The sequence below is a fragment of the Manis pentadactyla genome, chromosome 17 (assembly GCF_030020395.1).
Source record: "Manis pentadactyla isolate mManPen7 chromosome 17, mManPen7.hap1, whole genome shotgun sequence".
In the NCBI taxonomy this organism is placed as follows: Eukaryota; Metazoa; Chordata; class Mammalia; order Pholidota; family Manidae; genus Manis; species Manis pentadactyla.
The window spans coordinates 11045963-11321873 of record NC_080035.1 but is presented as its reverse complement, the minus strand read 5'-3'; the positions used below and the strand labels follow the sequence as shown (position 1 = coordinate 11321873).

Sequence of the window (275911 nt, the reverse complement as noted above, 5' to 3'; positions counted from 1 at the left end):
ACCCCCAAATCACAAAACTAGATGGAAGCAGGAAGGGGAATGGGAGAGAGAGATTCATCTCCTGAACCCCTTGAGTTCTGGGTGTGGAGGAGTGACAGGCAAGTGTAGGGAGCTGCAGTGGCCCCCAAAAGACATGGCCACTCAGAACCTCAGAATGTGACCTTTTTTGGAATAAGGATCTTTGCAGATGTGATTAGGTTCAGGATTTCAAGATGAGATCATTCTGGACTTAGGGTGGGCCTTACATCCAGTGACTGGTACCCTTTTCAGAGAAAGGAAAGAGACAGGCAACACAAAGACACACAGGCAAGAAGGCCTGGGACGGCGGCAGAGACTGGAGGATGCTGCCACCACAGGCCAAGCAGCTACCAGCCCCCAGCAGCTGAAGGAGGCAAGGAAGGCTCCTACCCTAGGGCCTCCAGAGGAGGTGTGGCCCTGCTGACACCTTGACTGCAGACTTCCTGCCTCCACAACTGTGAGAGAGAAATTCTGTTTTTCTAAGCCACCATGTGTGTGGTAGTTGTTTGCAGCAGCCCCAGGAAACTAATATGACAAGATAGGAACAGAACTCACCTTCGCTTCTTCAAGCCCAAGATGGAGTCTAGTGTTAGCAACTTAACAGCTGGCCATTGTCAGTGGCTGAGGGCACTGGTGAGCCGCCAGATTCGTCAGGGGCTCTGCAGGTCTCTAGTCTCCATGCCACTGTGGGCCCTAAAAGAAACTGGAAGTATTGTTACCAGAAGAATGGACTATATTATGAGCAGGCACAAATTTGAAAAATAAAGCAAAAAACATACACTACAATCAGTAAAAAGCTTTACAGGGAGTAGTTAGAAGTGGATTTTTTTTTATTAAGGTATTATTGATATACACTCTAGTGAAGGTTTCACATGAAAAAACAATGTGGCTACTACATTCACCCATATTATCGTGTCCCCCCACTACCCCATTGCAGTTACTGCCTAGAAATGGATTTTTTTAAAGTGTAGTCAAGTGGAGGTAATTCTTTAAAAAATAATTGTTTTAAGATTAGCAATCAAATAGTTGCCATAGTGCTGCTGGCTTCTATATGGCAATTAAATACTTTGTAAATGTACCATTGTAAAGAGAATAAAATCATTTTCCCCCCTTACATAGGCAACTATTCTAATTGAGCTTTGTTTGTACTGCCTCACAAGCAAACTGAGCACCAGTGTAGACAGTAATATTAACTTTGGTGTTAATAACACAAGTCATACCTACCAGAATATGAGCTTTGAGTTCTCGGTTATAATGCAGAAAAGGATTCAGGAGTCATTTTGACCAATTCAGGTATAGCTATAGCCAAAAAAAAGCTAGTAGAGAATTGGATAATAAATATAAAAGAGAAATGCAAGAAAAAGAAATGCTACATTTGGACAAAGCTATGGTATGTCTACCTAGAAAACTACTTTCTGTTCTAGTCTCTATTCCTCAAGAAAAAACATTTAAAGAAGGAGGTCTAGAGAAGAATAAGTAAATTGATGATTAACTCCTGTCTATACATATTATCATGCTCCCTCAATGTGCAAAACATTGGTCTAGGGATATAAAAACAAATAATGACTAATGGGAAAGACACATGCAGAGAAATAGTTGTAATGATGCAGTGCAGCAAGTACAGGGCACAGGTAACATACAGGACTCAATGGGATCACAGAGGAGGTGCCAGGCCCCCAGAGGGGAGAGCTGAGGATGGTTCACCTCTCAAACAAAACAGAGAAGGCAACAAAGGGGCTTGTAGAGGCTTGGGGGTGTGCTGTTACCTCCATGTTTAGGAGTGAGAGAGACCAGCTGGACAGGATGCAGCAGTGGAGGAGAGATGGGTGAACTGAACTAGAGAATCTAATCCAGCTGAAAGGCTGCAGTTCGAGGACAGTGTATACGGGGTTGGCTTTGAATGACCTGGGAGAGGAAGCCCATATCCTCCAAAAGTAGAGCAAAGGAAATGGGGGTGGTTATGGACACAGGTAAGTTTTGAGGTAAAGGTCCCAGAGTTAAGGAAGATTATACCTGGCATTCTAAATTTGCTGAGGGAGAGGTTTGATAACCTTTTATGGTCTTGAGAATTTGGTGAAAAGTATGGATGGTTCACCTCTGAAAATGCACATTATGCAAATTTTTACATATGATTTCAGTTTCCCAACCTCCTGAATCCCAACCACGGACTCCAGCTAGAGATCCTGCATTGCACCCAGATGAGACATGTCATTCGCTGAGAGGAAGGGGTCAGAGGCTAAAAGGTTTGGCATAAACTGAGGGCCAAGCAAGAGAGACCTAAAGGGAGCCAAGCAGAGGGCAAGATGAGTTGCAGCAGCAATGAGGCTGGGCTGTTAGGAGAAGGGGAATGCGCACGAGCGGCCCCAGAAGCAACTACCACACACACTGCCGATGGGGTGGGGAAGAGGCCAAGAGGGGCCTGACAAGCCAGGAGGGAGGGCTACGGAAGCTAAAAGGGAAGCAACCTCACAATATGCAAAAAAGTTGCTTGGAAAATTCTGCACACACTCCCCCGGTGGGTATGGGCACGACAATTAGCTCTTTGATCTGCTGCACATCAGCCTATCCGACTTCCTCCCCAAGGCCGGCGTGTGCCTTCTCTGCTCTTCTCCTCCGCTGCTAGCTCTTTTCCCTCCACATATATAAACATTCTCAAGTCTCTCTCACATTTAAAAATGAAACAATAACAACAAACTTTCCTTCAAGGACAAGGTCAAGATGAGAAAGTTCTCATTTATCATGGAAAGTTCTTAAATAGACACAAATACAAGGAAGGGATTTCAAATCAGTGGAACACGATGGAGAAGCAGATCACTCACTGGATGGTGTTGAGACTCCTGGGTAGACACGTTGGGGGATATAGATTGGTTCTCTGTCTCACACTGTAGATCCAATAAATTCCACATAGATTACATATTTGTAAATGTAAAAAATGAAACCATAAAACTACTGGGAGAAAAGGTGAGAGAATTTGTTTTTCTCACCTCAGAATGGCCAAGGGTTGCCCAAAGAGAACTTATCATCTAGAAGCCCTAAAATAAAATATTGATAATTGGACTATATTAAAGAAAAATTCTGCATAGAAAATTAAGTCAAAAGACAAATGAATTTTTGCAACTCATGTCCCAGACCAAGCCTAATATCCTTAGTGTTTGAATAGCTGGTAAAAGTCATTAAGAAAATTCAACAAGAAAAACAAAAATCAGCAAGCCAATAGGTAAGTGGGCAAAGGATGATGATTTACAAGAGAAAAAAAGTTCTTATATATATGAAAAGAACCTCAACCTCCCTAAAAAAAAGAAAGAAATGCAAATTAAAACTCCAATGAGAAATTACTTTTCAACTAGAAAATTATAAATTAAAAAATGTTAAAATGCACTGTGATGGGAAGGGTGGCAGGAAATATGTTCTTCACATTGCTGGTAGGAATGTAAATTGGTGTGGCTCTTTGGCCATTTGTCAATATCCCTAAAAATTACCTACAGCAAAATCGCAATTCCACTCTAGGAATTTGTCCTTCAAATGTGCCTGCACGAGTGTAAAATGACATGTCATTGTTAATTGAGCATTGTTTATAACTGCAAGAGATTAATGCCCATTGACAGGGGTCTGGTTACAAATAAGTTGTTGCCTCCAGTCTAAGGGACACAACACTGTCGTTTTAAAGAATGCATTGGCTCTGTATATCCTGATAGGGAGCCACCTCCAACATATATTAAGTGGAAATACTGAAGTGCAGAATAGTGTGTTACAAAAAAGGAAAAAAAGAAAGAAGAGAGGAAGGGAACAAGGAAAAAGAACATGCATGTGTGTGTGTTACCTAGAGTATCTCTATTGTGATCAAGAAAGATTTTATACTCCAGTTTTAGATGACAGAATCCCGTTTGATGAAATATTGTCATTATTTCTTCTTTCAATCTTGAGGGACAGCATCTTCGAGCTATCCAGATAAAAAAAGATGTCCTAGTTCCGTAGCTCACACAGCCTGGCCAGCGGCTGAGCCCCGCCCCGCCCCGCGCCCCTGCTGTCTGTCTTTCTCCCGTCCGCTCTTTGTGCCGCTGGATCTGTTCCCTTCCTTTGTCTCTCCCCGCACCTGGGTTGTGAACTCTGTGAAGGCAGTATCCTATCTTTGTTACTAGTTTTCTCGCTGGCCTAGCTGAAATATATTAGATACTCAGTACACTTTGTGGGAAGGAGGGATAGATGGGTGGACGGACACATGAATCCATGGAGAAAGACTATTTTTGCTTCCTAAAATATGAGCAATAAAAACGTGGGTTTTTTTCCTAGAGGACGAGGTAGAGCTGGAAATGTTAAAGATACCACAAGGAGGCACTAGAATTCCACATGGGTTCCCTCTGCCTGGAAAAGCCAGATCCAATGGAGTGTCTTGACCTGGGCTGGTAGCTTGGAGCAGATGCCTGGATGGGCCAAAATGGGCCAAGAGAGATGATTCGAAATAAGGACCATGGGGGCAATTAGTGCAAGCAGGTGATAGTGCTGCTATGACAAAGAGGAGGGTGGTCAGTTTGAGGGACTCTTAAGGGAGAAATCCGCCTCCACCTGTGGCTGTCATCCCAGCCCTGCCTGGGGAGCCATATCCAAACAGTAGCACACTGTTCCCCCTCCCACCCCATCTCCTCCTTCGAGAACTAAGCAAAATACGCAGGCTCATGATACAGGGATATCTTTCCACTGCCCCAGTATTTTCCCACTGAATCCTTTCTTGCTCATTCAATGATGGACTGCAACTGTCATGTGTTTTTACTCTTTCCCCCTTTTCTTCCCAAGAGGCCACTGAAACTTTCATCCCAGACCTTTGAATTCTAGATTTCTGGGTAGGCTGGCGAGAAGGGAAAAAATCGTTTGAAATTTCAAATACATATATCTAACTCCTCCGAGGGACTGGGAGGTGTAACCATGGAAACCAGAGCATGCCTGTAACCAAGGAGACCCATTTATACTAGCTGGGCCATTACCATCTAGAAGCTGGTAGGGCTGTGGCTGTTACAAAGACAGTTAATATGGTTGAGGGATTTCAATTATGTAGGAGAGGATTTTATAGACATTTAAGCAATTTCTCGGCACTGCCAACTTTAAAATGTTAGACAAAAGGCCTTTTGTAAGACTTCTTCTGTTAGACGAATTTCCAAAGGATCCCTCAAACCTTTCTCCCCCTCCCTCTAACCACCTCTCCAGAGCCACCTCTGCGTCAGTCATCACTCAGCAACCACGCTAGTCACCTCGGTGCGCGAGGCGGTCAGCTGGGTCCCACCTTTAGATCCCAGATGATACACATTATCTGTCCCATCAGCTTCAATGGTAAGAATAAGGAGCCCATTTATGAAAAGACTTCTTTACCAGAATCCATCAGAATTTGGCTTTGGGATTCCAGTAAGTGAGATCTGAACTAACCTTTTTTTTCATTTTGAAGGAAACTTTCACTGGCTGATGTCATAGACATGCTTCACAAAGTCGGATCATTCTGTTTATCCCATTTCTTCTGTGCTTCCCTGCATGCATTGCAGCCTCGTCATCACCCCTGCGACCACGGCTCCCGAAGCTCGATGCCTGTCTGGTCCGTGAGCTGCCTTGTGGGGCCTTTGAACACCAGTGCAGTTAAAAGGCAGAGCTCTGGAGTCAAATCTCTTGGGCTTGCTACTTACCAGTGTGTGACCCTAGGCAAATGACTGGACCTCCCTAAACCTCAAGTTTTCGCATTTATGAAAGGGAAATAAAACCTACCCTTTTAGGTTATTTAATGACAATGTCACACGACTGAGAAGATGTACACTGAGACAGTTTTATCTTCTGGTGCCGTCTGTATCACTCAGCAATCTTTCCTGTTCCTAGTCCCTGCTCCTTTTACATAACAGCTGGTCCCAATCTTTACAGCCTTCAGCCATGTGCCCGAAACCCTCTGGCTCAGCAGATAACGACAGAGGAGATGATGAAAATAACAGCTGTTTTATGGTGCTTAGTTCACACCAGGCACTGTTCTAAGCACGTCACAGATTTTAACTCATTGCATTCTTACAACAATCCATTGAGGATTATCATCTCCGTTATACAGATGAGGAAACTGAGGCACAAGGTGTTCAGGTCAATTTCTCAAGGTCATAGGTCAGCGAATGGCACAAAGAGAACATGAGCCCTGGCAGTGCCTCTGGAATCTGTGCTCTCCACACTGTGAGAAGGGACCCTTTCCCAAAGGACTGGGTCCTACCCTAGCTCACTGTGAATATAGAGTCCATGGGCATGGACTTCCTCAAATGTCTCCTGCTCGCCCCTACACTTGCCACACAAACCAGCGTCTTGAGCAGCACCTGTTCCAGCAACTCTTCTCGACGTTTCAGAGGAAATCGACCCCCTGATATCACACCCCACCGCCACTTCAAGCCCCCTGCTCCCTCAGTCACCTCCTGTTTCCTTATCGTCGGTCCTTCCTCTCCCTCACACCTGGCACCCTCCTCTCAGCATATCAGCAGGTCAAGTCTGTCCTATCTTATTGTTTTAAAAAGTGTGCCTCTGCTTGTCATCCTGTCCTCTTCTTCACAGCCAATCTCCTAGGAAACTTTCTCCCTTTGTCTTTAGCGTTCCTGACTCCCCACTCTACTGCAATTGCTTTCCCAGTGGCTCCTTGAAGTTCTAAAATAAGTGACCTTTGTAAGGGACTGGTCCCACTCCTTCCTCCCCCATTTAACACCACTGCCACTTTCTCCTCTTTAAAACTTTCACCTTGGCATGATTTTCTCCTGTTCTTGCTCTCTGACTTTTCCTCCTCTGTCTGCTTTCTCGGCCCCTCCCTCACTGCCTATTCCTTACATTTGGCTGTCCCCGGAGACCTTAATCTGCTGGCTCCTCTCTCTGGGCACTGGCAGTGTCATATCTGTATCTTTAGCCAGAACTTTCTCCTGAGCTTCAAAGCAACAGATAAAATAATGATTACCCATCCTGACTTAGAGGGTCCCTGGGCTTCTCATCATCACCTGGGTACCGCCATCCACCCAGGAGCCCAAGTCACCAAACTCGCAGTCATCCTCCTGTCCTTGTGTCTCTCTCACATTACCAGGACCTCCTACATGTAATCTTAAATATCTCTTCTTTCTGTTCCCTGCCCCAACCCCTCCACCACTGCCTTAGCCAAGGCCCTCATCCTTTCTCCCTAAAATAGTAAAATCACCTCCTTACCAGCCTCCCTCTACCTTAAGCCTCAGCCTCTACCAACCATAATAACAGCAGCAAGTTCTTTCTAATATACATATCAATCACTGCTCAAAATTCCCTAAAGATCCTCAATGCCAACATAAGGAAAAACTAATTATTTTGTACAGAAGAAATCCCTTTATGACCTGACGCCTGCCTCTTGCCAGCTTCATAGTTCTCTCTGCCTCCCAAACCACTGCCTTTCTAGTTTTGCAACTACAATCCTGAACAAATGTAATGGCCCGTAGCATTGCTCACTTGGCACATCCATCCCTTCTTTCTGGAGCTACTTTCCTAGTTTATCACCACCATCCACATCAGAAAGCACATACCAAAGGCTGTTGATTACTGAACAAAGAGAGTAGGCCATGCAGCAGCACAGAGCCAGAGGGGTGTGTTAGTATGCATACCCACGTATGGTGTAAGCAGACATCACTGATTCACACACCAGGTGAGGGCTTGCAGCAGATGACTTCCAACGTCTCTTTTTTTTTTTTTTTTTTTTAATAATTATTTTTTATTGAAGGGTAGTTGACACACAGTATTACATTACATGAGTTTCAAGTGTACAACACAGTGGTAGAACATTTATATACATAATTCTAGGTTCCAGCTATCACCCTACCAGGCTGTTACAATATCTTGACTATATTCCTTATGCTATACATTACATCCCGGTTACTAATTTATTTTACCATTGGAAGTCTCTCCTTTTTTTTTTTTTTTTTTTTTTTTTTTTTGTGAGGGCATCTCTCATATTTATTGATCAAATGGTTGTTAACGACAATAAAATTCTGTATAGGGGAGTCAATGCTCAATGCACAATCATTATTCCACCCCAAGCCTAATTTTTGTCAGTCTCCAATCTTCTGAGGCATAACAAACAAGTTTTTACATGTAGAACAAATTCTTACATAATGAATAAGTTACATAGTGAACAGTACAAGGGCAGTCATCACAGAAACTTTCGGTTTTGCTCATGCATTATGAACTATAAACAGTCAGTTCAAATATGAATACTCATTTGGTTTTTATACTTGATTTATATGTGGATACCACATTTCTCTCTTTATTATTATTATTTTTAATAAAATGCTGAAGTGGTAGGTAGATACAAGATAAAGGTAGAAAACATAGTTTAGTGTTGTAAGAGAGCACATGTAGATGATCAGGTGTGTGCCTGTAGACTATGTGTTAATCCAAGCTAGACCAGGGCAATAAAACATCCACGTATGCAGAAGATTTCTCTCAGAACGGGGGGGTGAGGTTCTAAGCCTCACCTCTGTTGATCCCCAATTTCTCACCTGATGGCCCCCCTGCGACTGTGCCTGTCTTAGGTTGTTCCTCCCTTGAGGAATCTTACCCGTCTCTGGCTAACCAGTCATCTTCCGGGGCCATACAGGGAAATGTTAAGTTGGTAAGTGAGAGAGAAGCCTTATTGTTTGAAAAAGTTAGCTTTTTACTTCTTTGCATATTTATGCCCTGTGGCTTCTATGCCCAGCATTTGTCTTGAGGTATCTTTACCACTTGGAAGAATTATGATACTCGGTAAATTTGATATGAGGCACGAATTCTATTTAAGGGTTGTAATTAGGAAGGAAGAAGAAAAGCTATAGAAGTAGCAGGCGGAAGAAAACATGGGAAGATTTATTATTTCTTTGATATATCTTCTTGTAGAGTAACTTCAGCATGTATAGGTTTTAAGCTACTACTTAAATTGCGCACACACATTAACATAATAGGAGTATAGTTACATAACCAAAGCATATCTGTAATTACCAGGCGTCTCCAGTGAAACCAAGAAAACCAGTTAGGCACCTTAGGCATTTGTGAAAACTTATCTATGATATGGTGGATATTGTCCAAATGAACTTGAACAGTCTGAGAGAAATCAGACAAATTAAAACAACCCATTCCTGGGGACTGTTCACATGCCATATGTTCTTTTAACAATAAATAGTTTGTAGTTGTAAGACTTTGGAGCGCTACAATTTGCACTTCTCCAAATTCTTGGTTGAGTTCCAACAGTATAGATCCAGTCCAATTTTGTTGTTTTACTGTATGCACAGGCCAGCTTAGATATCTCCTTCCTCATTCCCATGGCAGGACCAGGAACTGGTGGCATGAGTGCATCTACAGCTCTAGCAGTGCGTGGATCTTTGTTGGGGTTTTTTGATGATCATCTTCTGGCATGAGTCTTCCAGAGGGTGCAGATGTTGGAAGTTCTTTTTCATATCGTACCTTAGTTCATTTTCGGGGTAGCCCAATTAGGCTTTGATCCTCTGTATAAACACAAACAGACCCTTTGCCTACACTTTTATATGCCCTTTATACCCTTGTGTAGAACTCGTTGGAGGTTACCACACAGGAACTGCCCTTTTTTTTTTTTTTTTTTTTTTTTTTTGCTATCACTAATCTACACTTACATGACGAATATTATGTTTACTAGGCTCTCCCCTATACCAGGTCTCCCCTATAAACCCCTTTACAGTCACTGTCCATCAGCATAGCAAAATGTTGTAGAATCACTACTTGCCTTCTCTGTGTTGTACAGCCCTCCCTTTTCTCCTACCCCCTCATGCATGTTAATCTTAATACCCCCCTACTTCTCCCCCCCTTATCCCTCCCTACCCACCCATCCTCCCCAGTCCCTTTCCCTTTGGTACCTGTTAGTCCATTCTTGAGTTCTGTGATTCTGCTGCTGTTTTGTTCCTTCAGTTTTTCCTTTGTTCTTATATTCCACAGATAAGTGAAATCATTTGGTATTTCTCTTTCTCCGCTTGGCTTGTTTCACTGAGCATAATACCCTCCAGCTCCATCCATGTTGCTGCAAATGATTGGATTTGCCCTTTTCTTATAGCTGAGTAGTATTCCATTGTGTATATGTACCACATCTTCTTTATCCATTCATCTATTGATGGACATTTAGGTTGCTTCCAATTCTTGGCTATTGTAAATAGTGCTGCAATAAACATAGGGGTGCATCTGTCTTTCTCAAACTTGATTGCTGCATTCTTAGGGTAAATTCCTAGGAGTGCAATTCCTGGGTCAAATGGTAAGTCTGTTTTGAGCATTTTGATGTACCTCCATACTGCTTTCCACAATGGTTGAACTAACTTACATTCCCACTAGCAGTGTAGGAGGGTTCCCCTTTCTCCACAGCCTCGCCAACATTTGTTGTTGTTTGTCTTTTGGATGGCAGCCATCCTTACTGGTGTGAGGTGATACCTCATTGTAGTTTTAATTTGCATTTCTCTGATAATTAGCGATGTGGAGCATCTTTTCATGTGTCTGTTGGCCATCTGTATTTCTTTTTTGGAGAACTGTCTGTTCAGTTCCTCTGCCCATTTTTTAATTGGGTTATTTGTTTTTTGTTTGTTGAGGCGTGAGAGCTCCTTATATATTCTGGACGTCAAGCCTTTATCGGATGTGTCATTTTCAAATATATTCTCCCATACTGTAGGGATCCTTCTTGTTCTATTGATGGTGTCTTTTGCTGTACAGAAGCTTTTCAGCTTAATATAGTCCCACTTACTCATTTTTGCTGTTGTTTTCCTTGCCCGGGGAGATATGTTCAAGAAGAGGTCACTCATGTTTATGTCTAAGAGGTTTTCGCCTATGTTTTCTTCCAGGAGTTTAATGGTTTCATGGCTTACATTCAGGTCTTTGATCCATTTTGAGTTTACTTTTGTATATGGGGTTAGACAATGGTCCAGTTTCATTCTCCTACATGTAGCTGTCCAGTTTTGCCAGCACCACCTGTTGAAGAGACTGTCATTTCGCCATTGTATGTCCATGGCTCCTTTATCAAATATTAATTGACCATATATGTCTGGGTTAATGTCTGGATTCTCTAGTCTGGTCCATTGGTCTGTGGCTCTGCTCTTGTGCCAGTACCAAATTGTCTTGATTACTATGGCTTTATAGTAGAGCTTGAAGTTGGGGAGTGAGATCCCCCCTACTTTATTCTTCTTTCTCAGGATTGCTTTGGCTATTCGGGGTCTTTGGTGTTTCCATATGAATTTTTGAATTATTTGTTCCAGTTCATTGAAGAATGTTGCTGGTAGTTTCATAGGGATTGCATCAAATCTGTATATTGCTTTGGGCAGGATGGCCATTTTAACAATATTAATTCTTCCTAGCCACGAGCATGGGATGAGTTTCCATCTGTTAGTGTCCCCTTTAATTTCTCTTAAGAGTGACTTGTAGTTTTCAGAGTATAAGTCTTTCACTTCTTTGGTTAGGTTTATTCCTAGGTATTTTATTTTTTTTGATGCAATTGTGAATGGAGTTGTTTTCCTGATTTCTCTCTCTGTTGGTTCATTGTTAGTATATAGGAAAGCCACAGATTTCTGTGTGTTGATTTTGTATCCTGCAACTTTGCTGTATTCCGATATCAGTTCTAGTAGTTTTGGGGTGGAGTCTTTAGGGTTTTTTATGTACAGTATCATGTCATCTGCAAATAGTGACAGTTTAACTTCTTCTTTACCAATCTGGATTCCTTGTATTTCTTTATTTTGTCTGATTGCCGTGGCTAGGACCTCCAGTACTATGTTAAATAACAGTGGAGAGAGTGGGCATCCCTGTCTAGTTCCCGATCTCAGAGGAAATGCTTTCAGCTTCTCGCTGTTCAATATAATGTTGGCTGTGGGTTTATCATAGATGGCCTTTATTATGTTGAGGTACTTGCCCTCTATTCCCATTTTGCTGAGAGTTTTTAACATGAATGGATGTTGAACTTTGTCAAATGCTTTTTCAGCATCTATGGAGATGATCATGTGGTTTTTGTCTTTCTTTTTGTTGATGTGGTGGATGATGTTGATGGACTTTCGAATGTTGTACCATCCTTGCATCCCTGGAATGAATCCCACTTGGTCATGGTGTATGATCCTTTTGATGTATTTTTGAATTCGGTTTGCTAATATTTTGTTGAGTATTTTTGCATCTACGTTCATCAGGGATATTGGTCTGTAGTTTTCTTTTTTGGTGGGGTCTTTGCCTGGTTTTGCTATTAGGGTGATGTTAGCTTCATAGAATGAGTTTGGGAGTATCCCCTCCTCCTCTATTTTTTGGAAGACTTTAAGGAGAATGGGTATTATGTCTTCCCTGTATGTCTGATAAAATTCCGAGGTAAATCCATCTGGCCCGGGGGTTTTGTTCTTTGGTAGTTTTTTGATTACCTCTTCAATTTCATTGCTGGTAATTGGTCTGTTTAGATTTTCTGTTTCTTCCTGGGTCAATCTTGGAAGGTTATATTTTTCTAGGAAGTTGTCCATTTCTCCTAGGTTTCCCAGCTTGTTAGCATATAGGTTTTCATAGTATTCTCCAATAATTCTTTGCATTTCCGTGGGGTCCGTCGTGATTTTTCCTTTCTCGTTTCTGATACTGTTGATTTGTGTTGACTCTCTTTTCTTCTTAATAAGTCTGGCTAGAGGCTTATCTATTTTGTTTATTTTCTCGAAGAACCAGCTCTTGGTTTCATTGATTTTTGCAATTGTTTTATTCTTCTCAATTTTATTTATTTCTTCTCTGATCTTTATTATGTCCCTCCTTCTGCTGACCTTAGGCCTCATCTGTTCTTCTTTTTCCAATTTCGATAATTGTGACATTAGACCATTCATTTGGGATTGCTCTTCCTTTTTTAAATATGCTTGGATTGCTATATACTTTCCTCTTAAGACTGCTTTTGCTGTGTCCCACAGAAGTTGGGGCTTAGTGTTGTTGTTGTCATTTGTTTCCATATATTGCTGGATCTCCATTTTGATTTGGTCATTGATCCATTGATTATTTAGGAGCGTGTTGTTAAGCCTCCATGTGTTTGTGAGCCTCTTTGCTTTCTTTGTACAGTTTATTTCTAGTTTTATGCCTTTGTGGTCTGAAAAGCTGGTTGGTAGGATTTCAATCTTTTGGAATTTTCTGAGGCTCTTTTTGTGGCCTAGTATGTGGTCTATTCTGGAGAATGTTCCATGTGCACTTGAGAAGAATGTATAACCTGTTGCTTTTAGATGTAGAGTTCTATAGATGTCTATTAGGTCCATCTGCTCTACTGTGTTGTTCAGTGCTTCCATGACCTTACTTATTTTCTGCCCGGTGGATCTGTCCTTTGGGGTGAGTGGTGTGTTGAAGTCTCCTAGAATGAATGCATTGCAGTCTCTTTCCCCCTTTAGTTCTGTTAGTATTTGTTTCACATATGCTGGTGCTCCTGTGTTGGGTGCATATATATTTAGAATGGTTATATCCTCTTGTTGGACTGAGCCCTTTATCATTATGTAGTGTCCTTCTTTATCTCTTGTTACTTTCTTTGTTTTGAAGTCTATTTTGTCTGATATTAGTACTGCAACCCCTGCTTTCTTCTCACTGTTGTTTGCTTGAAATATGTTTTTCCATCCCTTGACTTTTAGTCTGTACATGTCTTTGGGTTTGAGGTGAGTTTCTTGTAAGCAGCATATAGATGGGTCTTGCTTTTTTATCCATTCTGTTACTCTGTGTCTTTTGATTGGTGCATTCAACCCATTAACATTTAGGGTGACTATTGAAAGATATGTACTTATTGCCATTGCAGGCTTTAAATTCGTGGTTACCAAAGGTTCAAGGTTAGCCTCTTTAGTATCTTACTGCCTAACTTAGCTCGCTTATTGAGCTGTTATATACACTGTCTGGAGATTCTTTTCTTCTCTCCCTTCTTGTTCCTCCTCCTCGATTCTTCATATGTTGGGTGTTTTGTGCTGTGCTCTTTCTAGGAGTGCTCCCATCTAGAGCAGTCCCTGTAAGATGTTCTGTAGAGGTGGTTTGTGGAAAGCAAATTCCCTCAGCTTTTGTTTGTCTGGGAATTGTTTAATCCCACCGTCATATTTGAATGATAGTCGTGCTGGATACAGTATCCTTGGTTCAAGGCCCTTCTGTTTCATTGTATTAAATATATCATGCCATTCTCTTCTGGCCTGTAGGGTTTCTGTTGAGAAATCTGACGTTAGCCTGATGGGTTTCCCTTTATAGGTGACCTTTTTCTCTCTAGCTGCCTTTAACACTCTTTCCTTGTCCTTGATCTTTGCCATTTTAATTATTATGTGTCTTGGTGTTGCCCTTCTTGGATCCTTTCTGTTGGAGGTTCTGTGTATTTCCGTGGTCTGTTTGATTACTTCCTCCCCCAGTGTGGGGAAGTTTTCAGCAATTATTTCTTCTAAGATACTTTCCATCTCTTTGCCTCTCTCTTCTTCTTCTGGGAACCCCTATAATACGGATATTGCTCCTTTTAGATTGGTCACACAGTTCTCTTAATATTGTTTCATTCCTGGAGATCCTTTTGTCTCTCTCTATGTCAGCTTCCATGCGTTCCTGTTCTCTGATTTCAATTCCATCAATGGCCTCTTGCATTCTATCCATTCTGCTTATAAACCCTTCCAGAGTTTGTTTCATTTCTGCGATCTCCTTTCTGGCATCTGTGATCTCTTTCCGGACTTCATCCCATTTTTCTTGCGTATTTCTCTGCATCTCTGTCAGCATGTTTATGATTCTTATTTTGAATTCTTTGTCAGGAAGACTGGTTAGGTCTGTGTCCTTCTCTGGTGTTGTCTCTGTGATCTTTGTCTGCCTGTAGCTTTGCCTTTTCATGGTGATAGGAATAGTCTGCAGAGCTGGGACGAGTGACGGCTGGAAGGACTTCCCTTCTTGTTGGTTTGTGGCCCTCCTCTCCTGGGAGAACAGCGGCCTCTAGTGGCTTGTGCTGCGCAGACAGGGTTTCTGCTTCCTGCCCGGCTGCTATGGAGTTAATCTCCGCTGTTGCTGTGGGCGTGGCCTGGCTCGGGCAGCTGCTCCAAAATGGTGGAGTCGCGTTGGAGCAGGAGCTGCTGGGAGGCTATTTATCTCCGTAAGGGGCCTCCCTGCTCCCTGCAGCCCAGGGGTTAGGGTGCCCAGAGGTCCCGGATTCCCTACCTCTGGATTAAGTGGCCCGCCCTGCCCCTTTAAGACTTCCAAAAAGCACCCGCCAAAACAAAACAACGACCACAAAAAAAACAAGAAAAAAAATTTTTTTAATTAAAAAAAAAAAAAAAAATTTTTATTTAAAAAAAAAAAGGTGGTCGTTCGTTTTTCTTTATTCTCCGGTGCCAGCCTCAGGCCTCTGCTCACCGGTCTTTCTGCCCTGTTTCCCTAATATTGGGGTCCCTGTCCCTTTAAGACTTCCAAACAGCGCTCGCCAAAACAAAGCAGCAAAAAAGCAAAAAAAAAAAAAAATGGTCGCGCGCTTTTCTTATGTCCTCTGTCGCCCAGCCTCCAGTGCCTGCTCACTGTTCTTGCTGCCCTGTTTTCCCAGTGTCGAGGGCCCTACACTCTGGCCCGGATGGCGGGGGCTGGGTGTTCGGCAGTCCTGGGCTCCGTCTCCCTCCTGCTCCGCCTGCTCCTCTCCCGCCGGGAGCTGGGGGGAGGGGCGCTCGGCTCCCGCGGGGCCGGGGCTTGTATCTTACCCCCTTCACGAGGCGCTGGGTTCTCTCAGGTGCGGATGTGGTCTGGATGTTGTCCTGTGTCCTCTGGTCTTTATTCTAGGAAGGGTTGTCTTTGTTATATTTTCATAGATATATGTTGTTTTGGGAGGAGATTTCCGCTGCTCTACTCACGCCGCCATCTTCCGCCCCACCCCCAACGTCTCTTAAAACTCAGACACGCTGTGAGTGAAACCATCAAACCAAGACATCCAGACAAATCAACCACTATATGAGTTGCCTATTATATGCAAGCTATTTCACCAAATGCTGTAATGAATGAATAAGAATGAATACTTAACAGTATTGAGACCAAAGACAATATAATTAAAAGACACTTAGATGTGAGATTAGGGTAGCTAAATAGGGGGAGAAAAGGAGAGTACTCATTCAATTTGTTCAGCTAACATTTGTTAGGGCCCAGATCTTTGCCTGTCTGTGTCAAAAGCTAGTGGACAGCCATGAAACCATGTGCTCTCTGCCTTCTGTGTGCTCATGGCCCAGCACTGCAGACAGACAACCAACCATCAAACGCAAAAGGCAGGGGAAAGTGCTGTGATTAATTCTGCCTAGAAAGAGAACACAGAATGGAGCACAGGTCTCAATAAACTTCTGTCATAGCATTTGGTCTGGCTTTTGAGGAGCTAATAAGTTTTATCAAGTGGAGAAGGGGGAGTTCCACAGCAAGGGAAGATAATGAACAGAAGCACCTTGGGCTCAAAGCTGAGGCACCTTGGGAACCACTGATTTTCTCCAGGACGCACACAGCAACCGCTGAGCTGCTTGCTCAGAACTCATAGGGTTTTTGGGAGCCTGAGTGGCAATATACAGTCCCGGGTGGCTGGAGCACACGATGCTGGCAGGGACACGGAGAAATACATAGCAGGGTCAGAAAAAGTTAAATCATTTCTCAGACTCTCAGAAGAAAAAAATTTTCAATTTAATCTGTCACAGATTTAGCCTTTCTTCTCTGCCCTGCCCACACCTTTACCAAGACCAGTAATAATGAAATACCTAATATAATTTGACAATTTCAAGTAGGTAACATTGCTTCTCCCAGATAGCAAACCTAGCCCTGCCCTTCTGCTTCCAAGGGATTGTGAGGATTATGGTTTTTATAAATTCATGATGACTGAAATAGTTGGGGACTTCAAGAATCTGGGATAGCATTCTGGTGCTTGCATTCTGGCATTTGAGGCAGAAAGTCCGTGGCTGCTCTGGTTTAACTCAGCTGGACCCGGCCCAGTGGCACTCTCCGGGCTATGAGCCCTCGTGGGCCCCGAACACCCTGAGGTCTAGCTGTGAGTTCCCATCAACTCTGGCTTGAGAGCTTTTCCTTACACAGGTCTTTACTGTAAAACAACGTCTTTCGCACCATATAAATCTCCTCAACTCTAATTTTATCTCTGCCACATCGGAGTGTGGCACAGGGAAGCTTTGGACAGTTAAACCTCAGAGAGTTTCTCTGCCTAACGAGATGAAATGTTTGCACCCAGCAACAATTCAAAATATTTAAAAGCCCTTGAAAATATATCTGCACTCCCATATTCATGGCAGTGCTTTTCAAATTGGCCAAGAGGTGGAAGGAACCCAGGCGTCAATCACAAGATGAATGAATAAAGAAAATGTGGTATATGCATATACAATGGGATATTATTCAGCCTTTAAAAGGAAGGAAATTCAGTAACATGCTACAGCATGGATAAACCTCTAGGGTATTATGCTAAGTTAAATAAGCCAGATGCAAAAGGACAGGTACTGCATGATTCCACTTATATGAGGGATCTAGAGTAGTCAAACTCGCAGAAACAGAAGGAGCTGGAGGGAGGGAGGAAAAGGGAAGTTCTGTTTAAATGGGTATAGTGTTTCAGATTTGCAAGACTAATAAGTTCTGGAGATCTGCTTTACAATGTAAATGTACTTAATATGACTGAACTGCATTTAATAAGATTAAGATGGTAAATTTTATGTTGTTTTTTTACCACAATTTTTAAGAACTAAAAATAAAGAATAAACCAAAATAGTTAAAAGCTCGTAGAGCATTAGTACTGTGCAATCCAAATGGGCCCTGGTCCTTACAAACGCCACCAGGTAATCAGAGCTGGCTGTGAACTCCCAGAATGGCTGTGTGTGCAGACTGGCACAGGAGCATAATGCTTGAAGAAGGCAGCCATCCTCCCTAGCTAATCTCCAGTCTGTCTCCTCTCCAGGCACATTTCTGCCCGCTCTGATATTCTATCTCTTGGGCCTCTGGAACAGATGACTCTGATGGCATTAAGGAGCACAGGAACCCATCAGAACGACACTGGATAGCTTGCAGGGCCTGGGGGAGGGCCAGAACCAGGCACCTCGGCTGCACATTGCTTGAGGGAAGGCCTTAGAAATGGTATTGCTATGGACACTGGACCCCAAAGATCCCTCCACTAGCAACCCTGGATAGTAGATGCTGCCAAGGTCACTGCTGTCACCTGTCACAAGAACAGGTTGTGCACTGCACCTGCTTCTCTCTAATCCCTGCTTTCTAATCAACAGTGAGGTAGATGCATCTGCCTGGCTGTGTCCTCATTCATATTCAAGGAAGGCTGGAAAAGCAAGTGTTCGGTACTTTCTGATCTATAGTGGGTACAGCCTCTGCTCAAATAGTGAAAAAGGCCTCAGAGTTTGGGTGGTCAGTGTGACTATCACACTCTAGAGTGCCCTCACACCTTAGTAGTGGTACTTGCCTAGCTGTCCAAGACCTTAGGGATGGGATTGCCAGGTTTAGCAAATAAAAACACAAGATTCCCAGTTATATTTGAATTTCACATAAATGGTGAGTAATTTTTTAGTATAAGTATGTCACATGTAGTATTTGGAATACACTTACATGAAAAAATTATTCACTGCTTATCTGAAATTCAGTTTTAAAAGGGCATCCTATATTTTATCTGGCAACACAACATGGGGTGTCTTTTCTATATTACACTGCACTTTTTTACACTCTATCCGGGTCTGATTCCTGGGTATGCTAAAGATGCTAATGTGCAAACTCCACATTCAAAACAATAGCCTAATTGCCTAATCCTGGTTTTGAATGCAAAAAATTGGAAATTACCCAGTATTTCTCTTTGCTTTCCTCCCATAACAGATTTCATCTCCTCCAAATCAGGTATATGTCTAGAGCCAACTAAGATGAAGGTTATGTTCTTGGGAAAGCAAAGGAGAGAAGCACATTAATATTTAAAAAACAATTACCCAGTTGCAATAAGAAAAAGTAGAGTAAGCAGTTCAGAAAGATGTCATGAATTTTTTATGCTGGGCTTTCTCAGATTCTTGTACCTCGAGTTTACTATGACTCATACTTAACAGGGCTTTAAAAGGAGGTGAAACTATAAAGTAATGAAACTGATTTTCATGTGCCATGTATGGAAATGAGTCTCTGTGAGTCAATATTATTGTTTCTCTAACCTCCCATGTGGCAAGGTAGGCCCAATTACCCAACTGTCAACTCGTTCCTTTAATGTAAAAAGGCCAATGATTTTCCAAGCTACCAATTTCAATATACTACCGAAAATTATAGGACTATTTCCTAACATTACTTAAAATCATGAATAATACAAATTAGGCACACAGCTTTGTCAAATGCTTCTAAGATGACACATACAAAAAGACTTTACTTATTTACCCAGTTTTTACACAAGGAATAATTAGACCTTCCCAAACCAATGTCAGCTTTCTCTGGGCTGCCAGATGAACCCACTGGGATATTTCCAAGCTGCAGAAAATAAATGGTATCTTTAAGCTGGTGTAAACATTCGAATATATTTCAACAACCAGCCTCAGGTCATTGGGAAGGGAAATGGTTTATATATTTGCTTAAATTAAACCTTTTCTCAGTTCCCCAAACATGCTTGTCCATCCCATCTGGGGGCCTTTGTGCATGCTGTTCCTCCTCCTGGAATCCTCTTCCTTGCTTCATCCAGTTAGCTCCTTTAGATCTCTGCTCAAAATCATTACTCTGCAAAGTGGGTCCCTGACCCCCACACCAGAGGAGATCAGGACTCCTTTTTATGCTTTCAGAGTTCAATCTACCATTCCTTTGTAGGTTTTAATCACAGTTTATAAGGAGATAGATGTGTGACCTTTGCTTTGTGCCTATCTCTCTGTCTTCTTTAGTAATGGGAGTTTTAACTAGACACCAGTCAGCCAGAGATCACATTTCCCAGCCTCCTTTGCAGCTAGGTTTGGCCATCTGACTAAAGTCTAACTAGTAGGACACATTCAACTTCTGAGTATATCCCTTTGAAAGAAAAGAACACGCACTCACCGTTCCTTTTTCTCCCTTTAACAAGCTGGAAGGCAAATACAATGTTTGAAGGTTTTCACCCTTGCTGTGATGAAGGGATGGTAGGACAGCAGGATAAAAAGATCTTGAGTCTTCACCACCAAGAACTACCAAACCAGCTCTCAATTAATGATCAGGATTGTTACTCAAACAATTTTCTTATTTAAGCCACTGCATTGTATCTCTTTTCAAATCAGCTATATCCAGTGAATGCAGAGTTGAGCCTAGGGTACCTGACCCTAGATTCCAAGCTCTGAACCACTACAACATGATGTTTTTCCATACCATCCACCTCTTCTTTATCACACACCTTCATCATAAATCACAAGTCACATAGCAGAACACTTTGATGAAGGTGGTTCTCACTTCCTGGCTCTATATTAGATCCCAGAGTGAATAAAAGATAGTACTCTCTAAGAGTATTTTCTACACTTCTTCCTCCTTACTCAATTTTCGTGTATATTTTTGCCTTTGGGAGCCTCATGTTAAGGTCCTTAAGGACCACTATAATTTCTATTATTATAAAAGCCTACATGCCAGGCAGCAGGCTGTTCCCCCTTCACAAGGTCAAGACTCTTATCTCTCTTAGAGGTCAGTATTGCTCAAGGCTGCCTCGTCCCTCTGCCATTAACACGAATGTTTCAGAAATGATGAAATCAGAGTTATATGACATATAATTTTAGGTAAATGCAAATCATATGCACCTTCATTATTTTGATGCAATGCTTTTTTTTTCTTTTCTGTTTGGTTTCCTCCTTCTTCCCTCTTCTTTCTCCCCTCCCACACCAGCCATTCCCATACCAAACCACACACAAGCCAGACCACCAACCAAGTATGCAATTTCCCTGATTTTTCTTCATGATCACAGAATCCTATATAGAGATTTGAAGGGTTTTTGTGTTTTTGTTGCTATACAAAAGTGAGATCATATTATACACACTTTTAAGCATCTTCCTCTTCTTATTCAACAATACCTCATGGAAATCTTTCCAAGTCAGTTAGTGTAGATTTAATTCAGTCTTTTTAATGGCTGAGTAATGATTCATGGTGTTGTATACCATGTACTATCCAGCCTTGGGCTTTATTTCCAGCTTTTTGTCACAAGTAATGCTGCCATAGCATCCACGTATATGCGTTTTTATGAACTAGGGGGATTTTTGTTTCTGTGGGACAGATTCCCAGTAAGGGGCTTGCTGGGTCAAAAGGTATATGAATTTTTAATTTTAATAAATATTATTTTCAATTGAAGTTGCTTGCTTCCCTAGAATTATCTTTTTTTTCCTTTCACTCCCTACAATTGTCTTTCCCTACTTCCCTGTTATATCTTTCTCATATTTTCTATAATTAACAGGCTGACATGTTTATTCTAGGTCTAATTTGATAGGCTGAAATACAAGCTATTTGCACTAATCGTTGAAAATACAATAACATAGTATTTTTTTTAAATCATTGTCATTTTAAAAAATTTAACAGGAGGAGCCCTCTTCTGCAGAGGACCAAGCAATTAAGAATGTAACATGATACCTGCTTTTCTTCTCTTTCCTTATTTAATCAAGATGTATGTTCACAAACACCAAAGCACTATGACAACTGAATATTATCAGTAGCCAGTTATGCTATATCCTGCCAGTGTTTCCTAGGTAATTCATTATGTGGGATATTGCTTTCCTGAGACATCTGGAATTTGCCCCCAAATCCCACTGCCAGAACTATTTATTCATTTGACAGTATTTATGGAGTTACTGCTATGTGCCAGGCAGTGTACTACATAGTGGGCAGTGGTGAACAAGGTGGATAAGATTCCACTTACAGAGCTTATCTTCTAGCTGAAAGGAAAGATTTAAACAACTAACTACACATGCTGTTTGGATAAGATTTTTTATTGTGATAAAACCCACATAACATAAAACTTGTTTAAACCACTGTATTGTGTCTCTTCCTAAGGCATCCATACCCAGAAAATGCAGATTTAAACACTTTGGGGTGTACACTTCACTGGCATTAAGTGCATTCATACTGTTGTATAACCATCAACACCATCCAAGTCCATAAATCTTTTCACGTTGCACAGCTGAAACTCTGCACCCATCACACACCTCCCTACTTCCTTCTCTCCCTGCCCTTTGCAAGCACTGCCCCACTTTCTGCCCATGAATTTGACTGCATTCATGTACGTGGATCATATAGCATGTCTTCTTGTGACTGGCTTACTTCGTTTATCATAATGTCTTCAAAGTTCACCCACACTTTAGCATGTGTCCGAATTTCCTTTCTTTTTGAGAGTGAATAGCCTCTTATTATATGTATCGGCCATATTTCACTTATTTGTTCATCAGTGGACACTGGGTTGCTTCCACCTTTTGGATAATGTTTTTTAACGTTTTTCCTTTATTTTATTTTTTTTTTAAGGAGGTTTAAGTCCCCCATACTAGACTTATAAAGCTGGTAAAGATGGCAAATTATTTCTCCCACATAACTTTCACTACACATTCCCAGACAGGGTAAATATATGGTTGAACTACTATTTTAAAGATGTTAACCAGTGTTTTCTCTCTCTAGCTTTCCTTTCCTTGCTTTCTCCCTATTGAAATAGTGAAGCTGTGTTTATTGTCCCATAGGAGGTGATACAGTAAAAAAAAACACTTTCTGAGGTTTTCTCCAGCTGCTGTTGTACAATAGCTTAGGCGTTTAAGGAAACAGTAGCAGATAGGACTCTAGGTGTCTTAACAGACAGTTTCTGGACAGAAAACCCTAAAGACAAAGTGGTTACCCCTATAGAAGCCTAGTCCTTGGAACTGTAGGGACCCCAAATGGACTGAAGTGATATTTCTAGCATCAAAGTTAGACAGGATCTTGAATAAGTTCTATTTCTTGCTTAACTGAGCTCTGAACTAAGATCTTTACTCCTACACACAATGATTTAATTACAATAGTGTTACATGCTATCAAAGAAGGACTGGGTGCTATGAGAGCCTATGACAGGGCAACATTTGGGTGGGGGGAAGGGGCGGACAGATGATCAGGATAGACTTCCTTGAATTTGAGCTATTTCAAGGATGTATATGAAGCAACTTGACACAGGGTGTGGGCCGAGCATTCCTGTCTCATCGCCAGCACTACTAGTCCCCGGCATTCCAAAGGCCTCTCCCTGAAAAAAATATTTTCATCATCACTTTGTTACCAGAGAAACTTGCCCAGCGGGTCCCTTTCAATAACCCTGGCTTCCCAATTCTTATTAGTATTGCTGAGAGGTCCAAAGCTCCATGTGCACGTCATCATTTTCTAGGGGCTTTACACTGAGAATTCTCTAGATGTTAAGATGCCATCTTCATCTTTGTAACACATCTGCTAAACATCTGAGCAGTCTTCACATAACACAGAAATATTTTTCCCTTGTGGTATTCAATTTAATCCTAACACTATCCTTTATCATACAAAACCATCATGTTGAGAAGCAAATAAAGGAAAAATATTTTTCCCACATCATTAATTACTCCATTTTCAAGCAAACACAAACACTTCTCCTCTTTGGCTTTGGAACAGCTACTGTGGCTGCCAGCTGGGACTCTCCGGGGCTTTAAGAGCGTTAATCACCAGAATAAGCTTTGTTCTTTTTAAGGAAAATAAGACTAAATTAAAGACACACTCCAATATTTCCCTCCTCATTTGAACAGGCACAGAATCTGATATTAATTTCTTACATACCCACCAGTGATTTTATTTTGCAGTTACTATAATTTTAGTAAATGTTATTAAAATATAAGCAAATTATAACTTAACATTTAGTCTAAATGTATTTTCTGAGCTCCAAACTCATATCCAATTACCTACTACATCCCCTCTTAAATACCTCATGGGCATCTAAAAGGAAAAAAGTAAAATTTCCAGACTCATAATGCTCTGACATGAAATGTGTGGATTTTTCTCCACACCAAGAAAATTTCCAAATTCTCTTTGGACCCCAACTAGGTATCATATAATTTAAACTCAGTTCTGACACTATCTGGAGTCAGCACCAGACGTCACAAGCTAAGGACTCTGTCCTGCGAGGCTGCCCCTCTAGACAGCAGTCACAAATCTTAAGCTGCCACCTGTACTTCTGACCAATAGGCTATAAATCAGGGGTTCTCGCAACCCTCTTCTCAGGTTCAATAATTTGCTAGGATGACTCATAGACTTCAGGGAAACATTTGAGTCACTATTGTTGGTTTTTTTATAAAGGACACAACTCCGAACAGCCAAATGGAAGAAGTGCATGGAGCAAGGTATGGGGGAGGGTCTATGTGTGCAGAGATTCCATGCCCTTTCTAGGATACCAGTCTCCCAGCCCCTCCATGTAGACACCAACTCAGAAGCTCTGTGAACCCTGTTGTTTAGGGTTTTTATGGAGGCTTCATTACATAGGCATGATTGATTAAATCATTGGCCATTAGTAATTAAGTCAATCACCAGCCCCTTTTCCCTCCCAGGAGGCTAGGGGTTCAGGGTGGGAGATGGGGTTTCAACGTTCCACAACTCTAGTCACATGGTTAGCTCCTCTGACAGCCAGCCCATTCTCCAAGGCTCACCTCAGTAGAAACGCAGGTGCGGTTGAAAGGGTCTTATTATGGACAGCCAAACATACTCCTCTCACCCCTATCACTCAGGAAGTTACAAGGGTTTTAGAAGCTCTGTGCCAGAAACTGGGAGCAAATATCAAATGTGTAGTTCTCGTTACATCACAACATGTCCAAAACTGGATTCTTGATCTTTCTCCCCAAATTAATAATATTGTTGCTATCCACCCATGTCTCTGTTGCCAGACCCTGGAAGGCACTTTGTCCTCCTTACCTAGATGCTTCCCCTCACTCGATACCTGACTGGCTTCACTTACCTTTCAGAATTTAGCTTAAGTGTCACTTTAGGTCAAAGTGACTTCCCTGACCCTTCCCAGACTAAGTGACATTCTATCATGTTCTGCGCACTTCTCTGTTACAGCACTTATCACGGTTTTTAATAATGTGTTTGGTGATTATTTGTGCACCGTCTGGGCCCCAGCTGGTGTGCAGGTGTGAAGAAACGGTGGTCCTGACTCTTCCTATCAGAGTGCCTGCTACATAGTGGATGCTCAGTGTTTGTGAGAAGAATGAGTGAACTGTCTCATCTGTGTTTCTTAAAGTAAGCTCCCCAGAAATTGTTCTCCTGGATGACGACACATATTTTCTCGAGAATGGTTCTGTAGTCACAAAAGTTTGATAAGTAACTGATTTAAACAAAGTGTACTGTAGGATTTCTCAGAGCCTATAATTTGTTAAGGAATGCTGTGAATACAGTACTTGAGGGGGGAAATGAATAGGAGGTTTCTTAAACCAGTTAATTGCAGAACACTTATTTCACAGACATCTTTCAAGATGAGTCGATGTTGTCAGGGGAAATTCTAGCAAACAGTAATTGAGTATTTAACTTAATAAATATTCCTTTAAAAATACATAGAACATGAGCTCATGAATGAAGGTTGTTTTGAGCTGCTAAATTTGTCATTATTTGTTACACAGCAACAGAAAACTACTACATGCATGAAAGGAGAATAAAAATAACACAAGAAAGTTTTTCTGTCAAACACACTGCTCTATGGCAGGTGGAGCTGCATTTGTCTCCATGTCAGGAGATTCTATGTGCAGAGAATGTGGGACACTATGAAAAAGTCTGTGTTGTTACATTGTTAAGAGCTCAGGCTTTGCAGTGTATGGGATCACATAACATCTAGGGATATTGTGAAAAGTAAATGAAATATACATGTCTGCTAGAATGATCAAAATCTGGACCACTGATGGTACCAAACACTGACAAGGATGTGGAGCAACAGGAACTCTCACTCATTGCGGGTCTGAATGCAAAATGGTACAGCCATTTTGGAAAACAGTTTGGCTGTTTCATAGGAAACCAGACATATTTTTACCATAAAATGCAGCAACTGAGCTCCTTGGTATAAACTTAAAAGAGTTAAAAACTTGTGTCCACAGAAAAACTTGCACATAGATGTTTCTGGTGGCTTTATTCATAACTGCTTCAAAATGAGAAGCAACCAAGAGGCCCTTCAGTAGGGGAATGGGTAAATAAACTGTGGTGCATCCAGACAATGGAATATTATTCAGCACTAAAGAGAAATGCTCTATTAAGCCGTACAATCACATGGAGGAGCCTTAAGTATCTATTGCCGAGTGGAAGAAGCCAATCTGAAAAGGCCACATACTGTATGATTCCAACTATACGACATTCTGGAAAAGGAAAAAATTGTGGAAACAATGAAAAGATCGGTAGTTGCCAGGGGTGGGAGGTAGGGAGTGATGAACGTGCAAAGCACAGAAGATTTTTAGGGCAATTAAAATACTCTGCTCTGAAGGATATTATATTGATGGATATACGTCATTATGCTGTCCAAACCCATACCAAGTACCACAGACTGAAGCAAGGTGGACAGCCCCAGTTTCATCCTGATTCTATTTCCAGCCTGCTGAGGAATGATGAACAGCATTACCATGTGCTGGGTAAGTGGAAGGGGAATCCATGAAAGCCACTGAATAAGAATGAACAGCTAGAGGGAAAGCAGTTAAGAACATTTTTTAAAGAAGAGAAAATTTTAAAGAGGAAGTATGTAATGCTGCATTGAGTATACCTAAGATATGTGTCCATTTCATTTGGAAATTGCACCATTATTTGCAGTAAGAAGGAATCACAAGGAAATTAGAACATACTTTGAGATGAATGAAAATGAAAACAAATGTGAGCTTGCAAATTTGCTTAGAGGGAAATTACAGCTGCAAGAAGAAAAATCTAAATAACCTAAACTTTCACCTTATGACATTGATAAAAGAAGAGCAAATTAAACCCAAGCAAGCAAAGAAAAGAAATAACAAGGAGCAAAATTAATGAAATAGAGAACAGAAAACAAGAGAGAAAATCAATGAACCCAAAAATTGGTTCTCTGGAAAGATCAACCCCATTGACAAACCTTTAGCTAGACTGTCCAAGAAAAAAAGAGAGGAGATTCAAATTACTCAAATAGGGAATGAAAGAGGGGACATTACTACTGACCCTCCAGCAATGGAAGGATTTTGAGAGAATACTATGAGCAACTGTGAGAGCATACTATGAGCAACTATAACAAATTAGACATTTAGATAAGATGGACAAATTCCTAGAAACACATAAACTATCAATACTGACTCAAGAACTAGTGAGGTTAAAAGCCTGACGGGGCCAGGAGGTGAGGAAGTACAGATATGCATAATACGTTCTTTGAAGAAGGTTGGCTGTGAAGGGAGAGAGAGATGTGGTCACTGGAGGAGAACGGTGTGGCCCGCAGGGAGTCAGAGTAATGTTTTGTTGTTTGTTTTTTGGTTCTGTCTTTAGGAAACTTGAACATGGTTGTATCATGAAGGAGCAATGGAGTGGTTGAGGAGATTGAAGAGAAAGAGGCACAGGAAGCCTGAGAGGTAGGAGGTGGGGTGGTATCAGGAGGAAGGAGAAAGTCAGTGCCCTGCCTACCCTCAGCCACAAAGAGCAGGGTGTGGGGAGACAGAAAACCTTTACTTGGGAGGGCCACAAGGAACACCGTATCTCCGCGGGGAGTCAGGCTTCCGTTGAGGCAAAAACGGCACCAGGCTGCAGGTTGAGACTCTATTTCCAAATGAACAGGTGTCTCATAGGACATATAGAGAATGACTGAAACAGAGGCCAGTAGTACTAGCAGGTGGAGGTACACCTGGGTCTTGATCACCATGGAAACCAAACAGAGCTGTATTTCATTGCAACCCTAGGCAGAGTACTGACCCCCAAAGTTGTTCTTCTTCCCTGCTACTCCAGACTGGGCTGAGTGACCCTCGCCTGCACACATCTTGCCCTGAGATACTTCTGTTACAGAAGTTAATTGCATTGTGTTATAATTGCGTGTTTACTTGCCTCCCTTACTAGACCATGACAGTAATTAGTATAATCTTTACAGAGCAGTTTTTGCAGTTTTCTTTTCTCACTTATTTTTTCAGATTGTCAAGTGAGTAATTATAAAGAGGAGTATATATAAATTATTAAAAAAAACTTCTATTGTGGAAAATGTTAAGCATATACAAAAGAATAGGAAACAGTATAATGACCCTTCTCATCACCCAGATTCAACAGTTACCAATTCATGGACATTCCTCCTTCATTTAGGCTTCTGCTCACTCCCCTATTCTTATTTTTTGAAGCATACCAGAGACATCATATAATTTCACCTGAAATGTTTTTGCATATGTTTCTAAAAGACATATACCATTATTATATATTTAAGAATTTACAATTTCTTATCATTGAATGTAAAGTCAGGATTGAAATTTCCTCAGTTGGCTCATGAAACTGGTCAAGAATAAAAAAGAAGCAACTAAATCACAGAATAGAAAAAGAAAAATAACTACAAACACAACAGAATTTTAAATAATAATAAAAAACTAAAATGAGTATTTAGCAACCTGGTGAAAGAGATTCCCCCAAAAAACATAAAATGCCAAAATTAATAAAAGAAGAAAAATAAATTTGAACAGACTATTAATTTTAAAAGAAATTGACATGATTATCAAGGACATCAACATTGCCTCCGACAAAAAGGCCTTGCTCCAAACGGTTTTACTGTTGAGTTTTGACAATCTTCAAGAAACAGAAAATAACAATTTATACAAATTATTCTATAAAACAGAAAAAGAGGGATAGCCTCATTGTCTGAGTCTGGTATAACTTTGATTTCAAATCCAGACAGTAACAGAACAAGGAAAGGAAATTATGGGCCCTTTACACTTCTCAGCATAGATGTAAAAATCTAAATAAAATATTAACCATCTGAACCCAGCAGTATATTACAAATATACTTGTGTGCAATTGTAGACATATACAAGAATACTCTGAGCAACGTTCTTTGACACAGCAAAAAAGGAAAAGAGAAAAGAAAAGGAAGTAATCTAAATATCTATCCATAGGAAAATGAATAAATTACTTGCGTAATAATCAATCACACAGTGAACTGCTATTCAGCAGTGGGGTTGCAGGTGAGAAGGTGGGAGGTGAAGGGTTGAAGATGAAAGGGGAAAAGTAACGACCAGGAGAGGAGATTTGCACCATCAAATGAGCCTTCTGTACTGAATTTGCAACAGAGTGGGAAATAAATTAACAGGCAGGGGTTAATTATAAGGGTATATTGTTATTTCATGGACTACAAGGATAGGAATATGGCTGGGCTGGGCTGCAGAAATGAACTGAAATAAGTCTTGCGAAACTTCTAGTTCTCTCTCCATCTCTCATCTCTGCTTCTCCATGTGGATTTTGTTATACATGTTTATGTTATACATGTTATACTCATGGACTTATTTCCTCGCATCCTCTGCAGGTTCACAGTGAAGATGGCCACTTCACCCTTGTTAAATTTATAAGTAGCAGTTCTGGCCACATAGTGAGTATGACCAATTTAAGATTTCCAGAAAAGTGAATTGTACATGGTATCCAGCACTAGCTATAAAAGCTGTGGCTCTGATGATACTAATACAGTCTGAGGTCCTAAAGCCAGAGGTCCGCTCCTGAGACCTGTGGATCAGGGTGGCAATTCCCAAAAGAGGGGAATTCCTACAATCTGGGCAGGTATCTACTAGAAATGACCAATGCAGGACTCCAACTGACATTCATGTACAGGACAAAGGGCAAGGCTGTTGGCTCTGACTCCCCAAATCTGGGTATCCAACATAGTCATTTTGTCCACATTTCCAACCAACTCACCATTTGAAGTGATCCAGGAGTGTTTTCCAAGTAGGGTGGTAAGGCAGTGGAGACAGAGGAAACAACGTTAGAAGCAAGAAGGTATTAAAATGGGGCACCCTGAATGAGGAGGAGCAGGGCCCCTGGTATGGCTAATGCACAGTTTCCGTACTGGGATCCCAAACCAGGGGAAGAAAAACAGGCAGAACAGGAGGTGTCAGATTGTGCCAGACATTGAACTTTATCTTGAAAATAGAGGGAGCCACTGAAGGTTCTAGAGCACAGGAGTGCCATATGTCATCTGCAGCTTAGAAAAACAAATACAGAGCATGAAGCATTCATGTACTCACTAATATTAAACAATTTAAAACAATCATGGTTGCTGACAGAAATTATTTCTTGAATTTATTCTGGTAATCCACTTAATGTGTATGTATTGGCAAAATATCTCCCAGAGAAACCAGAGTTGTTAAGCAATCATTGCCCTGGGCCAGTACATCTGCGGTTTATTCACAGAATCCTCCTCCTCACCGCCTGCAAAACAGAAGGCAGAACACTGCCCCTTCACCACAGCGTGCTTGGAGGACATTCTAAGTAATGAGTCCATGGAGAACGTTCTTCGTGCCTCCCAGGGAAAGTCAGCACGTTGTGAATTCAAGGCAGTCTGCTGGTGAATTGTGAATAGGAGGGCCTCTAAAATTAAGAGGTACAAACAAGCCATACTTTAAGGAGATGTTCTCAATGTGCTCTACTTCTTTATCTGAACACCAGTATTTCATCCTAATCCATTTTTGCAGGTAACCCGTCCTCTCTATGCTACTCATCTTTCCACACTTTTGTATTTAACCAACATCTGGTTTCAGTCAGGTTTCACAGCCCATTGACTTTTGACTAGCTAATCATACTCCCAGAGAGATAATGCTACCTATATACATATGAGCTCTTGATATAGTCCATTTTATTTTAACTAATATCCCAACAATTCATGTACAGACAGTTGCTGGAGCAGACCTTGATTTCATTGTGTGATTCTAAGTAGCTGATGCACAGTTAAGGTTCATCAAAGGGAAAGTAACCCTGGCAAAACCACACATTGGTGGCTGGTGTGTGAATAAAGCAGAAGACCCTTTTGTGCACAGCTTTGCCACTTTTGCATACGAAAGCAAGGAAGTGCCTCTTCATTTCTCTTCCCCTAGTATTTCCTCCTGTCACAGGCAGGAGGGCAGTTCATGGCTCCTTACATAGTGAGGAAAGTCGGGAAATACAGATGCATTTTAAAAATAGAAATAATAACAGCTTCCCTTTCCTCCTCGCTGAGTTACTGGGAAGATCTGAGAAGTGGCTGAAATTCCTTAGTAACCCGTAAAGGGCAAAGGTGCTCTTGTCACAGCCTTGCCTAAAATCCTCCTAGGTCTCCCCAGGATGTTGGAATGAAGTCCGGAGGCTGTGTGTGGCCTGAAGGTTCTTCCTGAGTGGGCTCACCTCTGCAGGCATACGCTGCCTCTGAGCCACCTCCCGCTCAAGGCTTCCCCCCTCCCAGCACCAGTGGTATGGGGACAAGCACGGCCTGCTTGTAACCTTTTGTACCAGGATAGCCGTGAGTCCACATGGTGCCCTCCTTCAGGTGGTACACTAGTGACACAGTATGATGGCCTGGGGCTGGCCAAACCCGGGCTGCAGTACGGGAGGCAACATCTTACAGGGTGGCAGACCCCTCTGACCAAGGTTTTCTTCCTTGGGGCTCCAGTCACATGAGAATGATCCCTGCTAGCAGAGCACTCAGCCCCCTCCCCTCCCGCCTGGCGCCCAGGGAGTCTGTCTCCCTCCCTGTTGGCTGCGGTGGTGCGCGGCCTCGTGCAGCTGCCACTCCTGGACTCCCCGGGTATAAGGCCCAACAGATCCTCATGTGTCATAGGTGACTCCAGAGCTCTTCTTCCATCTCTCGAACTCTTTCCCGTCGCAACTCACCCAGCTGAGGGTGCAGTCAGACCTGTTGTCCCCAGGTGGCCTCTATCCACTAGATGTCCGTAGCACCCCGACCACACACCAAGCTGGGACGACCCAAATGCCTTTGGACATTACCAAGGGTCCCCCTGAGAGAAAAACTGCACCAGCTGAAAACACTACTCTAACATACTGCTCCTAGTGAGGCCTGTTACCCTCAGAAACGCCCCATGCTCCACCAGGGATCACGGCCATGAAAGGGCTCTGTACTGGCTGTGACAGCCCAGTCCAGCCACAACACATCGTGAGGGAACACGCTTTACCTTGCTGATTGAAGGTACCCTGAAAACCATCTCTTCTGCTATTTCTTTCACTGTGTGAAATGTGTAAAATTCTCTGAAATTTGATTTCACGTTTACTCAAAAATAGCTGCTGCTCACAAAAGGTGTTCACTTTTGAGTAAATTTCAAGTTTGCCTCTGAGCACCTGAACATCTTCAGGCTTGGTTCTGTGTCTCCGGAGAAGCAGGTGGGATGAGCGAGCTGGCTGCTGATGAGACTGCCGGCGGGCCGGCTCGGGGGAGGAGGGAAGAGGAGCCCTTTCTGCTTCTTGCTCTGCCTGGAGCCTTGCAGTCGACGCCGAAGCCGGGTGGTGCTGGATTCAGAGTCTTCTAAGGGCCCTTGAGACTTGCCCAGCATTTACCCAAAGAAGAGAGGAAAGATGCTCCCTACTCGGAAATCTCCCCAAAACTTTCCTGGTTATTTAAAACCTGTCCCTCCCAACGATGGGGAGAACGAGGGTGGGAGAAAACTAGCCCACAGGGGTCGCCCCCTCCGCTTCCTTCCTCTCCTCTTGGAACAACATGGGCTTTGTTTTCCCTTCCCTGCTGCCTGGAAGGGATTCTCCCCTCTCATATCCTCTCCTTCATACTTTCTCTGTTCCCCTTCCCTGCAGGCATAATGGCGGAAGGGCTGAAGTGGAAATCGGCTCACTGATGGAGTAGCAAGAAGACTTGATTCAAGTACTTTATTCAAAAGTACTACTGCTTTACTCATTCATCAGAAAGTAGTTACCTGTTTCCTTATCTGTGCCTGCCTTATGGACCATCGTGCCCCTGATCCTTGGCATGATGCTGCATGACAAATTATGTGGAATGTAGTGGCTTAAAATAACATATATTTATCTCATAGTTTCCACAGATCAGGAGGCCTGGTGTGGCATAGCTGGGTCTTCTGCTCAGCGTTTAACAAAGCTTCAATCAAGGCACCAGCGCCAGGAGACAGGGTCTCACCTGAGTCTCCAGGTCCTCTTCTAACCTTACATGGTTAGAAAAATTAATTTTCTTACAGTTGTAGAGCTCAAGGTGGCTTTTTTCAAGGCCACCAGGAGAATCTTTCTGACAATTTCAAGGTTTTCATCTGATTCAGATCCACCCAGAATAATGTCCCTTTTGATTAATGCAAAATAAACTCATTTGCAAAATCCCTTAACCTTTGCCATAAAACACAACATTCACAAGAGTGACACCCATCATATTCCCAGTTCTCGCTTACATTCAAAAGGAGGGCATGGATCAATAGGAGGTCATGGAACTTTGTCTCTCACGGTGCAAAAATATTGGCTGACTAAGTCCATGAAAGAAGGAATGAAGGTACATATCACATTTGTTTTCACAGTAACCCTGGGGTGTAGGTAGTATCATCTTTAATTTATAAAGACATTCAATCTCAGAGACAGTCAATTATTTACCTTTGTTCAAAGAGGTAAAATTACAGGACAAGCTCCAGACTGGGGTCTGTTGGTGAGCCTCTATGCAGTAAAACACTCTCTTAAACCTCAGTCCTGCCATGCTGTCTCTGACCAGAACCCTGGCACAAACAGGTTCAGCCTGTCTGCTTCCACTCACATGGCTACAGGTACAGGCAGAGGCCCATGGAGCCAGGTCACTTTTCATTCCCCCATAGATGGATTCCCCAGGCACTGGACCATGCCACAGGCTCCAGAGGCCGGTCCAGACTATACCAGAGCTTCTGGACCCAGAGAGAGAGAGCGAGCGAAGAACAGCTTGCTTCTGCCCGGGGGTTTTGCTCTAAGTTGGCGCCCACACCTGAGCACCAGCAGCTTCTCTCCCAGGATGGGGAGGAGAGGCTGTCGAGTGCTGCTTTCTCCACTCCCTCCCTTTTTCAGAAGCTTAGTATGTTGGGTCGCTTGCTTTGGTGGGAACGGGGTGAACAATGGTCTCCACACCACAGAGGTCAAGAACCCTGGGGATCCCAGGAGAAGGTATAGGGCCAGCTTGGACAGTGGTAGATGGTGCTTATCTACTGCGGGAGGACAGCAACACATTGGACTCCCCTTTCGGTCTGCCTCCCAATGCTGCTTTCACTACATGCCTTTGAGTATGCTCTAGATATTCTGCACCTTCTCTGTGTCTGGGCTTCTTTTTCCTCTCTGCCCCTTAATTTCTCCTAGTCCGTTTATGGTATTTAATAAGCAGTACTCTTTTCATTACCCTGTGTTGACAGACTTAACATTTTTATCCTATGGTGACTTTATATTACACATTAAAGCACCCCCCCAACTATTGTATGATATGCTTAATGCACAAGCAATCGTAACCCACTGCAATTTTGCAGCATGCCAGGCATAAATCCAAGGTGGAAGATGTTTGTTTGTATATTTTCATAATCCACTTTAGGCTTTAATTACAATGAGGCAATAAAAGAAAGATATGAATTCATTGGTCTTGTGGCTGGTATCTTTGTCATTCACTTCATGTTGAATTCCCATGAAATTCAAGCATCTCTGCTCCTCAGCTGCTGTTCCTCAGCTTACTGAGAGCATTCAAAACAAGTTATCTGCAACCTGGTGAATGAATATTCAGCTCATTCTTTCCCACTTACTTCTCCTGAGACACAAAACAAAATAAACCTTTAGGATATTTAGGTGCTCAGAGGCAAACTTAGAATTTACTCAAAAGTGAACAGCTTTTGTGAGCAGCTGCTATTCATGAGTAAACACAAAATCAAATTTCAAAGAAGAAATGTTTGGAGTTTTCACAAATAAACCTTCTAACTGCTGCTTACATAAAGCCAGATGAAATGGCAAAAGACTTCAGAACATAGCTGGATTGTCCAAAAGAGGCTTTTATTGATGAAATGTGAACTTTTGGAACCAGAGCCTGTTCATTTTATCCCCTAAACCCGCTCCCAATAACCACTCCATCCTATTGATTTCCTTCCAGCATCCAACTGGATTGATTAACACTGAAAGGGGGAACTGCATATACAAAAGCACAGAGGCCTGGAAAGGCCTTTCATTTGTGGAAATGAAAGCAATTAATCACCCCCTTGAGGTCAGGGGAACCATGGGTATTGATTGGGACTTTAAAGATAGTGAACACGTGATCATCTGAGTGTGTATTCTCTCTGAATGGCACACTGTCTGTCAGGCGTTGAATGGTGACTCCCAAAAAGATACATCCGCATCCTAATCCCTGGAGGCTGTGAATGTTACCTACTTCAGAAAGGGTGTCTTCCCTGATGATACTGATTTAAGTGTCTTGAGATGAAATCATGCTGGGTTATCCAGGTGGGCCTTAAATCCAATGACAAGCATCCTTAAAATCAGCAAAAGAGAAGGCACGTGAAGATGGATTGCAACATGACCACAAACCAAGGAGACTGTCATGCATCAGCAGGTGGGAGAGGCAAGGAATGGGGACTCGGAGGGAGCACAGCCCTGCCCATGTCTTGGCCTCACCTTTCTGGCCTCCAGAACTGTGGGAGGATGTATTTCTGCTGTAAGTCTCCCAGTCTGCGGTCATTTGTTACTGCAGCCCTAGGAGGCAGAGACACTGGGCTACACTCTGGCCTTCGTGCAGGCCTATCATTCATCTTTCAAACTTGGGTGTTGTGTTCTCTGTGAAGCCTCCCCTGGCAGGCTCTTCCCGCTCTCCCCTGGCCAGGGCTTCTCAGCGGCTCTCACGCTTCTCTTGTTTCTCCGGCTGCTCTTGTCTCATCTTCTGGTGACACTCAGCTAAGCATGGTGTTCTCTTCCGCACAGGTGCCTGGCGCCTGAAGGGTTCTTCAGGGACTGTCTGCAAGGACTCCCAGACCCCACCCAGAGGGGTGACTAACATCTTGGGAATTAGCTTCACATTTTAGTCATCTCCCTCCCCTTTACTTGATCACATGGGTTTTGAAATGAGAGTAAAAACACACTGAGATTTGTTACCTAAAACAGTTCCTAGAGAAAGCCTCCGGATATGCTTTCTTACCCATCAGTGGCAACCTTACCGCACCTTCTTCCACTCTTGCATGTAGTTTTATATTTATTTGTGACATCAGAAATTGGCTGGCTTTTCAGAAGAAATTTCAGAAGAAATCTGGCTTTTCTTGACTGTGTTGAAACAATGCATGAAGCCATACTGCTGTCTCCCTAGGAGAAAGGCCAGAGCTAATCAACTCACACAATCTCTAATAAGTTAAATACAGATTTTGAGGCACAATTGACACAGAAAGAATGCAATTTTATGAACTCTAGGAAATAATACATTCATCTCCAAATCCTTTCTACTTGCACTGCATCTAGGGCTTACCTCCGTGTGCTCTGCCATCCCAGGCTTACTGTCAGTCGCTTCTTGGGGCTTCCTCTTGGAATCTCCAGCCCACCTGCCAACTTCAAACTCTCGCCTGTGTAATGCAGAAGGCTCAGCTCTGTCTCAGGGCTTATGCTGAAGTGCAAGCTCAGCAAAGCCAGGAGCCCATCGTCCCTGGGGAGTCATTCACCAGGACATCCCAGCTGATGATCACCCCTTACCATGAGCAGCTCATTCATGTCTCTCATTCAAACACACGCAGTGCTTTATTTGATAGGTCAAGTGAAATAAATTGTCTCCATCACCTGAAACATACATATATAAATTTTATAATCAGAAAAAAACCTTAAAAATAAAATTAGATAACATGTGAAAGGGTAATGTGTGTCATACACAGGCAGAAATAAATGTTGTTAAGACATGGCCTGACTATTGACAGCATTATGATATCAGAGCCATCTTTTAGGAAGTATACCAGGATCTGTTAGTATTTGAACATTAGACCTGGAAATTCTCCTCCTAAGACTCTATGATGTAGACAAATATCTCAGAAGTGTACTTGGAAATCCATACAAAGTGCTGTTGTAATAGCAAAATACCAGAGAAAGACTGTTAACCAACAAATAAGAAAATAGTTAAATAACAGTTCATCCACATGAGGAGTGTGGCAGCTATTACAAAGAATGTCTTAGATGTACAGCTGACCTTTGAACCCCACACAGTCAATAAATACATGCATAATTTTTTGAATCCCCCAAAACCTTAAGTGCTAATAGCTTGCTGTTGACTGGAAGACTTACTGATAACATAAACAGTCAATTAACACATATTTTGCAAATATTATATACTGTATTCTTACAGTAAAGTAAGCTAGAGAAAAGAAACCTTTTTCAAACTGTTGCAAATCTCCAAATTATTTTCCAGTGTATTTACTGAAAAAAAAATCCACATAGAAGTGGACCTGCATAGTTCAAACTCATGTTAGTCAAGGGTCAACTGTATATATTCTGAACTGAAAGGATATTTATGGTACATTGTTGAGCGTCTGGTTAAACGTCACCTGTGCCAGGGCCATGAATTCATTCACACTACACACAGGTGCACATAGAACTTCACAGATCCCATCTTATGAGGTCTCTTCATTTGGGGTAGCAAGGACAAAAATTTAGACCAAAAGCACAATCTTGGCCCAATCCAATGATCTCAATACCCATTTTAGTTATTCTTTCTCTGCTTGGGTAACTCAGGCCATCCTAGTTCTCTCCAAGAGGAGGTGTGGGTCTATGGTAGGTGTGTATTTTGGGGGCCTCCTGGCACTGGGGAAAGGGGCCCGGCCTCGGTGGCTCTTGTGGGTCTGCTGAGGTGCTGTGCGTCCAGTTCTAGGTGCTGGGCCCTCTGCTGGAGTCAAACTCTTTCCTTCTCTCCCTCCAATCTACACGCTCAGTGGAGCCAGAGTGATCTGCCCAAAAATGCAAATCTGGTGACGTCATTCCTTTGTATAGCAAATCTTAACACCTCTTTATTGCTTTTAGGAGGCAGACACGAATCTGAACACCATTTAGGAGCCCTTGCATGTGTCACCCCTCCCTTTCTTTCCTGCCTCAACCTATCCGTCACCCCAAGCACATGGTCCTCCTTCCCACTCCTTCAGTATGAAAGGCTTTGTACCTGCCTCCCTCCCTTGGTTAATTCCCATTATTCCTCAGATTCCTCTTCCTTGGTGTCCTGGTGTCCTCAGATTCTCCCGATTCTCTGCCACAGTGCAGCTCTCTTCAAAGCCCTAATTACAGTCGTAATTTTATATTTATTTGTGACATGTGCCACACCTGAAATATATCAGATGCTTGATAAATATTATTCTCTCCTTCTCCTTCCCGATTTATAATTTAGGTCCATGCACCAGGTCGGTGCTCCCTGAGGAATGCCTGTTAGCCTGCCAGCTATTTCCCACTGTAGATTCATAAACTGAAATGTGAGTTTATAAAGCAGTTGGTGAATTTTGGTGAGAATGAGTCAGTTCCCTGAAGCCCAGCTGCATGTGACAGGCAATGTTGTGCTAGATTCCTGGCGCCACTGTGGCAAATTACCACAAATTTGGATGACTTAAAACAACAGGGACTTATTCTGTCACAGTTCTGGAGGCCAGAAATCCACAATCAAGGTGTCAGCAGGGCCACACCCTGTAAACTCGATGGGAGGATTCTTCTGTTCTCTTCCTAACTTCCCGTTGCCAGGCAGCCTGGGCATTCCTTGGCTTGCGGATGCATGGCTACAGCCTCTGCATCCGTTTTCATGCGGCTTCTCAGTGTGCCTACGTCCAAATCTCCTTCTTCCTTTGAGAACACCAGTCATGGGATTAGGGCCCAGCCCAATTCAGAATGACCTCACTTTAATTCGACTACTTATGTCTGCCAATACCTTATTTCCAAATAAGGTCACATCCTGAGGTTCTGGGTGAATATGAATTTGGGGGACACCATTCAACCCAGTACAAATATCCTTAAGTTGTCATTAAATATGTCTCATTTTTAAGTCTTTAATATGCTTACAAACAAAGGAATGATAAACAAAGGATTCCTTTCTCTAGGCCCAGCACATGTGAGATAATAGTAACTAATAGTCGTGGAATAAACCCCCAAACAAACTGAATTCTCGTTTAGAAGTAATAGCCATGGCATTTTGCTGACCTGAAAGAATGTTTATGAAACGTTGTTTACGGTTTGTTCTCTTGCACCATAGCTGTAAATCTACTCCCACTACACTTGGGTCAATAAATACAATGTTATTGCATTGTGCCCTATTAACATATCTGCTCTAAAGAACTTTTACCTACTGCCACTGTGATACTAAAAAAAAAGACACTGAAAGAAAAAAATTGAAATATAATTCAAAAGAGCAAACATCTTCAGACTATAGACATTTTCTCCATTGTGTGAGCTGAGTCTTTGTTATCTACTTCATGACTTGAATTTTCTTCTTGTTTGCTTTACATGTAATATTTTATGTCAAGTATATTTGTATTCAATACTTTATATTTGATCAATGATGACCTTTTTCTTACAAACCCATGGGGTTAGGTACTTTCTTATTTGCACTGCAAAAGAGAAAATCAAAGCGCAGAGAGGTGGTGTGCCTTGGCTTACTAATGTGTGGCTGGAGGAGGCTACCTGAACAGCCGGGTGCTAAGTCACCTGTCCTGATCTACGGGAGGGAGAGCTCTCACGGCTGGCATCAGATGAGCTCTGGGCCCTTGGAACCTCAGCCAGATATTTCTTCTTGATAGACTCCCAAGGTCAGCCTTGAGATTGGTGCTGCCTTAAATCCTGCTTCTTACCATTCAACATTAAGGATTCTTTGGGATGAAAGGAGATTTAGAGACATAGCAAATAGTCACAAACCTCTGATTCTGGATTACATCTTGGCATGGACAAATTAACTGTAAAGAACATTTTTGGAACGATCAGGGGAAATTGAATGTGGACCAGTGTTAGATAATATTAAGGAATTATGAAGAAGCTGATGTTTCAGACACAGGGGAAATGTGAAACTTTTAGCAATACATACAAAAATAAAGAAATTATTTTTAAGCAACATTTTGAAGTTCCAAAAAGTCTAAAAATCAAATTGTTAACAACAGTGACTTATGGTGAATGGCTTGCAGAAGAAGCAATTTTTACCTTGTACTTTACACACTTCTCTGAACTCCTTGAAATACAGATATAAGATATATTTAAAACTATTTCTTCAACAAACACCCAGACAAATCCAGGTTGAGAAATATTTTTAAAACAACTGGCTTGTATGCCTCAAAAACCCTGAGATTATTGAAGACAAGGACAGACTGAGGAACCTCTGCCAGTTAAGGGAGACTCAACTGGCTTAACAAGTAAATGCAACTTGTGAGTCTGAATTGCATCCTGGACCAGAAAAAAATATTATTTTTATTTTTGCTATTAAAGGACGTGATTGAAACAATAGGCAAAATATAAAGTCTGTAGATTAGAAGATGGTGTAATATCAGTGTTAAATTCCTGATTTTGATCATCGTATTACAATTACGTAAGTGGATGTCCTTGTGCTTAGAAAATGCACACTGAAGGGCATCATGTCTGCAACTTACTCTTAAATGGTTCAGAAGAAAAAATTACTGTGTGTGTGTTGAGAGAAAGAGAGAGAGAAGATAATGCAAATGTGGTAAAATGTTAACAATTGGGAATCTGGGTAAAGAGTACACAAGAGTTCTTTACACTATCCTTGCAGCTTTCTGTAATAAAAGATACCCCCAACGTCCCATCTCTAGCTTCAGAAGTGATTGGAAATGTTGCTTCCTCATCTGCTAATAGAAAGAAATAATTACTTATCTCTTGGTCATGTGATGATTAAATTAGGTAATGTAGGTAAAGGGCTTACTTAGCATGCTATAAGACAGAAACTGAACTGTCAGCTTCCAAAATAGTTGAGAATAGTATCCCCTCTGGCTAGTTTAAGTGCAAACAGATTTACTGAGACACAGAGCTCACAGAACTGTTGAGATGGCAAAACAAAATACAAGAAAATAAATGATATAGACTCACAAACCAAAACCACACTAACCAAAGAACTAGTCTGCCAGGATGGCTCTGCCCTGCTTCTACTCAGAAGCTTCAGACTCAGGAAACCACAAGCACAGCTGCTGTCTGACTGTACTGCCTCCGCCATCATCCAGACCAGCCAAGGGATGAGTCATAGCCTGCCACTCTGTCCTAGTCTTCACTCCAAGTCAACATGTCACTGGTGTTCATCTAAGCAGGGAAGCCTGAAAGATACCTAGGTCCCTGCTGCGAAGGATTCTGGAAATGCAGCTTCCCAGGCTTGTGGTGCAGACAGCCATGTCAGCAGGTGGTTGGAAAGGGTACGGAGAGTCAATATCTGCAACAGTCTGTAACTGTGGCTACTCAAACTCTGACCCTTCTTATTCTTAGATTGCCAAACAACAAAATACTTGCATAGCCTGAATCTCTCCACTTTTCCCTAAAATGGGGAGCCCAAAGCCACGAGTCCCTGCATCTATCTCTAGGGGACTTTTATTCCTCTTTTAGATTAATCACACCCTGTCTTGATATCCTAAAATCTATGGACTAAATTAAAAATTGAACCAAAACAAAAACACTTCAATATAAAAAGGAAACTTGGTGCAAGAGAGAAGTAGTGGGGCAGGGTAGGGAAGGAAAAACCATGCTAATACATATAAAAATATCTACCTAACAGATAGAGTCAACAGTTACACAAATTGACTGGATGCTTAGTACCCAAGCATTAAAATAGTTTGACAAAGGCAATACTGAAGCTAAATATTACCATCATAGGATGGACTTCCAGGATAAAGAATATATCTGAAATGTTATCAAATGTTTAAATTACTACTATAAATGTTAGTGGCCTACTTCAAAGTTATAAGAGTGCAGAACACCTTCTCAGCCACTGCGTTACTCTGATGGTGCCCACCCAGCACATCAGGAATAGTGTTGCTTCCAATGAACTTGGAAGAGCAGCAAGGCTTTCTTTTCCAGCTCTGCCATTAGTCTTGGGCTGATGGGAGTGTTACTGCTGCCTTACAAGCTTTCCTTCTTTTCTCATCAGAATTGACTAAGCAAAGACTTACTTTTGACTCATGGTCTTAAAGATCAGTACATCAGGATAATGCAATTTCACTGAAGCAGGCTCACAAACTGAAGTTCTGTGTACTGCTTGGAAATGCTTTTGCATATTTTTAGACTTCATATTATAATAGTGATTTGTGCTCTTCCATTTCTGACATTTTAGCATGGATTTTCAGCTTCAAACAATCACTTGAGGAAATTTTGTCCTTAAAACTTGCAAGTAGAAATTTTTCAGTGGACAAAATAATTCGTTTGACTAGTGAGAACAAAATATGTTTTAGCTACTTCAGTTTTCTCCACCCTCTTTCTTCTCTTCTTCAGACTGTTTTCTATTCTTTAATACACATAGATCACAAATAATTGTCATGCTCCATGAGATTTTGAAAGTTATTTGCTTGTGAAATTTTGAGGTGGCAAAGTTGATAGGCTACTTTCACTAATTAAAATTCAGCTTCACAAAATGTGAAGAAATCTTTACAAGAACTAAAATTAAAAAAAAAAACCATGGCCTAAATTTAGTTGAATACAAAGAAAAATAAATAATTTCTTAAAGGAAACACATTTGCCTGCCATAGTGATTCAGCCCATTGCAGAAGGAGGGTATGACAAAGAGGGACACAGACAGTGGAAGACAGAAGACAGGGAGGCTGAGGTGAGAGCAGTAGGTGACCAGACACCATCTGATTGTAACTAGATTTGGGGAAGCACTGAGCTGCTGAGCCTGCACTTGGCAGTAAGTGCCCCCTTAAATCCTGAGCCTGAGCACCTTGCTTCCTCACCCTAGGCTGGCATTTCCAAGTTGCCATTAGTTTGCCTGCAGTGAGGACATAACTTGTGAGACAGTGATCGCTTATGGGGTTTGCCATGGTCAGGCAAGGTGACCCTACTGCAGAAGCTGGGGTGTGCCACTGGGAAAGGGAGTGGAATAAAGGACTTTGCAGAAATTCAGGGGATGGGAAGGGGCTTGAACTGATGCTCACCAAGAGCACCTTTTTCTCTTAGACTCTTCCCTCTAGCAGCCCTCCATCCTCCTACTCCAATATGGACTAGTCTCAAGCCATATGTAGAGGTGTCACTGTGACTTTCAACACCCTCTTTCCTGTGTTGGGTCCCTTCTTATCTGATCTTGTGTGTCTCCTCTTATTTTGGAGACTGTCCCCCAATAGGTTCCCAAGAGAAGGTGCATGGGAGGCTACTTTTTGAGACTTTATATGTTTTTATTTCATCATCAAATCTTACTGATCATTCGGTTGGGAATAGAACTCTGCTTTGAAAATGGTGTCCTTAACAGAATGTAGAGGCAATGCTCCATTATTTTCTGTTTCCAGTGTAGTTGTTGAGAGACTGGAGAACATTTTGATTTATTATGTTTTATTTGTGGCCTGTACCCCACTCCCTTCCCTGCCCCAGACTCTCTCAGAATTTATACTTTTAAAGAGAATTACTCTTGGTAAGTACCTTTTTTTTTTAATTACCAAATGTACATCACAGTGGTTCAACAGCCCCTTCCCCCTTGATAATCATTAGTCATTTCTCAGTGTCTATGAGTCTCATGCTGTTTCGTCCTTCTGCTTTGCTTAGTTTTATATTCCACAAATAAGTGAAATCACAGGGTATTTGTTTTTCTTTGCCTGGCTTATTTCACTGAGCATGATACCCTCTAGATCCATCCATGTTGTTGCAAATGGCAGGATTTCTTTTATTATTTATGCCTGATTTTTTCATGATTTTTATATTAAAAATGTACCTTTTAATATTTATTTTCCTGGGTAATCTAAGAATATTAATTAAAATATTTAAAGTTTTCTCTGAAGTTCCTTTATTAAAATAAGTATTTGTTTAGGTCTCTTTCATGTTAGAGACCTTAATCATATACTTGGTGATCCCAAACTCTCCCTGTCCACTCATGATAAAGAGTGAGGCACTCAAAATCTGATTGGCTCCCTCTGCCTCTGGCCACGATGGAGTAGCAGTGACCAGATTACTCAACTTGAAACAAAACAAAAAGCAGAGAAATATATAAAACAATGGTTTCAGCCAAAACAATTCTGCAAAAGAAGAACAAAACTGGAGGACTTGAAATACCTGATTTCAAGCCTTATAATAAGTTATCAGTAGTTATCAAGACAGTGAGGTATTAAAGATAAATATATAAGTTGATGGAACAGAATAGAGATATGGTCATACATGACACATATGAATAATTGATTTTTGACAAAGTGTCAAGGCAATTCAATGGGGAATAGATAATAGAAGCATTCATTTTCAGTGAATGATCCTGGGACAATTGGATTAGAATATGCAAAAAAAAAAAAAAAACCAAAACAATTTTTACACTTACCTGACACCACAAATGAAAGTTGATGAAAAATTAATTATATAGGTAATATAAGAGTTAAAGCTATAAAGTTTCTAAAAAAAGCATAAGAGAAACCCTTAATGACCTTGCAGAGACAAAGATTTCTTAAGAGACTAAAAGCATGAACTATAAGACAGAAACTTGTTAAATTGGACTTCATTAAAATTAATGGCTTTTGGAAATTTTACGCCTGGTTTTCCCTAAATCTGAGATGGAATCCAAAGCACAGAACCTCCTCTCTGAAGATTGTAGAGTTGCTATTAATCATTTAGCATCTTATGAGCTGCATGTCAGTGATACTTATTCATCTGTAGCCTGTTATTACAATGAAGAAGACATCAGAGTATCTCATTTAGTTGCATTCTTTGCAGACCAAGCTGAGGGAACATGCAAAGCAGTTTCTAAGATAGCTAAGAAAATGTGAGGGTAGGATCTGCCCTTTGGTGATTAAGAGGCCTGATATAGATAACAAGAGACCTGGCATAAAAGCGATAGAATCTGCTCTGCCATTGGAAAACACCTTAAACAAGCTCCTGTAAGAACTGAAGGCCTTGGTTTCTCAGAATCTTCATTCTGAGAATGAAACCTGAGAATGGTTTCATCTACTTCGGTTTCATGGGAAAGTTCCTGGGTAAATAGAAGAGGAGCAAAGGCTATCTGGAATATCAGCTTGGCTATCAGAAGGAATTAGAAAAGCAGGCCCAGCAGGAAGGCCAATCAGAAAAGCCCGCAGAAGTGACAAGAGAGGAAAGCATCTGATAGCCACACAGCAAGTCTTCCCATTGTGGTAGGTCCCAAGTCAGCCACTGCAGAATCTTGACCTTCTCCATTTGACAGAAGACTGCTTTCCTTTTTAGTTAGTCCTAATCCTCATGTTGTGCATGTAAATAAATCTGTTTGGCATTATAAAAAAAAATTAATAGCTTTTGTTCTTCAAAAGACACTGTTAAGAAAATGAAAAAGCAAGCTACAGTGTGAAGGACAATATTCACAAAATACATATCTGACACAAGATTTGTATCTGGAATATACCAAGAACTCTTACAACTCAATAATACAAGACAAACAGCCAAATTTAAAAATGGGCAAAGTGTTTGAATACTGCAGAAAAGAAGATATATGGATGGCAAATTAGTACAGGAAAAGATTCTCAACAATTATTAGTTGCTAGGAAAAAGCAAATTAAAACCATAATGAAATAGCCATTACATACCCACTAGAATGATTACATAAATACTGAGCATATCAAGTGCTGCAAGGATGTACCTCTATTGGAACTCTCAAACAATGTCTGTAGGAATATAAAAATGAAACAACTGTTTGGAAAACAGTTTGACAGCTTCTTTAAAAGTTGAGCATACATTTACCATATGACCCAAACATTCCAGTCCTGGGTATTTGCCCAAGAGAAATGAATGCATATGTTCACATAAAGACTTGTACACAAATATTCATAGCACTTCGTTTCTAATATCCCAAATGTCCATCAATCAGTGAATGGTCTATCCATATAATGGGACACTACTCAGCAATATAACAGAGCAAATTATTAATATATGCAGTGGATGAATCTCAAAATAATTATGGTGGGTGACAAACCAGACAAAAAAGTACAAGTTGTGTAATTATATATATATATATATATATATATATATGAAATCCTAGAAAGTACAAATTAATCTGTAGGGAGAGAAAATGAGCCAGTTTTGCCTGGGCACTGGGATGGGGGACAGGGAGGACCAGATCATTAAGAAAAGATTTGAAAATGATCAAAATGTTCATTATCTTAGTAGTGGTCTTGATTTTACAAGTGTATATAAGAAAAACTAATTGAATTATACATTTAAATGTGTGCAACTTATCGTATGTTAATTATACCTCAATAAAATTATATTTTTTAAAAGATGTTTGGGTCCTCAATAAAATTATATTTTTTAAAAAAGATGTTTGGGTCTTCTGTGTGTGCAAGTTGACTCAAAGGCTCACTGGGTTTCATTCTGAGAATTCTCTAGGGCTTTTCTTCCTGGAGAGCAATATTCACTGTGGCTTGTACTTTGCCTAATCCCAAGTTTATTAATATTTTAATAACTAATGTTCCTTTAAATATTCACAAACGACTTACACAACTATAAATCAAAGTCATAATTTTACAAATGAGTTTTCTCCAAGCATTCAAATGCCAATTGCAAACTTAGTCAAATTCTTTGCAAGTCTTATGCCTTTAAATGAAGTGATTATTTTAAAGGCAAGAAAAATATTTATATAATATTGTGATGATTAAAAAACTAATCTGAATACTCATAAAAAGCAGGATGAAGGAGTACTAAGGCTATGGATTTAAATTTGCTTTTTTTCATCATATCTATGTTTAATCATCTATAGTTACTTATCCTTCTCCATGCCTATAGCCCACTTCTTATTTTTATTCCTTCCTAGGGGCACAGTTTTAATTATTTAACCCAAAGAAGCCATGCTTATTCTAAGACAGGGTACGCTTGTGGATTCAGGTTGACCACTGACATTTCAGGATGGGGAACACGGTGTGCCTGGGAAACTCTCCCAGGGTAATGCGCTCTCAGTCCATCACCCAACCTTGTCACAGGACACTACATAAGGAATTTTTAAATGACTGGTTCTGACCAAACAGAAAGGGTTGATTTGACCAACTCTTGTTTTTCTGGTAAACTGCTTGTCCTGAACATCTTCTCTAGAATGCAGATTAAATAGCCTGTATCACTACTGTTTGTTTAGAAATGAGGCCTGATTTGGTTTGCTTAAACCTTAAGCCTTTGGTAAAGCTGTTTCACTAAAACTCAAAAAGGAAGAAAGTAGAATGGTGGTTGCCTGGGACTGGGTCAGGGAGAAATGGGGAGTTATATAATGAGTCAGTTTCAGACACACAAGATAAAAAAGTTCTAGAGTACAACTGTCTTACCAATGGGTTTCAGCCCTGGGCAAGTTCGCTATGGATTCAATGTGACCAAAGAAACTGACAGCAAAACGTTCTTTGGGGTGAAAGGGTTTATTACCCAGCTTGCTTTCCTAGCAGCAGGTCGAGCACTAGCATCTCTGCCTCCACCCAGAGCACTGGGCTGAGCTCTCTATATAGCGCAATAATAGCTTATTGCCTAAAGGGGTGGAAGTGGTAGCCTAGCAACAGGCCAGTTACATCATCAGGTGGTTTAAGTTCAGTGAGGATCCTGGTCATAGGAACCCCAACTTTCCCACACTCCACCCCTCCAGGATCCTCACCTTACAATCTACATGCTTTCAACCTTCTGCAATGGTCCCTGTGCGAGAAAGCTGGAGCGATGTAACCATATTCCACAATAGCAACAGAGGATAACAGCTTACAGATAATAAAAATTAAGATCCAGCAAGAGAACCAGCAAGAGTACCAGTAAGATACAGGTAACAAAAATTATAATAATCCTCAAGCCAGAGGAAGTTCCCAATCCACAAAGACTTTAGAGGTGATAAGACAGATGTTTTGATGCTACCAACATAGACAAATCTTGTCCATCAGGTAGGATGCATGCAAGAGAGTGGTCCTGTGATGGACTGTAGCGGGAAGGGGGTCCCTTCCAGGTCTAGTATGCCATACTTTTACTCCTTTCCCCATGCGGGTTACTGAAGGGTCTACTTATAGTGCTACTGGAGGTGCATGCACTGGCCATAATGATAAAACAAAACTCCCTGGTAAGATGCTCCTACCTCTGGCCATTCAGGATATACCACTGTGACCTTTGGGGGCCACTCTGCTGTTACTCCAGGAATACACAGGAGGCCAGCTTCCAGGCCTTGTCCCCAAGGTGCCAGAAGAGCCAGCCATCATCGGTCCATGTGTCAAAAGGTCCAAGGCCACATCCACTCAATGGCGTCTCCAGGGTTCAGTGCAGCTGGTGGTGGCAGCAAGATGTTATTCTAGTGGCCGAACCTCGGCTTCAGTGGTTCTTTCTTGGTTTGTACTTGCCGTTGTGTAGGGGAGGCAGCCATATGTGTTAACATGTCTAGAGGACTCAGAGCTCCCTTTTGGGGTCTCTCATTCAAATACCATAGCACGGTCTATAAGCAGACTTACCATTCCCATAGACTATTGGTATCTGACTTTAGTCTGGATTTTAACAAGCCATTGTGCCTCTCTATCATGCCTGCTGTGGTGGGATTGTATGGCACATGAAACTTCCACTTGATTCCCAGCTGTCACACCCATTCTTGCAATGTATGTCCAGTAAAATGGGTGCCCTGATCACTCTCAATTACCTGTGGTTGGCCATAGGCAGCAAAGAGATGATCCAGGCCTCTTTTGGTCACCTTCTGGTCTGCACAACTGGTAGGAAAAGCAACCAGAAGTCCAGTAGCTGTGTCCACACAAGTCATCACATACCGATATCCTTCTGACACAGGTAGAGGCCCAATACAGTCTATCTGCCACCTGACGAGGGGTATAGGGCCCTTAGCTATTGTCCCATGTTGCTGTGGAACTTGGTGTGAGTCCTTTTTGTAGCACACGACACACTCCTGCCAGGCTCTACTAACTTCTCTGAAGGTCAAAGGCAAGCCCCACCGACGGGCTCCAGCCCACATTCTCTTTTGCCCCGCATGCAACAAATGCTGATGTAGCCATTGGGCTACATCAGAGGCAGGCTGCTTTCCTTCTAACCAACGTATCTGGGCCAATTTATCTGCTTCATCATTTCCTGGGGATGCCACTGGCAAATGACCTGTCACATGGTATACTGTAATTATTTTAGTCTGACCACAGGCCCATAAGTCTGGCCACAGTTCTTGCCCCCAGAGGGGTTGGTGACCAACCAGCCAGTTGGCATGGTACCAGGTTGGTAGCCACAGGGTCAAGCCTGGGTAGACAGCCCAGCTGTCAGTGCAGACAATAGGGGAGGGCTCCTGGCTGATCACAAGCCACACAGCCCACAACTCTGCCCATTGACTGTTCTTCCCCTCACCATCTTCCATCCATATTGTCTCAGTCTTAGGATGGAAAGTTATGGCCCTCCATTTTGGGGGCTGCCCATGGCTGGAGCCATCTGTGTACCATGCATCTTCGGGTATAGCAGCTCTTCCCTCCCAATAGGGACTTTCTGTTACTAATGGTTCAAAAGCAAGATCTTCCTGCTTTTCACTAGTATATGTCACTGGCCCCAACAAGCATTGGAGTTGTTCATGCAAGGGGTACTAGAGAGAGCACTATGCTTGCCCCCCCCCACTTGGCCCACGTGGGCTTTGTGCCACACCACTCCTTGGCTTTTGGGTCCAGTCTCATACCCACCCCAAGACGGGATAGGTGGTTATTACCTTTATGGGGGCCATTCCAGTGATGGGTTCTGTAGCCAGCAAGGCGGGATACACAGCAGCCAGTTGTTTTTCTATCAAAGTGTATCGTACCTCTGCCCCTTTCCAGAGTCGTGACCAGAATCCAACGGGTTAGCGAGTTCATTCAAGCTGCTACCAGAGACCCCAGCCATAACCGTCTTCAGTCACATGAATGTCCAGCTCTCAAGGCCTTGATGGGTCTGCACGGCCTTGACTGCCCATTTTGCTGTAGTAAAGGCAGATGCATATGTCTCATCCCAGTCCCACCTGACGCCTTTTCATACCAACCGGTATAAGGACTTCAGAATTTATGCCAAGTGCAGTATAAACACTCTCCAGTAGCCTAGAAGACCCAGAAACTCTTGTAGCAATGCTACAGTTGTGGGGGTAGGAAAGGCCTGGACTTTATCTATAACTGCTTCTGGTATAACTTGGTTCTTACGCAACCAGACGATCCCCAAGAATTTGACAGACAAACCAGGTCCCTGAACCTTGGTACTGTTCACAGCCCATCCTTTCTCCTGTAAATGTTGCAGCAGTCTAGGTGCTGCGCCTTCTAGATCTGAAAGAAAATCAGACGTGAGCATGACATCATCAATATAATGGTACAGCCACACCGTTGGCATTTTCTCCCATGTAGCCAAGTCATGGGCTACAAGTCCATGACAGATGGTGGGGCTGTGGAGTTATACCTGTGGGAGGATGGTGAAAGTCCATTGCCGTACTTCCCACGTGAAGGCAAACTGTTCCTGACTCCTGCTCAATGTCAGTGGAAAAGAAGGTATTAGCAAGATGTTCCTAGTTCATGGCTGAGGGTATCCATCAGGCCTGCAATAGAGGGGACAGCAGCATGCATAGGGGATATGACTTTATTCAGTTCTCTGTAATCCAGTCATATGCCAGGAGCCATCTGGCTTTTTTACTGGCCACACTGGGGAATTGAAAGGACTATGGGTGGGCTTTATAATACCCACCTTTTCCAGCTCCTGGAGAGTTTCTCCAATCTCTTTATGCCCTCCAGGCAGTTTGTATTGTTTGGTATTAGTCACCCGCCCAGGCACAGGCAAAGCTTTGGGTGGGTGCCTAGCATGTCCCCTCAGAACTGCCTTCACCACACGTACTCTCAGTCTGAACTCACCTGCACTGATCTGCAACCAAAACCCTGCAGGATATCAGTCCCCAAAATATACTCAGGAATAGGAGATAAATACACAGTATACTCTTTTGGGGGTAGATGCCCTATTCCTAAAGGGATTTGGGCTTTTTTCACCCTGATAGCCTTCCCCCCATATCCATCTATGATAGTGGGGGACCTGGGGAATTGCTCAGGGTTACCATAAATCAGTAAACTTTCAGCCCCCGTGTCCACCAGAGCCAGGACACGTTGTATGTTCACTGGGGACCAAAGGATAGCTCTTTCAACATGTGGCCTCTGGATCCCCCCTGGTCCCTCAGGGCAGATACGTTGTCCTTCCCCTCAGTCAAACCGTGTTCCCCAATCACCTTCCTGTGTGGGCTCAGGTGAGGTTGGCTCCTCCCCAGCAGGAAGTCTTGCAAACACACAGGCTGGACTTGTGGCTCTGTCTCTGACCTCTTCCTCTTTGTTCTTAATGGCTGGAACTGCTGCTCTGGTTTCAGTAGTTGCCATAGCTCTCATAAGATCCTATTTGACTTCCCATCTAATTTCCTCCCATCTGCTCCTGCCCATATTAAATCAACCCACATCCCACATCTGGGTCCTTGTAACCTTCATGGGGACCTGTAAATTCTTCCTGTGAGTAACTGGTCTTATTTCTTTCCAGATTCTCATTGCTTCCGCCTCTTCTAAGTCTGCTACTGTACGTGTCACCTTGTTTATGGGATGCCCTAAGTGAGGGGAAAGAATGGCCACTAGAGACCCAAAGAGGGATGTAGGAGCCATTTCAAGCACAATATTTCTCATCCCAGTAGTGAAAATCTTTTTATCTGGGCTATAATTCTCTGGACTGTAGATGGCATTTCTTATGTCAAGCTCTTGTAATAACTGTTGGAGCTCAGCATATGTCTGCCATCTAACAGGAGAGGATGGCAGATCACCCGGATTGGGCCACACAGCACGAAGTGCAGCCATAAGCCAATCGAGGAGGGAGTGACTCCCTGGGCTCTGATGTGCATTTTGTAACTGCTGCCTCCAGGCAGGCTGCACTGCCAGGGAAGCCAGCTTTCCCATCTCTGACCCCGACAGAACAATTCCATCCACCCCTAAGTCCCACAGACACAGGAACCAAGCTGATATTGACTCCGAGGGCTTCTGCCTAAACCAGGAGCCCAAACCCACCAGCTCAGCCTGAGTATAGGGGCGGACCATAGAGTGCTCCACGATCTGGGGAGGGGGCTGCTCCTCTCCTTGGGGAACTTTCAGCTGCTGGGTCTTTATTTTCTTTACAACCACTGGGCGTGCTTTCAATACAGGAGGTGCCCAGTGCCTCTGGCACCACCCCTTCATCCTTCCCCAGCTCCTCCATTTCTGGGGCTGATGGCACCTTTCTTTCCCCTCCCCCGAGTGCCGCCTTTGCTACAATCTTTACCTTTTCTACTGTGCCTCGCAGCAATGCCAGCTCTGTCTTCAGAAGGTCTCTTACCTTCAGCTCAATGCTGCGCAGCTGATGTTCTCATGCCACCTCTGCCTGTGCTTCCCTCAGGAGTTCGTGTTTTTCCTTGACGGCCTCTTCTTCCTTCAGAGCACCTGGCAGCGCTGCCATCTCATCTCCAATGACACCTTGCTGCCGGGGCTCTCGCGCTGCCTCCTCCCACATCAAGGCCACCTCCTCCCTCAGGGAATCCACAGAGGTTTGCAGCTCGCGTTCTCATGCCGCCACCTCCTGAATCAATACAATTTCCCTCCTCAGGGAATCCACAGAGGTCTGCAGCTCCTGTTCTCGTGCCGCCTCTTGCAACAATGCCACTTCCCTCCTCAGGGAATCTACTGAAGTTGGCAGCTTGCGTTCTCATGCTGCCATTTCTTGGGTCTCCTCTGTAGACCTTTTTAAGACTGAGAAGCAGCCAACCCACAGTCCCCGCTGCCTCCCGGGCACTCTGCTTCTCAAAGGATCCACTCACTCTAGCAAGAGCCACCCCTACTGCCTCAGGTGTCCCCTCCACTTGCCTCCAGCCCTCAGACCACATACCCATTGGGGATGATCCGTCTCCCCATTCACAGGGGCAGCCCGCTAAAGCACCCCTCCTGTAAGGGCAGCCTGTCTTTTTCCTTGGTCAATACTGAACCTTGCCGACTTTCACCAATTGTCTTCCCAATGGGTTTCATCCCCGAGCAAGTTTGCTATGGATTCAGTGTGACCGAAGAATCAACAGCAAAACGTTCTTGGTGTGAAAGGGTTTATCACCCGGCTTTTTCTCCGGCGGTAGGTCGAGCACTAGCATCTCTGCCTCCCCCCAGACCACTGGGCCGAGCTCTCTATATAGCACAATAATAGCTTATTGCCTGAAGGTGTGGAAGCGGCAGCCTAGCAACAGGCCAGTTACATCATCAGGTGGTTTAAGTTCAGTGAGGATCCTGGCCATAGGAACCCCAACTTCCCCACAATACAGTATTCTTAGTTTGAGGTCCTTCTGTTTCATTGCATTGAGTATATCATGCCACTCCCTTCTGGCCTGTAAGGTTTCTGCTGAGAAGTCTGATGATAGCCTGATGATTTTTCCTTTAAAGGTGATCTTTTTTCTCTCTCTGGCTGCTTTCAATACTCTGTCCTTGTCTTTGATCTTTGTCATTTTAATTATTATATGTCTTGGTGTTGTCCTCCTTGGGTCCCTTGTGTTGGGAGATCTGTGGGCTTCCATGAACTGAGAGACTATTTCCTTCCCCATACTGGGTAAGTTTTCAGCAATTATTTCTTCAAAAACACTTTCTATCCCTTTTTCTCTCTCTTCTTCTTCTGGTACCCCTATAATGTGAATATTGTTCCATTTGGTTGGTCACACAGTTCTCTTAATATTCTTTCTTTCCTAGGGATCCTTTTATCTCTCTCTGCATCAGCTTCTTATTCCTGTTCTCTGATATCTATTCCATTGACAGTCTCTTCTACCTCATCCAGTCTGCTCTTAAATCCTTCCATTGTTTGTTTCATTTCTGTTATCACCCTCCAGAATTCATCCCTTAACTCTCGAGTATTTCTCTGTAGCTCCATCAGCATGCTTATGACTTTTATTTTGAATTCTTTTTCAGGGATATTGTTGATTTCAGTCTTACCAGGCCCTCTCTCTGGTGTTTGAGGGATTTGGGACTGAACGAGGTTCTTCCGCCTTTTCATGGTGATGGGAGTGATCGCCGGCAAGTGGTGTGTGTGTCAGCTGGGAGAACTAAGTCCCTTCCTGCTTGCTGGTCACCTTGCCTGTCTCAGCTGTCTGTGCCAGTTAACTGCACACAGGGAGCAGCCTCTGGGTGAATCCCCTGAGCTTCAGTGGGCAGGGCGGCCCTCGGGATGGCCCAGGGCATTGGCGGGAGTTGCAGGTGAGCAGCGCGTGTTCTGCCACAAGAACAAAGCCCCTTCATGCTTCCTGAACTCTGCACCCATCTCCACCTTCTGTGCCGGTCAACCACATGCAGGGAGCAGCCTCCATGCTAAGCTGTGTGATTCCTGTAGGCAGGGCTTCTCCCCAGCTGTTCCACAGCAATGGTGGGTCGGCCAGTTTGCTTGCAGTGCTGGCTGGGTGGAGGGAAAGGCAGGCTGCTTATTGTTGTAAGGGGCTTTGGAGCTGCATTGCCACCCAGGGGGTTAGAGCACCCTAAGTTCTTTAAAGTTCCCAGCCTGCTGGGCTGAGTGTGTCAGGATAATTTTGTCCACCTGTTAAACCCTTGTCCCTTTAAGACTTTTAAAGCACCCACTTTTCTTTTGTTCCAGGGCAGCAGGCTGTGGGAACCTGTCTGTACTCTCAATCTCAGACCTTGCTCTTCCGCTCCTCCAATATCCTGTGCACCATGCAATGCATGTCTATGCTCCCAGGGAAGACCACCAGGGCTGGTTATTTAGCAGTCCTGTGCTTTCACTCCCTCCCCACTCTGATTCCCTTCCTCCCACCAGTGAGCTGGGGTAGGGAGAGTGTTTGGTCCCGCCAGTCACGGCTTTGTATCCTACCCTTCCATGAGATGTTGTGCTCTTGCAGATGTAGCCTGGTTTGTGCACTGGATCTTCTGGTCACTCTTAGGAATAGTTATATTTGCTGTATTTTCAAAATATATATGGTTTTAGGAGGAGATTTCTGCCACCCCACTCATGCTGCCATCTTGAGAAACCTCCCCCATTCTTTCTTTGATACAGACATGATATCTGGAGCTGCAGGGACAAACTTGTAAACCAAGATGAATAAAAGTCAAGAAGCTAAGGACTGCTGAGCAGAAAGAGCTTGGCATATGTATGTAACTGAACCAATGCTGGTAATCACTTTTCCCTGGACCTCTTGGGATATGACAAAAATAAGCCCTTATATATTGAAGCCTCTGCTTGTTATATATTCCATTACTTGCAGGTGAGCATATCCCTAATGGATGCCGAAGTTTCTTTCCCCAGACACTTAGATTGAACCTTCTCCACACTGCTGAGTCAGTCTCTACTCTTCCATCTGTTTTCCAGCTTCCAAAATGGGGCTGAACTCTTTCCTCATTTGTTGTTACTCTATTTGTTCTTTAAAAAAATTGTATATGTACATGTAGCATCCCTTTAGTGGGAATTTGGGGTAAGAAGAAATAGGAAATATATCTGTAGTCAACCTTTCCAGTGTTTGAGTGGTCCTTAATGACCTCCCTGCCCCTAAGATTCATACATTCTAGTTAGAGAAATATTTCTAAATAGTGAGTCGTATGATACATAGTACTCATCTGCTTCAATGCATTTGTTTTGGTTACATAAGGGTGTCTTGCCAATGGGTTTCAGCCCCAGACAATTTCACAATGGATTCAATGTGACCAAAGAAATGACAGTAGAACGTTCTTGGGGTGAAAGGGTTTATACCCAACTTTATTTCCATGGTGGCCAGTCAGTCACTAGAATCTCATCCACTCGGAGTGAGTCTGCATGCAGCAAGCCGGTCTTTGCCTTTGGGCCTCTCTACCCATGCAGCCATCTGTCCTCAGTGCTGCCACCACTCCAGTCTCGTCTCTGCTCTCCTGCAGCCTTGCAGCCATGCCACCATGTCACCTAGAGCACTGGGCAGAGCTCTTTATATAGAGTCAATAACAACATATTGCCCACACATGTGTAGTAAGCTAGCCGGCCAGGGCCAAGTGAGAATCCTGGCCACAGGAACCTTTACTTTAACCACAGAGGGTAACAGTGGTGTGTCCCAAGTCTTGAAAGTAAGAGTTAAACTTAACATGGAATGGATGTGATTAGCCATCTGTTCCTAATATATTGTCCTGAAAGTAAGAATTGAGCCCATCATCCTACCATTCCCACATGGGAAAACTCAAGTGCAAAAGCCTCCATTGCTCATAGATGTGTGTTTGTCCCAGCAGAGGGAAAATTGAAGTTCCATGGCCAGGATCCTCACCAACCCTGATCTACTTGCCCACTGTATGTACAATGCAGTAATAATTGGCCTGCACAGGCACATGCTTACACACCTGTGGGAAATAAGCCATTATTGACTGTGTTGCTATATAAAGACCTCCACCCAATGCTCTGCCTGGAGGCAGGGAAGGAGGCAGAGGTGGGTTACTGACTTGCAGACTGGCTGATGTGAACAAGATTCCATGCTCAAACCTACCAATGTGAGAACAAAGCTTGGTATAAGACCTTTTACCCACAATGTTCTGTTGTCATTTTTGGCCTCACTGAATCCAGAGTGAACTTGCTGGGAGCTGAAACACCTCTCCACTCCACCCCCCCTCACCCCCGCCCAGCTGCCCCTGTGCAACACCCAGGAGGTATCACAGATACAAATGTAATTAAGAGCCACTGTTTGAAGAGATCTATGCCAAAGGAGAGTGAAGTGGAGCCGAACAGAGGTGAACAAGTGAAATGTGCAGTCGGTAATGAGCTTGTTATTTCTGCCTGAAAAAACAGCTGGACAGAGTGAGGCTTATTGTCAGGGAGGAATGAGAGGTAATAATAGCGATTATGATGTCCACTGTGGCGTCCCACCCACAGACAGCCTTCAGCTAATCAGCCCCTTCAAGGGTTACCTCAGCTGCGTAGACGTAGGTGTTGACCCTTCCTGGGAAAGCCCACATCCAGTAACTGATTGTGGATAAAGTGACAGTTCCTATGGCCAGGATTCTCACCTGGCCTTGGTCAGCTAGCTCACACATGTGGGAAATACGTTGTTACTGACTCTATATAAAGAAGTCTGCCCAGTGCTTTGGGTGACATGGTGGCACAGCTGCAAGGCTGCAGGAGAGCAGAGAGGTGACTGGAATGGTGGCAGTGCTGAGGACAGAGACTGAGACGGCTGTGGGGGCAGATAGGTCCAGAGGCAGAGGCCGGCTTGCTGCATACAGACTCACTCTGAGTGGACGGGATTCTAGTGATTGACCTGCCAACATGGGAATAAAGTTGGGTATTACCCTTTCACCCCAAGAACATTCTACTGTCATTTCTTTGGTCACATTGAATCCATAGTGAACTTGTCCTGGGCTGAAACCCATTGGGAAGACATTGATGGAGGGTGTCTTAGCATAGGCTGTTGGAACAAATGCCGCAGGGGTAGCTTAAACAACAGGGATTTATTTTTCATAGTTCTGGAAACTGGAAGTCCATGGTCAGGTTCTTGGTGAGAGCTCTCATCCCTAATTGCAGATGGAAGCCTTCTCATTGTGTCCTCAGATGGTCGGGAGAGAGGCAGTTCTGGTCTTTCCTTCTTCTTCTAAGGGCACACTAGCCCCATCACAGGGCCCCAACCTCATGACTACATCAAAACTTTATAACTTTCCAAAGGCCTCACCTCCAAATACCATCACATTGAGGGGCAGGACTTAAACTTATGAATTTTGGGAGGTCACAAACATTCAGTCTGTAACAGAGAGGAACAAGGCCTGGCCAAGCTAGCCCTACTGGGCCTAATCCCAAAGGTCCATCAGAGGGCCCTCAGAGCTCACAGCAGGGCTGCTAGAGGCTGTTGTTGGGTCTGCATCCATTCACAGCTCGACTTCTCCCTTAGCCTGCTTGCTTCCACCATTGTGGATGTTAACGGCTCCTTAATAAACACACTGGCTTATTTTAGGCTAAACTCCTAAAGTTGGCCAGGGGAAACCACTCCTGAAACAGTAACTTTCACCTGCTTTGCAATTTACAAGTAGCTTTTGACCACATGTTCTCATTACCTTCTTTAATCTTCATGAACAATATTATGAGGTATCACTCTTTTTCTGCTTTAAGGATAAGAAAACTGAGGGCCAGAGAGGGTACTTCCCCAGGGCCATATGGCCTGTTAGAAACAGGGCTGGAATTTAATCATGGTGTCCTGACTCTGAATTTTATAGGGGGGTGAGTAGTTCTGAAAAATAAAAAGAAACAAATCACAGAACAGGCCTGCACCATAGGCCAGGTCAGAGAATTTGTACCCACAACCTGCTCTTTTTTGTAACAAAACTGCATGGTCATTTCTGAGAGTGTACTCATTTAGATGCCAACATGTTCACAAGTTGCACCAAAAGGCCAGAGGCAGTCAAAACACCAAAGAGACCAGCAGAATCTTAAAATGTTGTCTGCCCTAATGAGTTTTCAGTTTTTCTCTCTGGGAAAGTAACAGGCTAAGCTGTGTAATTCTTTCCAAGCAATATGGCACCTAGGACACAGAGATGCCAATAGTTTCCTTAGCAACCACCTAAAATCCAGTTGCTAGATGAAATCCTAATCTTTATTCACACAACAGATCACATGGAGGTCAGGTACTGTTTATCTCTCTAGCAGAAACCACAAGTCACTGGGATTTTAATTGCATCCTTAAGAAAAGAAGTAAACAGGAGAAATGAGAGCAGTTACTAATGAGCATGTGGTGAACATAAAACATTCAGCTAGCTTCTTTGAAGCATGTACTCTTGGTAAAGTGTGCTTCAGAAGCTATTCCTTACACACACACACATACACACAGTCTTTAGAGCTTCAAACACTGCCTTCTCTTCATTAGAATTCTAAACGTACAGGTCAAATTCATTATGTAAATGTTTGGTCCGGGAAGATTTTTCAGTTACATAGCCACTTGACAATTATATGTTTGTTTCACCCAGCATTGCTTTTAGCAATCTTGCCTCCCAAAGACCATAATATTGAGCAGTCCTGCAGTCAAACTGAAACTAAGGGATATAAATCAATGTTATTCCTTTTCATTAAAATAGCCTTGCTGAGGTAGCAGGTGGTGACTGGTCATATAACTAACTGCTGAGTCCTTGACAGATGGGAGTCTAAATTACCTTCTCTGTCGTTTTTCTGAACTCTATTTCTTATATTTATTTAACAAATATTTATTGGTGTGTTCTTGATATTTATGTGCGTCAGGCATTCACTAAGACCTAAAAGTACTGATACAGAGTGATATAATTTGTTTAACAAAATTTATCCACCAAATAGTCTGAACCATGTTGTTTAATCACATTTAAGTAAATTTATAGGATTAGAGATGTTACAGCAGAATAACACCCTGTTTCTTATGTGCATAAAAAGAGCAGTACTATTTACAAGGGTCAAAAAAGGAATGATTTAATGAAAGTGATGAAATATCTTGTCTTACAAATCACTTTTTTCCTTCAACCTTTAAAAAGTCGCTTCAGAAATCTGACCTCTGAGGAAAAGGAAATGACATTTAAAAATAATAGCTTCAACTTTTCCTTTGCGAGCTGCTAAATGGAGGATCTGGAGACACAGCAGACAGCCTGAGGCACCTGGGACCACTCAATAGGATCGGAGACTGGTCCTGATAGTATTGTACTTCTTTCCTATGTCTTACTTTCATTTTTTCTGTCTTTTTATTTTCCTGCCCATATTCTTCTTTGCTGTCTAAGGGTCTATTCATGGAATTTTAAAGATAAGGTTTCTAACCCCATGGCTTGTGCCAAGTATCAGCAAGTTTTGGCTTTATCATTATAGATGAACCTCTGCTACATTTTCTAGCAAGTCCCATGGGTTATTGTCAATACAACTTTGGAAGACACAACAGTGGATGCTTGACATTCTGTCAGGACCTGTTTCCAAAATAGTGTGAAATTTCCCAGTGATTTATGGAGCAATTTTGAAAGTCAAGTCAGAGAACCTTGGAATCCTTACAGGGGCAATTTGTAGCAAGCTGTCAGTGGCAGCAGTGGGTGTCCTGATGTAGGCGCACATACTTCTACTCCAATTTTAGGTAAGTAGAATTTTGATCCTTAGGGAATTTCCCCCCACTTTGTCTGGCACCTCTCTTCCTATATAAAGTAGCGCGATGCTGTAACTACTATCATGTGAGGGTAGGAGCAAAGGCAGAGAAAAAGAATTCTACCTGTCAAAGAACATAATATTCTTTATGTTTTTAAAGAAATATAAAACTTTAGAGCAGGAAGGGAACTGGAAGTTTCTGACTGGCCTTGTTCGCTGCTCTATCCCCAGTGCAACGAATATTCAAGAAATATTTGTTGAATAAGTGAATATGAATTAGTCATCCCCAACTCCATCCTCACCCACATTCTCAAAGTTTGAGTGTGCACATGAATCACACGGGGATGTTGTTAAAATGCAGGTTCTAATTCAGTAGGTCTAGGGTAGGGCTCTAAATTTTGCATTTCTAACAAAGCCCTGAAGTGATGTGATATTATTAGTCTGGGGACCAGACTTTGAATAGCAAGAGTATAAACCATAAATTTCAAACTTCCCACTGGTATTTCCATCTTAAAACATGCACAACTGAATTTTCCTATGGTAGTAGCTATTTTGTTTTATTTATTAGAGTAGAAATCTTAAAAATTGGATTGTGTTATAATTTGCCCTGTTGCATTACAAATGTGTATTTGGAGGACTGTATACTAAGCAAACTGACTTACCTAGTTGATAAGAGGCAACGGTTAAAAGAAGAGTTTTCAATCTGTTCCTTTTAATAAACTGCCATTTATTTCTTATACAGCAAAATTTTGGCTGAATTAGGTCTCTCTGCGTGGATGTACCTAGAGGAGACATGCTTATTTTCCTAGATGCTATTTCATTTGCCTCTTGAGTGTTAAAAGAGATTTTGAAGGAGAATGTGTGGTGCTGGGGGTTGTTTCTGTCAACATCCAGTACATCTACAAGTTGAGAGGAGCCTATTTTGGTTAGCTATTGCTGCTTGTCTCTGCTGTATGAGGCCTCAGCTGGAGGATTGAAAGACTTCAAGGCTGAAAGCATCTCAAGGCTTAATCAAGGTGGGAGGAGCCGCTTTCTGGGGGTCTTACTCGCATAACTACTTGGTGCTGGCTACTTGGTTTCTCTCCACATGGGCCTTTTTATGCAGGAACATCTCTACACAAGGACATCTGCCCTGGCTGCCTGTGTGCGGGTATGGTAGTAGCCACCCCCAGAATGAGTAGGCTGTCGCAGACAAACACACATCTTTCCCCTTTTGCCTGAACCTATTGACAAGGTAGATCCTTCAACTGCCTGTTCTTTGTCTTATGTTGAATTAGCCCACATTAGAACTGCTTGTCCCCCTGAAACCCCCTTACTGGAGAGAAAAACCTTTCCTCTTAAGGTAACTGAGACTTCTGTTGCAGAAGAAACTACATCACTCCATCTGTAACTTGTTACCCCATCTACAGGAGTCTGAGACAAAACCACCCTGCTCAAATACTGACCTGATTTTCAGACCAAGGCTATTGCAATAGCCTGAATAAAATAATAAAAAATGAGAAAGGGAGAGAGAGGAACAGATGGGAGGCTATCCTTTTATGACCAAGCCATGAAAATCATACAACTTGACTTGAACCACATTCTTTTGTCTGAAGTAGTCACTACGTCTCCCCTATATCAGGGGGGGAGGGATACTAGGCTTTACATTTTGAAGGAAGGTATATAAAAGAATTGAGATACATTTTTAAAACACCCAGAATCATAGCCAATGGCATCTGCAGGAGGTGCCCAAGAAGATAGGCAGTAACTCACAGCCAATAGTAGCTTGTTCTGGCATTCTCTCAACATAAGTATTATAATTTCTGTTTTTCTTGCCTGGTAGAATTTAAGTGATACATAGAATCTTCATTTAAATTCAAATAATACTATAGCAGGTGCAACATATTTGCTCTTGTCTGTTTGTTCACACAAGAGGATATTCCTTAAATCTGTCTGGATATGGAGAGGAATTTTTATCCTAGCACTTGTCTCTATCACCTGCCAACCCCACGACCATAATCAATACAGAAAATCAGGAGTGTTAGGTTCACTGTGTGAATCATCAGTGACCCACACTCTATGCTGAAGAAAGAGAGAGAGAAAGAGAGAGAGAGAGGCTTTAGTCATTGAGGAAAGAGATTCTTGGAACAAAGCCTTATACAGTTAACCAAGATAATGAATAAGCTGAGTCCAAAGATTCACAGTAATTATTACATTTAGAAGCTGTTAGGAGAAGGGAAAAAAATCTATTAAGGACAAATTTGCATTACAGTTAAATAAAAAATGCTCAATTATAACTTGTGAGACTAATGGTCAATTTCTCATCTTGGTTCTTTGTGGCTAGTAGATGCGTGATTTACAAAGAGGACGTCTGACCCCCGGGAAAGCAATGAGCATCCCTTTCACAGCAGAGCATTGATTTGCTCAAGGTTTCTGAAAGGCAGAAGGAATTGTAAAATAATCAATACAGTAAAATCCATTTTAAAATATGATTTACATAATGATCTTTGGAGTAAAGAAATTGGGAAATTCTGATTGTCTTATTAATGAGGAGTACATAGGAACAAAAGAATATAAAATAACAAATAACAGCTAAGAGCTTTCTCTCTTTCCAAAGATGGTTCTGAGCCTTGAAGCCAGAAAAATAAACAGCATTGAAACAGTATAATCCCTAACTACCGTCACCTCTCAAGAGTCATTCCATCTCGATCAGTTCTGTCTTCCCAAGTATAGCTTATTTACTGGTCCTGAAGCATTGCAGATACAGCGATCTATGCACACAGGGAGGGCAGCTAGTGACAGAGGAAAGACTTGTGACCCAGCCCCGTTTATCCCTGCATAGAGCTGAATGTCTGTACAAACTGAACGGCATTCACTGGCACTTGATTCTCTTAGTTTAGCAATCACAGAAAAAAGACAACTTGACAAGCAATGCTGTAGAAACCCATTACATCTAGGAATTAAAAACAATTAGGCGATCAGCCAGTTTTGCAGGTTTGGGGGCTCCAATTTTAATGGACCATCGAGGCTCTTCTTGACAGGTGATCAAAGGATGCTGTGGGGAAAAGAAATAAAAAAGACTGTCGCTTTGGGGTTTAGGGATAAATAGGATGTGAGCCTGGGACTCAGAGTACTGCAGGTGGTTTAAGAGCTGATTTCCCTGAGGTACTCTTCCAGTGCTCAGGATACATTTTTGAATGCAGGTACTCACTGGCCAGCAACCCAGCTTTCCCACAATGAAAACCTCATGCTGCCTTCTCACAGGTCTGTGTGAGATAGAAGTTTTTATCTTCTATCTCATAGGAATGATGTTGGGAAAGTTTTTCCAAAGAAGAAGTGATAGAATTTGAATATAACAGTTTTGCAGTCCCTAATTAATTACTGGGTCTATGCAATAATCATCAACAACTGCCAACATTGCAAAAAGAAAGAAAACTAGATGTGATATACCTCACGCTGAAAGCACAGAAGAGCACATGGGAAGGAGATAGTCTTTACCTCCACTAAAATCAAACCTGAGTCTGATCATGCCTTGAGATCTAATTACTGATTTTTAGGAAATAAAAGGGAAGGAGAAACATTAATGATACCCTAGGGATGCAATCAGCAAAATACAGAATGTAGAAAAGTATACAGGAAAATCAATCCAGTTTCTTTAGCAACAACTAAGACAGTGAGAAAGAGAGAAGGAGAGCTAAGGGACATTGGAGGCAGCTACAATGTTTGGCCCTCATTTGGATCCCAATCCAGACTGTATGTTAGGAGAAGAGAAAAAGTCTCTTTGTTTTTTAATCTTAAAATCTAATTTTTAAAAAATTATGGTAAACGATGCAGGAAATAAAATTTACCAGGCTAACCATTTCTAAATGTACAGTTCAGTGGCACTAAGTACATTATGTGTTTGTGCTGCTGTCACCATCCATCTGCAGAATTCTTTCATCTTGAAAAACTGAAATTGTGCATTCATTAAACAATAACTTGCCAGTTCTCCCTCCCCTAGCCTCTGACAACCACCTTCTACCTTTGTTTTCCATCATGATTTTATGAATTTGACTACTTCAGGTACCTCATGTAAGTGGAACTACACATATTTGACCTTTTATGACTTGTTTGTTTCACGTAGTGCAAAGTCCTCAAGGTTCATCCATGTTGTAGTGGGTGTCAGAATCTTAAGACTGAATATTACAGCACCGCACAGATCCACCACATTTTGTTTGTCCACTCATCCCTCCATGTATGCTTGAGTTGCTTCCACCTTTTTATTGTTGTGAATAATGCTGCTATGAAATAAGTAATTTTAAGCTCTGACCAAAGTGATGTATCTCCTTCCTTTCCTTTTCCTATTGGTTGGAAAATGCACATACCATGGTCCACCAAACAAACAACCCCTCAGAGATGCTGAAATAATAAGATGGAAGAACCCTAGGCCCCCCACAACTTCATGGGGCAGAGCCATCACCAACTGGGTTGTTCACATGAGAGTGAGAGGTAAAAATTGCATGGCAAGGGCTGTCCTTGTAGCAGGAGCCTTAAACTGAAATTTTCTTGACTCTACTCATCGATGGGAGAGGTATAGCCTCGCTTTAGCCAATATTTTCACCTAACCCTGCATGTGAAAACTGTCCTGCTGTTAATGTTTGTGTACTTGGGTGGGGAGTCTGACCCATTAAGATGGAAGCCCTTAGATTTTGCTCTTAGCAGGAATGTGGACATAATTCCTCACTGATACGCAGCACGAGTGGCTTCTCTGGCTTTGACATCTGAACACTAGTGAGGATCCATCTGTTTAATATGGTATTTTAGGGCTGATGTTATTTGTGATCTTTAATCTGGGCACTTTGATCAAGTATTTCAGTGCTCTTTCCTATAATTTTATTTAATATATAGAGTATGATTTCAATATTTTAGCAAATTATATGTGAAAACAAATTGGATTTAATTATAACAATGACAAATTAAAAATTTCATGCTTTATTTAACATGTTATTCCCAGAGTAATCCCTAAGGGGTAATTAAACTGATTTACTGAGAGTGAGGGCTTCCTGCAGGTCACAGCAGCCATATCTTATATCAGACATAAGGCACTTAACAAAAGCAGTTCAACTGAATTATGTCACCCATCAGGCAAAATACAGGCAGAGTGTTGTCTGATCTCCTAGAAGGAGACATGTATCTGTGTGTGTGTGTAAGAGTGTGTGTTTTGTTTTCTTGTACTGAATTATCATCTGATAGATGGACCTATTTTGTTACACAGCAAGGAATACAAAGCCTTATCTACCTCCTAAGTCTATCTATATGTTTCCAATTCATCTACTTCTCATCTCCACTGCCACCTTCCTAGCCCATACTACTGTCCTCTCCCACTGGGATTAGTGCAATAATGTGTACGCTGGTCTCTTGGTTTCCCTTCTGGCCTCTTTCAATCCACTTTTTCCCCCAGCAAGTAGAGGAATCTTTCAAAAAATGTAAGATTGATTATTTTATACTCAAGCTTAAAACTACCTCAAATTTATCTTTGATCTGAACAAGGCCCCCAAGGTTCTATGTGGTCTGACCTTCCATTCCCTCTCCAGCTGGTGGCACTGTCACCGCTTGCCCACTCACTCACTGCGCCCTGTCAGGCATACTCACTGTTCCATGGATACCCACATGGATACCAACAGTTCCTTCTCCCTTGCAGATGTTGCTCCCTTTATCCAGAATAACGATTAAATATATTATATTAAACACAAAAGCAACAAAAATCCCAAACTCACCACTTCCTAATAATGTTACTATATTTTTGTAACACTGTAGGGTTTCTGCTCTGGATTCAGTAAGACTGAATAAGGACAATGGAATGTTGGGGGTAAAAGGTCTTATACCAAGCTTTATTCTCATGGTGGCAGGTTGAGCACTAGAATCACATCTGCATTCATCAAGTCCGCAGCTCTCAATCTGCCTCTGCCATCCACACAGAGCACTGGGCACAGGTCTTTATATAACACAGACAATGGCTCATTGCCAACACAGGTGTAAGCATGTGCCTGTGCAGGCCAAGTCTTACATTACTGCACGTGCACACTGAGCAGGTAGATTAGGGTCAGATGAGTATCCTGGCCATGGGAACTTCCATTTTCCCTACAATTCTGATATGAAAATACCATGTAATGGCATGCTACTATGCATCTCAACCAACTCCACACCACAGTTCAGGCAAACACTATAAATCAGGGCTTTTTCTCATGGGTAGGAAAAGCCAGTTGTTAGACATTTATCAGCATGCTACTCTTTTGTGCTTCCTTTCCATTACTTGACCCAATATAATTAATGCAATTACCAAATTGTTTTCACATCACAGTGTGATCTTTTGATTTGTTTTCTCATTTAATCTTGTAAGAACTCTGATATTAGTATAATAATCCCATTTTATAAGCTATGAAATAGGTGCAGAGATGATAAAATAGTTAGGTTAGTAAGGAGCAGAGCTATGACTTGAAAGTATAATTGACTCCAAAGCTCATGTTCAACAATATGCTTATGCTAACAATATGGAAATTATTTTAGGGAGTTTTCCTTTTGTTTGTGCAAGACTAGGGAAACAAGGGATCTCTCAGGGACAGGGGTATTCTGTGAAAAACAGAATGAATGGGGTGAAATGAAAGGCAGGGAGAATTTAGAGATGGGGTTTTATAGCCTTGGTGTGTGTGGGTAAAACTGTAATATTTCCAGAATATCTTGCCTGGCTTTATGATACCTGCATATCAATAGGCATTCAGTGGTGGAAAGAAGTATGGCTTTAGTGCATTTGCATCATTCCTCAGGGGTGGAGAGAAGTTCATCTCCATATCAATGGATAATTACCTGGGCAAGGAGGGCTTATCTGTACCTGAGAGGTGAGGGGGAGGGCTGGTTTTGCTTCTGCTGGAGCAGGAAAGAGATGGCCTGGGACTACAGCTTGTGATCAATAAACAGATTTTAAACTTTATTTCTCCCTTTGACTGATTTCAGTCTTTAGAGGTATTTTGCCCCAGGATTTCCTCTTCCTGGACTTACAGTGGGATATTGCAGTAAGATGATCTACCTTTGACATCATTAATGTAGGGGGATCTAATTACCACATTCATTTCTAAGTTTTGAATGAAAATCTGTATATTAATAACTAATAAATAGTAAGCCTGGCTTACTAAGAGGGATTTTGTGGTGGTGTTTCTTGCCTAAGTGAACACCCCCAGAGATAACACTTCATCTAGACAGAATGTTTCTGACTGGGTGTGAACAATCTCTGGCCTGAAGAGACACTGGGACTGTGTGAGACAGCCAAGGACAAAACTTGAGAGTGGACTCAGCCACTGTTCATATTATTCTAATTCCTTCAACTCACTTGCAACATCTCCTCTGATTACTGTAAGGTTGAAGGCACTTGGGGGAGGGGTGAGCACATCAGACACTGATGACATGTGCCAAAGTCCCCGGCTGCTGCCCCTTCTCAACCTGAAAAATGTGCCTTAAGCTAGCCAATCCTCGCACCGCTGTAAATCTAAGCTCTGCCTCCCCCTACCTTCTTTAAAAACTTGCTGCCTGCCCTGCTGAGTGTGACTTCCCCAGCCTGTGATAGTCAGACCACCGAACATCACCCAGGAATTTGCGTTCAAATAAACTACCTGGCCCTTTGTTGCCTCTCTTCGCCTGCTTATTTCAGCTAGAATTTATCTTACAATGACTTTGCTGCTTATTCTGTAATGGCTACATGATAGAATTGGTGTTCTGAACTTACAAGGCTTGAGAAAATTCCCTACTGACTTGTGGGAAAAACTTCAACCAGCAGTGAGTTCTTGAGGCCTCCCACCTTGTTTGCATTTGCGTCTTAAAGATTAATAAGAACTTGACTAGTCAATCACCTGCAAGAGTGAAGAATTTGGAGTTACCTTTTTTGGGCACTGACCTTGGTATTTGTGAAGATTAATTTGATGTGTCAACTTGACTGGGTCTCAGTTTGCCTAGCTATTTAATCAAACATTATTCTGGGTGTATCTGTGGGGGGTGTTTCTGAATGGATTAACATTTGAATCAGTAGACTACACAAAGTGGATTGTCTTCCCCTATGTAGGTGGGTCTAATTCAATCAGTTAAAAGCCTAAATGGGGGAGGTGGAGGTGGGAAATGTTCAACAAGGGAGAATTCACTCTCTCCACTTAACTGTCTTCAAGCTGGGACATTGATCTTCTGCCTCTGGACTCAAACTAGAAGTATATCGTTCACTCTCCTGGTCTTCAGCTTGCCAACTGCATATCTTAGAACTTCTCATAATCATGTGAGACAATTACTTATGGTAAATATTACTAAATATCTCTCTCTCTCTTAAAATACATGCGTAACATATATACTATATTGGATGTGTGTGTATGTGTATGCATGTTTCTCTGGTGAGCCCTAATAAAGAGTTTTGGTACTGAGAGTGGTTCTAGAAAAACAATGTTAAGAATGAGTTTTCTGAATTGGTTCTGGGTTTCTGGGATTGGCTTTCTAATCTGATTAGATTTTAAGATGCTAATGACTCTATTTCTAGTATAGTGAGAGCACTGACGGTTTATCAAGTGTTTGGGCAATAGAAATACATAAAATATCTATATTGGATATGCCTAACCAAATAGAATTATTAGAGCTCATAAGAAGCAAGGATCTGGGTGACTTTACAACGTTTTTGGAAAGCTAAAAAATATAATGAGATTGGCTGGTTGCTACTAATGTAGCTGGACAAATGGTGAAAGGAGAGGACAAGCTCAGGGATTTGAATTCCCAGCTCAAGTGCCCATAAATGACCTGAAAGCTTTTATGTGTGCCCTTAAGGAGACCAGTATCTCCTGTAGCCTCAGGCATGAGATTGCTAAAAATCAAACAGAGACTCATCCTGTGACTGGCTGAATTATAATGCATATTGAATTTCCAGCCTCGAGGGGTGTCTACTGCTAAGGTGAAGCATTGCCTGGGAAAGAACGGGATCCTGTAAGTTGGGATGACCTTGAGGAAGCTGGGGACTTTGAGCCCCTAAATTCTGAGGGAAATTCTTCGCCAGTGGAAGGGCCCCCACATCCCCAGTAGGAGCAGCCTCCAGAAGTAGCTACTCCTTCCATCCACTCCCCACCTCTGAGGAAATTAACCCTGCATTGTCTGAGGAAACTGTAATGGTTTCCCCTAAGGCAGTTGCCTTACAATGCTCATTCTCCTTAGGAACCCTCACTGACTACCCCATTTGACTTCTAGACCTACAACTAGACTCAAGTTCCAGCAGGGCCCCTAAGGGAGAGGTACAAAGTGTGGCCCATGAGGAGGTGTATGTACTACTTACAAAAAGAAACTTACATTTTATAACTTCTCCAAGCAGAAATCCAGGGAAAATGTGTGAGGATGGCTATGAAGGGTGTGGGATCATGGTAGAAGGAATACCAAGTTGGATCAGGCCAAAATTATTGATATCTGGTATATAATAGGCCCTTGGAGGGTGAAAAATCTGGCTGCTATATCTGTTACCCTGTCAGTCTCCAGAGTAAATCTGTGAATCTGGTTCACAGAGCCCATGTCCTCCTTTTCTCTCACAGTGACTAAGAAGCATCTCTCCTCAAGCTGGAAGGGAGTTGAGGGGAGATAGGTTTGTTCTTTGTTCAACTGTGTATGAGGATGAGGTGCTCAGAAATTGTTGTTTTTTTTTCTTTTTCCCCATATAATCATTTTTAAATCTTCACTTTTAACTTTCTTTTTAAACCATCCTTCTTTAACTGTTTGTTTTCCCTCAATCCCTGTAAACACACACACACACACACACACACACACACACACACACATTCTAAGGTTTCCCGTGACTCATAGATCAAGGCCTTTACTCTAAAGCCCATTACTAGGATACTCCAGACTATGTCAATTCCCTTCTCTCATGGTTTCATATATCCATTTTTCCCTTCTATCTGATCATAGCTTAAAGCAGCTCTCCTCACCTGTTTGTCCTTTATATGTTTCAAGGAACTTTTTCAAACTGTGACACGAGAACGTATCTTCCAAAAAAAAAGATTAAAGATGGCAGCGTGAGAGGAGAGACAGAGGCTTCCTCCTAAAACTGGATACAATTAGATAGTTTAAATGGCGCAACGAATCCTGAGAGAGCAACAGGAAAGAGGAGGGCGCCAGACTGCACACACCTGGAGAAGAGAGCAGACCTCAGCGAACGGGGTGACGTAGCAGAGCTGTGGCTCCGCGGGACCGAGCCCCTCCCCCACCCCAACTCACCGGGGGGAGGAAGAGAAACGGAGCAGGGGGGGAGTGGAGGCCTGGGACTGCTGAATACCTAGCTCCGGAGATCTGCGCCGGGAGCACAAACCTACACTTCATGGTGCTTTCATGAGACTCGCATGACTACTGGGTTGGAAAGTTAATACAGGCAGAGCTCCTGGGGAGACTGGGATTCTGGCCGCTTCTGGAAAGCAGGGATCCATATCCAGCTGCTCTGGGACAAATGCTTATACCTGTGTGCTGGGCCCACTGGTTCAGGCAGTGGAGACAGCACAGGAGCTGGGAGGCGGGGAACAGCTCTTACCTACCCCCAGTACCGCTCCCCTGTGACCCCTGACATTGCTTCAGGGGCTGAGCAGCTCCAGAATAGAGCTTCTGGACACTAGAGGGCCCCATATACAAACATGAAACGCCAAAGGAACCTGGTCCAGAGTAAAATTATTAATACAGCTCCCGAGAAAGATTTAAATGATATGGACCTCGTGACTCTTCCTGAAAGGGAGTGCAAAATAAAAATAATCAACATCCTAATGGAGGTACGGAAAGACATCCAAGAACTCAGGAATGAATTCAGGTTGGAGATCCAATCATTGAAGAGCATGATGGAGGGTATTAAAAGCAGGTTGGATACGGTGGAGGAAACGATAAATGAAATAGAAACTAGAGAAGAGGAATACAAAGAAGCTGAGGCACAGGGAGAAAAAAGGATCTCTGAGAACGTATCTTCCTTTTCAGCACATGCTTGGTCTCCCATTTTTCCTATTAGTAAGACAGGGACTGCGGGTGTGGTCAGAGTGGGACAGGGGGCTCCAGAGGGGGCAGGGCAGGATGTTTGCAGTCAAAGCGGTGGAACTGCATGTGGGGAGTTCCCTGACTAAAGCTCTGTGTTGAACGTTGAGCTCTGGAGTCATTCTTTGGTGAGACCAGTTGGTGTTCCCCAGATGGGGAAGAGTAGCACATGATTTTGTTATGCTGATCATCTGTGGTCATGGTCATGTTCGGGATTCACTTTAGCGTTCTGAAGGGGCCAGGCCTGTGTGCCATCTTTCCTCCTTCAGATCGGATGAGGTGATTTGCAAACTGGACAACTAATTTAGCTTGCAGGCCCAGCCATAAACAACACAGTAGGAGGCAGGAAGGATTCCACCTTAAAGATGGGATTGCCTTTTAATACCCAAGAAGTTAAGACATTCGAAATTCTTAACTTACTCTTTAGCAAACAATACCTCAGCCCACCTTGGGCACTGGGCAGGTCGCCTTGTTTCATATGCTCCCAGACCAAGATGCTGGTATCTCAGGGAAAAATCATCAGAGCTGTAAGTTGCTTGTGTTAAGTTAATTCTAAATATTCAGGGACCACTTAGTAAGTCCACACCCCTTAGTCCTCAAAAATCATCAACTGACTATAAAACCCCTAGACAACACACCACCCTGGACTCTCTTGTCCTCTCCTGGCATAAGCCAGGAGCTCTGTCCTTTCACTTTATCTCTAAATAAAAGCCTGTACCTTGCTCTCCTACCTCGAATGTTTGTGAAGCTCATTCTTCGGCTTCATGAATAAGAACCCTGGCATCATTAGTTTTCCCAGCTGATCTCAGAGACCTGACAGATTTTCCTGGTCCTATGCTGCACAGACATGGAATTTTTCATTTATTTGCATGGCTCTGATGCATGATTCAATACATCACTTGCTGTTCTTATAATATTTTACTGGATATTTCTCTTTCAGTGAATGTTCATTCAGCCAAAATCTATTGAAATCTGACAACATGTCAAGCACTCTGCTAGAAATGTTGTGGACATAAAATGAATACTATTTCTGCCTAAGATGAGTTCATAGTGAGACAGGAACTGTGGGTTTAGAGCAGAGTAGGGTGAGGGCCCCAGAAAAGGCAAGGCAAGATAATTATAGTCAGAGCAATGTAATGATATGCAAGGAAACCCCCTACCAAAACTCCAGGTTAAACATTAAGCTCTAGAGTCATTCTTCAGTGAGATCAGTTAATATTTCCCAGATAAAGGAATGTAGCCCATGTTTTTATTATGCTAACCATTTGTAATTATGTGTAAGATTCATTTCAGTATGCTAAAAGGCCCAGGCCTATATGCTGTTTTTCCTCCTTCAGATCTGGTCGGGTGATTTGCAACCTGGGCAATTAATAATGGCAAGCAAGCCCAGCCATAAACAACATAGTAAAAGCGATAAAGATTCCATCTTAGATTGCCTTTTAAACTCTTTAGCAAACAGACAATAACTCAGCCCACCTTGAGGGCAGGGCAGGCAGTCTTGATTGATGACTGATATGCTCCCAGACCAAAAAGCTGTTATTCTGGGAAAGAAATCTGCAGTAAATTTCTTAAGTTAATCTTGCAGAATTATCTGGAAGACTGGTGAGAAAAGAGACTTAATGTCTCCTCAAGGAAAAACATTCTAAGACCTTAACAGGTCCACACCCCCAGCACTTCATCACGTTATAAAATCCCTAGACAGTGCACAACCAGGGACTCTCTTGTTCCTTCCTGGCATGAGCGAGGAGCTCTGTCTTCTCACTTTATCTCTAAATAAAAGCCTCTCCCTTGCTCTACTACTTTGAGTGTTTGCAAAGTTCATTCTTCAACTCCATGAACAAGAATCCCGGCATCAGTAGTTTAGAAAGTAAAGGCAGCATGCGGACATGTATATTATAGTGCATCATGCTGAATATCCCACACTGTGATGTTAAGAAAAACGCCCTTCCTCTGGCGGAGTTGATAAAAGGTCCCATAGGAAGTGACATTTCCATTAGTATTGAAACTTACGTAGGAGTTTGCCAATCAGAGGTCAGGGGTGAGAATGAGGATAAGGGAAGAAGAGGGCATCTGAATAAAAGGAATCCAGTAGGCAGAGGCTCTGAAGTAATTGACGATACTGACCTGTTCTGAGAGGTCTGTGGTTGGCTGTGTGGTAGCTAGAGTGTCCGTTTTCCAACTGAGAGGTCTTGTGTAGAAAGGATTGAATTTCATTCTAAAGTCAGGAAGTGAGAGAGGAAAGTGTACAAGCAGGGAAGTTTAATAATCAGGTTCATCTCTTAGAGGTCTTTTACCACTGACCTAATTATATGGACTCCTGGTTTTGGAGTGTGAGAGGGGTGTGGTCTGCCTTCTTTAATCGGAGGAGCTCAGAATAGCTTCCCAATTGGGGCTCTTGTTTTCCCCCCAGAAACATTATGTTTTCAGTATGCCCAGGGCTGCTTGGTCTGATCCTTCTCTCCACTTGTGCTTATAACTCACTATTTATTTCTGACCCTGTCCTTCAAAATGCTGTCTCTCTCTCTTTGGCCAGATTTGGGCGTATACGGACAGGCTTTCTCTGTTTGAACCCTATTTTTGTGTTTTGACACTTTCTTTAGTTCTGCTGATCTGGTCTTTAAATGTACCGCTGACATTTTCGCCATTCCACCCTGTTTTAATCACACACAGCCTGCAGCAGTAGCCACGCCCACTCAAGAAGCTGAGGAACCAGGAAGAAGTTTGTCTGCAACGGGGCGCCGTACGGACGGTAGCGGCGCGCAGGCTCAGTTCCCAGCTCCCAGCGGCGCGTTGCTCTTTCCCGGTTTCCTAGCCTCCCTGCAGGTGGACGCCGCCTCTTCGCTGTCTTCCTTTGGTTACTGCCTGCCCTGTGCTCCGTCCGGTCCCTCGCTTCGCAGCCTCCCAGCTCCTGGGTCCGGTGCTCTCGCCCTCACGTCTTCGCCGGCGACAGACCCATGGCAGAGCGCGGGGAACTCGACCTGACTGGCGCCAAACAGAACACCGGAGTGTGGCTGGTCAAGGTAATGTTTGCGCGGCTCCCGCTTGCACTCGTCTTAGTAAAAGTAGTTAAGTAACTTGAGACCGTCCCACCCCGTGCGCCTTTTAGAAGTTTTTTACGGCTCTCTCATTAGAACTTTACAGATCTTGAGAGGCAGGACTCGTGCTCATTGGCAGGCGAGGAAGTTAATTTAGGGATGTACAGTGTCTTTCAGCCAGTTTAGGAGTCCGAACCTGTTTGGAATGTGTCTCCTTTCCCTATAATCTGGTTGTTGTGGGGTCCTTGTCTTGCTCTCCTCCGATTTGATTGGTGCATTTTACCTCAGACTGAAGAATTTCTGCATCTTTTCTTGGTGAATCTGATTTTAGTCGTGAGTCTGTGTAAGGAAGTTGAGTGTCTGTTTCCCGTACAATTTTCTCGGCCAGAAAGTAGAACGAATCCCTGCCTGCCCTTAAAATATTCTTTTAGTTTGGTGGCCCAGGAGTTCTCAGGAGAGCCGAGAGAGTTCTGAACTCACAGAAGGAGAGGCCTCTGGACCGGAGTGTTCTTTTATAGCTTGACTGGCTCGCGAAACTAACCGTCAGTAAACGTTTTTTGTAAAGACAGCAGTCTTGATTAGATTAGCCCGTAGCACTATCTGTGCTTTACTTTTTCAGATCGGGTAGTGTCTTTTAGGGGAGTTTCATAAACCATATGTTTGTTCAAGATGTGATTATGACGGTCTTTGAACCTCAAATAAAATGTAGAGGGACCCCTGGTTTTTTAGTTTTTTAAAACAAACTTATTGCTGAGTTCTGATTAATTCTATCTGAGAGGCCCATCCTGTTAACTTCTTTAAACTAGCTCCCTAATCATCATTCGCTAGTATGTCAAACCTGTGTTTTATTCGTCAAAGCACTTGTAGCAGTTTTAATTGATTCTGTATGTTCATTTGTTGGGTGTTGGTTACCCTTCTCTCCCAGCCCATGTGCAATCACATTACATGAGTATCCTTGCCTGTCACACCCAGAATTGTGTTTGGCACATGGTAATTGCTCAACACATAGGTTATGAATGAATGATTTCTTATTCTTCAACTCTGGCCTTAGTCTCTGGCACTCATTTGACTTAATCAAAGCTATGTCAGTATGACTTAAAAGGCTGGAATATATGAGCATTTCTCCTACTGTATGGTAAAATGGAAGAGAATCATTAAGAAGGAGATGTCCCTTGCAGACGGAAAGAAAGCTTGAAAAAATGATGGAACTTGATCAGATGCCTTTGTGCTTGGAGCACAGTAAGTGTTCAATAAGTGTTTGTCTTACAGGATTTGAGTGGGTGGGTGGAAGCATGGCATATTATAGCATGGAGAGTAGAACAGAAATACAGGTCAGTCTGAAAATGTGTATTAAGACGGTGTGCCCTGGAAAACAAGAAATTGTTAGGCCTAGAGCAGAGGGTTTGTGTTAAAAAAAGTTGGGACTATATACTTATTTTGTGAAATAAAGATGTCTTAACTCTGGTCTATAGGAAGTGAGGAACCTGTTCTTCAGAGGATTTTGAGTAAGGCAGAGATGCAAATGATTCTTTCAGAATAAAAATAAACTTGAGGACAAGATAACCAGTGTGAAAATTAGAAATTATCACAGGATCTAGGTATGTGATAATGAAGTCTGACAAGTTAGGGAAACTTCTTCAGTAAAATTTGTCAGGATTTGGTGACTGACTAAATGAGAGAAAGAATGTAATTAATCTAAAAGAAGTTTAAAAACTGTAGTATTCTTTCATATATGGCATTTGAATACATTTTATCTCTTTAAAAAGAACTCAAGCCAATGATTTGTTCTGATTTTATAGAGGTAGTTGTAATGTTTTGATTTATTGTTTGCAATATCCTTTCCTCCTTTTAAGTTGGTATTACAGTGTATCTTTTTCTAATCTTAAGTATCAAAGAAAAACACAGCTTGCAAATACTTCTTTCCAGGATGTGGAAGGACTTGACAGTTCTTGTCCTCAACCTTATCTCTGATAGAGGACTAGAACTGTTAGCAAATACTTTCTGTTCTAAAATCCACTCATGTTCCCCCTTTGGTAACTTTTGTTTCTGCTCTCGTTGGAGGACTTCCAGCAGGCAATGGGGTTTGATTTACACACCTGCATGATAGTTTGAACTTGTTTCATTTGCACTGGGTTTGGTATCCAGTGTGATTTCCATGCCCATATTTTGAGCATACTTGGATTTTCATTTATGAATTGTAGGAATAAATTATATGAGTGCATCAAATTGGAATGGTCAGTTTCACTTTCAGCTTTATGTGATATTGAAATGTAATGTATTGCTAGGAAAAAGCATGTCTTCTTTCTTATCCAATCAGAATTTATCAATAAAACATACTGATTTCAAATCTTTTCTCTAAACATTAATATTTCTCTTTATAAATAATACCTTGAGTTCTGATCTTTGAGGATCATTTGTTGCAAAATACATGTTTTTCCCTAGAGTATCTCCAAGTTTATGGACCATCTTGTACATATTTTATTAACTTCATCACAAGACGGTTATAGAACATGGTAAATACAGTAAGAGCTATACATAAAAAAGATCTCTGAGAGTTTTGAGCCAGAAAAAAAGTTGTCTGGTTTAAAAAGGGAAGTCTTCATGGGGAAGTTGATATCAAGAGCCTATGTGATCGATTAGTTAGAAAAACTCCCCAGCAGGGCTGGGAAGAACAAGAGTATGTTTAGGAAAAGTAAATACAGGAGAATTTTGTGAACCAGAATATCCAGTACCTGTACTGTTCTGACCTAATGAAATGCTACTTCTGGAGTTTTGAATGCCTTAAATCTACAAGAAAGTGATGATCAAAACAAGTTTTGATAGGTAGTAGACATGATTGGATTTACTTTACATTAGATTTCACCTGCTAAAACATAAGTGTCAGAATTTTTACCTTGTCAGAGAGCTAGACTCTTGTGGTTTGCATTACCCTGTTCCTATTAGTCCGTGCCACTGTTAGATTACCAACTGATCACACCACTACTACACCAAATCCTGATTTAAAAATTGGATGATGCTTAAAAATACTTAAGTGTGGTCTTGTTCAGTTTCCAATATTTAGAATTCTGGAAAAATCTGTTTATGGTTGGTTGGAGGATAAGGTACAAACAAGATGGGGAAGAGGAGAAGATAAAGTTGGCATGGCTTTTAGGGGTGGTGGGGTTTTTGTAAGTAATGACTATCAGACTGGGGCTTGAATTACAAGTAATGTTCTGTTTTTGAGGAATGGACAGGTTGGAAGTATTGACAGGAGCTGCAGTAGGTCTAACTAATAGATTTCTAGCCAGCAAAAATATGTGTTTCTAGCCCAGTTAACTTCCCTCTTGAGTAATGGTTCTTTTGTTGGAGGAGAGGATCAGGACAGGAGGGGTGGACATCATCTCCTGTGAATATTATGTCCTTTATTCAACAACTTAGGTACCGCCAAGCTCAGCTTCTATCTTTTCACAGACAGCTAAGCAGTTGGACATTGGTGGTCAGAGAGAAAGCTATGTACCAGGAGAGGTGAAACTGGAATGGATGATACCTCAAAGCCTTGCAGGATGTACTGCCCATAGATTTCAGCCCCGGACGAGTTCTCTGTGGATCCAGTGAGAACGAAAAATGACAATGGAACGTTCTTGGGGTAAAAGTAGTTTAGGTTCAGATGAGGATCCTGGCCATAGGAACTTCAATTTTCCTGACACAGAAGAAAAAGGAACTTTTGTTTCTTATGTACCAATGTCTTGCCAATGGGTTTCAGCCCTGGGCAAGTTCACTATGGATTCAGTGTGACCAAAGAAAATGACAGCAAAACATTCTTGGGGTGAAAGGGTTATATCCAACTTTATTTCCAGTTTGGCAGGTCAGTCACTAAAATCCCGTTCACTCAGAGCAAGTCTGCATGCAGCAACCTGGTCTCTGCCTCTGGACCCCTCTGTCCACACAGCCGTCCCGCACAGCCGTCCTCCAGGCCTCTCTGTACATTGTCCCGCACAGCCATCCTCTGGGCCTCTGTCTAAAGCCATGCCACCACTCCAGCCTCTGCTCTGGTCTCCTGCAGCCTTGCAGCCCTGCCACCATGTCATGCCCAGAGCACTGGGTGGAGCTCTTTTTATAGAGTCAGCAGCCATGTATTGCCCACAGGTGTGCAGTGAGCTAGTCAACTACGGCCAGGTGAGAATCCTGGCCACAGGAATTCTCATTTTATCTACAACCAAGTATTTTACAAAGCAAACCTATGAAGTAGGTACTAATTATCTGTATTTTTCAGATGATAAAATTGAGGCTTATGGAGGTTAATAATCTTGCCTAAGCATGGAACAGTGATCCTAATTTAGGTCTGTTTGGCTGCAAAGCTTATGCAGGAATAAGAAGTGGTTTTCCCCCCCCTTCCTCTGTTGGGTCTCTTTAAAGAATTATCTCTGTGGAGAACTAAGGTGTGATAGTGTAGGGAAAATGGAAGTTCCTATGGCCACATCTGACCCTAAACTTCTTGATCACATAATTAGCCTGCTGCTAGGCTACTGCTTCCACACCCATAGACAATAAGCTATTATTGACTGAGTCACTATATAAAGAGCTCTGCCCAGTGCTCTAGGTGGAGACCCAAACAGAGGTGGATTACAGACCTGTAGACCTGGATCCACAGATTCTAGTGCTCTACCTATGGCAGGGAGAATAATACCAGGTATAAACCCTTTTACCCCAAGAACATTTATTTGATTGTCATTTCTTTGGTCTCACTGAATCCATGGTGGACTTGCCTGGGGCTGAAACACTCAGGCAAGACAGGTAGGGACTTCATTTCTGTGATGACCTTGGGGCTTGTGAAGTCTATACATTGATCTTCAAGAAAACATGGGAGTAAAAGCTGCCTGTGATGAATTGGATTCCCTGGGAAGCTGATTCCGAGGTGGAGATTAGCATGCAGGGGTTTAAAAGGGAGAGCTGTTGGAATCACCACCTGTAAAAGGAAAAGGACTTACGCAGGATTGGGCAGAGGATATGAGCAGCCTCAAGGAAAGCCAAGGACAGTCCACAGGGAGCCTTATAGCTCTGAGTTGGGAAGATATGCCATGTAGCTACCAATCATTGCATATGGTTTTACCTCAGGAAGAGTGCATGATCTTGGCCAAAGGGAAAGTGGAGTCAACTTCAAAGAAGGCTGACAGCTGAGGGTGCTCCGTGGCCACCCTCCCAGCAGCTAGAGGAATAAGGCCTTCAGTAAAAGGGGAAATGGATGTCACATTACTGTGTGCACTACAGTGTGCTTAATTTGCTTGTACTCTGGGAGAAACAGGGTTTTGGAGACTAGTTGTTGGGGAACTAGATATTTGATGGAGCAAAGTTGGCAAAGAGGCTTAGGGAAGTAATGTTTCTACAAATCATCTTAGTGTCTTGGCTTCAAAGGCAGGGTTGACTTACTACTCTGCCCACCTTGAGTGAATGGGTGACAGGTTGATTCATCCAACAAGCTTTGAGTGATTGCCAGTTATTGTGTATTTTATAATGAGCAAAAGCAGACATGAGCTGTGCTCCCTGAACTAGGATGTATAGTCTACTGTGGGAGACAGACATCAATTTAATATTAATCCTAATAAAAGCAATTACTGATAAGGACACTGAAACAAGGAATATGATTCTATGAGTGTGAAAAACAAAGGAACTTGACCTAGTCTTGGGAGTCAAGGGGGAGTTTCTCTGAGGATATAATGATTAAGTGAGTCATCTTGTCATTTTTTCTGGTCTTGGGAAATCTGAGAAAACATCCTATTATACCTGTTATCTTGTATACATATGATTTTCTTTAATGAATGGAGAGAGTAGAAACATCACATATGTCATAAGTGACATGTTGACAAGAGTGTTTTGGGAAAATTTACTAAGATTTCAGGTGTTCCCATCAACAACAAGAAAAGGTAATTATGTGTGATAATACATTAATTAGCTTGACTGTAATAAGATAAAATCTTGTACACTTTAAATCTATACAAGCTTATATAAAAAAATGAAATAAAGTGTTTTAATGAATAATACCACCTGTCCAAAATGGAGCCTTGGAACCATATTTATATACCATGATTTTTTTCCTCTTTCTTCCTCCCTTTTCTCAGATTTAATGGGTTGGAACTTCTTGGAGGCCCATTTCCTAAGCTTTTGGGTATACAGAATTATATATGACTGGCCACTATTCTCATTGTATTCTGCTATTTTAATCTTCTGAATTAAATAAGCTGGTGGGCTTGCCTGGGAACCTGCATTTTTATTATAATAGTGATGACAATGCACTGTAAATTCCAAACTTGTTTTTATCAATTAACTTCTGGGACATAATCTTTTTTTTTTTAAGTTAGCAATTACTTGCTTTAGGTACAATTTTTGTACTGAATTTGATTCTTAAATTTATTTTAGTGTGTGATATATAGTTACTTCACTTAGAAGTATTTTCTTGTTGTTTGATGGCCTAAATTATAGTCTCTAGCAGTTTGATCACAGAATCTTCTGACCCAGTTAATGTATTGAAGAAGAGTGGTCCCATCAATAGTTGCAGTGCTCCAAAACATTCTTGTCTTCCCTATATCTTACCAGCAATGAGGGGACAGTGGCAGGTTGGAAATGCTCCATGGCAGTATTGGCATTTTTCTCTTCCCCCTTATTTTAAGGTAGATCTCTGTAGTAAGGTTTCCCACTGAGAAGGCAGTGAGGTTTATTAAAATAAATTATGTGTCCTAGGTATTCCAATAATACCATCATTGTCATTAGATTAACATTAGCTAACATTTATTTATTTATTTATTTTGGTGTCATTAATACACAATCATATGAGCAACATTGTGGTTACTAGATTTCCCCCATTATCAAGCCCCCACCACATACCCCATTACTGCCTTCCCCGTGCCCCCCCCTTACATTATGTGTGTTAATTGTAATGCCCCTTATCCCTGCCTTCCTACCTGTCCTCCCCAGTCCCTTTCCCTTTGGTAACTGTTAGTCCATTCTTGGGTTCTGTGATTCTGCTGCTGTTTTGTTCCTTCAGTTTTTTCTTTGTTCTTATATTCCACAGATGAGTGAAATCATTTGGTACTTGTCTTTCTCTGCCTGGCTTATTTCACTGAGCATAATACCCTCTAGCTCCATCCATGTTGTTGCAAATGGTAGGATTTGTTTTCTTCTTATGGCTGAGTAGTATTCCATTGTGTATATGTACCACATCTTCTTTATCCATTCATCTACTGATGGACACTTAGGTTGCTTCCATTTCTTGGCTATTGTAAATAGGGCTGCAATAAACATAGGGGTGCAAATGTCTTTTTGAAACTGGGCTCCTGCATTCTTAGGGTAAATACCTAGGAGTGGGATTCCTGGGTCAAATGGTATTTCTATTTTTAGTTTTTTGAGGAACCTCCATATTGCTTTCCACAATGGTTGGACTAATTTACATCCCCACCAGCAGTGTAGGAAGGTTCCCCTTTCTCCACATCCTTGCCAGCATTTGTTGTTCCTTGTCTTTTCTATGTTGGCCATCCTAACTGATGTGAGGTGATATCTCATTGTGGTTTTAATTTGCATTTTTCTGATGATTAGCAATGTGGAGCATCTTTCCATGTGTCTGTTGGCCATCTGGATTTCTTCTTTGGAGAAGTGTCTGTTCATATCCTCTGCTCATTTTTTAATAGGGTTATTTGCTTTTTGGGTGTTGAGGCATGTGAGTTCTTTATATATTTTGGTTGTTAACCTCTTGTCAGATATGTCATTTACAAATATAGTCTTCCATACTGTAGGATGCCTTTTTGTTCTGCTGATGGTGTCCTTTGCTGTACAGAAGCTTTTCAGCATGATGTAGTCCCATTTGTTCATTTTTGCTTTTGTTTCCCTTGCCTGAGGAGATTTTTCCTTCAGGGAAAAGTTGCTCATGTTTATATTCAGGAGATTTTTGCCTATGTTTTCTTCTAAGAGTTTTATGGTTTCATGACTTACATTCAGGTCTTTGATCTTTGATCCATTTATGTAACATTTCTTCAACAATACCCAGTCACTAAAATAATAACTGCTTATACTATGTGCCAGGCTGTTGTTCTAGATGCTAGGGATATGGCAGTAAACAAAACACAAAATATCTGCCTTATGCAGATTATATTCTAGTGGGGAGGAAGCGTGTGTATATGTGTCTGTGTATGGCAGGTGATAAGTGCTCTGAAGAAAAATCAGGGTAACGGGTATAGAAATAGATGCTGTTTGGAATAGGATGGGAAAAGGCCTCAGTCCTAAGGTGGTCTGTGAGTAGAGACCTACAGGAAATATGGGACATACCCTCCATATATTAGGGGAAGAGTGTTCTAGATACAAGTAACAAGACATCAAAGGCCCTCAGCTGGGATGGTGCTAGAAATGTTCATAGGTCCATGTGGTTAGAGTCAAATGAGAGAAAGTGGCAAAAGATGAAGCCATAGGATAGCAGAGGGCAGAATCATCTAAGACATTGTAGGATTTTTGTTCTTGAGTGACTTAGAAAACCAGAAGTCATAAGAGGCAGCATGGGGTAGTGATTATAGAGCTAGACTGGCTAGGTTAGAATCCTGGCTTCACTAGTAATTGTTGTTTTTGGTGCCTTAGTTTCTTCCTCTGCAAAATGGGATAATAATGGAGTTGTTATGAAGATGAAATGAAGTAATGTTTGTAAATATTAGAAAAGTACCAAAGTACTTAGAAAAGTACCTGGCACATATGTAGATGTCTGTGAAATAAACTGAAAGGCTTTGAGTAGAACAGTATCATCTGACATGTTTTAAATGGTCACTGTGGCTGCTGTATAGAATAAAAGGGACATGGAAAAGAGTGGAAGCAAGGACATCAGGAGCCTATTACAGTAATTATACGTGAGGTGATGGTAGCCTGGACTAGGATGGTAACTCTGGAATTGGTGAGAAGGGGCTAGCTTTTGGATATAATTTGAAGGTGTCACTGACAGGATATGTCACTTGATTGGATGTGGAATGCAAGAATAAAGGAACTATTTAGGGTAACTCCAAAGTTTCAGTCTGAGTGCTGGAAGAGTGGAGTTGAATTTTACCAAAATACAGATAATTGCAGGAGGAGCAGATTTATAAGGGAGAAATTAGAGATCTAGTGTGAAGATTTTAAGTTTGAAATGTCTATTGAATGTTCAGATGGAGAATTTGAGTAGGCAGTTGGAGATATAAGTTGGGATTTGTGGGGAGAGCCTGGGCTTGCTGTAAATTTAGGAGTTGTCATTATACAGATGGTATTTGAAGTCATGAGACTGGTTGAGATTACACAAGATTGAGTTTGTATAGACAAGCGGAGAGGTCTGAAGTCTGAAACCAGGGCCCTCTGAAGTTGAAAGGTCAGGAAGATGAGAATCTAGATGTGTGGAGACCAAAAAGGAGAGTCCAGAAAAGTAGGGGAAAAATCAAGAGAGATTGTGGTGACTTGAAGCCACATGAAGAAAGTGTTTGAAGAAGGAGGAAACAGTTTGTTCTCAAATATTGTTGATAGGTGTGTAGGATGATTGACCTGGCAGTATGGACATCTTTAGTAACTGTAGAGTCATCAGTCAGTGGAGTGGGTGAGAGAAAAGCCTGTTCAGAGTGAAACAAAATGGCAAGGGAGGAATTGTAGTCAGCTAGCAGAGACAAATCTTTCAAAGAGCTTTGCTGTAGGAAAGCAGAGAAATGGGACAGCCTGTGAAAAGAAGTTTAGAGTGCCTTTTCTAGGTGTGTGATATGGAGCCAGTTTTCTAACCTCCTTGTGCCTGTTTCCTCATTTGTAACATGGAGAATATAATAAGCTTTGTGAGATTAATTGGTCAATATATTTAAAACAGTTACATGATTACTTGTCACTTAATGTACTAGTTCTTTGTTGCTATGTAACATATTACCACAGACCTAGTAGCTTAAAATAAACACATTTATTATTTCATGGTTTTTATGGATCAGGAGTCCTGGCATGGCTTAGCTGGATCCTCTGCTTCAGAGTCTGTCACAGGTTGCAGTCAAGGTGTGAGCCAGGGCTGGATTCTCATCTCTGAAATCATGATTTGGGAAATTATTCCCAAACTTCTGTGGTTGGCAGAGTTCAGTTCCTCCAGGTTTAAGTTCCTAGACGGTGGTTGACTGGAGCCTGCTGTTTGTTTCTTGCCACTTGGGCCTCTCCAGTATGGTAGCATATGTCATCAAAGCATGCAAATTGAGAAAACAAGGAGAGAAGCAGAACACCAGGCACAATCTCATGTAACCTAATCACCTAAGTAACATCCCTTCACCTTTGCCATGTTGTATCAATCAGAAGCAAGTCACAGGTCCTGTTCTCACTCGAGGAGAGGTGATTACACAAGGGGGTGAATGTCAGGAGGTGGGGATTGTTGGGGGCCATCTTTGTGTTTTCCTGCCACATTTTTAAGTCACATTTATTGACACATTTATTAGCTGCTCTCATCATCATCATCATCATCATCATCATCATCCGGATGGGATGGAGGAGAGGAAGAGTAGAGTTGAGGGAAAGATGTCCTTGCTTAGACTACAGGGAAAGAAATTCAGTGTACAAGTGGAGGATTGGCCATTGTTCATCTGTTACTTTAAGAGGGGAAAGTAGAGTCAAAGGCCCCAGCTGCGGCTAAGAGGTAGACTTAGAGATTATCTTTTGATTTTTCCTCTTTCCTCAGTGGATGAGGAAGTTAGGTTATCAGCACACAGGGAGAAGGAAGAAGGAGGTGTTACAGGTTTGGAGTGAACAGAACATGTGAGTCCTCTGCAGGGGCAGAGTGAACTGATGAGGGAGAGGCAGGCATCTGGAAGGGCTTCCTTGATGTTAGTGGTCATATACTTCAAGCAAGGTGTTTGTGAGTTTTTCTTCAGCTGCTCAGATGTAGTGGATGAGGAGGAGGAGGAGGAATAACACAGTCAAATAAAATGTCAAATAGATAAATAATAAACAAGTAAAAGAGATTGGCTTTAATGAAGATTAAGGTTCCGCCAGGCCAACATGATGGAGGGAGATAGGGGCGAGGGAATAATTATAATGATGGGCTGTGAAATGCAGGTCCATTAAAGAGAGAAGTGAGGACATAAGCAGGTGGGGGACAGTGTATGGATGTTGATCAGAGTCAGTGATTTGAAAGGATGCAAGAACTGTTGAAGTACTGAGGAGAGAGCCAGAAGTTAGGAGATAGTGGTCAGAATGATTGCTTGAAATACAGATTATGGAAGGGATACTGTATTGATATGAGAAAGTCTTACAGTATTAACTCATTTGTACCAATAACTTGGAATATGATGAAGAAAAGACATTATCTTTTCCCTAAGGACTTCATTAGGGAATCTGACTTGGAATTGATTAGTAGAGTAGGCTGCTGTAAGTAGAAGGTGGTTTCTCTTTGTATTACAGTAATTGACATGAAGGTTCCCTGAGGTTAAGGTGCAAGACAGAGCAAAAAGCAAAGGCTCACTTGTTAGGTACAATTTCAAGATTGAGGCCATAAGGTAATAATTTACGTAGTCCAAGGATTCAAGGTTTTATTTGATGGTGTAACAGTATCTGTGCAAATCAATTTTAGGTCTTGTACTTAGTCCTGACTGGTAATGTTGTAGACGTTTGCTTCTTTGACTAACCAGTGTCCATATACTCTGGTATTGTAACAGATCCTGATTTTACTTTGTGGAAATCACTGCTCCCCCTTTTCAGTCAATGTAATTCTAAGGGTATTGACTACCTGCCCCCAAAGGTGTCATTGACTTAGGCTGGCCATTGAAAGGATCTCATCTTTGGGTTCAGTAGTAGGCCCAAGAAAGGACACATGACCTAGTCAGAGCCACAGGAGACAATCACGTTTTTGCTGGGAACTTTTGGCAAGGAGAACTTTTGCCCTTCAGGAGCTGCTTCAGCCATCTTGCTATACATGAGAGATGGTGTTGAGCAAGTGAGTCAACATAGTGAGGAAAAGAGGTAAAAGATGGGGAAAGAGTCCTGGTGACATCATTTGAGACTTCAACCAAGTCACCATAAAACCACCTCTACAATTTTTAGTTTTGTCAGTAAATCCTCTGTATATCTAAGTGGGTTTTCTTCTCATCCATAATCAAAAGAGACCTAATAGGTAGATACAGTTACTGTAAAGAGTTTGCCAAATCCTTTAAGCTTGTATAAATAAGTAAAGTGCAGTATAGTTGAAACTTTGTTAATATGTGGAATCTCCAAAACCTTTTCTTGTTTTTAACATACTCTTCTTTAGTGTGTAGAGAAAAAAACATCTGACCCATCTGGAGTCAAGTATTGTGTCTGATACTTGCTATGTTGTTTCAACCCTCTGAGCCACAGTTTTCTTATCTGGGGAAGGAGGAGAATAATAGTGATTTTGCAGGGTGATTGGAAGGATTAAATGGGAAAATTGATGTAAACTGTCTAGCATGGTACCTGACAGTGTTGGCTCCCTTCCCCCTTTCTCTTTTCCAAACTTCTAGCATATTGTTTGACACACAATAGTTGTTAAATAAATACCATCTATTAAAAGGGTCTTCTGTTAACCCTTTTATTCCAGAGTTTTTACTGTATCCAAAGCACTGCAATTCATTTGAGTAACAGGTGGTTCTTTTTGCAAATGAAATCTTGCTAGGTAGAATTATTTTTTCCTTTCCAGCTTTAGAAATTCTCTCTGACTCAGTAATACATTTATGTTCATGTTATTCCAGGATTAATGTAGGAAATAACAGTAACTACTGATGTTTGCTGAGTACTTGCTTTGTGTAAGGCAATCTGCTTCATGCTTTATATGTAGTATCTCATTCCTTGCAATAGGATAACCTAGGTATGTACTGATTGTAGAGTAAAAACTACTTAGAAGAGATGAGATAAGGTACCTAGTAGGGATTAAGAATATATTTCCTTAACCTTTTTGAAAATTGAAACCCTTCTGATTGCATATATAGATACGGTATAGCATATTGGTTAAGAACAAAAATGCTAGAGCCAGACGGCTTGGGTTTGAATCCTGGCTCCATCATTTACTGATTATATAACCTTGGCTAAATTATATAATCCCTGGGTGGCCCAGAAATATAATCTGTAAAATGGGGGTAATTAACAGTACATACTTCATAGAGATGTGAGGATTAAATGCAATGAAAGTGCTTAATAAACAGTGTAGTGAAAGTAGGATTATGTAAGTGTTAGCTGTTCCTGGAAGCCCAGAGGTCCCCAAACAAAAGAAACCCCAGAAAGACAACACCAAGACATGATGGCAAAGATCAAGGACAAGGAGAGAGTACTGAAAGAAGCCAGAGAGAGAAAATTGATTACTTATAAAGGAAACCCCCTCAGAAGTCTGGAAAGCAGACTTTATAGGCCAGAAGGGAGTGGCATGATATATTTAATGTAATGAAACAGAAGAACCTCCAACCAAGAATACTCTATCTGGAAAGATTATCATTTAAATTGGAAGCAGAGATTACATGATTTTCAGATAAACAAAAGTTGAAGGAATTCACCACCACTAAGCCAGCCCTACAGTATATGTTAAAGGCACTGCTCTAGATGGAAATGTTCCTAAAGCCAAATAGCTCTCACCAGAGAGAATAAACCTACAGTAAAAGTAGTAGGCTAGGATTCAAGATGGCGGCATGAGAGGTAACACAGAGAACTCCTCCCAAAACCACAGATAGTGCGAAAATATAGTTAATACAACTAACCCTACAACAGCAACAGGAAAGAAGGCTACAACAGACTGCATACAGACTTTACGAACAGATCAAACCTCACAAACTGGGTAACGTACCAAAGCCTTGATCCGGCAGGACCGGAGCCCTTCCCCCACCCCAGCTCACCGGCAGGAGGAAGAGAAATGGAGTGGAGAGGGGGTGGAAGCCTGGGACTGCTGAACACCTATCCCTGGAGGTCTGCTTTGGGAGCAGAAACCTACATTGTGCAGTGCTCGGAGAATGGGGAGCTGGGACAGGCTGTGTGCTAGAGAGACAGATTCTGGCCATTTGTGGAGGATGGGATCCACACCCGGCCGCTATGGAACAAGGGAAAGGCAGGCGGTCTAAGAGGCTTCCTAGCAGCGAGAGGGTTGCTGAGGGGACGGAGTTTACAGGGAGCTTGCTGCATGTGAGAAGGGATGGGGGGACAAGGTTGTCTGGGTGCACTCTGCCCAGCAGATTGGGAACTTTGAGGAGTTTCAGGCGCACCATCCCCCTGGCTGGCTACTCAGCTCTGAGGCACCCCACAGTGATACTCAGCCTACTGAGCCTTCCTCCTGGCCTGACGGCACCTGCTCACAAACCGGCAGTCACTGCACTGGCGTCAGGCCAGTCAGAGGGAGCCCTGCATACAACAGCTAGAGATGCAAAGCACAGAGGCTGACACCTGTGTGCTTGGCCCACTGGCTCTGATACTGGAGACAGGCATGGCAGACAGGAATCAGGAAACAGATCTTTCTTCCCTCCAGGCACCAGCTCCGCTCCCCTACGACCCCCAACATCAATCTAGGGGCTGAGAAGCTCAAGAGACTGGAGCTTCTGGGCACTAGAGGGCACCACAGAGAAATATGAAATGTCAAAAGAATGTGGTTCAGACCAAAATCTCACAAACTCCGGAAAAAGGGCCAAATGAAACTGAACTCACCAATCTTCCTGAAAGAGAGTTCAAAATAAAAATCATAAACATGCTTATGGAGGTACAGAAAAATACTCAAGAACTTCGATGAATTTAAGACAGAGATTCAATCTTTAAGAAATTCCATATCTGAAATGAAACGTACAAAGGAGCGATTTAAAAGCAGATTAGATGTAGTAGAAGAGATGGTAAATGGAATAGAAATTAGAGAAGAGGAATACAAAGACGCTGAGGCACAGAAAGAAAAAAGAATCCCTAAGAATGAAATAGTGAGAGAACTGTGTGACCAATCAAAATGGAACAATATTTGCTTTATAGGAGGACCAGAAGAAGAAGAAGAGAGAAAAAGGGATAGAAAGTGTCTTTGAGGAGGTAATTCCTGAAAACATCCCCAATCTGGGGAAGGAGTTAGTCTCTCACACCATGGAGGTGCACAGATCTCCCAACACAAGGGACCCAAAGAAGACAACATCAAGACATATAATAATTAAAATGGCAAAGATCAAGGATAAAGAGAGACTTTTAAAAGCAGCTAGAGAGAGAAAAAAGATTACATAAAAAAGGAAGACCCATCAGGCTGTCATGAGATTTCTCAACAGAAACCTTACAGGCCAGAAGGGAGGGCATGATATATTTAATGGAATGAAGCAGAAGGGCCTTGAACCAAGAATACTCTACCCAGCAAGGTTATCATTTAAATTTGAAGTAGGGATTAAACAATTCCCAGATAAGCAAAATATGAGAGGAATTACCTCCCACAAACCACTTCTACAGTGCAATTTGGAGGGACTGCTATAGATGTAAGTATACCTAAGGCTAAATAGATGTCACCCAAGGGGTAGAAAAAGAGTACAGAATATGATTCATAACATACTGGAGGGGGAAAAGAAAGAATCCTTAGGTTGTGTTTGTAATAGCCTACGGAGTGAGTTAAATTAATCTGTTAGATAGTAAGGGAATTACCCTTGAACCCTTGGTAACCATGAATCTAAAGCCTGCAATGGCAATAAGTACATACCTGTCGATAATCACCCTAAATGTAAATGGACTGAATGCACCAATCAAAAGATGCAGAGTCACTGAATGGATGAAAAAACAAGAACCATCTATATGCTGCTTACAAGAGACTCACTTCAAACCCAAAGACATACACATACTGAAAGGGAAGGGAAGGAAAAGATATTTCATGCAACTAATAGGGAGAAAAGTGCAGGAGTTGTAGTACTTGTATCAGACAAAACAGACTTCAAACCAAGAAAGTAACAAGAAACAAAGAAGGACATTACATGAAGATAAAGGGGTCAGTCCAACAAGAGGATATAACTATTATAAATATCTGTGCACCCAACACAGGATCACCTACATATGTGAAATACATACTAACAATTAAAAGGGGAAATACAATGCCATGCATTTATTTTAGGAGACATCAACACTCCAATCACTCCAAAGGACAGATCAACCAGACAGAAAATAAGTAAAGAGACAGAGGCACTGAACAGCATATTAGAACAGATGGATATAATGGACATCTACAGAACAGTCCATCCAAAAGCAACAGGATACACATTCTTCTCAAGTGCACATGGAACATTTTCAAGAATAGATCACATACTAGGCCACAAAAAGAACCTCAGTAAATTCAAAAAGATTGAAATTATGCCAACCAGCTTCTTAGATCACAAAGGTATGCAACTAGAAATAAATTACACAAAGAAAATGAAAAAAGCCCACAAACACATGGAGGCTTAACAACATGCTCCTAAATAATCAATGAATCAATGACCAAATAAAAACAGAGATCAAGCAGTATATGGAGACAAATGACAACAATAATTCAACACTGCAAAATCTGTGGGACACAGAGAAGGCCTTCCTAAGAAGGAAATATATTGCAATACAGGCCTACTTCAGGAAAGAAGAACAATCCCAAATGAACAGTCTAAACTCACAATTAATGAAACTAGAAATGGAAGGACAAAAGAGGCCAAAGTCAGTAGAAGGAGGGACATAATAAAGATTGAAGCAGAAATAAATAAAATTGAGAAGAATAAAGCAATAGAAAGAATCAATGAAAGCAGGAGCTGGTTCTTTGAGAAAAAAAAAAAAAATAGATAAACCCCAAGCCAGAATTATCAAGAAAAAAAGAGTCTACACACATAAAGAGAATCAGAAATGAGAAAGGAAAAAAACGCTACAGACACCACAGAAATACAAAGAATTATGAGAGAATACTGTGAAAAATTATATGGTTACAAACTAGATAACCTAGAAGAAATGGACAACTTTCTAGAAAACTACAACCTTCCAAGGCTGACAAGAAAGAAACAGAAAATCTAAAAAGATGGATTACCAGCAAAGATATTGAATTGGTAATCTAAAAACTACCTAAGAACAAAATCCATGAACCAGATGGTTTCACTGCTGAATTTTATCAAACATTTACTGAAGACCTAATACGCATCCTCTTTAAAGTTTTCCAAAAAGTGGAAGAGTAGGGAATACTCCCAAACTCATTCTATGAGGCCACCATCACTCTAATACCAAAACCAAGGAAAGACATGACAAAAAAAGAAAATTACAGACCAATATCCCTGATGAACATAGATGCAAAAATACTCAACAAAATATTAGCAAACCGAATTCAAAAAGACATCAAAAAGGTCATACATCATGATCAAGTGGGATTCATCCCAGGGATGTAAGGATGTTACAACATTCGAAAATCCATCAACATCATCCACTACATAAATAAAAAGGAGGACAAAAACCACATAATCATCTCCATAGACACTGAAAAAGCATTCAACAAAATTCATCATCCATTCGTGATAAAAAATCTCAACAAAATGGTAGAGAGGGCAAGTACCTCACCATAATAAAGGCCATACACGACAAACCCACAGCCAACATTATACTTAATAGCGAGAAGCTGAAAGCTTTACCTTTTTGATTGGGAAGAAGACAGGGATGCCCACTCACCCCACTTTTATTCAACATAGTTCTAGAGGTCCTAGCCATGGCAATCAACGCAAAGAAATAAAAGGCATCCAGATTGGTAAGGTAGAAGTCAAATGGTCCCGTTTTGCAGGTGACATGTTATTATACATAAAAAACCCTAAAGAATCCACTGCAAAACAACTAGATCTCATATCTAAATTCAGTAAAGTTGCAGGATACAAAATAAATACACAAAAATATATTGCACTTCTGTACAGTAATGATGAACTAGCAGAAAGAGAAATCAGGGAAACAATTTCATTCATAATTGCATCAAAAAGAATAAAATAACTAGGAATAAACTTAACCAAGGAACTGAAAGACTTATACTCTGAAAACTACAAGACACTCATGAGAGAAATTAAAGAAGAAACCAATAAATGGAAACACATTCTGTGCTCATGGATAGGAAGAATTTATATTGTCAAAATGGCTATCCTGCCTAAGGGAATCTACAGATTCAATGCAATCCCTATCAAAATACCAACAGCATTCTTCAATGAACTAGAGCAAATCATTCTAAAATTCATATTGAACCACAAAAGATCCTGAAGAGGCAAAGGAATCCTGAGAAGGAAGAATAAAGCGGGGGGAATTATAATCCCCAACTTTAAGCTCTACTACAAACCCACAGTAATCAAGACAATTTGGTACTGACACAGGTACAGACCTATAGACCAGTGGAACAGACTAGAGAGCCCAGATACAAGCCCAAGCATATATGGTCAATTAATATACAATAAAGGACCCATGGATATACAATGGGGAAATGACCGCCTCTTCAACAGCTTGTGTTGGCAAAACTGGACAGCTGCATGTAAGAGAATGAAACAATTATTGTCTAACCCTGTACACAAAAAAAACCCAGAATGGAACAAAGACCTGAATGTAAGTCATGAAACCAAAGAACTCTTAGAAAAAAACATAGGCAAAAATCTCTTGGACGTAAACATGAGCAACTTCTTCATGAACATATCTCCCCAGGCAAGGGAAACAAAAGCAAAAATGAACAAGTAGTATCAAACTAAAAAGCTTCTGTACAGCAAAGGACATTATCAATAGAACAAAAATACATCCTACAGTATGGGAGAATATATTCATAAATGACATATCCAATAAAGGGTTGACATCCAAATTATATAAAGAGCTCATGCACCTCAACAAACAAAATGCAAATAAGGCAGAGTAACTGAACAGACATTTCTCCAAAGAAGAAATTCAGATGGCCAACACACACATGAAAAGATGCTCCACATCGCTAATCATCAGAGAAATGCAGATTAAAACCACAATAAGATATCACCTCACACCAGTTAGGATGGCCAACATCCAAAAGACAAACAACAAATGTTGGCGAGGATATGGAGAAAGGGGAACCCTCCTGCACTGCTGGTGGGAATGTAAATTAGTTCAACCATTGTGGAAAGCAGTATGGAGGTTCCTCAAAAAACTAAAAATAGAAATAAAATACCATTTGACCCAGGAATTCAACTCCTAGGAATTTACCCTAACAATGCAGCAGCCCAGTTTGTAAAAGTTGTACACACCCCTATGTTTATTGCAGCACTATTTACAATAGCCAAGAAATGGAAGCAACCTAAGTGTTCATCAGTAGATGAATGGATAAAGAAGAGGTGGTACATATACACAATGGAATATTATTCAGCCATAAGAAGAAAATAAATCCTACCATTTGCCAACAACATGGATGGAGCTAGAGGGTATTATGCTCAGTGAAATAAGCCAGGCGGAGAAAGACATGTATCAAATGATTTCACTCATCGGTGGAGTATAAGAACAAAGCAAAAACTGAAGGGACAAAACAGCAGCAGAATCACAAAACCCAAGAATGGACTAACAGTTACCAACAGGAAAGGGACTGGGGGAGATGGGTGGGAATGGAGGGTTAAGGGAGAAAAAGCGGCATTATGATTAAAACACATAATGTAGTGGGGGGGGGGCACAGGGAAGGCAGTAAAGCACAGAGAAGAGAAGTGATTCTATAGCATCTTACTGTGCTGATGGGCGGTGATTAATGGGGTATGTGGTGGTCACCTGATAATAGGGGGAGTCTAGTAACCATGTTGCTCATGTAATTGTATATTAGTAATAGCCAAAAAAAAGATAGTAGGCTAATTAAAATTACTAAACAAGTACAAAATTAAATCAACTACTCACGAAAATCAGTCAAGGGATACACAAAGAGTGCAGAATATGACACCAATATACAAAGTGTCAAGGAGGAAGAAGAAGAAAAGGAGTCAGTCCAATAAGAGGGTATAAGTGTTATAAACATCTATGCATCCAATATAGGAGGACCTAAATATGTAAAGCAAATACTAACAGAATTAAAGGGGGAAACAGGTTGCAACTCATTTCATTTTAGGAGACATTTACATTTTTTTCAGCAGATCCTTTATCATATTGTTCAAAGTTATGATCATATTAAAATGCTTTTGAAATTATCTTTTTTTAATGACATGTCATCGATATACAATCTTATAATGGTTTCAAATATATACCAGAGTAGTTCAGTAGCTACCCATATCATTAAATCCTCACCCCCACTAGGCAGTTACTGTCTGTCAACACTGGAAGATGTTATGGAGTCATTTCCTATATTCTCTATGCTGTACTACTGTCCCTGTGAGCAACTTATATTATGACTGAGAATTTTTGTGCCCTTTCATCCTCCTCACCCTCTCTACACCCTTTCCTGTGGTAACCACCAGTCCTTCTTAGTGTCCATGAGTCTACTGCTATTTTGTTCATTTTGTTTGGCTTTGTTTTTGTTTTTAACATTCCACAAATGAGTAAAATAATACAGTATTTGTCTTTCCACCTGGTTTATTTCACTTAGCATAATACCCTCTAGATCCATCCATATTGTTGCAAATGACAGTATTTATTTTTTGTTTTTTTATTTGGTATCATTAATCTACAATTACATGAGGAACATTATGTTTACTAGACTCCCCCCATCACCAAGTCCCCCCTACAAACCCCATTACAGTCACTGTCCATCAGTGTAGGGTAAGATGCTGTAGAGTCACTATTTGTCTTCTCTCTGTTGCACAGCCCTCCCCGTGCCTGCACCCCACATTATACATGCAAATTGTAATGCCCCCTTTCTTTTTTCCTCCCCCCTTATCCCTCCCTTCCCACCCATCTGCCCCGGTCCCTTTCCCTTTGTTAACTGTTAATCCATTCTTCAGTTCTGTGAGTCTGCTCCTGTTTTGTTCCTTCAGTTTTTTCTTTGTTCTTATACTCCACATATGAGTGAAATCATTTGGTACTTGTCTTTCTCTGCCTGGCTTATATCACTGAGCATAATACCTCTAGCTCCATCCATGTTGTTGCAAATGGTAGGATTTGTTTTCTTTTTATGGTTGAATATTCCATTTTGTATATGTACCACATCTTCTTTATCCATTCATCTACTGATGGACATTTCGGTTGCTTCCATTTTCTGGCTATTGTCAATAGTGCTGTGATGAACATAGGGGTGCATTGGTCTCTTTCAAACTGGGCTGCTGCATTCTTAGGGTAAATTCCTAGGAGTGGAATTTCTGGGTCAAATGGTATTTCTATTTTGAGCATTTGAGGAACCTCCATACTGCTTTCCACAATGGTTGAACTAAATTACATTCCCACCAGCAGTGTAGGAGGGTTCCCTTTTCTCAACATCCTCGCCAACATTTGTTGTTGTTTGTCTTTTGGATGGTGGCAGTCCTTACTGGTGTGAGGTGATATCTCATTGTGGTTTTAATTTGCATTTCTCTGATGACTAGCGATGTGGAGCATCTTTTCATTTGCATGTTGGCCATCTGAATTTCTTCTTTGGAGAACTGTCTGTTCAGTTACTCTGCCTTATTTGCTTTTTGTTTGTTGAGGTGCATGAGCTCTTTATATATTTTGGATGTCAATCTTTTGTCAGATATGTCATTTATGAATATATTCTCCCATACTGTAAGATAACTTTTTGTTCTATTGATGATGTCCTTTGCTGTACAGAAGCTTTTCAGCTTGATATAGTCCCACTTGTTCATTTTTACTTTTGTTTCCCTTGCCCGGAGGGATATGTTCGTGAAGAAGTTGCTCATGTTTATGTCTAAGAGATTTTTGCCTATGTTTTTTTCTAGGAGTTTTATGGTTTCATGACTTACATTCAGGTCTTTGATCTATTTTGAATTTACTTTTGTGTATGGGGTTAGACAGTGATTCAGTTTCATTCTCTTACATGCAGCTGTCCAGTTTTGCCAACACAAGCTGTTGAAGAGGCGGTCATTTCCCCATTGTATATCCATGGCTCCTTTATCATATATTAATTGACCTTATATGTTTGGGTTAATATCTGGACTCTGTATTCTGTTTCACTGGTCTGTGGGTCTGTTCTTGTGCCAGTACCAAATTGTTTTGATTACTTTGGCTTTGTCGTAGAGGTTTAAGTTGAGAAGCAAGATACCCCCTGCTTTATTCTTCCTTCTCAGGATTGCTTTGGCTATTCGGGGTCTTTTGTGGTTCCATATAAATTTTTGAACTATTTGTTCCAGTTCATTGAAGAATGCTGTTGGTATATTGATAGGGATTGCATTGAATCTGTATATTGCTTTAGGCAGGATGGCCATTTTGACAATATTAATTCTTCCTAGCCAAGAGCATGGGATGAATTTCCATTTGTTAGTGTCCTCTTTAATTTCTCTTAAGAGTGTCCTGTAGTTTTCAGGGTGTAGGTCTTTCACTTCCTTGGTTAGGTTTATTCCTAGGTTATTTTATTCTTTTTGATGCAACTGTGAATGAAATTGTTTTCCTGATTTCTCTTTCTCCTAGCTCATCATTAGTGTATAGGAATGCAACAGATTTCTGTGTATTAATTTTGAATACTGCAACTTTGCTGAATTCAGATATTCTAGTAGTTTTGGAGTGGAGTCTTTAGGGGTTTTTTTATGTACAGTATCATGTCATCTGCAAATAGTGACAGTTTGACTTCTTCTTTACCAATCTGGATGCCTTTTATTTCTTTGTTTTGTCTGATTGCTGTGGCTAGGACCTCCAGTACTATGTTGAATAGCAGTGGGGAGAGTGGGGAGAGTGGGCATCCCTGTCTTGTTCCTGATCTCAGAGGAAAAGCTTTCAGCCTCTCGCTGTTAAGTATGATGTTGGCTGTGCGTTTGTCATATTTGGCCTTTATTATGTTGAGGTACTTGCCCTCTCTACCCATTTTGTTTAGAGTTTTTATCATGAATGGATGTTGAATTTTGTCGAATGCTTTTTCAGCATCTATGGAGATGATCATGTGGTTTTTGTCCTTCTTTTTGTTGATGTGGTGGATGATGTTGATGGATTTTCGAATATTGTACTGACCTTGCATCCCTGAGTTGAATCCCACTTGATCATGGTGTATGATCCTCTTGATGTATTTTTGAATTCTGTTTGCTAATATTTCGTTGAGTATTTTTGCATCTTTGTTCACCAGGGATATTGGTCTGTAATTTTCTTTTTTTTTGTCGTTTCTTTGCCTAGTTTTCGTAGTAGAGTGATGCTGGCTTCATAGAATGAGTTTAGAAGTATTCCCTCCTCTTCTGTTTTTAGAAATCTGTAAGGAGAATGGATATTATGTCTTCTCTATATGTCTTGTAAGATTCAGTGGTGAATCCATCCAGCCCGGAGGTTTTTTTCTCGGGTAGATTTTTGATTACCGATTCAATTTAGTTGCTGTTTCTTCCTTGGTAGTCTTGGAAGGTTGTATTTTTCTAGGACGTTGTCTGTTTCTTCTAGTTTATGCAGCTTGTCAGCATATAGATTTTCATAGTATTCTCTAATAATTCTTTGTATTTCTGTGGTGTCCATTGTGATTTTTCCTTTCTTATTTCTGATTCTGTTTATGTGTGTAGATTCTCTTTTTCTCTTAATAAGTCTTTCTAGGAGGTTATCTATTTTGATTATTTTTTCAAAGAACCAGCTCTTGGTTTCATTGATTTTTCCTATTGTTTTAGCATTCTCAATTTTATTTATTTCTTCTCTGGTCATTATTATGTCCCTCCTTCTGCTGATTTTGGGCCTCTTTTGTTCTTCTTTGTCCAGTTTCAATAATTGTAATTTTAGAGTATTCATTTGGGATTGTTCTTCCTTCTTTAAATAGGCCTGGATTGCAATATAGTTTCCTCTTAGAACTGCCTTTGCTGCATCCCACAAGAGTTGGGGCTTTATGCTGTTGTTGTCATTTGTCTCCGTGTATTGCTTGGTCTCTGTTTTAATTTGGTCATCGATCCATTGATTATTTAGGAACATGTTGTTAAGCCTCCATGTGTTTGTGAGCCTTTTTGTTTTCTTTTTACACTTTATTTCTAGTTTTATGCATTTTTGGACTAAGAAGTTGGTTGGTAGAATTTCAATCTTTTTGAATTTACTGAGGCTGTTTTTATGGTCTAGTATGTGGTTTATTCTGGAAAATGTTCCATGTGCACTTGAGAAGAATGTGTATCCTGCTGCTTTGGGATGTAGAGTTCTGTAGATGTTTTTAAGTCCATCTGTTCTAGTGTGTTGTTCAGTGCTTCTGTGTCCTTAATTTATTTTCTGTCTGGTGGATCTGTCCTTTGGAGTGAGTGGTGTGTTCAAGTCTACTAGAATGAATGCATTGTATTCTATTTCCTCCTTTAATTTTGTTAGTATTTGTTTCACATATGTTGGTGCTCCTGTATTGGGTGCATATATGTTTATAATGGTTATATCCTCTTGTTGGTCTGCCCCTTTCTCATTATGTCATGTTCTTCTTTATCTCTTGTTACTTTCTTTGTTTTGAAGTCTATTTTGTCTGATACAAGTACTGCTACACCTCCTTTGTTCCTCCTATTGTTTGCATGAAATATCTTTTTCCATCCTTTGACTTTTAGTCTGTGTATGTATTTTGATTTGAGGTGAGTCTCTTGTCAGCAGCATATCTATGGGTCTTGCTTTTTTATCCATTCTGTTACTCTGTGTCTTTTGATTGGTGCATTCAGTCCATTTACATTTAGGGTGTTTATTGAAAGATATGTACTTACTGCGATTGCAAGCTTTAGATTCATGTTTGCCAAAGGTTCAAGGGTAGCTTCTTTAGTATCTAGCTGCCTAACATAACTCTCTTATTATTAAGCTATTACAAACACAGTCTGATGAGTCTTTATTTCTCTCCCTTGTACTTCCTCCTCCATTCTTTATATGTGAGGTGTTCTATTCTGTACTCTTCTGTGTTTCCTTTGACTGATTTTGTGCATAGTTGATTTTATTTTTTGGTTGTAGTTTTCATTTGTTTGGTCTGCTTTCTTTGCTTTGATTTTATTTTCTCTGTTGGCATCTATTTAGCCTTAGGAGTGCTTCCATCTATAGCAGTCCCTTTAAAATCTCCTGCAGAGGTGATTTGTGGGAGGCATATTCCCCCAACTTTTGTTTGTCTGGGAATTGTTTAATCCCTCCTTCATATTTGAATGATAATCGTGCTGTATAGTATATTCCTGGTTCAAGGCCCTTCTGTTTCATTGTATTAAATATATCATGCTGTTCTCTTCTGGCCTGTAAGGTTTCTGTTGAGAAGTCTGATGATAGCCTGATGGGTTTTCCTTTATAGTTGACATTTTTTCTCTCTCTGGCTGCCTTTAATACTCTGTCCTTGTCTTTGATCTTTGCCATTTTAATTTTTATATGTTTTGGTGTTGTCCTCCATAGGTCCCTTGTGTTGGGAGATCTGTGGGCTTCCATGGTCTGAGTGACTATTTCCTTCCCCTGATTGGGGAAGTTTTCAGCAATTATTTCTTCAAAGACACTTTCTATACCTTTCTTTCTGTCTTCTTCTTCTGGTACCCCTATAATGCGAATATTGTTCCAAGTGGATTGATCACACAGTTTTCTTAATATTTTTTAATTCCTGGAGATCCTTTTATCTCTCTTTGCCTCAGCTTCTCTTTATTACTGCTCTTTGATTTCTATTACATTAACAGTCTCTTGCACCTAATCCAGCGTGTTCCTAAGTCCTTCTATTGATTTTTTCATTTCGCTTATCTCCCTCTGGACTTCATCCTTTAGCTTTTGTATATTTCTCTGCAGGCCCATCAGCATGGTTATGACTTTTATTTTGAATTCTTTTTCAGGAAGATTGGTTAAATCTGTCTCCCCAGGCCCTCTCTCAGGGCTTGTCTGGGTAATTGTGGACCGGACCAAATTATTCTGCCTTTTCATGGCGATAGAGGTAGCTGTAGGCAGGTAGCACATGTGTCAGCTGGGAGAACAAAGTCCTTTCCTGTTTGCTGGTCGCCTTGCCCTTCTCTGCTGCCTATATCGGTTACCCCCACTCCTGGAGCAGTCCCCATATTAATTCCCTAAGCTGCCTTGGGCGGGATCGCTGTCAGGGTAGCCCAGAGCCCTGTGGGGTGTGGCAGGCGCACTGGGTGTGCTCTCATGTGAGAGTGGCACCCCTTCGTGCCTTGCCCTGGTTTCTTCTGCCTGCACCAGGCAGCTGTGTGCTGGTGGCGGCTTTTGGGTCTGGCCTGGGCAGCTGCGCGCTGGGAGGAGATTCTGAGCAGCTGCTGGGGGGCCTGGCCACTCCGCCGCTGCCACTGCCAGCTCGCGCGACTGCTTCTGGGCCGCTCCACCGCCACCTCAGGCGCGCGTGACCGCTCCCTGCTGCTGGCACTCATGTCCACTCTCAGTCTGCTGGGCTGCTGTGTTGAGAGTCACGCTGGCTGGGGGAACGACTGGCTTCCTGCTTATCTCCGTGAGGGGCTTCAGAGCTGTGCTGCTGCCCAGGGGAATAGCGCGCCTGGAGTTCCCCAGGATTCCCAGCTACTGGGATGAGTGTACTGGGATGGTTCCGTCCAGCTCTGAGGTCCCTGTCCCTTTAAGACTTTCAAAAAGCACTTGCTTTTCTTTTGTCCCAGGGGAGCCAGTTGTGGGGACCTGCTCGCAGATTTTGCTTTACCGTTTCTCTAATATCCAGCACACCGCACACTATGTTTCTGCGCTTCCACTGTGGATTAGTAGAGCTGGTTGTTTAGTAGTCCTGGGCTTTCACTCCCTGCCTGCTTTGACTCCTTTCCTCCCACCAGGGAGCTGGGTTGAGGGGAGCGTTCGGGTCCTGCTAGGCTGCGGCTTGTATCTTACCCCTTTCGTGAGATCCTGAGTTCTCACAGATGTAGATGTAGACTGGCTGTTGTACTGTATCCACTGGTCTCTCTTTTAGGAATAGTTGTATTTATTGTATTTTCAAAAATATATATGGTTTTGGGAGGAGATTTCTGCTGCCCTACTCACACTGCCATCTTGGCTCTTCCCTGTTATTTCAGGATTTCTTTTTTATGGCTGAATAATTCCATTGTGTATATGTACCACATTTTCTTTATCCATTCATCTGTTGATGGTCATTTAGGTTGCTTCTGTATCTTGGCTATTGTAAATAATGCAGCAAACAAGCACAAGGTTGTGTGTATCTTTTCGAATCAGGTATTTTGTTTTTTGGGGGTTAATTCCTAGAAGTGGAATTAGTGAGTCAAATCGTATTACTGTTTTGAGTTTTTTTGAGGAAACTGTAGTGCTTACCACAGTGGCTGCACCAATTGACATTCCCACCAACAGTGTAGGAGGGTGCCCTTTTCTCCACATCCTTGCTGACACTTGTTATTTCTTGTCTTTTGAATAGTGGCCATTTTAACTGATATGAGGTGATACCTGATTGTGGATCTGATTTGTGTTTCCCTGATAATTAGTCATGTGGAGCATCTTTTCATGTACGTGTTGGCTATCTGTATTTCTTCTTTGATGACATGTCTGTTCACGTTCACCCATTTTTTATTAGGTTTTGGTGTTGAGGCATATGAGTTCTTTATGTAATTTGGATGTTATCCCCTTAATAGATAAATCAATCATTTATGAATATATTCTCCCATACTATAAGGGTGCCTTTTTGTTTTGCTAATTGTGTCTTTTGCTCTACAGAGCTTTTTAGTGTGAGGTACTCCCACTTGTTCATTTTTTATTTTGTTTCCTTTGCTAGAGGAGATATGTCCAGGAAAAAATTGCTCATATTTATGTTCAAGAAATTTTTGCTTATGTTTTCTTCTAAGAGTTTTATGGTTTCATGACTTACATTCAGGTCTTTGATCCATTTCAAGTTTACTTTTGTGTATGGAGTTAGACAATCCAGTTTCATTCTCTTACAAGGAGTTTTCCAGTTTTTCCAACACCAGTTATTGAAGAGGTTGTCTTTCCCTTACTATATATTCCTGGCTCTTTTATCATATATTCATTGACCATATATGCTTGGCTGTATATCAGTGCTCTCTACTCTATTCCATTGATCTATAGGTCCGTTCTTGTGCCAGTACCATACTGTTTTGATTACCATAGCTTTTTACTATAGCTTGAAGTCAGGGGTTGAAATTATCTTAAACTCAGTGAAATCTCTAAATAATATGTCACAGTGTTACGTTTATCTGAGAAGCCTTTCCTGGTAGCCGTTTCATCTCTGAACTTTTATTGGATTTATTTGGGAATATAAATTAACATTTCATTATTATTTGACCAGTGTAAGTTTTGTGTGACCAACTCTATTGACTTTATTTTCTTTAAAAGCTAAAATTGTTTCTAATATAGTTCAGTATCCCTTATAGTACAAGACATATAATGAGAGCTTGATACTTAGATCAATTATTACAGGAAGAATGTAAAATAGAAGTGGTATGTCATTTTATGTTTAAAATGATTTGTTAGCATCCAAAACATAATCTTATTAGTGTTTTACTTTGTTTTAGGTTCCTAAATATTTGTCACAGCAATGGGCTAAAGCCCCTGGAAGAGGTGAAGTTGGGAAACTGCGGATTGCCAAGTAAGTTATATATTTTTGACATTTTAAAAAGCTGTTTTTGGAAATTTGTAAAGTGCTTTTAAATATAGTTACAGTTCTTTTTCAAGTAGAGAATTCACCTGAAAAATAAGAATAAATGAACATGCAAGGTTTGTCAAGAGATAGTTAGGTGTCCTGTAAGGAGTCATGTGCACACGTGCACACAGACAACCCTTTCGTGACAGATGTAAATATAAAGTCAAAAGTTTTTGGTAGTGGAGCAGTCGAGTGTGTAGTTGGGCATAACTAGATACATCAAGTTGAGTGCTTCGGAAGAAGGGTTTTGCCAATATGCTACTGTTATCCATTTCTGGAAGCTTTGGAAGAGAATAGGGAACACCTAGAGAACCATGTAGCTGTGTAGATTTGCTGGCAGAGGAAACGCCTTTGTTAGAAAGGGAAACTTCCAACCTCAGCTGGTGTCCATCAGAGGCCTTTGTGTTCCATTCTGGCTGGCTGGTCATTCTTAACCCAAATCTAATCAAATTTCCATACATACTACTACACTGAGATAGTTCTGGTCTGTCACTAGTAACCTCCTTTTTGTCAAATAGCTTTTGCTTCATAACAAAGCACCCCAAAATTTAATGGCTTAGAACAAAAACCATGTTCTATAATAATAATGCCTTTCCAACCCATAGGTTGTTTGTGAGAAAAATAGAATGCCTTAGAGTTTGTTAAAATGCTTTGTAAATTCAATTCTCTTTTCTTTCCCTACCATGAATACTGCATTCCTGAAAACCTCTGTGTAAAGAAAATTCCTGGTTGAGAAATGTAAACTCTTTCCTTGGGTATGGGGAGGAAGGAACTAGTGTGGGAAGCAGAGTAAAAGGCGCTGAGGTTCAGGGGAACTAATGCAATACCTAAGTTTTACTTTGAACCCTAAGTAAAATATTACAAATACCATGCTAAATAAGCAATGATGGATGTGTTGAAAATTTTCTTTTATCACCCTTTGCTTGGTAGAAAATTTGAAGCTCTTTTTCTCCCTTGGTTTGAAGCAGGTGGTTTACATAATTGCATCTAATATACACAGGGTGGCCATACCGCCAGGTTTGCCTGGAATAGTCCCAGTCTATGTGTTTTCCCTGTGCAGTTATTAATAAAGTCCTCTCTTTCACTCTTCAGAGTGTCATGATTTTGACAATAAACTATATGTTTGCCCTTATGTTAAATCCACAGATGTTTGTGTGTATTTTATATATAGATAAAAGATCTAGCAGATTTCCTACCTAACATGATACACAGTCTTGTAGAATATCAAGATACTTTTAATGATGAGAACAGATTTATAGTAATTAGTACCCTAAGATTGCAGTGGAAATGCTTGAAAACCACATATTCCATAGTAAGCCTCCTGGTTCTCTTACTTATATTACTAATTTACTTAGTTTTCATTCCTCTTACTGAATTACTAAAGTCACTATTAAACAAGTATAGAATGAGTGAGGAATAGCTTAGCAGTGCATGTGACTAGGTTATTAGGATTTTAGTTGATTTCAAGTTAAATAAGAGTCACCAGCATTATGTGGCTATAGACAAATGTCTCCAGTATTAGCTGTTGTTTAAAATGAAGTGGGATGATAATCCCACTTTTTTTCTTTGCCACTTAGCTTATAATGTAAACATTATGTTTAGTTCTTAGTGCTGTACTTAGAGACATGGACAAATATGTTGATTCAGTGGAGTGAGACTAATGACAAAACTAAAAAAAAATCAGTGTCCTCTGGGGAGCATTTGAAGATATTTTGGCTGTTAACTGAAGATTTAGGACAGAGCATATGAAGCTGTCTTCAGATATTTTTAAGACCAGGTGTATAATCAACTGTTAATTCTTAGGGACAGATTAACCAGTCTATAGGTTTTCTCTGTGGTTAAAAAAAAGTGTGTTTGGGTAAAAAAATGAAAACAACTAAAGTTTTAAAAAGACAGTGTGACATACTGGTTATGAATGAGTATAGACTCAGGAGTCAGTGAGCTCTAGGCTTTATTCAGACCCTGTCACCTATGTGATATTGGGTAAGTTGTTTACCTTCTCTGTTTCCTTATCTGTTAAAAGGAAATGGTATTAATAACTCATAAAATCAATGCATGTAAACTATGTAGTCAACATGTGTTTACCTACTGTCATGCCGCACACACTATATGGGTACAGACAGTAGATCCTACATTGTGTATGATGTGGTGTGGGTATGGACTTCCTTCCCCATCACATCTCCCAAAGTTAAGCAGCAGCAGCTTGCTGTATGATTGGCCTGAAGCTAGGAAGATCTACATGGTGTGGTTGTTCATTCCAACAGAGACAGGGCTGTAGAGCAGAAGAGTTGGAAGAGGCTGAGGGAAAGGAGAAAGCACATAGCTGGGAATGTAGCTCTTCCAGGATTTGGTTCTATTTTTACCTGAAAAGGAGAGTCCAGTTATGAAGGAGATGAGAGCAAAGCCTATTTTAACAGTTGGTAACATTTGAGCCAAGTGTTCCTAAAGCATTGTACTTGGATTATGTTTATACCTCTGAACATCTGATTTGTATTGCATTTCAGTTAGTTATAGTTTTGCTTTAGCTTAATTTTGAAGCTAGCTTTCTTTCTACATCATCATCCTGGATCAAAAAATTTCAGTTTGTGAAATGTTTGATTTATGTTGTATTTTACGTCAGTAAAAATCATTCAGTCTGTACTGATGGGCCTCTCTCAGAGACTTTTAATTTCTACATATATTGAAAATCACGAATTTACGCCAATATCCAATTCCAGTCCAACACCACAGGGTGTGTTCCAGCTTTTCCATTTCATATCTGTACTTCTTTTCTGAAGTGACAAGTCTGATTCCTTTTATCTTTAATATATTCACCCATTTGGTCAGACCTCTGTTCTTATTTGTTCAGACTTCCCTCCCTCTAGCAGTGTGTGAATGCCCTCTCCCTGCTCCGCTTGGACTATAGCACCCCTCATTAGGCAGCTATCTTGGCTGTCCTCCACAGGGATGCTCTCCTCAGCCTGTGCAGGCTCCCATCCCCTGTTCTGCAGGTGCTCTCCTCTTAAGCGTACCTCCCACCCATGAGCATTCCAACAGCCTACTTCAAGTCATCCTCCCATGTGGTTGCCCTCCCCCTTCTAGGTTCTGACACAGTCTTGCTGATGCATTCCTTTATGGAGATGCCTTCCTTACCCTGCTGGGCGCTGACACCTGCCCTCTCTACCCCAGGGCTAAGCCCACCCTCCTCAACCCACTCTGCCTTCTTGGCCTCACCTTGCAGTTTTTGAGCTAAACTTTTCAAGAAGGGGATGCATGAATAGGAATTAAAAACAAAACAAAGACAGCAAAAAACCTTGCAGCACAGTTAAAGACTTGGTATTATTATTTGGTTGATTTTCTTACCCTGTAAAAGGAGGTGTTTTATTGGCTATCAGTGATTAATGAAAAGTCTAGTCCTACTGGTGTCAAATCTAAGAAGTATTTAAAAATGTAAGAAGAAGGAAAAACAAATGATTAACATAAAAAACAAAGAGGCAAGAGGAACCAGACTGGAGTCTAAAGTAGTAGCTGTGGGATATTGAGAAATGGACTCAGAATAATGGGGAGAAACTGTATGGCATTATGGGACCCTCAGTGAACAGATGGGCCAGATGTTTACTTCAGTCATTAATGATGCTATGCTAGTTGATGTTTATAATTTTAACCATGGAAAGGCTATATAAAATATAAAATCCTTTCAAAATAAGTTTAAGTTTCAAGGTTTAACTTTTATTCCAGAAAATTAACTTCTCCAGAGTTCGTCATCCTCTTTTATCATTCCAGCTAAGATGTCATTATAAGTGTATGTACATGAAAATAAAGTCATCCTTCCCTACTGTGTTCCCTAATTGCATTTGGGTGATTTTCTAGTCATCCAGACTGGAAATGTCAGCATGATCTTTAATCCATCCTTTTTCCTTGCTGCCTACTTTCAGTCATTTCCTCTTCTATCAGTACTGACAGCTTAAATACCCTGCCATATGCTTTTCCTTGCATTCTACCATTACCTGGTTCAAGCCTGCATTACTTTTTATGTGAGTTTTTCTCAGTAGCATCAATTCAGTAAACATTATGTGAGTACCTTCTGCATCTTTGCTTTTGTTTTGCTTATAGTCTCTATTTCCTAAATGAAATGCCTCTGGAAACCAAGTTCAGAAGTGATAGGGAAAAGACTGCACTGAATTCAATACCAGCCTATCTGTGCATGCTGAGGGGACTGTTGTCATGAATTGAGGGCACGTGTTGCCAAATCTTTCAGTTTCAGAAATTCATATTTTTATGTGAAATCTTAAGACGTTTTCACCTCTGTTCTAGATACTTACCCTGCCAAAAGATTTATACTGCATTTAATATATGAAAGAGATTCTGGATTCCTTACTCTGGTCTAAGAGGCTCTTTACCATTTGATTCCAGCCTACTATTACTGATTCTAAAAACAGTGTGCTAGATTCCTTCTCATTTCTGGTATTTGGCTGGATTACATTTGTAGCCTGGAATGCTCCCATGTTGTTGCCATCATCCTTGTTTCGTTTTATCTTTTCCCAGCTTTCTCATCTGTATTTCCATGACAGTATGTTGTACCTCTGTCACAAAGTTATTATCCTGTTTCTAGTTGTTTATGTGTTGGGTCTTTGTTCATTAAACAGGGACCTTCTTGAAGATTAAAAACCTATACTCATACAATACTCTGTACTTGGCACAATGCCTCATGGATGTGTAGTAGACACTTAAGATTGAATGAGTGGGGATCACAGGAAGATGGCGGCATGAGTAGTTCAGAGGAAATCTCCTCCCCAAAACATACATATTTATGAAAATACAATAAATACAACTATTCCTAAAAGAGATACCAGTGGATGCAGTACAACAGCCAGGATACATGTACATCTGCGAGAACTCAGCATCACACGAAGGGGGTAAGATACAAGCTGCGGCCAGGCGGGACCCAAATGCTCCCACACCCCAGAACCCGGCGGGAAGAAAGGAGTCGGAATGGGGAGGGAGTGAAAGCCCAGGACTGCTAAACAACCAGCGCTAGAAATCCGCACCCGGAGCGCAGACAAGGTGCACGGGGTGCTGGATATTAGAGAAATGGAAAAGCAAAACCTGTGGGCAGGTCCCTGCAACCGGCACCCCTGAGACAAAAGAAAAGCGAGTGCTTTCTGCAAGTCTTAAAGAGATAGGGACCCCATAGCTGGACGAAGTCGTCCCAGCACACTTAGCCAGCAGCTGGGAATCCCGGGGAACTTTAGGCGCCCTAAACCCCAGGGAGGCAGCACAGCTCTGAAGCTCCTCACGACACTAAGCAGCCTGCCAGTCATTCCTCCAACCGGCACAGATGCCGACACACCGGCCCAGTAGCGGGAGAGTGGCAGCGTGTGCTGGGGGTGGCGGCACCGGAAGGCATCAGCAGATCGCGTGAGCCAGCGGCGCCAGAGGGGACCAGGAGAGGCTTGTGCGAGCCCACAACGGCGGTGACCGAAAAGCCCAGGTGCAGCTCACACGCACCGGCGGCAGGGGAGCCAGAGGAGTCTGGGTGAGGTCCGTGGGGGAGAGCCCTGCGCGCACCTGCAGCGGTGCCAGAGGGAGCAGGCACGCTCCCAGCAGCCGACTGGAATCCCAGCCCAACGCACAGCCACCCGGGCCAGACCCAAAAGTTGCTGCTGGCACACAGCTGCCCGGCAGGGGCGCCGCTTTCATGGAGGAGCGCACCTGGCATGCCTGCCACTCCCCGCAGGGCTCGGCACTGCTCTGACGGAGACCCCACCCACAGCAGCTTAGGGGACTAATCCGGTGGCTGCTTCAGAAGTGTGGGTAACCGACACAGGCAGCGGAGAAGGGCAAGGCATCCAGCAAGCAGGAAAGGACTTTCTTCTCCCAGCTGACACACCCGATACCTGCCTATAGCCACTGCTATCACCATGAAAAGGCAAAAAAATTTAGTCCAGTCCAAGATAGTTCAGACAACCCCTGACAGAGGATCTGCAGAGACAGACCTAACCAGTCTCCCTGAAAAAGAATTCAAAATAAAAATCATAAGCATGCTGACAGAGCTGCAAAGAAATATGAAAGAGCTAAGGGATGACGTCTGGAGGGAGATTACAGACATCCGGAGGGAGATTACAGAAGTGAAACAATCTCTGGAAGGATTTATAAGCAGAATGGATAAGATGCAAGAGGCCGTTGATGGAATAGAAACCAGAGAACAGGAATGCATAGAAGCTGACACAGAGAGAGATAAAAGGATCTCCAGGAATAAAACAATATTAAGAGAACTGTGTGACCAATCCAAAAGGAACAATATCCACATTATAGGGGTCCCAGAAGAAGAAGAGAGAGAAAAAGGGATAGAAAGTGTCCTTAAAGAAATAATTGCTGAGAACTTCCCCAAACTGGGGGAGGAAATAGTTGCTCAGACTACGGAAGCACACAGAACTCCCGAGAGATGGAACCCAAGGAGGACAACACCAAGACACATAATAATTAAAATGGCAAAGATCAAGGACAAGGACAGGGTATTAAAGACAGCCAGAGAGAGAAAAAAGGTCCCCTACAAAGGAAAACCCATCAGGCTATCATCAGACTTCTCAACAGAAACCCTACAGGCCAGAAGAGAATGGCATCATATATTTAATGCAATGAAACAGAAGGGCCTTGAACCAAGGATACTGTATCCAGCACGACTATCATTCAAATATGACGGTGGGATTAAACAATTCCCAGACAAACAAAAGCTGAGGGAATTTGCTTTCCACAAACCACCTCTACAGAACATCTTACAGGGACTGCTCTAGATGGGAGCACTCCTAGAAAGAGCACAGCACAAAACACCCAACATTTGAAGAATCGAGGAGGAGGAACAAGAAGGGAGAGAAGAAAAGAATCTCCAGACAGTGTATATAACAGCTCAATAAGCGAGCTAAGTTAGGCAGTAAGATACTAAAGAGGCTAACCTTGAACCTTTGGTAACCACGAATCTAAAGCTGCCAATGGCAAAAAGTACATCTCTTTTAATAGTCACCCTAAATGTAAATGGACTGAATGCACCAATCAAAAGACACAGAATAATAGAATGGATAAAAAAGCAAGACCCATCTATATGCTGCTTACAAGAGACTCACGTCAAACCCAAAGACATGCACAGATTAAAAGTCAAGGGATGGAGAAAGATATTTCACACAAACAACAGAGAGAAAAAAGCAGGTGTTGCAGTACTAGTATCAGACAAAATAGACTTCAAAATAAAGAAAGTTACAAGAGATAAAGAAGGACACTACATAATGATAAAGGGCTCAGTCCAACAAGAGGATATAACCATTATAAACATATATGCACCCAATACAGCAGCACCAATATATGTGAAACAAATACTAACAGAATTAAAGGAGGAAATAGAATGCAATGCATTCATTTTGGGAGACTTCAACCCACCACTCACTCCAAAGGACAGATCCACCAGACAGAAAATAAGTAAGGACACAGAGGCACTGAACAACACACTAGAACACATGGACCTAATAGACATCTACAGAACTCTACATCCAAAAGCAGCAGGATACGCATTCTTCTCAAGTGCACATGGAACATTTTCCAGAATAGACCACATACTAGGCCACAAAAAGAGCCTCAGTAAATTCCAAAAGATTGAAATCCTACCAGCCAACTTTTTGGACCACAAAGGTATAAAACTAGAAATAAATTGTACAAAGAAAGCAAAAAGGCTAACAAACACATGGAGGCTTAACAACATGCTCCTAAATAATCAATGGATCAACGACCAAATTAAAATGGAGATCCAGCAATATATGGAAACAAATGACAACAACAACACAAAGCCCCAAGTTCTGTGGGACACAGCAAAACCAGTCTTAAGAGGAAAGTATATAGCAATCCAGGCATATTTAAAGAAGGAAGAACAATCCCAAATGAATAGTCTAATGTCACAATTATTGAAACTGGAGAAAGAAGAATAAATGAGGCCTAAGGTCAGCAGAAATAAGAAATAAATAAAATTGAGAAGAATAAAACAATAGAAAAAATCAATGAAACCAAGAGCTGGTTCTTCGAGAAAATAAACAAAATAGATAAGCCTCTAGCCAGACTTATTAAGAGAAAAAGAGAGTCAACACACATCAACAGAATCAGAAGCGAGAAAGGAAAAATCACGATGGACCCCACAGAAATACAAATAATTATTAGAGAATACTGTGAAAACCTATATGGTAACAAGCTGGAAAACCTAGGAGAAATAGATAACTTTCTAGAAAAATACAATCTTCCAAGACTGACCCAGAAAGAAACAGAAAATCTAAACAGACCAATTACCAGCAACGAAATTGAAGCAGTAATCAAAAAACTACCCAAGAACAAAACCCCCGGGCCAGATGGATTTACCTCGGAATTTTATCAGACATACAGAGAAGACATAACACCCATTCTCCTTAAAGTTTTCCAAAAAATAGAAGAGGAGGGAATACTCCCAAACTCATTCTATGAAGCCAACATCACCCTAATACCAAAACCAGGCAAAGACCCCACCAAAAAAGAAAACTACAGACCAATATCCCTGGTGAATGTAGATGCAAAAATACTCAACAAAATATTAGCAAACCGAATTCAAAAATACATCAAAAGGATCATACACCATGACCAAGTGGGATTCATCCCAGGGATGCAAGGATGGTACAACATTCAAAAATCCATCAACATCATCCACCACATCAACAAAAAGAAAGATAAAAACCACATGATCATCTCCATAGATGCTGAAAAAGCATTTGACAAAATTCCACATCCATTCATGATAAAAAGTCTCAACAAAATGGCGATAGAGGGCAAGTACCTCAACATAATAAAGGTCATATATGATAAACCCACAGCTAACATCATACTGAACGGCAAGAGGCTGAAAGCTTTTCCTCTGAGATCGGGAACAAGACAGGGATGCCCACGCTCCCCACTGTTATTCAACATAGTATTGGAGGTCCTAGCCACGGCAATCAGACAAAACAAAGAAATAAAAGGAATCCAGATTGGTAAAGAAGAAGTCAAACTGTCACTATTTGTAGATGACATGATATTGTACATAAAAGAAGACTCCACTGCAAAACTGTTAGAACTAATATCGGAATTCAGCAAAGTTGCAGGATAGAAAATTAACACACAGAAATCTGTAGCTTTCCTATACACTAACAATGAACTAATAGAGAAATCAGGAAAACCATTCCATTCACAATAGCATCAAAAAGAATAAAATAACCTAGGAATAAACCTAACAAGGAAGTGAAAGACCTATACCCTGAAAACTACAAGACACTCTTAAGAGAAATTAAAGGGGACACTAACAAATGAAAACTCATCCCATGCTCCTGGCTAGGAAGAATTACTATCGTCAAAATGGCCATCCTGCCCAAAGCAATATACAGATTTGATACAATCCCTATCAAATTACCAACAGCATTCTTCAATGAACTGGAACAAATAGTTCAAAAATTCAAATGGAAATACCAAAGACCCCGAATAGTCAAAGCAATCCTGAGAAGGAAGAATTAAGTGGGGGGGATCTCGCTCCCCAACTTCAAGCTCTACTACGAAGCCACAGTAATCAAGACCATTTGGTACTGGCACAAGAACAAAGCCACAGACCAGTGGAACAGAATAGAGACTCCAGACATTAACCCAAACATATCTGGCCAATTAATATACGATAAAGGAGCCATGGACATACAATGGGGAAATGACAGTCTTTTCAACAGATGGTGCTGGCAAAATTGGAGATGTACATGTAAGAGAATGAAACTGGATCACTGTCTAACCCCATACACAAAAGTAAATTAGAAATGGATCAAAGACCTGAATGTAAGTCATGAAACCATAAAACTCTTAGAAAAAAACATAGGCAAGAATCTTATGGACATAAACATGAGTGACTTCTTCATGAATATATCTCCCCGGGCAAGGGAAACAAAAGCAAAAATGAATAAGTGGGACTATATCAAGCTAAAAACCTTCTGTACAGCAAAGGACACCATCAGTAGAACAAAAAGTTATCCTACAGTATGGGAGAATATATTCATAAATGACAGATCCGATAAAGGATTGACATTCAAAATATATAAAGAGTTCACGTACCTCAACAGACAAAAAGCAAATAATCCAATTAAAAAATGGGCAGAGGAGCTGAATAGACAGTTCTCTAAAGAAGAAATTCATATGGCCAACAGGCACATGAAAAGATGCTCCACTTCGCTAATTATCAGAGAAATGCAAATTAAAACCACAATGAGATATCACCTCACACCAGTAAGGATCACCATCATCGAAAAGACAAACACCACCAAATGTTGGCAAGGTTGTGGAGAAAGGGGAACCCTCCTACATTGCTGATGGGAATGTAAATTAGTTCAACCATTGTGGAAAGCAGTATGGAGGTTCCTCAGAATGCTCAAAATAGAAATAACATTTGACCCAGGAATTCCACTTCTAGGAATTTACCCTAAGAATGCAGCACTCCAGTTTGAAAAAGACAGATGCACCCCTATGTTTATCGCTGCACTATTTACAATAGCCAAGATATGAAAGCAACCTAAATGTCCATCAGTAGATGAATGGATAAAGAAGATGTGGTACATATAGACAATAGAATATTACTCAGCCATAAGAAAAAAACAGATCCTACCATTCGCAACAACGTGGATGGAGGTAGAGGGTATTATGCTCAGTGAAATAAGCCAGGTGGAGAAAGACAAGTACCAAATGATTTCACTCATATGTGGAGTATAAGAACAAAGGAAAACTGAAGGAACAAAACAGCAGCAGAAGCACAGAACCCAAGAATGGACTAACAGTTACCAAAGGGAAAGGGACTGGGGAGGATGGGTGGGAAGGGAGGGATAAGGGCGGGGAAAAAGAAAGGGGATATTAAGATTAGCATGTATAGTGTGGGGGGCACGGGCAGGGCTGTGCAACACAGAGAAGACAAGTAGTGATTTTACAGAATCTTACAATGCAGATGGACAGTGACTGTGAAGGGGTATGTGGGTGGACTTGGTGAAGGGGGGAGCCTAGTAAACATAATGTTCTTCATGTAATTGTAGATTAATGATACCATAATAAAAAAAATAAAAAATGAAAAATAAAGGAAAAAAAAGAAAAGATTGAATGAGTGAGCCACTGAATGAAAGCAGGCTGGAATTTAGCTTGGTGTTATGGAGAATACTAGTTTTCCAACTGGTCTTCATATCCAATCTATATATTTTTCTGGGGCAAATTTCTCAAAGCGTATCTTTGTACTTGTTATTCTTTTGTTCAAGCAATACTTGTGGCTCTCCATTGCCTAAAGAAAGAAGCCCATCCTCTGTACTCTGATATTTAAGATCTTCCATGGTCTAGTCCCAGTTCTTTGTCCTTTATAGTGCATCTTCCACTATTCCTTATGTTGTACTCTCCCTTCTACACAAATCTGATCACATGTTCATTATCAGACTCTTCTGTGGATCAGCTCAGCTATTTACTTCTGATGCAGTGTTCCCATCTTAGCCTATTGAAATCCCTGTCACCTCTAAGACTTTGCTCAGGCTGCCTCTTTTATTGACTCATTCCTTAACTCTTAAAATGGAAGAAGTGGTGTCCTCCTATCTGATCCTGGCATATTGTGGCTCTCTTAATTAAACCATAAATATTTATATTGTTTTATAGTTGTGGACATAGCTTTTCTATCTCCTGTCTGGGGATAGGGACCTTACACTCAGTATTTTTCATATAGTAAGTATTTAATACATGTTTTGTTTTGTTTAATTAGGCTATTATATAAGATGTACATTGATTCTATGGGTCAAAAAAGTTGAAAAATATGTAATTCAGATATATAGAAAATGGTCTAGAAGAATATTTACCATACCTAGATGTTAACAGTGGAATTATGTCTATTTTAAGACTTCCTTTGGCTTGTCTGTATGTTTATATATGGTACTGTATTTTTATAGTGTTGAAAAATTGCCTACAATTTAAAAATATTGTTAATTTAATAATTTTTTATCTTTAAAGTTTTCTTAGTTAAATGAAACTTCTTGCACTAGATAAAATAAATAGTAAAATTTGCCCAAGTACTGTATGTCTGGTATTAAGTATGCATTCACATGCTGCTGAAAGCTAAAAATGCTCAGAGATTAAGGTAAGTAAGAATTGTAATAGGATCATTATTTGGATAAAATATCAGGACAAGTTGTAATAGTGCTAAATGACAAAAACTCATGAAATCTCAAATTCTCATATGGGATTAATGTGACTTTTGTTTTTCATATAGGATTACACATAGGAAAGTTGAGGAGAACCGAGGGTAAATATTAGTTGAGTTCTGTAACAGTGATATTTTATGTAATATGAAGTAGTGTTGTTTCTTTTAGTTATTAGCATACATTTTTGAAAAAAACATGACATCTAAATAATTAAAATTTTTCCTTTCCTCTTAGGAATCAAGGAAGGACTGAGGTAAGATTACTTCCATGAAAATTTTATTTTAAACATGAACTATTTTATTGTGTATTAGTAATATTTAAGAGAGGGTGATATTTGCATTCAGGAAAACTCTACACCAAAACTAAGTGGCTCTGGTCAGGAATGCATGACAGTATAAACACTTCTTGTGTGTGAATGAATGGACTGCTTTCTAGTTGGTCATTCTTTGCATTTTTCTACTTTGACCTAAAATATCCATTCTCTGAGTATTATGAAACTTAGTTTTGCTTCATTAGTACTTTAACATTATTTCGGTGTGGCAAAAGCATTTATTTGATTTGGATTTTTGAAGGCTTTAGATTTTGACCATAAAGTCCAGGACATAATTTACAGTATCTATCATACAGGTAAGAGATATTTAGTAAATACCTTATAATCTTTCCCAACATGGTTGGGAGATCAGTATTTTATGTTTATAAACCCCCTTGATGTAAAATTTGGTATTCTTTTGGGGAGATCTGGTACCTAGTAAAAATCATTTTGAATGAACACTTACTAGGTCTTTTTATTCTGAACTTCAATATTGAGTTATCTTTGTAAATAGTTGTATTTGTTAAACTATTCAAAAATAAAACTGTACCGTGTACTCATACAGTAGTCTTTAAGACCTAAAAAAGAAACATATCCTCTGCTTGTGGGAGTGTTTAAGCTTTCTTAGTAAATAGCTTGTTTTTCTCCCCCTTCAAGCACAATCACTTTCTTAATACTCTTAAAATATTCACTTTTTCAGCAAATACTGTTTTCTTAATGTGCCAGACACTTTGCTAGGATGTGTGTGTATAAAATTATATTTAATATATATTTAAGGATATACATTTATGAGGACATAAATGTAATAAGACATGACTCCTTGACTTCAAAGACCTTAGGAAAAATTTTTACTCCTATTTTGGAAATAGAATTTCTTCAGCCATAGACCAGAGAAAACATTTGAAAGCTGATTATAATGGTAGATTAGTCCCATTATTCAAGACAAATGGGAATAGATTTTCTTCTTATGATTAAGTACTAAAGGTTTTTAATGCAATTTTAGAAAAACATTTAATAAAATGACTAGAAGAGATTCACATTTTTAAAACAGTATTTGATTTATAATCAGAATTTCTGAACAGATACTTTGAAAGCAAAAGTCTATTGTAATAATCTCTGGTTAATGTGTCTGTTAGGTGTCATTTACTTTGAATGAGGATCTTGCAAATATTCATGATATTGGCGGAAAACCAGCTTCAGTCAGTGCTCCTAGAGAACATCCATTTGTCTTACAAAGTGTTGGAGGACAGACATTAACAATTTTTACTGAGAGCTCATCAGGTAAGTGGGAATAGAATAAATTATTTAATGTGATTACTATACATGTTGTATAGATGTACTGTCTCAACATAGACTCGAAGGTGATTACCAAAGCTGTTCCGCCTGTCATTCCATCTACCTCTGTTACTCATATCATGCTGCTACTTTGCTCTAAGTACTTTCCTATGATTAATAAAATTTTGGCTGTTACTCAGAGAGTTTAAATTCCATTTGGGGCCTAAAGAAACAGAACAAAGCAGATGGAAGAGTGGTGCATCAAGCCTGTCTTCTAGCATGTTGAAGAAACTGTATTCTGAGTTTTGCCAAGATAAGGCCATACTTGCCTGTTTTGGTAAACTGATATTCAGCAACTATAAGTTGCTTCATATTAGGGAATATTTTAGTCTGAATTTTTGCTCTTGGATGCTTTCTATAGTAAGACCTTTTTAATGCATGGAGATTAGCTTCTTTTAACTGGTATCAACTTCCAAGAAGCTCTGTGTATAGTTTGTAAATTTTGTGTGTTAAATTTCATTGTTTCTTGATCTTCAACCTTCAGTGAATTTGGAATTTTACTTTTAAGGCAGAAAACCAACTCATTTTAATGGAGCTAATTTCTCATATCTAAATCAAAAAGTTTATTGGTTGTGTAAAGAAAAAGATTCATGGTTTTGTTGTGTCTTCATTTTACAAAGAAAATTAAGAAATTATAGTATGTTAATATATGATAGTATGTTAATATAATTATAGTAGGTTATAGTATGTCATTGTTTTTAAAAAAAGGAATACATTCAGATACATTTTTCATAGTGTTTTGGATTACCAGTAGCTGCATAGACTTATCTAAAAAAATTAGTCTTCTTTTTTCCCTTGGGTGTAGAATCTAACAAAATGGCAACATTTCTGTCATGCAGTTTAAGATAAAAGATTTGTTTTATTGCATCATTCTGATGCAGTAATAATGTGTATTGATAGTAGTATTAAGGGAAGTAGAAAATATTAAAACATGCATTTTCTCCTGGAATAGATTGAGCCATTCAATAAATATTTGGGTGTATGCTGCTTTGTACGTGACACAGCATAGGCACATCAAAGGAGTCTGAAACTTGCCTTGCAATTACTGGGATTTAATAAGACTGAGCCTGTGAGGTTTTCTCTACTTGTATGGTCATCCTCGGAGTGGAAGGGGGAGGCATGGCACCAAGGTGGCAAAAAAGGAGGCAGAGCCTTGAAAAAATTAGGTAGTGAAACTTAAACTTCCTTTGTAGAAAAAGGTACCCTGTTTCAGATTTTGTACATGTTACTAAGTTGCTAATTTTTCCAAAGCATGACTTATTGCTGGTCCTTACGCAAAAGAGAGTGGTCCAGAAAGCTGTTTTGTTATCCTCAAAATTCGTCTTCCGTTTTTAATCTTGTAAATCCTTTAGTGTTGTGTTCATTTTGAACATTTTGTGTTCACATTTCTGGTTGCAGTGTACTCCAATGTGAATATGGTATTACAAGGATTATTTTGGCAGGGATAAAGAAAAGGATCAAGATTGTCATCCTTCTGGAGTTTGGACAATATGTTCTTGCTTTGTGGAACTTTTGTTTGTAATAATACAAATGTACTCTAAGTTGCACACTGTAAGGTGCACACTATAAGGAAATATTTTGCTTCCTAATTGCAATCATTTCTGTTTCATGTCATTTTTCCTTCATGCTGTTTGCACCTTTATGTGCTTTAATTTACTTATTTGTGAAAAGGGAATAATAATTATTGACATTTATATATAATATGAATATGTTTAAAACACTTAGACAACACTCAGTACATAATAAATGTGCAATAGCTATTAGCTGTTATTACTATTGTTAATAGAGATCTTATTTTTAAATACTTTGGGTTTCAAATTTAAAGCATGTGCATGCATTTTAGCTCTGTCTTGGTGTATATCACTTGGTAGAATTCAGTCAATAGAGATATTTATAATTCAGTATTTTTTTATTACCTTGATGACCAAGAAAAAAGCTCCTAAGTTGTTATTAACAGTTTATTCCATTTCTGAGGAGCCTTGTGTCATTTGCTACTTCTACTCATTAAGGTAACAGTTAATTAATACAGCTTGGATCCTTGGCTCTCTAGGAAATCATAAATAGACAGTAGGGGCTCTGTGACTGCATGACATACTTAAAATGGTAGGTATATGGATCCGCATACTTTTCTGTGGGACAGGACCATAGCTTTACTGGAGTCTCAGAGAAGTGTGTGACCCAGAAAAGCTTCAGGGTCATTGCTCTAGTGTTTTCGTGGTTGGTCATGAACCTGCCAAAGTATTAAGTATCTGAACCATTTTACAGTGAGTAAGCCATTTATTTAACACTGAAATATGCAGCAGGCAGACATTATCTTGAATATTTTTACATTTTCCCTGAAATGTAGAACTGTACCTCCTTATAAAAAATTGCTTTTTCTAGGCTCTTCCTTTCTTTTTAATAATACAGGTCTATAAAATATAGAATGTTGTAATAAAAATTAAAACCTCACTTCAATTCTGTGTGTTGATTTAATTTTAATAACATTCCTTCTATTACATACTTTTGCTGGTTTTTCAGAGGCTGCCTTTGAGCCAGTTTTTCTAATTGAATTCTATATACTCTAGTACCTTTGGCGGGGTGGGATTAGAAGGGACTGATGATCTATTTTACAGTGCTTTCTCCTTAATTAAAATGGTCTATTTCACAAACATTTTATAAGCACAAATTAATTTGTTTCTAGTTGAGTATTCTTATCTGAGAGAACAAGTTTTATGTTTTAGGGCTCTTCTTCCACCTCTGCATTTCTCTATGAAATTCTAAAGAATCTATTCCTCTATTAAATATTTCCATGGGGCTCTCTATGAGCGAGTACCCTTAACTCTCTACCCTTATTGAGGTAGAAATGTGTTTTGTATTTACTTTTTACCCTTTGGTCTTCAGTTTAGTGTTTTTATCTATATTTTGGGAATTAGATAAATTCTATTTCTTTGGTCTTTGCACCCCTACCTTGTTCATACTTAGGTTTTCTTCCTTAAAATTGCTAATTCTAGACTAAAATTGTTGTTCATTCATCTGTTCAACAGATATTTTTGATGCTGGGCCTTGTGCTAGGATAAGACTAGCCTTCTGTCCAGTTGGGCAACTGATACGTGAAAAAATAATCACTACAGAAAGTGCTCTGAGGGAACTATGTATAAAGGAGAAAGAAGAGTACGCACTTTGCCTGAAGGAACTGGGGAAGGCTTCAAACCTGGAGATAATATATTTGAGTTGGATCTTGAAGTGTATGAATAAATGTGCATTAAATAGGAAAGAAAGTGAAGATAAAATTCATTTTCCTTGCCTTCAGGTATCCTATTCTTTTTTTTTTTTTTTTCTTTGTGAGGGCATCTCTCATATTCATTGATCAAATGGTTGTTAACAACAATAAAATTCTGTATAGGGGAGTCAATGCTCAATGAACAATCATTAATCCACCCCAAGCCTAATTTTCGTCAGTCTCCAATCTTCTGAGGCATAACAAACAAGTTCTTACATGGAGAACAAATTCTTACATAGTGAATAAATTCTTACATGGTGAAGAGTACAAGGGCAGCCATCACAGAAACCTTCGGTTTTGCTCAAGCATTATGAACTATAAACAGTCAGTTCAAATATGAATACTCATTTGATTTTTATACTTGATTTATATGTGGAGACCACATTTCTCTCTTTATTATTATTTTTAATAAAATGCTGAAGTGGTAGGTAGATACAAGATAAAGGTAGAAAACATAGTTTAGTGTTGTAAGAGAGCAAATGTAGATGATCAGGTGTGTGCCTGTAGACTATGTGTTAATCCAAGCTAGACAAGGGCAATAAAACATCCACGTATGGAGAAGATTTCTCTCAGAACGGGGGGGTGAGGTTCTAAGCCTCACCTCTGTTGATCCCCAATTTCTCACCTGATGACCCCCCTGCGACTGTGCCTGTCTTAGGTTGTTCCTCCCTTGAGGAATCTTACCCGTCTCTGGCTAACCAGTCATCTTCCGGGGCCATACAGGGAAATGTAAAGTTGGTAATTGAGAGAGAAGCCTTATTGTTTGAAATGGTTAGCTTTTTATTTCTTTGCATATTTATGCCCTGTAGCTTCTATGCCCAGCATTTGTCTTGAGGTATCTTTACCACTTGGAAGAATTATGATACTCGGTAAATTTGATATGAGGCACGAATTCTATTTAAGGGTTGTAATTAGGAAGGAAGAAGAAAAGCTAGAGAAGTAGCAGGCGGAAGAAAACATGGGAAGATTGATTATTTCTTTGACATATCTTCTTGTAGAGTAACTTCAGCATGTATAGGTTTTAAGCTACTACTTAAATTGCGCACACACATTAACATAATAGGAGTATAGTTACATAACCAAAGCATACCTGTAATTACCAGCCATCTCCAGTGAAACCAAGAAAACCAGTTAGGCACCTTAGGCATTTGTGAAAACTTATCTATGATATGGTGGATATTGTCCAACTGAACTTGAACAGTCTGAGAGGAATCAGACAAATTAAAACAACCCATTCCTGGGGAATGTTCACATCCCTTATGTTCTTTTAACAGTAAATAGTCTGTAGTTGTAAGATTTTGGAGCGCTACAATTTACACTTCTCCTAATTCTTGGTTGAGTTCCAACAGTATAGACCCAGTCAAATTTGTTGTTTTACTGTATGCACAGGCCAGCTTAGATATCTCCTTCCTCATTCCCATGGCAAGTCCAGGAACGGGTGGGATGAGTGCATCTACAGCTGTAGCAGTGCGTGGATCTTTGTTGGGGTTTCTTGATGATCATCTTCTGGCATGAGTCTTCCAGAGAGTGCTGATGTTGGAAGTTCTCTTTCATATCATATCTTAGTTCATTTTTGGGGTAGCCCAATTAGGCTTTGATCTTCTTTATAAACGCAAACAGACCCTTTGCCTACACTTGTATATGCCCTTTATACCCTTGTGTAGAACTCATTGGAGGTTACCACACAGGAACTGTCCTTTTTTTTTTTTGTTTTGTTTTGTTTTTGCTTTGTTTTTGGTATCACTAATCTACACTTACATGACGAATATTATGTTTACTAGGCTCTCCCCTATACGAGGTCCCCTCTATAAACCCCTTTACAGTCACTGTCCATCAGCATAGCAAAATGTTGTGGAATCACTACTTGCCTTCTCTGTGTTGTACAGCCCTCCCTTTTCTCCTACCTCCCCATGAATACTACTCTAAATGCCCCCCTACTTCTCCCCCCCCTTATCCCTCCCTACCCACCCATCCTCCCCAGTCCCTTTCCCTTTGGTACCTGTTAGTCCATTCTTGAGTTCTGTGATTCTGCTGCTGTTTTGTTCCTTCAGTTTTTCCTTTGTTCTTATATTCCACAGATAAGTGAAATCATTTGGTATTTCTCTTTCTCCGCTTGGCTTGTTTCACTGAGCATAATACCCTCCAGCTCCATCCATGTTGCTGCAAATGGTTGGATTTGCCCTTTTCTTATGGCTGAGTAGTATTCCATTGTGTATATGTACCACATCTTCTTTATCCATTCATCTATCGATGGACATTTAGGTTGCTTCCAATTCTTGGCTATTGTAAATAGTGCTGCGATAAACATAGGGGTGCACTGATCTTTCTCATACTTGATTGCTGCATTCTTAGGGTAAATTCCTAGGAGTGCAATTCCTGGGTCAAATGGTAAGTCTGTTTTGAGCATTTTGATGTACCTCCATACTGCTTTCCACAATGGTTGAACTAACTTACATTCCCACCAGCAGTGTAGGAGGGTTCCCCTTTCTCCACAGCTTCGCCAACATTTGTTGTTGTTTGTCTTTTGGATGGCAGCCATCCTTACTGGTGTGAGGTGATACCTCATTGTAGTTTTAATTTGCATTTCTCTGATAATTAGCGATGTGGAGCATCTTTTCATGTGTCTGTTGGCCATCTGTATTTCTTTTTTGGAGAACTGTCTGTTCAGTTCCTCTGCCCATTTTTTAATTGGGTTATTTGTTTTTTGTTTGTTGAGGCGTGTGAGCTCTTTATATATTCTGGACATCAAGCCTTTATCGGATGTGTCATTTTCAAATATATTCTCCCATACTGTAGGGATCCTTTTTGTTCTATTGATGGTGTCTTTTGCTGTACAGAAGCTTTTCAGCTTAATATAGTCCCACTTACTCATTTTTGCTGTTGTTTTCCTTGCCCGGGGAGATATGTTCAAGAAGAGGTCACTCATGTTTATGTCTAAGAGGGTTTTGCCTATGTTTTCTTCCAAGAGTTTAATGGTTTCATGACTTACATTCAGGTCTTTGATCCATTTTGAGTTTACTTTTGTATATGGGGTTAGACAATGGTCCAGTTTCATTCTCCTACATGTAGCTGTCCAGTTTTGCCAGCACCACCTGTTGAAGAGACTGTCATTTTGCCATTGTATGTCCATGGCTCCTTTATCAAATATTAATTGACCATATATGTCTGGGTTAATGTCTGGATTCTGTATTCTGTTCCATTGGTCTGTGGCTCTGCTCTTGTACCAGTACCAAATTGTCTTGATTACTATGGCTTTATAGTAGAGCTTCAAGTTGGGGAGTGAGATCCCCCATACTTTATTCTTCTTTCTCAGGATTGCTTTGGCTATTTGGGGTCTTTGGTGTTTCCATATGAATTTTTGAATTATTTGTTCCAGTTCATTGAAGAATGTTGCTGGTAGTTTCATAGGGATTGCATCAAATCTGTATATTGCTTTGGGCAGGATGGCCATTTTGATGATATTAATTCTTCCTAGCCACGAGCATGGGATGAGTTTCCATCTGTTAGTGTCCCCTTTAATTTCTCTTAAGAGTGACTTGTAGTTTTCAGAGTATAAGTATTTCACTTCTTTGGTTAGGTTTACTCCTAGGTATTTCATTTTTTTTGATGCAATTGTGAATGGAGTTGTTTTCCTGATTTCTCTTTCTGTTGGTTCATTGTTAGTGTATAGGAAAGCCACAGATTTCTGTGTGTTGATTTTGTATCCTGCAACTTTGCTGTATTCCGATATCAGTTCTAGTAGTTTTGGGGTGGAGCCTTTAGGGTTTTTTATGTACAGTATCATGTCATCTGCAAATAGTGACAGTTTAACTTCTTCTTTACCAATCTGGATTCCTTGTATTTCTTTGTTTTGTCTGATTGCCGTAGCTAGGACCTCCAGTACTATGTTAAATAACAGTGGAGAGAGTGGGCATCCCTGTCTAGTTCCCGATCTCAGAGGAAATGCTTTCAGCTTCTCACTGTTCAATATAATGTTGGCTGTGGGTTTATCTTAGATGGCCTTTATTATGTTGAGGTACTTCCCCTCTATTCCCATTTTGCTGAGAGTTTTTAACATGAATGGATGTTGAACTTTGTCAAATGCTTTTTCAGCATCTATGGATATGATCATGTGGTTTTTGTCTTTCTTTTTGTTGATGTGGTGGATGATGTTGATGGACTTTCGAATGTTGTACCATCCTTGCATCCCTGGGATGAATCCCACTTGGTCATGGTGTATGATCCTTTTGATGTATTTTTGAATTCGGTTTGCTAATATTTTGTTGAGTATTTTTGCATCTACGTTCATCAGGGATATTGGTCTGTAGTTTTCTTTTTTGGTGGGGTCTTTGCCTGGTTTTGGTATTAGGGTGATGTTAGCTTCATAGAATGAGTTTGGGAGTATCTCCTCCTCCTCTATTTTTTCGAAAACTTTAAGGAGAATGGGTATTATGTCTTCCCTGTATGTCTGATAAAATTCCGAGGTAAATCCATCTGGCCCGGGGGTTTTGTTCTTTGGTAGTTTTTTGATTACCGCTTCAATTTCGTTGCTGGTAATTGGTCTGTTTAGATTTTCTGTTTCTTCCTGGGTCAATCTTGGAAGGTTATATTTTTCTAGGAAGTTGTCCATTTCTCCTAGGTTTCCCAGCTTGTTAGCATATAGGTTTTCATAGTATTCTCCAATAATTCTTTGCATTTCCGTGGGGTCCGTCGTGATTTTTCCTTTCTCGTTTCTGATACTGTTGATTTGTGTTGACTCTCTTTTCTTCTTAATAAGTCTGGCTAGAGGCTTATCTATTTTGTTTATTTTCTCGAAGAACCAGCTCTTGGTTTCATTGATTTTTGCTATGTTTTATTCTTCTCAATTTTATTTATTTCTTCTCTGATCTTTATTATGTCCATCCTTCTGCTGACTTTAGGCCTCATCTGTTCTTCTTTTTCCAATTTCGATAATTGTGACATTAGACCATTGATTTGGGATTGCTCTTCCTTTTTTAAATATGCTTGGATTGCTATATACTTTCCTCTTAAGACTGCTTTTGCTGCGTCCCACAGAAGTTGGGGCTTAGTGTTGTTGTCATTTGTTTCCATATATTGCTAGATCTCCATTTTGATTTGGTCATTGATCCATTGATTATTTAGGAGCATGTTGTTAAGCCTCCATGTGTTTGTGAGCCTCTTTGCTTTATTTGTACAGTTTATTTCTAGTTTTATGCCTTTGTGGTCTGAAAAGTTGGTTGGTAGGATTTCAATCTTTTGGAATTTTCTGAGGCTATTTTTGTGGCCTAGTATGTGGTCTATTCTGGAGAATGTTCCATGTGCACTTGAGAAGAATGTATATCCTGTTGCTTTTGGATGTAGAGTTCTATAGATGTCTATTAGGTCCATCTGCTCTACTGTGTTGTTCAGTGCTTCCGTGTCCTTACTTATTTTCTGCCCTGTGGATCTCTCCTTTGGGGTGAGTGGTGTGTTGAAGTCTCCTAGAATGAATGCATTGCAGTCTATATCCCCCTTTAGTTCTGTTAGTATTTGTATCACATATGCTGGTGCTCCTGTGTTGGGTGCATATATATTTAGAATGGTTATATCCTCTTGTGTGACTGAGCCCTTTATCATTATGTAGTGTCCTTCTCTATCTCTTGTTACTTTCTTTGTTTTGAAGTCTATTTTGTCTGATATTAGTACTGCAACCCCTGCTTTCTTCTCACTGTTGTTTGCTTGAAATTTTTTTTTTCATCCCTTGACTTTTATTTAGTCTGTACATGTCTTTGGGTTTGAGGTGAGTTTCTTGTAAGCAGCATATAGATGGGTCTTGCTTTTTTATCCATTCTGATTGATTGGTGTATTCAACCCATTAACATTTAGGGTGACTATTGAAAGATATGTACTTATTGCCATTGCAGGCTTTAAATTCGTGGTTACCAAAGGTTCAAGGTTAGCCTCTTTAGTATCTTACTGCCTAACTTAGCTCGCTTATTGAGCTGTTATATACACTGTCTGGAGATTCTTTTCTTCTCTCCCTTCTTGTTCCCCCTCCTCGATTCTTCAAATGTTGGGTGTTTTGTGCTGTGCTCTTTCTAGGAGTGCTCCCATATAGAGCAGTCCCTGTAAGATGTTCTGTAGAGGTGGTTTGTGGAAAGCAAATTCCCTCAGCTTTTGTTTGTCTGGGAATTGTTTAATCCCACCGTCATATTTGAATGATAGTCGTGCTGGATACGGTATCCTTGGTTCAAGGCCCTTCTGTTTCATTGTATTAAATATATCATGCCATTCTCTTCTGGCCTGTAGGGTTTCTGTCGAGAAATCTGATGTTAGCCTGATGGGTTTTCCTGTATAGGTGACCTTTTTCTCTCTAGCTGCCTTTAACACTCTTTCCTTGTCCTTGATCTTTGCCATTTTAATTATTATGTGTCTTGGTGTTGTCCTTCTTGGATCCTTTCTGTTGGGGGTTCTGTGTATTTCCGTGGTCTGTTCGATTATTTCCTCCCCCAGTTTGGGGAAGTTTTCAGCAATTATTTCTTCTAAGATACTTTCCATCTCTTTTCCTCTCTCTTCTTCTTCGGGAACCCCTATAATATGGATATTGTTCCTTTTTTATTTGTCACACAGTTCTCTTAATATTGTTTCATTCCTGGAGATCCTTTTATCTCTCTCTATGTCAGCTTCTATGCGTTTCTGTTCTCTGGTTTCATTTCCATCAATGGCCTCTTGTATCCTATCCATTCTGCTTATAAACCCTTCCAGAGTTTGTTTCATTTCTGCGATCTCCTTTCTGGCATCTGTGATCTCCCTCCGGACTTCATCCCATTTCTGTCGCGTATTTCTCTGCATCTCTGTCAGCATGCTTATGATTCTTATTTTGAATTCTTTTTCAGGAAGACTGGTTAGGTCTGTCTCCTTCTCTGGTGTTGTCTCTGTGATCTTTGTCTGCCTGTAGCTTTGCCTTTTCATGGTGATAGGAATAGTTTGCAGAGCTGGGACGAGTGATGGCTGGAAGGACTTCCTGTCTTTTTGGTTTGTGGCCCTCCTCTCCTGGGAGAACAGCGACCTCTAGTGGCTTGTGCTGGCAGCTGCGCGCAGACAGGGTTCCTGCTTCCTGCCCGGCTGCTATGGAGTTAATCTCCGCTGTTGCTGTGGGCGTGGCCTGGCTCAGGCAGCTACTCCAAAATGGTGGAGTCGCGTTGGAGCAGGAGCTGCTGGGAGGCTATTTAACTCCGTAAGGGGCCTCCCTGCTCCCTGCAGCCCAGGGGTTAGGGTGCCCAGAGATCCCCGGATTCCCTACCTCTGGATTAAGTGTCCCGCCCTACCCCTTTAAGACTTTCAAAAAGCACCCGCCAAAACAAAACAACGACCACCAAAATAAAAAAAAAAAGAAAAAAATTTTTAAATTAAAAAAAAAAAATTTGTTTTATTTAAAAGAAAAAAAAGAAAGGTGGTCGCTCGTTTTTCTTTATTCTCCGGTGCCAGCCTCGGGCCTCTGCTCATCGGTCTTGCTGCCCTGTTTCCCTAGTATTGGGGTCCCTATCCCTTTAAGACTTCCAAAAAGCGCTCGCCAAAACAAAACAGCAAAAAAGCAAAAAAAAAAAGAAAATGGTCGCGCGCTTTTCTTATGTCCTCCGACACCCGGCCTCCAGTGCCCACTCACTGTTCTTGCTGCCCTGTTTTCCTAGTATCGAGGGCCCTGCACTCTGGCCCGGATGGCGGGGGCTGGGTGTTCGGCAGCCCTGGGCTCCGTCTCCCTCCCGCTCTGCCTGCTCTTCCCCCGCCGGGAGTTGGTGGGATGGGCGCTCAGCTCCTGCTGGGCCGGGGCTTGTATCTTACCCCCTTCGCGAGTTGCTGGGTTCTCTCAGGTGCGGATGTGGTCTGGATATTGTCCTGTGTCCTCTGGTCTTTATTCTAGGAAGGGTTGTCTTTGTTATATTTTCATAGATATATGCTGTTTTGGGAGGAGATTTCCCCTGCTCTACTCACGCCGCCATCTTCCGCCCCTCCTTATGTTCTTTTAACAGTAAATAGTCTGTAGTTGTAAGATTTTGGAGCGCTACAATTTGCACTTCTCCTAATTCTTGATTGAGTTCCAACAGTATAGATCCAGTCAAATTTGTTGTTTTACTGTATGCACAGGCCAGCTTAGATATCTCCTTCCTCATTCCAATGGCAATTCCAGGAACTGGTGGGATGAGTGCATCTACAGCTGTAGCAGTGCGTGGATCTTTGTTGGGGTTTTTTGATGATCCTCTTCTGGCATGAGTCTTCCAGAGAGTGCTGATGTTGGAAGTTCTTTTTCATATCGTATCTTAGTTCATTTTTGGGGTAGCCCAATTAGGCTTTGATCCTCTGTATAAACACAAACAGACCCTTTGCCTACACTTTTATATGCCCTTTATACTCTTGTGTAGAACTCATTGGAGGTTACCACACAGGAACTGCCGTTTTTTTTTTTTTGGTACCACTAATCTACACTTACATGACAAATATTATGTTTACTAGGCTCTCCCCTATACCAGGTCCCCCCTATAAACCCCTTTACAGTCACTGTCTATCAGCATAGCAAAATGTTGTAGAATCACTACTTGCCTTCTCTGTGTTGTACAGCCCTCCCTTTTCTCCTACCCCCCCATGCATGCTAATCTTAATACCCCCCTACTTCTCCCCCACCTTATCCCTCCCTACCCACCCATCCTCCCCAGTCCCTTTCCCTTTGGTAACTGTTAGTCCATTCTTGAGTTCTGTGATTCTGCTGCTGTTTTGTTCCTTCAGTTTTTCCTTTGTTCTGATATTCCACAGATAAATGAGATCATTTGGTATTTCTCTTTCTCCGCTTGGCTTGTTTCACTGAGCATAATACCCTCCAGCTCCATCCATGTTGCTGCAAATGGTTGGATTTGCCCTTTTCTTATGGCTGAGTAGTATTCCATTGTGTATATGTACCACATCTTCTTTATCCATTCATCTATCGATGGACATTTAGGTTGCTTCCAATTCTTGGCTATTGTAAATAGTGCTGCGATAAACATAGGGGTGCACTGATCTTTCTCATACTTGATTGCTGCATTCTTAGGGTAAATTCCTAGGAGTGCGATTCTTGGGTCAAATGGTAGGTCTGTTTTGAGCATTTTGATGTACCTCCATACTGCTTTCCACAATGGTTGAACTAACTTACATTCCCACCAGCAGTGTAGGAGGGTTCCCCTTTCTCCACAGCCTCGCCAACATTTGTTGTTCTCTGTCTTTTGGATGGCAGCCATCCTTACTGGTGTGAGGTGATACCTCATTGTAGTTTTAATTTGCATTTCTCTGATAATTAGCGATGTGGAGCATCTTTTCATGTGTCTGTTGGCCACCTGTATTTCTTTTTTGGAGAACTGTCTGTTCAGTTCCTCTGCCCATTTTTTAATTGGGTTATTTGTTTTTTGTTTGTTGAGGCGTGTGAGCTCTTTATATATTCTGGACGTCAAGCCTTTATCGGATGTGTCATTTTCAAATATATTCTCCCATACTGTAGGGTTCCTTTTTGTTCTATTGATGGTGTCTTTTGCTGTACAGAAGCTTTTCAGCTTAATATAGTCCCACTTACTCATTTTTGCTGTTGTTTTCCTTGCCCGGGGAGATATGTTCAAGAAGAGGTCACTCATGTTTATGTCTAAGAGGTTTTTGCCTATGTTTTCTTCCAAGAGTTTAATGGTTTCATGACTTACATTCAGGTCTTTGATCCATTTTGAGTTTACTTTTGTATATGGGGTTAGACAATGGTCCAGTTTCATTCTCCTACATGTAGCTGTCCAGTTTTGCCAGCACCATCTGTTGAAGAGACTGTCATTTCGCCATTGTATGTCCATGGCTCCTTTATCAAATATTAATTGACCATATATGTCTGGGTTAATGTCTGGATTCTCTATTCTGTTCCATTGGTCTGTGGCTCTGCTCTTGTGCCAGTACCAAATTGTCTTGATTACTATGGCTTTATAGTAGAGTTTGAAGTTGGGGAGTGAGATCCCCCCTACTTTATTCTTCTTTCTCAGGATTGCTTTGGCTTTTCGGGGTCTTTGGTATTTCCATATGAATTTTTGAATTATTTGTTCCAGTTCATTGAAGAATGTTGCTGGTAGTTTCATAAGGATTGCATCAAATCTGTATATTGCTTTGGGCAGGATGGCCATTTTGATGATATTAATTCTTCCTAGCCACGAGCATGGGATGAGTTTCCATCTGTTAGTGTCCCCTTTAATTTCTCTTAAGAGTGACTTGTAGTTTTCAGAGTATAAGTCTTTCACTTCCTTGGTTAGGTTTAGTCCTAGGTATTTCATTTTTTTTGATGCAATTGTGAATGGAGTTGTTTTCCTGATTTCTCTTTCTGTTGGTTCATTGTTAGTGTATAGGAAAGCCACAGATTTCTGTGTGTTGATTTTGTATCCTGCAACTTTGCTGTATTCCGATATCAGTTCTAGTAGTTTTGGGGTGGAGCCTTTAGGGTTTTTTATGTACAGTATCATGTCATCTGCAAATAGTGACAGTTTAACTTCTTCTTTACCAATCTGGATTCCTTGTATTTCTTTGTTTTGTCTGATTGCCGTAGCTAGGACCTCCAGTACTATGTTAAATAACAGTGGAGAGAGTGGGCATCCCTGCCTAGTTCCCGATCTCAGAGGTAATGCTTTCAGCTTCTCGCTGTTCAATATAATGTTGGCTGTGGGTTTATCTTAGATGGCCTTTATTATGTTGAGGTACTTCCCCTCTATTCCCATTTTGCTGAGAGTTTTTATCATGAATGGATGTTGAACTTTGTCAAATGCTTTTTCAGCATCTATGGTGATGATCATGTGGTTTTTGTCTTTCTTTTTGTTGATGTGGTGGATGATGTTGATGGACTTTCGAATGTTGTACCATCCTTGCATCCCTGGGATGAATCCCACTTGGTCGTGGTGTATGATCCTTTTCATGTGTTTTTGAATTCGGTTTGCTAATATTTTTTTGAGTATTTTTGCATCTACGTTCATCAGGGATAATGGTCTGTAGTTTTCTTTTTTTTGGGTCTTTGCCTGGTTTTGGTATTAGGGTGATGTTAGCTTCATAGAATGAGTTTGGGTGTATCCCCTCCTCCTCTATTTTTTGGAAAACTATAAGGAGAATGGGTATTATGTCTTCCCTGTATGTCTGATAAAATTCCGAGGTAAATCCATCTGGCCCCGGGGGTTTTGTTCTTTGGTAGTTTTTTGATTACCGCTTCAATTTCGTTGCTGGTAATTGGTCTGTTTAGATTTTTTGTTTCTTTCTGGGTCAATCGTGGAAGGTTGTATTTTTCTAGGAAGTTGTCCATTTCTCCTATTTTTCCCAGCTTGTTAGCATATAGGTTTTCATAGTAGTCTCTAATAATTCTTTGTATTTCTGTGGCGTCCGTCGTGATTTTTCCTTTCTCATTTCTGGTACTGTTGATTTGTGTTGACTCTTTTTTCTTCTTAATAAGTCTGGCTAGAGGCTTATCTATTTTGTTTATTTTCTCGAAGAACCAGCTCTTTGTTTCATTGATTTTTGCTATTGTTTTAATCTTCTTAATTTCATTTATTTCCTCTCTGATCTTTATTATGTCCCTCCTTCTGCTGACCTTACGCCTCATTTGTTCTTCTTTTTCCAATTTCGATAATTGTGACATTAGATCATTCATTTGGGATTGTTCTTCCTTTTTTAAATATGCTTGGATTGCTATATACTTTCCTCTTAAGACTGCTTTTGCTGCGTCCCACAGAAGTTGGGACTTAGTGTTGTTGTTGTCATTTGTTTCCATATATTGCTGGATCTCCATTTTGATTAGGTCATTGATCCATTGATTATTTAGGAGCATGTTGTTAAGCCTCCATGTGTTTGTGAGCCTCTTTGCTTTATTTGTACAGTTTATTTCTAGTTTTATGCCTTTGTGGTCTGAAAAGTTGGTTGGTAGGATTTCAGTCTTTTGGAATTTTCTGAGGTTCTTTTTGTGGCCTAGTATGTGGTCTATTCTGGAGAATGTTCCATGTGCACTTGAGAAGAATGTATATCCTGTTGCTTTTGGATGTAGAGTTCTATAGATGTCTATTAGGTCCATCTGCCCTACTGTGTTGTTCAGTGCTTCCGTGTCCTTACTTATTTTCTGCCTGGTGTATCTATCCTTTGGGGTGAGTGGTGTGTTGAAGTCTCCTAGAATGAATGCATTGCAGTCTATATCCCCCTTTAGTTCTGTTAGTATTTGTTTCACATATGCTGGTGCTCCTGTGTTGGGTGCATATATATTTAGAATGGTTATATCCTCTTGTGTGACTGAGCCCTTTATCATTATGTAGTATCCTTCTTTATCTCTTGTTACTTTCTTTGTTTTGAGGTCTATTTTGTCTGATATTAGTACTGCAACCCCTGCTTTCCTCTCGCTGTTGTTTGCTTGAAATATGTTTTTCCATCCCTTGACTTTTAGTCTGTATATGTCTTTGGGTGTGAGGTGAGTTTCTTGTAAGCAGCATATAGATGGATCTTGCTTTTTTATCCATTCTATTACTCTATGTCTTTTGATTGGTGCATTCAGCCCTTTAACATTTAGGGTGACTATTGAAAGATATGTACTTATTGCCATTGCAGGCTTTAAATTCGTGGTTACCAAAGGTTCAAGGTTAGCCTCTTTAGTATCTTACTGCCTAACTTAGCTCGCTTATTGAGCTGTTATATACACTGTCTGGAGATTCTTTTCTTCTCTCCCTTCTTATTCCTCCTCCTCGATTCTTCAAATGTTGGGTGTTTTGTGCTGTGCTCTTTCTAGGAGTGCTCCTATCTAGAGCAGTCCCTGTAAGATGTTCTGTAGAGGTGGTTTGTGGAAAGCAAATTCCCTCAGCTTTTGTTTGTCTGGGAATTGTTTAATCCCACCGTCATATTTGAATGATAGTCGTGCTGGATACAGTATCCTTGGTTCAAGGCCCTTCTGTTTCATTGTATTAAATATATCATGCCATTCTCTTCTGGCCTGTAGGGCTTTTGTCGAGAAGTCTGAAGTTAGCCTGATGGGTTTTCCTGTATAGGTGACCATTTTCTCTCTAGCTGCCTTTAAAACTCTTTCCTTTTCCTTGATCTTTGCCATTTTAAATATTATGTGTCTTGGTGTTGTCCTCCTTGGATCCTTTCTGTTGGGGGTTCTGTGTATTTCCGTGGTCTGTTCGATTATTTCCTCCCCCAGTTTGGGGAAGTTTTCAGCAATTATTTCTTCTAAGATACTTTCCATCTCTTTTCCTCTCTCTTCTTCTTCGGGAACCCCTATAATATGGATATTGTTCCTTTTTTATTGGTCACACAGTTCTCTTAATATTGTTTCATTCCTGGAGATCCTTTTATCTCTCTCTATGTCAGCTTCTATGCGTTTCTGTTCTCTGGTTTCATTTCCATCAATGGCCTCTTGTATCCTATCCATTCTGCTTATAAACCCTTCCAGAGTTTGTTTCATTTCTGCGATCTCCTTTCTGGCATCTGTGATCTCCCTCCGGACTTCATCCCATTTCTCTTGCGTATTTCTCTGCATCTCTGTCAGCATGTTTATGATTCTTATTTTGAATTCTTTTTCAGGAAGACTGGTTAGGTCTGTCTCCTTCTCTGGTGTTGTCTCTGTGATATTTGTCTGCCTGTAGCTTTGCCTTTTCATGGTGATAGGAATAGTTTGCAGAGCTGGGAAGAGTGACGGCTGGAAGAACTTCCCTTCTTTTTGGTTTGTGGCCCTCCTCTCCTGGGAGAACAGCGGCCTCTAGTGGCTTGTGCTGCGCAGCTGCGCGCAGACAGGGTTTCTGCTTCCTGCCCGGCTGCTATGGAGTTTATCTCCGCTGTTGCTTTGAGCGTGGCCTGGCTCAGGCATCTGCTGCAAAGTGGTGGAGTCGAGTTGGAGGGGGAGCGGCCTGGAGGCTATTTATCTCCGTAAGAGGCCTCCCTGCTCCCTGCAGCCCAGGGGTTAAGTTGCCCAGAGATCCCCGGATTCCCTACCTCTTGATTAAGTGTCCCGCCCTGCCCCTTTAAGACTTCCAAAAAGCACCTGCCATAGCAAAACAACGACCACAAAAAAAAAAAAAAAAAATTTAAATTAAAAAAAAAAAACTGGGCGCTCGTTTTTTTTTTATTCTCCAGCGCCTGCCTCAGACATCTGCTCACCGGTCTTGCTGCCCTGTTTCCCTAGTATTGGGGGCCCTATCCCTTTAAGAATTTCAAAAAAAAGAAAAATATGGTTGCGCGTTTTTCTGGTGTCCTCCGGCGCCAGACCACCGGTGCCCACTCACTGTTCTTGCTGCCCTGTTTCCCTAGCATCCAGGGCCCCCTGGGCACGTACTGTGTCTGCACTCTGGCCCGGATGGCTGCGGTTGGGTGTTAGGCAGTCCTGTGCTCCGTCTCCCTCCCGCTCTGCCTGCTCTTCTCCCGCCGGGGGCTGGGGAGATGGGTGCTCGGCTCCCTTTGTGCCGGGGCTTGTATCTTACCCCCTTCGCGACGCGCTGGGTTCTCTCAGGTGCGTATGTGGTCTGGATATTGTCCTGTGTCCTCTGGTCTTTATTCTAGGAAGGGTTGTCTTTGTTATATTTTCATAGATATATGTGGTTTTGGGAGGAGATTTCCGCTGCTCTACTCACGCCGCTATCTTACACCCCTCTCCTCCAGGTATCCTATTCTTCACTTTGCTTTATCCTACCTCTCATACTCTGTCGACAATCATCTATCTAAAATCCATTAAGTAGTCCTGGTGAGATAGAAACCAAAAAACTCAGTTGGGGACTTTATAGTCGAGTTTAGAGATGAACAAGTTTGAAGTGATAGAACTGAACTGGAAAAGAGGGATCATGTTCTAGAAGTAGTAGATGTAATTTTGGGGGGGGTATCATTAATCTACAATTACATGAGCAACATCCCATCATCAAGACCCCACCACATACCCCATTACAGTCACTATTCATCAGCATAGTAAGATGCTGTAGAGTCACTACTTGTCTTCTCTGTGTTCCACAGCCCTCTCCCTGCCTTCCACCCCCTATATTATGTATGCTAATCGTAATACCCCTTTTCACCCCTTGTCCCTCCCTTCCTACCCATCCTCCCCAGTGCCTTTCCCTTTAGTAACTGTTAGTCCATTCTTGGGTTCTGTGAGTCTGCTGCTGTTTTGTTCCTTCAGTTTTTTTCTCTGTTCTTATACTCTACATATGAGTGAAATCATTTGATACTTGTCTTTCTCCCTGGCTTATTTCACTAAGCATAATACCCTCTAGCTCCATCCATGTTGCTGCAAATGGTAGGATTTGTTTTCTTCTTAAGGCTGAATAATATTTCATTGTCTATATGTACCACATCTTCTTTATCCATTCATCTACTGATGGATACTTAGGTTGCTTCCATTTCCTGGCTATAGACATAGGGGTGCATCTGTCTTTTTCAAAGTGGAGTGCTGCATTCTTAGGGTAAATTCCTAGAAGTAGAATTCCTGGGTCAAATGGTATTTCTATTTTGAGCATTCTGAGGAACCTCCATACTGCTTTCCACAATGGTTGAACTAATTTACATTCCCACCAGCAGTGTAGGAGGGTTCCCCTTTCTCCACAACCTTGCCAGCATTTGGTGGTGTTTGTCCTTTGAATGGTGGCGATCCTTACTGGTGTGAGGTGATATCTCATTGTGGTTTTAATTTGCATTTCTCTGATGACTAGCTATGTGGAGCATATTTACATGTGTCTGTTGGCCATCTGAATTTCTTCTTTGGCGAACTGTCTGTTCAGCTCCTCTGCCCATTTTTTAACCGGATTATTTGCTTTTTGTTTGTTGAGGTACATGAGTTCTTTATGTATTTTGGATGTCAATCTTTTATCAGATATGTCATTATGAATATATTCTCCCATACTGTAAGATGTCTTCTTGTTCTATTGATGATGTCCTTTGCTGTACAGAAGATTTTCAGCTTGATATAGTCCACTTGTTCATTTTTGCTTTTGTTTCCCTTGCCCGGAGGGATATGTTCGTGAAGAAGTCACTCATGTTTATGTGCAAGAGATTTTTGCCTATGTTTTTTTCTAAGAGTTTTATGGTTTCATGACTTACGTTCAAGTTTTTGATGCATTTTGAATTTACTTTTGTGTATGTGGTTAGACAATGATCCAGTTTCATTCTCTTACATGTAGCTGTCCAGTTTTGCCAACACCAGCTGTTGAAGAGGCTGTTGTTTCCCCATTGTATATCCACGGCTCCTTTATCATATATTAATTGACCATATATGATTGGGTTAATATCTGGACTCAGTATTCTTTTCCACTCGTCTGTGGGTCTGTTCTTGTGCCAGTACCAAATTGTCTTGATTACTGTGGCTTTGTAGTAAAGCTTGAAGTTGGGAAGCAAGATACCCACTGCTTTAGTCTTCCTTCTCAGGATTGCTTTGGCTATTTGGGGTCTTTTGTGGTTCCATATAAATTTTTGAACTATTTGTTCCAGTTCATTGAAGAATGCTGTTGGTATATTGATAGGGATTGCATTGAATCTGTATATTGCTTTAGGCAGGATGGCCATTTTGACAATATTAATTCTTCCTAGCCAAGAGCATGGGATGAGTTTCCATTTGTTACTGTCCTCTTTAATTTCTCTTAGGAGTGTCTTTTAGTTTTCAGGGTATAGGTCTTTCACTTCCTTGGTTAGGTTTATTCCTAGGTATTTTATTCTTTTTGATGCTATTGTGAATGGAATTGTTTTTCTGATTTCTCTTTCTGCTAGCTCATCATTAGTATATAAGAATGCTGCAGATTTCTGTGTATTAATTTTGAATACTGCAACTTTGCTGAATTCAGATATTAGTTCTAGTAGTTTTGGAATGGAGTCTTTAGGGTTTTTTATGTGCAGTATCATGTCATCTGCAAATAGTGACAGTTTGACTTCTTCTTTACCAATCTGGATTCCTTATATTTCTTTGGTTTTTTTTTGTCTGTTTGCTATCACTACAACCTCCAGTACTATGTTGTATAGCAGTGGGCAGAGTGAGCATCCTTGTCTTGTTCCCAGTCTTAGGTGAAAAGCTTTCAGCTTCTCCCTGTTAAGTATGATGTTGGCTGTGGGTTTGTCATATGTGGCCTTTATTATGTTGAGGCACTTGCTCTCTATACCCATTTTGTTAACAGTTTTTATCATGAATGGATGTTGAATTTTGTCGAATGCTCTTTCAGCATCTATGTAGATGATCATGTGGTTTTTGTCCTTTTTGTTGATGTGGTAGATGATGTTGATGGATTTTTGAGTGTTGTACTGTCCTTGCATCCCTGAGATGAATCCCACTTGATCATGGTGTATGATCCTCTTGATGTATGTTTGAATTCTGTTTGCTAATATTTTTTTGAGTATTTTACATCTTTGTTTATCAGGGATATTGTTCTGTAATTTTCTTTTTTTGTCATGTCTTTGCCTGGTTTTGGTAGTAGAGTGATACTGGCTTCATAGAATGAGTTTGGAAGTATTCCTTCGTCTTCTATTTTTTGGAAAATTATAAGGATAATGGATATTATGTCTTCTCTGTATGTCTTTTAAGATCCAGTGGTGAATCCATCCAGCCCGGGGGTTTTGTTCTTGGGTAGTTTTTTGATTACCGATTCAATTTAGTTGCTGGTAATTGGTCTGTTTAGATTTTCTGTTTCTTCCTTGGTAGTCTTGGAAGGTTGTATTTTTCTAGGACGTTTTCCGTTTCTTCTAGGTTATGCAGCTTGTCAGCATATAGATTTTCATAGTATTCTCTAATAATTCTTTGTATTTCTGTGGTGTCCATTGTGATTTTTCCTTTCTCATTTCTGGTTCTGTTTATCTGTGTAGATTGTCTTTTTCTCTTAATAAGTCTGGCTAGGGGTTTATTTATTTTCTCAAAGAACCAGCTCTTGGTTTCATTGATTTTTTTTCTATTGTTTTATTCTTCTCAATTTCATTTATTTCTTCTCTGATCTTTATTGTGTCCATCCTTCTGCTGACTTTGAGCCTCATTTGTTCTTCTTTTTCCAATTTCGATAATTGTGACTTTAGACTATTCATTTGGGATTTTTCTTCCTTCTTTAAATAGGCCTGGATTGCTATATACTTTCCTCTTAGAACTGCCTTTGCTGCGTCCCACAGAAGTTGGGGCTTTATGCGTTGTCATTTGTCTCCATATATTGCTTGGTCTGTTTTAATTTTGTCATTGATCCATTGATTATTTAGGAACATGTTGTTAAGCCTCCATGTGTTTGTGAGCCTTTTTGTTTCTTTGTACAATTTATTTCTAGTTTTATACCTTTGTGGTCTGAGAAGTTGGTTGGTAGGATTTCAATCTTTTTGGATTTACTGAGGCTGTTTTTGTGTCCTAGTATGTGGTGTATTCTGGAAAATGTTCCATGTGCACTTGAGAAGAATGTGTATCCTGCTGCTTTTGGGTGTAGAGTTCTGTAAATTTCTGTTAGGTCCATGTGTTCTAGTGTGTTGTTCAGTGCCTCTGTGTCCTTACTTATTTTCTGTTTCGTTGATCTGTCCTTTGGAGTGAGTTGTGTGTTGAAGTCTCCTAAAATCAATGCATTGCATTCTATTTCCCCTTTTAATCCTGTTAGTATTTGTTTCACATATGTCCCTGCTCCTGTGTTGTGTGCATGGATATTTGTAATGATTATATCCTCTTGTTAAACTGCCCCCTTTCTCATTATGTCATGTCCTTCTTTATCTCTTGTTATATTCTTTGTTTTGAAGTCTATTTTGTCTGGTATAAGTACTGCAACACCTGCTTTTTTCTCCCCATTGTTTGCATGAAATATCTTTTCCATCCCTTTGCTTTTAGTCTGTGTATATCTTTGGGTTTGAGGTGAGTCTCTTGTAAGCAGCATGTAAATGGATCTTGCTTTTTTATCCATTCTATTACTCTGTGTCCTTTGATTGGTGCATTCAGTCCATTTACATTTAGTGTGTTTATCAGTAGATATATACTTGTTGCCATTGCAAGCTTTGGATTTGTAGTTACCAAAGGTTCAAAGGTATCTTCTTTACTATCTAACCATCTAACTCTCTTATTAAGCTATTATAAACACAGTCTGATGATTCTTTATTTGTCTCTGTTCTTATTCTTCCTCCTCCATTCTTTATATGTTAGGTGTTTTAATCTGTACTCTTTTGTGCATCCTTTGACTGCTTTTATGGATAGTTGATTTTATTTTTTTGGCTATAGTTAGTATTTGGTTGGTCTGCTTTCCTTGCTGTGATTTTTTTTTCTCTAGTGACATCTATTTAGTCTTAGAAGTGCTTCCATCTAGAGCAGTCCTTTTAAAATACCTTGTAGAGGTGGTTTCTGGTAGGCAAATTCCCTCAACTTTTGCATGTCTAGAAATTGTTTAATCCCTCGATCAAATTTAAATGATAATTGTGCTGGATACAGTATTCTTCATTTAAGGTCTTCTGTTTCATTGCATTAAATATATGATGCCATTCTCTTCTGGCCTGTAAGGTTTCTGTTGAGAAGTCTGATGAAAGCCTGATGGGTTTTCATTTGTAGGTAATCTTTTTTCTCTCTCTGGCTGCTTTTAATACTCTGTCCTTGTCTTTGATCTTTGCCATTTTAATTATTATATGTCTTGTTCTTGACCTCCTTGGGTCCCTTGTGTTGGGAGATTTGTGGGCTCCCATTGTCTGAGGGACTATTTCCTTCCCTAGCTTCGGGAAGTTTTCATTTCTTCAAAGACACTTTCTATCCTTTTTTCTCTCTCATCTTCTTCTGGTACCCCTATAATGTGAATACTGTTCCGCTTGGATTGGTCACACAGTTTCCTCAATATTCTTTCATTCCTAGAGATCCTTTTACTCTCTCTGCCTCAGCTCCTCTGTATTCCTGTTCTCTCATTTCTGTTTCATTAATAGTCTCTTTCACCTCGTCCAGTCTGCTCTTAAGCCCTTCTATCGATTGTTTTATTTCTCTTATCTCCTTCCTGATTTCATCCCTTAGCTCTTGCATATATTTCTCTGCAGGTCCATCAACATGGTTGTGACTTTTATTTTGAATTCTTTTTCAGGAAGATTGGTTATATCTATCTCACCGGGCCCTTTCTTTGAGGTTGTCTGTGTGATTTTTGACTGGACCAGATTCTTCTGCCTTTTCATGGCGATAGAAGTGGCCGCAGGCAGGTGGCATGTGTGTCAGCTGGGAGATCAAAGTCCCTTCCTGCTGTTGGTTGCTTTTCCCTTCTGTGCTGCCTGTGCCGGTTACCCCCACCCCAGGAGCAGAGTCTGGGACAATCTCCTGAGCTGCTGTGGACAGGGCCGCCCTCAGGCTAACCTAGATGCTGCCGGGGGTCACAGCTGCACCAGGTCTGTTCTCCTGTGAGAACGACGTCCCTTCGTGCCTTCTGGACCTTGCTCCAGCTTCCGCTGCCTGTGCCAGTTACGCACACACCGGGACCATACTCTGGGACAATCTCCTGAGCTGCTGTGGGTGGGGCTGCCCTTGGGCTAGCCTTGAGCAGTGTGGGGAGTTTCATCCCCACTGGGTGTGCTCTCCTGTGAGAACGGCGCCCCTTTGTGCCTTCCGGACCTTGCTCCAGCTTCCACTGCCTGTCCCAGTTAGCTGTGCGCTGGGAGGAGGCTCTGTGTGGTTGCTGTGGGCAGGGCCACTTTCCGGCTGTGGCTGGTTGGCTGGTTTGCTTGTAACACCAGCCGGTGGGAATGACTGGCAGGCTGCTTATAGCTGAGAGGGGCTTCAGGGCTGCTTTACCCCCCAAGGGGTTAGGGGGCTCGAAGTTTCTCAAGATTCCCAGCCTGCTGGGCTGAGGGTGCTGGGATAATTTTGTTCAGCTGTTGAGCCCTTGTCCCTTTAAGACTTATAAAAAGCACCTGCTTTTCTTTTGTCCCAGGGGAGCCGGTATGCGGACCCCCTTGCAGTCTCCGTCTCAGACTCTACCCTTCTGTTTCTCTAATATCCTGTACACCATGCGATGTGTGTCTGTGCTCCTGGTGCAGATTATGGCTGGTTATTTATCAGTCCTGGGCTTCCACTCCCTCCCCACTCTGACTCCTTTCCTCCTGCCAGTGCGCTGGGGTGGGCGGAGTGCTCGGGTCCTGCCGGGTCATGGCTTTGTATTTTACCCCCTTCGTGAGATGCTGAGTTCTTGCAGATGTATTTGTAGCCTGGCTGTTGTACTGTATCCTCTGGTCTCTCTTTTAGGAATAGTTGTATTTATTGTATTTTCAAAAATATATATGGTTTTGGGAGGAGATTTCTGCTGCCCTACTCACACCACCGAGCCGAAAGTCCAGTAGATGTAATTTTGACAGCTTTTGATGATGAAGTGACTGGGGGGGAATGCGATGTGTGAGAAGTCTAGAATGGTTTCCAAGCTCTTTTTTAGTTATGCATCTGGATGCATGATGAGACCTTACTGAGTTAGAAAATATTGGAGGAAATGAATAGAGTCGGAGCTGATGGCAATGCACTGATGTTTGTGCTCTATGTTTTCATTATCTTTGACCCCTCTGTAGCACTTGATTAACTCAACAAATTGATATTTATGCCTGATTTTTGCAGGACCTCTTTTAATTAGGCTTGGGATACTTTCATAAGCACAATCTCAGCCTTTGTGGTGCTTACATTTCAGTAAAAGGTAATAGCAACAATAGCAACAAACAATGAAGGTGATCAGTAAATTGTATCACAGTCTGGAAAATGTTAAGTTCTCTGGGAAAAAAGTGGAGAGTGTGGTCAGAAGTACTAACTAGTTTGAGGGTGGGTTTTTTAGTTTTAAATTGTATGATCAGTATCGGCCCATTGAGATGGTGGGGTTTGAACAAAGTCTTCAACACACCTTCAAAAGAGTCACATGAAGGTAGTTATTCAACTAGTAGTTTTCAAGGCAGGAGGAATCCATTTTCCCTAAGGTGGGAAGAAGCCTGGCATGTTCCAGCAGTAATAAGTAGGTCATTGTGGGTGTAATAAATGGACAAGGGGAAAGAGTGGAGAGGAAGGGGGTTGGTGGTGGCAGATCATAAAGGGATTTATAAACCATTGCAAGGATTTTGGATTTTACTCTGAGTGAAAGAGGGAGCCATTGGAGTGTTTTGAGGGAATAGTAAGTTGATCTGATTTACATTTTAAGGGCTCACTGGCTGGCAGGTTGAGAAGAGACCATGAGGGCAAGGGCAGAAGCTGGAGGCTACTGCAGTAATCCAGGGGGAAGAGGACAGAGGCTTGGACCAGGGTGGTAGGTACGAAGGTCTGATCTCTCATCTGAAGTCCTGTCTTTAGTTGTCTTAACAGATAGTCCACTTGGATTTCTTATCACCTGAAACTCGGAAGATATGAAATCAAATTGATTTCTCCCTTCCTTTTTTCTCCGTATATCCATATTTCTGTTAGTGATACATCACTCCTCTATTCTCATGGCCATAATAATTCTTAGCCTCCTCTTACTCTCACATTCAGTCAGTTGCCCCATTTGGTCATTTCTATAGTAGAAATCACACACATACATTTCTTGATGCCTCTGAAAAGCAGTCCTCTGAAAACTTCACCTATCTTCTCCACCCTCTTCTCTAATCTACTGGAATCCCTTATATTTTCCAGTAGCCTCCTGGCACCTGCCTCAGCTTTTCCCCTTGTTTTCCTCTGCCAGGGATTTGTTTACCTTTTACAGACATAACCATCCTTACTGCTGTAGCCTTTGTTGAATCCCCTTCCTCTGGACTCACATGGCAGTAAGTATTTTGTATTACTCATTTTACCCTCGAATTAAATCTTGTAGGCAGGGGACTATGTCTCATGTCTCCACAGTGTCTAGTGTAGGATTGAGCAGAGTGGATGGGCTTGTTGAAGCAAATGTGTTGAAATAGTTTATTTTCTCCTAAGAATTTCTGCTACTCTAAAGATACTTTTTAGAATTGTTTTTAAGTGAGATGGCTTATGAGTGACAAAAGAATGGGTTTTCTTCCTTCAAAGTACATAGTCTTTTTCTTATGATACTTGAGGTTCAAAATTGAATATTAAATTTCTTTGTTTCCCACACTATCTCATGCTTATTATGTCTTTATTTTGGCACACATGATTCTTTAACTTTCTCTTGGCTAATCAGAGTGGTTCAGCACTGTGTAGTGACACTTGGTTCACCACTTGTTATAAGACATATTCCCTAGATAACATACCAGCTGAGATAATTGGAAATGTGTGTGAATTTGTTTGGTGGTGGTCTGCCTTATTAACTTCCAAGCTTGAATTTGGTAATGTATGCAAACACACATATGTCTTAGAATGTTTTGGTTGGTATTTGAAAAAAAATGTGTGGCTATGGGAATGCCCTTTGAAGGTATTGAATTACTAGTCATTTTAAAAACTGAACTGATATTGTAGAATTTATAATCTTTGTGTGGACTGTCCTGCAGGTATGGCAAATGAAGCATAAGTAAAGATAATGCTTTCATTTTTAAGTTGAATTTTTGGGTGTTTATGGGAAACATGAACTTGGTGCATTTCCCGCATTTGTTGAGAATGGGATATCAGTTACAGAATTTTCAGAGGTATGAATTAAGCTTTATGGATATGAATCTGTTGCTTGTTAGCATTCAGACTATAGCTGTTTTCTTCTTGATTTTTTTTCCTATCACTGCTTTTAAACATGAGTTATATTTTGTTGCCTAAATTTTCACATCATTGCATATTACTAGTTGCTATGCAACAGGACTGTGAGATTTTATTTAGTCTTATCTATCATAAACATAATTATTTTATATCAGTTTAGTGCAGTTATTCTTGAACTTTTTGGTCTCCAGGCCCTTTTCATACATTACATGTTAACACCTTTTTCTGTGGGGTGGCAGGGGGAGGAAACTATTTCTCCCCACCCCCTCAACAAAAAAATTAGAGTGGTGTTTTGCAAATCTCATTAATGTCTAGTGTGTAAAAGACAAGCTGGATTCTTATCCACTTCCATTTCTGCATTCAGTCTCTAGTGATATTTTATTTTGGTTGATGTATCTGAAGAAAATCTGACCTCTTACAAATATGTAGTTAGACAAAGGAGGAGTAATATTCCATTTTCAGATAATCGTGGATTTTTTTTGATACTACACCCAAACTCTTCAAGCGGCAGTTTCTTTAAAGTTTGTTGTAATATAGAATCTGAAAGCCTATCAGTTAACTTTTTATACTCTGTTATATTGAAATTCACTGTTTTTATCTTGTACTTTGAATGGATCTTTTACTTAATGCATGCTTTAAGGTTTTAGAATTTCAGGCATCCATCATCTGGAGAATATTGGTTCACCAAGTCACGCAGTTCTCCCACATGCTGACACATTTCCTAATACAATATTAAAGTTTACTGTCAGGGGTGGGATTAAAGATGGTGGCATAAGAGATGAGACAGAAACCTCATCCCAAAACCACATATAATATGAAAATATAGCAAATACATCACATCCTGAAAGAACAACAGGAAAGAAGGCTGCGGCAGACTGTCTACACCTGGGGAAAACAGCAGGCCTCAAAGCAAAGGGTAAAGTACCAAACCCGTGATCCAGGGATACCAAAGCCCTTCCTCCACCCCAGCTCACTGGAAGGAGGAAGAGAAATGGAGCGGGGAGGTGGTGGAGGCCTAGGATTGCTGAACACCCCGCCCTGGAGATCTGCTCTGGGAACACAAACCTACATTACATGGTGCTGTGGAGATAAGTAGAGTTGGAAAGCTAAGACAGGCAGAATACTTGCAGATGCTGAGATTCCAGATGCTTGTGGAAAACAGGGATCCACATCTGGCCACTCTGGGACAAAAGAAAGGTGGGCAGTCTGAGAGACTTCCTAACAGTGAGAGGGATGCTAAAGGGGCAAAGATCATACAGAGCTTGCTGCTCAGGATAAAGGACAAGTAGACAAAATTATCCGGGTGCTTCAGGTGCTCCATCCTCCTGGCTGGTTAGGCAGCTCAGAGACCCCCACCGCAATATGCAACCTGCTGTGCCTTCCTCTGGAACGGCACCAGCTCACAAACCAGCTGCCCCCGCCATTGCACCAGGCCAGCCGGAGGGCAACACCACCTACAGCAGCTACCAGTGCAAAGCATAGAGGCTGCTACCTGCGCGCTCGGCCCACTGGCCCTAGCAGTGGAGGCAGGCACTGCTGCTGGGAAGCAGGAAAGACCTCTTCCCTCTGGACAGGCACCAGCGTCACTCGCCTACAACCCCTACCATCACTCCAGGGGCTGAGCAGCTCCAGAGAGTAGAGCTTCTGGGCACTGGAGGGCGCCACATACAAATATGAAATGTCAAAGGAACCTGGTTCAAATCAAATCCCACAAACACAAGAAAGAGGGCCAAGTGAAACTCAACTCATCAATTTTCCTGAAAGAGATTTCAAAATAAAAATCATAAACATGCTCGTGGAGCTACAGAAGAATATTCAAGAACTCAGGGAGGAATTCAGGAATGAGATACAAATGTTGAAGAATACAGTTCCTGAAATAACACATACAATGGAGGGATTTAAAAGCAGATTAGATGAAGTAGAGGAGACAGTAGATGAAATAGAAATTAGAGAACAGGAATACAAAAAAGCTTGGCACAAAGAAAAAAAAAGGATCTCAATGAATAAAGGAATAATAAGAAAACTGGGTGACCAATCCAAACAGAACAATATTCACATTATAGGGGTACCAGAAGAAGAATAGGGAGAAAAGGATAGAAAGTGTCTTTGAGGAGGTAATTGCTGAAAACTTCCTTAATCTGAAGAAGGAGATAGTCTCTCAGGCCATGGAAGTGCACAGATCTCCCAACACAAGGGACCCAAGGAAGACAACATCAAGAAATATAATAATTAAAATGGCAAAGATCAAAGATAAGGACAGCGTATAAAAAAGATCACGTACAAAGGAAAACCCATCAGGCTATCGTCAGACTTCTCAATGGAAACCTTACAGGCTGGAAGGGAGTGGCATGATCTATTCAGTGCAATGAAGCAGAAGGGCCTTGAACCAAGAATACTCTATCTGGCAAGATTATCATTTAAATTTGAAGTAGGGATTAAACAACTCCCAGATAAGCAAAATATGAGAGAATTTACCTCCCACAAACCATCTCTACAGTGTATTTTGGAGGGATTGCTATATATGGAAGTGTTCCTAAGGCTAAATAAAACCATAGCAAATAAAGCCATAGTAAAGAAAGTAGACTACTTAATTACTAAAAAGATGCAAAATCAAATCAACTACCCCCAAAGTCAGTCAAGGAATAGACAGAGTACAGAATATGATACCTAATATATAAAGAATGGAAGAGGAAGAAAAAGGAGGAGAAAAAAAAGAACCTTTAGATTGTGTTTGTAATAGCATACTATGTGAGTTAAGTTAGACTGTTAGATAGTAAAGAAGTTACCCTTTAACCTTTGGTAACCATGGATCTAAAGCCTGTAATGGCAATAAGTACATACCTATCAATAATCACCCTAAGTGTAAATGGTCTGAATACACCAATCAAAAGACATGGAGTCACTGAATGGATAAAAAAACAAGACCCATCTATATGCTGCCTACAAGAGACTCACTTGAAACCCAAAGGCATACACAGACTGTAAGTGAAGGGATGTTAAAAGATATTTCATGGAACTAATAGGGAGAAAAAAGCAGGTGTTGCAGTACTTGTATCAGACAAAATAGACTTCAAAACAAAGAAAGTCACAAGAGACAAAGAATGACATTACATAATGATAAAGGGGGCAGTCCAACAAGAGGATACAACCATTATAAATATCCATGCACCCAACACAGGAGCAACTACATATGTGAAACAAATACTAACAGAATTAAAGGGAGAAATAGAATGCAGTGCATTCATTTTAGGAGAGTTCAACACACCACTCATTCCAAAGGACAGATCAACCAGACAGAATATAAGTAAGTAGACAGAGGCATTGAACAACACATTAGAACAGATGGACCTAACAGACATCTACAGAACACTCCACCCAAATGCAGCAGGATACACTGTCTTCTCAAGTACACATGGAACATTTTCAAGAATAGATCATATGCTAGGCCACAAAAGAGCCTCGGTAAATTCAAAAAGATTGAAATTGTACCAACTAGCTTCTCGGACCACAAAGGTGTGAAACTAGAAATAAATTATGCAAAGAAAACAGAAAAGCCCACAAACACATGGAGGCTTAACAACATGTGCCTAAATAATCAATGGATTGATGACCAAATAAAAACAGACATCAGTCAATATATGGAGACAAATGACAACAATAACTCAACACTGCAAAATCTGTAGGATGCAGCCAAGGCTGTGCTAAGAGGAAAGTATATTGCAATACAGGCCAACCTCAGGAAAGAAGAACAATCCCATATGAACAGTCTAAATTCACAATTAATAAAACTAGAGAAAGAAGAAGAAAGGTGGCATAAAGTCAGGAGAAGGGGTCACACAATAAAGATCAGAGCAGAAATAAATAAAATTGAGAAGAATAAAACAATAGAAAGACTCAGTGAAAGCAGGAGCTGGTTCTTTTTTTTAAACAGTGATTGAGAGGTGGTAAAGAACAGTTTGATACCACTCCCTCGATTTGTGGTGGCCCCAGAAATTTTACCCCCTATTGCTTTTGCACCATCAGTGAAAATAACATAGTGAAAAAGGCAGTTGAATAATTTTAATGAAATAGTTTTTACCTTGGTGATATCCAGATGATCTTGAGTAATCCTCCTTCCCCAGGGATCCACAGACCATACTCTGAGAAATGCTGGTTTAGTGTGTTGTAATAAGAAAAGATCACAGTTTCCATTTTGAGATGTGTTGTGATGTGTTGAAAGCATTTTATTGGCTGTAGCCTCACAGAGACACCTTCTCTCCCCTCCAGTGTTTCTAAGGGCAGCATCATTCACAGCAGTGGACTGCACACCTGTTTCAGTATTTCTTATTGGTATGAAGAGGACAGTACTAGACCTGAACCTCCATTAAACTACTATTTAAAGTATTACTACACTTACATGTTGGTGTGTAATTTAATTCCCTTCCCATGTCCTATTTAATTATCCCTGTAATTCCAAGGGGGGATTAAATTAAATCTTCATTATGTGGGTGAGAGAACAAAAGCTCTGAGAGAATATGTGACCAACCCCTCTCTGTTTCTTCATATTTAGAAATATTTTAAAAGCAATCTCTTCTTTAAATAGTAACAGAAATGTTGCTATGTCTACCGGGGTAAATGCCTGCTTCCTGAGCTCTGAGGAATTCTTTGGCAATTCCAGGTGGTCTCTTGCCTCCCTGCACTTCACATGGCAGCCATCTCTAAGTCCCACCCACCATAGCAACCACACTGGGCTTTCCAGCTCTCCCAGTGGGTGGGTTATGTGCAAAGACCCCGTGGAACGAGCAAAATGGCTCTTTTTTGCTTGCTCAGAATAACAGCCATACTACCGAACATTTGGAATCATACCAGTTTGTGGCAGTCTTATACTCCTGAGGAAGAACAAACTGAAACAAGTGTATGACTTAATGTCTCGTAGGTTTCCTGAACTGCCACCAAGGTTTGTGGCTGACTACAGGGTTCAGCTTTGAAATTTACTGCCAACTGCCTGAGCCATGTCTACTTTCTGAAAAATTAAACCTAATAGAAAATGCTCCTTTATTCAGTGACAGGAAAGAGAGTAAAAGGCATGTTTATGTTCTTCATATTCAGGTATTCATGCTTAATAATCCAGGATGAGGGTGAGGAAGAGGGGAAAAAAATGGAGTGTAAGGCTAACATTAAGGTTTGGAATCACAAGTTAAATTCATTAAAGCTATTACTTACTCCAGTTTTTAAATAATGAAATTTTCCAAGTCTATAAAAAGTATAAAGAATAGTATAATCTGCACCTAACAACTCTTATTTTTAACTGTTGATGTTTGCTGTATTTTTTTAAGGAAATAAAACAATTTAGATCTAGTTGACATTCCATTATTCCTTTTCCTGATCCTCCCCCCACCTCCCTTTCTAAAGGTAACCATTGTTAGGGTGTGTTATTGTGACTCATTGTGATGAGTCTGCAGTCGCCCACAGGAAATATGTACAGTTTAATGGGAGAAAACCAACAAAGTCCTTTAGAAATGATTTAAGCAGTGACATCCAGATATCTAGCAGTTACCAAAGTTTTATGCTTAAATCAAATAGAGATTTTTCAATGTATATTTTGACAAGCCTTTTTGTTTGTTTCTTCTATTTCTTTAGTGTATGAAGTTTTAAAAACTTCCTGGAGTTTCAATATAAATTATGTGATCAAAAATAATTATTAATGAAAAACTTAAAAATTCAAACCCATGTTTTCTGGTAAGAAATACCGGTTGATCAGTGAAGAGTATAAGGATTAAAAAAGGTATTTGAATTGTTTTAGCCTTGCCATCCAGGCATTTTTATTTTGGTAATGTAATCTCTTCTGTACCTGTTTTGTAATAATCACATTGACAGTGCTTTGAATATGAATTAGATATTTATAGTATTACTCTTCAGAAGAACTGATCTATAATTTATGTAAGGAATATGGACACATTTGGTTTTTTTGTCAGTTTTAGTCACTGCTCTGAATTTATTAAAATTACCTAAACCTCCTGTTAAGTACTTATGATTCCACCTAAATTTTATTGCCTAAAATTTACTGAAGTTTGATTTGTGGTTTCTATTAAAGCAATAACTTTATTTTGGACCTCTGTTTTCTGTATACCCTTGTTTGTGATTTTTGTGGAGAATGTCAGAAAACATCAAGTTTTTACCTTTATTGAATGTTGTTTTTGGCCTATTCCTAAAAATCTGTGATGCTCAGCTTTTGGCGTCAAACATGCCCATTTCCTGTTTTATAAAACAGTTGAAAAGAGCTTAGGAAGTTTTCATCGTGTCTGGAGAGAATGACAGGCTATACAAATACATTTCTCTTTTTTCCTTTTGATTTTCTATAGTTTGCAAATTACAAAATTGGTTCTTTGTTTTGATTCATGTGTACTTATCATCTTAAGACAAACCTGTCTTCTTTTCAGCCCAAGCACAGCATAGTAAACTTAATTTTATAGTATAAATTACTTGAGGCATTAAAACCAAGTCATTGAAACCGTTTTAATTTTAAAGTATTTTAATTTCTAAAAATTCATTTTTGGCCTTTTCAAATACCTTATTTCTTTTCAACCTCGTTCAAGGTTTTTGTTGCACACAGATATGTTCTCTTCTCTAATTTTTTGAGTATAAGTGTATTTTTATATCAAAATTTAAAATGGAGAAAATGCCATGTGGCTGCTTTTTCTTTCTCTGCAACATAGCTTCTCATTGTAGAAAGAGAAGACATGTTACTTGGGTGGCTTTATACTTGAATTGCTTGAAAGTATATTCTCTTGATATGGTGATAGTGCTAACACAGTAATTCCCTATAGAAAAAAGAAGCTAAAACTTTAAAATTGGTTTATTACTTTAAAAATAAATATATGCTTTTTTATTTTAAAAAGTACCACAGAATATGGAACAGTTACATGTAGTAAAGTAGCAGCCCCTGTCCCACAGCCTCACTAGTGTTACTTTCAGGGCACCTAAGGCTGACAAAACAGTTATGAGACAACAAGCTACATCAGAACAGAATAGAAAAGGCTACCAAAATGAATTTGAAGTCTACACCTGAGTTATATTCTTGATTTTACATTGGCTATGAAACAAAGTGCTATGTATCATTTTGCACTCTTATAAAACTTTTGATTTGGAATATTTGAAGGAACTTTTTATTATGGCATGTAAATTTACAACATTTACATCTTAACATTAGCAGTGATAGCTAGCAGAAATAGGTAACCTACTGCGCATTTCTTTTGTTCTCTATGGAAGCATTTTACATGAATTAATTCATTTCATGCAACAAGCCTGTCAAGTAGGTGCCATTGTTGTTATTTTATGATGAGAGAAATGGTGTTTACATAGGACAGATCATGTCCACCTTCACGCACCTTGTAAGCCTGTGCCCTTAATCATCAGGAGTTTTCAGAGAGGATGCAAGATCAATTTGGGGAGTAAAAGGCAGCATTTAAAAAAGAAAGACAAATAGAATGGAAAAATTTAACTTTTTATTTTGGGCTCTTTCAAACACACTAGGGTATAATAATATAACAAAGCCTATTAACCCCTATCCAGCTTTAGGGATTTATGGTAGATTTTTTAACATGCTATCAATGATTGAGAGCAACTTACTTTTGTAAAAAGATATAATTTCATTTTATTCACATATATTTGCATCCCTCACCCAATATTGCGTGGTTGAATTTTATCTCCCAAAGTTCTATGTAGCATGTGCACGTGCTCACATGCGTGAACATTTCTCTCTCTCTCTATCTATCTATATATATATATACACATATACTTATGCACATGTGTATATATATATAGCACTATATATATATATGTATATGTGTATATATATATATATATCACTATATATGAAATCACTTTGATTTCATTAAAGTGATATATACCTTCAGTTATTATAAACCTCAATTCCTTCATAAATTCGCTACCGGGTTTACCTTGCAGAAACAAAAATTATTTGTCTGATCATTGTCTGCAGATTATGAATATATTTTTAACCTGCCACTTTCTAAGTGTACATTTATATTTACATATTATCTAGTGCAGTGGTTCCCACCTGGGGCAACTTTGGCATCATCTGGAGACATTTTTGATTGTCACAGCTGGGTGTGTGTTCCTGGCACCTACTGATCAGGGATGCCACTAATACTGTGCATAGTGCAACCAGCCCCTCACAACAAAGAATTATCCGCCTCACAATGTCAGTAGGGCCCAGGATGAGAAAGCCTGGTCTAGAGAGAAGCTGTATTTTTAGTGGACAGTCTATTTGATATAACTACTGATGCTATTAAAATTACAAAATAGTCTTTTGAAGGAGCCAACAGGAGTGACCTGACCCAGTTTACCTCCCCAGTACTTGTTTTTGTTCTCCTCCACTCCCCTTCCTCCTCCTGCCTTTTTTCTTCTCTCTTTTTGTTTATCAGAAGAAATTTGTTTGCTTTTCAGAGACTGCTCTTGAGGTCTTGTCTTTGTGTTGATTTTTTAAAATATATCTTCTCTTAAGTACCCTATTTTCTACTAGCCATTGTTTATCAGACTACTCCTTTAAAACATGTTTACCTTGATCATAAAAGCACATTTTTCTTATCTATACAAGTCCTGATCAGAGAAAATTCTTAGAGCAATAAATAAGGTGTTTTAAACATGACTCTTTACTGCTTTTGAACAAATTCTCACATTTGGAAAGATATGTATTCTGTGCTTCTACCTTACCCACTTCAATTCAAATTTGATTTCTTTAATTTTAAGCTTAAGGATTCATATGTAGTAAAGAGAAAAAGGCAACATAAAAATTGAAATGTGGCCGATATCTCACCTATATATTAATAGAGAAGAATTATTTATAGGGCTTTTCATGATAAATAGAAGCAACAGGAAAGAAAAATAAATTTTATATTCTTTGCAATCTCTTTTTCTAAAACTTTTCACTGTGGAAAAATTTGAAGCATATACAGAAGTAAGGACATAATATAGTGAACTTCACCTCTCATTCATCTTGAAATTATCAACATGTGGTCAGTCTTGTTTCAGCTATACCTCAGCCACTGCCCTTTGTATCTCACAGGACTGTTTTGTAGAAAATCTCACAGCATATCATTCCATCCTTAAATTCTTGAGCCCATGTCTCCATAAAATTTCATTTTTAAAAATACATGACCACAATGTCATTATGACACCAAACAAACAATAATTTAGATTTAGCTAGTGGGAGCTACTTAATGCACAAATTCCAGTGTTTCTAGATTTTTTTTTTCTCTTTAAATATGTTCTGCTGTCTGATTTATGGCCTGACTCTTATCTGAATTCACAGTGGCTTACAATTGTACAGCTTAAGATATCCATTTGTAAGGGTACCACTGGAGAAAATACAGTTCATTAAGTCATTCATGTTACTATGAAGGCATGAAGCAGTCTTTCTGTAGGACTGTTTGAGGAATTTGGCTGATAAAGAAGTGACAGAAAAGAAAATCATTGCTAGAGCTGTACTGAGGCACTGATGTCAAACTTATGACAGTGCTGGCAGGGAAATACTTAATTTGTTTACTGAATGTAATGGATTATTTTCAGATTGTATAAAGCTAAAAGGTATATTTAGAAAGAAGAAATTCTTGTCAATGCAATATGACCAAACTCTAAGGAATAGAAGTCTTTTAAAGTATAAGTTAACAATAAAATAAAAGCAGGTAGAATAAGAATTTATATGATGAGTGAAATAAAAAGTATTACTTAATATAATAAATATGGATAAGAAATATATCAGTATATCAATATAAACAGTAGGAGCATTTATACAATTTGTATACAGACCTCAATTAAAAATATTAATTTCATGGGAAGTTAAATTGGTTAGGAAGAACAGAAAAACAGATTTCACCTAGGTTGAATTTAAGTTTAAATCTCTTGAAAGGTCAATTTACATGTCTTAAAGCAAACTGATTTTGTAAACATTTTTAAGTCTGAGATAAAACCTCATTCTTCCCAACTGTTAGAAATAGACAGCTGTGGCCTGGCCAGGGTAAAACCCTGATAGAGAGCCAGCATGCTCTGAAAGACTGCTCTGTTTGAAAAGAGATTCTGGTAAAGTTCTTTTTTTTTTTTTTCAAAGAACTCTCTGTATGTGTATCAGTGCACAGTTTCTTGCTTATACTGTATCATTAGTTATCCAAAGGAAGAAGGGAGAAAAAACCCTACAGACACATACTATTTTCACATATTTTTCTCTTCCTTCTAAAAGAGCCTTTCTTGAGAACATTTTATAGTTAGAAGTGTGGTCTTCTCACCTAGCTGCCTCTGCTCATAGAGGGGGGAAAAAAGGCACACTACCCTGAGTTGTTTGTAGCTTTGGTTTCTTTAATATAACCAGGCAAAATGTAACAAGTATGAGGATTTGGCAGGTTTTTTTCCTTACTGTGTAACTTGCTATGTACCATAGTTAAAAGTTTTCTTGAGAGGAACACCTATACTGTAGCATAGGAAAATGTCTGGTGATTTAGAGCAGTTCTCAGCCCTTTTTCTGCAGCTTCTAGGTGAAGGGTCATTTTTCTTACAATGCCAGGTTGGGGACACCTCCTGTTGATTATGGACTGTAGCATAAATGCCAAGGATGCTCTCAGTGCCTGCTCATAGTCTTTCAGCCCTTGCCATTTCCATGTACACTGGCCATCTTTGTCTCTCCCTGAAAGCTTTCAGTGCTGCCAGCTATTCTGCCTGCCTGGAGGGCGTGTCAGATATGCCTCTCTCAGAGTAGCCGTCAGCTAGTATTGGACAGGAGCTGATGGCTAAATACCCAGCTCCCTCAGGGGGATAACTCCAGGCACATACTACACTGTCTTCCAGAGTTCTGCAGCAGGATTAAGCAACAGTTTTCCACACGCAACCGGTATGATTATCTAGACTCATCTCTTTATTGACTTCTTTCCTATTCCTGTCTTCTGTGTTTTCCCCCAATCCTGTTTCAGTGTTCCCTGAGATCGCTTCACAAATAGGCTACCTGAACCTTAGAAATCTTGTCTCAGAGTTGGCCTCTGGAGGAATCCAAAGCAAAGTAGAGAGAGAAGTTCTGCCTTTATTCAGAAAGTGAAAATGATTTCTTTATAGGGATAAACCTCCTGACACAGCCCACCGACCTTTAAAAAAAATCATGGGCCAAATGTGGTATTATACTCCCTATTAAATTACTTAATGCCATACTTCACAACTGGTTGTATGTATTCATACTAGTAATTTTGTGAGAGCACTGATTGTGTTCTTTGAATCTCAGTCTTCTCTTTCCGAGTGTGCGTTAGAATGATTTTACGCCCTTATGTGATTACTGGGGATACTGCACATAAAGCATACTTTAATAGATCCAAATATCCTAAGACTAAAGTTCTGGAAGATTTTAAATAGGAAGCCAAGATGTAGTCTTAGAGCTCACCAGTGTTTTTCATGACTGTGTCACTGCAAACATTGCTTTCTCTACTTCAATGGCCGTCTGTTTCTGCCGTTGTCCCAGCCATCTGCCTGTTAGCATCTGACTAACCAGTCATCGTCCTTTCCTGTGTCTGCTCCCACCCAGTACAGCTGACCGTGCCACTGCTGCCTTCACTGGGGTTTCATTACAATCTCCCTGTGGTCCCATTGGTACATAGCCTCTTCATCCCCACCTTGCCCTTCATCTGGACTATGCCATTCCTCCATGAACTGTTTGCTGTTAATGATCTCAAGAAGGTTCTCAAATACCACCTCTGATCCATTTTCTAACTGCAGCCCCTAGTCTTTCATATATGCAGATTCTCTATACTCTCTAGCTTTTTGAAACAGCTTCTTCAGAACCACAGAACTTTTCCATTAGAATATAATTTACTCAGGAAGACAGTTGCAAGGAGAAAATTATTTTGTGTACGCAGTACCTCATTAGCTGAAAAAACTGCCATTTGTTAGAAACAATTGCATTTCAAGATTCAAATTCATGAAAACTAATTCAAATAAATTAACTGCATCACTGATTCAACTGACATCACCTTCTGTAGAAGCCTTCATTTGCTTCTAAGTCTTATAAGAAAAATATATTAAAAGATGTTAAATGAGAGAAAGAAAAATTAATTGGATCTTATGTAATGATGAACTTACCAGATGGTCTCTCACAAAGATAACCATAATCTTTTCCTATTAAAAAAGAAGAAAGGAAAAACAAATATTTAAAATGCTGGAACCACGACTCTGGTTTGCTTGTTCTTAACATGTTAGTCCTTAAGTTTTATATTTCTAATATTACATTATTTCTAAATAATACTGGTTGTTTTCACTCTAAGACTTAGCTGAACATTAAAATAACTATTAGGAAGGAAGCAAAGTTATGCAGGATATGTGAGAGATTAGTATAGAAAATTCAGTATTGAATCCATGAATTCTTAATCAGAGCTCAGCTACCTGTTCTATGTTTTGATCTGAGTAATGGCTACATGGATGTGTTCTCTTTGTGGAAATTCATCAAAGCTATAAACTTGGGATTTGTGTACTTTCTGGATTATAGGTTTTTTTCAAAAAAACTTTACTAATAAAGAAAGCAAAGCACAAGAAGATTACACATCTTTCTAGAAATCCATCAACCAGATCTATTAGTTCAAAAAATTAAATCATAAAAGGTATTAAAATCACATTGTATTGGTTTGATAGGACTGCCATAACCAAATATCACCAACCAAGTGACTTAAATTTATTTTCTCACAGTTGTGGAGGCGGGAAGTCCAAGATTAAGATGCCATACCAGCATGTTTGGTTTCTTCTTAGGCCTCTTTTGTTTGTGTGCGGGTGGTCACCCTTTTGCTGCCTCTTCATATGGTCATCCCTCTGTGCACATGCATCCCTGGTGTGTGTCTGTGTGACCAAGTTTATTATACTTAGAAGGACACCAGTCATACTGGATTAGGGCCCTCCCTAACTGTAGAGTATAGCAACTGTAGAGTTATAGTTCACTACCTCTGTCTTGGGTTGGATTTCTCCAGAAGCTCACCCTTGTAAGTTGTATTTTTATGACAGTTGATTGGGAAACTGAAATTAATTCTGTAGCACAAGATTATGTCTGTTCCATAGTTATGCCTCATTGCAGAGTATATACATTGCAGAGTAGAATCACATTGGCTAAATTTGTAGAATTAGGAGGAGAGCCATTTAAATAGTAATGTGCTAACATTTTTAGTGGAGGAGGAGACTTGCCTTTTGACCCAGACCATTTCTGAATAGGAGTTCAGGTATATGTGTTAGTTGTGGCATATTGGTTGGAAGAGAACTCATTTTAAAAATAAAGGTAATTCTGACATTAAAGATAGTGATTTTGCTGCACAAATAAAAGGAAAGTATACTGGGAGAATAAAAAGTCATAGACTGAAGGTGGAGTCTTGAGTATTACTAGATCAAAGATGTTTTAGGGCAAGACAGTGAAAGATACTGGTTTTTATGAGAGTAAAATAGGGGCCAGCAAACTCTGACCTGTTGGAAGCGATATCTCCCAAGTGTGGTATTCTATAATTTCAGAAACATGGCTCTCTTCACAGTACAATAAGATACTTTGAGAGAAAAAAAGACCACATTCACATAACTTAAAAAAAAAAAACAAAATAACAAAACATGGTTCTCTTGGCCCTTTTCTTTGAGTTAAATTTTAAAGGTAGAAGGGGAAGGTGCCTTGAGGTTATCAGGTCCAGGGGTGAATTCACAAATCTAAGTCATGGATTTATGTGTGTTTTGAGCACTAACACACTACTGGGATAAGAAACTGAATCAGGCTTGCAGGCTTATTTTATTTTATTTGCTGTTTGTTTTTAATGAATATTGATGGTTTTAGGGAGGGCATTATCCAGATGGCCAGAATAGTAAACATCATTCCTTATTTCTTACTCAGTTGTTTCACATACTTATTTTATCTGCCCCATCTCTGAAAACCTTTGGATTTGAGAACCACCTGTTTTGAGACCAGTCTCCTTTTTTGTGGTAGCAGAATTATTTTGAATTATTTGGAGAAATAGAACTAGAAACCAGTTTCCTTACTCTGTGTCCATGTCCTTCCTGCCATGGAAAGAATAGCAAAGAAGTAAAGAAAAGCCAAGTTATACCTCTTTGGAAATAGGACAGAATGATAAATATGCTGTGTAGTTCTTATGTTAGAAGTCCAGACAAAGCCTTAAAAGAAACAGGTTTTCTTCATACTGTAAATTGGTCATGGGGATTGGAAGTGCAGCATGGAGATTTTAGTCAGTGGTTTGGGAACATCTTTCTATGTTGACAGATAGTAAGGGTGAAGATTTAATAATGTGGGTAACTGTTGAATCACTGTTGTATACTTGAAACCAATGTAATATTATATATCACCTATACTTCAATAAAGAAACAGGTTTAAGTAATGTGGGGGTCCTGTGTGATTGTTGCAAAGCATTCTGATACTCATTTTTTACCTCTGAAGCAAATAATAAGGAACTCTAATGGAATACTCCTTTTCATCTGAAGTTAGGGGAAATTTTTAAAAAATTCCTAGAATGGGAATCTTAATATTCCTGGAGGTTGTCAGGCCCATCTTAGGGATGGAATCATAGTTTATTTGGTTAAGGAATTAAGAAATTCAACAGTAGAGACTAATAGGGTGTTTGTTATTTCCCAACTATAGCATGAAAAGCACTGTGATTCGCTATCTAAAAGATCAATATAGCCTATAGAAACATCATTTGTACAGTGCTTAATGCAATACTTTCACAATGAATCCTCAAGAATTCTGGGAGAAAAAATAGATAATATGATGTGGGTTAAGCAGATTTAATTTGACCACTGACTATGAGATCATTGTTATACCAAGCCCCGAGAACCAAATGTTTTGAAAAAATGCAGTTCGTATCCTCAGTCAGTGTCTAAAAAAGGGGCTGGAGGTAAGGGAGTTCAGTGAGAGCAAGAGAGAAACAACCAAACCATCCTGGATGAGTGAGAGAAACTTCACTGAGAACCTCGCATTTGAGTTAAGACCTGAAGTATTAGTTAAGGGTCTGCCATAAGCGAGCAAAGCATGCATGTTACACACTGAAACAACATGTGCAGAGGCTAGAGAGCATGATGGACTTGGAGCATAGCCAGAATATAGAGGATGAGGCATGAAGTGAGGGGACGTGGGACTAGATGTATGTACGTATAGGAGAGTGAATTGAGCTATGATGGTATCTGCTTTTTCCACCAGTTTGATAAAGGAAAAATGATAGCTCCTAAAATTGTGTGACTGTTGGTGAAAATGCTTGGGGTGTTGAAGTTGGCAGCATCCTCACGGTCCAGGCTGTAGGGGCTGTGTTGCAGAGCATCTCAAAGACGGAATGGCGCTACTAGAATACAGATTTTGAGAAAGGAGGGGAGAAGAGAAGTCATATTTAATGCCTGGAATTTGTCAGACCTCATTATTTAATTCCAGAGGTGTTCATTTTGGGATTGAGGGTAGGGAGGGATTACCGTGTTCTCATAAGAAACTAACTCAGTGTCATTTGGAAGTTAATTGTTATGCAGCTATAAATATTTTATATACATTACTGTTTCATCTTTTATTGCTCACACAGAGGAATGAGGAATGTTTTGATCATTCTGGGGAATAGCATGTTTCAAAAGACAGCTATTAAATTTTTTACTCTGGCAGGCAAGTTCCTCATTCACTGATAGTGACTATTTTTCAGTATTCTCTCCCATGATTTTTGCTCAGCCAATACACAATATTTCTCACTTGAATATTCATCATTCTAAAATTTAATTTGCTTAAAAAAGTTTGTGAAAGATTTCTGTGTTTATGATAATTACCTCATGCAGTTACTCTTCAGTGCAAAGAATTAGCTTTGACAGTGTTTATAATTCTGCTTAAGGTCCTTTCAGTTGTATTAACTATTAGCCCTCCTTTGCAGCCAGGTTTTAGTTGTCTTCATTGATATATTGTCTAATTGACTGTGCAGATTATGTGGGTAGAGTGATGTTTTATAAATAGTAAGAAACAAATTTCATCTGCTTTAGATCTAATCAGATGATATGTATTTGATACAAGCTGGTTAAGAATTTTCAACTTAAATCTGCCCTAATTTTGAAGGATACTTTACTGCTTTATAAACTGATTAGAAAATCAGATTTTATTTGAAAATCAATTGTTATACCTTTTCTATAGAACCATAGATATCTTTGTAAAACTGATTTTGTAACATTTTAAAATAGTTCTTTGTCTGGAAGTTTGTTGTTAAGGGTATACTTTTAATTTTTTTAATGGGAAATTTCAAACATAGTAGAGAGAATAGTATATGAATCTCCGTATACCTGTTATTCAGCTTGAAAATTAATAACGAAGTGCCAATTGTTTTAAATTTGCATATCCCTTTCCTACCTCCCTTATCTGAAAGCAGATCCCAGGTACGTCACTTGATCTGTGCTTACATTAGTATGGTCTTCATATCCTACTCCCTCTTTAGAGACTGCTTATCCCCCTATTTTAAAAAATAATAAACATAAATAATAAATAGTTCCAAAATGGAAACTGTCTCTTTCTGCTTAAACATACTATTGAGCTTCAATTTTTCACAATTCCCTATTTCATCTATAAGTAAACTTGATGGTATTTAGTGGTCTTAAAAATGAAAAGGAGTATTTGCATTAAATTGCCTTTAATTTATGTAACACCTTTATTGAAATATAATTCACATTGCATAAGGTAGTTCACCCACTTAAAGTGTATAATTTAGTGGTTTTTAGTATACTCACAGAGAAGTGCACCTATCAGCACAATCTTTTTTTATCACATCAAAAAGAAATCCCAGATAGGCCTGGAAATAGACGGCAGAGTCAGAAGGCAAGGCGGAAACCTCCTCCCAAAAACACAACTAAGCCTGAAAATGACCTGAAGACTGCAAAACTGACTACCTACAACTGTGGAAGAAGAGAAGACATTACACAAAAGGGTAAAGTGGCAAAGCCAAGATCTAACAGGACCCAAGCCCTCCCTCCACCCCAGCCCACATCTGGGAGAAAGAGGAACAGACCAGGGAGGTGGTAGGAGCCCAGGATCACTGAACACCTGGCCCTGGCGATCTGCTCCAGTTGTATCAGCCTGCATTACATTGCTGCTAGCCAGGCAGAGGGTGGCCCCATCCACAGCAACAACAGCAGAGACTTCTGATCACAGAGGTGTGGCCAAAGCAAACAAACTGCCTGGAATCAGACCAGTACAAGCCAGACAGAAGGGCACCACACCCACTACATGCCAACAGCTGGGCCTCCTGCACTTGTAAGTAAAGTGTCTTGAGCTTCTAGGCACTAGAGGTTGCTTCTCTGTAAAGCTGTTTCTCCATAAGGAGAAAACAGAAACACTAAAAAAATGAGGCAGAGGAATATGTTCCAAGCAAAACTATTAAGACAAACACCAGAAAGAGGGCTGAATGAAACTGAAATCACCAATCTTCATGATAAAGACTTCAAAGTAAAAGTCATAAACATGCTCATGGATCTACAGAAAAATGTTCAAGATACCAGGGAGGACCTCAACAAAAAGAAGACCTGCAAAGGAGCCACTCAGAGCTGAAGAATACAGTATCTGAAATGAAACATACAATAGAGTGATTTAATAACAGACTTACACAGATTGAAGAAGTTGTAAATGATATGGAAATTAGGGAACAAGAAAACAATCAAGCCATAAAACAGAAATAAGAATCTCCGGAAATTAAAGAATAATAAGAGAGCTGTGTGACCAATCCAAGTGGAACAATATTTGCATAATGGGGTACCAGAAGGAGAAGAGAGAGACAAAGGGATAGAAAGTCTCTTTGAGTAAATAATTGTTGAAAACTTCCCCAGTCTGGGGAAGGAAATAGACACCTTGGTCCTTGAAGCACAGAGATCCCCTAACAAAAGGAAGACCAGGAGGACAACACCAAGACATATAATAATTAAAATGTCAGAGATCAAGGATAATCAGAGAGTATTGAAAGAAGCCAGAAAGAGAAAAAAAAGAGTACTTATATGGGAAACCCCATCTTGCCATCAGCAGAAACTCTACAGGCCAGAAGGTAGTGGCATGATATATTATAATGTAATGAAACAGAAGGATCTCCAACCAAGAACACTCTATCCGACAAGATAATCATTTAAATTTGAAGAATGGATTAAACAATTTTCAAATGAGCAAAATTTGAAGGACTTCATCACCACTAAGCTTGCCCTACAGGATGTATTAAAGGGACTGCTATAGATGGAAATGTTCCTAAGGCTCGATAGCTTTCACCAGTGAAAGTAAACCCACAGTAAAGGTAGTAGACTAATTACCAAATATGAAATTAAATCAACTCACAAAACCATTCAAGATATACACAAGAAGTGCAGAATATGACACCTAATACATAAAGTATGGAGGAGATGGAAGAGCAAGAAGGGGGAAAAAAGTGCCTCTAGATTGTGTTTGAAATAGAGTAATCAGCAATTTAAGATAGAGTGTTAAATAGTAAGGAAGCTGTACTTGAACCTTTGATAACCACAAAACTAAAGCCTGCAATAGATACACAAAAAAAATAAAGAAAAATCCAATCATAGTGCTGAAGAAATCCATCAAATAACAAGAGTATAAGAGGAAAAAAGGAACACAGAGGAGATATAAAAACAACCAGAATTAATTAATAAAATGGCAATAAGTACATATCTATCAATAACACCTTAAATGTGAATGGACTGAGTATACCCATCAAAAGACATAGAGTGGCAGAGTGGATAAGGAAACAAGATCCATTTATGTGCTGCCTACAAGAGACTCATTTCATACCCAAAGACATATGCGGACTAAAAGGGAAGGGATGGAAAAAGATATTTCATGCAAATAATAGGGAGAAAAAAGCAGGAGTAGCAGTACTTACATCAGACAAAATAGACTTCAAAACAAAGAAAGTAACAAGATAAAAAGGACATTACATAATGATAAAGGGGTCAGTCCAACAAGAGGATATAACCATTATAAATATCTATGCACCCAATATAGGGGCACCTAAATATGTAAAGCAAATACTAACAGAAGTAAAGGGGGAAATAGACTGCAGCACATTCATTTCAGGAGACTTTAACACACCACTCACATCAATAGGTCAACCAGACAGAAAATAAGTAAGGAAACAGAGGCACTGAACAATACAGTAGATCAGGTTGACTTAATAGATATCCATAGAACATTGGATTCAAAAGCAGCAGGATACACATTCTTCTCAAGTGTTACATGGAACATCTTCCAGAATAGATACATTATAAGCCACAAAAAAAGTCTCAATAAATTCAAAAGGATTGAAATCTTATCAGCCACCTTTCAGACCACTATGGTATGAAACTAGAAATAAAGTACACAAAGAAAACAAAAATGTCTACTAACGTATGGAGGCTAAACAGCATGCTTCTAAATAATCAGTGGATCAATGACCAAATTAAAACAAAAATCAAGCAATACACGGAGACAAATGAGAACAACTCAACAGCCCAAAACCTGTGGGATGCAGCAAAGGCAGTTCTAAGAGGAATATACATAGCAATACAGTCTTGCCTCAAAAAACAAGAACAATCCCAAATAAACAGTCTAAACTCACAATTGAGAAACTAGAAAAAGAACAAATGAAGCCCAGTGTTAGTAAATGGAGGGACATAATAAAGATCAGAGCAGAAATAAATAAGAGAGAGACGAATAAAATAGTAGAATCTATTAAACCAGAGCTGTTTCTTTGAGAAAAAAAATAAAATGGGTAATCCCTTAGCCAGACTCATCAAGAAAAAAAGAGTCTACAAACATAAACATAATGAGAAATGAAGAAAGAGTAATCACAATGGACACCACATAAATGCAAAGAAGTATTAGAGTGTACTATGAAAAAGTATATGCCAATAAATTTGACAACCTAGAAGAAATGGACAACGTTCTAGAAAAATACAACCTTCCAAGACTGACCCAGGAAGAAACAGAAAATCTGAAGTTACCAGCAATGAAATCAAATTGGTAATCAAAAAAGCTACCTAAAAACAAAATTCCTGTCCCAGGTGGCTTCACAGCTGAATTTTATCAAACATTTAAAGAAGAACTAATACTCATCCTTCTTAAAGTATTACAAAAAGTAGAAGAGGAGGGAATACTTCCAAACTCATTTTATGAGGCCAGCATCACTCTATACCAAAATCAGACAAAGTCACGACAAAAAAACCCAAAAACTATAGACCAATATCCCTGATGAACATAGATGCAAAAATCCTCAACAAAATATTAGCAAACTGAATTCAGAAATACATTAAACATCCATCATGACCAAGTAGGCTTTATTCCAGGAATGCAAGGATGGTACAATATTCATAAACCAATCAATATCATAAATCACATTAACAAAAGGGACAAAAATCACATGTTCGTCCAATAGATATTGAAAAAGCATTTGATAAAATTCAACATCCATTCATTATAAAAACTCAATAAAGTGGGTATAGAGGGTACATACCTCAACATAATAAAGGCCATATATGACAAACCCACAGCCAACATCATCCTTAATAGCAAAAAGCTGAAAGCTTTTCCTCTAAGATTGGGAACAAGACAAGGATGCCCATTCTCAGCACTTTTATTCAACATAGTACTGGAGATTCTAGCCATGGCAAACAGACAACAAGAAGAAGCAAAAGGCATCCAGATTGATAAGGAAGAAGTTAAACTCACTATTTGCAAATGACATGATACTGTATATGGTAAACCCTAAAGACTCCACCAAAAAACTATTAGAACTAATAACTGAATTCAACAAAGTTGCAAGATACAAAATTAATACACAAAAACCATCACATTCCTATATACTAACAACGAACTGGCAGAATGAAATCAGGAAAACAATTCCATTTACAATTGCATCAGAAAGAATAATGTATCTAGTAATAAACCTACCCAAGGAGGTGAAAGACCTTTACTCTGAAAACTGTAAGACACTCATGAGAGAAATTAAAGAAGACACAAACAAATTGAAATCTATCCCATGCTCATGGATAGAATTATTTCTGTCCAAATGATCATCCTGCCCAAAGCAACTTACAGATTTAATGCAATCACTGTCAAAATACTAACAGCATTCTTTAATGAACTAGAGCAAATAGTTCTAAAATTCATATGGAACTACAAAATACCCCAAATAGCCAAAGCAATCCTGAGAAAGAAGAACAAAGCTGAGGGGGATTACACTCCCCGACTTCAAATTCTACTACAAGACCACAGTAATCAAAACAATTTGGTACTGGCACAAGAACAGACCCATAGTTCAATCGAACAGAATAGAGAGCCCAGATATAAACCCAAGCATATATGGTCAATGAATATACAATAAAGGAGCCATGAATATACAATAGTGGAAAGACAGCCTCTTCAATAACTGGTGTTGGCAAAACCGGACAACTACATTTAAGAGAATGAAACTAGATAATTGTCTAGCTCCATACACAGAAGTAAACTTGAAATAGATGAAAGACCTAAATGTAAGTCATGAAACCATAAAACGCTTAGAGTATAGCCAAAAATCTCTTGAATATAAACATGAGCAACTTTTCCCTGGACACATCTGCTCAAGCAAGGGAAACAAAATCCAAAATGAACAAGTAGACTAAAAAGTTTCTGTACAACAAACGACACCATCAGCAGAATAAAAAGGCATCCTACAGTATGGGAGAGTATATTCATAAATTACTCATCTGATAAGGGGTTAACATCCAAAATACATAAAAAACTCATATGCCTCAACACCCACAAAACAAATGACCCAATTAAAAAATGGGCAGAGGATCTGAACAGACACTTCTCCAGAGATAAAAGTACAGATGGCCAATTGGCATATGAAAAGATGCTCCATAATGCTTATCATCAGCGAAATGCAAATTAAAACCATGGTGAGATATCACCTCACACCAGTTACTATGGCCACTATCCAGAAGACAAGAAATAACAAATGCTGGTGAGGATGTAGAGAAAAGGGAACCCTCCTACACTATTGGTGGGACTGTAAATTGGTGCAACTGTTATGGAAGACAATACGAAGGTCCCTCAAAAAGCTGAAAATAGAAATACTATTTGACCCAGGAATTCCACTCCTAGGAATTTACCCAAAGAAAAGACCCATGATTGGAAAAGACCTTTGCACCCATATGTTTATCACTGCACTATTTGTAATAGCCAAGATACAGAAGCAACCTAAGTGTCTATCAATAGATGGATGGGTAAAGAAGAAATGGTACATATACACAATGGAATATTATTCAACCATAAAAAGAAAAGCAATCCTGCCATTTGCAGCAACATGGATGACTCTAGAGAGTATTGTGTTCAGTGAAATAAGCCAGGTGTAGAAAGACAAATACCAAATGACTTGACTTATTTGTGGATAAGGAACAAAATAGCAATACACTCATAGACACCAAGAAGGGACTGCTGGGTACCAAGGCAGAGGAGCTGGGGAGGGTGTGGGAGAAAGGGGATTTAGGGGAATAATAATTCACAATCACAATATAGGTTGGTCATGGAGCTAGTAGTACAACACAGATAATACAATTAATGGTTCTGTAACATCTTACTACTTTGATGGATAGTGACTGCACTGGAGGGGGTGAGGATTTGATAGGGGTAACTGTTAAACTACTGTGTTGTGTATTCAAAATCAACATAAGATTGTATATCAGTGATACTTTAATTTTAAAAAATCCAACAGTAGACTTCAGAGGGTCCATGAATCTTCTGAGATATTATGTAAAATCCATGTGTATTAGTATATATGCATTTTTCTTGGTGAGTATATATACATTTAATTAGATTCTCAAAGAAAACAAAACCCATAAAAGATGGAGGGCTGAGGCGTTAGACAGCTCTAAGCATTCCATTTTCTGTTATACCTCCGTTCTCTGTACATAATTTTATTATTAAAATAAATACACAGTTTTGTAATTTAAAAAAAAGACAAAGAAAGACACCCCATACCTATTAGCGGCCACCTTACCCTATGCCCCAGGCCAAGGCAACCACTAATCTACATTCTGTGTCCATAGATTGATCTGTTCCTGTACAGTCCACATAAATGGCATCTCAGAATATGTATTTAGTCTTTTCTGATGGACATTTTTCACTTAGCACATTTCCAGGGCTTATCCATGATTTAATATTAATACTTTATTCCTTTTTCTTGCTGAATAATATTCTAGTATATGGATATATCATTTTATTTATCTCATCAGCTGATAGACATTTGGATTGTTAACACTTGTTGGCTATTATGAATAATGCTGCTCTGAGTATTTGTGTGCAAGTGTTCTGTGAACTTATGTTTTCATTTCTGTTGAGTATACACTTAGGAGTAGAATGCTAGGTCGTATGGTAACTCTGTGTTAAACCTTTTGAAGAACTGCTAGACTGTTTTCCACAGCAACTGTACTATTTTTCATTCCCATCAGCAGTGTATCAGGGTTCTGATTTCTCCACATCCTTACCAACACCTGCTACTGTTTGTATTTTTTATTACAGCCATCCTATTAAGTGTGAAGTGGTCTCATTATGGGTTTGATTTATACTTCCTTGTAGTTTTGATATTCATTTTCCTGACAGTAAATTATGTCTTTTCATGTGTTTAATGGCCATTTGTCTATCTTTTGGAGAAATGACCATTCAGATTCTTTGCTGATTTTTTTTAACTGGGTTGTTTATTATTGAATTGTAAGAGTTTGTGTGTGTGTGTATGTGTGTGTACATATACATATTTTTTTATAGGTTGTCTTTTCACTTTCTTTATATATTCTTTAAAGCATAAAACTAAATTTTAATGACATCCAACTTTGTATCTTTTTCTCCTTGCTGCTTGTGTTTTTGGTGTCATATTTAAGGAGGGTTTGTCTAATTAACAGTGATAAAGATTTGTGCCTACATTTTCTTCCAAGTGTTGTATGTATAGCCTTACCTCTTATAGTTAGATTATGATCCATTCTGAGTTAATTTTGTTACGATATGAAGAGTACAACTTCATTCTTTTGCATGTGGATATCCAGTTGTCTTTGATACCCATGTATGGCCCCCTTTTTGAAAACCAGTCGGTTAGAAATGACCAACTCTTGGTTCTGTTCTATCACTCTATATATCTTTATTTAATGCCAGTACCACGCAGTCTTGATTACTGTAGCTTTGTAGTAAGTTTTGAAATTGGGAAGTTGAAGGCCAGCTTAGTTCTTTTTTTATGATGGTTTTGCTATTCTGGGTTGCTTGAGTTTCTACATGAATTTTAGAATCACCTTGTCAGTTTCTGCAAAAAGACCAATTGGAATTTTGTAGAGATATTATTGAATTTATAGATCAGTTGAATTTGGAGAGTGTTGTCATCTTAACAGTATTAAGTTTCTGATCCATGAACACCATGTCTTTCCATTTATCTAGGTTTTCTTTAAATATTTGAATAGTTTCCATATTTTAAGTGTGTAAGTTTTGTGCTGTATTGCCTTTTTAAAAAGTAGGTAATGACTTGTTATTTTTATAAAAAGACAACTCATTATAAAAACTTGTAGCAGTACAGAACATTCAAATCACTTAGAGTTTCACCATCAAGAAATAAGTAATTATTATTTGCTTAACATCATTCCTCCTATATCATAGATACAGAAAGAAAGGTGTATAGAGAGAAATTGTTTTCCATTTTTCAATTACTTTTATTAAACTTTTATTTTGAGATAATTGTAGATTCACATGCAGTTGTAAAAAATAATACAGAAAGATCCTGTGTTTTCCTTACCTACTGTTCCCCAATTTCACATGCAGTTGTAAAAAATAATACAGAAAGATCCTGTGTTTTCTTCACCTACTGTTCCCCAATGGTAGCATATTGCAAACCTGTAGTACAATCCATTGATTTTGATACTGACATCCACACAGTCAGTTGATCTTACTTAGGATTTCCCAGTTTTACTTGTACTCATTTGTGTGTGTGTGTGCATGCACGTGCTTTGATTCCATGCAGTTCTATCATACGTGTGGCTTCCTGTACCCACCACCAAAGTCAAGATACAGTCAGTTCCATTCCCACAGGATCTCTTGTATTATTACCCTTTTGTAACAATGTCTCCATCCTCCCACCCCTCAGCCCTCACTTTCCCTAGCCACTCTTTAACCCCTGGCAACCACTGCTCCTTTCTCCATTTCTGTAATTTCATCATTTAAAAAAGCATCACATAAATGTTATATAAATGCTTTTTACACTTGGCATAAATTCCCTGGAGACTCATCCAAACTTTTGCACATATCAAGAGTTTATTACTTTTTATCACTGAATATATATGGATATATCATAGTTTGTTTAGTCACTCTTTGAAGGACATCTGGGATGTTTCCATTTTTTTGCTATTACAAATAAAGATGTTGTGAACTATTATGAGGAGATTTTTGGGTGAACGTAAGTTTTCATTTCTCTGGGATAAATGCTGAAGAGTGCATTTTCTGGGTTGTATGGTAATTGCATGTTAAATTTTATAAGAAACTACCTACCAAACTGTTTGCCAGCATTGCTATTTTTTAAAGTAAAAATACAGATAATTTTTAAAACATTTTAAAATGTGAATATTAAGAAGTACAGAAAAAATACATTAGCATAAATAGTTGAACACATCCAGCCCCTCAGAAGCTGCTGAGTACTCTTCCTCCATCATAACTCACACCTTCCTCTTCAGAGGTAACCATTAGACATTTATGGTAATCACTTTATTTTTCTTTCATAATTTTGCCATTTAAGCCTTCATTCCTCTGTGATGTATTTTAGTTTGCCTGTGTTTGAATCTTAAGCAGAATCATATAGTATGCACTATCCTTTGGTATGGCATTTTCACCAAACATTGTGTTCTAATATTGATCCATGTTATGTATAGCTGTAGCTTTACTCATTTTCTTTTCTGTAGTCCAACCTTATTCCAAGGTATTTTGTATTTGAAAGTGTATATTTAATGCAGTTTGTCCGTTTTTACTGTATGTTGGTATTTGTGTTATGATTTGTGGCTCATTAACAATGTTGCTATCACACTTTTTGTACAGTTGCCCATGTACATACATTTTTAAAAGGCATATTCCTAAGTGTGGACTTGGTTTGGTCACAGGGTATGTTTATCTTTGATTACAGTCGATGATACCAAACTGTTTTCCAGAGGAGTCATGTTAGTTTATATTGTGATCTGCAGGGTACTTGAATTCTATTTGTTTCAACTTCTTTCCCGTAGTATTGTCCTGGTTTTGTTTGTTTTTTAATGTTAACTGTTATAGTGGATGTGTTGAGTAGTGATTTCTCATTGAGGTTTGATTTGACATTTCCTGGCTTTCTTATGAAGTTGAGCCCCTTTCATGTATTTATTGTCCGTTTGGATTTCCTACCTTGTGAAATGGCTTATTCAGCTCTTCTGTCCATTTTTTAATTGGGTTGACTTTTTCTAAGTATTCCTTAAATATTTACCAGAATTCACAGATTAGTCTAATTGGGTATGGAATTTTTTTGCAGATAAGGTTTTAAATATGGAGTGTTGGCAGACAATTCTGCATAGCATTTCTATACATTTAATGATAATTTATATCCCAGATTATCTTTTCAAAGATGTTTGTATAAGAAAAAGGCCTGGAATATAGAATTAGGGTCTCCCTACAGAACAATGGTTTGTTAGGTTTGCTCAAAGCCCCCATGTAAGATTCGGAGGTTTCTTAAGCTTGGGGATCCTCAGCTTTGCGCATGTTATCCACCTGGGCCTCTCTACATTGTTGCACTGGGCAGCTTGTAAGGGCAGAGAACTGATGCAAACACAAAGACCGCACTGCCTCCTTTGCACTGAATAATAGAACACTTTCTTGCCCGGCACTCTGCTGATATTCTGTCAGCACCTATGAATCTGTGGCAGGCTAATCTGTTAGTTTACAAGTAAGGTGAAATCTCAGACCCTTCACAGTTCTTGACATTTGTTTGTTTATATGGGACTATTTGATTTCCTATATCTTGTGTCATTTTGGTGAATTTTGATTTCCTTAATTTCATCTAAATTATCAAATTTCTTTGTGTAAATTTCCGCTTGTTTTCTTTTCAATCGTATGTAGAATCTGTAATGATACCTTCATTTTCATTCCTGATAATGGTAATTTGTATTTTTGCTGAATGTAGAATTCTAGGTCAGCAGATATTTTAATTCAGTCCATTGAAGATGGCAATCTTTGAGTTGGTTTTGGCATGGAGAATTCTGCTGTTCTGCTGCTTCTTTGAAAGTAATCAATCTGTCTTTATTCCCTGTGACTACTTAAAATTTTTCTCTTTATCTTTAATTTTCTACAGTTATAATATGTCTAAATGTAGGTTTCTTTTTATTTAGGTTGCTTAGGATTCATTGAGCCTCTTATATCTGTTGACTGCTATCTTTCTTCAATTGAAATTTTTCAGACACCATCCCTTTATTTCCTTTGTTCCATTTCTTCTTCTCTCCTCCATCTGAGATTCTGAATAAACTGTTGTTTTATGAATGCTCAACCTTTTCACTGTAGCTTTTATATTTTTAATTTTTCTACCTTTTTTCTTCCTATGCTATGTTCTGGAAAGTTTTTTTTTTCTTGTATATTCCATCTCATTAAAGCCTTTTTCAGTTGGTTCTAGTCTGCAGTTTAAACTCATCTAGTGAACTTTAAATTTTACTTCTTACAGTTTTTATTTCTAGATGTCTCATTTGGTTCTGTTTTGAATCTGTGACAGTTTTTTCCTTGTACAGGGATAGAGGAATTATTGACAGTCATCTTTGGAGACAGTCTGCCGCAACAACATTAAACCATGTTCAAGGCTTGCTATTTCTTGGATTGGGATAGCCAGAGGATTGAAAGAGGTGGTCATTAAGATGACCTTGTAACTTAGCAACCAATAGAAATGTTTTTTTTTTTTAGAGTAAAAAGGAGTATTAAAAACTAGCCTGTCTCGAGAAATGAGGACCTGTGGTCACCCTAGTTACAATTCACCAGGGACTTTGCCCTGTCCTGTTCACCCTCACCCTGAGGGTGTAGTTTTGGGATTTTGATTTTTTATGATAAGGAACTCCTCTTTGGAGCTTGTTGTTTACTTGTTATCTTGTGGTCTTTTTGGCACTGTTAAGATTTTATTCAGCTTTTATAGTTGTTTTTAGTGGGAAACAACTAGTTGTTCGGATAACTTGGTTCACCATTATAGGAAACAGAAATAAGTATAGTTAGTTTACTTGAAATAATAAAAGAAAGAGAATGGAAAATTTTTTTAATAAAATATGCTTAGTTCCTTTTAAGCTCCATTGTAGAATTTAGTCTCCATATTAGACTCAATAGTTTGTATCTTTTTTAGATATATAGTTATTATTTTATATATATAGAAAATAAATGATACATATTATATATCTTTTATTCTTCAAAGCTCTAGATAATCAAGGTTTATTTTTAAATTGACTATGCATGAAACATTTTTGTAGATTTACTTATGGAACCATACTCTTCCTTTTTTCTCTTCTCCATACTTCTGTCTTTATTTCCTATGATGTTGAAATCTAATTTTCTAGGTAAATTTTGTCTTAATTATAAGCTCTGATTGAATTTGGTCAATATTGCTTATCATGTAAAAAACGATTGGTTTAGTTTTCTCTAGTTTTGTGTGTTTATAGTGAAATGGATTGAAGTATTTCTGTGGGCTTATATAATTGAGGCCTGTTAATTACCTCAATGTATTGCTTTAATATTTATTCAATAAAAACTATTCAGTTAATTTTTCACATATGTCTTAATATTTTTTTCAGAATGGTATAGTGACATGAAGAAGGTACAGCTTTTTTGTTAAAAGAAATAATGTTTTTGCTGTCCCTGTTTGTAAATGACATGATATTGTACATAAAAACCCCTAAAGACTCCACTCCAAAACTACTAGATCTAATATCTGAATTCAGTAAAGTTGTGGGATACAAAATTAATACACAGAAATCTGGTGCATTCCTATACACTAATGAAGAACTAGCAGAGAGAGAAATCATGGAAACAATTCTATTCACTATTGCATCAAAAAGAATAAATTACCTAGGAATAAACCTAACCAAGGAAGTGAAAGACTTATACTCTGAAAACTACAAGACACTCATGAGAGAAATTAAAGAAGAAACCAGTAAATGGAAACTCATCCTGTGCTCATGGATAGGAAGAATTTATATTGTCAAAATGGCCATCCTGCCTAAAGCAATCTACAGATTTAATGCAATCCCTATCAAAATACCAACAGCATTCTTCAATGAACTAGAGCAAATAATTCTAAAATTCATATGGAACCACAAAAGATCCAGAACAGCCAAAGCAATCCTGAGAAGGAAGAATAAAGCGGCAGGGGAATTATGCTCCCTGACTTCAAGCTCTACTACAAAGCCACAGTAATCAAGACAATTTGGTACTGGCACAAGAACAGACCCATAGACCTATGGAACAGACTAGAGAGCCCAGATATAAACCAAAGCATATATGGTCAATTAATATACAATAAAGGAGCCATGGATATACAATGGGGAAATGACAGTCTCTTTAACAGCTGGTATTGGCAAAACTGGACAGCTACATGTAAGAGAATGAAACTGGATCACTGTCTAACCCCATACACAAAAGTAAACTTGAAATGGATCAAAGACCTGAATGTAAGTCATGAAACCATAAAACTCTTAGAAAAAAACATAGGCAAAAATCTCTTGGACATAAACATGAGCAACTTTTTCATTAAAGTATTTCCATGGGCAAGGAAAACAAAACAAAAATGAACAAGTGGGACTATATGAAACTAAAAAGCTTTTGTACAGCAAAGGACACCATCAGTAGAACAAAAAGACATCCTACAGATTGGTAGAGTATATTCATAAATGACCCAATAAGGGGTTGACATCCAAATTATATAAAGAGCTCATGCACCTCAACAAACAAAAAGCAAATAAGCCAATTAAAAAATGGGCAGAGGAGCTGAACAGACAGTTCTCCAAAGAAGAAATTCAGATGGCCAACAGGCACATGAAAAGATGCTCCACATCGCCAATCGTCAGAGAAATGCAAATTAAAACCACAAAGAGATATCACCTCACACCAGTTAGGATGGTCAACATCCAAAAGACAAACAACAACAAATGTTGGCAAGGATGTGGAGAAAGGGGAACCCTCCTACACTGCTGGTGGGAATGTAAATTAGTTCAACTATGTGGAAAGCAGTATGGAGGCTCCTCAAAATAGTAAAAGTAGAAATACTATTTGACCCTGGAATTCCACTCCTAGTAATTTACCCTAAGAATGCAGGAGCCCAGTTTGAAAAACACAGATGCACCCCTATGTTTATCGCAGCCCTATTTACAATAGCCAAGAAATGGAAGCAACCTAAATGTCCATCAGTAGATGAATGGATAAAGAAGAGGTGGTACATATACACAGTGGACTATTATTCAACCATAAGAAGAAAACAAATCCTACCATTTGCAACAACATGGATGGAGCTAGAGGCTATTATGCTCAGTGAAGTAAGGCAAGTGGAGAAAGACAAGTACCAAATGATTTCACTCATATGTGGAGTGTAAGAACAAAGCAAAAAGTGAAGGTACAAAAAACAGCAGACTCACAGAACCCAAGAATGGACTAACAGTTACCAAAGGGAAAGGGACTGGGGAGGATGGGTGGGAAGGGAGGGATAAAGGGAAAAAGGGGGCCCTATGATTAGCACACATAATGTGTGTGGGGGGGGGCACGGGGAAGGCAGTATAGCCCAGAGAAGACAAGTAGTGATTCTATAGCATCTTACTACACTGATGGACAGTGACTGTTATGGAGTGTGTGGTGGGGACTTGATAATAGGGAGAGTCTAGTAACCATAATGTTGCTCATGTAATTGTACATTAATAATACCAAAAAAGAACACAATAAATGCAGGCCTTTGAAATAAAAAAATAAAGAAGTACTGTTTTTGTACTTCTAAGTTGCCACTCTCTTAGGTGGTCCTTGCCATATATAGTCATAAAAAAACAAAAGTGATACTCAGATATCATGGCATAAGTTATCTTCATATACCTCATTCCTTTCTCATGGGCTGCTTCAAAAAGGAAAGGGTTGCATATTTCAATTAATAGTAGCTTGGAATTTATTTTCTTAATCAAACTAGTTTTAAGGAAAGTCATTGTTATTAGTTCAAAATAATAAATCAGTAAAAAAGCTTGGGCCAGAGAGGTTTTGGGGGGACCCTTGAATGAATAGCTAAGAATGTTCTTAATGTGCCTATTACTTACATTTTAAAAAACATTTCTTTCTAAGGTTCTTAAAAAACAGTTTTCACGTGAGCTGCACCCTACCTGGGAATCATGTTTGCATTGCAGAGTTGTTTAATGAACATTGTGTTTCATAGATGCAGGGAAAAAACCAATTTTATACTTTTCAAAGCTAGAGGGAAAATGTAGATTGACAGATGTATGTTGTAGTAGTTAAGAATAAGTTCTAGAACCTGATGGCTGAATTAAAACCCTCCTCAATTTCATTAGGAGCCCTGAAGTCTTAGATGTACTTCTTTGCCAAATTTCAGTTTCTCCATTTTGTAAATCAGACATAGCAGTAACAAAAGTGCCTGGCATGAGTTAATGCTCAGTAAACATTAATGCCCTTTTATTCTTTTATTTTATTATTTTATTATTATTATTATTACTCATACATAATAGGAGCCCATAATTGTGCAGGCTAGGATTTGAACAGAGATGAGCAGTAGATTTAAAGGTAAGGGTCTTAGGCTACAAAGGCAGTTTTAAGTGAGTGTTCAGTATAAAAACAGGTTTTTAAAATATGGGTCTAAGAAAATAGACTTGGCCTGTATCAAATTACCATGAAATTGAGAAGACATCTATTATTAATCTGAAGCCAAGCAAAAGATATTATTATTAACTTCAGTTAGGTGTATGTTCAATCCAGAAATATTGACCAAATACTGCCGTTGGTCTTTATCTATTTCTACTTGATATTATGGAAGACTGGTAGGACCTAGGTCAGCAGGTGTCTTCCTTGAGTGGTTTAGAATATGAACATTTCTCTGTGTATCCGCATTCTGTTTGGCATTTAATACACTATAAGTGACTAGAAGCTAAAAGATGCCTGGCTTCCAAGGCAACAGTTGAGGCTATTTAATTGTATTTGTCTTAGTTGACATCTTTCATTTACTAGTTTGGCAATTATCAAAATAATTTTTTCTTTCCAATGGATTCTTTTAAATATGTGTGTTCTCATATTAAGTCTTCTAATGTTTAATAAGTAATTACCTTCCAGGTGGCTGTGTAAAATAAGGTTTTAAGCAACAATAACTTTATATTTTGTTTTTAAAGCTGTATAATACAAAGACAATTTGTATGCATTTAGAAGTAAATATAAAATAAATCTATTAAGATGTGGATGAGTGGGTGTTGCTTCTTAAAAGATCATCAGATTTAGGGTATATAACCCAAAAAACTTAACCACATTTTTCTCTCAGTCATTTTTTACCTGGTTTTAAGTATATGAACTTCAGCATCAGTGCTCCAGTATTTTAACTTAAGTATAAAATAGGTAGCAATAGCTTTCTTGATTCTTCTGTTAACTTATTCATGGGGGAAATGTCTAATTATTTGAGTAGTTTACCACAGACTGATTAATTTGGGAAATCGAAAATAAATAGTAGCTACGTAGGGAACAAGGCTGCTCTACTGGTTAAGACCTCAGGCCCCTCTCTGTCTGGTAGCTTCTTAAGTGACTCTTGTTCATTCATCACTTCCTATTTCTGAGAAATTAGCATATCTCTCTTCCAGCTTCCACCAGTGCAGTTTCAGACTGTGCTGCCTTTTCCCAGTTTTCTTATGTCTTTTCCTCCCCAAAGACTAAACCAGAGCATACAAGGTGCTGCTTTTTGATCCTAAGAAGTATTTTTCTTTCCAGTTGCTTCATTCTACAGGGAAACAGGATGATGCTCTTCTCTGTCTGTGTTCTTATTCTTCTACCCCCAAAGCAGGGGAGGGGGGTATAGTACAGAAGTTGAGTATATCTCAGAAATCTCTAAAGTTGTTGCTTTGCTTACTTGATGTATAAATATCCTTTCGCCCCACAACCTCTGTTTGCTTAAAAATGTTTTTTCTCAATGTTACCATTAAGAATTTTTAGGTCATTTTTAGAAATCAGTTTTGTGGTTGTTCCCAGGTAGCTATACTTCTAGATTTAACCCATTAATGATTCTATACTTCAATGAGGAGAATCTGCCTGGAAATAATCAGTTTCTTGCATGGTTAGACTTACTCCCTGAACTGCCAGTCTTCCGCTTTCCTTTCCGTGCTTGTGGTCCCATACATCTCAGAAGGGTTTTCTCTGTTCTAGTTTTTTTGCAGTAAATTCACGAGACTGGCTGGATTCCCTTTTGGTTAACGTTGGCATCTTCCACTATTTTAAGTCAGATCGTGGCCTCGTCTAATGAGTGGAGGTGCCAACCTTCATTCAGCATCATCTTGCCCATTTTTGTGGCTCATGCATTCTGCTGAGTCTCTCACTGAGTTCCCGGTGCCTACTCTGAAGGTGGTATCCTACAGTGCTTAGGAGCTTGGCACTTTGAGGTTGCATGCCAGTTGTGCACCTGCAGCAAGTTGCTCAATACTTTGGGTCTGTTTCTCACATGTAAAACAGGGATTCTACCCACCTCTGTTTGTTAAGAATAACAGACATCCTGAAATATAAATGACTTAAACACATTTTTTCTTTGTGAAAGAAGTTCTGAGGTAAGTCCAGCTTTGGTATAGTGTTGCCATGGTTATCAGCAACCATCTCTATCATTAGTTTGTGACTTCCATCCTCAAAGTGATCCAGAATGACTTCTGCATTTACAACCATCACATCTACGTCTGGGCAGCAGAATGGGGACTGGAAGGGCAAGGCAAACAGTCTCACCAGGTTCTGTAACCCTTTATAGGACCCTATCCCAAAGTCACATGCAAGTTTTTATTCCACTGGTCAGAATTTTATAACTAGGTCATACCTAGCAACCACAAAACACCAAAATACAGGTTTTTATCTAGGTACAACTGCCATTCTAGATCAGAGTTTGGTTACTGACAAAGAAAGGAAGAAGTGGTATTGGAAAAATAGCTAGCAGTCTCTACACTGCACCTTTAAGGAGCTAATGCTTATAGGGAGGAAATAATGTAAATACTAAGTACTTAGTACTGTATCTGATACATAGTAACACCTCAGTGAATGCCAGGCATTTTTATGATCTCTTCTAAAAGGTCAGATTACCAATATGCCCCACTTTTTCTAATATTCTTTCCCAAAGAAGTGATCTTTTATAACATCTAAATTATTGAAACTTACAGAAACAGCCATAGATGATTTATTTGAAGGGAAGAGGTAGACAAGTAGGGATTATTCCCTTGCTGGAAAACCACTGGTGTCTGTCAAAGAGATTTCAACTTTTTTATTTCATTAGCAATTCTTAGCATTGGTGGAGTTTATTTGTCTCTGTTTACTTTTATTTTTAAATCCTCAACTGCTTTTCTTTCCTACTGCCTTGCAAAAGACCACTGTTTGAAATGTATTCATTTTTTTAAGATAAAGGGAATTTAAATTAATTGTACTTAAAAATATTTTTATTGCGTGCTTAGTTAAATGCAGTCTTAGGGTGATACAGAGTGAATACTGGGAATGATTTTACTTAATGCATAGCCTTTGGCTTCACTCAACACCCCAGTGTAACTAACCAAATTTTTATAACAAGCTTTGCTACTTTTCTATATGCCCATCATCTAGTGAGTTTTATGGTATACAATTTTTGTTCTATAATAGCAAGAGATACAGTTGAACTTCCTTTTCTTGTCTCGGTTACTAAGGGCAATCTGCCTTATATCCAAATAGCCTTAATTTTGATAAGATAAAAGAGGGGAAGGAAATGTAACTGGGAACCAAAATGGCATTTTAATAAAGCCTGCTCAGAGTGTCCCAGGCAGCTGAATATTTGTATACTGAATCCCAAAGTGTTATTTTTGGGCTGTGTTGCAACAGGTAAACATATATATATCATAAATACCTGTGGTTGCTTTTTTTTTTTTTTTTTTTTTTTTTTGGTTTTATGTAGTAAATAAATCACCTATGACTTCTAGGTTATTTTGTTTGGTGTTTCTCTCCAGTAATCATCCAACCTTCATTAATAATCATTTCTGCACACATATAGTTTCCCCTTTCTTTCTGTAGATGTTTCTTTAAAAATGTACATGGGATAGAAAAAAACGTGCAAAAATCAAAATACACTTGACCCTTGAACAATGAGGGGGTTAGGGGCATGGACCTCTTCACAGTTAAAAAATTGTCATGTCATTTTTGACTTCCCAGAAATGTAACTACTAATAGCCTACTGTTGACCAGAATACCGATAACATAAACAGTTGATTAACACATCTTTTGTATGTTATGTGTATTATATACTATATTCTTAAAATAATAAAATAAGCTACAGAAAAGATTTCAATACTTTGCAAAGTGTTGCCAATCTCAAAAATTTTTTCCAATAAATTTATTTTTCAAAAATATCTCTGTATAAGCAGACCTGCACAGTTCAAACCCATGTTATTCAAGGGTCAGCTGTAGTTTTGTTAGGATGTAGGATCATGGGTGTCTGCATTCATATTTACTTTTAATGTTTTTAAAAAAATTAAGTTCATCAAATGGTATGACACCTAAAGTAAATGCTAAATCATCTAGTTCTCTGTAAACCATATTAAGTCCTAGAAGGTTATCAAATTCTAGCAACCACTGAGATTAAGGTTAGTAACATTAACAATTTTTAACCTTAAAAACAAAAAAAAAACATGTTTTAATGAGACAAAATCAGCAGGGTGGAATTAAGAAGAAATCAATAGCCTTGCTCAATTTTACACTTTAATAATGTAAAAAAATATGTGCTAAACATCTTAGAGAACAGTAATCAGAATTACTTTTGAAAAATTGGGTCTGTCTTCAAAAAGGAATTTTCAAAAGTTAACTAGATCTTTTTAAAAAAAAATAACTAAAAGCTGCTTTTAGATACTCAGCAGTCCTGCATTTGGAAAACCTTGCTGTGCTTGTCGGGTAAATGTGTTTCTATTTTATGCTAGGGAACAGTTTTTAATACATATGATAAATTATAACTGTCTTTGTCTTTAATATCCAATTTAGTGTTTTTTCCTAAAATAATTCATGATTTAAATAAAAACAGAACTTTCACATTTTGTATACAAAATGCTTAATAGTGTACATTTTTCACATTGTTGGAAAACTTAAATCTATATCATTTATAACAGCTTATAAGATTTATATCAGTGATTTTTGTTTGATAGAAACTTAAACTCTTAGGTATTTTTGTCAAGAGAAGTAGGAATATTCACCTCTTTATAAATAAGTTCAGGCAAGTTTTAAATTTCATCCTAGATACTTCCCCCTGCCCAGTGTACTTTTCTTTAGCACCATTCCCTTGGTGTTTGTTCACAGAAGCATATTAATTTTTTTTACTAAAGTATAATTGATAAACAATCTTATGAAGGTTTCACATGAGCAACATTGTGGTTACTACAGTCCCCCCTATTATCAAGTCCCCCCCACATATCCCGTTACAGTCACTGTCCATCAGCGTAGTCAGATGCTATAGAATCACTACTTGTCTTCTCTGTGCTGTACTGCCCTCCCCGTGCCCTCGCTGTGTTATGTGTGGCAATTATAATGCCCCTTAATCCCCTTCTCCCCCACCCTCCCCAACCCCTTTCCCTTTGGTGACTGCTAGTCCATTCTTGGGTGCTGCTGTTTTGTTCCTTCATTTTTGAGAAGCTTATTAATTTTAATATTAGCTTAAGCAAAATAATGATTAGGAAAATAAGTTTGCTATAGAAGTAGCCATTTACATTTAAAAGCTGAATACAAATAATTTCTAAAGTTGCATGCATGCTATTTTGTGTAGTCCACTGTATATCTCTGCTTTATTAGCAAGGATAGTTATGATTCAGATGCTCTAACCTTAACCTGGACTGATATCATTGCAGTTTAAGGTACTTAATCATAGTTTATTAGATAGGAGTATCTTTAAGATTGTGTTTTCACATTTATTACTGCTGGCTAATTTTACATTGCTTATGAAACAACTGCAATGATTTTGTTTTTGTAGATTTGGTTCTTGTACATAAAGCTAAAATACAAAAGTCCCATAAAACTCATCATATGTATTTTTAAACAAATGCAAATGAAAACTGCGTTTGCCTGTAGCAGTTTAAAGTGTATTCTTGTGTCTGCACTATTCATTACAGTATTAAGCATGCATTTGTTAAAAGTTCTGTGTTCTATTCATGTCTAAGCTGAAAGCCTAATTGATGTAAATGTACGTTTTTGTGCCTGTTATTCATGGTTGTGTCATGAAGATACCTTTACTCCTGACAGGAAAATAATGAGTGCTTGATTTAAGTCTGTGATAGGTGATGCACTTGACATGTAATTTAGAATTTAAGCCTTATAACAGCTCTATCAACTAATCATTATCTCCATTTTATTATGAGGATGTTGAAGTTCAAAGAAGTTAAGAATCTTGCTTACGGTCACGTAAGCAAGTTAGTGGAAGTTAATTGAATTCGAACCCAGGTGTGACTCCAGAGCCCATGTGTTTCATTGCACCACATTTTTTCTTTATGTCAGTTCTGTGGACCATACAAATCATAAACAGTTAACCTTCTTTTCAGCAACTATGGTATATGAAATCTTCATTTACCAATAGACACTCTCATGAGATGATTCACCTCATGTTCTTTAAGTAATACAACATGAAATTAATAATATGTTTGCTTTTCCCAAATTCACTTTTTACTGAACATTATAAAAGTACCTGCATTGTGAGAATTTATCAAGTGAGGCAAACCTGTGTTTTGGTATTCCATTCTCAGCACATACTTCATGAATGCGTATTTTATGCCACTTTCTAGGTGGTGTAAATATGTGTGGCCTATAAAACTAGACATGGTCCCTACCGACTCTCAAACAGGTGTACCTGGATTTCAAATCTTGGTTCCACCTTTACCTCTTAATAACTGTAGGACCTTTAGCAGGTTCCTTAGCCCTCTAAGTCTCTGTTTCTGCTTCTGTAAGGAGAGAATAATAGTATATTTCTTAGGGTTATTGTGAGGATTAATTGAGATAATGTTTGCTCATAGCATGATGTCTGGCATGTAATATAACAATCAACATTACCTTTTATTACCATCTTTAAAATAGCCCTTGAAGTATACGGAAGCAATCTAAGTGTCTATCAATAGATGAATGGATAAAGAAGATGTGATACATACATACCATGTAATATTATTCAGCCACTAAAAAAAAAGAAACACTGCCATTTGCAACAACATGGATGGATCTAGAGAGTATTATGCTCAGTGAAATGAGCCAGTCAGGAAAGACAAATACTGTATGATTTCACTTGTTTGTGGAATATAAAAACAAAGCAAAACAAGGAACAAAACAGCATTAGACTCATAGATACTGATAAGTGACTAGTGGTTATCAAAGGGGAGGGGTTGGGGTGGGAATTGGGGGGTGAAAGGGCACAATAATTTGCAGTCACAATACAAGTTGAACACCGTTGAACCACTATGATGTACATTTGAAACCAATATAAGATTGTATATTAATGATACATGAATTTTATTTTTAATTTAAAAATAGCCCTTGGAGTACAAGTAATTCTCTTTAAAAAAAATATAACTGAACAAGCTTAATATCATCATCTTTCTGGGATGGTAGTCATCTTTCCTATATTTGAAAAGTCTCATAAGTTTTTCATTTGTTCTGCATGCTGCCATAAACATTTTAGAAATATAGCACACCATAGCTGTGTTTTCATTTTTCATATTTTAAAGACACTCCTAGAATCACTGTTCAAGATAATTCCAAATACAAGAATATATATGTTTCTTATATATAAGAGTATATGTGACTCATGGCAACTGTTGGAATGTATTTGTTATTACCTTTCTTCTTCTGGAAAAGATAAAGAGTCACTTTGTAATTTATCTTTGGAGCAACAGGAGAAAAGATTTGGGGAAGAAATTCTTAAGTGACTACAAACAAAAATATTATGACAACTTTACTCTGACTTATAACTGGCATTTTATGTGATTTCTTGAGTTTTTTGAACGGAAAGTATTTCTAAATATTTTTTGAAAAAAACAAGCACTGGATTATGTAAATTCAAGTAATTTTGAATTTGAAAGGGTACATGTATGAGAAGTTTTGTACACAAGAATAGTCAGATTTCCTTCTAGATTATTAAATTACTTCAGGATATTATGATTTATCAAAAGCTTGAGGATGAATTAAATGCATCCAGATATGATTTTTTGAGTCATACATAAAAATGAGTGACATTTCTTTAAGTAGTGTTTTCCATCAATAATAATTTATCATAACAATTAAATCCTCTTTTTGTGAAATTATGCAAAAACCTTATTTACAATACTTCTAAGGAGATTTGATCAACTATATCTCCTGTAAAAAGATATGTCATGGCTATTTTTATTATCTGTCATGAAATCTTGTTAGAGAAAATTTTGTTTTGATATTAAATCACTACTGTTTTTTTCATTACCTAAGTCCAAATACCAAGGAAAAGTCAACTCATAAGCTGGAGAGGTACATAAACAGTTCGATTACAGTGACTGCTAAAATAGCTCTTACTAGTCTTTCTATTTTCATAGTTCTTTTAAGTCCTGATGAAGCCATTTTAAAGTACACATGAGAGGATTTGATGTTTTATTAGAAATACTTTTTTCCTGTTATACAGAAGATTGTGTGGTTGATGTGAGGTTTTGTGAACTTTTTAAATGTGGATTTTTAAAGGCTTTTCTGAAAATATATTTTAAAGTATTTTAGTATGCACAGCCAACTTTTGTATTACCTTAGATGTTGTAACTGGAAGTCAGTTATAGTTCTGAGAATGAACTGCTGGTAATTTATTCTGAGTTTTTATGTGTAAGCAAACTTCTGACATATATGCTAATTTATTTAAGCTCAGCCAAGATTTTCAAAACTCTTCTGTTGAAGCTTATTAAAATTAAGATGTAGTTACCATTTTTAATGATTACATTTTAAAGGAGCAAATTTACATTGTAATTTGTTCTTAGAATCCAAAGGAAATAAGTGATATCAAAATAATTTAGCTGTTCTTGGGAGGAAAAAAAATGCACTCACATTTAAGGCTAAGTTTCTAGACTATTTTATTAAGACAACCATATATAAAACTTAATATCAAAGGATAACTTTCTTTAGCATGAAGTAAAAAAATTAACACAACTCATGTCTGAGATTTAGCATCAAAATAAGTACTGAAAAGAATAAAGTTCTTTCGTATAAATAATGTTTAGTGACTTTGAGCTTGAAAAATGAATAGATATTTAGGACGATCCTGAACATGAATTCCTTTATTATTTTAATATCACATACTTTGTTGAGACTAAGTTACCCATGTTGTGTTGGAGCTCAGCCTGCAAAGAGATGAATTTGCTGATTTTTGCCACAAGAACAGACAGGGTTACTATAACCTGCCAGTTGACTGCATCAATAATGCTGTGTGAAATCATCAAGTGGTACTGTTTGTTTTAAAATAACATGTAACTTTTTATTATAATTATTAATACAAGCAAAGAAGCTAGTAGAGCTTTTATTTTTTTATTGTCATTAAGCAGTTTTCTAGAAATTTTCAGCAATATGTTGGCTTTCAACTATAATCTAATAAGAAATACAGGAACTATGAATAAGCATTAGGTGCCTCCTATTAAAAATTAAATCAATAGCTTTAATACCTGCTTACAATCTCATTTGTTTCACTGTAGCTCTGTTTTCACAGATCTGCACATCTGTTTTATTCTCAATGGTTAATTTTACCCGTTCAGTTTCTTTGTAGATTTTTGAATAAATAGAAAGGATTTTTAATCTTATAGCCCCTTAAAATATTTTTATTACCATTTATTTAAATGCAAGATAGATAATGTACATGCTTGTTCATTGTGCAAGTACCTAAGACATTCTGATTGAAAGACAGCTTATGGAAAAATAAACAAATAGCAAAAGCATCCAGTCTTTATTTATAAGATATAGAAGATCACTTTTTCATTTAAGTGTAAGAGTCTGATCAGCAGGAACACCCTAGAAGACATCTTTAGCGATAGAGTTTACATACCGTTAGCTCACAGTAATTGATTAGCAGCAGGACTCTGAGTACAGAGCTAGCTGAGCACATTGTTTGGGATGCCTTTGATGCTGTGGTTTGCCGAAGCTTGCTGGCTGCATGCTTGTTGCCTTTCTTCGTGACACAGGTAATTACTTGATAAAATGAAGTGCATCGCTGTGAACAATTGACCCTTTGGAACAATCCAGGCTGGTCAGTAGCCTAAAACCACACTTTAAGGCCATCATTATAGCCTCAAACTTAAGAGTTTCCAAGGTACAGACAAAGGTGTTGTCTTCCTTTAGTACAAGCCGAGTGCCATTTTCAGACTTTATGAAGTATTTAAATTGAATGATATTTGATGATACTGAAAACTCCTCTGGAAATCCATCCAGCCTGCTTTTGGACACCAGAACAATGCGAGATTTTATTTTTGTTATAAAATCAGGAGCATTACAGAAGATTCTCAGTCCTTGTGAGCGATCATGGTTATCTGTTATTTCCAAGAAAGTGGTCTCTCTGGGTGTCAGCTGTTCTTTTTCCCACCTGGATTTCACTTCCTCCGCCAGTCCCTTGAGCTGAAAGAATTCTGCTTCTTGTGCAAGAAGTTGATTTTCTCGAAACCCTTCAGGCAGTAGAAGTTCTCCATTTCGTAGGAAGTTTAGGACGTGCCTGAAAAGGAGCCCATCCCTGTCTATGAAATAATGACCATCGGCATCAAACGGGCAGAGAATTTTTCCATTTACTATACCTTCAAGAAAAGTGTCTGGGTACTTGGTCAGTGTTTGTTTTTGAGTAATATATAGATATCCACCAACGTTGAGGGTCATCAGTGTGGATTTGCAGTTCTTTCCTTGGTCAGCATCTTCCAAGCTGTTGTGTTTCCCTTCATACTCCTTTTCTTTGTCTCTTCTGTTTATTTTACGCTCCATTTTTGAAAATCCTATTTCAGCTTGTTCTTCTCGGCTTTGAGATTTTTAAAAAAGAAACACTACCACACAAACACGCCTTTATTCAGCCCAGCCTGGTGATGGAATGAAAATGCTGGCAGCATCGCCTGTGCTGTCAGCTCGGTTTTGCAGTAGGTGGCGTGGCAGCTATGTATGCAGGGGCTTTCTGGAGTAAGATGGAAAAAAAGATCATTTGCATTTAACTGTATCAGGGAAGGAATTTGTTGTGAAAGATTTTCATGTATATTCTTTGAAGTATAAGTGAATTTCCTCTTGGCAGTTAAGCAGTTATAAATGTTTAATTCCCCATTTTTTTATCCATTTCTAAATGTTTCATTATTACTTAATCAGGCAGGCTTAATATTGAATAATACTGTAATCATTTGGAGAATATATTAAATGAATATGAATGTTAATTTAATGTATATTAAATTAATAGCATTTTTTAAAGTGAAGCATAAATAGGAAAGCTAAGGAAAAAGGAACTAGGTATATAGAATTTTCCTTCCTATAAAAGTCACACGTTTCACAGTGGAGTAGTCATTTTAGGGACCTGAATGAGAACATTTAAACCTGTTATTTGTGGCATTGCACTGAATTTAATTGGATTTGCATGTGATTCTGATTTGGAGATCTTTAGTAAATGAGAAGAAATTTACTTAATGTTCTTAACTTTATTGTTAAAATATTCTGTTATTTTGTTTTTTACCATGGGGGCAAAAATTCAAAATACAGGCTTTGCAGTAATCATTTACATTTTTTTTTAAATTAAGATTTCCTGTGGAAAATCCATAAGCTTGTTTTATCCTAAACCTGCTTTGGTGCTGAACAAACACTTGGATTGCTGTAAAAAAACACTATAGGGTTGGGTGTGTGTGTCTGTGTGCGCATGTGGTGTGTGTTGTGCGCGCACACGCGCTGTGTTTGGAAGGTAAAAGAGACGGATAAAAGCACCTACTGCAAACAGCGTCGTGGGGAAACTGAGCTGGGTGGTAGTGGTGTTTCCACGTTCCCAAAGGTCCAAAGCCTAATAAGCTTTTTGTTTTTAGTCTTGGGAACTGGACAGTATTGAGTGTGATGTCTTTCTCCCTTCCTTTGTTTTTAACTTCCTTTCCTTGTAAATTGCCCTCCAAAGCATTTTAAGGTTCTGAGCTTTAATGTCTACAATTTAAAAGCCCAGTGGTAAGAAATGTGACTTTGTCCCCTATATGCTATTTGACTAGTCTGTCTGCTTAATTATTCTGAGGAATTATATTTGTTCTCAGAATTAGACTAGATTTAATATTAAAATGATTTATTTATATTTCTATTACATTAGAGGTATTTTTAAGTTATTCAACTAAAATATTTATTTAAGAGATAAAGGAGCAGATTCTTTTAAAAAATGTTTACCTTTTATCTTCTCCAAAACATATAAGATTTTTCTTCAGATACAGAAAACTTGTGTCCTCAAGTATAGCTGATTTTGGATTTAATATTTATGCATCATTGAAATTAAACTAGAAATCTAAGGTACAACATTTTTAGAACTGAGTTTTTACTTAGAGGCCATGAAATTCAACCTCCTCATTTTACCTAAGATGAAATTGCATTCTAGAGAGTTCTTAGTGTTTTATCTAGAACTTTATAGCTTGTTAATGGTAAATCAACACTTGGACTAAAACTTCCTCTCTTGCATCATTTAAATAAAGAATTTACTCATTCAGTTTTGTGGGGTTTTTTGGAATCAGGTCTTTTTAGTGGATATTACTTGTTAAAAAATATTGAATAAATATTTTGGGGGGGTGCCACTTCATAAATGTATTCATGAAATTCTTATGTTAATAGTGCACATGAGTAGCACCATATAATAGCAAAATTAATAAAGGCAGGACATAAAATCAATATAATATAACTGTAGTGCAGTGGTGGAGACCATGCTGGAATTTTCTTTATATGTTTAAATAAAGTAATACAGTTAAATGCTATGGAATGCTAGGTCTGCTTGGACTAACCTTGTTTGGCTCATTTGTAGATGCTTTTATAGGGAGGCAAAGCTAATGCTACTGTAGAATGGGCTTGCACGAGATGGGGATGGGAAGCTGGACCACTGACCACTTCAGCCATCACTCCAGGGCTGCCTTACACTTGGCTAACGCTCTCTCTCTTCTGCTTTCTGCTGCCTGCTTTGTATAACTACAATGTGTGTTTTTTGTTTCTGTGGCTTGCCTTGACAGATTCTGAACCACCCCATTATATGCCTCTAACCCTGATCGCTTTTTCTCACTCTAGACGTCACTGTGGTGTTCTTGTCTTCTGCAAACCTGACTTGTATGACTTGGCCACTCAGGGCCTGACAACAATAGTGTAACAGAAGCCTCATTTTAGTGTCTGACTAGAAGCAGATATGAATCCATAGAACTTTTTGTGTTCTATTGCTCCCAATGTGCAGTCTTAAAAAAGAAAAATGATACCCAGTAGGCGCCTCCTTCTGTCCATTATTCTACAGTTTTCTCCACTAAATCAAGACAATAGTGGTTTACAGAAGGTTGTTGATCGCTGCTGCCTGTTGTGGTACACATGCTCCTTAGGAGAAAAAGCCAAGTTATTTTCTTTTTAGGCTGTTCTAAGTTTGCATTTACCTCCCTGAGGGCCTGGAGGGTGGAGAGAGCTTGTCCTAAGTAGTGCTCCTCAGGTCCACACTGCCCTAAATCTATAAAAATGGTGCTTCAGTACCTGTGCCAAGGGAAACATGGTTTAAGTGACTATGTTTCTCTAACTCACTCTGCATACAAACTGGAATTAATCAGTGCAGTAGTTTAAGAAGAGCTTAATCCACATGGCAAAGATTAGCTCACTAAGATTGACTCTTAGATGTGAGGATTTCATATTCTTTGCAGGCTGAAAGATACACCCTGTTTACTACTCAGTACCTTAGCCCTTTATTAGAGTAGATCACCTCTATCTTTGACATCTGTAATCACACCAATAAAAGAGTCCTTTAGCTAGCTTAGAAGATTTAAACAATGCCATTGTCAGGTTCTTGGTATGAGTGTATCCATTGGTTAGGGCCAATGCCTAACCAAATTCTAGCAAAACCTTACACTGTATGGAAGATGCTAATCTTCCAGTATATGCATTAGGCAAGCTATTCCAGACCAGTTGGAGGAATTCCTATCTTACCAACCATTTCCTGAAGGGAAATGAGGTCATTGTCATCACCATGATTGACACAAGATATCATCATAATATATGCTTGAGATACTCAATTTATATGCCAGAGATACTCCCATGCCATGGAAGGAAGTTGAACCTTACCAAGAAGGTATCTGTCCTGGCTGGAAGATACAAGATTTGATAATTTTTCTAAATTCAACATATCCCTCCTCTGTGAAATTCAGATACTCCTTTCAAGGGTAAGAGATGATCTTAGGAGCTGCCTTTAATAAGAACACTGTGCTTATATATCCACATGCTCTACCTTTACACCATCTTTTCAGTGTTTTCATCTGCATGCTTTCATGTCTGTCTCTTAAAAAGATTAGTTCTATTACCTTAGAAAGTAAAAGCGACTACAGCTAGAGAAGCAGCTGTCAAATTTTACTTAAATCTGGCACTATATCTCTGTTCTGCACTTCCCCATGTTTTATTGAGCTTATTGATATATGTCTATCTTCTTACTTGAATTTGATGCCCACTACCTGATTCCATGCTGTTATGTTTATCTGTTCAGTTTCCAAAATGTGGTAAACCCTTAGCCATCTGACTTTCATGTTCTTTGATTCCTCTTTGCCTTGACCTTCCTTTATCTTTTACAAGCCGAGTTCCCCCTTTGCAGTGTGCAGCTTGCTGCTTCTTCATAACCTCCTGTTAGTAGCATTCAATGGGAGGTACATTCATTTCGATATTCAGTCATGATTATTTTACTTTAGTCTCTCTTTGTGTGTTAAAAAGTAAAAATAAACTGCATAATGTAATGTAGTAACATATTTTAAGAATCAAGGATTTTTCCATGTTAATATAATTCTATTTGAATACCAAAACTTTAGTTTCATTTTGAAATATGAAGTTTGTCTGCATTAGATATTGTCTGGTACTGGGATTGTACTGGTATAAGTGCTACGTCACCTACCTTATGGAGCTGATCAAGCACAGTATCTAACAAACTGTGCAGAATGCTTGAATCCTTGTAGGACTCATTGGATACAACCTCAGGCAGGAAGGTGATAGTAATGTAATTGGAAGGCTAGTAATGTAGGAGGGTGAGTCCAGTCAGATGAATACACGTGGAAACGTTTTGCAGCACTTAATTGAGTCTTCACAGAAGCCCAGCAAACTTTGCTAGATGACAGATTATTTTAAGCCTCATTTGGGGAGTGTAGAAAAGAATGAAACAATATGTATCAAAAGGAACACAAATAAAAATGGCAGACTCAAAGAGAAGTTCAGGCACAATTACCTTCCAAATTTCTTTGCTTTTCATTACAGAGGTAATCTTGAAAACAATTTACGAATCATATCAATTCATATTTTAAATATACTTTAGGAGATGAGTATTTCAGGGAAATCTGTGTTTTATAATTCTGTCAGCACAAGTCATCTTAGTTTTTAAAAAATGCTCTTTCTCTATTTTCAAGTGTAGCCTGTGCATTATTATTCATCGGAAATTTTATTGTGACCAGGTGGGCAAAGCACTTCTATGATCCATCAAATGAACAATGAAATTATTGTACAGAACTCTTTTTGTGATACTGGAAGATAATGGAATTTTGCCTTCTCTTCAGGAAGAATATATGTACAGCCACAATCTATAATCTAAAAATGAGGAACATGACTTTGAAAACATGTAAAGGTAATAAATATGGTTATGAAATCAGTGACTAAAAGGGCCTCTGCTTCCAGATGCTGCCCCCTACCACTCGTCTGCTATTATCTTCTCTTTAGAGTCTCTTGTGTCTTCAGTGATGGGATGGGATGGAGGAAATAGAAGAGGACCTGGACAGTAGGACAAGATACGACGTTTCACAGGGGCAAATACAGTTTCTTAGTCCCAGGGAGTAGAGTGTTATGGATTAGTGATAGGGAGCTCTATTGTACTGCACATTTTTCACATTTAACATTTCTGAAATCAGGGTATGTCTTAAAACCATTGGCTTATAAAAGTTTTATGGCAGTATATCATCTTTACTTAGTGACATCTAAAATGATGGTGAATGTTACAGTTGATGGTATCTTAGATTTGTGAAATATTTGAGCTGTTCTGTGACCTATTTATGCACTTCCACCAGGAAATAAAAGTAATAGTGATACAAGGAGAGGAAAAGGTGGGTGGGGAGAGAAATATTATGGCAGCAGTTCTTAACCCTGGCTGCTGCATAGTAGAGTTGCCTGATGGGTTGTAAAAATACCACTACCTCCTGCGCCTACAAGGCAGTTAGTGTGGAATCTCTGGGAATGGTCCTAATATTTTTTAGAAAGCTTCCCAGGTGATTCTAACAATCAAATACAGTTGAAGAACCACCATATTAAGGATATTGATTAGCTCAGGAAAGGGAACTTTTGTCAAAGGAGTTCTTAATGATGCGACATAATTTCTACCCTGGAGATGTGAGGATCACTGTTAAAGTATCTTGAAATCATAAAGAACTAAACTAAGTGTATGGTGTTACTACTATTATTCATTAAACATTGTGAAGAGAACAGGAGTTATTAAAGGTGAAATTAATGTAACTTGAATCATACTCAGTTGATTAAAAAATATGTGCCATTGGATTATCTGTAAGTATTTAATTAATACTGTATCCCTCAACTATTTTGCAGTCTTTGTAACTGCAGCGTTCTGTATTTTTCTTCCTTTGTACCCCTCATTACCTTTAGCAGTGTTGGGCACTATTTAATTATAACACTATAGTTAAAGTCTGTTCTTGCTCTCAAGGAGATGCAATCTTTCCTGAAGAGATTTGCTTTTTATCCATTTAATGACTTTTGCTATTGTTTTAGAATTCTAATTTTAAGTGCAACAACCAAAGATGGATTGCACCCTTTGATGAAGGTCTAACTAAAACAAATTATTACAGTATTATGATTTTCCTGCCCCTTTTCATTTATTATTACAACAGCATTACGTCGTGTTTTTTTTATAAAGGTGTGTTTTATTTCTGGGTTTTATTCAACTTCTTATTCTTGAAAGCAGTTGAGAGGTTAGGGATTATACCTGTTGATACAACATCACAGTATCATGCTGTATCTACATTTAAGAGGTTTTTGTATTGATTCAATGTAAATTTGTTATATAACAAACAGGAGACTGTAGTCTGAAGTACAGGAGGGATGATAACTTGTGAGCTTGTTTTGTAAACATTAAACATACAAATGTTTGTTTTTAAAGTGTTCATTCACCAAGTTATTTCTTTGATCAAAAGTCGGTTATGGCTTCTATAGACTGGTAGAACAATTCCTTTGCACATTTAAGGCCTCCATCTTTGATTTTGTATCTTAGCTAACCACTTTCTTTTCTACTCCAGGGCAACTGATCCAGTATTCACAGATACTCTTTGATCTGCATTACAACATCTCCTGTGTAGGAGTGTACATACAACCTTCTTTCTTCAGTACATAGGGGAAAAACCGCTGAGCAATACTAGAAATGAGGAAGTGAGATGTCTTTTAATCCTAAGTGTAGTCCTCAAATTATGGCTTCAGTGTTTGGTTTAAAATTGGTAATTCCCAGCATATTAGGCATGTGTGTAATTTGAATATTATTACAAGATAACATATTACATAATCTGATAACTGGGGAATATTTGTATGGCTGCTCATTTGTTACTTTTGAGGTACATAATCAAATGCTAACTCTGAAAAGTTCTCTGAAATCTGGAGCATGATCTTTTATTCCTAAAATTCTGAAGATTAAATAAGATCAGAACATCAATTTACAAATTTGAATACAATCAGGATCATCTTCTTAATAAATTAGGGATCGCAAGTTAACCTAACTGGTTTGTTAAGATGCCAAGTAGCTTATACTGATAGACCTTACCCTGTGAACCACACGCAAAACAACTAGAAAAGGTTTCAAATGAGGAAGACAGAGACTAGAGGAATATTAAAAATGGTTTACCTTATAATTCACCTGCTGTGTTGGAAATATTATTTCTTCAGTCCTTTTCCAGAGAGGATAGACACAGACATGATCTAAGAATCAGGAAGGTAGCTTCAAGTGTCAAGGAGCAGTCCAAACTGTGGTTCTAGCCCACTTCTGTGTGTTTTAACTTGAATTGGAAGTGCTCTGCACTGAACTGGATCCAGAGTGATCTTGTAAAAATGAATGCCTGTAACTTCCTGATGCCTAACATCTTCCTAACATACCTTGTCATGAATTACATGCCAGTGCTAATAAGCACCCTTCCTGCTTGCTTATACTTTAGCGTGTTCAAACTAAGCATGCCCTTAACTTATAAAAGTGTTAGTCAGATATTTCTTTTGAGTTCTTCAACATAGAGTACATTTCAGTTGAGATAAAGAATAAGAAGTTCCAGTGTAGAGCAGAAGTTTATATATTTTCATGTCTTGGGCAGCTTCTCAGCATTTTGTTGTTGTTCCAAAAACATTTTGTCTCTAGTTTCTACACAAAAATTTTAATTTTATCTAAGTCTTTTAGAAAGTATTATCTTATTATAAAACATCCCCAGTTGGGAGGGAAGGCCAGTTTTGTTTTTATTTTTAGTGAAAGAAAACTGGAAGAGATCTCAGAGGTCGCAGTAACTTCATTATACAGTTGCTGAGGCCCAGAAGCACAAAATAACTTCTCCAAAGTAACACCACTGTTTAATGACAGAATCAGAACTAGAACTCTTCAGTTCTTTTTGTATGATGTTCTTTGTGTACCTAACCTTTAAAAGTTTCTCTCAATTTTTTTCTGAAACTACCATCACCAAAGGTGTATGTTCATACTCATTAAGATTAATTTGGCTACAAGTAGCAGACACCAGTAAGCAAACCAATATAGCAAAAAAGGGAGGGCAGGGGAGGAGGAGGTGAGGAAGAAATTTAGGAAAGATTCTGGAATATTTCCCAGAATCCAAAGAAGAGTTGAATAGATGACCAAACCTAGGGAAGAAAGGAAACTGAGCCATTCCAAGGTTTGCAGTGGGATGAGCTTACACGTTCTCTCTGCAGAGTGCTGTCATGACCATGTTCTTACAGGGATTCCTCGTGTGCATTCCTTAATTTAAAATTCCAAGTGTGAGACAGGGAGAAACACAGAGAGAGGAGATGAAAGCCACTGTTCACACTGTTCACACCATCTTCAGTGCCCTTCTGCTTCACCTCTCAGTCTAAATCCTACCCATTTTTCAAGGTACAGCTTGGAATGCTGCTTTCTCTGTCAAAGCTCTTGGACCACAGCTGGACATTTGTGTGTGTTTCAGTCCCAATATTCTGTGTGTGTCTCTTTCTTATAATGCCAATAGCCCTTAATGAATTCTACTTGAAATCTTAGAATCCCACAGCCCATAGAATATGGGATTATAAAGTGATATTAATATGCATTCCTACTGCCTTAAACATTTTATCTTAAAACTTGTAAATGTGCATTTAGTTACCAATGTACATGTAGGAAAAGGCCTTTGCTTTCCATACAGGGTGATGATTAAGCATCTGATTTCACTGTCATGTGAAAATTAAACCCATAATTTAGTTTAGATTTTCAGTTTTGGTTTCTTTTAAAAGGAGCAAAAATTTAAGACACTGAAACAATACAAATGCGGAATCTTTCTAGATTTTTATGTTTCTCTTGTAGTCTTTTCTCTCCAATACCTAATTTGATAGTTTTTTTAGCAACTTACCTGTATATCAAGTCTTACCAAAGCATCGAAACATCTCCCTTTCCCTTTCCCATACTCATAATGAATGGATTATGTAATATATCATCAAATTGCATAATTATAATGGAGTAAAACTAGCATAAACAAGTTCTAGAATAGTTTGAGCCACAAGTGTGTGGGAGTACTAGAGATTAGCCTATTTACCCACTAGTGTATAGCAAGCTGTGGGCATCTGTCACTACACTTCATGGAGGGGAATTGAGTCTTGGTAATCAAGAAATGGGTTAAGTGGAGGTCTATCAAAAGTGCCTCTAATGTATTAAAATGTCATATACCTGTCTTATCATCCTCCTAGACCAGTAGCTCTCAAAATATGATCTGGAAATCACTGGATAGAGGGTTTCCTCAGTCCCTTTCAAGGAATATGTGAAATCAAAACTGTTTTAATAATACCAAGACTTTTTGTGTTTTTCACACTTATTTTCTCAGTTTTAGTTCCTGATATGATGTATCAGTAGCTAAAACCCACACAACAAAAGCTCTTTGAGGGCTCTCAATACTTGGAATATATGCCACGAACCAAGTGTGAATAGTTACACTGGGTTCTGTGCTCTTTGAGGACAGGAACTGCATTTCATTTATCTTTGATATTGATGTGCTTTTGCATTATCTTCCATAAAAGGAACACAGTAAATATTTGATAAATGTATGAGGAAAAAGAAGGCTTATTTTTCAAATATTCATGGTCTTTCAAACTGGGCCAACAAAGTAGTTTAAGTAAGGGTTCCTGTATTAATGTGTATGATCTGTAATTAACAACAGTGGTGTGTAAGTGGGTGCTTTCATACACTTTGAAAATAACATGTACTATTTAATGTCTTTCCTTGAAATTTTACGCAGTGTTTTGAAGAAGAAAGGAAGCATGGTTTAGTGCAAAGAATATAAAAACATTTTTCTGTGAGGATTTAAGAAGTGTGGAAAGGCTTTAAATCTTGCTTAGAGGGCTGTACTGTAAGTAAATTTGCTTTTTCAAATTTGTTTAAGAGAAGGAAACTAGGGAACAGAGGCGTAGTGTTATTTAAGAGCAGCCAATTGGTGGAAAATGTCATTGCTGATGATTAAGACTTTTCACTTGAGAAGCATTTGAAAGCTATTTTAGGTTTGAAAAGGGGATAGGGATGGACAAGAAATTGTGCTTTGGGGCAGGGAATTTCATTGCTTTGTGTGAGTGACCTTGATTGCAGAACAGTGGTGAGAGGGTGGCAAGGTGAAATGGCAGCTGCTCTGGATGCCGCTCCCCCTTTCGGGTAGTTCATGTAGCGCGTAGACAGCAGAAGCCTCCGCTGAAAGTTAAGGCCAGCCTCTCTACCTGGAGCAGGTAGTGGTAAATACATGGAGAACATTCACGTGTAGTTTTAAAAAGGTAGCTCTTCTAATATTCAACATGAATAAACACATTGGTATTTAACTAAATTATTTTCAGGGATGATATTTTAGGTTTATTTTCTTTTTTAAAAAAAGAATAATTTATGTTTCCAGTAGTGGACTTTCTCATGCACTTAAGACACTTTATACTTCAAATTTATACCCAAAAAATATACCCAAACCTTGCTGTTGTCGCAAGAATTTTTCTAAATAGAACTTCCAGCTTTAGTGGAGAAGAAGACTTGAATATAAAGTTGGTTTTTGTTTTAAGAAATTGGAATTTTAATCTTAATCTTACTAAATTCATGAATAAGAAGAAATTATTTTTAGATGTTTAAACTTAATATGAAATAATTATGGTCTTATTATTTCCTTCCTGGCATATGTTAATATAAGGTCGGTTGCTTCTCATCACTATTCTTCCAGTCATCTGACAGCCTCTATTTGAGATTTGTTGCATATGTTGCACTGAGGGACTCTTCAACTATTAAATTACAGTGAATTTGCAGTTAGTACTTAGGGGCTATGATAAGGTCTCCTAGATTTTGGAGACTAAATCAAGAATGGTCATGATAAGAAAGATTTTTCTAGTATAAATCATGTAGGTACAGTTTTATCTTCACTCTTTATTTTGGTCTACTTACCTGTCTCTCCCAGTGAACTACATGCTTCTTGAAAATAGTACTGTATCTTAATCATCTTTGATTCCAAATGCCTAGATGATGCCTTTCGCATAGTAGGCATTTAGTTAATGTTGGTGGAATGCATGAAATCTTCACCCTGAGGAGGTGAATCATAAACGCATTGCTGATGAGCCAGAGGAGTTCCTGAATCTCTCTCATAACCTGGGTGGATTCTCATGGAAATATTACTGAACCATAACTGCTCCTTAGTATAGATGTGCATTTCCAGACTAGTACAGCTTGTACATCATGGGGCAGTCATATATGTATTCCTGTAAAATAAGGTCTGTAAAATGACTTTACCATAATGCTTTGTGCCCAGTAGGCATACAGTAGGTCCTAACTTTTGCTTCCCTTTTTTATTTCTCTTGAATTTTGTGTCAGTGTTGTCATAAGAATTCTTACTAATGGTAGGAAAAATTGCCCTGCTGTTTGGACAGATATTCATAGCACTTAAAACTCTAGTTTCTACAAACCCAAATTAATTCTGCTGGAAAATACAAGTCAGAGCAACTGACAGGCAGAACTAGTGCAAGGTATGACTTAGACAAGACCTTCCCAGTTTCTCAGTATTTTCTAGGCTAGGTGTTCTAGCCAGTGTATTCTAGAATTTTATTTGCATATATGTGTATGTATACACGTGCATACAAATCTTCAACCTTTGATTTAGTAGTTTAGACTAGCTGCATTTTCAGAAGTTAACGCTCTACCAAAGATGGTAAAACTTTCACACCCTTCAAATTTTTTTTATTTGATTTTATGTCCTTTTAAGGTACCTTCTTCAGTATATGAAAGAGGTGAGTATAAAGGAGTTATTTCATTTTACTACACTGATGGACAGTGACTGTAATGGGATATGTGGGGTAGACTTGATAATATGGGTGAAGGTAGTAACCACAGTGTTGCTCATGTGAAACCTTCATAAGATTGTACATCAATGATACCTTAATAAAAAAAGTTCATAACCTTAAATTCTTATATCAATAAAAATCAAAGAATAAAAAAATTACATTCTAGTTATTAAAATTTAAAAAATTGCTCTATTAAAGAAATAAATAAAAGCAGTTATTGGCAAGGGGCTGCAGCTACCCAATAAGCAGACTTCACAGGAGCCCAGTTTTTTAACAGCCAAGAGTAAGGTTTTCTCTATTCTGACTGATGATGCTATTAACTTTAAAGTAGTCCTTTTGTTTCTTTAATTTTTATTATTTATTATATTTGATTGTAATCATTAGGGCTGTGGTTAGTGTGTCAAAATGCAGTCTTGCAATTGATAAATGTTATCTCTGAATATATTTGTTAATTATTTTCTTTCCATTCCAGATAAGCTTTCATTGGAAGGAATAGTGGTACAAAGAGCTGAATGCCGACCTGCTGCCAGTGAAAACTACATGAGGTTAAAGAGGTTGGTATTTTTTAACTTTAAAATAATACCTGATATTTCCTTTTGGGGATCAGAATACATACTTCAGATTGCTTATTGACTGCTTGAAAACTATAGTTATTTGTTGAAAGTGTTTTCTTCAAACTAAGTAAGAATAAACTTCTAGTTATAAAACAAGTAAGTCCTAGGGATGTAATGCACAGCATGATGACTGTAGTTAATAATACTATATTGCATATTTCAAAGTTTCTAAGAGAGTAGATCTTAAAATTTCTCATTACAAGAAAAAAATTTTGTAACTATGTCTGGTGCTGGATGTTAACTAGACTTACTGTGATTTTTCTGCAATGTATACAATTATGTTGTATACCTGAAACTAATATAAAGTTGTATGTCAATTATACTTTAATTGGAAAAAAAACAAATAACAAAGAGTTTTTTTGGCAAGGGAACTTTCAGAACCTGGACTTTTTATTTGGGAGTATTTTAAGCTACTGTGGTAATACAACCTGGAATCAAACTTTTCAAACTTCTTTGTTTAGTCATCCTTATCGATCTTGATTCGCTGAAGACATGTGGTAAGATCTTTCTACTGTTTTATTTTCAAAAGCTATACTTTTACCATAATAATGAATATTTATCTAAAATACTGTATAAACCAAGTATAGTTGCTAGAATATCATTCTTTTCTCCTGATTACAGGGAACTTCCTATAAACTTATTACTTTAGAGGTTTTGTTTCAGGGTCCTCCTCCACTGTTGTATGTGGTCAACATTTTGTAATTAATATTTAAAGATAATGATTCAAATTCTTGATACTTGAAATTTTGTGGCTTTCAGAGAGTCAGCATTTTTTTAAACCCTGAAGAAATGTATTGTTTTGTAGTCTATATTGAATTTCTTTCAACCCTGTGTAGTTTAGAATTGTGAATTTGTTCATCTGTGAGCCCTTACTATATGAAATAATAGGGAACAAACCAAGCAAAAAGCTCTTCCATTGTAGAGCTTACATTTTGGCAGATTGTAGCCACACAGAACTGGTAGTTGAGAACACACTGTGCAAGTGGTAGCAGCAGCCTCTCTGGGTGTCAGTGTTCTCATCTGTGAAAGAGGCTGGTTGAGCTGGATCATCTCTAAATTTCACATAATCTTTAAAAATTTCCCCCTTGTCTCAATTAGATTAGAACCTGTCTTGCGAATGAGACAGAGAGACTGTTTTCTTTTCCTAGAATTCCTCTGATTTAAATGCCTCCCCAGGGCAAATAAAAGGATAACAATCAAAGTAAGAATTTCTTATAAAATAAAAAACTGGAACATAGGCAGAAGATGTTTCTCTCATTGTTTCTCATTTGTAATATATAATACAAGTCTTTTGTAGATTTATCTTCTTCTAGTAACTACTGAAATTGGAAAATGCAAAGTCTGGTTACTGAGCTGCTTGCTGAGAACTTGTATGTGGTCTTCATTTTCTTTAAAGGTTTCTAAAGATTTCTGATGAGATTAGGCAAGTCACCTGTTGTGTGTATGAAATGGCTGCCTTTTTCTTAACAAAAAAGAAATTAAGATCATTTAGCCTTTAGAGTATGCCAGAAGACCAGCCATTACGTATCTCAGCTACTTAGTTGACTTAAGCAAACTGGGTGACTCAGAAGATGATAACCATGTGAGTTTCATGAAATAGGTGATATGTGACATAAGCCTTGAAGGCTTTTTTTTTTTTTTACTAAGTGAAAAATGACAGGAGTAAGAATACTCTAAACAGAGACACGTAAGTACGAAGACTTGGGGAAAACATTAGGGTCCTGCCATAAGTTCTGCAAGCCTGGAATGTTTGAGGCAGGACAAACAGAAGCCTCAGCCCAGACCTCTCATTTGAATTCCAAACTTATATATGCAAAAGCCTGGTTGAATGTCCAATAGACATTTTAAATAAGTAAAAAACTCAACTCCCAGTCTTTCCCCCAAAACCACTCGACCAGCAGTCTCTCATCTGAGTTAATGCTAATTCTGTCCTCACATTTTCTTGGCCAAAAAACTTGGTTATATTCTTGATCCTCTCGCATACCCACATCCAATGTGTCAGAAAAATCTTACGTAACTGTACCTTCAAAACATACACATCTACAGTCTGACCATTTCTCACCATGCACATGATCTGCCATTATTTGTCACCTGGATCACTGCAGTAGGCTCCTGGCTGAGTTCCAGCTCCACCCTTGCCCCACTGTAATCTGTTGTCAGCATACTAGCCAGAGCAGTTCTTTTAAAATCTGTCAAATCATGCAGTTCCTCTGCTCACGAGTCACTTGCAACACTCTCTATATTTTTCAGAATAAAATCCAAGTCCAAGACATGGTCAGCCTGCCACTCTGCTCCCACCACACTGATCTAACAATCCACGAGCACCCTAGGCACACTTCCATTTTAGGACCCTCACACTGAATGTTCTTTTCTGCCTGGAACATGCTATCTGCACATAACTTCATGGTCCACCTCCTCACCTTTTTCAAGTCTCTTCTCAAATTCTGCTTTCCTGTAAGGCCTACCCTGACCCCACCCTACTTCCTTCTATACTTGTATTTTCTTCATAGCACATATCACCTCCTAATATACTATATAATTTATTGCCAGCTTTGCTCTAGTGCAGTTTAAGTTCTTGATTTGTGTGGGGCTGGGGTGGGATGGGGTGGAGGGGTGGGGGTTGTTCACACACACACACACAGCAGGAGATCAGATTTTGAAATGTTAAAACTGATATTCTTATTAAATTATTTGTTAAAGAGTCTTACATGCTATGGTAAGAAATTTGGAGTTTGTATGCTTTTTAGAGAGGTACTAAAGAATTTTAAGCTGGTCGGAAGACAAAGAGACATGTATTTTAAATAGGTCATTCTGGCCATAGTAATAAGACTGGAAGCAGGGAATGAGTTAGAGGCTGAGGTAATAACCCAAATACAAAAGGTCTGAGTGGCTTAACAAGGTGTTTCTAGTCAGAAGGGAGATGAACGACTAGGTTTTGAGACTATTTGGAGGTAACGTTGATAGGCCTTGATGAACCCATCTCGAACTTCAGTGGCTGTGGGACAGAGGATTTCTCTAGGACCAGACTGATGATTGTGGCTCTGGTGTTGTGGCCTGGGTGCACTTCCTACTGTGAATCCTCTGACTGGCTCCATACAACCCTGTGCAGTGCCCCGTGCGATTACACCGAGGAAGGGAGAGGGATAGGGAAGTTCTGGTAGTTTCCATGTCCATTTAATTTAAATCTCGATTGACTATTTACATAAAAACTTAAAGGACCAGAAAGTACTTACACAGCAAGAAGAGTACTTATGGGTAAATTATCAAAATAGGAAAGTAATCTAAGTAATAAGTTGTATTTCATGTATTTTGTTTATCATTATTCAACATTTTTGAATGCCAATCACTACAGTAAAGCTCAATTTAAAAAAATCACCAGAAACTATTCTTGCTCCAGAGAGTTTAAACCTGAAGAAACATACACAATACACACACATTATTTTTGTAAAAAAATCTGTTTACTGACAATATAGAAGAGGGGAATAGAAATGTAGTGGAGCTCTTGGTAAAATGGAAAAGCACATTTCCAGATGTAGGCAACATCAAAGTAGAAGTTTTTGAGAACAGAATTGGCAATTCAGTACTTGAGATAACCTAAACCTAGATGTTTCACACATACAATCAGTTTTTCAGGACCTCCTTCAGACTGCCTCATCCTTAAAGACAGCCAAGTTTTTTCATTGTCAGGCTCTTGTTTAACTTTCTGGCTTCATTTTCAGCTGTTCTCCTTTGGGCAGACATCTGAGAATTACATCACACTGCAGGTTGTTGCCCAGATATGCTAGGCACCTTTGTATCTCATGCCGTTGTTACATGCGGCATCCTCTGCCTAAAATGCCCTATCTGCCATAGGCCAGGATTCTTCTGAGCCTGTTAAACTAACGCAGCTGCAAACCAGGAAGAAAATGGAACCTTCCCCTGTCCGCCACTCCACATTCCAGCTGGGGTCTGCCATCCCCGTTTTCTGCATTCCCACGTACTTACTGGTTTTTTTAACAGTGTGTATAAATGACTATGGTTTCTGTGTGTAGGTGTACATAGTTGCATTTTCTACAAGACTCTGAACTTCATAAAAACAGAGACTATGAATTTTATTTTTCTTCTTTCTTTCCTACTCTCCCTCCCTATTTTCTTTTTGTGTTCTTAACACTTAACATAGTACATTACAAGTAATAAATATCCAGAAGTATTTGTTGGATTGAAATAAAAGGGAGTGGCAAAACTAGGTACAGAAATATAGAAATCAACAACATTCAGCATCTTTAACCTTTTTTTTTTTTTTTTTTTTTACTCAGAACTGCACTTGAAGTCTGGGCTTGATTTTTCAATTCATTTACACATGCAATGTGCATGCACATGTGCACGCCTGTGCTCACAAACATACCCACACACCCCTTGCTTTGAGAAGGGGAAAGTTACTATCAAATAAATACAGAAGCATTTCTTCAACAATAAAAAGTTGTCCAAAATATAAAGTAAGAATTGAATAGTCTTCCATTTACAGAGGACTAGAAGAGAAGGCTTTTTTTAATCAAAGATCTTTTTTCCTTGACTTAAATCAGTAAGGTTTTTATCTTTAATCAATGAGTTTTTACTGTATTATGTGTTAGCAAATAGCAACTTAACTACAACATATATAGGTATATTACAAAGTGTATTTTGTATTTATAAATAATACTTTTTAAGAATCATCAGTGTTACAAATTCAATTTTAGTAATAAATTTTATTTAGCTGGTAAATTAGACATATTATGAGAATTATAACAAGATTCTGTTTGAAAGATTCTGTCATTCATTTAAGTAATGATGGAAATTAGTATTACAGTAAACCCCAAAAATATGTAAACCCTAAATCAGTGAAATTCAAGCCAAGAAAGAAATGAATCCTATTCTATAATTTTCTTTTGCCCAATCCTATCACATAAAATCCTGTAAGAATTCAGTTAGCCACCAAGAAAACCTAAGAAACACAAGAAAAATGCTTCTATTACTTTCTCTTTATCTGACATAAATTTAGATGTATCTGAATGATATTTTATTAGGAGGAAATTTATTTCAAATTGGTAAATGTAAATACATTTTATATCAGCTCATTGATTTACTAATTATATTTTATTTAATTTGTGTTGTTATATTAAGTATGATTTTATTTAAGCATCTTGAGTTTTTCCTTAGTAATTAAGTTATATAATCACCCTGTTTATAATTCATGTACTTTTTTTAAATATGAAGGGACATAAATATAAGACAATCCTCCTAAAATGTGTTTTCTTATAGGAAAAGTCATAGTAATTGGAAAATAGATGGCTTTTTAACTTCTGCTTGTTTATATTACCAGTTCATCTAAAAATACTTGTCTCCAAAATTTTTATTTTTAATTCTTTCAGTGTTTGTGGATTTTCTTCAAAACCTAAGAAAAGCCTTTCCCTTTGGGAATAGAACATTGGCTGAGGAGGGATAGAGAAGAGAAAAGTCAGTCTCTTTTCTATGCTGATATATCAGAGAGTAGGAAGCAAGTGATTCATGTTCTTTCCTGGGGAGAGGTTACCATTGCTGTACCTGTCCAGATTTCTGATCATGTTATGATAAAAGACAGCTTAGAATGTCTCCTTAAAAGGGAGGAGGGAAAGGACTCATTCATTCAGTAGATCTTTACATAGTTTATGGGTGATGTGATTGATATGGGTGAGCTAGATTCATGACCAAAGTTTCTGGAAGTAAAATTTTTGCTTAATGCAATAACAACACACAGGATTTTCTTCCCACCACATTTAAACTACTGTTTGAATTTATAAATAGGGTATTCATAATTTATCATTCAAAACAGGATACTTTTGAGAATGAAAGCAGGCACTAACCAGAGAGGATGCCGCATTGAGACGGCAGTATAAACTGTGATGTAGGGTCACACTGCCTACGAATATCTTGGATACACTAAAATACTAACCTTTTAAAATGAGAACTAAAAGATAAGTGTCAAGTAATGAAAGTGCTGGTAGGAAATGTATATTAGAAATTATATACCAGTGCAAACTGCTAGAGCTGAACATAAACTGTTTTAGGCATACAAAGTTGGGCATATGATAGTGCTGTGTTTTTATGTAAATTTTGATAGAAAGCTTGCTAAACAGCTAAGTGAATAATAAACTATAACTAGTTTTATAGAAAAAAGTTTTCCTGTTAATCCTCAATAAAAGTTGAGGTTATAGCAATAACTCAGAATTCTATAAAGATAATTTTATGATCAGGGATATATAGTATTAGATTTTAGCTCTCTGATGATCTTATTTGAAACATAGTTTTTGTTGAATGTTGAGGTTAATGGTTAATGTACTTGGCATCAGTTAGGATGCTTTCATTTGCAGGTATCAGAAAACCTAAAGCAAACTTGCTTAACTATAAAAGAAATTGATTGACACACGTAACTCAAATCTCGTGGAATTTTGGACTTAAGCCATGGCTTTACCTAGAAGTTCTCGATATCATCAGTGCTCTAGTTATTTTTCTAATTTTCTTGGGTCTTTCTCCAACTTTACTATCCTGAGGCTGGCTTTTTTTCCTGGTAGCAGGGTGGCTACCTGTAGTTCCCAAGATTATCTTTATTCTTTATTGGGCCTCTTTATTATGAGTTAAGTGACCTTGTCTTCAACCATTAAACAGAACTCCACTTCCTTCAGTTGGCCAACATGAGTTGTGACTCTGTCCCCGAACCAATTAATGTGTCAATGAAGATGGGATGCGTGGACTAATGAGCAGGGTCCACTTGTGGAAATGTGTAGGAGGTAAGGCCAATCGCATCCCAAACCTGTGGCTGCTCCTTCGTAGGGAGGCAGTAGAGTGAATGCTGGCAAGGTAATCATAAGATGCACAGCAAAACGCTTTTACCAGAAAGCATCTTGGGGATAGGAAATGCTCATCAAGGATAGTCATACCCTTGACTACATCCCTTGAGAAATGACCATTTTATCTCTTTAAAGAAGGTTAATACTTTCATTAGAAAGCAAATCTGGATTTATTAAGATGCCTTGATAATAGGGTGAGGTAATTAAGAGGTTGGGCTCTGGAGTCACATAGCCTGAGTTCAAAGACTGGTCTCCCCATTTACCGGCTAGATGATCTTAGGTGAAATACATGACCTTTCTGTGCTTCTGTTTCCTCATCTGTAAAAGGGGTAGTGACACTGATGTCGGTGTTATGATGAAGATTCAATACTATATAATACATGAGGTGTCTGACACAGAGTAGGTACTTAGTAAACATTAACTATTATGCTTATGACAACTAACTGAATAAGAATTCCTGTCCTAAAACTATGCTGGGGATATTCTCAACACTATCTAGTTTGTCTTAGGTCTCATGAGAGAAGAGACTTGTACACAAGGATTCTTTTTGAATCTCTGCCCTGACATAAAAATGAATTTAATCAAGTTTAAATTAGAAATAGAACAGAAAAGGAACTAGAGCTGAGAGAAAGAATATGAAGATTGTGTTACAGAGTCCATGATAAACCCTTTTTTCAAAACAAAAATCCTACAGTGGTAGTTTAGAACTAGCTAGATATTATCCAGATTTAGACCCAGGAAACTTGTTAACCCTCTCTTTGCAATCTCTTCGTCTACTGTGTTCTCTGTCCTCAAGGACTGCCTACTGTGGCCACCAGTAAGGCATGTATGTCAGAAACACGTGGAGTTTCAGTTTATAAATTTTGTACTGGATGCTCAGAATCTCTCTGGAAAGTAGGAAGGCCAGCAATCCTGAAAGTTCCCCCAGTTGTCTTTGGAAGCAGTCCTGTCCTCTCTCCTGCCCTGGTGCTTTGGCTGAACTCTCCTGAAGGCCCCAAATGTGTAATTTTTTAGAAGGCTGTAAATTTTTTTAGCCAAAGAATTTTTTATTAAGGTTTCATTGATATACACTCTTATGAAGGTTTCATGTGAAAAACATTGTGGTTACTACATTCACCCATATTATCAAGTCCCCCCCCCCCCCGTACCCCATTGCAGTCAGTGTCCATCAATATAGTAAGATGCCACAGAGTCACTACTTGCCTTCTCTGTGCTACACTGTCTTCCCCGTGACCCCACACACACCATGTGTACTAGACATAATACCCCTCAGTCCCCTTCTCCCTCCCTCCCTACGTGCCCTCCCACACCCCTCCCCTTTGGTAACCACTAGTCCCTTCTTGGATTCTGTGAGTCTGCTGCTGTTTTGTTCCTTCAGTTTTGCTTCATTGTTACACTCCAAAAATGAGGGAAATCATTTGGTACTTGTCTTTCTCTGCCTTAGCCAAGGATTTTTTTTTAAAGGCTGGGAATATGAAGTCCTTCTGAAGAGCTAACCCAAGAAGGCAGCTACCCTTCTTTGCCATAAGCATACTCTTGTTCTCATATCCTTTCCCCTTGAACTGCATCTTTTAAATTATACTTTAAAGTGAAGGAGGATGTGAAAGAAGCTATATGTCTTCATTAAAATGCTATAATTAAAAAATTTGTTATAAACAGATAGCTATAGTAAACATGCAAAAAATAGCATGGGATAAAACTACCATTAAAAGCTAGGCAAGGCCTTAAGAAAGAAACAGATCCTACCATTCGCAACAACATGGATGGAGCTGGAGGACATTACGCTCAGTGAGTAAGCCAGGCAGAGAAAGCCAAGTGCCAAATGATTTCCCTCATCTGTGGAGTATAACAATGAAGCAAAACTGAAGGAACAAAACAGCAGACTCAGAGACTCCAAGAAGGGACTAGTGGTTACCAAAGGGGAGGACTGGGGGAGGGCAGGTGGGGGGGGAGGGAGAAGGGGATTGAAGGGTGTTAAGTTTAGTACACATGGTGTGGGGGGATCACGGGAAAGACAGTGTAGCACAGAGAAGGCAAACAGTGACTCTGTGGCATCTTACTACACTGATGGACAGTGACTGCATTGGGGTATGGGTGGGACTCAATAATATGGGTGAATGTAATAACCACATTGTTTTTTCACGTGAAACCTTCATTAGAGTGTATATCAATAATACCTTAATAAAAAATTAATTAATTAAAAAAAGCTAGGCAAGGTGTTTTACCCAGAATTTTTTAAAAGAATAGAACAGGTCCTCATAGAGAATGCTGCTTTCTGCAAGAAGACTTCTTAGGGAGATAGACGGTGAAGGGGGCGCTCTTTCCTCTGAGGAGCCATACATAGTAGCCATCCCCACAGTGCTTGAGCTATAATAAATTACCCCTGTAGATGTAGTATTTTGATGCAATAAGGATTTCAAAATAATTGTAAAAAAGCTATTGGGAATATATATATTAAAGCACCGGCATAATTAAACAACAAAGGTTTTATATAATCTTTCAAGTTCTCTGATATTTTCACTCTAAGGTAGGAGGAGGAGAGGTACTTTAAAGTATCTAGGTACTGTCATTCACTGACCATCTCAACTTTAGAATTCCCCCCCCTCTTCTGCCCACTCTCTTGGTATACCTCAGGGTTCTGGCCCTCCCTTACTCTGCTACTCTCTAGCAAGTGGTGCCAGCTCAAGTGTTTATTATGTCAAAACCAGTCATTTTCACTCTTCCCAAAATGCATCACTGTCAGCAGCCCTCTTTCCTCGCTATTCTGCTCGTCAGACTCCTATTCATCCTTCACAATTCAGTTAAATGTGAACTCTCCCCAACCATTTTTCTCCACACAGGATAATCACTGACCCCACCAAGCTCCTGCTATACTTTTTATAGTAAACCACTAATCACATTTTGCTTTATACTTTAATTATTTTTATTTATGTCTTTACCAAGCAATAAGCTCCTTGAGGTCAGCGAATATATTTCGTTCATCTTTGTTCTGAAAGCTTTATGTTCAAGAAATGTGGTAAAGTAATTGACCAAAAATCAGCATTGTAAAGCTAAGGATTTACAGTTATACCTTGATTAATTAATCTATTCAGAATTAATGCTTTCTTAAAGATGCATTTAGCTGTGCTTAAATTTAAATTACAAGTCCTGAGAAGCAGTATTGGCATGGAGTGGTGTTTCTACAAAGCCTCACAGCTTTGCAGGATAAAAATACCTCAGTACATAATTTCTCTTTGTTCACTCACAGTTGAAAATCAACAGGGCTAACCTCAGGCAAAACTGTGGAGTCTGGAAAGTTTATCTTTATTATCCAGGCATCTCCTTTTTTCACTCCTTTTCCTCTCAGGGGTGTCTATCTTTAGGCATTTTTTTTTTAATCCTGTTCTAGTCCTTTTTGTTCTTTCAATTCTGAATACATTTTAAGACTGGATGAACTTAAGTCAAACTGTGTATTTGATTTAAAACCTTTTATTACTAAGTGTGAAAAACAGCCATTAGAATTACCTTTTCAAGGTATTTGAGTAGGCAGATTTTTTTTTTCCATGGAACAGGAAGAAAAGTCATTGAAATCATACCATTTATAGTTTTTTTATTTATATATTTGAACACAAAAATGGGTAGTCCTTTTCATTTGCAAGGGACTTGTCACCAGGACAGCCATCTCTGCTTCCTGGGCCAAGTGGATAGAGATACGTGGCCTGGCTGCATTTGTTGGAGATCTAGTCTGAGGACTAAAACTCGCTGCCATATGTGACCCACAGAAGTGGCCAGATTCTTGTAGGCAGGATCAGGACCATCACTGACAAGTCCATATGGTGCCTTTGTGCAGATTTTTAAAAGGTGATCCATCCTCAGGTGTTTCTATTTTGATCTGTCAGAAACTCATGGTAATTTACTAAGTAAGGCATTACTATCATCTGCCAGAAAATTATCACAATAATTGTACAAATCTTTGCTTTTTTCTGATGTGAATGTGCTCCTTCAATGTGGCACCTTTGTGCTCTGCAAAACAGGCAAACCTGCATCTCTGGTTTACTGAAGGTCTGCAGTGGCTTAAAATTTAAGTTGCTTTCCTGGTCCTTGCAGGCACTGGAATTTTCAACCCTTGATGTATGATTCCCTGAAGCACTTGAATACTAAGGAAAGATACCACATGTTCCCTTATTAGGGAACGAGTGTCCCTTTTAGTACATTTAATCGTAGGAATAATAATAATCAAGTCTTTAACTTACTACTAGGAGGAACTAATTGAGACTTTGGGATGATTAGGCTTTAAATATTCTTAACAGTTGTCAGTCGGAGTACAAGAAGACCTGCTTATAAACGTTACAGACTGTCTCACTTGCTTGAGACTCTAATGCACTTGCCATAGAGTGTATTGTAAAGAAAACTTGAATTTTTTAAAAGGACCCTTGAGTCAGTAGGTTGAGAAAGAGAAGATACTGTTCAAAAATTTTTTTAAACTGCTTAGGAGAACTGATTTTCAGGCAGGACAGGTCAGCCTGCATGGTGGATTGCCCACTCTTAAATAGCTTACTATAATGTTAACTAGATTATAGTTCATGTTAGTTACCATCTTTTTAAAAATCTTGTTTCTATTTTCACATATGAGAAAATTAAGTCATAGAGAAGTTAAGTGATTTGCTCAAGCTCACAATTTGTCAGTGGCAGAGCTGGAATTTGAATCTGGATCTGATTCCAGTGCATTAGATCAAAAGATTGCCTGGCTTATCGGTAGGAAAAGGGAAGGGAACATGTTCTCTTTCTCTCCTTTCTGATTGGATGATCCTTGCCCTGCTGCCTCACAACTTAAACTAATATTGTTAGTAGCATGGTTCTGTTAGGCTATAAAATGAACAGGATAACATTTGTAGGGTTTCTATGATATATAAGTGCTTCATTGCTTCACTTTAGAATTGTTATCTAATTTCAGACCCTACAACTTAACAAAGAACTTTGTAGTGTAACTTAACTGAATTTCAAAGCTCCATATATCTGCAGGAGAGAAGTAGAATATTAAGTGATGTTACATGTCTATGGAGTTTATTTTACTTCGTGAAGCTTATGCAAATCTCTTATGCTTGGGTAGTTTTGATGAACTAGTAGTTACGCCATTTTGAAGACCTGCTTCTCTTTAACACACTCCCTGGCATTACAGTAGTCATATACTGTGGACTGATTTTTTTTTATGACTTTGAAGACCTGAGAATATCTAAACCCTTTTCTTGTTGTATATTGCATAATGTGTTATATATTTGAGGAAAACCAAAGGAATGGAATTAATAATGTTCAGGCAGAAACTTTGCAAACTGAAAAATAGCAGACATGGAGAAAATACGAGAGGAAGGTGTGGGCTTAGTAAGCTTAACACAAAACAAAATATGCCAGGGAATGGTATTCCCATTAAATACACAGCTTCACAAGAGCAAGACTCTTGTCTGCACTCTTCGCTGGTGTATCTCTAATGATTAGAAGGGTGCCTGGCACCTAGTAGGTACACAATAAATATTTGTTGAATGAAGAAAGGCAGGAATGAAAGGTATGAGACTATGTTTGATGCCTTTTGTCTTTCTGGCTACCCAGTACTTTAATCACAATGAGTCATTCCTTTTTAAGCTGTTGCGTGCCAAGTTGATTTATCTACTTCTATTACTTCCTTGTATTTCATAGCTTCAAAAAAAATAGCTTACTCATTTGTTCAACAGGTGCTTATTGAGCATCCAGGGCATAGTAAGCAGTGTAACATTAAAAAGCAACCAGAACTTATGTTTGGGGAAATGGATCACAGATGGGTATTAAATAATAATTTAAGATGTTATTATATGTACTATGAGAGGTTGACACAGACAGTAAATACCAGGCTTCAGAAAATGCTGATTTGGAGTCAGTAGACTTTCAACAGATAAAGAGGGGGGTTCTAGGAAGAACAGCACAGCACAGTCTGAGATACATCAAGAGGAATATTGTAGGAAACATAGATTAGCCTGGTAGGTAGTCAGTAGAGGGCTGATTGTAGGGAATTTCAATCTTAGATTGAGTAGGCAGATGATCCATTGAATCACTGATTGGGCATATTTCACTCTGAGGGAGGTTCCTAGCTGTTCTTCAGGACTCTGTCCTTAGCGCACTCTCCCTCCTTGGGTACTGTGGCACTCTTTAATTTTCCTTTTGCCTTACCAGTCTTTGTAGCTCCTTCTTATCTCTTAAACTCTTTCCCCCCTACATTGTCTTACTAAATGATCTCATCCACTTAAAAAAAATATATATATATATTCTGAGCTTCATACTCATATATATACAACATTCCCCTTGAATATTTCACAGACATCCTAACTACATATGTCTAAAGTTGAATTTTTGGTTCTTAGCACCTTCCCACCCCTTATGCAGTTTTTCCTCCAGTTTTACCCATTTCCACCCAGTTACTCCCATTTCCATGCAGTTACTCAAGTAAAAAATATGGGAGGTAACCACGATTCCTCTTTTCTTTACAAGACATATCTAATCCATTTTCCAGTTCTGTCAGCTGTACCAACACTATACCCTTTGACCTCCTGTTCACCCCTCCTGTTACTATGCTAGTCTAACTTCCTTCTTCAGTCCCTGTATTTAGGACCAGCTATATCATTTGCAGGGCCTGTTGCAGAACAAAATACAGAGCCCCTTGTTCATAAATTGTTAAGAATTTCAAAACACCGACAGCATTGCATTAAATCAAATACAAGGCCCTTCTGATAGCAGGCCTGGTGTGAGTCACTGCTCAGGGCGCCTGCCTAAAGCTGGCCTTCCCTCTGTGTAAGCAAATAGCCTCCTAACTAGGGACTCCCTGCTGCCTCCTTTAGACCATTCTTCATACAGCCAAGTCATTTAGCCTGGATTAGATCGGATCACTTCCCTGCTTAGAATTTACAAGGTCCTGTGTGATCCAGGCCTGCCAAACTCTATAGGAGCTGATTTTGAAGCTTCTGCGATCTCTTCTTCCACCATACTTTTCTTCTCATTCACTAGGCAGCAGCCCAAATGGCTGCTTTTTGTTCCTCAGAATAGATAGTCCTTCCTCAGGGCTCTTCCTTCAGCCTAAACACAAAGTCTTTTGCCAGATCTTAAAGTGTCAGCCTCCTTCCCATTGTGCAGTTCTCAGGTCATGTGTCGCCTCCTAGGCGAGGTGGTGTAGCCTTCTCCCCACCACACCGCCTGTTATTTACCATGTGGTTACCTGGTTTTATTGTACTTTTAGTACTTACTACTGTGTGGTGCTTATCTTTATTAAATATCAATTATGACTTCTTGATTGTATCTCTATCACCTAGCATAGTGCCTGCCATTTGATAATGTTCAGTAAACATTTGTTGCATGAATAAATATTTTTCATAATTTTTTTAGTCTCACTTTTTGGAGATACATCTGAATGTTAACAAAGTATTTTTCCCAATGTTAAATTCTAATTTTTATTCATTGAATCCTCATAAAATTGAATCAGTTTATGCTTAATTTACAAATATTCCCAAGTTAATGTTAAAATCTCTAAGAAATTATTTTCTCTTTAAAATGACATGTCTTTGGTATAACACACACTACATGTATTGCAACTTGGACAAGAATTAAAACATGCTATTACTGTTGAAACTAAAATTAATACTATAAGGTAAGCAGAGTTTTCCTCTCAGAATCAGTATTTAACTTCATGATACCAAAGGTGTCACAGCCCAAACTTCCCAAATTTATGTAAACCCATTCAATCAGTGAACACTGGGCACCTGTTGTGTACCAGACAGGAATGGAAGGCAAAACATTTTTCCTGTCCTTGAGTTGCTCACTATAGTTTGTTCTCTGATATGCAACATTCTGTATAGTTTCAAAAAGAAAAATAGTGATCTGCTCCACAAACTCTATTTGATGTAGTTCTAGCTTTTAAAACTTTACTATGCAGTCCAAAATGATACCGTTGTATAGGAGAAACACTCACATCCACATATACTTTATGATGCTACATGAATGTGAAATATTTAAAGTTAGTTTATAAATCTGTTGTTTACCAATATTCTGGTATACACACCAGTTTTGGAAAGGGTGACTGTGGTGATGGGCAAATGCTATTGTTCACAGAATTTTCAGTACTTACTACATAATTACACTGAATGCCATATGGCATTTTATTGCAGCTCATTAAATTACTAGTTTATACTTCTATTTATGCTATCTTTAGTGTAGTTCAGTAGCACTATTTTTTATAATATAAACTTTAGATACTCCTTTTTCATAAAAACATTTTTCAAGAAGAAAATAATTCATAGAAGAGAGCACCATGGCTTTTCCAGAAATAATCCCCATGTGAATTCTAAATGGTGACTAAATGACAGTGTATATGTTATACAATCCTCTGAATATAGAAAATAAGAATAACTTTTGTTAACATGTCAGCAAAGAGATAACTGAAATTATTTTTTTCAAGAACATACTGTTTTGAAAATTACCTCTGTTGGTTTGGTAGATTGGTATCTTTTTTCTTTGTGGAATTCTAGAGGAATGAGTTGTTTCTAACAGTTGAGTTTTCCAAATAGCTGTTAACTAAATTCTTTTTTTTTTAAACTTTGTAACTTTAAAAAGTTTTTATTAGCTTTAATGAATGAAAATCTTTCTAAAATATATTACATATTATACCTATACCCACATCTCTTATACAAAGTTTATAGGAACATAATTTAGCCTACTCTTTGACTTAGTGTTTCTTATGAACCCTTGTTTTTGAATTATGTGGTAAATTCCTTCAGAAGGTGTCAAGAATAGGGTTATTTACCGAATCATGGCCACAGGGTATTATGCTTGATGAATTCTTTGGCTTGTTTTATGTAGTTCTTCACTCCCCTCGTAGCAGCTGTCATTTTGTTGTGTTGTTGTATTTCTGTCTACTGTGACTCTTCTCTTTGTTCTGATTTAGTGTTTTTAATTTCTGGTGAGCTAGGCAACCAGTTTTAAATTTCTATTTTTAAAGTTGTAAAGTTTTAAAATTCTATTCGGATGAATAATGTGTGTAAAAGAAGACTGAATGATTCTGAGTGAAGGTCGAATGGGCTTGCCTATGAGTCAAGCATCCAGAGCTGTCATGCTTGGCCTTGTGACATCTGTTTTGTTCGCCGAGATGCAATTTTTTGCTTCTTTCCTGGTTCTGGCTAGGGCAAATGTCACTGTATTTAATAAATCACAAAATAGAAAATATTAGAATATCTCATTTTGGAACCCTTTGGGTCACTTGGTCCTATTGTTTACATGATACACTTGTACCGTCTATCTGAAACTCAGATATATATATATAATAAAGTATTGCTAATTAAATTCCTCAACATCTTTCCAAATGCTTTGCTGTGAAACTGAGTCATACAACTAAATGAACTCGATTAAGCTATTGATTGCCAAAACTTGTTTCTCTGTTTTTTATTCAAATTTCTAACATGGATGAAGCATGCAGTAATTAATCTTTTTCATAAGAGTAACATTGGCCTATGACAAGCTGTCTCCCTAAGACTAAGGTAATAAGAGAGCTAGAGCAAAGGCAGAACATTTCCACCCAACAACTTATGTGAAACTGCAATGTCATCAAATGCTTCTAGAAGTACACACAAGAAATTATGTTAGTGGTTGTCTAGGGAGAGGATGTGGATATTCGGGGAGACTTATTTTTAATCATGTATTCTTGTGTATCTTACAGATTTTATACCATGTGACTGTATTATCTAATCAACAAATAAATTGGAGAATGTATAATATGTTGTTACCATAGCTCTAAAAGTATGCGATTGGTCACTTTTTCACTTTAGGTGTCCCTGAAACCTGCCTTTTTGATACCTTCCCTTGTCAGCGTATCCTAGAGGGTGGAGCTTTTCCTTTTGGAAGCGCGTTATCTGAACTAACTCTTCCCTTCAGAGCATTTGAGATACCACTTCATCATAAATTTCATTCTTAAAACCATAGAGCCTATTCCCAAGCAATCTTTTCTACTTTTTATATCAGAAATGTACCATTTCAATAACTGTGGCTTAATAACATTTTAATGCCTAGAATATTATGATCCCCATTATTTTTCTTTTAAAAATTTTTCCTAATTCTTACCTGTTTGGTCTTCCATGTCAATTTTAGAACAGTTTTTTCCAAAGTTCAAAAAATTCCATGGAAATTTTTTTTTTAACCTATAAAATTATTTGGGTAAAATCAGCCTTGACATAGTTAATCTTTCCATTCAGAAACACAGTTGTCCTGTCCATTTATTCAAACCTTCTTTTATATCTTCCGGTAACAATGTATAGTTTATTCATAGGGCATTGAACATTTTGGGTAAAGGCTGCCTGTATATTTATATTTTTGTTGTTATTATAAATGCATTTCCTTTAAAAAGTAAAGCTAGGATATAAGAAAGTTACTTTTGTATATTTACACTATTTCTAGTCTGTCATTGTTCAGTTGTTTCTTTTGTTTTAAAATATAAAATTATATTGCCTGCACATTTATACTGACATTTAAAGAATATGAAATTATGAAACTGTTAAAAATATAAAAGTTATGTAACCTTAACATTCCTGAGATTATTGATCAGAGATAAATAGTAACTTTTTAAAAAATACTCAGTTTGGGTTTATTTATTCCTGATGAAGACAACAAAACTCAGCACTAAGGAACCTATATTGTAAGGCTGGACAGTTTTTCTAAAACAGGTATCACATGGTTTCACAGGTATATACATAGGTGAAAATGTACCAAAGTATACACTTTTAAGTATCTGCAGCTTAATGTATGTCAGTTATACCTCAGTAAAACTTTTTTAAAAACAAGTAACATAAAACTTTTGCTTGAGTTACATTTCCTCTTTGACAGTCTTGTCTTGATTTGCTTTCATTGAACATTTCTATTACAGTTTTTGTTAATGGACTTTAAAAGGAGGGTAAATCAGTAGTTAACATAGTCCCTGGTAACAGACATTCTGAATGTATTCGATGAAATGTAACTGAGGAACATAGTGGATTGATTTTCCTTCTTTAACAGGATGCTTGCAGCACTCACCTTTTTGGTGGCTGTGGGAATACTGTAGTCCTCCTGAGGGCTTCTCGGGAGAGAAGACTAAAATACAGGGGAAATGGAACAGCCAGCTAGGGAGTGAGGGATCGCTTTGCTGGGGAGGTGATGGCCCAGGGACAAGTTTGCCATGCAAAAGGGAAGTGATGATGGGAAAGAGGATGGAAAATCCCTGGAATGGTGACGAATCCTCAGAAGTTCACGAAGCTCTTTTGTTTGGGTATTAGTCTGTCCTGCCTACTCCTCCCTGGCTCGTAGCTTTTTCATACTGGTTTTTCCCACAGTATCTGACCCTGGGCCTGACTTCTTTCAGTTCTCCAGAACCCTCTTGATTTCAGTGTCATGTGAAATATTAGCCCCCCTTCTTTTCTGCCCGTCACCCCTCCCCTGCTGTACACAGCTGAGTCCCAGCTAGGCCATTCCACCCCAGAAAAGCCTTCCCTCACTCCTCCAGGCAACTCCAGTCATCAAAAGGTCATAATATAACTAGCATCATTTTTATAACTCACAGAATGACATATTATGTTAATATAATGATATTCATGTAACTAATATAATGCAACTGACATTTAGTAGATACTATAATATAAGCATATCTTTGGTTAGTTACACTCACTCTACTCACTGTTCTGCCCTTTGAGCTCACTCACTGTATAGCCTCTCTTCATGCCTTGTTTGCTTTCCCTGGCACAAGTCTCTCCTTACCCTGACTCATCCTCCTTACTGCTGCCAGAATTAATCTTCATTATAACATGAACCCTTTCCTGTAGTTCTCCTGTTTTAGCAACTGACTCCTGAGCTTAGTTTGGTGTACAAGAGCTTTTGCAGCCTGACTCGACCATCTTTGTAACCACGTACTCCTCGCTACTTCTCCCTTTCCCCCCTCCTGCCCCTCTCCTGTCCTCTCTTCCTCCCTCTTCTCCTTTCCTTCTTATCCTCCCGCCTCCCCACCCTTTCCCTTGAACTTCTGAGAATTCCCTCCCATTCCTGGAAAGTGCCCCCTTCTTTTCTGCCCATCCGTCACCCGTCCCTGCTGTGCACAGCAGAGTGCCAGCTAGGCCGTTCCTCCCCAGAAAAGCTTTCCCTCACTCCTCCAGGCAACTGCCACATCTTCCCCATGTACTTTACTCACCTCTCTTTTGCCTCTTTTATTCTACCATATTACTTACCCCTTTTTATATTCATCTTCTCCATTAATTGATGGGTTATTTGCCTCTGACAGTCTGTTGAAAGATGTAGAGATGTGATAGCACTTTGAAAATCATGGGTTTTGTTGGTGGGAGGTGGCTGGTGAGAATACAGTAGAAATACATATTTAGTAGAAATTGGAGATATTCTTTGTAATAGAATGTGAGGAACAGTGACAGTGGGGTAAGAAAGAGATTTATGTGAGACATCAGAATGGCAAAGGGGAGAAAATATTAGAGCTGCTGACAGAAAGCAGATCTGGCCAGAAGGATATATGTATTGATGTAGGAAATTTTTTGGTCATCTCTTTATTTAAAATAGTCAGAAACAACTAACTAGACACTATTCTGAGCTCTACAGAGAAAGAAAGGTATATAAGATACAGGCATATGTATATATATAAAAAGCCACCAAACAAAACTTTCAGTTCGACAAGGAAGGTAAGACAGGTATATAATAAATAGAGCAAAGAGTTTAATAATGGCAACCTGCGTGTGGTCAGGTGCTTGAGATGGTAGGAGAGGTGATTTCATTACAAATTTGTATGTGTCAAGCAGTACTGCTGAGAAAGCCACTGAGACAGGAAGTAAGGGAAGAAGAGTCTGTTACAAGTGTGCTGTGCACAGTCAAAGGGTAGATTGGACAGGATCAGAAGGTCCTCAAGGTGTTTAGTGAGTGTGGCTTTTACACTCTGATGTTTACACTAATCAAAATAAGGACAAAAAAAAAAACTAGAGCATTGTCTGATGTTTACCAGAAGTAGGAAAATTTTGTATATGACCAGTCTTTTTTAATAGTAATGGTAGTTCTGGGGAAAAAAAATCTGACTTGAGCCAGTACTGCCAATGTACTTGTCCATCTTGAGCTGCTATAATTGTTCATAACAATATGCTATGTATAACTAGCTATATGGCATAGGATGATAGTAATCCTTTACTTTGAACTAGAACTGTATTTTTGTGCAACGTGTCATCAAAAGGTCATAATATAACTAGCATCATTCATTTTTGTAACTCACAGAATGACATATTATGTTAATAAAATGATATTCATGTAACTAATATAATGCAACTAACATTTAGTAGATACTATAATATAAGCATATCTTTGGTTAGTTCCCATATAGTGTCAGCTAAAAGTTCTTAGTGACAATGTAAATTCATGAAGAAAAGACAAAAACATATGGTTTTTTTTTAGTTTGCTGCTTTTGTTTTTATGAGGTTGGAGTAGATAGTTTAACTTCCTTGAGATAAATCTAATTCTAGCACTGTATTATTTTGTCATTGTATCACAAGTTTATATCCAATTTTTATCATCATTCTTAAATGTAAAGTTTTAATTCTTCAGAATTGAAACATGTGCAGCAATCTTCTCTCTCACCTCTCTTATTCACCCTCTTGATGGAAAAAAAGCAAGACCATAGGGCCTGAAACCCCATTCACAGTGCAGAGTCTGAAGCAGTGAATCTACAGGGAGTCCTTTCCCTCTTTGCCATCCTAAGTGACAACCTAAATGACTTGCACTCTTTAATATCAATGTCAGTACCACAGCAGCTGGTCCTAAATGAAACACTCTCTCTTGAGCCTAACCACTCCTCTCATTATTTTCCCCTGGCTTAGTTTGGTTCTAGTTAGCACCAGTACCTCTTTTCTTAATTTTTCGAAGGTTATTAAAACAGCACATTAAAATTTATCTTACCTTTTCAGAAATTTTCTCTGAATCCCAGTCCACATTGGTGGCCACATACTGCCAGATATTTCCCATTTATTATTCCAGCATTTATAGTTTCATGGAATCACTAATGAAGTAGCCACTTGCTATATTTGCTTAGTCTCCATAGCAACAGTGTCTTGGTTAGTGTACACCTGGGTAGCTTCCTACAGTATGACATGATATGCAGGCAGTATTCTGATTTCTACTCAGAGGCAACTGGAATTTTGCAGAATGGTATTTTTTAATTTGTTGAATTACAGTGGTTTGATCCCACTGTTGTATTTATTTGGCACCCATCACAGTCACAGGATCATAGAAATTTTAATTTGGAAAAATGATTCATACTTGCAGTATATATCATATAGATGGGCTTGAGAAACATTGCTTCTGTCACCATAAACAGCTTATTTAATCCCTGGCCTAAATATTTTAGGAGTCAAAAAATTGATCAAATTGAGGCTGCTTTATAGTCTTGGGTGCTTTAGCTCTAAACCATTTTAAATAATGCTAGTTATAAGTCTTCAAATTATAGTATAATAAATATGAAAATTAGAAAGTACTTATTGTCACAGGAATTTTTCCAGTGTTTCATGGTCTAGTTTCTGTTGGGTCAGTCTTCTTGAACTACATCACCTCATTCATTTCCTCTTTCAGTCACTACTTCAACTAATGGTTACATCTATTTTCATTTTTTTGAATGTGTTTCCTTCAGATTTCACGTTAGTATAAACATGTACCTTACAGAAAATACACGTTCTCTAATGTATGTTATTTGGAGAGGATAGTGTAGCCTGTTTGTGGTGATAAAGTTCACAGTTTCAAGAATCTAAATGACATAAAGATAACTGCTGTACCATCTGTTATAAAATATGTAAAAGCTTACTTTAAACCACCAAGTCTGTTTCATACCTCAATTGCTTTTATCAAACACACTCCATATTTCAACCCCTACCTTGTGTGTGAATTAAATCCATAGAAGCCCACTTTCCTTTAGTCATCTATATTCTCATTTTGGTCTGTAAAAAAATATAAGCTCAAATCCTTATTAATTTCTTTCTGGGCTCTAAATATTGAACCAGGAGAGACATGGGCATGTTTTAAAGTGTGTTCATTCAGATATGTATGTGTGCATGTGCATACATAGTTTTCCATTTGTTTCTGCCTGACTCGGTTGTCAGACTGTGCTGAGACCAGGGTCATAGGGGCAGCTGCCTTCGTGACGTGTTACCTTGGACTGATCGTGATCACAGACTGTGCCTTGCCTTCAGCCAGCAGTGCTAGGGAGAGCTGAGGGGAAGAGCTTGGTGTAAAACCATTATCACAACGGGAAAAAATTTTTGAGTTAAAAAAGCATGAGTTTATGCTTTCTTACTGGTATTTAGTCTTATCAAAGATGTCTACCAAAACAACATTTACAAAGATAAATTACCCAGATCATCATATCAAAAGCTTAGCAAAATAAAATAGATTTTGTTGGTCACTTCTCAAATATGCATCATGCCCTATTAATATAGTAAGTATCCTGTATCATAATCTGTGCCATCCAAGCATGTTAATGATGCAAAAATATTTTCATACATTTGTTTTGGGCCCATAATAGTAGTCATTCAGTGGCTGACCAGAGCTCCATGAAAAAGAGCCTGATATCCCTAACATTTTGTAGGAGTTAACAGTCTAGAACATAAGGAACTAAAAGGTAAAGCTGCTTTTAAAAAATGGATCTAGCAATGCAAATAAAATAACACATGAATGGATTTGGGGAAGATGGCGGCATGAGTAGGGTAGTGGAAATCTCCTCCCAAAACCATATATATTTTTGAAAATACAACAAATAAAACTATGCCTAACAGAGAGACCAGAGGATACAGTACAACAGCCAGGCTACATCTGCATCTGCGAGAACGCACCTTCTCACAAAGGGAGTAAGATAAAAGCTGCGACCTGGCAGGAGGAAAAGAGTCGGGGAGGGAGTGGAAGCCCAGGACTACTAAATACCCAGCCCTAGTCATCCACACCGGGAGCACAGACACACATTGCATGGTGTGCTGGATATCAGGGAAATGGAAAAGTAAAACCTGCGAGCAGGTCCCCACAGCCGGCTCCCCTGGGACAAAAGGAAAGCGAGTGCTTTTTGAAAGTCTTAAAGGGACTGGGGCTTCACAGCTGGATGGAATCGTCCCGGCACACTCAGCCCAGCAGCTGGGAATCCCGGGGAACTTCAGGTGCCCAAATCCCCTGAGTGGCAACGCAGCTCTGAAGCCCCTCACATAAACAGCCCGGCATTCATTCCCCCTCCGGCGCAGCCCTGGCAGAGCAGCCTGGAAGCAGCCATGCCCACAGCAACTTCCCAGAGCCTCCTCCCAGCACGCAGCCACCCAGGCCAGATCCAAAAGCCGCCACCGGCGAGCAGCTGCCTGGCGCAGGCAGAGGAAGCCAGGGCAGGGTGCAAAGGAGCGCCGTTCTTGCAGGAGAGCACACCCAGTACGCCGGCCACTCCTGCAGGGCTCTGGGCTGCCCCACCCACCACAGCTCAGGAAATTAACCCAGAGCCTGCTCCTGGTGTGCGGATAACCGACACAGGCAGCAGAGAATGGCAAGGTGACTAGCAAGCAGGAAGGGACTTTGTTCTTCCAGCCAACACACGTGCTACCTGCCTACGACTACCTCTATCACCATGAAAAGGTAGAAGAATTTGGTCCAGTCCAGAATCACACAGACAACCCCTGAGAGAGGGCCTGGTGAGATAGATTTAACCAATCTTCCTGAAAAGGAATTCAAAATAAAGGTCATAACCATGCTGATGGACTTGCAGAGAAATATGCAAGAGCTAAAGGATCAAGTTGGGAGGGAGAATACAGAAATAAAACAATCTCTGGAAGGACTTAAGAGCAGACTGGATGAGGTGCAAGAGGCCGTTAATGGAATAGAAATCAGACAACAGGAATACAGAGAAGCTGAGGCAGAGAGAGATAAAAGGATCTCCAGGAATGAAAGAATATTAAGAGAACTGTGTGACCAATCCAAACAGAACAATGCTCGCATTATAGGGGTACCAGAAGAAGAAAAGAGAAAGAAAGGGATAGAAAGTGTTTTTGAAGGAATAATTGCTGAAAACTTCCCCAAACTGGGGGAGGAAATAGTCTCTCAGACCATGGAAGCCCCCAGATCTCCCAACACAAGGGACGCAAGGAGGACAACACCAAGATTTATAACAATTAAAATGGCAAAGATCAAAGACAAGGAGAGAGTATTAAAGGCAGCCAGAGAGAGAAAAAAGGTCGCCTACAAAGGAAAACCCTTCAGGCTATCATCAGACTTCTCAACAGAAACCTTACAGGCCAGAACAGAATGGCATGATATACTTAATGCAATGAAACAGAAGGGCCTTGAGCCAAGAATACTGTATCCAGCACGATTATCATTTAAATATGAAGGAGGGATTAAACAATTCCCAGACAAGCAAAAGTTGAGGAAATTTGCCTCCCACAAACCACCTCTACAGGGTATCTTAGAGGGACTGCTCTAGATGGAAGCACTCCTAAGGCTAAGTAGATGTCACCAGAGAAAATAAAATCACACCAAAGAAATTAGACCAACCAAATACTAACTAAAGGCAAAAAATAAAATCCCCTTATCACAAAAGCAGTCAAAGGAAACACAAAAGAGTACAGATTAAAACACCAAACATATAAAGAATGGAGGGGGAAGAATAAGAAGGGAGAGAAATAAAGAATCATCAGACGGTGTTTATAATAGCTTAATAAGCAAGTTAAGTTAGATGATTAGATAGTAAAGAAGCTACCCTTGAACCTTTGGTAACCATGAATCTAAAGCCTGCCATGGCAATAAGTACATATCTTTCAATAATCACCCTAAATGTAAATGGACTGAATGCACCAATCAAAAGACACAGAGTAACAGAATGGATAAAAAAGCAAGACCCATCCATATGCTGCTTACAAGAGACTCACCTCAAACCCAAAGACACACACAGACTAAAAGTCAAGGGATGGAAAAAGATATTTCATGCAAACAATAGGGAGAAAAGAGCAGGTGTTGCAGTACTTGTATCAGACAAAATAGACTTCAAAACAAAGAAAGTAACAAGAAATAAAGAAAGACATTACATAATGATAAAGGGGTCAGTCCAATAAGAGGATATAACCATTATAAATATATATGCACCCAATACAGGAGCACCAACATATGTGAAAGAAACACTAACAGAATTAAAGGAGGAAATAGAATGCAATGCATTCATTCTAGGAGACTTCAACACACCACTCACTTCAAAGGACAGATCCACCAGACAGAAAATAAGTAAGGACACAGAGGCACTGAACAACCCACTAGAACAGATGGACCTAACAGACATCTACAGAACTCTACACCCAAAAGCAGCAGGATACACATTCTTCTCAAGTGCACATGGAACATTTTCCAGAATAGACCACATACTAGGCCACAAAAAGAGCGTCAGTAAATTCAGAAAGATTGAAATTCTACCAACCAACTTCTCAGATCACAAAGGCATAAAACTAGAAATAAATTGTACAAAGAAAACAAAGTAACACACGAATCTAAATCCACAAAATGTCAGGACTGTTTTCACCCACATCTTATTTAGAAGCCCTTTACTTATATGCCAAGTTTATTGTCTTTGTACTGAGACCATTTATAAAAACCTAGGTTTGAGTTAAACCAGTTAGTATTTTTATACATTTAGAACAAACAGACTGAAACATTTTGTAATGCCTTCTAATACCAAGAAAAATCCCTACTAATATCAAGAGAAAATTATTTTATTAAACTCATAAAATGGTATGATCAGTTCTTACTAAGTCTCTCTGTAGGCTTTATGTAAAAGAAAACTTACATGTTGGTCAGAAGACTTCGTGTCAGTGTTGTACAGTTCCCCACCAGGTGATACCAAACCAGAAGCCTATTTATCAGTCAGTGGATAATCAGTTTTGGGAGCTTACAAAAAAGTAATCAAAGTTGAATATCTATTGCGAGGGCTGGCAACATGAACTGAAAAAATAGTGAAAATAAAAAATATTAATCTAATAATTATTCTCAGCACTTTGTCGGTACGGTGAACATATAAGTATTAGTATTTCTGTTATGAAACAAAGTAAACTTTATTATATTTATATTTATTATTATTAGCAGTTTATCGTTTAGTTTTTAAAGATTTTTTTCCACCAAGGTAAAATCTGTGTAACACCGTAAACTCTCACTCAGAACCAATCCCAACCTTAAATTAATGAATACATTTTAATCCTTAATGAAAAGTTTTTGCATTGTTTATTAAATACTTTATTATTAAGTATTTTTAATCAGGATGTATATGATGTGATTTGAGACTATTCAAAAGCTTGCAGTCCCCCGTGTGTTGCACTGAACTGCCAAACTGACCGCTGCACCTGCAGTTCTCTCATCCGGTCCCTTCTCTGAGTCACATATCGTTGTGGGAATCTGAGTGAATTGTTGCACGGGTAGAATCACAGGGAAGCAGAGACAGGAGTAAGTTATTTAGCCAGGTGGGAGAGTTTAAGCAGCAGGAGCCCCTAGAATTAGTGCCTAGGCAAAACTCAACTTTCTATTTGTGAAAGTAGTCTGGGGAGAAGAAATGGTTGGTGAAATCCGAGTTTGCATGAATAAAGTGCTGGTGGTGTGAAGATTTCCAAATGCCATCTAAGTGATCCACCCCACACGCAAAAGTTTCTGAGGGTCAGTGTAGCTAAGTATTGGGTAAAGTATTTAAAGGGTATAAAAATCTAATTCTTACGGATATGGACAGAAAAGAGTCTACATTTTATTGATTAATGAAGGCAACCTATTTGGCTGTTGAGGTAAAATAATGCATATGAAATAATCCAAAGCTATATAGAAAATCTAGAGAAAAAAAGGTTAATGAGAAAAATAGAGGACACGGGTCATAGTAAAATAGATATTCACAATAAAGGGAAGGAGAGGAATAAAATACTTAATTCATTGCACCACTATGCAGTTTGTCTGAACGTGACCCTGTCCCCAGGGAAGAAAATTATATAACCTCCTTGAATCATATTTTAATATGATGAGGAAGATGGGGAAAAATAATTTTTGAGATTTTTAGTTTTTAAATGGTTATGAGTTATCTGCATAACTTACAGAGATGTTCTGTTCAATGCATTTTTCTACTTTTGTTAAACTCATATATGTTCTAGTCACTACTGGCTGAGAGTCATATATGAGAGATTGATTTGAGTGACCTAAAGATTAAATCCAAAAATATTTTGACTACATCTAAGATTCAGTGAATATTTAAAATCACATGTATAAATCATTACCCAAAACTGTAAGCTACCATATTTTTATGTCTTTTGGTGCTGTGGTTCAAATTATAATTAGTTCTAATTAGCACTTCCATGAGCAATTAGCATTTCCATGAGCATTACCGTGTTTTACCTTCAGCTGAATGGCATTTAGAAAGAAATTTTCTTATCCTTAAACATAGAGGAGATCAGAAAAAGAGATTTAATCTGATATAGCCAAATATCCCCTATCAGAATAAATAAAGGATGAACACAGATTCCATTAGTCTTCGTTTTAAAACCCAATCAGTGAGCCAGATTAATTATTAAGTGTTGTTAAATATTCAAATAACTCCCATATATTTCTGTTCAGTGTGGCTACTTGAGTGAAACAATGACTACAATAATAGCTAATGCACTGAGCACATACTATGGAATAGGCTTTTCACTAAGGGCTTTATAAAGATTATCTCACCTATTTCTGTCGGTCATTATTCAAGGTCATTCTGTATGCCATGGGTTTGCTTTAGTCTTTGACTTTTTTAATGCAAAATTATCAGCATGAATCTGAATGCAAAAGATATTTCTTTGTCACTCTTTTGAATATTGAATTATAAATGTTACTGGTCCTTCTGGTAGATAAGCTTTCACATCCAACCCTGAGAACCATACCAAATTATTTAGGCTTTTTACGTTGTTGGAGTTTGGAGGAGGGAAACAAAATGACAAGTTCTTAAAATGAAACAAGTATTTTTGTCATCCATCATCCATTGGAGTTTAGAGTAATTTCATTTCTAGCGCAGAAAAAGTAGCTGCTTGGTTATGTATTGAGAAGTAGTAAATGGTCCCTGGTTAGCTACTTTATTTTTCTCATATATTTTACTTTATGCCTCTACTAAAATAGTGACTTGAGTATTTGATGAACAGGAAAAACATAAGCAGTAAAGGTTTCTTCTTCATCAGATGCTCCACCTTCCTTCTGCCCCCCTTACCCCCACCTGTCCTCTCTGCCTACCTCTCTCCTTTTTCTTCCCCATCTCACACACACTGACAATAGCATCCAAACATCCCAAGGTGAAAAGCTATTTGCTTTCATAGATGATATAGGAAACCATGCCTGACGTGGACTAAAGAAAAAAAAATATTGCAATAGATAAATTACAAGTGACTGAAATTTATAATTATTTGAATAAGAGCTTCAGACAATGCAAACCTTAGACATCCTCTTATGGACTATCATCTCAGACTCGTAAGAACCAGTTTTGCTGGGTGTGCTGTCTTCCTCCAATGTGGGCATCTGTTGTATGTGCATACAGCCAGAGCACTGGTGACCTAGACGTAATGGTACTGCTGAGGTGAAAGATATCCATTGGACGTGCCTAAGTTCAAGATTAAAATAGATGACATAAGGAAAGAGTGTAAGAGAAAAGGAAACTATATAAGATAGTAAAAATGTTCTGGCCTTTTGAGGTAAGATGTTTATATTTTGGACTATTTAAGTCAAGATTTTGTGTCGTTTAGCTAACAGAGGTAAATAGATCCACTCTGGAATGTTGCGGTTGTATTCTTCCTGGAAAAGTGAAAATTTGATAAGGGATTGACAATCTTACATTGTTTCAGTGAGAAACAGAAATTAGGCAGTAATCACACACACAAAAAAAACCAGAAACAAGACACTTAAAAATGTCTTTATTATACTGTCATTTATTTTACCATTCTCAACACATACCAAATATTTGTGGGTGACTGTCATTTCCAACAAGTGTCTAGGAGAAAACCAAGTTCAGTGTGAAGCGTCATTCCATCACTGGATGAAGGCCCCTTCTGAACATCTTACTAGCTTTGTAATGGACATATTTTGGATGTAACACATTTTCTTAAATAGCTATAAATATTTTTAATTTGGATAGTAGACACTTACCAACTTGAAAAAACATCTGAATTGCTTCATTATACTTAAGATGCCATTACAATACAGGTGAAGACCACTGGGCAAGGAATCTTGAATTCTTTTTCCCCCTCTGCTTCTGACAAACTGTATGATCATGGGCAAGTCACCATTACACTGGGACCTAACTAGCAATTTGAATTATATTATTTTCATGTAGAAAAATTCAACTCAGTGTCAAGTCTGTCATTAAGAGGAAGCCATGTGAAATTGCTAGTTTTATAAAAAAACAAAAACAATCAATTTTCTGTATTAAAAAGGAGATTATTTTTTTATTCTTAATCTAAGCACTGGTCAGAATGCACTCTCCTAAGAACGATCTGGGAGAGTCCATCAGCCAACTCTAGGATTTTCCTCAGAATGGAGGCATGGATTGGAGGTGGGGGGAATTGCTGGTTCTTCCACAGAACTGTATTCTTGATGCAAGTGGTAACACACTTGTGTCATGACTTTTACACTTCTAGTAATAATTCTTAATTCTTTGCTGTTGCTTTGCTCAAAACAAAAAATAAAACCCCTTGGGTATAGATATTATAGATCAGAGGGCTTCTAACTTGTGACCTGGTAGAGCTAGTGTATGTATTTTTTGGTTTTGTTTTGTTTTTTTTCTGGATAATTATTTTTTATTGTATTTTTTGGTTTTAAGGGGTTATTTTTATTATATAGAAGGAGAGTTGTCCTTTTTAAAAACTGCATTCATTGACTGTGTAATAAGTGATTACACATAAAGCTCTGCATTTTCTAAAAGATCTGATGCTAATACTGTATTTTTTTCCTACAGAGTAGCAATCAGCTAGTGCCCACTTGGGATGGAGCATGTGCTCTATTTCCAGTTCAGCACAGCCCCTTCCTCTCACTCACTGTTTCTTTCCAGACAAATGCCCCTGTAGACCCACTGAGTTTGTGATTCTCTTGCACTATCCAGTAGAACTTTGCAATTGTAGAAGTGTTCTGTATCTGTGTTGTCCAGTGTGGTAGCCATTAGCCACACGTGGCTATTCTGTACTTCAAATGTGGACAGTGTGTGTGAAGAACTGAGTTTTAATTCAACTTAATTTAAATCATTACATATTGCTAGTGGCTACTATATTGGACAGTACAAATGTATAGTGGAGTATTTTCCCTTATTGGATATTTTCTGCAGAGTGAAAATTAGAGTTCAATATATTTTACAGTCTCTTCTTTTAAATGCCATTTCTAAATGTTAGCATATATTACTGTGAATCTTAAGATTTGACACCCAAATTACCATCTCTGATTAAATGTAGTCTAAAGCTTTTCTCATTCTTTTTTTCTCATTTATGCAGCACATTTATATTACATACCTCTTCTAGGCCCTAGGAATATGAGCAGGGTCCTGCTCTTTTATGAAGCTTACAGATAATGAATATTTAGGAGAGACACTTAAACTACTTAATTTAATATTTACTATGTATAATCTTTCCAGTAGCCCTGCCAGATAAGGATGTAATTCAGTTACTTGTCACTTGCAAGCCATAAAACTTCTTCATTGCCACATTCTAATAGGTCAACATGTATTACTGTTACAGTTCTTCTGAGCAGCTCTCTTTGTCCTATTCCCAGAATATTGAAACTTCCTATAAATGTCCTGTTTTAAAACTAGGTGTCACCAGAACCTTTTCATATTAGTAAACCAACGTGGTGTGCACCTGGTTATTACCTCACCTGGCCTTTCTCCCAGCCTTCTGTCCGCCTGCCGCCAAGCTGGGCTTTCTTCTGAAACTTCCCTTTCTGTTATGTTCCTTCAGGCCAAGTGTGTACCGGACCTCACAAGCAGTCCCAGTGCTTCTTGCCGTGAGACTTTTCTTTCTCACCCTGTATATGTCGGCCTCCTTCTCCTCCTTGGGAGGTACTGTTTACCTCCTTCACCACTTTACTTTTTCCCTTCCAAAAATGAAATCAAAATCTTAAGAAAATACACATTCTTTTGTGAAACCTTTAATTTTAAGAATAGCAAAAATTGCAGTCAAATTCAGTTACAGCAAAAAGGATAGGTGAATGTTAAAATAATGGTATTTACATTATGAAATGACTCCTACATTGGCAGTATTTGTTCAGCATTTTTTTGTCATTGTTCAATTCTATACTTGATAACCAGATTAGCAAGGCAGTATTAGGGTTTTCTGCTTAGGCATGAAAATCAAGCATTATTCTAGTATTTGTTAATGTGGGACTTGGCCTTTTCCTTTGTGATCTAATTGTCAAAAAAAAAACCAGTGTAGTTTGTTCATTTGCTTAACAACTATTTATTGTTACTTTTATATGAGTAGTACTGTACTTACCAATGAGGTAAATGAAGGATCTATTGACTAAAATTTGTAGACATCTCTTCCCTAATTTGCCAACAACTTAGAGCAATAGAATTGGGCTTTGTTCCATTTTGTTAGATCATACCAGTGTTTAGTCTTTGAAATATCTGGGGGATGTTTATGCTACCATTCTTTTGGGTTTTTTTAACATGAGTTTTTTTTTTCTGAAATATGCTAAATGATTTGAAAATTGGATTCCCTGTACAGTACATAAATCTTAGTGAAGTGTAATGAAAATCTTTAATTTTGATAATGGTGATTATGGACCATGATTATAGCCTAATGACTGGTGACACTGACTTAATAGAATTTTTTTTCAGTGTTGTAAAGGAGAATGTGCTCGTGTGTGTGTGTGTATCTGGTATATGTGTTCTTGTGTAGAATTGGGCTAGTTGTAGGCAGACTGATGAATGTCAAGGAAAAGTACTTATTTGGAATTTCAAACATTATTTGCTATAGTTGTGGTTTTATTAGTGTTTCAGCTCTTAGATCATGTAGCCCTTGAGCTGCTTCTTTGATGGGAAGAAATAGATGAAACTTATTTTTTAAAATAATAATTCTAGAAAGATTAGCAATTCAGTGAGTGCTCAGCTTTAAGGGATGGAAGTATATTCTAAATTGTCATAAAGTGTTCAAGTATTTTTTTAATGGTTTATAAAACAAAGGTAAAACAAGATGCCCAGCTGCATCTAAATGATCATAGAATATTATTTTTCTACTACTGTTTCTTGAAAATAATGCCATATTTTAAATTTTTCTTTAAAAGTTAAGATCCATTTTTTTAAATGATCAGGACACTGAAACTTTAGGCTGCTCCCAATCCATCCTGAAACCTCTGTATGTAGTTTGCTGTTCAGCTTTACAAACCAAATATTTCAAATGGTGTTTTTTTGTACTAACCCAGATAAACCTTATTTTGACTTTAAAGGCACATTGAGGTCAGTGATGATTAATTTAGTGCACTGAAATGGAGTTGCAAATTGTTCTGACACTTCAGGAGGTAAAGTTAAATGAATTATTTAGTGTTAAGTGAAGAACCCTGTTAAATTATTTTAAAGTATTTAAGATTAATTAAGGTATTTTAAGATTTAGTTCTTTAAAAATTTTATATATTCAGTCCATAGATTAACCTTTTGAGTTCTGAATCATAAGACATCCTCTTTTAATTAAAACAAAACCCTTGGAGTTGACTTTTAAGTATATAATAAGAAGGTTAAATTTTTATATGAGCTCTTTATTTTTAAAAAGTTAATCCAGTGTTTTCCTTTATGTATTTAAAAGGTTAAGCATTTTGAGGGTAAAAATGGCATAACACTCTACGGATGAAGGCATTAGCTTGTAGAACTGTTGCGTTAGAATTGAAAGGAAAGTATGCCACGTGAACCTGAATCAGAATGCAGTGCGTGCAAGTAAATTCAAGTGCAAGAGTATGATAAGAATAAGCTACCATTTATAATGATGCACTTACCTCAACAAACTGAAACCCTGAGGAATTTTCAAATTATGAAGTGATGGGAACAATCATTTAATGTGGAAGGAAAGGGTTAGTGCATGCCTCCCTCCTTGAGTATCTCGTAAAATCAAATTATGTAGTGAAATGATTGAAACAGGGAAGATAATTTAGTGGCAGCATAACAGATAGATTACCATTTAGAAAGGCCAGACCCCTGAAAACTGATTGCATTAGGGGATAAGACTATGGTTAGAATACAAAGAGGGGTTCAGAAATGGGCTGCTACTTTTTTTTTTCTCAAGGAATTACAACATGCTCGTTTCTAACACTGTAAACACTCCTACACATGGCTGTAATTACTTTTTTCTCTCTAAAGTCTTACCTTTTAGTCACTTGGAGACATTTCTCAGCTCAGAGGAGTCATTTCCACCCAATCTTTTTGCCTCATCTCATCTCTTAAAAACATGAGCAGTTCTACTCTGGCTTACATGTTAATCATCACTTCATAGCAACATGCAGTCAGTTGTCATAGTGCCAACCCCTGTCCCTCTTTAGTAATGCAGTTAATTTGTTGTAAATGAGCATTTGTTTAATGTTGGTCTTCTGCTAGAGCGAGCCTTTCCTTTCCTGCTTAAGGTAGACACCTAATAAACACTTGCCGAATGATTGCCAGCAAGAGGCTCCCTCTAAAATCTGGTCATGGCACAGCTGCAGCCTGATGTAGATATGGGAGAATGGTGGATAAAGTTGGAAAGATAAACAGGAACTAGATTCCAGAAAGACACAAAGTCATGTGAAAGACCTTGTGCTTCACCAAAGAACAGTTAAGAGGCCACTGAAGGATCATAAATCCAAGTCCGTCTTTAAATGGACATCTCTCTTCTAGACCTCTAGCTAGTGCTTTCTTCATGGTCATAGAAAGTATATTTGGGAAGTGAAAAGCAAAGTAACATTGTACATAGGATTTATTGTTATATATACAGTAAGGTTCTAAACATGTTCCTAGAGTATATGTCTTACACTATATAAAATAATTATTTTATATATTTAAAGATTTATAAATAATTGGAAGAATTAAAATATTTAAATACAGAACTAACTATTCTGAATTTAAGGATAACAGTAAAAACAAGAGCTATAATGTTTATAGCTTTTGAATTTAAAAAGCAATTGGTAAATAGATAATATCTTCTGAGTGACTTGGTGTTATATACCTAAAAAATAACCAGAAGTAAATAAACAATTCATCCAAAGATTTAAGTAATAAGAGTGTTTTAAGGATAAAAGCCACATGATCACCTCAATAGATGCTGAAAAAGCATTTCACAAAATTCAATATCCATTCATGATAAAAACTCCACAAAATCAGTATAGAGAATACGTATCTCAACAAAATAAAGGACATATATGTCAAACCCACAGCTAACATCATGCTCGATGGTGAAAAGCTAGAAGCTTTTCCTTTAAGATCAGGAACAAGACAGGGATATCCAGGGTCATCACTTTCATTCAGCATAGTACCAGAGGTCCTAACCAGAGCAATCAAAGAAGATAAAGGGATAAAAGGCATCCAAATTAGTAAGGAACAAGTAAAACTGTCACTATTTGCAGGTGACGTGATATTATATATAGAAAACCATAAAGACTCTACCAAAAAACTATTAGAACTAATAACTGGATTCAGCAGAGTTGCAGAATACAAAATTAGTACACAGAGGTTTGTTGTGTTGCTGTATACTAACAAAGAACTACGAGAAAGAAAAATTGGGAAAATAATTGTATTTACAGTTGCATCAAAAAGAATAAAATACCTAGAAATAAACCTAACCCAGGAGGTGAGAGACCTATACTCTGAAAACTACAAGACACTTATGAGAGAAATTAAAGAAGATACAAATAAATGGAAGTCTATCCCATGCTTGTGGATAGGAAGAATTAATATTGTCCAAGTGGCCATCCTACCCAAAGCAATTTATAGATTCAGTGCAATCCCTATCAAAATACCAGCAGCATTTTTTAATGAACTAGAACAAATAATCCTAAAATTCATATAGAATCATAAAAGACCCTAAACAGCCAAAGCAATCCTAAGAAAGAACAAAGATAGCTGGCAGTATTATGCTCCCTGACTTGAAGCTATACTATAAATCTCTAGTATTCAAAGCAGTGTGGTTCTGGTACAAGAGCAGACCCATAGATCAATGGAACAGAATAGAGAGCTCAGATATAAATCCACACATACATGGTCAGTGAACCTATGAAAAGGAGCCATGAACATACAGTGGGGAAAAGACAGCCTTTTCAATAGTTGTTGTTCAGAAAACTGGACAGATACATGCAAGACAATAAAACTGGATTACTGTGTAACTCCATATACCAAAGTAAATTTGAAATGGATTAAAGACCTAAATATAAGACATGAAACCATAAAACTCATAGAAAAAAAATAGGGAGAAAATCTCTTGAATGTAAACATGAGTAATATTTTCCTGGACACATCTACTTCATCAATTGAAACAAAATAAAAAATGAGCAAGTGAGACTACATCAAACTAAAAAGCTTCTGTATGGAAAAGGACACTATCAGCAGAACAAAAGGCAACCTACAGTATGGGAGAATATTCATAAACAATTTATAAAGGGTTAACATCCAAAAATATAAAGAACTCATATGCTTCAATACTCAAAAAACAAATAACCCAATTAAAAAATGGACAGAGGACCTGAACAGACAGTTTTCCAAAGAAGGAGTACAGAAGGCCAACAGACACATGAAAAAATGCTCTACACCGCTAATCATCAGGGAAATGAAAATCAAACCACAATGAGATACCACCTCACACCAGTTAGATGGCCACCATCCAAGAAACAAGAAATAACAAGTGTTGGCAAGGATGTGGAGAAAAGGGAGCCCTCCTACACTGCTGGTGGGAATGTAAATTGGTGCAGCCACTGTGGAAAGCAGTATGGAGGTTCCAACAGCCAAGAAATGGAAGCAACCTAAGTGTACATCAGTAGATGAAATTGATAAGAAGAGGTGGTACATATATACATGGACTTATTCAGCCATAAAAAAATAAAGAAATCCTTCCATTTGTGACAACATGGATGGAACTAGAGGGTATTTTACTAAGTGCAATAAGGCAGGTGAAGAAAGAAAAATGCCATATGATTTCACTTATTTGTGGAATATAAAAACAAAACAAAATGAACAAAATAACAGTAGACTCATAGACACTGAGAATTGACTGGTGCTTACCATGGGGGAGCAATTGGGATGGGTGAGGGGGATAAAGGGGCACAAAAATTCTTAATCATAATGTAAGTGTATCACAGGAATGGTAGTACAGCATGGAGAATATAGCCAATGATTCTGTTAACATCTTTCTATGTTGACAAATCGTAACTGCACTGAGGGGGTAAAGGGAGTAAGTATTTAACAATATGGATAACTTTTGAAACACTGATACTTGAAAACCAACATAAAATTATATATCAGCTATACTTCAGTTAAAAAAAAAAAAGCAGGTACCACAAGTTGTGCTTTTGAAGGAATTTTAAGTGAAAATTATTTTTGGTTCCTATTCTTTTGAACTGAAGAATTGAAGTCATGTGTTTATTTTATGGCTCTTACTCCAAAAGTGGTATTTTGAGTTATATTTTAGAGTCTTGCAATAGTTGTAGACCAGTGCTGTCCAGTCGAAGTTTCTGTGATGATGGAAATGTTTAATTATGCTATTCAGTAAAACAGCCACTAGAGTCTATGTACCAATGTACTCTTATCAAGTGAATAGAAGTTTTAAATTAATAACTTGATTAATTTTAGACCATATAATTTTAGGTAATTCATTTTTACATGCAGTATTTTTTTTTTCTTTCCAGAAATTTGAAGCTGGTTATTGTCTTTGTTTTAGTATTGGCTTTACAATATAGAATTAGAAGTTGTAGAGTTATGATAAGATTCCTTGTATTGTTAGTTTATAGTCTGGCTTCTGTATTAATGTCATACATATTCAGTGTGCTTTTGATGTATTAAGGCTGGCATATCTTCTGAAATTGCTTTTTTATATATTAAGTATAAGGTCTGTAGTAAGAAGAATAACTCTTCAGGTTTCACTCTAATAAACAAGTAAGTTATTAATAATGCCTTCTGTCTTTCAGATTGCAAATAGAAGAGTCTTCCAAACCTGTAAGGCTGTCACAGCAGTTGGACAAAGTTGTGACAACCAATTACAAACCTGTTGCTAATCATCAGTATAATGTAAGTCCTTATGTCTCTCTTCATTCTGTTATACTTTTATTCTTTTCTGTATCATGGACTCTTAGGTTTCAGAAGAACCTCAGTAGTCATGTACGTTGCTCTCCAATGCTGGAATTAGCCAGACTCAGTAAGGAATCTGACAGTTTGCCAAACGTAAAGATGTTTACTCTGTATTCTAAGTCATATAGTGAGAAGGCGGCAACCACTGGTGAAACTACTCTTGTTAAGTTTTTCAAAGAAATAAAACACTTCGATTTTCAGTGTTTTAGATGTTTAAATCACAATGTCCTTAATAAATACTAGTTTTATTATATTTTCATTATCCTATACCTTTATAATAGAGTTTCTAATGTTTTGACAAAAAGTTTTAGAAGTCATGGAACAATAGTAATTATTCCCATTGATTATTAAGGTTGCTTTGCATAGTTTCAGCTTTCATCGGCACTTTTATGGTCTCGCACTACCATGCAAAGTGAGGACTGCCCATACGCTTTTTAAACCTTTTGTACTGAAGTATATCTATGTATATTACACAGTATACAGTGCATACATAATTATGAATACTTTGTGCCAGGCACTGTTCTGAGTACTTCATAAATAATGACACACAGAGTCTTCATAACTGCCGGATGAAGTGACTACTGCTATTATCCTCATTTTACACACGAAGTAACCGAGACCCAGAATGGTTAGCTTACTTGAAGTCACACAGCCAGTAGTTACCAAGTTCAGGTGTTGAACCCAGGCAGTCTGGTTTAGGAGCCATTATGCTATGCTGCTGTGAGTCGTCAGCAGTGCTAAAAGGGCTAGCGATAATAGGTCTTGAAATACCTGTAATATAAGAAGAAATGTTATGATTTTCTGAAAATAAAATGAAGCCTAAGTCAAGTCAAGTAGCAGTTAACAGTTGATATGTCCTATTTTGCTTAAGATTCCTCTTGATACTGAGTTTAGTAAGAAATAAACCCTCTTTACCACTGGCCTTAAGTATGCAGACTTCTTAATTAATGCAGATTAATATCTGCCAAACCACTACTTTATATTTAAGGTTCTTATGGCTTTTTACTATGACAGGCAAATGCCTGTGGGGCCAAGCAGACAGGCATGTTCAGTGAGCACAATGCCGAAATCTAAGAAGGTAAAATGGTAGGGACTATGATGAACTGGAGAGCACATACCCCTTCTAAAGACATTCAGACATTCAGAGTTTAAAAACTGCTGTACTATTTGGATTTTTCAAGCAAGTCAGAGTTCAGCTGTATCCAGCCAGGCTGTCACTTCACAGCCCCTGCTTATGCCTTAGGGTAATAAGAAGAAGAGCACAGGCAAGATAAGTGAAGACAAAACTATCAGATATTTTTATGTGGCCTCTTGATTAAGACAAGTAGATAAATTTCTGTGTCTTTATGCTCTTCTATTCTCATCTTTTCTACTCTACCTCTGGAGCCAAGTGGAAGTAGAGATATAAAGTTATAAAGTGGCATAGGCCTTAATTGTCATTGCCTTTCTTCTGCTTCTACTCTAGCCCCTGATTATGCTTTTCTCTCCACTTATGGGCCAACCTTCTGTATACAGGTTTCCGCTCTTGTGTATGCATTTATCACAGTGAGGACAAGAAAGACCAAACTTTCCATAAGCTATAGAGAGGTATCACCTTCCTGGAGAGAAGTCTGGTAACTTGTGTCAAAAGCACTATAAAAGAATATATATCCTTTGACCTAGCACCCTTATATCTAAGAATTTATAATAGAAAAATAGATGTCCAAAGATATATATACAGCGGTGTTTCTCTATTGTGTAAGATAGGAGAAGATTGGAAGCAAGTGTCCAAAAACAAAGATTAGTTAAGTACTTTAATAGTTGTTATTTGGGGATGATAGGAGCTACAGTATGACTTTCCATAATTTTCTTCTCTATTAAATCTTTTTTAATTGTTAGAATTGTCCCAGTGGGCAATAAAGCTTTTCTGTTGGGATGGCAAAGGGAGGAAAGATGGGGAAGAGTGTTTCTGCCTAGCCGCGGCAGCCTCTGGCAGTCACCTAAGAGTCATCTTCTCCCAACAACAGGTATTTTTTAAGTGCCTGCTTGTACGTGAGATACCCACTTCTAGTGAAGCAAATAGATAAAGTTCCTGGCTTCAAGGAATTATCACTTCTTTTTGGTTGTGCCGTTTTAGACCCCAGTTGGGGTCCTTTGAAATAGTGAGTCTACATTTCTGTACATTTTTTCATAAATTTCACTGCAAGGGTCACTCTTGTTATAGACTACAATTTCTGAGGCAAAAGGAAAATCTCTCTTAGGTTAATCAAAGCTGGCACTTTGCTCGTAATCAAAGCTCTGACCTCTCTCCAGTTTATGCTCTTAGTGACATTGGCACTATATTTGCCTGGCAGGTACGAAAATTCCAAATACCGTATTTTTAGGATGTTTTACATTGTTTTCTTTTTACTACTAAAATAAGTGTGAGTGTGTTATATTCTGAACTCCTTGTTAGTATATAAAGCTATAACATCCACCTTAAAGATTCCTTAACATTAAGTGATATTTCAGTTCATCGTATCAACCTTTGTTGTCACAGTATGAGTGAGTCATTATACTAATGTAGTTCTAGTAATGAGTCATATAGTAATCTTTGATTAAAATTTAGTTTACATAAAAACAGACTGACTATAATCTACCACACTATGTTATTTGAATGTTCAATGACTTTTTTCCCATTAGAGTGTATCAGAATGGGCGGAGGCCCCCGCATAGCTTTTAAAAACATTTTCAATCTTATAGTGTAATACCAAGTATAGGAAGAGTATGTAACTTTTGTTATTGTTACCAGAGGGGACATTGATTTTTAAGTAACTGAGAACAGGTTCAACACCTAGTTCAACAGGAGTGATTTAGAGGTTTATGAAATCAAGACATTCAATAAAATATTTTAAATTGAATATGATGTTGAAATATTTTCAAAGTTCTTCCGGATGGAACTACATAAACCCACAGCCCCGTATTTTATTTTAGCAGTTAAAGTTCTATGAATGCAATTTTCAGGAGTTGTGTAAAAAGATTCTGTATCGAAAGAACTTATAGATTCTGAATATATCCCACTCTTCAAAATTTACACTGCATTGAATATATTAAAGTTGGAGACCTTCAGGAATTTGTTTAATTCTGCATTTGCAAATATTTGAACATCAAATTCCCCTTCCCCCATCCTTTGAAGTAGTGAAAATACACTTGGGAAATCATGGGTTGTCAGAATAGGATTTAACTAGAGGGCCCATTTGAGTAAAGGGGAAAATATTAGAACTTACATTTATCTTGTTTTTCACCTTCGTTTTGGAAATATTTGCTATGTAGGTTGACCCTGGCACCCTTTTGCAGTCTCTGTGCTGGTCAGTAATTTTTCAGCAGGAAAGTAGAAATTGTTTAACAGAGGGATTGATGGTGATGCTTTTAGCACCTCACGTTTTTATTTCCTTTCAGTTTTTTAGGTTTGGTGCTAAATTCAAAGATTTACAGATTATAGTATCTATTATTAAATAAACTCAATCTCAAAAAATGAACAAATGGCTTTAAAAGATTCCTACAAAGAAACTGTAGATTCAAGATGATACTAATAAAGCAAATAAATGTAAACAAGAAAATGGAAAGACTGACCCTTTTGTTTCTAAAATGATCTCTTTATCAGTCACTTTATAAGGTAGAAGTGATGGTGCAATTAAAAGTGACACGAACTTAGCCATCCCAGAAAGGAAATTTCAGTACCATTTTAAGTGTGCTCATCATCCCTATCTTTAATGATGATTCAGTCAATGACTATCATAGAAACAAAAGCAACTCTAGATTTTCAAGCATTTAATGGAGGGAATTGGTTTCAGATAGTTTAGGAATATAAAATGGAATTGCTGGAGTTGCAAAAGGGAGACAGAGGTTTGGTACCAGAGTCTGCTTCTGGGGGTGCTGAAAACCAAAAGGAAAAAACCTCCCTTCCTCCTCCTTTCATCCTCCCCATTGTCAGAACCCCAGCTGGAAACCAGCTGGCCAGGGAATCTTGGAGGTGTGGCCTGCCGGTTCCCTGCTGCCATCACCACCAAAGCCCAGAGCTGAAGGCTCCTCAGAAATAACTGACAGAGTGACCCTTGACCTTTGTGTGTGTTATACCTTAGGTTATATTAGCTGTTGCTGAAGTGAAGCTATCAGTTTGCCATTTGTTTAAAAACTAAGCATCCAAAATGTAAAGACAGTTCACTGTACTTTGAGAGCAAAAAGTGTTTTGTGATTTTTACAAATTAAACCTAATCTTAAAAATGTTTTTATTTCATCCATTGAAATTTGTGTATACTTTATAATATCCATGCATATTAATACAGCAGTACATTTTTATAATTTACAAATAATATACATATAGTTCGTGCTTTAAATTTTTTGCTGATAAAGTATATAATCAAAATAGAGAGACAGCTGATGTGTAAGATTCCTTCCAACTCCCTCCACCTGTGATAGCAAGTAAGGAGGATACTTCGGTGTTTGTCTTTTGGTTGACTTTGTGGACATCATCATCTAGCCCTTGTAAACTTCACAGTGTTCTTACATATAATCTACAATCTCATGCCTTTTCTCATAGGAATCCCTTATCTTCCTATTTTCTAGGCTGTGGTTCTCAATGCTGGGTATACCTAGAATGACAGTGAAGCTTTTAACAAAGAAAAAACCTCCAGAGATTGATTTAATTGACCTAATGTGTACACCAACTATCTTAAAATATTCAGGTTCCCTTGGTAATTCTAGCCACTGATCCAAAAAGACAGGAATATTTTTTGGTCTGTCTGCCCTCTCCTGTTGGGGCATGGGCAAAAACAAACCTGGGAGGAGACCAAGAAGTCTCTTCCCACCAAACCTAAGGTTTTAAAAATGAATTAATATCTTCTTGTCTTTGTTATCATCCCCTGTGCCCCCAACTTGAAAAAAGATTTCTCTCTCCCTTTTTTCCCTGACAAGAATTCTTAGTCAGAAATCAATAGAGAAAAACCTAACTAGAAAATTATTGTTGGAAGGAATAGCATTATTACACAAAATCTTGAGGTAAACCCCTATGAACCAGTAAGAAAATGCATTTTTATACATACTCTAATTTTTTCCAGTGTAGCAACCAACTGTATAGCCTTCAGAACTAAGTTTACTGAGGGGAGGTTGGGTTTTGGGGTTTTGGGGAGCAAGGTTTAGGTTTTTTTCATTAATATGTATAAATATGGAATTATGGTGATTAAAATAAATGCCTGCAGGACTGTATCTTAAAGGCTTTTCAGCAGTACTTGCCTGTTTTAGTATAGAGTATAAGCATACTACATGCCTTGTCCATTTGAATTTGGACACCAAGAACTGACCGACTCTAAAGAATTAATTTCCTCCAAGAGATAATGACACACTAGGCAGAAATAGAGCTTTGGGGTGGGGAGAATCTTTCATAAGGATTTAAAATGCAAACCATGATATTCAAGGTTGTCATGCTCACTTCAAAAGTTAAAATAAAAGCCTCCACAAAGACTGCCTTGACAAAGCAATCAAAGTAGTTCTGCAAACAACAGTCTAGAAATTTACAGACATCTGTATTATAATATGTTAATTGGTAGTGGGTGGCATTTATATAATTTTAGTCAGTGATTAAGGATAATGATAGTTGAATATCTCCATACCACATCCACAATGGATTTTCAACATTTGGTTGCTTTTTACTCTTGAATAATTTGTTTTCTATTGTGAAAATAAAATTAATTTTGTACAGTGAGTTTTGGAGGTTGTGAAGATTTGTAACTGGAAACTAAATTTAAAGGCCTTTCTGAATTGACATCTGTATCTGTGCCGCTGGTTATGCAGTGATCTGTGGTCAGGGGAGCCAGATAAAAGTTCTGTAAGTAGAATTCACATAATGTAGAAGCTGTTTCTAGTTCTTTAACTGTCCTGCTAATATTTTGTGTTGGACGCTAACAAGTTATATATCTGACTACTTTGAGTCAGATAATTTCCTTACAATTCCAGCACAAAACAAAATGCCCAAAGGAAAATGAGCTAAAAAGAGAATAAACAACATAAAGTCAGAACTACAGTATTTTCCTAAATAGATGAGTTCATAACATTGTAGTTTATTTGTAGAACTAATTTTATCTGTAGTATGAAGTTATAAGTACAACATTAAGGTTGTCATTTCTACAAAATTCAGTTTAAAAAAGGTAAGTCACCTCAAGGATTTTAGTTTTGTCCTGAGTAAAAGTCATTAATAATTTAATGACCATGGAAACCCCTTTTTATAATTACATACATTGGAATTACCTGATACCATAGAGCAGAATTTGGATTAGCCTGTCTGTGACTTTATCAAAAAAGATTTAACTAATGCTGTATGTACTACCAAAAAGTTTTGTTTTAGAACAATCTTTTCTATGTTATCCTGCAATATAGGCCATGAGGGCATTAAAGAGATGTTCCATTTTACTTTTTGTGTTTAAGTAAGTGTAGGGTAAAGCTTCTAGTACTTAAATTTCTCTCATAAGGAATACTATTTCTGACTTTGTCATTGTTATTATTTTTTATTGTTGTTTTTTATTTTTATTAAGATATCATTGATATACAGTCACATGAGCAACATTGTGGTTACTAGATTCCCCCCATTATCAAGTCCCCACCACGTACCCCATTACAGTCACTGTCCATCAGCATAGTAAGATGCTATAGAGTCACTACTTGTTTTCTCTGTGTTATACTTCCTTCTCTGTGCCCCCAGCCCACATTATATGTGCTAATCATAATGCCCCTTGATCCCCTTAGCCCTCCCTTCCCACCCACCCTCCACAGTCCCTTTCCCTTTGGTAACTGTTAGTCTATTCTTGGGTTCTGTGAGTCTGCTGCTGTTTTGTTCCTTCAGTTTTTGCTTTGTTGTTACACTCCACAGATGAGTGAAATCATTTGGTATTTGTCTTTCTCCACTTGGCTTATTTCACTAAGTATAATACCCTTCAGCTCCATCCGTGTTGTTGCAAATGGTAGGATTTGTTTTCTTCTTATGGCTGAATAATACTCCATTGTGTATACGTACCACATCTTTATCCATTCATCTACTGATGGACACTTAGGTTGCTTCCATTTCTTGGATATTGTAAATAGTGCTGCGATAAACATAGGGGTGCATATGTCTTTTTGAAACTGGGCTCCTGCATTCTTAGGGTAAATTCCTAGAAGTGGAATTCCTGGGTCAAATGGTACTTCTATTTTTAGTTTTTTGAGGAACCTCCATATTGCTTTCCACAATGGTTGAACTAATTCACATTCCCCCCAGCAGTGTAGGAGGGTTCTCCTTTCTCATTGTTATTATTTTATGTGTCTAGGTTTTCATATTACACTTTTAAGTGTTTTTATTTCACTAGTCAAAAGTAAAGTTAAGCTGCACTTAACCATTGATAGACATGGTTAACACAAAAAGATAAGCACACATTTCTAGTCTTTTTCCCTAATAATTTAAAGTTAGGAAGGCACCAGCATTAAATGCAGTATTTTTTTAGACTGAAGCATGTAAACCAGGATTTAAAAGATCTAGGTAGATTTTGGTACTCTTCTTACCATTCATTAACATTACTAATCACAATTTAATTTGACCCTTGATCTCATCCTCTGTACTGACTTCAAAGTTCTTTCTAACTCTAAACTCCTGTCTTTGATTCAGGCCTTCTTGGGTCTGACACTTCTTGGCTCTGGTGTTGGGACAACTTGATAACATGCTTAAATTTTTTTCCCTCACTGCCAACTAGATTGTGTGCCCTCTCTGAAGTGGGCTATCTTGCCTTACCAGCAAGTTTCTTTACAAATCTTCCTTGGTTTGTGATGAGGTTACATCCTGATAAACCCATCTTAAATTGAAAATGCATCTGATACACCTCACCAACCAAACATCATAGCTTAGCCTCGCCTACCTTAAATATGCTCAGAACACTTACAGTGGCCTACAGTTGGGAAAAATCATGTAACAAACCTATTTTATAAAGAAGTGTGAAATATCTCCTGTAATTTATTGAATGCTGTACTGAAAGGAAAGAACAGAATGGGTGTATTGGGTACAGAAGGGTTATAAATGTATCAGTTATTTACCCTCATGATCCTGTGGCTGACCACCAGCTGCAGCTCACTACCCAGCATTACAAGAGAGGATCGTGCCATGTATTGTTAGCCCTGGAAAAAGCAAAAAGCAAAATTCAAAGGAAGAATGGATATCACTTCCCACCATCGTAAAATCTTAAGTTGAACCACTGTAAGTCAGGGAATGTCTGTATTTGAAAATGCTTTTTTCTATTAATTTTCCTAGCTTCTCCAGTCGTTTTTACAAGGAAGAGACTGCTAATAGTGGAAGCTGAATATACCATCACTTCGCTTCTTTCCTATTTCCTGAATTTGACTTTTCCATCTTAGCTCAGGATAAATTACAGCTGGGACAGGAGCACAATGTCATGTTAACTGTGGCTCCATACTGACAGTACAAAAGCCTAGCACCGGTCTTTTGCTAGGTCCCCACTTTGTACTGTTTTTCTTGAGGAATAATAGCCTTTGGCTAAATGAAATCCCACATCCCACTAAAGCCTGTGGGAAGACAGTAGTCTTTCTCCACCCCTCCTTACTATGATTCTTTCTCCCTTTATTTTCTAGGTCCCTAGTTAACTTTTCTTATCCCACATTTGACTAACGGGTTATAACAGCTTCATCCCCTGGTCCAGACTTTTTCCTATTTTCTTTTTAGCAGGCACCCTTTCTTGACTGTCCAAAACATAAACCCATTCAATAACAATGGAAGGAGACATAAGGATACAAACTAAGTATAATTTTAAGCAGGAGAAATTTGCTTTTTAGACATAATCCCTTAAGGCATTCCATAATATTCCTCTTTTTAATGCAAAGACCCTCTTGGATTTGTGGGGTTTGTCCTGGTCTGTCATGCTTTCTTTCTCCATCATTCAGCCATTGTCTTAGTTCCATCTTTCTTTTGACCTTGAGAAAGAAAATTCTTTCTTGAATGGACCTCAGGTCCATCCCTTTTGGTCACTGATATCTCTACAGCCTCCTTTCTCACCAAATCGGGGCAGACTCTATTTCTGCCTTTGTCCTTAAATGCATTTTTAATCTGTCCATCTTCCCTACACTGGGAAGACTTCGATTTTCTCTTCTGGTCTCTCTGTTCCCCAGTCTTGTTCTAGCTCTTCCAGTCCCTCTGCTCTTTTCTAATAAATCCGTTGAGGCTGTCCATTGTTGTTTTCTTTCATGCTATTCCCACCCAGAAAATCTTGAGATTGGCTGGATTTCATTCCTTTCCAACAGTATAGTCTGTGCAATGCTACAAATCCGGGGAGGAGAAATCCCAGGGCAAAATACCTCACTGAAACCAAAATCAGTCAAAGGGAGAAATAAAATTTAAAACCTGTTTATTGCTTACAAACAGCTGTCTGGGGTCTCTCTCTCTCTCTCCTGCTGTGGCAGAAGCGAGTGAATCCTCCCCCCAGCCTCTCAGGTCCAGATAAACCCTCGCTCACCCAAGTAATTACCCTCTGATATGGAGATGAACTACTTCTCTCCACCCCTTGGAAATGCCTGTTGATATGGAGATGCACTAAAGCTGGGTGAGACATTCTAGAAATACTGCAATTTTACCCACAGGCCACCCCTCTAGAAATCTCGCCTCACAATCTACTCATTCCATTTTCCACAATGGTCCCTGGGTGAGAAAACTGGAGCATTGTGACCAGACTAATGACATACAATAGCAACAGCAATGAAATCATGATAATCCTCAAGCTGGAGGATTCAACTAAGTTCAAAGTCCTATGCAGACTAAGTCCATAGCTCACCCATTCCACAGCAGGCAGTAGATGAACAGGTAGAGGATTCCGAACAGTCATCACGTGGCAGCTGCAGCCAGGGGGTACATCCAGGCCACAAGGACTGTAGAAGAAAATAACCTTAAGGGCTATAAGATACGTGTTTTAATGACACCAGCATAGGCAAATCTTGCCCATCAGGTAGAATACATGCAAGAGAGTGGTCCTGTGATAGAACAGTGGCAGGAATGGGGTCTCATCCTGGTCTAGTGTACCAGACTTTCACCCCCCTCCCTGTGGGAGTTACAGATGGGTCAGTATATAGGGCTACAGGAGGTACATGCACAGGCCATAAAGATAAAACAGAACTTCCCTGTAAGATGCTTTTACCTCCTGGACATTTTGGGTGCACTACCATGACCTTTGGGGACCACTCTGCTGTTACTCCAGGTATACACATGAGACCAGCTTCCAGGCCCCTACCCCAAGGTGCCAGAAGGGCCGGCCATCGCTGGTCCATGTGTCAATGTCCAGGGCCGCATCCACTCAGCAGTGTCTCCAGGGCTTAATGCAGCAGGGGCTGGCAGCAGGATGTTGCTCTGCTGGCCATGTCCCACCTTCAGTAACTCCTCTTTGGTTTGCACATACAGTTGCATAGGAGAGGCAGCAAGGTGTGTGAGCACATCCAGAGCGCTCAAGTTTCCTTTTCAGGACTTCTCATTCAAACGCTCTAGCACTGGCCATAAGTGAACTGACCGGCCCTATAGACTATTAGTGTCTGACTTCAGGCCAGATTTCAACAAACTGTCATACTTCTCTGTCATGTCTGCCCCAGTAGGGTTAAATGGTACATGAAACTTGCACTTTCTTCCTAATCGCTGCACCCATTCTAATAACGCATGTCCAGTAAAGTGGGTGCCTTGTTCTCTCTCAATCATCTGTAGACGGCCATAGGCTGCAAAGAGATACTCCAGGCCTCTCTTGGTGGTTTGTTGATCTGCATGCCATGCAGGAAAAGCAACCAATAGTCCAGTAGCCATGTCCACACAAGTCATGGCATACCGATATCCTTCTGATATGGGCAGAGGCCCAGTGTAGTCTATCTGCCGCCTGACAAGGGGTATCGGCCCCTTTACTATTGTCCCATGTAGCTGTGGGACTTGGTGTAAGTCCCTCTTAGAGCACTCCTTCCGGGCTCTGCTGAGTTCTTCAAAGGTCGATGGCAAGCTCCACCAATGGGCTACAGCCCATGTTTGTATTTTGCCCTGTGTGCAACAAATGCTGATGTAGCCTTGGGCCACAGCAGAGGCAGGCTTTCCTTCTAGCCAGCGCACACAGGCTGGGCACGAGGCCTTGACTGCGGTTTCCGTGTCTGGGACCTCAGCGGCTGGAACTGCAGCTCTGGCTTTAATTGGTGCCACGGTTCTAACAGGATCCTATTGGGCTGCCCATCAAGTTTTCTTTCACTACCCCGGCCTTTATCAAATCAACCCACATCTGGGTCCTCGAGACCTTTCCTGGGCCTTTTGCACCTCTCCTGTCAGTCATAGCCTGTACTTCCCTCGTGCCCTTATTGTTTCAACCTCCCCCAGATCTGCTAAAGTACGAGTAGCCTCACTTATGGGTTGCCCTATGTGGGGGGGCAAAAGTAGTCCCTAGGGACCCAAAGGGAGATCGGGGAGCTGTATGCAGCACCAGATTTCTCATTCCTACACTGAGTAACTCCTCAGCGGGCCCTGGGGGTCCATATTATAGATGATATTTTTCATGCCCAATTCCCACAATACCTGTTGGAGCTCTACATATGTCTATCAGCTTTTGGGTAAATATGGTAAATCACCCTGATTAGGCCAAACTGCCCTGATGGCAGCTGTCAGCTATACCAGGAGTGTCTGATTCCCTGAGGCATGATGGGCACTTTGCAACCACTGCTGGAGGAAAGGGAGAGTTGTCAGGGAAGCCATTCAACTCATCTCAGTACCCAACACAACAATGTTCTCCACCCCCCTATCCCAGAGATGTAAAAGCCATGTTGGTAGTGATTCTAATGACTTCTGCCTATACCAGACGCTCATGTGCACCAGCTCATCCTGGGTGTAGGGACGGAGCATGGAGTGCCCCACAACCTGGGGAAGGGGCAGCTCCACCCCATGGGGAGCCCATGGTTTTTTCATTTTATTTTATTAATTACAGCTGGGTTGCCTTTAATGCATGAGAGGCTGCTGCTTTGGATGGTGGCCTTGGCAGCAGATTGGCCCATGGCCCTGGCTCCTCCTCCATCTCCAGGGCTGAGGAACCACTCTTTCCTCGCCCTCCCATATGGCCTCCTGCAACACGGCTTCTCCTGCTGCCTTCCCTCTTGCCGCTTCCAGGAGCTGCATCCATTTTCAGAAGAACTGTCTCTCTTCCTTAAGGGCATCCCATAGGTCATCGCTCAGTCCCTCCAAGTGATCCCAAAGTGTTTCTCCTGCCGAAGTCCCTCTCTCTTCTTGATAACCCTCTCTTTCTCCTCGATAGCCCTCTCTCTCTCTTATATAACCTTCTCTCTCTCCTCGATAATGTTTTCTACTATCTCAGGGAAAAGAGACCCTATAGTTAGTGCCAGCTGCTACATGGCCACTCAGGGCCTCTGAGCAGTCTTCTATCTCAGGGAGAGCTAATTCTGCAGCTTCTGGTGTCTCGACCTTCCCCAGTTCTGGACACACCCTCTAGGAGGTGCTTTACTCTAGACCAATTCCCTACTAGGGGTTCCCATATTGGAAGCCCCACAGATAGGGAGCTCCCAGGTGAAGTTGCACCTTCTGCCACTGTATCCACTGGGGCCTTCCAACTATCCACAGGGTGGCTTCAGGGGATCTCCCCACCATCTATCTCTAGGGGCAGTGCACCCAAGGGTTGCACCCATGTAGCAGATTCCAGATTCAGTGGTCCTGCCAACTACTGCCAGATGTAAATCTGGGAATCCTGGGGCAAAATACCTAGTTGACACCGAAATCAAAGGGAGAAATAAAGTTTAAAACCTGTTTATTACTTACAAACAGCCATTTGGCATCTCTCTCCTGCTGCGGCAGAAGCGAGCAAATCCTCCCCCCAACTTTTCAGGTCCAGATAAGCCCTTGCTTGCCCAGGTAATTAGATGAACCTTGGAAACACCTGTTGATATGGAGATGCACTAAAGCCAGCCAGGCAAGAGATTCTGGAAATATTGCAGTTTTGCCCACACATGTATTTTCATTTTCTTCAGCATCGTGATCTTGTCCTAGGCAGCTCTGTGATCTACTATTACCACATTTTAAAAGCTCAAGGCTCCCATATACATTTTAATATATGAGCCCTAAGAAAGGAATACATCTTGAAAGAGACTATCTTATCCGCCTCATATCAGTGCAATGCCAAACATACATAGTCCATGCTTAATCTATTGAAGAGGTGAATAAATGGATTTTGAGTTTTACTCCCAAGGTGTACATATCAAGACCATCAAATTAGTCCTTTCTCACTGTCTAGGTCCTACCTTTATTTAATTTAAAGTTAGATACTCATTATTGTCATGGATTATCTTTTGCCACTAATACAAAAGTCTCTGGTTACATATAAAATAAATTTTTATTTGTATCACCATAAAAACTACATTTTATCTTCTTGATAACAAATCTCAGTTGTTAGCAACAGACTCACAGACACTGAGAAGGGACTAGTGGTTACCAAACAGAAAGGGGTTGGGGAGGGAGGGAGAAGGGGAATAAGGGACACTATAATTAACAATCACAAAAAAGGCAGGTCATAGGAAAGGCAGTACAGCACGGAGAAGACAAGCAGTGACTCTATAGCATCTTACTACACTGAAAGTGACTGCAGTGGGGTTGCGGGGGGACTTGATAATATGGGTGAATGTTGAAACCACAATGTTGTTCATGTGAAACCTTCATAAGAGTTGTATATCAATGACACCTTAATTTTTAAAAAACTTGTTAAAATATGAAATAAGTCTGTAGTGAGGCTAAAATGTATGCAATAATTTAGATGTAAGTTTTGAAATGCATTTCATTATTTTGAAGCTAGTTACTCTAGTTGATGCACAGGAGATTGTTCTCCAGGCTGCTGATGCTTTATTTACCAGGTGGGCTACTATAGTTCATATATGTTTTCTCTAACAAGTTGCTGATGCTTTATCAAAATGATGTGTTTCTTTAAAAAGTATTAAAAGCTTTAGCAACTGAAATACAGTTCAAGTTGCATGCTTTCAATAAAAAGTAATTTTTTACAAGTGATCAGTTCCCTGGATAGTAACACCAGGAGAGCGCTTACACGTTCCCTTAGTGCCACTGCTTCCCAAACATGCATGCATGGAGGTACACAGAACTACAGGGGAAACGACCGCGTGCTCCTACAGTGTCGTTTTTATTTGGATGAGAGATATTTTATTTTGTGTTACAAATAAAGGTGTGTTATACAGGTGAATTCAGAGTTCACATGAATTTTTTAGATAAGAGGGGATTTCTGAAAAATGGTTTCCTTGTGCCTGAGGACTGAGTATATATTTACTCTTTTCTGTTAATTAGCTTACTTCATTTTACAGGAGAAGGAACAAGTTCAAGGAAGTCACACAGAGTAGGGAAGACAAAAGGCCTCCTGTCGTTGCCCATATTCTTTCCTGTTTACAGTCACTTCCCAAAGTTGTCACTCCCTAGAGAACCTGTTCTGTGATCTGCCTACTCCTTAATCTCCTGCCTGCCCCTGAAACTCCCCATTTTGAAAGATGTTACCAAGCTGCGTCTGTTAGATAAACTATTCTCCTGTACATGGGTAAACAGAACTGCAGTGTTCAGACCACCACAGGCTAACCAAGCAGCTATATTGAGTTCATCTGACTTTGGCAAAGAAAGGCTTTTTTGGGAGAAATGGACACATTTAGGAAATAAAATGTTGGCAATAATACTTTTTTAGAGCCTTAAGGTTAAGGAGCCCTGGAAGCAATGAGGACCCCAGGGTCTGAACCACTACACTGTAACCTGCTGCCTTGCAACTTAAAATCTAATAGTTATTTGGATGACTCCAACGTGAGTGAGTGCCTGTATTTCAGAGTAAACATACTGAATTGATGCCTTTATTTCTTTTGCTTTTGCACATAGATTGAATATGAAAGGAAAAAGAAAGAAGATGGAAAACGAGCTCGAGCTGATAAACAACACGTTTTAGACATGCTGTTTTCAGCTTTTGAGAAACATCAATATTATAATCTTAAGGATTTGGTGGATATCACAAAACAACCTGTGGTATGTATATGCTCACGCTGATTCGTCAGATATATGCTACTTCATTAACATGACAATACTGGAAAGAAATGTATCACATATTAATAAGTTTACATGCACCTATGCTAATGTCAGGTTTTATTTTGACACAGATCGCTTAGTGCAGCTTTTTTGTATGTGTAATGTCAGCTTCATTATTTTAGATTTCAAATATATTTAATATTAATAGTTCCATGTGAAGAAAAGGTGGATTTTTATCCCCTTTGGCTGATGCGTGACATCAAGCCTAAAGTCATTGTTTATACCATTTCTAGTCTTTATTTTATTCTCTTACCTTCCTTCAAAAGCTTTTTTTTTTTTTTTTGGTTGAAAATATGCCTCATAGAAAAATTACATTCTTTTAAGAGTCATACTAATCTGTCACAGTGACAGTGTTTATCCCTGTCTTGTGGGCTATTCCCTAATGGACTTTTTATTTTTTAGTCTGTATCTGCCCAACACTAATGTTCAGTCCTTTTAAACTGCCTCACAGTGCTTGTTGAGATTGTGGTTGGGTTGGCCTACTTTCCATTTTTAAGGAAAAATTTAATAAGTTGATGTTTTAGAATGTTTATGTTCTATAAGTAATCATTTTTAAATCACTTCTTCAGACTTTTATGCCTATTTGCTAACAAATTGTGTTTCTAATCCGTTTAAAATAATAATAACAAATAAGAGATACAAATCCTTTCTCCATCCTTTGAGTCACATTTCCTTCCATCTAACTTTTTCACACCTAATGTTAGCAAAATACCAAGTTGAATTATAACAGTATTACTTAGAGGTTTTTAAAAATTACATAGAAACTCTTTAATTTTCTTACCTAGTTTCCTTTATCTTTTGTCCACTTTGTCAGTACATGCAGGAATAGTTAATACTGACTGCTCCATTTACTTGCTTCAGAATATGGAACAAGATAACTAGTTTTTTTTTTAACATTTTAACATATCTAGATAGCTGTTTACTAAAAGGTTTGGTTTGTTTCTAATTTATTCAAAGCTCTAGGAAATGATTTATGAAACTTAACTGTACTGTTTCCTCCTTCTCCAGAGACTTCTTTACTGTTGTACTTAAGCCCTTCACTTTTTCATTAAGAAATTAAATTCCAAACAATCAAAACTTTTTTAATAGAGAAGAAGTAAGTGTGCATGCTACAGTATTATCAACTCATCTTAATGACTTCACTTCTTTCAGCATCAAAGCCTTAGAAACAGCATTCCAAGCCAGATAAAATACTTGAAATAGAATAATTCATTAGCTAAGCTGTGTTTCTTCTGGTTTTAATGAAGTTTATCCTTGTATTTTGTATATATATATGAAAAGGTCATTCTAGAAACTGAATACAAACATTGTATTCTTGGGGAATAACACCACACAAATTAAACATTGGAAGATAAGCATTTGCACATTCAGATGATAATAGGAAATACAATTTCTTTGTCTCAATGTAGAATGACATATTTTTTAAAGACTTACTCATGTTGCATCAGTGAGGGGTAACTAGTATTTCTTTCAATTTGGGTTCTTCAGATAATTGTTATGTGGGGATACTCAGTGAATCTCTTATAATAGAGCTTCTTAACTCATGGTCAGTAGGTGGACCGTTAGGAGACCTAGTAGTCTCCTGAATATGTGCACAAAAGTGTGGATTTTTCTGGGGAGCATATCCATCATTTATATCAAGACTATTATAGAGGGCTTAGGATCCTCAAAGAACTTGTGAATCACTGATCTAGAAACTAAATTATTTTGTAATAATTGTATTATTTTTAGACTAAGTTGTCTCAGCAAGCAAAAGTACTTGAAGTTAAGGTTGCATGTTACTCATATCCCAGAATATTCCTACAGCCCACAACACAAACGTAGGAGAAATTCAGTAAATACTGGTGAATTGATTTGAGAAAAAGGCAATGGTCACCTACTCAGTATCCAAGGACTACATATTTTCCTCGGATGGTTTTGGACAGGCCTCATGTCATTTATGGCAGGTGTGGGGTCAAAGAGCTTGTCTCAAGGAAGTGCCAGGGCTACAGGTATCCTTGCCTACAGGAGAGGGTGGAAGTGGTCAGCCTGAGTTCCATTCCTGCCCTTTAGCTCAGAGGGATCTGAGGCAGTCACTTCCATTCCTAAAATGGAGACAGTTGGACTGGATAATTTTTGTGGTCCCTTCCAGCTCTCAGTTTATGATCTCTCCCTTTCCTATTTCATCTCTTCACTTCCCTCTCATATTTGAACTGAGTTGGCAAAGCCCGTTGACCTAAAAAGAAAAACCAAATCCCAGCTATCCTCCCTGTAGGTAACTATCCCCTTTAAAAGGTTCACAGGACATAAGTGAGTTTATACTTAACACCCTTACTAATTTTAGTCTGAGCAATGCCAAAAAGAAGAAGGGACCTGTGTAGCATGAAAATCAGTGTAGTATGAAAGGGGCTTCCATGCGTGGTGGACAGAACACTGGATTTGGAATAATGGGATTGCAGTTCAAGTCCCAGCCCTGCCAGTTAGACAGGTAGTCCTGGACAAAGTATTTAAACACACTCAATGTTTAATACACTACTTTATTTCATATTTAATTCACTTAGCATATGCCATATTTAATACAAAATTTACCAATATGTTCAAATTATATGTTTATAATACTATAAAATTATAATATATATGCTTTTAAAATTAACCTCATTTACCCAAGTTACCTGAAATTGACCTAGTAAAGGATCCTTGTAAAAATCAATGTTTATGAAAGATCCACTGTCAACTGCAAAGTATTTTACAGATATTTATTGTTAGTATCATGATTAAATAAATTTTTGAGCCCTGTTGTAAAGGGAAGAAGCGAGATCTTACTCATGTTGATCATTTCTCCAGTACAGGCATTTAATCCATTTACTGACATTCGCTCCTTTACTAATGGCCCCCAATGCTGCTTTTGATAAGTTTCTAACCATGAAGTATATCACTTTAACACATCCTCTGTCATTAACACTACTACTGACATCTTAAGTTACCATCTGCTTTCTGACTTTTAGAATGTCATTTTTGACATATTCTGAATGAATCTGAAGTGTTTTTGTTTTTCCAGTTCCTTTCTATACTTTCCTTCCTAAAATTTTTCACTTCTATAACCAAAACTGCTGATAAGAAGCTGTCCTTACAGCCAGTCTTTCTTATTGGCTAGTATCTGACTTGCATAAACATTCAAAGAGCTAAAGTAAAATAAAGGCAAATAAGCCAGTTTTAAAAGGCCAGGTTCTGGTAGCTGGTGTAACATGGTGTTCATTTTAAAGGGTGTTCTTATACTGTTTAAATTTTGGCCTTTCTTCCCATCTGAAGTGAAATATCAGAGGAAGCCTATTATTTCTCTCCCCTGGCAGTCTTTGATCTTTCACCTTGAATGTCTTATGTTTAGTCTTCATATTTTATTTTATCTATAAAATAGAAGCATATACAGCATTTCTTTAAAAAATGCAAACCATTAGAAACGTTATCTAATTGCTCCCTTTGAAGCCCCAAACTGCCAAGACCACTTAGAGCCCTAACACACCGTTGTCTAACACAGCACCCATTTACCAGTGTTCCTTTAACCATTCGTTTCTGTTGAAATGTCACTGAAAATCAGCTCTGGTTATAACTGAACTTCTTAATTTCCTTGTGCTCTATCCACCCAATTTCAGGCCAAAATTCAGGGCAGTTTAATTATTAATGATCCTTCTAAATTATCAGGCCCCGATCGTGTCAATCCAGTAGACCATTGTTTAATTCAGAATATGTCATTGAACCATTTTCATGCTTTTATTAAAGTAAGTTCAAATCAACAGGAAAAACTAGGCTAAGATTTGCATGGCTTTGATTTTAAAGCAGCTTTTGGTGCTCTACTTCCCAACTCTCCAAGCACTAAATAAAGTTCAACAGACAGTTGCTCATTTGCACAAAGTAGGTTTTCAATAAGCAAAGCCGGTGCAGGAATAAAGTAGTGTTAACCTAATCCTCAGAATTTGTTTCCAGATAGGCCTACATAAAGGCTTGAATAGAAGTAATTGAAGCACAGTTTGGCTTCAGTGAGATGCAGTAAGAAAGCTGTTTGAGAGGATAAAATGGCCAGATAATTTGACATACTTAGCATATCTTCTGTCAAAAAACAAAATTTTATTTACAGTAGTCTCCCCTTATCCACAGTTTTGCTTTTCACATTCTCAGTTACCCACAGTCAATCTCAGTCTGGAACTAGGTGATCCTCCTTCAGACATATAGTCAGAATGCGAATAGTAGTAGCCTAAGGCTGTGGCAAAAGGCCTACATTACTCACCTCACTTCATCTCTTCATGTAGGCATTTTATCATCTCATAGCACTAGAAGGGTGGGTACAATACAATAAGATATTTTGAGAGAGACTATATTCACAGTGTTGTAATTATTATAATTGTTCTATTTTATTAGTGGTTATGTTGTTAATCTCTATTGTGCCTAGTTTATAAATTAAACTTTATCGTAGGAATGTATGTATAGGAAAAAACAATATATATAAGGTATGGTGTTATCCAGTTTCAGGCGTCCATTGGGGATCTTGGAGAATATCTCCTGTGGATAGGAGGAGACTATTGTACTTGCTATTATATGTCTGTGAATTGGTTGGGACTCTTTCAGTTGCAAGAAATAAAAACTCAACTCAAATTAGCTTAAACAATAGTATTTTTTGGCTCCTGCAGCTGGGAAGTTCAGGAATGCATCTGGCTTTAGACATAGCTAGATCCAGCTACTAATATTATTTAGTTTGAACTGTCCCTTCCCATCTTTCTACATTTCTCTTCATTATTCTGTCTTTCATGTATGTATTTATCTCTCTTCATTATTCTTTCTTCCATATATATAATAAAACCATGACATGTCATTATTCCTGGGCAGGATCTTGCCATGTGGTAGCCAAAATGGCCCGAAACACCTCACAGCTTGCAGCCCCTAAGCAAAAAGAGTATCTGTCCTGATTATTCCAATAAAGGCTTCAGGGAAGATCTTAATTGACCTGGGAAGGGCTGCATGCCCATCCTGAACCAAGAGGAGGGAGTAGGGGAACTCTGCCAGTGGGGGCTCACTGTCTCTCCCTCCCATGCACAACATTGCTGGTACAGAGGTCGCACCTAATCAACATTAATCATTTTATTGTGATGTCAAATTTAGTATGTTCAGAATGGAACTCTTGATTTCTACACCCCATCAGATCCTCCCTCAGACTTCTCCATTTCAGTAAGTGACACCACCATTCCCAAAATTGCTCAAACCAGACAACTTATTCTTGCTTCCTCTTCACGATACATATATTACCAATCATGATACATAATACATACATATATATATATATATACACACACATATATATATATGATTCAGGACCTTAAAGTAAACGCGGTCTTAGAGATTATCTAGTCGACCCAGAGAAAGAGTTACCTAGTAGCTTGAACCCAGTTGTCCTGACTTCAGTCTAGGAATATCTCTTACCACATTGCCTCTTCTGTACTCAGATACATGTACATAAGCCAGGAAAATATTTTTCTGACAAAAAGAGCCCCTTTTTAATGGAAAAAAAAAAGCTAACTTATCTCAGGCAGTCTGCTTTCTAAATTCTATCTAGTTAAGCATCATTATCATTAATCTAATCCATATACAAAGACAATGGAATCTAAGCTATGTCTTAGCTCATTCAGTTTCTAATCCAAAGTGAAAATAGGTATTTTTAATGTTTGAAGCCCATTCCCAATTACTACTTATTAAGTGCTGTTTTATTATATTTTATTCTGACACAAAATTTCCCTTTTTTACTTGATTCATTTTATTTTCTTTTTCTTCCTAAATTTTCATCATTTCCATTCTATTTCCATATTCTCTTTCAATTCTGTCTTCATTTTTCCTATAACTGGAAGTTATTTTTGAATGGTACTACTAAAACTAAAAAGATCAGCAATTTCTGAATAGCACATATTAATTAATGGCATCTTAAAGTCTTTAATAAAGACTTCTCTGTTAAAAAATAATCATTTGCTAACTATGAAGTAGAGCCTTAATTAAAAGTTTTAGAATATGAAATGTCATACTGAATTATTACTGTTGAATATAAATGGATAAAATTTAAACACATTTATGAAATTTTAATATTTTCTTTATAAAATTCTAATAACTAATAGATCTACTACCAAGTTTATTATGGGATACTAACATTTTCTGTTTTAACTTATATGATGTGTTTCAGTTCCCTCATTCCCTTTTTCTCTTTTTTACCTTATTTCTGAATGAGATGAAATTTGGGGTGAATTTACTAACATAACCAAGAGTCCAGATTTTGTATGAGATATTACATAAATAAATGCGGTATTTACATAGGCACCCAGCAAACAAAATTGAGCATTTATTTATATTCAAATTTTATTTAGAATTTTAATTAAGCAGAAGGCCACAAAATTTGTTTAATCTGAAAAATGTCATTACCCATAAAATTTCCTTCAGCACCTTTCCAGTCCCTTTTGATTTTAAAAGGAGGAAAGGTAAGTTTTTAAGTTCATTACTGTCTTGTTCTGATTGTCCTGATTTTTTTTTTTTTTGACTGTATGTATTTCTTTATTGTTATGCTCCCAGAGCCCAGCACAGTGCCTGGTACTTGGTAAACATTAAGTAAATGGTTTGTTTTTCAGTGAAATAATTGCACAATTGCACATTCCTTACTCTGTCCTCTAGGATGAGGCTGGATTAGACCCATATGAATACCAACTAGTTGCTTTAATAGCAGCTGAGTGCATTCCTTCCCCAGACATTCTGAGCACACACAGCAGCATCCCCTGCATTTTTCTACCAGCCTTCTGGCCACCTGACCCACAGAGCTCTGAAAGGGGCTGCCTGGGGAAGAACGGGGAGATCTACAACCCCTGGGCCCCACCGTTGGCTTTTCTGAACCTGACTTGTGTGTTCAGGGTAAATTAATCATTATCTTCCTATCCCAGGGCTTTGAGTGAGAATGGTTGCAAAGCCTGTTGCGTCCTTGTAGATCAAAACAAGTGTGGACACAGCTGTGGACCGTCCGTCCCACTGCAGAGTTCCCTAAATGTAGGCAACTTTGGAATTTGATTACTCTCAGCATAGTCCCTGAGGAGGCACTATCTCAGATGCTCTTCTTTTTTTAAATTTTTTATTAAAGTATTATTGATACGCACTCTTATGAAGGTTTCACATGAAAAAACAATGTGGTTACTACATTTACCCATATTATCAAGTCCCCACCCATACCCCAATGCAGTCACCGTTCATCACTGTAGTAAGATGCCACAGATCCACTATTTGCCTTCTCTGTGCTATACTGTTCTCCCGGTGATGCCCCACACCATGTGTACTAAACATAATACCCCTCAGTCCCCTTCTCCCTCCCTCCCTACCCACCCTCCCACACCCCTCCCCTTTCGTAACCACTAGTCCCTTCTTGGAGTGAGTCTCTGAGTCTGCTGCTATTTTGTTCCTTCAGTTTTGCTTCATTGTTATACTCCACAAATGAGGAAAATCATTTGGCACTTGTCTTTCTCCACCTGGCTTATTTCACTGAGCACAATATCCTCCACCTCCATCCATGTTGTTGCAAATGGTAGGATTTGTTTCTTCCTTATGGCTGAATAGTATTCCATTGTGTATATGTACCACATCTTCTTTATCCATTCATCTGCTGATGGACACTTAGGTTGCTTCCATATCTTGGCTGTTGTAAAAAGTGCTGTGATAAACATAGGGGTGCATATGTCTTTTTGAATCTGAGAAGTTGTATTCTTTGGGTAAATTCCAAGGAGTGGGATTCCAGGGTCAAATGGTATTTCTATTTTTAGTTTTTTGAGGAACCTCCATACTGCTTTCCACAATGGTTGAACTAGCTTACATTCCCACCAGCAGTGTAGGAGGGTTCCCCTTTCTCCACATCCTGGCCAGCATTTGTTGTTCTTAGTCTTTTCGATGCTGGCCATCCTGACTGGTGTGAGGTGATATCTCATTGTGGTTTTAGTTTGCATTTCCCTGATGGTTAGTGATGTGGAGCATCTTTTCATGTGTCTGTTGGCTATCTGAATTTCTTCTTTGGAGAACTGTCACCCCATATCCTCTGTCCATTTGTTAGTCACGTTATTTGCTTTTTGGGTGTTGAGGCATGTGAGTTCTTCATATATTTTGGATGTTAACCTCTAGTCGGATATGTCATTTACAAATATATTCTCCCATACTGTAGGATGCCTTTTTGTTCTGTTGATGGGGTCCTTTGCCATACAGAAACTTCTTAGTATGATGTAGTCACATGAGTCTATTTTTGCTTTTGTTTCCCTTGCTCAAGGAGATGCGTTCAGGAAGAAGTTGATCATGCTTATATTCAGGAGATTTTTGCCTATGTTGTCTTCTAAGAGTTTTATTGTTTCATGATTTACATTCAGGTCTTTGATCCATGTTGAATTTACTTTTGTGTGTGGGGTTAAACAGTAATCCAGTATTGTTCTCTTACATATAGCAGTCCAGTTTTACCAAAACCAGCTGTTGAAGAGGTTGTCATTTCCCCATTGTATGTCCATGGCTCCTTTATCATATATTAATTGACCATATATGCTTGGGTTTATATCAGGGCTCTCTAGTCTGTTCCATTGGTGTATGGATCTGTTCTTATGCCACTATCAAATTGTGTTGATTACTGTGGCTTTGTAGTAGAGCTTGAACTTGGGGAGCATAATTCCCCCCACTTTATTCTTCCTTCTCAGGATTGCTTTGGCTATTCGGGGTCTTTTGTGGTTCCATATGAATTTTAGAATGATTTTCTCTAGTTCGTTGAAGAATGCTGTTGGTATTTTGATAGGAATTGCATTGAATCTGTAGATTGCTTTAGGCAGGATAGCCATTTTGACAATATTAATTCTTCCTATCCATGAGCACGGGATGTGTTTCCATTTATTGGTGTCTTCTTTACTTTCTCTCATGAGTGTCTTGTAGTTTTCAGAGTATAGATCTTTCACTTCCTTGGTTAGGTTTATTCCTAGGTGTTTTATTCTTTTTGATGCAACTGTGAATGAATTGTTTTCCTGATTTCTCTCTCTACTAGTTCATTGTTAGTGTATAGGAATGCAACAGATGTCTGCATATTAATTTTGTATCCTGCAACTTTGCTGAATTGAGATATTAGATCTAGTAGTTCTGGAGTAGATTTTTTAGGGTTTTTTTATGTACAATATCATGTCATCTACAAACAGGGACAGTTTAACTTCTTCGTTGCCAATCTGGATGCCTTTTATTTCTTTGTATTGTCTGATTGCCGTGGCTAGGACCTCCAGTACTATGTTGAATAGAAGTGGGAAGAGTGGGCATCCTTGTCTTGTTCCAAATCTTAAAGGAAAAGCTTTCAGCTTCTCACTGTTAAGTATAATGTTGGCTGTGGGTTTGTCATATATGGCCTTTATTATGTTGAGGTACTTGCCCTCTATACCCATTTTGTTGAGAGTTTTTATCATGAATGGATGTTGAATTTTGTCAAATGCTTTTTCAGCACCTATGGAGATGATCATGTGGTTTTTGTCTGTCTTTTTGTTAATCTGGTGGATGACGTTGATGGATTTTCGAATGTTGTACCATCCTTGCATCCCTGGAATAAATCCCACTCGATCATGATGGATGATCTTTTTGATGTATTTTTTAATTGGGTTTGCTAATATTTTGTTGAATATTTTTGCATCTTTGTTCATCAGGGATATTGGTCTGTAATTTTCTTTTTGGGGGGTTTCTTTATCTGTTTTTGGTATTAGAGTGATGCTGGCCTCATCGAATGACTTTGGAAGTATTCCCTCTTCTACTTTTTGGAAAACTTTAAGGAAGATGGGTATTAGGTCTTCACTAAATGTTTGATAAAGTTCCATGGTGAAGCCATCTGGACCAAGCGTTTTGTTCTTATGTAGTTTTTTGATTACCAGTTCAATTGTGTTGCTGATAATTGATCTGTTCAGATTTTCTGTTTCTTCCTGGGTCAGTCTTGGAAGGTTGGATTTTTCTAGAAAGTGTTCTATGTCTAGATTGTCCAATTTGTTAGCATGTAATTTTTCATAGTATTCTCTAATAATTTGTATTTTTCTGGCATCTCTAGTGATTTTTCCTTTCTCATTTCTTATTCTATTTATGTGTGTAGACTCTTTTTTTCTTGGTATGTCTGGCTAGTGGTTTATCTATTTTGTTTATTTTCTCAAAGAACCAGCTCCTGCTTTCATTGATTGTTTCTATAAGATTTCTTTCTATTAATAAAATTCTTCTTGATTTTATTTATTTATTTTCTAATCTTTATTATGTCCCTCCTTCTACTGACTTTGGGCCTCATTTGTTCTTCTTTTTCTAGTTTCGTTGTGAGTTTAGACTGCTCATATGGGATTGTTCTTCTTTCCTGAGGTAGGCCTGTCTTGCAATATACTTCCCTTTTAGCATGGTCTTCACTGCATTCAACAGATTTTACAGTGTTGAGTTATTGTTGTCATTTGTCTCCATATATAGTTTGATCTCTATTTTTATTTGGTTATTGATCCATTGATTATTTAGGAGCATGTTGTTAAGCCTCCATGTGTTTGTGGGCTTTTTCATTTTCTGTGTTTTATAATTTCATATCTTTGTGGTCTGAAAAGCTGGTTGGTACAATTCCAATCCTGAATTTACTGAGGCTCTTTTTGTGGCCTAGTATATGATCTGTTCTTGAAAATGTTCCATGTGCACCTGAGAAGAATGTGTATCCTGGTGCCTTTGGATGGAATGTTCTATAGATGTCTGTTAGATGCATCTGTTCTAATGTGTTGTTCAGTGCCTCTGTATTTCTGTCAAGTCTTAAAAGATGAAAGTTCAGATTTGAAGGAAGGGGGTAAGCATTAGAGGGAAGGGGAACAATAAATGGAAAAAACTAGAAATGTGCAGACACAGAAATGGCAGGTATGTGTAAAGGGAAGTATTAGAAGATGAGGCCAAAGGGAAAAGACAAATCTGAATGGATGCCTCTGAAGGAGTTTGGAATTTAACCCATTAGCCAAAGGGGAGAGGTCACTGAAAATTTTTAAACAGAGGAATGACATTATCTCACTGCTGTCCACCTATGTCTTTTCTTTAGGGATTTTTCTGACCTTGTTTTTATCTATCATTACTACACGTTCTCTGCTAATGCATTATGCCAAGTTAATTCGTTTGGTTAGAGTAGTGTGGTCTTAGGTTGCAGTTTGGAACATTCTTAAACTCCAGAAGTTTGCTTCCTCCCAATCGCCCCCCTCCCTATCCTCTCCCCCCAACACACACACACAGACTTCTGTACCATGGTTAATATTGTGACCCTAATCTCATCTTGTTACCTGACAAATTGACAGACTGAATATCTCATTCCATTCTTATTGTTAAAAAGGAAAAAAGAGTGACATCTTAGAAAACAAAATACTCCTTAACCTTATACTAGTTTAACAAAATGAGGATGAACTACACATGAAAGCAACTGAATTTTACACTTAAGATTTTGTTAATATTTTGTGTTTAACCCTTTTTAGGGTTTTCATGTTCTATATCTAGGATGTACATGGGCATGCTAGACTTGAAGTCGAGGAAGCGTCTGTCACCACAATGCTTCTGGGACTGCTCTTTTCATTTCTGACCAATTGCTGTGCATCTACAGCTGTATGATTGTGCACATAGTCTTAGCCAGGCTCCCAGCAAACCATTCTTTGGAATTTTACAAAGACATCGTTCTTGGCATCTAAACTGAAAATCATTTGTGCCCACACCATCATTTTCCATTTTATGAATCCCATTTACTTAGGCAGTAGTTTTATGCCCATTTTTAAATGTAATTTGAAGTAGCAGATGGCAGACATGCCTATTACCTAGATGTCTCGAGCCTTTGTGCTCACTCATTCACACGGCTCCTTCAGTAAAGCCACTAACTGCATGCAGAAGGTGTGGAAGGAGAGCAAGCCTCCTCCTGGAGAAATCCGGGCCTCGTCTGATTCATTGCTGCCACCTGCTGGGGCCTCGCTGCGGAGTGGGAAGGCTGATCCACTGAAAGAGCTGAGCCAAGGCCATATAAGGAACCCGTATGTAGTTGTAGCACTAATCAGCTGTTGTCTCTAGGGAAGGGCCCACCCTGAAGTGAAAGGACTTTATAAACTGCAGAGCATTATTCCAGCAGTGTAAAGTGGTATTAGATCACATTGATTAACCTCCAGCAATGGTGAGGCTCAGAGAACTGAGCAATACTTTGAGGACTCAAAGATCATAAAGTGTTAGAGCTGGAAGACTCCTCAAAGCAGATGCTGTGGAACTTCAGTGTAGTTAAATAAGAATGTCCTAGGAGCTTGTGAAAATGCAGCTTCCCAGGCCTGGACCCAGAGATTTTGATTCACTAGACCTAAAATAGCACTTATTTAACAAGCTTCCCTTGACCCGGTAGTCTAGCACCACACTCGAGAAGGGCACTGCCTTAAACAATTTCTAGGCAAGAGCCTCTTGCCCATTTTCCTAATTACTGACTCATTTCAATAGATAAAAAAGTATTACATCTTCCGTCAATGGGATGAGTCATTGTAATACTGTAACTGATTCTTTGAAGCATACACACAAAAATTATTGTTGGATTGGCTTGTTCTGCAACAAAAACATCACTTTTAAATGATGAACTTTTTTCTCTTCTCCAAGGACATACCATGATTTATATTGATCAGTTTCTAGTGGAATGCTTCTTGGCCTTGTGACAGGAATGGCCAGCAGTCTCTGAAACGACAGATGAAAGATTACTCCATGCCTTACTTTACAGCAAGAGAGAAGGCAAGGGGGTCAGTGATCAGAGGCGAAGACCCTTTTCCTCTGTGCACTCTCATGTTTGTGTGCTTTCAAGTCTTTACGTCACGATTAAAAATACCACAGGTACAGATCAGAATGCAGAAAGTTACAGGGTGTGATTAATCTTAAACCCTTCATAAAATCAAAGGCTTTCATGTGTTTATTATTATCAGAAACACAGAGCAGTGCTCTATGTGTGCTACATGCTTGGTTAAACTAGAACTATACTATGCAAAAACAGCATTTGTGAAAAACACCTTCAGGCCCATGGGAACAACAGGAGCAGGGGACTCTCATGGCTTTCCACGGTAAAGTCTATGCAGGCCCTGGCATTCCAAGGGTCTACGACCCCTCCAGTAGTCCCTTAGCACCCTCTGGAAGTTTCTTTCTATATTTTAGCAAGCCAAGCACTGTGCACAGCTCCGTCATTAACACTTCCATCACCCACAGCCTTGGGCATTGGCAGTCAAAGGTGGGCTTTACTATTACATTTATCATAGCCATCATTTCCGTGAATATAGTAATCATTTGGTTAATGTCTGTTGAATTTTCAGGGGCCTTAAATACCATAATACAGAGTTCTACCCTATATCACTGCTCGCCTCTTTCCTTTGGAGGTACCAAGCACAAGAAACCTTCAGCCCTCATGGTTTTTAACATGTCTTATTACACTTCTTATCCCTCACCCTGTCTTGGCAAGCTTGGCCTAGATACAAATAATAGTAAACACAAATAATAACTTTCCTTATGACATAGGAAAAAAGTGACCTGACAGTAAGTATGAAAACTCACCTTAGAACTGAGAATTCTGGATACCTGTCGTGTGCTTGCTTCATAGACTATTATTACCCCAACAATATTTGTCATTTTTTATATATGACACTGCTTCTCAAACAGCTGGCTCCAATCTGAGAATAACCCTATCTGCCTACAAACTGAATGAGGCTACTGTACTGTACAGTAGCTATGCTTGGCATATGTGTCACCGTAATGAACACTGAGCACCAGTAACTTCCTAGTGTATTTTCATCTAGGCTTTTTTTTCTTTGAGCTCTCAGGTTGTTGGCGTTTAGGACTTCCAATCCCTGTAATGCAAAGGATTGTGTATTTAGTGAAGTTCATGTACTGCATGTGTAGACTCAAAAGACAGTTTATTGAACCTCTTTATACAGAAAGCTTATTTAGTTTTCAGGATCATAATTTTTATTACTCATAAATATGGTTTGCTGTATTATTTTACTTTAAATTTTGTTTCTCACCTTCATCTCATCTGTTGGAGTTTTTTTGTTTAGTTTTGTGTTTAATTTTTTTTTTTAGGGGTACCTGAAGGAAATCTTAAAAGAAATTGGAATTCAGAATGTAAAGGGTATCCACAAAAACACCTGGGAGCTGAAGCCAGAGTACCGGCATTACCAGGGGGAAGAGAAGAGCGATTAGGAGGACGCGGCGGCCGGGGCCGACAACGCAGTTAACAGGCGCACCCCGGGAACCTGGGGAACCCCGGCCGCGGGCCTCAGCGCCGTCTGCTGTAGCGGTAGAATGTAGCTTTCATTCTCTAGGTAGATTTTTTAAACACTGATTCTTGCAAAGCCACTTAAGTGTTTTCTGAGGAGAAAGAACAAATTTATTTATAGACTTAATTTGTATTAAATCAGATTATTGATGATGGGGTTAGGTGTTGGAGGGTTAAGAAGGTTATTCTCTTGAAATAGTAACTTTTAAAATGAAAAATTAGGAAATGCTTTCTAAATGAGGACTCTGTCCTTATTTTACCTCTGAGGAGCTGAGGTGTAAGAGACCCAAAGTGAATGGCATAACAAGAAAAAACGTAGTCAACTACAGAAATTCTTAAAAGTAATGAAAAGCCCAAGTCCCTTATCTGAAATTGTCAAAGAATGACGGTGTCTTAATTTTTTTCTATATGTTTTATATTCACATACATTAATAAAGGGAGAGCATTTATTTTGTACCAAGATAGCAGTTTTCATCCTTACCTGTATCCTAATGATAGTGAATGAGAATGAAAATTCTGGTCAGTGGGTGTTTTTATTTGCTTTTAAATAATTAGAAATTAAATACTTTAACAACAATTCGTGATCTGTCTCCCCCATCCAGAATTATAAGCTTCTCAAAGCCTGACTTTGCCCACACTCAGCAGGCACATATTGACTGTTATATGACAAAGAATATTGACAAACTGAAGGAGGATCATAGGGGTGAGGCTGATACATGCTCCGCAGTCTGAAACCACACCCACAAGACCATCAAAACTAAAGAACGGTGGCAAACTAAACACAACAAAAAATTGTTTTTGACTCGTTCATTGTGTCAGCTACTTCGTCATGCTCGCAACCAAGAAGTAGCCAATGCCAAAAGGTTAAGAGAATGTTATGTAAGTAAAACAAATCAAGTAAATACCTATCCATTGAGACAAAAAAAATTTTTGTATTGTTTTTTAGCAACAGCACACTGGAATGCTGAGGTTGACTACCAGAGTACACTAAAAAAATATGTATCCTTGCATTCCCACTGTAAAATAAAGCTTCCTTCTGATTAATTCCTTACCCCATCGCCATTTGTCTTACTCTGTTTTGTTCTGGTGAAGAAAGTAAATGTTTGTATCCCCGTTGCCTCCCAGTTCCTGATGATATGAGGCTCAGTGTCAGGAAGCAGATGGGTAATGGTGTGATGATAAATCTGTATAGAAGTGGGAATTCTGGATACCTGTCATGCACTTGGTTCATAGCATACGCCTTCCCCACAGCCTCGTGTTTCTGCCCGGACAGCGTGTACCAGATCGAACTTGGTGGCTGCCGGTAGACTTTCTGGGGCACAGCTGTGTCTGCTGAGGCTACATTTTGGTATCCCTACTGGTTTCTTCAGCTTATTTTAGTCACCTTTTATATCATCACACCTGACAGTATCTGCTTAAGTCTCTCTCTTTTTTTTTTTTTTTTTTTTGTGGGTGGTTTTTTGACCAGCTCACAGGGTGCCCCGGGCCAGGCAGCTGTGCTACATGCAGTACCAGATCTTGATCTTCTTCTGCAGCTGCCCAATGCCGTAGAGTAGAGCCTGGGCTCTGGATGGGGAGCCTGGGCACGATTCTGCCACAGCCCCTCAAAACCGAGTACGAGCAGTAGTCGCTACAGCCCCTCCATTGGCGGCTCCCAGTGGACACGGCGTAGCAGAGCTCGGGCATCTAGGCATAGGCCTTGTGGAGCGTGGGGGCCTTCCTGTTTGTGAGCGACCTGGCCACGATCATCAGGCCTGCCTGGCATGGACTGCCTCGGAAAACCACACCAAAGTGGAGCAGGTCGTGGTGGGGCGCCGCCCTGTGCATCATCTCAAGGCCGCAGCACAGTAGGCCCCCCGACAGTCGTGGGCCCCAGGTAGCCCCTGCTGCCCAGGTGATGAGGCTGTCCATACTCACCCCAGCTGCTGGGAAGTTGTGGTGGGTTTGGGGACCTTGGCTCTTGCCTTGGACATGGCGGCTGGGTGCTCCTCGGGCCATCAGTGGCCGTGCTCGGATGGATCCCCTGGACCTGCCCAGCAGCGCCCACGGTGGAGCACAGAGCAAGGAGCAGGGGGAGAAGCCAGAGCCTCCAGCCTACCATCCAGGCCTAGGCCTTGTGGCAACCTCTCCAAGTGTCTTAAATACTAATTACCTCTTCATTAAGATAGATAATTTGGGTGGTAGACTGGTGCCAATTCCTTATTAATTTTTTGAAATTGCTTTCTTATTTAATACAAAAATATGACTTTGGGCCTGGAGGAGATGCTTCCTTCCACCACGGTTCCATTGTTCTTTTATTTCAGGACTCTCTTGCTCTGAGAAACATGCCTTTGACAGTCGAAAATCAGAAAGTATGAATGGTAAACTTATAAGCACTGTGAGATTGAGAGAGGGGAAAGCTGATAAGGGAGATGTCACATCATAAGAGATAAGGTGGCCATATTAAGTTACTATTAAATTCAACTGGTGCGTACATTTAGGGGATTTTTAACTGACAGGACCTAGTAAGATTATGGTTGCTGGGCATTGGCAAGATTTAGAATTACATGTTGCCACAGTAATTTCTAAAGTGATGTATCTTAAAAAAGAAAACAGGTTTTGCTCTATTGTATCAAAAGGAGCTCTTAGTATTTCAGCAGAATTTCAGTTGTTCCTAAAGGTCTGTGAACATATTTTCTTTGAAGCTTATTTTCATAATTGCTGGTACATATTAGTGAAATAAGAATAAATACTTATCAGGTCTTTTAAGTACCTGGCACTGTGTTAAATGCTCTAAAATACTATCATTTAACCCTCAGAAATAGTACTGAGAGGTAGATAGTGTCCATTTTAAGGAACTATTTACTGCCCAACATACCATCATGACTACAGTCCCTCTTTTGGGGGAATTCTACCCTTAACACAAAATGAATACCAGAGTATACTTTTCTCAAATCCTCCCCCTCACCCCTTGCAGTCTCACCTCCAAACCAGAAGAATGGCTCAGCCCCCAAAGTAGTAAAGGAAAGGGGGTTTAGCATCCTTCCTTAAATAGAGACACCTAAACCCCATGCCCACAGGACGAGGCCCTTTTGCTAAATGTTAATCCCTGTTGCACTTCAAGTACCCAGATGGGTGTACAGCTTTAGAGTAGACATGTTGACCTCTGTAGGGAGTTGCGTGGAACATGATAGGACGATGCGGCTCTGACCTGAAGCTGAGCTGCCTTACATTCAGCGTCACTTGCTGCAGAACCCCCTTACATCTCAGTACCTTGGTCATTTCCCCTAGCATTTGTGTACCAGGCCAGGAGATGTTAAGCTGGTGTTCTTTTTGGTTCAGTTTTCTTTTTGAAGTGAGTTCAGAGCAGCTTCTGAGCTTAACATCATCTTCATAATGTGTAAGAGGAAGGATCAGAGATCACTTTTCAGCTCTGCTTTTCTTTCAGCGGGTACACTATCCCTAATACAACAGTATGATGCAAATCTGACAGACCAGCAGTATAAGGCTGCAGTAATTTATTACAAAAAGTTAACATTTGGTGGGAGGAGCCAAGATGGCAGTGTGAGTAGGGCAGCAGAAATCTCCTCCCAAAACCATATATATTTTTGAAAATACAGCAAACACAACTATTCCTAAAAGAGAGACCAGAAGATACAGAACAACAGCCAGGCTACATCTACACCTGCGAGAACCCAGCGCCTCATGAGGGGGTAAGATACAAGCTGCAGCCTAGCGGGACCCGATTACCCCCCACCCCAGCTCCCCAGCGGGAGGAGAGGAGTCAGAGTCGGGAGGGAGAGGGAGCCCAGGACTGCTAAATACTCAGCTCTAGTCATCTGCACCGGGAATGTAGACACACAGTGTGTGGGGTGCTGGATACTAGGGAAACAGAACAGTAAAACCTGCAAGCGGGTCCCCACAGCCGGGGCCCCTGGGACTTTTTTGAAAGTCTTAAAGGGACAGCAGCCTCACAGCTGGACGGAGGCATCCCGGCACACTCAACCCAGCAGCTGGGAATCCTGGGGAACTCCGGGCGCCCTAACCCCCTGGGTGGCAGCACAGCTCTGAGGCTCCTCACGGTGATAAACAGCCTCCCGCCCGTTCCCCCTCCGGCGAGGCCCCACCGTAACGGAGGAGCAGCCTGAGACTGGCCACAACCACAGCAGCCATGCAGAGCCTCCTCAGAGGCCCCGTCTGCATGCTGCTGCCCAGGACAAGCCGCGAGGGGTCGCTGTTCTTACAGGAAGGGAAGGCAACAGGCAGGCAGGAAGGGACTTTGTTCTCACAGCTGACACATGTGCCAACTGCCTGTGACTACCTCTATCACCATGAAAAGGCAGAAGAATTTGTTACAGACAAGAATAACCCACACATCCCCTGAGAGGGAACCTGGGGAGAGAGATTTAACCAATCTTCCTGAAAAAAAATTCAAAATAAAGGTCATAACCATGCTGATGGAGCTGCAGAGAAAAATGCAAGAGCTAAAGGATCAAGTTAGGAGGGAGAATACAGAAATAAAACAATCTCTGGAAGGACTTAAGAGCAGAATGGATGAGGTGCAAGAGGCTGTTAATGGAATAGAAATCAGAGAACAGGAACGCAGAGAAGCTGACGCAGAGAGAGATAAAAGGATCTCCAGGAATGAAAGAATATTAAGAGAACTGTGACCAATCCAAAAGGAACAATATCTGCATTATAGGGGTACCAGAAGAAGAAGAGAGAAAAAGGGATAGAAAGTGTCTTTGAAGAAATAATTGCTGAAAACTCCCCCAAACTTGGGGAGAAAATAGTCGCTACGACCACAGAAGCACACAGAACTTCCAAGACCCAAAGAGGACAACACCAAGACACATAATAATTAAAACGGCAAAGATCAAGGACAAGAACAGAGTTTTAAAGGCAGCCAGAGAGAGAAAAAAGGACACCTCCAAAGGAAAACCCATCAGGCTATCATCAGACTTCTCAACAGAAACCTTACAGGCCAGAAGAGAATGGCATGATATACTTAATGCAATGAAACAGAAGGGCCTTGAACCAAGAATACTGTATACGGCATATTATCATTTAAATATGAAGGAGGGATTAAACAATTCCCAGACAAGCAAAAGCTGAGGGAATTTGCCTCCCACAAACCACCTCTACAGGGTGTCTTAGAGGGACTGCTCTAGATGGAAGCACTCCTAAGGCTAAACAGATGTCACCAGAGAAAATAAAATTACACCAAAGAAAGCAGACCAACCAAATACTAACTAAAGGCAAAAAATAAAATCAACTACGCCCAAAAGCAGTCAAAGGAAACACAAAAGAGCACAAAACAAAACACCTAACATATAAAGAATGGAGGAGGAGGAATAAGAAGGGAGAGAAATAAAGAATCAGACTGTGTTTATAATAGCTCAATAAGCAAGTTAAGTTAGACAGTAAGATAGTAAAGAAGCTAACCTTGAACTTTGGTAACCATGAATCTAAAGCCTGCAATGGCAATAAGTACATATCTTTCAATAATCACCCTAAATGTAAATGGACTGAATGCACCAATCAAAAGACACAGAGTAACAGAATGGATAAAAAAGCAAGACCCATCCATATGCTGCTTACAAGAGACTCACCTCAACCCCAAAGGCATGCACAGACTAAAATTCAAGAGATGGAAAAAGACATTTCATGAAAACAACAGGGATAAAAAAGCAGGTGTTCCAGTACTAGTATCAGACAAAAAAAGACTTCAAAACAAAGAAAGTAACAAGAGATAAAGAAGGACATTATATAATGATAAAGGGGTCAGCCCAGCAAGAGGAAATAACCATTACAAATATATATGCACCCAATACAGGAGCACCAACATAAGTGAAACAAATACCAACAGAATTAAAGGAGGAAATAGAATGCAATGCATTCATTTTAGGAGACTTCAACACACCACTCACTCCAAAGGACAGATCCACCAGACAGAAAATAAGTAAGGACACAGAGGCACTGAGCAACACACTAGAACAGATGGACCTAATAGACATCTACAGAACCCTACACCCAAAAGTAACAGGATACACATTCTTCTCAAGTCCACATGGAACATTCTCCAGAATAGACCACATACTAGGCCACAAAAAGAACCTCGGTAATTTCAAACAGATTGAAATTCTACCAACCAACTTCTCAGACCACAAAGGTATAAAACCAGAAATAAATTGTACAAACAAAGCAAAAAGGCTCACAAACATATGCTCCTAAATAATCAATGAATCAACAACCAAATTAAAATAGAGATCAAACAATATATGGAAACAAATGACAACAACAACACAAAGCCCCAACTTCTGTGGGACACAGCGAAAGCAGTTTTAAGAGGAAAGTATATAGTGATCCAGGCATATTTAAAGAAGGAAGAACAATCCCAAATGAATTACTGAAATTGGAAAAAGAAGAACAAATGAGGCCTAAAGCCAGCAGAAGGAGGGACATGATAAAGATCAGAGAAGAAATAAATAAAATTGAGAAGCATAAAACAATAGAAAAAATCAATGAAACCAAGAGCTGGTTCTTTGAAAAATAAACAAAATAGATAAGCCTCTAGCCAGACTTATTAAGAGAAAAAGAATCAACACACATCAACAGAATCAAAACAAGAAAAGAAAAATCATGATAGACCCCACAGAAATACAAAGAATTATTAGAGAACACGATGAAAAATTATATGCTAACAAACTGGGTAACCTAGAAGAAATGGACAACTTTCTAGAAAGATACAACCTTTCAAGGCTGACCAAAGAAGAAACAGAAAATCTGAACAGACTAATTACCAGCAATGCAATTGAACTGGTAATCAAAAACCTACCTAAGAACAAAAGGTCTGTACCAGATGGCTTAACCGCCGAATTGTATCAAATATTTAGTGAAGACCTAATACCCATCCTCCTTAAAGTTTTCCAAGGAGTAGAAGAAGAGGGAATACTTCCAAACTCATTCTATGATACCACCATCACTCAAATACCAAAACCAGGCGAAGACACCACAAGAAAAGAAAATTACAGACCAATATCCCTGATGAACATAGATGCAAAAATACTCAACAAAATATTAGCAAACCGAATTCAAAAATACATCAAGAGGATCATACACCATGACCAAGTGGGATTCATCCCAGGGATGCAAGGATGGTACAACATTCGAAAATCCATCAACATCATCCACCACATAAACAAAAAGGACAAAAATCACATTGTGCTGAAAAATCACATAGACGCTGAAAAGGCATTTGACAAAATTCAACATCCATTCATGATAAAAACTCGCAACAAAATGGGTATGGAGGGCAACTACCTCAACATAATAAAGGCCATGTATGATAAACCTACAGCCAACATCATACTGAACAGCGAGAAGCTGAAAGCTTTTCCTCTGAGATCAGGAAAAAGAGGAATGCCCACTCTCCCCACTGTTATTCAACATAGTACTGGAGGTCCTAGCCACAGCAATCAGACAAAACAAAGAAATACAAGGCATCCAGATTGGTAAAGAAGAAGTCAAACTGTCACTATTTGCAGATGACATGATATTGTACATAAAAAACCCTAAAGACTCCACCCCAAAACTACTAGAACTAATATTGGAATTCAGCAAAGTTGCAGGACACAAAATTAATACACAGAAATATGTGGCTTTCATATACACTAACAATGAACTAATAGAGAAATCAGGAAAACAATTCCATTCACAATTGCATCAAAAAGAATAAAATACCTAGGAATAAACCTAACCAAGGAAGTGAAAAACCTATACCCTGAAAACTACAAGACACTCTTAAGGGAAATTAAAGGGGACACTAACAAATGGAATGTCATCCCATGCTCTTGGCTAGGAAGAATTAATATTGTCAAAATGGCCATCCTGCCCAAAGCAATATACAGATTTGATGCAATCCCTGTCAGATTACCAACAGCATTCTTCAATGAACTGGAACAAATAGTTCAAAAATTCATGTGGAACTGCCAAAGACCCCGAATAGCCAAAGCAATCCTGAGAGGGAAGAATAAAGTCAGGGGAATCTCGCTCCTGAACTTCAAGCTCTACTACAAAGCCACAGTAATCAAGACAATTTGGTACTGGCCCAAGAGCAGAGCCACAGACCAGTGGAACAGAATAGAGACTCCAGACATTAACCCAAACATATGTGGTCAATTAATATATGATAAAGGAGCCATGGACATACAATGGGGAAATGACAGTCTCTTCAACAGATGGTGCTGGCAAAACTGGACAGCTACATGTAAGAGAATGAAACTGGATCATTGTCTAACCCCATACACAAAAGTAAATTGAAAATGGATCAAAGACCTGAATATAAGCCATGAAACCATAAAACTCTTAGGAAAAAACATTGGCAAAAATCTCTTGGACATAAACATGAGCGACTTCTTCATGAACATATCTCCCTGGGCAAAGGAAACAAAAGCAAAAGTGAACAAGTGGGACTATATGAAACTAAAAAGCTTCTGTACAGCAAAGGACACCATCAATAGAACAAAAAGGTATCCTACAGTATGGGAGAATATACTCATAAATGACATATCCGATAAACGGTTGACATCCAAAATATATAAAGAGCTCATGCACCTCAATAAACAAAAAGCAAATAATCCAGTTAACAAATGTGCAGAGAAGCTGAACAGACAGTTCTCCAAAGAAGAAATTTAGATGGCCAACAGACACATGAAAAGATGCTCCACATTGCTAGTCATCAGAGAAATGCTAATTAAAACCACAAGATATCACCTCACACCAGTAAGGATGGCTACCATCCAAAAGACAAACAACAACAAATGTTGGCGAGGTTGTGGAAAAAGGGGAACCCTCCTACACTGCTGGTGGGAATGTAAATAAGTTCAACCATTGTGGAAAGCAGTATGGAGGTTCCTCAAAAACCTCAAAATAGAAATACCATTTGACCCAGGAATTCCACTTCTAGGAATTTACCCTAAGAATGTAGCAGCCACGTTTGAAAAAGACAGATGCACCCCATGTTTATCGCAGCACTATTTACAATAGCCAAGAAATGGAAGCAACCTAAGTGTCCATCAGTAGATGAATGGATAAAGAAGATGTGGTACATATACACAATGGAATATTATTCAGCCATAAGAAGAAAACAGATCCTACCATTTGCAGCAACATGGATGGAGCTTGAGGGTATTATGCTCAGTGAAATAAGCCAGGCGGAGAAAGACAAGTACCAAATGATTTCACTCATATGTGGAGTAAAAGAACAAAGGAAAACTGAAGGAACAAAACAGCAGCAGAAGCACAGAACCCAAGAATGGACTAACAGTTACCAAAGGGAAAGGGACTGGGGAGGATGGATGGGAAGGGAGGGATAAGGTGGGGGAAAAAGAAAGGGGGCATTATGATTAGCATGTGTAATGTTGGGGGGGAGGCACGGGGAGGGCTGTGCAACACAGAGAAGACAAGCAGTGACTACAGCATCTTACTACACGGATGGACAGTGACTGTAATGGGGTTTGTAGGGGGACGTGGTGAAAGGGGGAGCCTAGTGAACATACTGTTCCTCATGTAATTATGTAATTGTAGATTAATGATACCAAAAATAAAAAGTACACATAGGAATTATCTTTTTGGAAAAAAAAATAACAGTATTAATCTGAGGCTCATAGCTCTGCAGCATCAACAAGTAAAAACTAAATATTTTATTATTGTATGTATGGAACTCTTCTAATTATTATTCATTTCTAAAAGTAAAATATTTCAAAAGAATTGTATGCAAACATAATTTAGAAAATTTGGAAAATGCAGAAAATACACAGAAATGAATAAAAATCATTATGACTCTTAAAAAAAAAGTTAACATTTGATTTTGTTAGAAATTATCCAAATTAAAAAAGGCTTTTTAAGATGCTTTAGCTTCCAGTATAAACTAGTTTCTTTCAAGTCATTTAGTCTTAAATTTTAGGGTTTTTAAACAGTGACTTTCTTAAAGAGGACTTCTTAGTTAAGAGGATTCGGAAACAAATAAATGGCAATATAGTGTACGAACTGCAGCAATAGAATTACATGACAGAATGTTTTTATGTTGAAATTTGTATTTAAAAGGTCTTAAGAGGAGTTCTTTTCATTGTTTTGGGGAAGTGTAAGTAAATCCAGAAAATGTGGTTTCTGGATTACAAATGTTAATGTGGTGTGGTAACGGGACATGGTGGCTGTTTATTTGGCAAGTATTTATTGACCATGAATATATATCCTAGGCACTGTGCATACAGAAGCACTAGATGTAAGAGGCATTTTACGGACTAGTAGGTAATAGAGGATGTAGGTGGTTATCAATACCAGGTGTGTACAGAAGTGTGAACTAAGTGTTGCAGTCAGAATATTCCAGTTAATCCATTGTTGCCATTTATGCTGTACATGGATTTCCAATTTTAAAGCATTTGAATGCCCTAATATATACTCAATTCTAAAACTTCTTTGAATTTATTAACCATTGATAATTTGTAAGACACAAAAGGATTTATACAATGCCTAAGAATCATTATTATGAATACATACAGTGGATGTGTATAACACATCAATCTCATTAATGGATTACTAAATTAGAGTTTACTGAGCTATTGCTCAGTAAGCCTTCTGATTGCCATTCTAGTTTCTCCTTAAACAAAAGCCTATGAATCACTCTGGTCATTCAATCATCCATTCCATGAAAACCCACTGAATGTTGACTATGTGCCAGGCACCAGCAGTGAAAGTGAGGATGTTTGTGATAATGTGACTTATCTGCCCCCAGTTCTGCCTACATTATTAAATAAGCAGGAAGAATAATAGCTTGTATTTATTGGATGCTTACTGTGTGCCAGGCACTGGGCTAAGCATTTGACTCATACAGCTCATTTAATCTTCACGGCAACCCTGAAACATGGGTATTAAAACATTACCCTTGCTTTGTGGATGTGGAGCCTCAGGCACTGAGGCTAAGGGACCTGGTAGCTGGGGCAGAGCCAGATTCAAGTCCCAGAACAGCACCCTGCAGTGCAGACTGATTAGCTACAGTGTGCGCATAGGTATTGGGTGCTATGCCCCTGATTGCCCACAGCTGTAATTCACCTGCCCAGAGTCTCTCCTGTTTTGTGTTTTTATTGAAATAAAAATCAACATATAATTCTCTCCCTGTTTGACTTCTCACTAGTAGGTAGCAAGTCTCAAAAGTTATCTTTCCTGAATCGATTTTGCCTTTAAACATTTGGTTTCCAGTTCTTGTTCGGGTCTGGAGTTTCTTACTTTTGAAATGATGTTCCTTTTTTTTGCTCTAGATTCAGATGACATGTTTCCCGGGAATGATTGCAAATGACTGATGTACTAGACTTACTTACACCCTAGACCACCCAGGGAATGTTCATCCCAGGCTCATGAGAAAGGTGCTGTCCCAGCTGGTCACATTTGAGGGTTTCTGCCATGGCCTAGGAAGCATAAAGGAAGTGCATCAGCTTGGGA

At 39.0% G+C, this 275911-nt stretch overlaps 2 protein-coding genes and 1 long non-coding RNA gene across 3 annotated transcripts; 1 reads left to right on the top strand and 2 right to left on the bottom strand.

The window, feature by feature from the left end:
- Positions 1-30235: 30235 nt before the first annotated feature.
- Positions 30236-36161, bottom strand: LOC130681390 (uncharacterized). Its single transcript, XR_008994514.1, has 3 exons — positions 36024-36161; positions 35246-35344; positions 30236-30474 (listed from the first exon to the last, which is right to left on the bottom strand). It is a non-coding gene; the product is annotated as an uncharacterized LOC130681390 (long non-coding RNA).
- Positions 36162-73783: 37622 nt separating this feature from the next.
- GTF2F2 (general transcription factor IIF subunit 2) lies at positions 73784-265484 on the top strand. Its single transcript, XM_036889714.2, has 8 exons — positions 73784-74045; positions 102455-102528; positions 115032-115050; positions 116244-116388; positions 197702-197783; positions 234842-234941; positions 249919-250062; positions 264238-265484. Exons 1-8 carry the CDS (start codon positions 73980-73982, stop codon positions 264355-264357), a joined length of 750 nt encoding a protein of 249 aa, XP_036745609.1. The 5' UTR covers positions 73784-73979; the 3' UTR covers positions 264358-265484.
- On the bottom strand, positions 184413-192876 carry KCTD4 (potassium channel tetramerization domain containing 4). The gene is made up of 2 exons (XM_036889713.2): positions 192566-192876; positions 184413-185632 (listed from the first exon to the last, which is right to left on the bottom strand). The coding sequence occupies exon 2, from the start codon at positions 185446-185448 to the stop codon at positions 184669-184671; it is 780 nt and encodes a 259-aa protein (XP_036745608.1). The 5' UTR covers positions 185449-185632; positions 192566-192876; the 3' UTR covers positions 184413-184668.
- Positions 265485-275911: the final 10427 nt, after the last annotated feature.

Coding starts and splice junctions, on each gene's coding strand:
- GTF2F2 (XM_036889714.2), top strand. CDS start 73,980: ATGGCAGAGCGCGGGGAACTCGACCTGACTGGCGCCAAACAGAACACC. Junction 74,046..102,454: donor CCGGAGTGTGGCTGGTCAAG/GTAATGTTTGCG, acceptor ACTTTGTTTTAG/GTTCCTAAATATTTGTCACA. Junction 197,784..234,841: donor AACTACATGAGGTTAAAGAG/GTTGGTATTTTT, acceptor TCTGTCTTTCAG/ATTGCAAATAGAAGAGTCTT.
- KCTD4 (XM_036889713.2), bottom strand. CDS start 185,448: ATGGAGCGTAAAATAAACAGAAGAGACAAAGAAAAGGAGTATGAAGGG.